The sequence below is a fragment of the Hemitrygon akajei genome, chromosome 5, assembly GCF_048418815.1.
Source record: "Hemitrygon akajei chromosome 5, sHemAka1.3, whole genome shotgun sequence".
Taxonomy (NCBI): Eukaryota; Metazoa; Chordata; class Chondrichthyes; order Myliobatiformes; family Dasyatidae; genus Hemitrygon; species Hemitrygon akajei.
Genome location: NC_133128.1, coordinates 131,121,930 through 131,410,287, shown reverse-complemented (window position 1 = coordinate 131,410,287; position 288,358 = coordinate 131,121,930). Strand labels below are relative to the sequence as shown.

The following is a 288,358-nucleotide window of genomic DNA, read 5'->3' as shown; positions in this document are numbered from 1 at the left end:
AATGCATCAAACAGGCAGCATCCATCATTAAGGACCCCCATCACCTCTTCTCTTTGCTACCCTCAAGGGGGAGGTCCAGGAGCCTGAACCACACAATCAGGAACAGCTCCTTCCCCTCCACCATTAGATTTCTGAATGGGCAGTGAAATAATAACTACCTTGGTGTTTCTCCCCCTTTTTGCAGTATTTATTTAATTTCATTTTCTTTTTTATATATACTTCTTATTGTAATTTACAGTTTTTATTATTATTTATTGCATTGTACTGCTGCCACAAAGCAACGTTTCACGACATATGCCAGATATATTAAAGCTGATTCTAATTCTGATATCTGCACAATAAACCCAGACGCCAATTATTTGGCAGAACTGTCGAGGAAATGTATGCAATCACTATCAGCAGTTTCTGAAAGTTATGAGTGAAGAAGGTCTGTCCACCCTCCCTTGAGTGATAGAGGAAGGGGTGGATCTTCTTCCTAGCTGGGGCATAAATGAGTTGGAGAATTACAGCACTGACAAGAGCTTCAGAAAATTCAGCACACTGCGCGAGCCGAAACCAAAACACCTCATCCAGAGATCAGAGCCGTGGGTGGGGGAGAGGGTGAGCAAATAAAGACTGTTGACAGACCCCATACATAGATGTCAATACAAATTCAGGAATTTGAAATTTAGTGGAGCAATTAATCGGAGCTCAATATACTCAGTCACGGTGGAGAAAGAGGAGTTCACTATAGCACAGGCTATAGATACAGCCAAAGCCTAGGAAACCACAAATAGGCAGATGAATTTGCTGACTGCTGCAACAGCCATCTTCCAGATGCTGGGAAACGGCTGAGAATAAGAGAAGAGGAGAATAAAAACCAGACTGGAAGAAAGCTACGTGGGGGTTATGGATGGCCATGTGAAATCATAAAAAGATGAAAGGACTTGCATAACGCTCAGCTGCTGAGAGCAGATATGAAGTCATTTGAAAGCAAATGGAGAAAATATCAAAACGGAATGGTCTTAAGGTAATAAAATCATAACAGTGAAGATGACGGAGATTTTGGGAAGATTGGAACTGAGTATCTGCTTTAGATTAATGAGAGAAGTGAATTCACCCTATCATCCACATTGATCAACCACAAGATCAAACTAATGTGCAAATTAACGTCACTTAGTTTGTAGATAAAATTGATAATTTGGTAAATTGGTTTACTACTGTCGCATATGCTGAGGTACAAAGAAAACTTTGCTTTGCATGCCTTCCATACAGACCATTTCAGCTACAGAGAACATGCAGTACAAATAGACGATATAGTTCAAAGCAATGACAAGGTAGATTAGAAGATCAAGAATCCATCTTATATACTTGGGGACCATTCAATAGAGATAAAAGTTGTCCTTGAGCCTGGAGATATGTGTTCTCAGAATTCTGTATCTTCTGCAAACTGGGAGAAGGGAGAAGGGAGAATATCTAGGGTGGGTGGGGTCTTTGATTACACTGGCTACTTTTCTGAGGAAGCAAGAAGTGTAGACAGAGTCCAGGGAGGGGGCCCTCATTGCTGGGAGGAAAGGTCTGTTCATTGCCGATTGGCACTTCCATTGTATCCTGGATAATGGACTAGCTGACTGAGAGAACACAGTTTGTGCAGTTTCAGAACTGTGTGTCAGACATGGCTGTAAGCAACACTGAACACTGTATTGGCTCCTTTCCTGTTTACCCTGTATACCTTGGAAGCACAAACCACTCTGTTTTATAAAGGACTGAGTGACCGGATACAGGATGCTTCTCTTTCACATGTTCTACCAGTCTGTTGTCGCCAGTACAATGGTGTGCTGGGGCAATGGCATCAACACGGGTGATGCCAACAGGCTCAATAAACTGACTAGAAAGGCTGACTCTGTTATAGGAGTCAAACTGGACACACCGAAGACTGTGGTTGAACAAAGGACCCTACGGAAAATCCTGACAATTCTGGGCAATGTTTCTCACTCTCTGTTTGTCACTTTGGCTGAACAAAGGTGCACTTTTAGTAATAGACTAAGACAACTACACTGCTCCAAAGAGCACTGTATGAGGTAATTCTTACCCTCAGCCAATAGGTTCTATAATGAGTCAACGTATAGCCAGGGAAGTGATGACCCCCTCCTGTTAGACTGTTTGAGGCAACTTATTTTTGATTCTTTCTTACTTCTCTTCTAATATTTGTGTATTTGTATATCTGTGCACTTGTAATGTTACTGTGACACTGTAATTTCCTTTGGGATCAATGAAGTATCTGTCTATCTATTGAATCTGGCTCAGAAGGGAAGGAGGGGAAGAGGACTGCTGTTGTGACAGAGGATTCCATAGTTAGAGGAGTAGATACAAGATTCTGTGGACATGATAGACACCTGTATAGTATTTCCCTTCCAGGTACCAGGGTCAGGGACATCATGGGTCTGTTCCACAGCATTCTAAAAGGAGCGGGTGAACAGCCAGTAGTCTTGGTACATATTGGCACCATGACAGAGGTAGGAAAAGTGAGGAGGTCCTGAAGAGAGAATTTAGAGTGCTCAGTAGAAAGCTGAAAATAGGATTGCCTGGGCAGTAACCTGTACCACACACCAGTGAGGGTCAGAATAGCATGATCTGGCAAAAGAAAGCGTGGCTGAGGAGCTGGTGAAGAGGAAGGGTTTCAGATTTCTGAATTATTGGGATTTCCTCAGGGAAAGGAATGACTTGTTCAAAAGGGATAGTTTACATTTGAACCCGAGGGGGACCAATAGGCAGGCAGGCTTGCTGGAGCTGTTGGGGAGGCTTAATCTAATTTGGCAGGGGTGGGGTGGGGGTAAGAACCAGTGATAAGGCTGAGGATGGGGCAGTTAGTTTACAATCAAAGGTAGTGTCGTTGTCGTTATCATGGCTACCCCTCAAGGTCGAGGATGATGGTCTTTGTTCCGTTGATCTATCACAGAGCGAAGACGCCTGTGCGTGTATTTGTTTAACATGTACTTGATGTTGCACCCCAAGAAGCACACGATACTTCACAAATCAACCAGCTGATTCCAGTGGCATGGAAACCACGATGATTGGAGCTGATGGATTTGTTGAAGCCTTCATCTGCCTTCACAGCCGTTGAGTTCGAAGTAACTTCATCTGCCTGTTCCACCGTTGAGGTCTTGGTTGGATTGTTCTTTGACAGGGACTTCACCCTCGACCTTACCGCCATGGGTGACCCTACCAGGAGCATAGCTCCAGACGGCATCGCTCTCCGGATCTCAGGATCACACAAACTTCTCCACCACGACAAGGTGACAATCCACAGAGAAGCAAAGGTAGACTGTAGTGAGACTGTCAGGAAAAAAACAGGCAGATGATAGAGGAAAATTACAGTCAATGGGACAAGTTGCAGTGTAAAAGGGGTACAAAATTGAAAAGGGCATTGGATACAGGTTTGAAGGTTTTACGTATATCATGCAGTGTACAGAATAAGGTAGATGATCTTGTAGTGCAGTTAGAGACTGACAGGTACGATGTTGCGAGCATCATTGAGTCGTGGCTGATGGAAGATTATAGTTGGGAGCCTCACATCCAAAGGTACACATTGTATCGAATAGACAGACAGGTAGGCAAAGGGGGTGGTGTGGCTCTGTTGGTAAAAAGTGAAATCACATCCTTTAAAAGAGGTGACATAGGATCGGAAGATGTAGAGTCCTTGTGGGTTGAGTTAAGAAACTGCAAGGGTAAAAAGACCCTGATGGGAGTTAGATATAGGCCTCCAAACAATAGTCAGGATGTGGACTACAAATTACAATGTGAGATAGAAAAGATATTGCTTGACAAAACAGCATGGGGATTTCAATATACAGGTATATTGAGAAAATCAGCTTGGTCTGGATCCCAAGGGAGAGAATGTGTGAATGCCTACAAGGTGGCTTTTTAGAGAAACTTGTGTTTGAGCCCATGAGGGGATCAACTATTCTGGATTGGGTGTTGTGAAATGAACCTGGTTTGATTAGGGAGCTTAAGGTAAAGGAACGCTTAGGAGGCAGTGATCATAATATTATAGAATTCAACCTGCAATTTGAGAAGGAGAAGCTGAAGTCAATGTATTAGTATTACAGTGGAATAAAGGGAATTACAGAGGCATGAGAGAGGAGCTGGCCAAAGTTGATTGGAAGGGGACACTAGCAGGGATGACAGCAGAGCAACAATGGCTAATGCTTCTGGGAGCAATTCAGAAGGCACAGGGAGGATGCATCCCAAAGAAGAAGCATTCTAAAGACAGGTTGTTAGAAGCATAGCTAACAAGAAAAGTCAAAGGCAATATAAAAGCAAAAGAGAGGATATATAATAGAGCAAATATTCATGGAAAGTTAGAAAATTGGGAAAATTATAAAAACTAACAGAGGGCAACTAAAAAGCCATAAAGGGGAAAAAGATGAAATATGAAGGTAAATTAGCCAAGAATATCAAAGAGGATGCCAATAGCTTTTTCAATATAAAAAGAGTAAAAGAGAGGTGAGAGTAAATATCAGACCACTGGAAAGTTATGGCGGAGAGGTAATAATGGGGGAACAAGAAAATGGCTGATGAACTGAATAAGTATTTTGCATTGGTCTTTTCTGTGGGAGACACTAGCAGCGTGCTGGAAGTTCAAGGGTATCAAAGAGGTGTTGCTATCACTAGGAAGAATATGCCGGGAAACTGAAAGGTCTGAATGAACTGCGCTCCAGTGTTTTGAAAGAGGTAATTGAGGAGATTGTGGAGCCATTAGTAAGGATCTTTCAAGAGTAAATAGGTTCAGGTATTATTCCAGAAGACTGGAAAATTACAAATGTCACTCTACTCTCCAAGATGGGAGAAAGGCAGAAAAAGGAAACTACAGGCCAATTAGCCTGAAATCAGTGGTAGGGAATATGTTGGCAATGATTGATCAGGGTAATTGGAGCCACGTGGTTAATTAGGCCAAAGTCAGCATGGTTTCCTTAAGAGAAATCTATTAGAACTTTTTGAGGAAATAACAAGCAGGGTAGACAAAGCAGAATCAGTGGATGTTGTGTACTTGGATTTTCAGAAGGCTTTTGACTGGGTGCCACACATGAGGCTGCTTAACATGGCGTTACAGGGAAGACACTAGAATGGATAGAGCATTGACTGATTGGAAGGAGGCAAAGTGTGAGAATAAGGGGAATCTTTTCTGATTGGCTGATGGTGACCAGTGGTGGAACCACTTATTTTTGCGTTGTACGTCAATGATTTAGATATCGGAATTGATGGCTTTGTGGCCAACTTAAAGGACAATTCGAAAATAGGTGGAAGCACAGGTCGTGTTGAGGAAACAGGGAGGCTGTGAAGGACTTAGACAGTTTGGGAGAATGTGCAAAAAGTGGCAGATGGAATAGACTGTCAGGAAGTGTATGGTCATGCACTTTGGTAGTGGAAGTAAAAGCACAGACTATTTTCTAAACGAGAAGAAAATTCGAAACTTCCAGGTGCAAAGAGACTTGGGACCTCTTCTGCAAGATTCCCTAAAGGTTAATGTACAGGTTGAACTGGTGTTGAGGAAGGCAAATACAACATTAGCATTCATTTTGAAGGAACTAGAATATAAAAGCAAGGATGTAATGCTGTGGCTTCAAAAGGCACTAGTGAGACCTCACATGGATTATAGTGAGCAGTTTTGGGCCTCTTATTTAAGAAAGGATGTGCTGATATTGGAGAGATTCCGGAGAATGATTTTCGGAATAAAAGGCTCAGCATATGAAGAGTGATTGATAGCTCTAGGCCTTTATTTGCTGAAATTTAACTGAATGAAGAGGATCTCATTGAAACCTATTGAATTATGAAATGTCTAGATAAAGTAGATGTGGAGAGGATGTTTCCTATTGAGGGAGAGTCTAGTACCAGAGTGTATAGCCTCAGAATAGAGGAATGTCATTTAGACCAGAGATAAGAAGGAATTTCTTTAGGCAGAGGGAAGTAAATCTGTGGAATTAATTGCCACAGTCTGCTGTGGAGGCCAGGTCATTAGGTGCATTTAATATGGAGGCTAATTGGTTCTTGATTAGTCAGGGCATGAAAGGTTATGGGGAGAAGGCAGAAGTATAGGGTTGACAGGAAAATGGATCAGCCATGATGAAATGGTGGAGCAGATTCGATGGCCAAATAGCCTAATTCTGCTCCTGTGCCTTATGGTCTTAAGGTCTAAAATCATTTCAACATAGAGTTTGTACTTAAGGGAACAATACTCTGTTCTTTCAAGATATTCCACATCCGGTGAAGTTTCCAGCTTGGTCTTCCCAGAGATGACCGATGTGTTTAGATTGGTGAGCCACTTTCCTCGACTAGCTTATTTCAGACTTTCCAAAACTCAGTTCACTGTGTGCCGTGCGTAGTTTGACAACAGTTGTGTCTGCTGCCCAGATGGTGCAGGGTAACTCCAGTGACTGTTTGTCTATTCACTCCACCCATTGCTGAGTGACTGTCCCAATGATAGGCTGTCCACGCCAAGAGGCTACTGACCAACCCAAGCCGAGAGAGCTTAGCGCTTGAACCTGGTGACCTTCTCTCCATGGTCACAGGTCTGTCTTTGAGAAGAGCATCAGCAGAAAACAATCAGGAGCCTACAGATCTCTGTGAAAACCGAGGTTAACTTATAGACCATTGTGGACCCTCTCTTACATCTCTGGCCTGGTGGTTGTCCGGAGGGAGTCTTGTCTGTGTTGCTTGGTCTCCTGTTTATGCTCAAATAAAGAGGGAACAAATACAGGCTGATGTCCATCTCCCACCCTCTGCAATCTACAGTGCAAGGCTCCAGCACCCTCATCCTAACATCCCTTTCCTGGGTGGTCTGGATGACAATAAATTTCAGTTTAGAGTTAAGACCATTTGTCGATGGTGAAGAGGGTAGGTTAGACTTCAGAATTATATGCAGGCAGGGCAATCGGAGATGGATTACTGTGAGGTGAAGAGTTTTGAGGTGTCTAATAAGGTCAGAACATATACCCTGAACGGTAGGTCTCGAAGGAGTATTGAGAGACAGCGGAGCTTCAGTGGACCAGTCCAAAGATCCATGAAGGTGGCGGTACGGGATGTGGAATTGAGTTTAAGAGCCGAGAGATAATGTTGCAGCTATATAGGGCCTTGGTCAGGCCCCACTTGGAGTGCTGTGCTCAATTCTGGTCGCCTCACTACAGGAAAGATGTGGAAACGATAGAAAGGGTGCAGAGGAGATTTACAAGAATGTTGCCTGGATTGGGGAGCATGCCTTATGAGAATAGGTTGAGTGAACCCGGCCTATTCTCCTTAGAGCGACGGAGGTTGAGATGTGACCTGATAGAGGTGTACAAGATGATGAAAGGAATTGAGCATGTGGATAGTCAGAGGCTTTTTCCCAAGGCTGAAATGGCTAGCATGAGAGGGCACAGGTTTAAGATGCTTGGAAGAAGATACAGAGGAGATGTCAGGAGTAAGTTTTTTACGCAGAGAGTGGTGAGTGCGTGGAATGGTCTGCCCGTGATGGTAGTGGAGGCAGATACAATTGAGTCAAAAGACTCTTAAAAGACTCCTGGAAAGGTACATGGAGCTCAGAAAAAAAGAGGACTATGGGTAACCCTAGGTAACTTCTCAGGTAAGGACATATTTGGCACAGCTTTGTGGGCCGAAGGGCCTGAATTGTGCTGTAGGTTTTCTATGTTTCTGTAATTTTGTAGGGGTGGTATGCGAGGTGCTTGCCTTCATTTGATGGGGTATAGAGTGTAAGAGCAGGGAGGTCTTGGGACAACTTTATAAAACCGTGGCTAGGCAACAGATGGATCACAGCTATGGTCACCATGTTAAGAAAGGAGGTGAATGCACTGGAGAGGATGCAGAGGAGATCCACCAGTATCTCACCTGTGAAGAAATGCTCAAGTTTATAGAACCATAGAATTGCACAGAGCAGAAAGGGGCCCTTACAGTCCACCTGGTCTATTTTGACCATGATGCTTACCTACACTAATCCCATTTTCCTGCATTAGGCTAATATTTCCCTCTTTTCCTTGCCCATCCAATGCCTTTAAAGCATTGTTATTATACCTGCCTCCACCACCTCCTCCAGCAGTTTATGTCACATAATCTTCATCCCCTGTATGTAAACAATACCCCTCCAGTATCCTTTGAACATCTCCCCTTTCACCTTCATCCTGTGTCCTCTACTTTTAGAGTCCCTTATCTATGCTAGTTGTGCCCCTCAAAATTTTGCAAAGCCCTCAAAGGTCACCCCTGAGCCTACTACATTTCAGTGAGAATAAACCCAGCTTATCCAATCTTATATCTATAGCCCTCCATTCCAGGCAACATCGTGGTGAACCTCTCTTTCTATTGTTTCCTTCCTGAAGGCGGGCTCTGTCGTGGGCAAAGTGCTGGAGAGTTTAACATCGGTAGCTGAGCGAAGGGCACTGAGTAGGCTACGGTCAATTATGGAAAACTCTGAACATCCTCTACATAGCACCATTCAGAGACAGAGAAGCAGTTTCAGCGACAGGTTACTATCGATGCAATGCTCCTCAGACAGGATGAAGAGGTCAATACTCCCCAATGCCATTAGGCTTTACAATTCAACCGCCAGGACTTAAGAACTTTTTAAAAGCTATTATTAATGCTTTTTGAGATAGTGATTTAGATGCATATCATATTTTTTACTGAGTTAAGTATTGTATGTAATTAGTTTTGCTACAACAAGTGTATGGGACATTGGAAAAAAAAAGTTGAATTTCCCCATGGGGATGAATAAAGTATCTATCTATCTAATAGAAGGTAGAGCATAGATCACAGAATATCATAGCACAACACAAGCAATGATGTCATGCCAACCTTTTAATCTACTCTAAAATCAATCTAACCCTTCCCTCCTACATAACCCTCCATTTTCCTATCATCCATGTGTTTATCTAAGAGTTTCGTAAACATCCCTAATGTATCTCCCTCAAACACCACTCCTGGCTCCATGCTCCCATCATTTTCTGTATACACTACTTACCCCTGATATCCTCCAATACTTTCCTCCAATCACCTTAAAATTATGCCCCTTTGTCTTAGCCATTTCCATTGCAGGAAACATTCTCTGGCCATTTACTTTATCTTCTTACAATGTAGTAACTAGTACAGTACCCAATACAAGTGAAACTAACGGAGGTTTCATACAACTGCAACATGACATTACTCCAGGCAACATCGTGGTGAACCTCTCTTTCTATTGCATCCTTCCTGTAATAGAAGGTAGAGCATAGATCACAGAATATCATAGTACAACGCAAGCAATGATGTCATGCCAACCTTTTAATCTACTATACTCTAAAATCAATCTAACCCTTCCCTCCTACATAACCCTCCATTCCCAGTCCATCCACATCTGCCATCCTCCACATCTCTGTCACACCATAAACCATCCAAGATCTCTGCCTTCTTAAATTCTCTGTCCCAAACTCTTGGTATTATTGGCATCACATCAGTAGCTGCCCAGATTTCGTGCCTGGTCAAACACTTTTCTATCTACACCTTCAAGACACTCACAGTGGTGTTAGTTACTACAGGCTCGGTGACCCACCAAAGGGAATATAGAAATTGTTGCTTAATTTAAGAAAAGCCTTTCTCAGTGAAGATTGTTATTTTGTTCTGGCATGTAAATATAAACCCTGTGGTCCCTGATTTACAAGGACACAGATGTTAAGAAAACAGAATGACAGAAAAAAATGTACCAGTCTATCACTGTCATGTCATTTAAAATAATATTTATTCATGTCGCACAGATAACGCCATTAGCAATTTTCCGTCAGTGGTAAGGAGTAAGAAGCATCTATAAATAAAGCAGTGATTCACTTGCAGTCTTGAGTGCTACACACAGCGCTCACATTGCAGTCAATGGAGAAACAGAACGCAGGTTGTGTGACCACCTGGCGGAACAAAGCTGCAGACATTGTGGAAGTTTATCAAATTTTCAGAGGCATAGTTGGGGTAGGCAACCCTTTCTCCTCAGGTAAAAATGTCAAGTATTGAAGGCATAGCTTCAAAGTGAGACAGGAGAAGTTTAAAAAGGATGCGCAGGGCAAGATTTTGCAGATGCAGTATGATAGGTGTTTGGAATTGGCTGGCAGGGCAATAGTTCCGCCAGATACAGAAGTAGTACTTAAGAAGCAGTTAGATAGGCTCACAAATATTCAGGGAATGGAGGAATATGGATCATGTGCAGGCAGGTAGGATTAGTTTAATCTAACTTCATGCTCAGAAGAGACATTGTGGGCCAAAAGGCCTGGTCCAGCACTACACTATTCTATATTCTATGTTCAGTCTGTAATGTATGGATCTACTTCTTTTAGAGCAATCACTCTCCATAGCACTATGTATGATCTGTTGTCTACACATGCATATTGGTCTCTCTCTCGCTACAATGTGACTACACCAGTTAATGCATGCTTTTATTTAATTGATATGTAGATGTGCACAGACACAACAAATTGGCGACGAATATGAACCTGAATGACAGAGAATATCACCAACAGTTGTGGGATGAAACAGCAAGAGGAAAGAGTTGAACAGCACGGAAGGTCATCAAGGTTGCTAACAAAGGGACATGTGAGCGCACTGCATAGTACACAGTGAAAGACGTAACTAGCAAAGTTAAAGTGGAAATGTGACGCTGGCTTCATTCGGGAAAGTTGATGAATTTGATAGTGTTCATGAAGGCTGGGAGTCGTATACAAGAGGGTGGAACTGTATTGTAATGCGAGCAATGTGGACGAACAAAAAAAAGCCCCATACGCTTCTTAGCTTAATGGGCCCAAGAACATCGAGTCTCTTACAAAATGTAGTGACCCCTGAAAAGCCAGCAAACATGACGTTCGTCAAAATTGTTACAATTTTACAAAATCACTTGAGCCCTAAATCTCTGATAATAGCTGAGAATTTAGATATTACACAAGGAACCAGTCAAAGTATGAAAGCATTTCTGAATACTTAGCAGAACTGTGCAAACTTTCCCAGTACTGTGACTCTAGAGTTGGACTTTCTGATGCATTAAGGATCAGGCTCGTATGTGGCATGCATAGTCAAAGCACTCAAACTAGGCTACTGTCCAAGGAGACCTAACCTTAGAATGGGCATTGACCATTGCAATATCATTAGAGACTGCAGCAAAGGATGCAGCAGAACTACAGAAAAAGAGGTTAGAATGTGAAATGCAAAAATGTCCCTGAATGGTACAAAAAACCAAAAATGTTATCGATGCGGCAAATTCTCCCATAACTCAAATGACTGTTGGTTCAAAGAAAAAGTTTGCAGAAAGTGTCATAGACAATGTCACATAGAGAGAATGTGCAAGTCAGCCAAAGAGAAAAACTACACTGAGTATAAATATTCACACACAAAACTAAGCAAATGGATAAAGTGACCAAATTTGAAACTGAATCAGACAACACAGAGTCTGACAAAGGTGAACTGTCACGCCTAAAACTGCATAGTATTACTGAAGCAGATCGCAATACAAACTGTAAATGGAGCTGGATACAGGGCCAACTTTGTCCATAATTCCAGAGGCTGACTACAACAGATTGTTTCAAAGATTCTATTAGAGAAGACTTCAGTGATGTTAAAGGCCTACACAGGCAAAAATGTGTCTCCCAAAGGCAAACTGAAAGTGAAGGTGACATATGGAGGCCAAACACAGCAGTTAGAGATTTATGTGTTGACAAGTTCTCAGCAGTTCTCAGACATGAATGGTTGAGAAAAATCCATCTGGACTGGCACTCAATCAAAGCTCTCAGAGTGACATCAACAGGCAACTGCAGCCCAAATGGTAGCACTAACCAAAGGCTCTCACAGCTGCTTAATGTTAATTAGAAGGTTTTTGAGAATGGAATAGATAAACAGATTGAAGACTTGGCCATAAGCTATTCAGGATGCCAAAAGGTTAAAAATGCACCCCCACAGGAACTGTTACACCGGTGGGAATGACCATCATCACCATGACAAAGAGTACATATTGACTTTGCTGGGCCATTCATGGACTCCATGTTTCTGATTGCTGTGGATGCTCATTTGAGCCAGAAGTAGCAATGAAATCAACCACTACAGCAAAGACTGTCTCCACTCTGAGGACTATCTTCACCAAAAACGGCTTACCAGAAAAAAATTGTGAATGACAACAGACCACAATACACATCAGAGGAATTCTGACTGATCGTGAAGAAAAATGGCATCAGACATTTCAAGTCGGCTCCTCACTGCCCAGCAACGAATGGGTTAGCTGAAGCTCTATCCAAACCTTCACAAAGTCCATTAAAGCAATGGGCAAGGAGGACGTTTCTCTACAGCACAAGGTGGACAGCTTCCTTTTTGTGTATCAGAACTCTGTTCATGCAACGACAAATCAAACACCTGCAATGCTATTCATGAATAGGAACCTGAGCTCTCACATAGACCTCATCAAACCAGACTCATGGAGGGAAGTGTAGAATAAACAGTTCAGTCAGTTGCCAAGTAAAGCAGCAAGGAGCTTCGAGATTGGACAGGAAGTCCTGGTGCATGATTACCAGGAAGACCAATTGACACCCGGTAGGATAGCTACTGGCACTGGGCCACTGATGTACACAGTGGATGTTGGAGATCAGACATGGAGACGTCATGTGGACCAGATACTGGATGCTCAACCAAAGAACACACCTGAGTCGACTGCATCCAACAAGATGGACACATTACAGTCACCGGACCTATCTCTCAATGATGATGTCACTGACAGCAATGTGATACTGGAAACTGAGAACATTATCGTTGACAAGACACCTACCAAACCTGATGCCACTCCACAGGTCCAGAGGTGCTATCCCGAAGGAAACAAAGCACCACCCAAAACACTGAACCTTTAGTATAGTGAAGTTAGGTACAGACCATTATTGTGAAAGCATGTTTATTTGGAATATGGGTTTCTGAAAAAGAAATTGAATGTTTTGTACATAAACAGTTTTATGTTGCATTAATCTAAAGGGGGAGGAAGTGTAATGTATGGATCCATTTCTTTTAAAGCAATGATCCCCCCCCCCAGCACTATGTATGATTTATTGTATGTGCATTGAATACACCAGCAAAGCCATCTCCCGCGAGCGTATTTATATTCCATTGATACGTAGTTGCAAAGGCACAACACAGTCCATTTCCTGTTACAGCCACTTTCATTCTCCCTCTCTGACCATTTGGTCTGTGGACCCTGCGCTGTTATACTGAAGAACAGTACAAGCTTGGAGAACAATGTCTTTTGTCGGGGTACCTTACAGCTTTCTGCTCTCAACATCAAATTCTCCAAGTCTGGGTAACTCACTTTCTCCACCTGCATCAGCGTGGCTGTTTTTGCTGATCATTAGTGTGCGATATGGAGTCACAATGCCTGGAGTTGTACAGCTTGGAAAAAGGCCCCTTGGCCCTTACTTGTCCAAGCTAATCCTATTTCCCAGTACTTGGCCCATATCCCTCTAAACTTCTGCTGTCCATATACCTGTCCAGGTATTTCTTCAATGTGTCTGATGTTCCTCTGGGAGCTAGTTCCATATATCTATCCCCCGCTGTGTAACATTTGCTCCTCAAGTTCTTAGTAACCTTAACTATAAAAATTATAAATTTTTATCCTGCATAAAAATGGCATTAGGGGATACGGTGAGCGAGCAGGTAAGTGGACATGAGGTTAGGTTTAGATCAGCCATGTGATCTCCTGGACCAGTTTTCGATAGCCTGGATGGGTCGGAGAGGAATTTTCCAGATTTTTTCTCCTCAATTGGCAAATCGTTTTTTTTTCCCCGGGTGATCACATGGGTTTGGGTGGGATGAATAATAAAATAAAATGGGCGGCATGGTGCCCTGTTGGTTGGCACTGTTGCCTTGTGGGATTCGGTGAAAACTAGAGTTAAGATTGGATCAGCCATGATCTTGTTGAATGGCGGAGCAGGCTTGAGGGGCCGATTGGCCTACTCCTGCTCCTATCTCTTATGTTCTTATGTCTTCTAACCTTCCAACCCTGGAAAACGAACTGCACCCTCTCTCAATGGCCCTCCTGATTTTATATTCCCACTCGTCAGACTCCTCCACTCCAAGAAGAGCTAGCAGAGGGGTGTATGATCCGCCATCTGTGACACACTGGAACTGCGTCTCTCAACAGCAACTGCTCTGGTCTATTAAACTGCCTCCCAGGGCTAAATAAAAGACAAACCTTTGCATACACAAAACATTCCAACACTTTGTGTAGGATTAATAAACCTACTAATTTAACCAGCAAAGGCCTCCAGGAAACAAACCTGTCATTATCACCTCCTTCATAAAACCTTCCTTGCAATGCCATTCTGGTTCTTGATGCAAACCAGATGTGCTACATACAAAAATACGTTTGAGAACTGAGAGAGGAGTGGAGAAGGGAAGAGAGCGAGAAAGGAGGTAAGGAGGACAGAGAAAGAGAGAGTGAGAGAGAGGGAGGAGGTAAAGAGGGGAGAAATTGGGAAGTAAAGAACAGGAGAGTGAGGTGAGAAAAAGAAAAGAGGGGAGGAGTAAGAGAGTTCAATTGAGGGAGAGAGCAGGATCGAGGAAAGAATAGAATATGGGACAGCAAGGAAAGTGAGTATGAAAGGAGAGAGAGAGGAGGAAGATAGAGAAGATGCAAGGAGAAAGAGGAACGAGAAGGAAGAAGAGAAAGTTAGGAAGAGAAAGGGACAAAGCTGAAAAAGAGGGACCAGGACAGGAAGAGAGGGTGAAGGAAGAAAGAAGAGTTAGAGTTAAGGAGTGGCGAAAGAGAGAGTCAGAGTTGGGGGGGAAGTGAGAGTGAGAGAGAAACAGAGAGAGAGAAAGAGAGAGAGAGAAGAGAGAGAGAGAAAGGGAGAGAGAGAGAGAAGGGGAAGAAAGAGAAGGGGAGAGACAGAGAGGGAGAAGGGGAGAGAGAGAAGGGAAGAGAGAGAGAGAAAGGGGAGAGAGAAAGGGGAGAGAGAGAGAGGGGGAGAGAGAGAGAGAGAGAGAGAGAGAGAGAGAGAGAGAGAGAGAGAGAGAGAGAGAGAGAGAGAGAGAGAGAGAGAGAGAGAGAGAGAGAGACTGAACATCTGGTGATCATTACTTTTTGCTCTGCCGTATTGTCCTGTATACATGCACCCTCAGGATGAGTGCTCAGTTTAGTACAGCTGGCTGCCTTTGTGGCATGAATTGCCTCAATGAACTTTATAGCTGATGGTGGCCTACAATGCAAGAACCATGTACAGTAAGATCCCACAAACCATTGATAAGATATTGTCCAGGCATTCTTGTTATTCTGTATTATTGGCCCAGAAACACAGAATGTATCTCCTGCTGCTCTTCCTGGATCAAGGGTAAACTTTTTCCATGATAGACATTTACATGTATTAGGAATTTGCTGTGGTGTGTTGCTCAGGGTGCAGTATGCAACAAAAAACAACAGCATTCGACAATTACACAGAATAAAGAATTATATAAAATGTAGAGTTAGAGGTTGATGATGTGGAATGAACATGGGATAAAATGTGCATAAATACCTGAAAACCAGCATGTATTTACAGTGTAAACAGCATTGTAAAAACTGGTTTAAACTGTTTACAGTGCAGTGCAGCAACAGGGGGTGGGGTTTGACTAGAATGGCTGATCAGATTAACTGTCTGGGGAAAGACACTTTTAAAATAGATGATTTTTGTATTTTAATAATGCTATGGGGCTTTCCAGAAGGAATCTTTTGGAAAAGTTAGCTTGCCAGCTGGGCAGCAAAATAACGTCACTGAATTTTTTATGTCTCTGAGATGGCAGAAGGTCCCTGGTTTAAAGCCTCATCCAACAGACGACATATCTGACAATGCAGCAGTTCCTCGGTGCCACAATAAAGTATCGGTGTATTAGGTCAGCCTTGGATATTCAGCCTTTAAAATTGAAAGCAGAGGATCGACTCAGTCAACTGTCGTCACCACCCGTGACAATGAATATCTACTGTCCTCCCATTCAGAAGGGCTAAGTTACCAAGTGTCCTTTCAACAGAACATTCCTGACAGCAACAGAGAAAATATCCTTCCCCCTGTGTGTGTGTGTGTGTGTGTGTGTGTGTGTGTGTGTGTGTGTGTGTGTGTGTGTGTGTGTGTGTGTGTGTGTGTGTGTGTGTGTGTGTGTGTGTGTGTGTGTTTGTATGTATGTGTGTATGTATCTGTCTGTCTGTGTTTGTGTATTTGCATATATCCACAGCTCTTTAATTATTCAAATTTAATCTCCCTCCCAAAGTGTGCCTCTTCATTCCATCTCTCCCTAACAATTGCACACCATCATACAACATTGTTTCATCTACAGTATGAAGATCTCTATCAGACTCCTTTATATTATACCATAAGCTAGAATTTTTGGCCCAAATTTGCACAGAACTTGTGGGGGTTGTAACCCTAGGCTGAGGTTGAACAATTGGCCTTAAGCTACAAGTGGCCATTTTATTAGATAGACCAGTACACCTGCTCATTAATGCAAATATCTGATCAGCCAATCATATGGCAGCAACTCAAGGTATAAAAGCATGCAGACGTGGTCAAGAGGTTCAGTTGATGTTCTCACCAACATCAGAATGGGGAAGAAATGTGACCAAAGAGACTGACCATGGAATGAAGGTTGGTGCCAGAAAGGGTGGTTTGAGTATCTCAGAAACTGCTGATCTCCTGGAATTTTCATAGGACCATAAGACATAGGAGCAGAATTAGGTCATTAAGCCCATTGAGTCTCTCCGACTTTCCAACATGGCTGATCCTAGATACCACTCAATCCCATATATCTGTCTTCTCGCCATGTCCTTTGATGTTTTGACCAACCAGGAAATTATCAACTTCCACCTTAAATACAGGAGATCCCCCCCTTTACAAAGGTAGAGGTTCCTATGAAACCTTTCTTAAGCCGAAATGGCGTAAAGCGAAGAACCATTAATTTACATGCGAAAAATTTTCGTAAAAGCGGAAATCCTCTTTGTAATGCAAAAACGGGTTACTAATGTAGGTCTTTTGTAAAAGCGAAGTGGCATAAAGTGAACATTTGTAAAGTGGGGGACACCTGTATACCCACAGACTTCACGTCCTCCACAGTCTGTGGCAGAACATTCCACAGATTCAACACTCTCTGCCTGAAAATATTTCTCCTTACCTCTATTTTAAAGTCACCCCTCAATTCTGAGGTTGTGCTCTTTAGTTCTGGATAGCCCCACCAAAGTAAACATCCTCTCCACATTCACCCTTTCTAGTCCCTTCAATGTTCGCTAGGTTTCAATGAGATCCTCCTGCATTCTTCTAAATTCTAGTGAGTACAGTCCCAAAGCTGCCAAATGCTGTTCATATGTTGACCCAGAATCTACTTGTGAACCTACTCTGAACTCTCTCCAATGACAACACATCCTTTCTGAGATATGGGGCCCAAAACTGTTGACAATACTCAAGTGTCTAGTGTCTTTTAAAGGCTCAGCATTATCTCTTTGGTTTTATATTCTATTCTCTTTGATTCACCACTGATGTCAGGCTCACCGGCCTGTAGTTTACTGACTTGCTCTTAGAGCACTTCTTAAACAGCAGAACATCAGCTATCCTCACCTCACCTAAGAACAATAGACAATAGACAATAGACAATAGGTGCAGAAGTAGACCATTCGGCCCTTTGAGCCTGCACTGCCATTTTGAGATCATGGCTGATCATCTACTATCAATACCCGGTTCCTGCCTTGTCCCCATATCCCTTGATTCCCCTATCCATAAGATACCTATCTAGCTCCTTTAAATATCTTTAAATATCTCTGCTAGGGCCCCTGCAGTTTCTGCACTTGCCTCGCATAGGGGCCAAGGGAGCACCTCTTCATGACCTGGGGTCTTGCCTGCCCTAATTTGCCTCAAGGCAGCAAACACCTCCTCCTCTGTAATAGGTACATGGTCCATTACCTCACTGCAGTTTTGCCTCACTTCTATAGACTCGGTGTCCGTCTTCCAAGTAAATACATGTGCAAAAAAATCCATTTATGATCTCCCCATCTCTTTCAGCTCTATGCATAGATGACCACTCTGATCTTCTAGAGGATCAATTTTGTCCTTTGCTATCCTTTTGCTCTTAATATAACTGCGGAAGCCCTTGGGATTCTCCTTTACATTGTAGGCTAGAGCAAACTCATGCCTTCTTTTAGCCCCCCGATTTCCTTAAGTGTTCCCTTGCATTTCTTATACTCCTCGTGTATTTCAGTTGTTCTTGCCTGTCTATACCTGCTATGTCCCTCCTTCTCATTCTTAATCAGGACCTCAGTATCTCTTGAAAACCAAGGCTCCCTAAACCTGTTATCTTAGCCTTTTATTCTGACAGGAACATGCAGACTCTGAACTCTCAAAATTAAATTTTTGAAGGCCTTCCACTTTCCAAACACAACTTTGCCCGCAAACAACCTGTCCCAATCCACACCTGCCAGATCCTTTCTGATACCATCAAAGCTGGCCTTTCTCAAAATTAGAATCCCAACCCAAGGACCAGACCTATCCTTCTCCATAATTGTATTGAAACTAATGGCATCATGATCACTAGATGCGAAGTGTTCCTCAACACAAACTTCTGTCACCTGCCCCGTATTAGTCACTAAATGGAGATCCAGTATTTCACTCACTCTAGTGGAGGGATGTGATACCACAGCTCCTTACCGGCTGCCCCCAGCACACCCTTAGACTGCATTGGTGGTTAATGTAAATTACACTTTATGTTTCAGGTACACGTGATAAATAAATGGATCTGAATAAATGAATGACAAGTTGGGTTGTCTGTCAGTTATCTACTGCGATTACTGGGAAAATAAGGAACAATAAAATTTGCAGACAGCTCCAACGAGATACAGGCTTCCCCCGCTATCTGAAAGTAGAGCGTTCCTATGAAACCTTTCGTAAGCGGAAATAGCGTAAAGCCAAGAAGCAATTTCCATTAAATTATATGGGAAAAATTTTTGAGTGTTCCCAGACCCAGAAAATAACCTACCAGATCATACCAAATAACACATAAAACCTAAAATAACACTAACATATAGTAAAAGCAGGAATGAAATGATAAATACACAGCCTAAATAAAGTAGAAATAATGTATGTACAGTGTAGTTTCATTTACCAGAATCGGAAAGATTTAGCCAAAACCGCTTTGTAGAAAAAAATCGGTACGTACACGCATGCGCACACACCTGCCCGCGCAAGGCTTCACGGTCATGGTAGTCTTTCTCGGGGTAAACGTAAGTTTAAAGCGGGCGCCTTTTTTTGTAAAAGTGAAAATCCTCTTTGGATTTCTTTCGGTTAGCGAAAACAGGTAGTAATGTAGGTCTTTTGTAAAAGCGAAGTGGAGTAAAGCGAACTTTCGCAAAGCAGGGGACACCTGTAATTTTCAAAGTGCATCACGGATGCAATGTAGGGTATACAGCACCTTTTTTATACACAGCAAGATCCAACAAGAGAGGAACACCCAGCGGCCAGGCAATCTGCTTTCAGTGATGTCACCTTGAGGATACCAATGTCAGTAAGACCAAAGAACAGATTGTGGACTTCAGGAAGGGTAAGATGAGGGAACACGAACCAATCCTCATAGAGGGATCAGAAGTGGAGAGAGTGAACAGCTTCAAGTTCTTGGGTGTCACGGGAGAATAGGGTAAGAGCAGACCTGTGTGAAATGGAAGAGGTGTGGTTGATGGTGGAGGAAGGGAAGACCCTTTCTTTGAAAAAGAAGAACATCTCCTTCATTCTAGAATGAAAAGCCTCATCCTGAGAGAAGATGTGGCAGAGATGGAGGAATTGAGAAAAGGGGATGGCGTTTTTACAAGTAGCAGGGTGGGACGAGATATAGTCCAGGTTGCTGTGATAGTCTGTTAGTTTATAATAGACATCAGTGCTTAAGTTGTCTCCAGAGATAGAGACAGTGAGATTGAGAAAGGGGAGAGAGGTGTTGGAAATGGACCAGGTGAATTTGAGGGTTGGGTGGAAGTTGGAGGCAAAATGGATGAAGTTGACGAGTTCAGCATGGGTGCAGGAAGCAGCACCAATGCAGTCATCGATGTAGCACAGGAAAAGTGTGGGACGGTCACCAGTGTAGGCTTGGAACATAGACTGTTCCACGTAGTTGACAAGCAGGCAGGCATAGCTGGGACCTATGCGAGTGCCCATGGCTACCCCTTTTATTTGAAGGAAGTGGGAGGAGCCAAAGGAGAAATTATTAAGAGTGAGGACAAGTTCCACTAGATGGAGGAGAGTAGGGTGGAGGGAATTGGTTGGGTCTGGTGTCCAGAAAGAAACAGAGAGCTTTAAGACCTTTCCAGAAAGAACCTCCAATTACCATACTTTCTGTAATTGATTTTTTTTCCTTTCTGTATTATCATGTATTGCATTGTACTGCTGCTGCTAAGTTAATAAATTTCATGGCACGTTCTGGTGATATAAAACCTGATTCTGATTCCAATTCCTTATTGGTTACATATTTAGATGTCACCCACGACCCAGTGATTTCGAGCATACGTTCCGCACTGTGTCTGTCTCCCCCTCTTTTCAGAAGCCCAAGGATAGAGACAGACACAGTCAGGAATGCATGCACCAACAAGGTTGGCTCAGTAAATTGATATATGGAAGCAAGACAGTTGTCTTGTTGCAACTTGTCAGATTCCATCCTGGCAGATTGGAACTTTGTGTTCAGGTTAAACAAGTAAAACAAAAATGGGCAAAGGTGACCATGAAGTCACTAGAGTATCATCTGGATTGTTGGAAACCCTTTGGAAGGAAGGAAGCTGCCCTCTTTACCAGATCTGGTCGATAGATGCACAAAATGTGATTGACTGTAAAATTCACCTGGACAGGCCTCATTCCTGTCATCAGCAGCTCATCAGGGAAACTGGGGAATGGACATGCAGTCCTCCCATGGCAGAGAAAAACAACAGGCATGCATCCTTAATGGAAGCAGATGGGACGAAAGGGGTTCCAGAAGAACAACTGAGGGAGAAAACCAAGAAATCAGACAAATTATTGCATTTGCTACACATTAACCAAGAGGGGCTGAAGGGCTGCACCTTTGACATTGATTACTTATCCCAAATTGCCAAGGATGCTGCTCAGCAATTTTCTTTTTCCCTTCTTCACTGAGGCACAGTAAACAGTGTCCTGCCCGGCCACCATCCCCTGTGCTGGAGCGTTACACAATTAAGTTGTCAGTAGCCCGAGTTCAAATCCCTCTGCTGCCTTGAAGGAGTTTGCATGTTCTCCCTGTGACTGCGTAGGTTTCCTCCCATGTTCCAAAGAGATACAGTTAGTAGGTTAATTGGTCACATGGACATAATTAGGGCTCATTGGACCAGAAGGGTCTGTTGTTGTGCAGTGTCTCCAAATAAAAAGAAGAAGAAGAAATGATAGCAGAATTGGAAAGTCAAATTATTAAAAAAAAACAAAGACTTGGCATCTGATGACAGCTTTGAGAATTGGGAAGACTGAGGAGTGAACTCATGCAAAGTTCTCGGTACAAAACATTGACAGTTCCTTTCCTCCAACTTGCCTGACATCCCTACAGAAGGTTGTTTCTTTGAGAGACCTCGTTTTTCTTTTCAAACACCAGAAAATCTGCAGATGCTGGAGAAACTGAGTAGGCCAGGCAGCATCTATGGAAAAGAATAAACAGTTGATGTTTTGGACCAAGATCCTTCTTTGGGACTGAAGGGTCTTGGCCAGAAATGTTGACTCATTTTTCTTCTTCTTTGCTGATTCCTCTTGATCATGAGTGACTTGTTTCTGTTCCATTTCTGAGGTGACCCATGAGGCCATTGTGGAAGCTCCAGCAATGGATGGGTAGTTCATGAGTCTTGAGCTCATTCTGCTCTTACCTCTGGCCTTCTGTGTGAAGTCAATGCATGGTCTTGAGATCCTCAATACTGCCCTGAATGCCTCTTCTTCACTTTGAGCAGCCTTGTCCCATGAGCTCTCAGGGATGTTTCACTTTACAAGGAAGTTTTGAGTGTATCCTTGAATCTTTTTCTCTATCTGCCCGTTAATCTCTTCCTGTGTTATTATCACATAATACAGGGCTTGGTAGGACAGGTGTAGGAAAGAGTTCAAGGTCAATAAATCCTGCATGCAGCTCAGGAGGAATCCTACAGCAAAAGTTCATCAGAAAGTATCATTCACAAAATGCCAGAGAATCTCAGTTGCCGGGAAGCATCTACAGAGAAAACAGACGAGAGGTCAGAGAAAGTGCTGCCCCACCTTCTTACTCTGACTTCGCATCTTTTGTTTCCAGTCCCAGTGAAGGGTCTCAGCCCAAAACATCGACTGTTTACTCTCTTCCATAGATGCTGCCTGGTCTGCTGAGTTCCGCCAGCAATTTGTGTGTATTGCTTGGGTTTCCAGCATCTGCAGATTTCCTCTTGTTTGAGAATGTATTACTCTAACATTTGTTAAAGTTTTACTTTAATAAGTGGATTATTCTACCGTCTGATAAAGTGAGCAGCACAGATCTACCTAAACACACACACACACACACACACACACACACACACACACACACACACACACACACACACACACACACACACACACACACACACACACACACACACACACACACACACACACACACACACACACACACACACCCCTCCCCCCAAAAAAAAACTCAAGCAGACACACACACTGACTCCACATGTCGAACAGTCAGACTCCCAGATGCAGGGAGCGAGATCTAGACCAGCTCTGCATGTGGACATCCAGTCACCACGCCAGACTCTCACAGTGTCACAACCACCTAGATCCTGGCTGGTTTGGGCAGAGATTACCCACAATGACCTCCAGTCATCCTCCACTGGCATGGCCCCCCCTTTGAAGGTCAGTAGTGGTTCCAGACACCACCTATCCCGACCAGGAGATTGACATGAGGGTTTCTGCTGCTGACCAGTTGGCCCATCACTGCGAGTGCACGTGGAGCTGGGCCAGGGCTTCTCTGCCGTGTGCCTGGCAGGCCGATTCCTCAAAAGTCTGGCTGGGGTCTAGAGATCTTTCTTTAATAGTTGCAAGCCGCAGGTTGGCCCCCACACTACGTGGCAGCATTCATAGTGGAGAAGGCTATAAGCAAGGTCGCATATAGATTACCCCTACCGTTATCAATGAAGGTTCATCCATGTTCCACATTTTCCCAACTCAAGATGGTGAATTCTCTCCCCTTAATGCAGTTCTCACCATCCCCACCCCCAACCTGGTGAATGTGTCCTTGACCTATTCTGTGCAGTGCCTCCCAGCATCTTGCCAGGTCCAGTGTCTCCTGGACTCGGAGAGCTCTGGACCTGTGGAAAGTTCTTGAAGAGATAGATAGATAGATAGATAGATAGATAGATAGATAGATAATTTATTCATCCCCATGGGGAAATTCAACATTTTTTCCAATGTCCCATACACTTGTAGCAAAACTAATTACATACAATACTTAACTCAGTAAAAATATGATATGCATCTAAATCACTCTCTCAAAAAGCATTAATAATAGCTTTTAAAAAGTTCTTAAGTAGTTTACTTAAATACATTAAATACAATCAACCCCGGCACTTTAACATATCTTACTCCTGGCGGTTGAATTGTAAAGCCTAATGGCATTGGGGAGTATTGACCTCTTCATCCTGTCTGAGGAGCATTGCATCGATAGCAACCTGTCGCTGAAACTGCTTCTCTGTCTCTGGATGGTGCTATGTAGAGGATGTTCAGGGTTTTCCATAATTGACCGTAGCCTACTCAGCGCCCTTCGCTCAGCTACCGATGTTATACTCTCCAGTACTTTGCCCATGACAGAGCCCGCCTTCCTTACCAGCTTATTAAGACGTGAGGCGTCCCTCTTCTTAATGCTGCCTCCCCAACACGCCACCACAAAGAAGAGGGCGCTCTCCACAACTGACCTATAGAACATCTTCAGCATCTCACTGCAGACATTGAATGACGCCAACCTTCTAAGGAAGTACAGTCGACTCTGTGCCTTCCTGCACAAGGCATCTGTGTTGGCAGTCCAGTCTAGCTTCTCGTCTAACTGTACTCCCAGATACTTGTAGGTCTTAACCTGCTCCACACATTCTCCATTAATGATCACTGGCTCCATATGAGGCCTAGATCTCCTAAAGTCCACCACCATCTCCTTGGTCTTGGTGATATTGAGACGCAGGGTCAGCAATCACTTACATGTGCTCGCACGTTCCAGTGGATGAGTGTTAAATTGTGGAGGTATTTAACTCCCTTCCTCTCATTTCAGTCTTGTCGAATCCTGACCAAAAGCACATCAGCACTCCCCACTTACCTTTGTCCTTGTTCCAGGAGAGAAGACTTCCGTTTAGACTAACGATGGAAATGAGCAGCATTTATTTAGTACTAAATTACTGCTTCCGAATCGTAGAATCAGTGTTAACTTTTGGCTTGAGGTTTCTAGTTAATGGCCCTGTTGGCCTAGTGTTTACTATTTTTCCTTTAATTCTGCACAGTTGTTATTAAAAGTCAGTGAACTGTGTTCATCTGTTTCAGTGTCTCCCCCTCTGCACTTGGGCCCCAACCATTCACGCTTATCTCATAAGAAACCAGCCATATACACACACAGGCTCCTGCACAAACTCCACACAGATACAGACTCCACAAAGGCCCAGACACCCATACACACAGAAATCAGCCTCCTCCTGCCCTTGTGTTGGGTGCACCAGATGAGGACTCTCATATGCCTCTGATGATGTGTGATCCGATTTTGAGAAGGCCAGTGATGACAGGCCTCTCATTGTAGAAAGTCTCAGCTGCTCAGTGCAAGGCAGGCAGCCGTCTGAAGCCAGTGGGTTGTCACCCAGCATCTAACCTTCGATGATGTCAGGCAAAATGGGCTCCCTAACTACAAAGAGGGGTCACGAGTTTCCTGGGTGTGACCAGGGGTAAATTGTACTCCTTGCCATTGATGCACCATCAATAACTCACTCTGAGACGTAAGAAGCGAGGTATCGGCTTTTATTGACTGGAAGAATGAGCAACACTACATCCTGGAGAATGAGGCCGGGCATCAGGCCTCAATCGCCTTTATACAGGGGTCTGTGGGAGGAGCCACAGGAGCAGTCCAGACAGGTATATGTAGTTCACCACAGCCATGTCACCTGCTGTCCCGAAGAGCTTTGGGTTGTGACAGGGAGCTCACTTTGCCGCATGGCTTCAGTACCCATCGCTGGCAGACCGGTTTCACAGAGTAATTTCTATGCACGTCTGCCTCGAGAATATACCTGCCTAGACCCATTAGAGAGAGTCAGCAAAATACCTTCATGGTAGTACCACACCTGTTCTGGTCGCTTCAACTGGATGTGTTTATCCAGTTGTTTGTCTGCACCTAAATGAAATCCAGCTTCCTTTTGGATGTGCCATTTCTAAAAAGTGAATCAGAGAATTAGGAGAATGCTTAGAGAGTTTGTTTGGAGTTGGTGTGTGTGAGTGATCACAGACACTTGGACATTGTTATAATTAAGCTACAGGCCTGCAGGGACCAGTGGAAAGCCTAATCCCAACAGAAACACTGCTCCTCACACTTGTTGTGACAGAGATGGGCGTAGGATTTGAGTGGTATGAAGTAATTGGCATCCATGTGTTCTGGTCATGGCCTCTGCATGTCAACCTAACAAAATATTTTCCACTGTAATAAAACATCGTCCCATTTGTACACGGCAAGATCCCACAGTGAGAAATGTGATCAGCATGATTTGTTTTTTCTGTTTTACGCACAAATGCTGAAGAAGGGTCTCAGCCCGAATCATCGACTCTTTACTCTTTCCTATAGGTGCCTGGCCTGCTGAGTCCCTTCAGCATTCTGTGTGCATTGCTTGGGACTTCCAGCATCTGCAGATTTTCTCTTGCAGCTGATTCCTTCTGTGATTCTGTTTGGAAAATAACACTAATATTAACCAAACCCCTGCCCGCTCCCTTGAGTTGGATGCAGCAAGCAAGGATTCCGATAGGCCTCTGGGGAGATATAACCTCATTTTGAGAAGGCCAGTGACAATGTGCCTCTCAGTGTAGAAAGGCTCAGCTGGTCGGTGAAAGGCGAGCAGTCGTATGAAGCCAGAGAAAGGGTTGCCCTCAGGATTCAACTCCTGGAGGTATCTGGCAAGGTGAACCCCCTAACGACAGAGGGATCACTTGAGCTTCCTGAGAAGCTGGACGTGCTGCCATGGGAAACTCCCACCCACAGTCGCCCACAGTCACCCACAGTAACCATCCATGGAATAAGCAGCCATGTGATCGTGAAGTGTATGCTCCAAGGCAAGAATACTTTTTTACCAAGCTCAGATTTCTACAGAGAAGTTGGCACTTCTAAGAGATCAAAGTGTTGTTTCTGAGTAACTTAAACTTCCAATTAATATTCTTTGTTTAGACTCTTGCCATAAATGTGAGCCAGGCTTTAGTTCAGTAAGTGACAAGTGGTAATAAGTCTGAAGTTAAACAGGGAGTTTTACAAACATAGAACACAGAATGTTGGCACACTGCATGGGTTTGGCTACTCGAGATGCAATGTAAGACAATGCAGTTATGTTAATGGACGTATTAAATGGGACAACACTGGCTGTTATTTAGTGTGTTTTTGTACTCAGAGGCCCACCTTCCACAACGTTAATGCTGGGTATCTGGTACCTCTGTCCCTGGAAGCTTTTAGACCACCTAAAAAAAAATCACATATATGTGAAATAATCCAAGTGACAAAAAAACTACGTAATAAATCAGTCAGGCTTTTTAAGAATGGTTAAGGAACAACAGAAAGAATGACAGAAAGCCAGAGCTAGAATCAATTTCTCTGCCTTCAATTTCTGAGACAGATGACGTGTTCGTCTACAACTCGGTATGTCTCCATAGTTTATAGGAATTGTACATGTCATTTGGAAATCCTTTGTATTTCAGAAATTATAATTTGTAAATCTTTTATAAGATAGAAATCCTCTGCGAGACTTAAGTATGTTTTAAGAATATTGCCTAAATTTAAATGCGTATCACTAAAAATAAATTAACTGTGTTTAAACTACTTTGTTAGCTGGAAGTATCTCCTCCTTGTTCGGGGGGGGGGGGGGGGTACCCACTACCAAGTAGTAGGTATTGGCAGCTAATGTCATCATTGAGGATAAACAGGCACATGAACTAATCTTTGAAGAGTAGGATGCTACAGTATAGCCTCCCTTTAGTGAGGGTAGTGTTAGCACATGGCCAAGTGGTTAAGGCGTTCGTCTAGTGATCTGAAGGTTGCTAGTTTGAGCTTTGGCTGAGGCTACACGTGTGTCCTTGAGCAAGGCACTTAACCACACATTGCTCTGCGACGACACCGGTGCCAAGCTGTATCGGTCCTAATGCCCTTCCCTTGGACAACATCGGTGGCGTGGAGAGGGGAGACTTACAGCTTGGGCAACTGCCTGTCTTCCATAAAAAAAACTTTGCCCAGGCTTGCACCCTGGAAACTTTCCAAGGTGCAAATCCATGGTCTATCAAGACTAACGGAGGCCTACTACTACTAATAGTGAGGGTATTCATACCTATCTATATTGGACAGTGTTATGGTCCGGTCCGGAGCCTGCATTCCGGGTCTTGATCCGGTCCGCGGACTCCGGACTCCTTTCACCCTTAAACCCAAATAGGATAATCTTGGTTTAAGGAGGCGCACCTGATACTTATCAGTTGGCAGGTGGATATAAGGGGCTCTGGGGGTGGGGGTGGGAGTGTGTGTGTGTGTGTGTGTGTGTGTGTGTGTGTGTGTGTGTGTGTGTGTGTGTGTGTGTGTGTGTGTGTGTGTGTGTGTGTGTGTGTGTGTGTGTGTGTGTGGCGTCGTCGCCGCGCAGCGCACACTCACACAAAATCTCCATCCTGTTTTGAGCTGTTTGCCTGGGTTTGTTCTGTTTGCCCTGGCTTGGAGTACCCACTGTTAATCATCTAGTTCTGTAAGTCTGTTCTTGTAGTCACCCTGGACTGAGCTCCCTTCTGATTCCTTGCCTCTGTTGGGTAAGCAGGCTGGACTGCTGTTGCCTGGTGGGGGACTCTGACCCTTTCCTACCCCTCTCTTCTGATGGGTTGTGCCCTGCATCCTGCCCAGGTGCCCTGTGACCTGCCCAGGCCCCTGGGAGGCTGGGCCCTGCACAGAAGTTATGTGGCCTGCCCAGGGGGCTATCCTTCCAGCATTCCTTGTCCCATAGACCCATCCTTTAGCCTAGCCAGGGTCCTACCTTGCCATGAACTCTCTCTGAACCCCAGGATCACCTTTGAAAGCCATGGTCTCCCCATCTTGTTCTATCCTTTAGCTGTTCCTGTCCTGCCCCTAGTACTTCAGTGCCTGTGTCCTGTATTTGTGTCCAGTCTCCATGTCCCCTTGTGACAGACAGAGCTTAAGATCTTCCCTTGAGTTTAGAACTTTATAGTCAGCAAACCCACCCAGTGTTCATCATATTTCAAACTTCGAAGTATGTGTGCCCTCTGTAGATACAGAGATCCCATGGAATGTTTTCCTGTATCGTCTGGCTGTGTAACTGTGGCCAGAAGTTGAATCCAGAGTCAGAAGTGTACAGAGAGTACTGATAGCAAACGGATGAGAAGGTTGTGTAGCAAGGTTACAGAGAATGAAGTATTCCACATTCTGTTTGCATGTATCAGCAGAAACTGATTTACATACAAGTCCCCAGTTTTATTTATTTAGAGATACAATACAGTAACAGGCCTTTTGTGCTCTACGAGCTCATGCTGCTAAGTTACACCCATGTGACCAATTAACCTGCTGACCTCTGTTTGGACTGTGGGAGGAAAGTGGAGCACCTAGAGGAAACCCACATGGTCAGGAGGCGAGAACACGAACTCCAGGAACAGCACAATGCTAACTGCTACACTACCACACCATGTCACCAAAGGATAATGAGCCATATCAGAGCTTTCTGTAACGTGAAGCTATATCATCTGTGCATGCATCAAGAAACACAAGTTAGGAAAAAAAAACTTTATTTATTTATTTACCTTATGTCACACAAACTGTGACAGATCAAACTTTTATTCCACGTCCAAGGTATTTTGAACCCAGGGCCCTGTGCATTTTATATTGTGGTCAGCGTGAGACAGGAACAAGGGTAGATTCATCGGTCACTCCGTTGCGAGCGGCTGTTCTGCAGTCTCTGCTCTCTTGTTTCTCAGCTTTCCCTGAGGCATGAACAGCAGAGATCCTGTGGCACTATACCAAAGAGTGATGGAGTTCCCCTTGGTATCCTGACCCATATTTATTTCTCAGTAACATTGTTAAAATGAATTGTTCGCTTGCTAGTGTCTTCCTGCTCCTGGAGTCCTGCTGTGTATCACGAGCCCTAGCGCAGCAATTTAGCAATTTAGGCTGTACCAGAGGGGGTAGTCAGAGTAGGTGTGTTCAGAGATGCTCGTCTGCACACCGCTGTTGTAACCTGTGGTAATTTGAGTTCCTGTCGCCTTCCTGCTAGCTTGATCCAATCTGGCCATTCTCCTTTGACCTCTCTCGTTTACAGGGAGTTTTCGCCCACAGAACTCCTACTCATTGGATTTGTTTTTGATAATGCACCATTCTCTGTAAGCTCTAGAGATCGTTGTGCGTGAAAGTCCCTGGAGATCAGCAGTTTCTGAGATATCAAAACCTCCCCATCTGGCAAAAACCATCGTTCCATGGTTAAGGTCACTTAACTCGTATTTCTTTCCCACTCTGTTGTTTGGTCTGAAGAATAACTAAACCTCTTGACCATGTCTGCATGCTTTTACTTAAAGACCCTGATGGGAATAATATCCAGACCCCTGAAGTAGTAAGAATGGTCTACAAGTTATAACGGAAAATAGAAAACGCATGCCAAATAGTCATGGGGGATTTCAATATACATATAGCTTGGGAAAATCAGGTTGGTGCAGGATTCAAAGAGGGGATTTTTTTGAACGCCTATGAAATTACTTTTGAGAGCAACTTGTGATTGAGCCCACTAGGGGATTAGTTATTCTGGATTGGGTGTTGTGCAGTTGATTAGGGGAGATGATCAAATTCACCCTGAAATTTGCGAAGGAGAAGCTAAAGTTAGATGTATCAGTATTACAGTGGAGTAAAAGAAATTACAGAGGCATGAGAGAGCTGTTGGCCAAATTGATTGGAAACAAACACTGGCAGGGATGAAGGAAGAGCAACAATGGCTGGAATTTCTGGAAGCAACTCAGAAGGCACAGGATGTATTCATACATCCCAAAGAGAAAAAGTATTCTAACAAGAGAAGTCAAAGCCAACATACAAGACAATGAGTGGGCATTTAACAGAGCAAAAATTAGTGGGAAGTTAAGGGATTGGGAAGTTTTTGAATACTAACTGAAGACAATGAGAAAAATCATTAACAAGATAAAGAGGGAATATGAAAGTAAGTGAGCCAATAAAATTAAAGATGCTACCAAAAGATTTTTCAGATACATTATGTGTAAAGGAGAGGCAAGAGTGGATATTGGACTGCTGGAAAACGATATTGGAGAGGTAGTAATGGAGGACAAGGAAATGGCTGAATAAGCATTGAATTAGCATTTTGTATCTGTCTTCATTGTGGAAAAGATTTGCAATATGGAGGAAGTTCCAGATGTCAGGGCTTGTGAAGTGTGTAAAGTTGCCATTGCTGGAGAGCAGGTTCCTGGGAAACTGTTAGGTCTGAAGGTAGATAAGTCACGTGGACCAGATGGTTTATACCCCAGGGTCCTGAAAGAAGAGGCTGTAGAGATTATGGGGACATTAGATTCTGGAATGGTTCTTGAAGACTGGAAAATTGTAAATATCACTCCACGCTTCAAGAAGGGAGAGAGGCAAAGGAAAAGAAACTAGGCCAGTAATTCTGACCTCAGTGGCTGGGAAGGAGTTGGAGTCGATTGTTAATGATGTGGTTTCAAGGTACTTGGAGGCACATGATAAAATAGGCCATAGTCAGAATGATTTCCTCAAGGAAAAATCTTGCCTGACAAATCTGTTGGAATTCTTTGAAGAAATAACAAGCAGGGTAGATGAAGGAGATTTGGTTGATGTTGTGTACTTGGATTTTCAGAAGACCTTTGACAAGGTGCCACACATGAGGCTGCTTAACAAGCTATGAGGCCATAGTATTACAGGAAAGATTCTAGCATGGATAAAGCAGTGGCTGATTGGCAGGAGGCAAAGAGTGGGAACAAAGGGAGCCTTTTCTGACTGGCTGCCTGTGACTAGTGGTGTTCCACAGGGGTCTGTAATGGGACTGATTCTTTTTAATTTATATGTCAAATGATTTGGATGATGAAATTGATGGCTTTGTTGCAAAGTTTGCAGACGATAAGAAGATAGGTATAGGGGTAGGTAGTTTTATGGAGGTAGAGAGGCTACAGAAGGACTTAAACTGATTAGGAAAACAAGCAAAGAACTGGCAGATAGAATATAGTGTCAGGAAGTGTATGGTCATGCACTTTGGTAGAAGAAATGAAAGGGTTGATTATTTTCTAAATGGAGAGAAAATACAAAATTCTGAGGTGCAAAGGAAGTTGGGAGTCCTTGCGAAGGATTCCCTGAAAGCTAGTTTGCAGGTTGAGTCAGTGATGAGGAAGGCAAATGCGATGTTAGCATTCATTTCAAGAGGACTAGAATATATCAGCAAGGATGTAGTTGAGACTTTGTAAAGCACTGGTGAGGCCTCATTTGGAGTATTGAGAGCAGTTTTATGTCCCTTATCTGAGAAAGGATGTGCTGAAACTGGAGATGGTTCAAAGGAGGTTCATGAAAATGATTCCAGGATTAAACAGTTTGTCATATGAAGAGTATTTGGTGGCTCTGGGCTTGTATTCATTAGAATTTAGAAGAATGAGGGGTGGCCTAATTGAAACCTATCGAATGGTGAAAATCTTTGATATAGTGGATGTGGAGAGGATGCTTCCTGTGGTGGGACAGTCTAAGACCAGAGGACACAGCTTCAAAATAGACGGGCGTCCTTTTATCATATAAGCGAGATTGAAGCTGTCCTTGAGCTTAGCGATACTGTTTCAAGTTTCTATGGCTTCGTCCATACTAGACCAGATGATTTTGAAAATGCCAGTTTCACGTAAAAACGATAGGCGTCCACACTAGGCGTTTTTAAAAATATCTCTGTCCTCATTAAAATGGATACTTCGGTGAATCTCCTCCTACTGTGCATGCACAGGACACATCTACTGAAAACATGCAACATGTTTGGTGTCGAATCTCGTCGTGAAAGACAATGCGCGTTTGTTCAGTTACAGACCAGAAAAACTTAAATGATGGACAGCTGTTGGCTCTCGCGCAGGAGGGCTTAAAAATAAAAAAAATACAAATACTGGAGTGTATGGAGGCAACTGACAGGGAGTTCACAGACAGTATGACCCAGTTGACAATGAACATTGAAAAACCAATGAACTCTGTTGCATTAATAAAGCCCCTTGTCAAGTGTATAAAACATGTCTGCATCAGTGTTATCTTGTATTTCCATACAATGTTACATTAGGCTGTTACACATCTATTGTCAGAGAAGTACTTACATAAATAGGTAAACCACCTTTATACGAGCAAGGACAGAAAACAGGGCAAAGTGAGTATACTTATTTATTCAGTAAGTTATGGGTCGAAGTATTTGGTGAGTCCATTTCTAACTCTTCTGGCTTCAGTCTCGTTGCCATCTGTTCTGAAATTGTTAGGTTAGGTTAGGAGTGTTTTTAGATTTCTCCGGTTACCCCATCCACACTGCTCTGGCCAATCCGGCGTTTTCAAAATTACACACTCTAGAGGGCGTTTTAGAAAAGCTCTGTTTTCAGGGGATGAAAACGCTGTTTTAGTGTGGACAGAGTGTAAAAACGAAGAGAAAAAGCTTTGGTTACGGATTTATCGGTGTAGTGTGTAGTTTGATAGTCTGCTTCTACCAAAAATGAATCTGGCAATCCTTCCTCTCTTTCAACAATCAAGGATGAGCAGTCAACTTTGATAGATGTGCTTTAAAAAGTATCTTTAACAGGTTGCATCTCGGCCTGGTGTAGGGATTCCTCTGTTCTAGACTGACAGAGGGTGCAGAGACTGGTAAACGCTTGCTTGCTTCTGTCCTATCCATCTTCACAATGTGTAGCCTCAGGGAGAGTCGTTGTGTTGTCAAGAAGCCTGCTGCCCTGTCATTCCCTGTTCTCTTTTCCAGCTTCAGTGAGGAGAAACAGGAGCCTGAAAGTCAGCATGACAGGGCTTGAGAACGACTCCTTTCCAACTGCTATCGGACTTCTGAACCACTCACCTCTGTCACAGCCCCTTCCCCCTGGAGCTGCCCTGTTCTCAGACCCTTGACTCATTCATCCTGTCACTCACTCCAGCATGTCTTTCTGCACCTTCAGTTGCCACTACAATACAAGTACTCCGTCCTGTTGCTTCACACTCATTGCAGTATTTATTGGACTTCATATTACTATGCAAACTGTGAGTCTCACGCAAGCAAGGAATTGCATTGCAGCCTGGTGTATAAGACAGCAAACTAATCTAAACTCATTTTTAAAAATCAGAATTGCCCAAGCAAAGGGTTGACCGTCACCCAAGCTAGACACCATGAATGATGGAGAAGCCCTCTGTTGGGGCCAGTGATCAGTTAGATATTACTGACGAGGATAAAATGGGGAAGGATTACAGCTCCTGACGTGCATACTGAGATCTTCTTTTCCCTTACTATCTCTCCATTTTTGACAACTATAGCAAATTCCAACCCAGTGTACAGTAGACCGTAACTATCAACAAGATCTTCCATAACAGCAGTCTCACTACTGCCAGTTCCCTTCCCACAGTGACACACCATATAAACATAAGCTGAAACCAGTCTGGTCCGCAGCCAACTGTAATCGCATGCCTCATGTACTTATTGACTCCCACTTCTGCGTGTCAGAAACCACAGCGATCATTCAACAGTTTTCTTTAATCCACACTCTGCTCGCAAAGAACTTCTGTTTCCATGTATCTGTACCTAGCTGGATAGATAAGCAGGTGGGCACCCAGGCGAGTCAATGCTCTGCCTACAACACTAAGGAATTAATGGCACACTTGGCACTGCACCAGTTGGCTGGTGCAATACTTTCCAACATCTAAGTGATTTTCCTTGGATGGTTTCCTACCATCCACAAGTGACTCAAACTAATTTCCCTTTGCTCTTACTTTTCCTTTAACGCCGTTAGCTCTGTGCAATGCCTTTCTTTGTATGATCCCTAAACGTCAAAGTGAGCTCCACCTGACACTTTTCTTCCATTCCAGGAAAGCGTCAGGAAAAAAAAACCTGCATATCCACTCTCACTTCTGGTTTTCCAATATCTCTCAGATCTTTCCAGGTTGCCTCAGAGCCTTGTTCTGTTTCACTGACGCACCCCCTCACAGAACACAGAAGTGGGAAAGGTTGCTGGTGGCTTGTTCAATGAGACAATGGCTGCTCTGACTTGTTCTTTCAAACTCAATGTAAAGTTATTATCAAAGTATGTATGTGTCACATTATACTACCTTGAGATTCATTTTCTTGCAGGCTTTTGCAGGAAAATAAAGAAATACAATAGAACATAAGAAAAACTGACAGATAAGACTTCTTTCTCGACTTCTCTGAACAAAATATTGATCTCAGTCCTGATTACCGAATGAATTATTTGTTGATGAAAGTTCTGAATTCCTACCACACTACCTGTAGAAGTTTTTTCTAGTTGCTGACATTTAGTTTGAATTCCTTCCCTCATTCCCAGGCTTAGGGAAATTATTGTTCTTTAAATCCATTTGAAACCTCAAAATGCAGCTCTTCTTAATCACACAACACAAGCCTAGTTTGGGTAATCTCTCAGCCAATGCTTGAGTCCAGGTTTCATTCCAATGATCCTGCAGTTGAACTCTATCTGAGGTCCGTCTATGCTTCCAAAAGCAAGGTATTCAGAGCTCACATCTCCCCCGTTTGCTAAGCAGATGTCAACTTCCTACCTCCACCTGCCATGGTTCCAAGGTAAACACAGACAGAGATCTCAGAGCATCTACAGGGAGGCCTAATTGTGTCTTAACTTATTCCTGCTTCTTCATCATATCAAAAGAGTCTTTGCTGTAAAATTCCTAACAGACTTACCCCATACCTTCCTACAACACATTATCTCCAACATACCCATAAACTTCTTACTGATTCTCCCACCAGCCACTTATATTAGGGATCCATTACCGAAACTGTCACGGTCCCAGCTGTTAATTCTCCATTTTCTCCTAATTTTCTTTGGTAGCAGCACACCTGGTTTTCATCAAGACCTGCAGCATAAGAACCCCAGTTTTGCACCCACTGGTTGCCAGATTATTGGTTTTGCCAGTGTGGTATTTAACGTTTCCCGGCCGCTTAGGATTGTGTGTTCTAAGTTCAGCTCCAGTTCCGAGGTTTACCTGTGCAACTCAGTCTCTCCGACTCAAGATAAGGATTCCAAGTTTACTCCAGTTCCGAGGTTTACCTGTGAAACTCCGTCCCTCCGAGTCAAGATAAGTTTTCTAAGTTCAACTCCAGTACCGAGGTTTACCTGTGTAACTCTGTCTCTCCGAGTCAAGATAAGGATTCCAAGTTTACTCCAGTTCCGAGGTTTACCTGTGAAACTCCGTCTCTCCGTGCTAAGAAAAGTTTTGTCTGCCGCTCTCCTTTCTACGCTCTGTGTCAAGATCAGTTCTGCCTGTGTCCTGCTTTCCTGCACTCTCTCCTGTTTGCTGTTCAACGCTCATGCCCGCGTCTGCATCCTAACTCAATTTCCGTGCCTGTGTCCTGCGTTTGGGTTCACCTCACTCGTTGCAACAGAATGATCTGGCCAACATGGACCCAGCGGACACGAATACTCTTCAACAAGCCCTCACCAGCCAGGGTTCCCTACTGGGTCTGCACGACCAACTCCTCCGGGACGTCACGGAGAACCTCCATCCCCTGTCTGCTCACGTCACGCAGATCGGTGACCAGGTGAACCATGTCTCCACTCATTTTACCCCATCCATTCCTGGAACCCTGTCTAACCAGCCCAGACAGCCTGTAGCGGCAACCCCCTACGTGTCAGCAACACCCCCGTCAAGAGAGCCTCACATCCCTGAACCGGAGCACTACGCTGGGGATTTGGGTGAATGCCGGACCTTCCTTCTTCAGTGCTCCCTGGTGTTCGAACAGCAGTCGTCCACGTACTCCATGGATCAGTCAAAGATTGCTTACATCATGGGGTTGTTGCGGGGAAGTGCCTTAGCGTGGGCTACAGCTGCCTGGGATAACCAACTGGATATCTGCTCTTCTTTCCCCACCTTTATCGCAGAGATGAGAAACATCTTTGACTACCCCGTCTGTGGTAAAGACGCCGCCAAGCATCTACTCACTCCATCAGGGCTCACACAGTGTTGCTGAATATTCACTGGAGTTCCCGATGTTAGCGGTCGACTCGGGATGGAACGATGAGGTACCCAAGGGGTATTTTGGAATGGTCTCATCGACATGGTGAAAGACGAGTTGGCGGCAAGAGACGACACCGACAACCTGGATTCCTTGATCTCCCTAGCCACCAGGTCGGACAATCGTCTCTGAGAAGGCCAAAGGGAGAGAATTGGTTGTTCACCACCTTTGGCCACTCCATGGCACTCATTATCGCCTCCCACCAGCACAAGCCTCTCTCTTCCTCCTGCTCCTAGAGTAGCTCCCAGCCCAGCCGCTTCCACCCCCCGCAGAGAGGAACCCATGCAGATGGGATGGAACCGCCTTTCCCCCACAGAATGACTCCAGAGATTGGGAGCGGGTGAGTGTCTATATTGCGGCCAGTCCAGCCACCGGCTACCTGTCCCCTTTGGCCAAAAGGGAAGGCTCACCAGTAGAAAGGGGGACCCTGATGAGCCAGACAACATTCCCTTCCGTCCCCTGAACCTGGATGCAGCTTCAAGCCACTTTGCATTGCAACCAACAGTCCCCGCCTCTGTTAGCACTGGTGGACTCCAGCTCTGAGGGAAACTTTTTGGATGAAAACCTAGCTTTCCAAGCCGGACTTCCTTGTGAGCCGTTGAGTACCCCCTGGGAAGCCCAGGCACTGGACGGTAGACTACTGGCCCTGTCACACTGCACAGAACCCCTGCCTCTCCTCTCTGGAAACCATCGGGAACAGGTACGATTCAATTTAATTTTCTCTCCTCAAGCTACTATAGTTCTTGGTTACCCCTGGTTAAGCCGTCATAGCCCCCACATTGACTGGTCTACCGGGAAGATAGTCAGCTGGAGTTCATTCTGTCACTCCACCTGTCTACAATCAGCCCTTTCCCCAGTGGAGGTCACCACGACCTCGTCTGCCTCTGAACCCCTTGACTTATCCAAGGTTCCAGTAGAGTATCACGATCTGGGAGAAGTGTTTAGCAAGCAACGGGCTCTTTCACTGCCTCCACATCACCCTTACGATTGCGCAATAGACCTTCTCCCCAGAGCCCCTCTACCCACCAGTCAGCTGTATAACCTGTCCCTGCCAGAAAGTGAAGCAATTCAGGCTTACCCAAATGACTCCCCTCCCGGCTTGCATTATCCAACCCTTATCTTCACCGTAGGCGCACTGGGGAAGAAAGACGGCTCACTGCGCCCCTGCATTGACTATTGAGGCCTGAACAGCATCACCATAAAGAATAAGTATCCCTGCTCCTTATCAACTTGGCTTTCGAGCCCCCTTCATAGAGCCACAATTTTCTCTAAGTTTGCCCTGTGGAATGCCTATCACCTGGTCAGGATAAGGGAGGGAGATGAATGGAAAAGAGCTTTTAACACCCTCCTCAGTCATTTCGAATATCATGCCATTTGGTAACCGTTTCATTTTTGTTAATTTGGACGACATCCTAATCTTCTCCTGCAGTCTTCAGGAGCACACCCACCATGTCCGTCAGGTTCTTCAGAGGCTTTTGGAGAACAAGCTATTTGTTAAGTCAGAGAAATGCGAGTTCCATGTCCGTCCTGTCAGTTTCCTGGGGTACCTCATCGACAGCGAGCAAGTGAGGGCGGATCCCAAAAAGATCCGGGCGGTGGTGGAATGGCCTTCACCCACGATGCTCAAACAACTCCAGCGACTTCTGGAGTTCGCGGACTTCTACTGTCGCTTCATCAGGGGCTACAGCTGGGTTGCAGTGCCTCTTACACACCTCACCTCTGCTGCGACCCACTTCAACTGGACCCCCCGAAGTGGACTCAGCCTTGTCGGAGCTGAAGAGGCGTTCCACCTCCGCTCCCATCCTGGTCCAACCTGACCCATCTCGCCAATTCATTGTAGAAGTCAACGCCGCCAACTCTGGGGTGGGAGCGGTCCTCTCCCAAAGCTCGGTCCCAGATCAAAAGCTCCATCCCTGCGCCTTCTTCTCTTGCCGTCTATTGCCCGCCGAACAGAACTACGACGTTGGATGGGAGTTGCTGGCTGTCAAACTCACTTTGGAGGAGCGGAGGCACTGGCCAGAGGGAGCTGGACATCCATTCATCGTCTGGACGGACCATAAGAACCTCGAATACATCCAAACTTCTAAAGGCCTTAATTCCCTCCAAGCCCATTGGGCATTATATTTTGGCCGTTTCAAATTCACCCTCACCTGTTGTCCCGGTTCCAAGAACAGGAAGCCCGATGCTCTCTCTCATCAATATGACTCTGAGAAGGGCCCTTCCAACCCTGATACCATCCTTCCACCATCTTGTGTTGTGGCTGCCCTCACCTGGGAGATTGAATCCACAGTCAGAGAGGTCCAACAGACTCAACCGGACCCAGGCAATGGACCCCCCAATCACCTCTTCGTGCCTGACTCGGTCCGCTCTCAGGTTCTCCAGTGGAGGCACACTTCTCGTTTGGCCTGCCACCCCGGAATCGATCGAACTCTGTCCCTTCTGAAGCGACATTTCTGGTGGCCCAGCATGGATGCTGACATTCGCTCCTTCGTCTCTTCCTGTTCTGTATGTGCCTGCGGAAAAGCCTCCCATCGACCACCTGCTGGGTTGCTTCGTCCCCTACCTGCTCCTAGCCACCCTTGGTCCACATTGCTCTGGATTTCGTTATTGGACTTCACATGGGAACACTGCTGAACTCACCGTGGTGGACCGTTTCTTCAAAGCGATGCACTTCATAGCCCTTCCCAAACTCTCTAAAGCCCATGAAACAGCAGACCTCATTCATCAAGCCTTCCGCCTTCATGGAATTCCCTCTGACATCGTTTCTGACCAGGATCCCCAATTCATCTCTCAAGTCTGGAGATCCTTCTGTCAAGACCTTGGAGCCCCAGTAAACCTGTCTTCCGGTTTCCATCCACAGACTAACGGTCAAACAGAATGAGCAAACCAGGATTTGGAAGGAGCACTGCGCTGCATATCCGCCAAAATCCTGTCATCCTGGAGCACCCATCTTGCTTGGGTAGAGTACACCCACAACTCCCTGGTCAGCACCCTTCAAATGCTCCCTCGGTTATCAATCCCCTCTGTTTCCTGCCCATGAAGCCGACATTGCTGTGCCTTCAGTTCAGGCCCATCTCCGCCGGTGCTGCAAAATCTGGAAGGAAGCACGCGCGGCCCTGCTCCGCTCAGCTGACCGCAACCGGAGTATCGCCGATCACCATCGATACTATTGGCCTGGTCAGAAGGCTTGGCGCTCTTCAAAAGACATCCCCCTCAAGAATGAACCCAAGAAACTCGCCCCTCGTTACCTCGGACCATTCGAGATTGAGAGCGTCATCAACCCCTTGGTGGTCAGACTCATACTGCCCAGGTCCATGTACATTCATCCCACGTTCCACGTCTCCCAACCGAAACCTGCATCTGTCAGCCCTTTGTGCCCTCCTGCTGAACCTCCTCCACCCGCCCGGGTCATCGATGACTACCCAGCTTACAGCTTCCGGTGAATACTGGATGTGTACCACCGAGGCAGGGGTCTCCAGTACCTGGTCAATTAGGAGGGATACGGTCTTGAGGAGCGCACCTGGATTCCCCGTTCCTTCATCCTGGACCCTTCTCTCATCAGAGAGTTCCATCGAGACAATCCGGACAAGCCTGGTGGTTCTGCTGGAGGCTCCCATTGAGGGAGGGTACTGTCACAGTCCCGACCATTAGTTCCCTATTTTCTTCTAATTCCCTTTGATTGTGCTATGGTTCTGACTGTTAATTCCCCAGTTTCTCCTATTTTCCTTTGATAGCGGCACACCTGGTTTTCATCAAGACCTGTGGTATAAGAACTCTGACTTTGCACCCACTAGTTGCCAGATCGTTGGTTTTGCCAGTGTGGTAATTAACATTTCCCGGCCACTTAGGATTGTGTGTTCTAAGTTTTGCTTCGGTACCGAGGTTTACCTGTGCAACTCAGTCTCTCCGAGTCAAGATAAGGATTCCAAGTTTACTCCAGTTCCGAGGTTTACCTGTGTAACTCTGTCTCTCCGTGCTAAGAAAAGTTTTGTCTGCCGCTCTCCTTTCTACGCTCTGTGTCAAGATCAGTTCTGCCTGCCTCCTGCTTTCCTGCACTCTCTCCTGTTTGCTGTTCAACACTCATGCCCGCGTCTGCATCCCAACTAAATCTCCGTGCCTGTGTCCTGCGTTTGGGTTTGCCTCATTTGTTGTAACAGAAGCTATTTATCCGATCAGTTACCCTACTTTAACCCCATTTTATTCTCTTCACGTTCCCATCAGCTTCTACCAGTCACCTAGGGCTGATTTACAGCAGCCAATTAACGCAGGGACACTCGCATGTCTTTTGGATTACAGGAGGAAACCGGAAAACCCGGAGAAAACAGGATGAGCATGCAACCTCCACAAACCGGCTGCACCCAAAATCAGGACTCAGTCCGGGCCATACTGTTCACCGTAAAGTTCTTCTTGCAGAGAGGCAAAGCTACCTCAGAGTAAGGAAAAGGAAAAAGCATGACCTGTAACTCTTTGTCACCTTTATGGCCTCAAGTGTGTTAAGGGAAGCCAGGTGCTTTTTATCTGTTAGCGTGGCAGTAGATAGGTGTAGAACAATGTTCCATAGTCAACATGTAATCTGTCTGAGGAGTGACCGTCGGCCGGAAGAGCAAGATATTCAGGGACTCAGCTGATGCAGAGTGAGAGTTTAACAGCCAAGATCACCCCTCTCCCCTTGTCCCGCACTGGTCTGCCCACCTAGACTTGGTGTTCAGCTCTTTGGGCCTCAAACTCTGATCACATTAACTCCCCTTCTTCATATCAGACACCAGGTTATTCAAACCATCATATGTTTAAAGACAGTCCTTCAGACAGAAGAGGAACTGCTTTTCCCAGACAGCAGTGAATCTGTGGAATTCTCTGCCCAGGGAAGCAGTAGATGTTACCTCATTAAGTATACTTAAGACACCATTAGATAGGTTTTTGCATAGCAGGGGGATTAAGATTTATGGAAAAAGGCATGTAGGTGGAGATGAGTCATGGCCAGATCAGCCATGATCTTATTGAATGACGGAGCAGTCTCGGTGGGCCAGATGGCCGACTCCTGCTCTTATTTCTTATGTCCTTATGCTCTTAAAAGCAGATAGGCTTCAGAATGAGTATTTATAAAGACTGATGATTCATGACTCTTTTACAAACATCAGATATAACATTCTCTAACTGAATCAGGCAGCATGTATGTGTACTGTGTACTAACAAAAACCATTTGCGACCCAGCTTTCAAATCAGAGTGAAACGCACAGCCTGACTGCCCAGCTCATGTTTCAAATCAAAATGGTAAATCCCCCTAGATTATGGGGGAGGTTTCAAAGTTGGCAATCTAGGCCCGTGACTTGGTTTGTTCTGAGCATAAAAATGCTCACTGCTTTAACCCCTTCTGACTCCAACTATTATTCCTGGAGCTGATATGATTGTACTGGAGTTACAATCTACCATCAATCTCTTTGATGTCCTTGGCACGGTGTTGGGATTGTTCTGTTACATTAACATTCGCCATGGAGGCTGAAAAATCTTCCTTCACTGTCTGGCCCGAATTTCAACCCAGGCCACGAAATTACTGGAGGGGCCGTCCCCAGCAGAGTACAACGCCCACTGTTTCTTAAGAAAGGGGAAGCCTTAATTCCCTCTGGAAGCACGGGTTTTCAGCCAAACACTTGAAAACACATACAGATTCCATCTATCAGCAGAGACAGCCCACTCGCATAGGATATAGGGGGAGCTGTGTACGTCGTGTGGGTACATCACCCAACAACAAAACCCCGTTAAAAAGCTTTGGTCTTTGGAAGAGGGACAGCCTGTTGACTCAGATCATCATGGGATCTTGTGGCAGAGAGCCATTGTGGCATCACTGGCTTGTTCATACGGCCATGCACGCAGTCTCAATGTCTCTCATAATCATAGAACACAGAACATAGAACATTTCAGCACTGTACAGGCCCTCCAGCAAGAGATGTTGTGCCAACCTTTTAATATCAATCCAACCCTTCACTGCTACATAACTCCATTTTTCTATCATCCATGTGCCTCTCTAAGAGTTTATAATATATCTGCCTCTACCACCACCCCAGGCCAGGGGATCCATGCATTCTTCACTCTCTGTGTAAAAAACCTGTCTCTGACATTCCCCTATACTTTCCTCCAATCGCCTTAAAACTATACCCCTTGCGTTAGCGTTATTCACCCTGGGAAGGTTTCTGGCTATCCACTCTATCAATGTCTATTATCATCTTGCACAAATCACCTCTCATCCTCCTCCTTCACTCTGAACTGAAAAGCCCTAGCTCGCTTAACCTGTGCTCATAAGACATGCTCCTAGTCCAGGTAGCACCTTGGTAAATCTCTGCATCCTCTCTAATCAATCCAGCACAGAAACTTCTACCCACTGAGTCCTCACCCATTTACACCAGCCCAACTCAAGTCCCATTTTTTAAAATTCTCCCCACATTCCAACAACTCACCCCAGATTCTACAATTTACAGGGGCAATTCACAGTGGCCCAATTAACCTACCAACCTGCACGTGTTTGGGACTTGGGAGGAAACTGGAGGACTGGGACGAAATCCATGTGAGTCGCCACAGGTAGGTCAAAGTCCCCTCAGACAGTGCCCCAGATCAGGATTGAACCTACGTCTCCAGCACTGCGAGGTAATGGCTCTATCAGCTGCACCACTGTGCCTCCGTTCTTGGCCATTCATCCAGTTCTGTATTGAATAATTCAGCTTTCACCACCTGTGTAAAACCATAACAGGTCATTGCATATGTGAGAATAGGTCTTTCTATCTCCTGTCTGGCTCTTTGTAATCTGCTTACCAACTTCCCTGCTCTGCTCCTGCTTTCTCCCCCATCACCTTTGTTAGCTCCTGATGCTTTTGTGAGCCAAATGTTCTTCAGAAGTCAAGGATGAGGCATAGAACTTTGTTGCTGTTTTATCAAGTGTTACAAGAACAACAAATGAGCTAAGAAACATCTGAGAGAACGAAGGAAAGAACAAAGAAAGCAGGTCCTGGTCAGACTGAAGAATAAACACAATTACAGAGATAACAATTAATCTGTCATTAATCTAACTATAAAATAGCCAGATTCATGTGGTGTGATGCCTGCTGCAGAAAAACTTAGAAGCTTCCAGAAAAAATGCAGAAGCAGCTGTACCATATTTGCTGGAAAATTCACTGAAAAAAATTAATAATAATAATGAGGAGAAGAAGAAGAAGAAGAAGAAGAAGTATTTTATTAATAGAAAATTCTTTTGTTACAGCAGCAACATTTAAAAACACACTTGGCAGTGTGCAGACTTAATAATAAAGTACAGAATAATAACTTACACAATAGTAATTTACAATAATTTGCAATACTGTGCAATAATAATACACAAAATAATAAAATGGAGACTACAATGATGGTGTTCTGCTGTCACACAGAGATGAACTGTTGTATGTGCTAATTGCATTTGGCAGGAAAGATTTTCTGTAGCGATCCTTGTGACAGCGGAGCTGAATGAGTCTGCATGTAGGTGACTATTTATAGGTATATAGGTAACTGTATAAAACTAGAAGCAAGCATAGGAATTTTAAACTACAAGGAAAATATACGCAAGCTAACAGTTCTACACTCTAATTCAATACCTTGATTAAATCTGCTTGAAGTTCTCTCCAGAGGCTATGTAGCTGTAATACTGCAAAGAAATTTCTCATTGCACCTGTGCATACAATAAACCTGTCTTTGACTTTGGCATTGGAGAGGAGCAGTCCCAGCTTCCCTTGTATTCCCATATAACAGAGGTTACATTATTGCTAAGACATAAAGCTATATCTCTTGGAAAGTAATTCAGAGAAAACTAGGATTACCTGCTCCCAAAGGTGAAAGATTAACTCAGTGTGCAGCTCTTTGCATTGGGTCTATATGTTTAGTGATGCTGGTTGTCTACAATAGTCATTTTAGCACATCTTTTTGTGTGCATAGCATGTTGCCAGTTATTTGCCCCCTTCTGGTGATGTACCCTTCTGTTGACTGAGAAGCTTACCTACCGGACTCAGCCTCTCAGTGTGTGGTAGCAGAAGGAGCCTAGACTCTGCTCCCTTCCCACCCCCCCACCCCGAGCCTTTGCATTGACTGCACTGAGCATCAGTGCATCCCTCAATATGCACTCTCTCAGCTTGAAATGTGCCCGTCGCCAGCATACCCCAATGGACATCTGGCTGTGCTGCAAGACCAACAGGTTTCAGCTAGATCCAAAGGCATTTTTCGCCAATCTTCCAGCAGCACTTGATCTCCCTGTGTGTTTTCTAAGAATGGCTCCTTTGATAATAAGTTTACTTTGAGCTTTAAACTTTGAACGCAGCTTTTCAGGATGAGCCATAACAAGGACCATTGAATCTTTCTTCAGATCCTCTTTAATTGATCTGGAGTCATCCAGAGGGCAGCATGGCTGGTGTGATATTCTGACTACACATTAAGGATTTGACCAGAAAGGGCCCTGTTGTCGCCAGCAGGGTGAGACCTTGGTGCTTGGTAGTGTGCTCTGGCAAGAGGCATCCTTCCCAATGAGGTGGAACAGTCTGCTCAGGGAACCAACCCGCAGTATCCCTTGAGCCATTTCCATGCTGGCCACCGCTTGATGCTGCTTTTTTGTGACAGTGTTCTTGGTAGATATGCTCAATAATGAAGAGGGTTTTCACCTGTGGTCTGTGTGGAAGAAGCTTTCTACAAAAGACATGTATTTCAGCGATGTCTAGCTGACCACAGGCTCAGACCCATCCTTCACAACACTGAGGGCAGGCAGAACCTCAGCATAAAGTGCCAGAGTACCTTGGTTCCAAGCACAACCTGGTGCAGCAGCACGCTGAGGACATCATCTGCATCTCGAAGGGTCTTGTCAGAGAACATGTGGGGAGGATGGTTCCTCCCATGGGAGAATCTAGAACCGGGGGTTGTTACTTTTACAAATAAGGGGGTTGCCCAATTAATTCAGAGATGAGTGATTTTTTTTCACAAAGGGTCATGAGTCTATGGGACACTCTTTGAAGGATGCTGGAATCACTGTCTTTGAATCAAGTTTAAGGCAGAGGTAGAAAGATTTTTGATAAGTAACACAGTGAAATAATACTAGATGTAGGAGGGAAGGTGGAGTTGAGATTAGTCGTGTCACTCATGGTCTCATTAAATTCTGGAACAGACTAGCCTCCTCCTTCTCTTAATTTGCACACTTGTATGTAGGAGCTTTCAGCCCTCATTGGTTGAATCTTGACTGAAGTATTGCCTGCCAATTTTGGAAGCCTTATGAAGGACAATGAAGTTGTAGCAGAAGCAGAAGGCCTCAGATGTGAATGACTGAATTTCCTCTTAGATTATAAGATTCAGTGATTCGACGTCCCAGCTGGAGTGGATGTAGGGGGATGCAGCCAGCAGGAGTAATAGGGTCATCTAGAGCCCCAATACTTCACAGTCTGGATCACCTGACTAGGCTGGGTGAACTTGACCAGCTCTCTATTGTCATGGTAACCTGGGATTTATCATCGATGCAGAACTGGTACAATGTTAAGAGCTACTGGACTACTACGAGAACCTTTTATGTTTCATGCAGTAGACTAAAGTATTTTAAAGATTACCTTTCTTTTTCACATGTACATCGAAACATACAGTGAATTGCATTGGTTTTGTCAAATCCAGTCAGCAAGGATTGTTCTGGGAGCAGCCCACACCATGCTTCCATAGCCTGTCGACAACTCACTAACCCTAACCCGTAGTCTTTGGAATGTGCGTGGAAATAGAGCATCCGGAGGAAACTGAAAGGCTCACAGGGAGAATGTACAAACTCCTTACAAGCCATATAGGAATCAAATCCGGGTCTTACAGCTGGCAGGCTATGAAGCATTGCGCTACCGTGCCTCCTGAAGATTCCCCACAGCTGGGGTTGCCTGTACTCCATTAATCGCCATGGTGGAAGCAGGTGTTGGAACAGTACCAGCAGGCAGGTGATTTTTTTTACAAAACTACAAAAGTTAATTCACTCATAAAACTGCATACAGGGGTTCACAAAACTGTTAATGATTAGATTAGAATATGTTCATTATTATCTACAAAATACCCCATTCCCTTGGGGAGGGCACCATTCTAAGAAACTCCCCAGTGTCCATAGAAACCGCGTGCTCCGTCTCCAAAGACACTCGAGCATGAACGTAACCCTGGGGTGGGGGGAGGGTTGCAGGCAGTCTGAACAGAACCCTCAACTGCCCTCGGCTAGGACCCATAAATGGATATCTTAGCCAGGCCCAGAAGCAAGGCTACAAGTAGATCCCCCCCAGTGACCCACCCTCCATTCTGAGTGACCGTATTCAGGAGCCTGAGGCAGAAGTGCAGACAGAAATTGATGGGTGGTCCCTTTAGATACTCAAACAGAGACTCCACTCCATATGTAGTTGATATCTCCTTGCATCCCCTCCCAGCCACAGGAAGGACAGGTGGATGGAGCGTCAGTGAAATTGCTTAAACATCTGTTGTCGCCAGTGTAGAGAGGAAGGACCCCTGCATGTAGAGACTTCCACCGGTGACCGTGCACTGGGCAAATCTCACCAGTTGTGCCATTGCACCAGTTCGAGAGCCATTGTAATTCATAACACCCTTCAAGAATGTGCATTTCTGGAAAGGAGCAGGGTTTGAGCTGAACTTGAAAAGAATGATATTTTCTATAGCACTTAATCACAAAATTGCCATGGCTTCTTGTGACCTCACAGAGATGCATCTCACATTTTTGCCTTATGGTATGGCAGATTCCCTTTCAAAAGACTCTCTTGTGTGTCCAGTGTTGGACAGAGGATTAATCCATTCTAGTGTAGATGCAAAGTGATCAAAGAACCCAGTTAGTTTATAAGCTTAGCACTAGGCCATTACAGGAGAGGACAGAGAGAGTCTAGCACTGTCAGAATACAAGGATGTCCTTTTAGAACAGAGATAGGGAGGAATTTCTTTAGCCAGAGTGTGGTGAATCTGTGGAAGTCAATGCCACAAATGGCTGTGGAGGCCAAGTCATTGGGTATATTTAAAGCAGAGGTTGATATGTTCTCCATGAGGAAGGGTGTCAAAAGGTTTCAAGGAGAAGGCAGGAGAGAGGGGTTTAGAGAGAAAATAAATCAGCCATGATGGAATGGCAGAACAAACTTGGTGGGCTGAATGGCCTAATTCTGCTCCTATGTGTTCGTATGGTCGAGGTCTGGCAACATTATAAATAGATTCCAGCTGGTAGAACTCAATAGGGACAGAATTTCTTCTCAGCTGATGCAGTGCATGTTGCTGCCTCCAGTATATGGAGAGCCACCCTTCCTAAGTTGTCGTGATGAGCAGTACACACTAATGAGACTCTGCATTTCATTTGCCCAACCCTCCACCTCCTCTCTAGTTTCAGAACACTTAATCCAGGGAGGATTTAGGAGGGAAAAAAAACAATTTTTGGCTTTCAGAACCAATATGTTATGTCATAGGTTTAGAAGAAAGCACGTAAAGAATGGTTCCTACAGCAAGCATCAGTTCTTTTCCCAAAACCTAAATCGTTTCTGGTTCTCAAGTTTACGTGCATATTTGAGAAAGATGCATCTCACCCATTGTGTTGGAAAAGTTTTGGTCTCCATCTGCTAGGGCAGTAAGAGAAAGAGAGAGAGAGTGTGTGTAAGAGAGAGAAAGAGAGATTTAGATTAGATAGATATTGTAGATAGAGAGATAAAGAGAGAGAGAGCAAGAGTTAGATTGATAGATAGAGAGATAGATGGAGAGATAGAGAATGAACCAAGCAGCAAATAAAGAGTGTTTCCACTTTTCAGCTTCTCAAAAGAACAGCTGTGAAGTCCTGATGAGGTAGATTCAGAACATTAGTTCAGTAAAGTCAAGAATACTGGGGTATGGGGGCATCTTATTTGCTTACATGAAATGGTCACAGGCTTCATTACTGACCCAAGTGAACTAGAATGGTAGTTCTGACATTGCAGCTCACTGTCGAATGTTAAAGAGTAAAAACATGCACAGATGTGGGTGGAGAGTAAGTTTGTGTGGGGCATAAGAGGGGTTCCACTAGTAGAGGGGTCTCACCTGCCTCAAGCAGGCTTCAATTGGAACTGTGTCCAAGAAGAGTGTGCTGACCTGCCTCTGTGACTATCGTCCAGTATCACTTGCATCCATCGTGATGAAGTGCTTTGAGAGGTTGGTGATGAAAGATATCAACTCCTGCCTGAGAGGCAATTTGGATCATACTCCATTTTGCCTGCCAGAGAACAGGTCCACAGCAGCTGCCTTCTTCACTCAATCCTGGACAACAAAGATGCATACATCACAATGTCCTTTATCGTTTACAGCTCAGCATTTAATACCATCATCCTCCTCAAAGCTAATCAATGAGTTCCGAGACCCTGACCTCAATACCTCCTGTGCAATTGGATCCTGGATTTCCTTGCTTGTATACTTTAGTCAGTTCGGATTGGCAACGACATCTGCTCCACAATCTCCATCAGCACAGGTGCACCACAGAGTCTTGTGCTTAGCTTGCGAGGAAAGCACAGCAGCGCCTCTACTTCCTTTGGAGTGGGCGAAGATTCAGCATGACAACTAAAGCGTAGATAAACTTCGATAGGTGTGTAGTGGAGAGTGTATTGACTGGCTGCATCGCAGGCTGGTATGGAAACACCAATGCCTTTGAACAGAAAATCCCACAAATGGTAGTGGATTCAGCCCAGTGCATCACGGGTAAACCCCTCCCAACCATTGAGCACATCTACATGAAACATTGTCGTAGGAAAGCGGCATCTATCTTTGGGGAACCTCACCACCCAGGTCATGCTCTCTTCTTGCTGTTGCCATCAAGTAGGTGACAAGAGCTTCAGGACTCGCACCACCAGGTTCAGGAACAGTTACTACCCCTCAAGTATCAGCCAAGCGGATAACTACGCTCACTTGCCCCATCTTTGAAATACTCCCACAACTAATTATCTCACCTTAAGGACTTTTTACTTCATTATCTCATGTTATTTATTGCTGTTTATTTATTTTTGCCTTTGCACAGTTTGCTGTTTTCTGCACGCCGGTCGATCTTTCATTGATCCTGTTATAGCTAATATTATTTAGAATTGCTGAGTATGCCCGCAGGTAAATGAACCTCAGGGTTGTATACAGTGACATAGAGGTACCTTGATAACAAAATACACTTTTGAACTTTGAACTTTGACTTTCCTGTTTCACGAGCACACAAGCAGATATAAGGAGTGCGAGCAATGTTTGTAGAGTTAATGCAAGACTCATGTTCTGAACTTCAGAATGTCTCCCTCACATAATCCTAATTCACATCAAGTGTCAATTTTCAAGTACAGTCGTACACTAAAGGAACTTTCTATCAAAAGTAATGTTTGGCAAGAGTTTCAGAGCCTTCCCCCCCACCCCCCCCCCCCGTTCTCCTCATTTAAATGCGTAAGGGAAGGCCTCATGAACCAGCTCTTAGCTAGAGACAGAAACAATTGGTAGTTACTCAGTGAATGAAATATTTCACCGCACCAGATGGTTTCTATTTATATTTATCATCTCCTGGTTGTAGATCAAGAACAGATGAAGTTTAACTTATTAATTTTAAACCGCTTTTTCCCAAGAAACGTGGTTCTTCAAAGGCAAATACAGGCAGGAGAAGAGCCTCATTCAGCACAGAGCATGTCGGTTTACTCCTTCCTTCTGCTACCATGGCTCCCTGGTCTGACAACCCCTCACCTTCCTTTGTCTTGCAAGCTCCCCCAATCTTATGGCCTACCAATGTTTCTGCTCTCCCACCCGCTGTGGCATCTTGGGCCACCACTCAATTCTATTCCAATCATTCATGGCCATGTCTTCAGAAGCCTGGCCTTAAGAATTCCATGCCCCTCTACTTGCCTTTCATCACTGGAAGATTAGCCAGGGCTCCAGAGCACTGGGTACAGAGCCCTGTTCTCCATGTTTGAGAGAGGATGTTAATGCATTGGAAGCCGGTCAGAGGAAATACAAACTTCAAAGTTCAAAGTAAATTTATTATCAATATGTCACCATATTACCCAGAGATTTATTTTCTTGTGGGCATTCACAGTAGAACAGAAAAATGCAATAGAATCGATGTAAAACTACTCACAAAGACAGACAACGAGTGTGAAAAAGGAGGCAAACTGAGCAAATAACAAAAAATGAACAGGTAAATAAATGATATTCAGAACATGAGCTGTAGAATCCTTGAAAGAGAGTCCCTCGGTTCAGCGCTGAGGTGAGTGAAGTTCTCCATGTGGTTTCAAGATAACTTCACTCACCTCAGCCTGATGGTTCACTTGACGGGAGCCTGGAGTGGCTGGTTTCCTTCCGAAGAAGGGTGGGTCAGACTGGCTCTATATTTGTAAGCGATTCCATGAATGAAAGGTGAAGTTGCCAAAATCATGAGGGGTGTTAACAGGACTGACGTGCAAAATTCAGAAGTGGGAACCGCTTTAGATGAAAGGGGCTGCCCACTTAAAGAGGAAGAAGAGGTGATTTTTTTTCTCTCTGTCGGAGAGCGAGGTCGCTGTGGAACTCCCTTCCTCAGGGTGCAATGGATGCAGTGTCACTGAGTATTTTGACGGGTGAGGTGGATCGGTTCTTGAGAAGCAAAGGTCAAAGGCCACTGGGTATATGGCAACGCAGAGTTGGGATTACAATCAGCTCGGTCAAAATCTGATGAAGTTGTAGATTCAGTGTGGAGGGGCCCAGCCCTGCTCACACTGTCTGTATATGTTTGTCCTGCACTCCTTCAGTCAGTTTGACCAAACCCTAACACTAGCAGTGTCAACCTTTGTTCGGGTCGATTCCTGACAAGCACCTACGGTGCGAGATCATTCCACATTATTGGCATTTACTTACCTCTAGACCTCTGTGTCCTGGCGACGTGTTGTCCATTATCAAAGGTGTTTTGAGATCGGCTTCATTTGTCGCATGCAGTGAGATGCCAGGCAAGTATGCTGGGACAGGCTGCAAGTGTCACTGCGCTAGCATGCCCACAACGTACGAACCCCAGCCCGCATGATTTTGGACTGTGGGAGGAAACCCACACGGTCACAGGGAATTGGTGGGAATTGAACCCCAGTCGCTTGTCACTAGCACTGTAATGTGTTGTGCTAATCGCTAGGCTACTGTACCAGGCTTAGTTGTGGGCCCAAACTCTGTCTCAAGTGGGATCATTTCCTGAGAGCTGGCAGTGTCCATCTTTCTACAAAACAATCCCACCCTCCACCCACCACCCCCCCCACCATTCCCCCAAAGGATGGTGCTACAGGTGGACTCAGCCAATTGTCCCGTGGTTCATATCAGAATCTGAGAGATTGTCTCATGGTGCATGGAGTCACCGCATGGACACAGGACCTTCAGCTTACCACCACCCACCCTAATCCTGCATTCATTCCCCCCACATCCCCATCAACTCCACCCCCCCCCCCAATCCTACCTCTCACGCTCGGGGGCCATTTATAGTGAGCAGTTAACCTACCTACCTGCAAGTCTTTGGAATGAGGGAGGAAATCAGAGAGAGGAAACCCATATGGGGTCACAGGGGAGAGCATGCAGACTCCGCACAGAGAGCAGGCGAGGTTGGGATCGATCATTGGAGGCTGTCGTGAATGACCCAACCTGACCTGCTCTCCACATGGTCTGCATGCTCTACCCAACGTGCCACAGGAGGGAGAGTGCTCTGGCTCTGTCAGAGATCGGCTCAGGACCCTCTTGAAAGTGCCTGCAGATAGCCTGTTATCCCAGACACTGTTACTCTTGCCCAAGTGTGTTACTAGCCCTTGGGAGACTTTCTACACCAGAGCTCGGGGCCAAGCCTCTCTCACTTCCCATCAGCTATCCTTTGGCCAGGTTTCCCTCTCCACAGAGCACCAATCAGCTGCAAGAAGGGTATACCATCCCTGTTGCCTCTTGCTGTGTTGTCTTTAAAGGAGAGATTAGCTGTATTTGTCACAGTCGGTGAAGCTGATCACTGACAGGTCCCTGTCGTTATCCTAGACGCTCTGATTTTCAAAAGGTTTGAAGGAATTTCCCAGGTGGGAAGATGGCGTACGTTGAGTGGGATCAGATTAAGCCCCCGTGGTGTTTATTTTGTTGCTAATGTGGTACGGGACTAACTTTCAGCAATGATATTTATTTTAAAACAGAGTGCTCTTTGGCAGCGTGCAGTCCGTGGGGACTGTGAAGACCCACTGCCTCCCACTAGTTCATATTTGTGGAGAACGTTCTGCGCAGCTCTTAAGGATTCATGTTTGAAAAATGTTCTGGCAGCACACTGTGAGTATTTGCTTGCACAATCGCTTTTAAAATTCAGTGAATTCACTGTGAGTTCCATTGGAAGCAATTAGCTTCAATAAAAACTCACTAATGGCCCACGTAACAGATGTGTGTGGGGAGGTGGAAGTGGGGGAGGAAAGCATGGAACTCACAGCCAGCCCGTAACACTTTGTGACCTCTACATCATTCATGGACTGACCAAGCTCACAAGCTCACAGATCCACAGACCTGGGTGCGACCCTGACCTCAGGTGCTGTCTGTGTGGAGTTTGCACTCTCTCCCTGCGACCACATGAGTTTCCAAAGATGTCCTGATTCCTAAATTAATCGCTCCCTGTAAATTACAGTAATATTGCTGCCCTATAAACCCTGGTTGGACCACACTTGAAGTATTGTGTTCAGTTCTGGTCACCTCATTATAGAGTTAGTGGTGAAGAGGAAGTCACTGAACAAAATGTTTTCCATTATGGACAATCTGGCACATCCTCTCGATGAACTACTGAATAAGTATTGGAGCCCCCTTTCGAACAGAATCATTCAGCTCCCCTGTTGCAAGGATTGTTACAGAAAATCTTTCCTACCAAATGCAATAAGCATGTGCACAGATCATCTCTGTGTGACAGAACAACACACATCATAGAATAATTGTCCTATTATTTCATGCAATATTATTGTACAGTCTTGCATGTTGGTAAATTATTATAGTGTATTACACTATTATTCCGTACTTTGTTATTAGTTAAATCTGCACACTGCTAAGTTTATGTTTTTAAATGTTGCTGCTGTAATGAAAGAATTTCCCACTTGGGATCAATAAAGTACTTATTATTATTATTATTATGTGGAAGCCTTAGAGAGGGTGCAGAGGAGATTTTCCAGGATGCTTCCTGGATTAAAGAGCATGGGTTACGAGGATTGGTTGAGTAGGCTGGGATCTTTCTCCTTGGGGCGAGGGAGGATGAGAGGTGACGATAGACGTCTTCAAGATGATGAGAGGCATAGATCAAGTGGACAGCCAGAAACACTTGCTCAGGGCAGAACCGGCTAATAGTCCAGGGCATGATTAATGGAATGTATGGAGGTACGTGTTTTACACAGAGACTGCTGGGTACACGACACACCCTGCCAGGGGTGGTGGTGGAGACAGATGCATTAGGGACATTTAAGAAACTCTTAGGTAGGCTCATGGGTGATAGGAAAAGGAAGAAGGAAGGATTAGATTGATCTTAGAAAAGGTTATAAAGTTGGCATCACCTCCTGGGATGAATAGTTTTAACTGTACTTTGGTGTTCTATGTTCTATATTTCTGAACCAAGCTGAAGTATGGAGGGGCACAGTCTCCATTGGCATATGCTTAAGGTCAGGGAGTGGGACTTTAGAGGGATCTGAGGAAGGATTATTTTTCACTCACACTGAAGCAAGAAAGCACTGAATTCAATCGGAGGGGCGGTTGGAATCTGGACCATGCTGTTGAGAGACAGGAGACAGAGACAGAGGCTGGAAAACATTTATGAAGTAGATTTGGGTTTAGATGTATTTATTTATCAAGTGTATCTCAAAACATACCGTTGAAAGGATTTATTAACCAGCACAATCTGGACATGTTCTGGGGCAGCCTGTAGGTGTGTCGCACATTTACACTAACATAGCATGGCCACAGTGTGCAGCAGAACACACAGGGAACGTACAACATGGAAAAACAACAAAATAAGCCCACACCCACAGTCACAGATGGGCCTCCCACCCCAGTACAGGCCACCTCCAGGTCTCCAGTCTCCAGCGTGTAGCCTCAGACTCACAGACCTTGGGCCTCTCACCCTTGGACCGCCCTCGACAAACTCTTAAATCACCGAGGTGTAGAAGGCTACGAACCATGCGCTGGAAAATAGAAATGGTACAGATGGGAGAACCACACACAAGATGCTTGACAAACTCAGCAGGTCAGGCAGCATCGATAGAGGGAAATGGACGGTCAATGTTTCAGGTCCAGAATCTGCATGTTCCTCTTTGGTGTGAGAACCTCCAGAAGTCCGTCTGAAAACGTGACGCCCCTGGCAGCAGGAGCTATCCTAATTCGTCCTCATCAGGACTTCCGTGAACCACGTTCTGACAAAGCAGCCACTAAACCGGGCCCCAGATCCCCAAATCCCCAGTCTCAAAGTTCTCCTCGACTCTCCATGACCAATTAACTTGGCCACGCAAACCTCCAGTGCCACTTAGGGTCCCAACCCAAAATGTCGACTCCATAGATCCCGCCTGACCCACTGAGTTCCTCCAGCATTATGAATGTCGTTGCAGAGTCCTGTTATCTGCACCCTCTTGTGTCTCTCTGGTATAGACGGGTACTCGATGGTCAGTGTGAGCCTGTGGGCTGAAGATCCTGTTGCTGTGCTGTATGGCTTGATTACCCCTACTTCTAAGATTTTATAATCCCACAAATAATCAGATTATTCCAGAAATGAACATTCATTCTGCGAAGAGTCTCATACTTTGGTTTTCTCTCCCCACAGACGCTGCCTGACCTCCTGAGTGTTTCTAGCAGTTTGTGTTTTTTTCAGATCTCTAGTTCCTGCAGATTTTTTTTTTGATTTTTGAAGGTAATTTCTGAAGTGTTGTCTCTGCCTTAATGTGAGACACAAGACAGTCACTTTAAGATCAGCAAGCTCGCGTGCAATGACAGTATGATCATGGCCAAAGTTTGAGTAATCTTGTTACCTTTAGTCAAAAAAGTTTGCCTTTCTCTGTCTGGAGATTGGTTTTACATACAGGCAAACAGAGATACAGCAAGGAACAGGCCCTTCTGCCCATCAAGCCTGTGCTGATCATCAGACTACAGAGATCAGTCCACCTCCCCACCCAAGATTCCATCATTCTTTGTTAAAGACCACAAATCTTTGTCATGTGGATGAAAACCAACTCAGAACATGTAAATTCATCCCAAATGAGCGCCCAGGCTCGGGATCGAACCCCGGTCTCTGGCACATTGAGGCAGTGACTCTACCTACTGCACTACTGCACTAACCATGAATTCAGTTGTTCAGAGCTAACATTAAGGCAAGCCCTGTAGTGATGGGGTAATGTAGGCATTTGTCTCTGCCAGCTATCTAGCCACCACTATCATCCTCAGCCCCATCCTGGAAAGCACCCAGTATGTGGTTGAAGGGTTGGGCGTTAAGGCTTGTAAAAGATGGCGATTGGAAGAGGAGGAGGTAAGACAATGTAAGATGAAAGGGATGAATGTGGAGGAGGCACTTCCCTGGTGGGGGTGCATCTAGAATCAGGGGCCTCAATTTAAAAGTAATGGACTATCTACTTCAGACTGAAATAGTTGGAAGTTTTTCTTCTGACTGTCTTTGAATCTGCCTTCCTCAAAGGGCAGTGCTTTGAATATTTTCCAAGACAGAGGTAAGTGACAGTGAGAATAAAGCCCTTTACTAGTTGGCTGCTGGTAACTAATGGTGTTCTGCAGGAGTTGGTGTTGGGACCGATTCTTTACGTGCTATGTGTCAAAGATCTGTAGATGATACCAAGAATGGTATAGGGTCAGGTGGTGTTGGAGAAGCAGGGAGTGTGCAGAGAGACTTCGACAGATCAGGAGAATGGGTAAAGAAGTGGCAGACGGAATATAGTGAAAGGAAGTGTATGGTCATGAAATTTGATAGATAAACATAGACTGTTTTCTAAACAGGGAGAAAACTTAAAAATCAGAGATGCAAAGGGGCTTGAAAGTCCTTATGCCAGACTCCCTCAAGGTTAACTTGCAGGTCGAGTCAGTGGTCAGGAAGGGAAATGTCATGTGAGCATTCACTTCAAGAGGACTAGAATATAAAAGCAAAGATGTGGCGCTGAGGCTTCATAAGGATTGGTCAGACCACACTTCGAGTACTGCGGGCAGCCTTATCTAGGAAGAGATGTGCTGGCATTGTAGAGTGTCAGGAGAAAGGTTCTGGGAATGAAAGGGTTAGCGTACAGGTTTGAGGAGTATTTGATGGCTCTGAACTTGGAGTTTAGAAAATAGAAGGGGGATCTCATTGAAACCTATTGAATATTAAAAGGCCTGAAAAGGCCCAGATAGTGGAGAGGATGTTTCCCAGAGTGCAGCCTCAGAACAGAGGGACATCCATTTAGAACAGAGAAGAGAAGAAATACCTTTAACCAGTGAGCAGTGAATCTGTGAAATTCATTGCAACAGATGGCTGTGGAGGCCATGTCATTGAGTATAATTTTTAGATTAGATTTTAGATAAGATTCAACTTTATTGTCATTGTGCCGAGTACAGATACAAAGCCAAATGAAATGCAGTTAGCATCTAACCAGAAATGCAAATAGTGTTATTTACAAAATAACTGAATAAAAAGTAAGTGCTACAGCACACAAATATAAAAGTTCTGAGACAGTACAATATGGGTGCAATACTGCTTAGTGCTGTGATGTGAGGTTCAGCAGGGTCACAGCCATGGGGAAGAAGCTCTTCCTGTGCCTGCTGGTGTGGGAGCGGAGGCTCCTGTAGCGCCTACCGGATGTGAGGATGTTGATAGGTTCTTGATTGGCCAGGGTGTCAAATGCCAAAGAATGGGGCTGAGAGGGAAAGTAAATCTGTCATGATGGAATGGTGGAGCAGAGCTGACGGGCCGAGGAGCTGAATTCAGCTCCTGTGTCCTTTGCTCTTATGATAGTGGTTGGATAACCAAAGTGAATACTCCGTGTGCCAGCTTTTCCACTTACGGTGTCCACTAATAACCAGTTTAGGAATAAGGGTGTCTCTGTAGTGCACTCTCACCACACTGTCCAATTAGCAAAGCTAAAACTTGTCATTCAGCAGCATCTTCTGTGACCTCAGCACCTCCAGGGAAGGGTGACTGAGACATGGTCACCATTTTGCTGCGGCGAGCACGGCGGCCAATCAGTACACAGGAAGCTCCCACAAGCAACAGCGATTGGCTGCTTCACCGACTGAAGGTTCTCAATTATGTCAGTCGATGGAATCCCTTGGATTGATGCAAGGGGCTAGGTTGGTCCCTGGTCCTGCGTATCTTCAGGGAGATGAGAACTTGGAGGAAGAAGGACTGTAGTCTATTGTGTTGAATGGCCACTCTGAGTCAAAGGCTTCCCAATAAGTCAATTCTAAGCCCAACAAGAGATTAGAGAATCCATTTGGTGAGTTGGACTGGACTCAGAGCCAGGCACAGATCCTGGGGAATCTAATGTAGCAGGCATTTCCTCAAGGAACCAATCTATCTCATTGTCTGGACGTGTAAAACCAACCTTAATCTACTGACAGAACTTCAAATCAACCTGACGTTCAGTTGACCAGTTCTTCCTTAATTTAGCCAGAAGGGCACGCTCTAAGTCTCAAGTTGGAATGGGCTAAATGAACGTAGTCAGTGCATGGTTGGAAAATGCAAATCTTCTTTTTTGTAAGTGTATGGGTAAAGATAACAAGAATAATGTGCGACGGGGGGTCTGAGGAGAACACTCGGAAATCGATCTGACAGTCGGCGCTTTCTGGAGAAACGGCGCCGCCTGACGGCTGCAGGCGGGAGTGCGGGTGCTGTTGGAACCCTGAGAAAGGGGGTTTGCGACTAGTGTGAGTAATGGTTCTTGGAAAGCACTTTGGGGAGGTTGAGTTCGTCTTTGTAAGGCATTAAGTCTGAGTATAATTTTTTGAGGTCCTCCCAGTTTAGAGACGCCCATCTCTCAGTTGGTTGCATTCCTCCTCGCTTGGAAAAAGAATCCCCCAAAACTTCACCTTCCCATTTTTGTTTCATTCGTTGTTGGGCCATGTAAAAACTAAATTTCAAGGATCAGCTTGCAAAGGAGGAATCGAATTTTGAAGGTTTCATCGTCTTTTGAGAGAAGGAACTGTATCGTTGGCAGGTAGTAAAACATCGTGTATGTGTGAGAAGTTCTGAAACTTCGCTGGAAACTTCTGAAACTTATTATTTTAAGAACAGCACTGCAGCTTCGAGACTATATTTTTGAAGAAATCAGTAGGTTGTATTTCTAAGTGACGGGTATGATTAACGATGGAAAATATGTGGGCAATTTTTTCTGTAGTTTAAACTCAGTCCTTATAAGTTAAAGCTAAATATTAAACGTTAGCATAACTGCTGTTCTGTAAACCATTTTTATTAGACTTTCATTGGGTTTCTGCTGTTAATCAATTCTCGGTCTGCCTATCCCATTAACCCTTTAAGGAGCTGCTGATCAATATCAGACGCACTTCACAACCTTTATGGTGCCGTAATTCCGTCCTGCTGATTGGCGCGGTTACGATTCATTACACAAAATGCTGCAATTATTTTGAATTGAATACAATACCATGTATTCTCCCATAAGTGATTCGCAAAATTTGGCTTATTATCTTCCTCAAAGGGTATTTCGTTTTTTTTCGTTAATTTCCTTTAAATCAGTTTTCTTACTTCTGCAGTAAATAATGAAACAATCGATCGCGATGTAGAGTTTGAACAATGTATGTAGGACACAGTAAGTGGCTTCGTTGCTGTCTGAAAATTCCTTATTACAAGATTTATTTCAAAGTACATCTCGAGTGGGTTTAGTTAACACCTTACCCAAAAGGGAATATTCGATTGATTTGATTCCGACAAGCCATGTATGTAGACCTGGTCCATTCTATTTTGTAACAGTTTAGTTTACTTTAAAAGTTTTACAATTATATTAAATTAATTACACGTCTCGGAACTGCGGCAGACTTTTTTCTTGGCATGCCTGCCCTCTAGTGTTGTTATTGTGCTCTGCAACTCCAAAGCATTCATAACTGTGAAATCCAAGTGTAAGAGCTGTTCATTTAATTTTATTTTTAATTATAGAAATATTTCTGTTGATCTATTAATTGATGTATTGATCCACATTGCCCTTTGGAGGAGCATTTTTTACAGCATAGCGCCATCTTGAGGGTCATTGGTGTGTTCTGACTGGAAGCTGCGGCCGCTTTCAAGTTAATATAAACTGAGGAACACTTCCCTGGCGATATCGGTTTCGGCCCTGATACTAGTTGTTAAGGCCCAGCTAATTCCCCTTCCCCTTCCACTTTCCTCTCACCCAAACTCCAGGGGAAACAGAACATAAGCGTGCAAGGTGCTCGCTGTCCTGCTGTCTGCCCACAAGCTCACCGGAGCAAGTTTCCAAACTGACTGCCGTGATCTCTCGTCCCACTGACAGGATAGTAGACCAAAGCAGCCTGTGTACCTTGTAGTTCTTCAAGAGTGAGCAGTAACAGGAGCTTGCAGCTAACGACAGCAACCTGCGTTTCTTGTCATAGACATAGCCATGGAGTTGGACGGCCATTTGACCCATCAGATCCATGCCGAGCTTTCTCGGCCTCTACTTTACCTGCTTAGCGACCACGTCCATTGTGGAATTGAATTTAGGAGCCGAGAGGTAATGTTGCAGGTATTTTGGGCCCTGGCCAGACCCCACTTGGGTACTGTGCTCAGTTCTGGTTACCTCACTACAGGAAGGATGTGGAAAAGGGTGCAGAGGAGATTTACAAGGATGTTGCCTGGAATGGGGAGCGTGCCTTACGAGAATAGGTTGAGTGAACGTGGCCTTTTCTCCTTGGAGTGACGGATGATGAGAAGTGACCTGATAGAGGTGTACAAGATGATGAGAGGCATTGATTGTGTGGATAGTCAGAAGCTTTTTCCCAGGGCTGAAATGGTTGCCACAAGAGGACACAGGTTTAAGGTGCTGCGGAGTAGGTACAGAGGAGATGTCGGGTAAGTTTTTTACTCAGAGAGTGGTGAGTGTGTGGAATGGGCTGCCGGCAACAGTGGTGGAGGCGGATACGATAGGGCCTTTTAAGAGACTTTTGGATAGGTACATGGAGCTTAGAAAAATAGAGGGCTGTGGGTAAGCCTAGTAATTTCTAAGGTAGGGACATGTTTGGCACAACTTTGTGGCCGAAGGGCCTGTATTGTGCTGTAGGTTTTCTATGTTTCTATGTATAAATGGCAGTCTAAATGTCTGTTAAACGTGGGCACGATATCTAATTTCACCAACTCCTCTGGCAGCACATTCCTGATACCAACACTCTCTCTATGGGAGAAAATAAACTTTCAACTCAAACCCCTTTGAAGCTCCTCCCTCTCACTTTAACCCTACACCCTCTTATTTTTATAACCCCACCCCCTCATCTCAGGGGGCAGAAAGGTTGTGGCAATGCCTTGATGGACTTCCCTCAGTTCAACTCTCAGCTTCCTTTAATCCAGGGAAAACAAGTCCAGCCCTCACAGTCTCTCCGGGACTGAGGTCCTCTGGTTCATGAAGCATCCTGGTGAATCTCCTCTGCGTTCTCTCCAGCCCAGTTACATTCTTCCTCAAAGTTTGGTGACCAAAAATGCACACAATGTGTGCTCTAACCAGTAATTTGTAGGGTTGCAATATAAACCTCCAGTTCTGCATCTCAACCTATGGAGACAAATGTATCATATATTTCCTTCACCATCCTATCCACCTGTGTTATGGCTTTAAAACAACATTGGACTTAAACCTCTGTTTATTAACAGTCCATACTGCCTAGCTATTTGCTGTCCTATTTAACTTCCCAAATTCCATTGCCTCACAGTTGGGATTAGCTTCTATCTGCCAACATTCCACCCAATTTTCCGACTGATCCATAATGCCACTGAAGGCATCGAAGCAGTCTGCCGCACGAGGTTTGCAACCCAACTTTATCGGAAGCACCGCAGTCTGCCTGAGGTCTGGGCTGAGACTCTAGGTTCGACCAAAACCTCCATTGCTACAGCAACTCCACAACCTTTAGGTGTCTGTAAGCTCTGCCCGGCCACTTCCAAAGTCGAACTATGTAAGCAACATGGTGGCCAATTTGTAGAGAGCGAGGTGTGACGGCAGTCGGGTCATCTGCTTGTGCGGCCGGTGGCCTGAGGCAGCTTAGATCTTTAAACTTGCACCGGAAGCTTTCACAACCAGTGGACAGGTTTAACAGTTCATCCAGAAGGGTGGCACTCCCTCCACCCTGCATTGGGAATACCCGAGGCTTTAAGTCCCTCTGAAGTTGAATTTGAACACCCACCCCCCTCCCGACCTTCTGCACGTTCACAGGCATCTGCTGGGGCATAAGCCGGCGACCCGTCTATTGGACTTTACTAAACAAAGCCCCTCATCATACCCTTCAGAATCAGGATCTAAAGGGGTTAGGCTTCAGTTGGACGGACGTAGAGACCAAGACGATGGAGATATTGGAAGTGGAGGTTGATGCGTTGTCGATCAGTAAGGGGGTCAACGTTATGGGGAGAAGGCAGGAGAATGAGGTTGAGAGTGATAATAAATCAGCCATGGTAGAATAGCAGAGCAGACTCAATGGGCTGAAAGGCCTAATTCTGCTCATATAGCTTATAGTCTGAAATGTTTCTGAGTGTCGGGAAGATGAGGAGCCTGTCTATTGGACTCTGTAGAAAGAGACCAAGAGAACATTCTGATTCTACATGGCTGTCCAATGAATGGCAGTTCTGACAATTAATAGCATCAGGAGTATTGTACTCTTTCCTGGCTGACTGCTCTGGGAAAGCTACTTCAGCCTCAGAGGGGCACTGGGTCCTGGAGGCAGGGGGAGACCCAGAGTGAAATATGAGGGGGGTTTACAAAATTGGCCAACAGAAAGTGTAGGTAGTGAAAATGTCCATTAGAAACTGGGGCAAGATTATGGAAGATGACATCAGGAAATACTTTCTCAGGAAAAGGGCTGTGTGGAAATCTGGAAGCCATTCTGAACCCCTCCCAAAAAATGTTTGTCAAGGCTGAGGATGGGGGGATCATACATAACAAAAACATTGGATTGTTAGGTTGTGTAACAGAGATGTTTGAAATGGGGGCAAAGCACAGATCAACCATGATCCAAGGCAGTGGCAGAGTGGACTCCAGTGACAGGGGGCTTCCTGTGTCTGTGGAGCCCAGTCAGCTTCTTTTAGGGGTGGTGTCAAGAGTTCTGCTTGCACTTGGGTTGGGCTCCATTAGACTGGAGTTTGGAGGCCAAATCATAGACACAAGAGATTCTACAGATGCTTGAAAACCCGAGCAACACACACTACATGCTGGAGGAACTCAGCAAGCCAGGCAGCATCTATGGAGGCGAATAAACAGTCGATGTTTCAGGCCAAGACCCTTCATCAGGGAGGGGAAGAAGCCAGAATGAGGTGGAGGGGGGGGGGGGAAGGTGTCATACCCTTGCTGGCAATGTTCTCGAGGCTGAGCAGTGATAATCGTGTCCAGTTCCATGGATTGGCATTGTTCCCTCAGCCAGCCCAACCAGAGCAGATAATCCACTCGCTACTGTGTCGCTGCTTGTGTGTGTGTGTGTGTGCGTGTGTGTGCGTGTGTGCGTGTGTGTGTGTGTGTATGTGTGTATGTGTGTGTGTGTGTGTGTGTGTGTGTGTGTGTGTGAAGGTGATGGTGAGTCTCTTCCTTGAACCAATGGAAGTTCACCAATGCCTCTCCTTCCTCAGAAGGCTAAGGAGGTTCACCATGTCTCTGTTGATCCTCGCCACTTTTTACAGATGCACCTTAGGAAGCCTCCTATCATTGATTGGTATGGCAATTGCCCGGCCTGAGACTCCAAGAAATTGGAGATAGTTGTGGACTCAGTCCAGTCCATCACACAACCCAGCCTCTCCTTCACTGACTCTGTTTGAACTTCCTGTTGCCTTAGGAAAACTGCCAATGCAATCAAGGACCCCTCCTACCCCCATCATTCTCTCTGCTCTCTGCTCCCATCTGGCAGAAGGTACAAAGCTTGGGAGTATAGTATCACAGGCTGAAGGACAGCTTCTATCCCACTCTTAATCAAATTTCTCACTTACAAGGGATAAACTCTTGATCTCCCAATCTAATTCATCAAGGCTCTTGCCTATCTGCATTGTACTTTCTCTGTGACGTTATCTCCTTATTCTTCAGGTTGTTTTCCATTTTACTGCCTTGATATATATTTGTGTGGAACGATTTGTCTGGGATGTCATGAAAACAAAGTCTTTTGGCTTATGTGACAATAATAAACCAATAACAATATCAAATTGGAGAAATGGGTTCGATTTAAGAGAACTGGGTAAGTACATGGATAGGAGGGCTATGGCGGCTCTAGTCTAGGCGTGGGTCATGGGGTTAGGCCCGCCAACAGCTAGGCATGGATTAGATGGGCCAAAAGGCCTGTTTCTGTGTGGTAGTTCTCAATGACTCAATGAAAGAGTGGCTTGCTTCACCATTGAAGATCTGGAAGACATGGAGCTCCAGTGGGTCAGTGACGATAAGCATGACCGATTTCCTCCCTTGAAGATCACTAATGAACCATGTGGAGCTTATAAAATTGCTGAAGGAACTCAACTGGTCAGGCAACATCTATCGTGAGAAATAAACAGTTGACATTTCAGTCTACACCCTTTATTTGGACTTGAACTGAAGTGTCTTGACCCAGAAAGGTAATCCGTGCATTTCCCTCCACCGAATCTGCCTGGCCTGCGGAGTTCTTCCAGTGTTTTGTCAGTTGCTTCAGCTTACAGCATCTGCAGCCTCTCACATCTCTGGAGTTTATAAGATGGTGGTCGTTATTTTTTATGGTGCATTTTATTAAATAGCAGATTATGTTTAATTAGCTTCCACGGCTACCCTACGGGATCCAAGCTTGTGTCTCAGGACCCGTAGTCTAGAGATGTAACCACTGTGTACCGTTGTCGATGCTGAGACTGTGGCCAGCTTTCCTGGTTCCACATTCATGACTCCCTTTGTGTCTGCTTCGCTGTCTATCACAGGTCCTGTGGATGAAGATGTTTCTGCCATTCCTGGCATTGCTGCTGACCAGCTGGGGCTTCATCGAGCCTGCGAGAGGACAAACTATACAGCCTGAATGCCCTGGTAGGACTCTCGGGAGGGGGCATCGTTTCCCTGATTGGGAGGCTGGACATGGACTGGCAGTTCGCACGGTGGGGAGGGGGACAACTACTTGGTAGATGCAGTACCTTCATGATACAGATGGTGAGACAGAAAGCCACACTTTACCACTGGGGGCGGACATACCTTTGACTTTGTAAGCAGCGTAACTATGAATTTTGTTGTTGGCGGGGCACCTTTGCCAAGCCAGCAGTGTTGCAGTCACCGTCAAATGCTGGGACGCTTTACAGCCGGCCTTTGATGGCGAGGGCCTTTCTGCCCATAAGGTTGCCTGCGCTGCCTGGTGGCCAGAAGTAGAAGTGCAATTCGATGCTCGGTTTTAATCTCCAGGAATTGCTACCGCCTCTGTCCTGTGACTGAGGTTCCCACCTTATGTATTATATAAACGGAGTGCGATTTCATACCACTGCACCCAGCTAGCAGCTGAGCCCCTTAGGATCACTGCGCTGTGATTTATATTTAAAGCCCACCTCATCTCTGCCAGTTGTACACAGCAAGGGTTATGTCTGTGGCTGTGTTTCTTAATACTTCAGGTTCTTTACCCGACTTTTTGCCATGTTTTGGTTGTGTTTCAGAAGAGCTGGAGTGCCCAATCGTTGTGTACTTTGTCCTCGACACCTCGGAGAGTGTGGCCCTGCAGGCCCGTATCCATGGCGACCTGGTCACCGCCACCAAGGACTTCACCAGGACATTAGTGGAGACGGCAAAAGATGGGGTCTACAGGGCCGGTGTGAAACTTAAATGGGATTTTGGAGGGTTGCACTTCTCTGACAAGGTGAAGCTATTCAGCTCCATAACTCAGGACAGGAGAGAATTCCTTTCACGTCTGAACGGTGTCACTTACATCGGCCTCGGCACTATCACGGACTGCGCCCTGAACAACATGACCAACATCATAACGCAGCATCACAAGAATGACCTCACAATCCGCTTTGGCATCGTCGTCACTGACGGTCATGTGACAGGAAGCCATTGTGCTGGCGTTCAGGCCGAGGCTGAGAAAGCCAGAGACAAGGGCATCAGGGTGTTTGCTGTCGCCACGGATGATGTCGAAGACGAGGTGGATCCTCGCTTTGAGCAAACCCTCAGGGTCATCGCCAACTTCCCGCACGAGCTGTACCGAAATAATTACACAGCTGCCTCTGCTATCGATGGAAACCGACCCATCAGGTCAATCAACCAAATTGTTAACACTATGGTAAGACGTTCCTTATAGAAAACATTGTGCTAGTTCTGCTTTTTGCAGACATTAAGCTGTGTGTCCAATAATCTGATAATGTACTAAGTAAAAGCTGTGTAGCCAGAACTAAAGGTTTCTCAAGATTGGAATCTTTGGGATGTAACTAAATCCAGAACTGATGGCTGTCATAGCCTCTGCCTACAACGCAGGGCATATGAGGCGTGACTGTAGTGTAGGGAGTCATGAACGTCAGCTCTTTTGGGTCGGGAGTATTTTTGATCGGTTACAACAGAGACCCATTCCTGTGAGCTGTTCATAACCTAGACAAGGAATGCGGTCGTAACCACATGCAATCCATCCCAGCATTCTTCTAAATAGTCACTCTTGACCTGTATATAAGTTAGGCATTTGCAAGCTGCGTTGGACCTGTACTGTCCTTAAGACAGCAGATGTGTAGTTATCAGTACAGTGCTGTTTAAGTTCAAGTTTTGCAAGTTTTGAGATTTTTGTCATGGGCATATATATATCCTGGGTATAAATGCCATGGAAATTAGCTTTTTACAGCAGCAGGGTACATGACAGACATTAGTTAACAGAAACTGAAATTAATATAAACTATACATAGCTTGCATGACAATATAAACATAACAACATAAGGACAAGTTGAGGAAGGAAGAAAATAAGTTGTCCCAGGTAGTGTTAATGTTTTTCATGTCAATTCAGGCTTTTGAAATGTTTTGTTAACTTAAGAGCATTATATTAACTTAATAAATTAAGATGAAAGAAAGAAACTGTGGAGGATGGAGAATCTGAAATGAAAACCGAAACTGCTGGCAACACTCAGCAGGTCAGGCAACGTCTGTGGGGTGTCAGGTTGAAGAGCCTTCATCAGAAATGGGAAGAGAGAAAATGATTCAGAATTAAATTGCAGAGAGGGTCAGGTGGGGGGAAGAGGGGAATTAGGATAAAAATGAGAGGAGCAACAGAGCACTGAGAGTGAATATGGGAAGAGAGAGACACAGAGAAGAACTCTAAGGTTGGCATTCCTTGAAGGGGAGCAAAATCAGAGTATGTACATGTTATCGTATACTATCCTGAGATTAATTTTCTTGCAGGGATTCACAGAAAAATAAAGAAATATGTTGAAATTTATGAAAATCTATACATAAACAGTGAGTGAAAATCCAAACCTCTGATTTTTTTTCAACGAAGTTCAGTCCTTCTCTTGTCAGAGTTCCCATCTTCACAAGGAGATAGTGAAGATTCATCATGAAGAAACAAAGGATTTGTACTTTAAAAGCTGTACATGAGGTTGTCAAAGGTGTCCGTGAGTCAGTATGAGGTAGACCAGTTGTAACAGGCTTAAGAATTGAAAATAGCATTACAGAGAGCAACCAATTTACAGTTTGACTGTGGAAACGCTGGAGAGTGTGCAGTGAGGTCATGGCTTGTGCTCTATAAGGTTCCTGGTCTCACCCCTTTGGAGTTTATAGCTCAGAGTTATCTAGCTTCGTGGATTGAGAGATATTTTGCACTTTAGTCACAGTGCATTGGCTACAGAGGGCTTTGGGGTATCCTGAGGTCATAAGAAGTCCAACAGAAATGCAAGCCCCCCCCCCCCCTCTTTATAGGTTGGAGACTGATTGTCAACCCCGAACCCCATGCAACTGACATTGCTAATGTGTGTCAACCAATGAGATACTTCAGAGGTGATGTTGGTGTAACAAGGAGATGTTAAAATCCTCTGCAATCAGTCAACCCTTTTGGATTGTTCATGAGTCACAGAAGAAACAAGAAAGTGGTAGTGAAAGTTGGCCGCTTCGCCCTGCCATTCCACATGATCGTGGTGATCTCCTCGTCTCTGCTGATTACCCACTGAGCCCAATAGCCTGATCTACCATGTTTGTGCTAACAGTCTGACCATGAATCAGTGCCCCCCCCCCAAGGGGTAACAGTGCTGCCCGGCTTTATCCAGTTAAGGGTTGGCGTTCGTGTCTGAGCTGGCAAGACGACAGAGTGAAGGGTTGTTAATCCATCTTCTCAGGCTCAGGTTGGAGGATGACTTCTTCTGCTTCAGCTCTGAGAGAACGTAGGGCAGGAGGAGCCTAATGGGGCCGTTGCTATGGACAATAGGCACACCTTCCTAGAATCAGAACCCGATTTATTGTCGCTAACTTATATGAAGCAAAACTTGTTGATCAGCAGCAGCGATACAGTGAAGACATAAAAACTACTACAAAATTACAAAAATTAATCAATAATACAAAAAAAAACAAGGAATACTAAAGTCACAGTCATGGACCATTCAGAAACCTGATGGTGGAGGAGAAGAAGATGCTTGTCAATTTTCGGGTGTGGGTATTCAACTCTTGTGCCTCCTCTATGATGGTGGCAACGAGAAGACATCTCCCGGATGGTGAGGGTAGTTAACGATGGACACCGCCATCTTGAGGCACCTCTTCTTAAAGACGTCCTCAATGATGGTGAGGGTTGTGCCCCTGATGGAAGTGGTTGTGTGTACAGTCCTCTGGAGCTTCCGTATCAGACAGTGATGCAACCAGTCAGAATGCTCTCTGGTGTACATCTATGGCTTACATTTGGCTTCTATCATATTAGAGTTAGGGTTCTCAGTGCCAACCCAAAAGCTGCACCTCCTCCATTTTGAGGAGCCATGGACCAGAGGTCAGTGAGGATGTAATGTGTTCTTTTTCAAGGGAAGTTTGAGAACAACCTTCCTCTGTCCTAGTAATCTTTTGCCTTGGCAAATCCCGGGGCATAGTGCCTAGCTCAGACCATGGGGCTGATCTGTCAGTGCTGGTAGAACGTGGCCACAGCCTCAGTGCTGGGGATGTTGGCTCGGGAGGGGAGACTGGCATTGGTTGACTTATTCTGCCACTGGAGTTGGAGGACTTTGTGGAGATACTATTAGATACTGTTGCCGGCATATACCAGCACATTGACAGCAAAGTCTTTAGTGTTCAAGTCTCTGGAGTGGGCTTTGACCCTCAAACCATGGCTAGTGGTTCAAGTATTTGTGGAGTTTTTTAGGTCCTGAGGGTTAAGGGTTGGTTACTCTCTGTGAAATGGCATCCATTGATCCCAGTTTGAAATCTGTGGTTATAAATGCCTACACATGGATGAATCTATAGTGGTCAACAGGTTAGGGATGAACATGGGGGTGAAAGGTCGGAAACATCAAAGGTACAATGATCAAGTATTATGGATTGACAGGTCTTCACTATTAAGAGTTGATAGAAAAGGGAAAAACATTTAACTCTCAAGTGTGTTTTTATTCATACCACCTCACAGTTTTCGGTCAGTGTAACACAAGTCTCTCTTTCATTCACTGCAACATTCAGTACTACGTATTAAACACAATGTTCAGTGCCATGTATCTCCGAGAATCACTGGGGTTGCAAGGATCAACGTTATTTGCCAGATACACTTACATGTATCAGGAGTTTGCTGTGGTGTGTTGGTGTGACATGCAACAAACAAATCAACATTCAACAATTATAAAGAATGACATAAAATAAAGTTAGGGATTAAAGTACAGATATGGAATAAAGTGTGCACAAACACAGAAATACCTGCATGTATTTACAATGTAAACAGCATTATAAAAACTGGTTTACAGTGCAGTGTCTGTACTGTACAGTGATAGAGGGGGGTAGGGAGAGCTACCTCACATGGTTGATCAGATTACCTGCCTGCGGAATTAAACTTCTAACATGCTATGAAGTTTTTGTTTTAATGCCCCTATAGTGTTTTCCAGAGGGAGCTTTTGGAAAAGACAGTCTGCAGGGTTGGTAGTGTCTGCAACACTTCTTTGTCCTGGATGCATAGAACTCATCTGGAGACGGTGGACCTTTTTTTGTTCACCTGACTGTTTGCTGTAGTTTTTGTAGATTGGGATTGATGCTACACATTAGGAGGCCATTCTGCCCATCTGGCCCGAGCCAGCTCTTTGAAACCACTATTTATATTGTTCCCCTACGCCACCATTTCCCATGGCCCTGCAAACATTTCCCCCTTCAGTTCTCATCTGGAGGAACTACTCATCCAGAATGATTTCAGGTGACACCTTCCAGAAAGAAAGGTGCCCTCTTGTGTTTCCTTTCACTGTTACCTTGGGTCTGAGTTACTTTATTACAGGTGTAGAAAATTATGCCCGATGATTATAAATGGGCTTCAATGATTTCATCAAGACCTTTATCACAGCTTCGCTGTTGCTACATTCTCCAGGACTTCAGGTCCCTCTGGGCTTCTTTGGGTAAATACTCACCTGCAGCTGTGAGATTGGAGTATTGATAAAGACATACAAAATGCTAGGGATGAAATGACGGTTCTAGCCTACAGCAGCCAGATAACTTCTGGCAATGCTGTGGTGCTTGGACACTTTAATGATTGTGCCAAGACTTCTCTAATGGTCCTGTTCTCATCTCGTCTCTGTAATTAAATATGTTTTTCTCTTTGTTTTTACAGAAAGTGGAAGCCTTCAATGAGGTGAGACTGTCTACATTTCTGATTAATATTGCTTCACTTCTTGCAGTCATTTTATTTTCATTTGGTGAACAGTGTCGCTCCTGAAGCAACATTTTTTTTGGGGGTGGGGGAAGAAACTTTCAATTTTGAAGTAACATGGTCCGTTTGCCTAGCTATTAAGACACTTTCTTCCTGTTCCCTGACCATTCCGCACCGCCAATTTCCCTTCCCTCTTCAGCAAGATCATCCTGGCTGTAGAAACTGAGAGAGGGAGATAGCTGTGTTGACCTTGTCTTGTGGAGTCCCTGAGGGTACTGGGACAATGGGAGGATAGAAAAGGTACGACTCTTGAGGCACATTATTGGACAATGTAGGTTCAAGGAAATCACTCTACCACCAACACCCAATTTATATTTTCACTCGGTGAATCAGTGACAGTTTACCGTGTTCATGCCCTTCCCATTTTCCCATTTTCCTTGGAGGGAAGTGCATGCCCACACCTGGAAAACTGGACCTCTGTCATCAGTCGGACTTCTGAAACATGCTTTGCTAAGAAGTAGCCGTTGGACTTGGATCAGTCTGTAGTGACTGGAGAAATATCAGTGAGAAATACAAAATGGGGTGGGGATGTAAAATTAGCACTGACAGCTCTGGGGTGGGGCCTACTCCAGAATGGGTACAGTGGTTTGAATGGTGTCCTGCGAAACCTAACTGTACTAAGGAACAGAATGTATGAGCGGTGTCAGCAAAACATGGGGGGGGAGGAAGCTAAGAGATGGTAAGATATAGGAGCAGAATTAGGCCATTCAGCCCATCAAGATTGCTCCATCATTCAACTGTGGCTGATTCTTTTTTTTCCCTGCCTTCTCCTTGTAACCCTTAATCCCCTTACCAATCAAAAACCTAACAATTTCTGCCTTAAATATGACCAGTGACTTTGCTTCCACAGCTACCTGTGGCAACAAATGCCACTGATTCACCGACTTCTGACTGAAGAAATTCCTGCTCATCTCAGTTTTGAAGGGGAAATCCCTGAGATCCTACACTCTCACCCTAATGCAAACTCCACTCTATGCAGGCCTTTCAGTATCCAATAGGTTTCAATGTGAATCCCTCATCCTTTTGAACTTCACTGATTCCAAGCCCAGAGATCGCAAATGCTCCTCATGTGTTAAGCCTTCTATTCCTGAAATCATTCTTGTGAAGCACCAGCAGACCCTCTCTAGTGTCAGCACAACCTTCCTTAGATACAGAGGCCAAAAGGGAGAGCACCCTTAGAACTTGGTCAGTTTTTAAAATCTCATTTGCCAGGATAGTATGGTTGCGCTGTTATTAAAGTTTATTCTTTGCACTTTCCTAACTTGAGGTCTGTGACACGAGTTCACAATCGTCAGTTTCACTTGCGAGTTTTGGCTTGAGTCCTCTGCCCATTGTTGGAATTTACTGAAACAATACTCGACACCCCCACCCTGCCTTAGCTGAGGAAAAGGGAAGGATGGGTGCTGTGCTGTATGGATGTCCTGAGGTCACCGGGACACCAATATCCAAGTGATTGTCGTTGTTTAAGTCAAGCTTAGGAAGGAAAACAAAGCCGGCGGGATGGGAGGTGTGATATTTCAACCTAAACAACCAATGGGAAAGATAGTAGTCTTGTGAAGAGTGAATCCCCTCAGCTCCCAATTCCTGATGAATCTCCTTGTTTATTGGTCCACAACATCAAACTACCCAAAGGAATGCAAGAAGATAAGAGCAGTAATAGATTTTTTGGCACCTTAAACCTTTCCATCATTCAAAATTACCATGGCTCATCTCCCTGGGCCTCCTCATTTCTTATACCCACAATCACCCAGTCTTCCTCAAATATCCCCAATGATCTAACCTTCCTTATCCTCCAGGGCAGAGCATTCTAGAGATTCATCCTGCTCTGCGAGAATCATTTGCTTTTTCTTAGACATCCATTATTTTTGAAGCTTGTTACGGAAAGCTTTCGAAGAAAATGAAAGAGCCATATGTTTAACACCATTGTGGTTGTTCCCCAGAAATAGAGTAGCCTCCAGCCCATTGATACTCAGACCCTCAAGTCTTTAATATTGCAAATGGGGAATGTGACCAACATCAAAGGTGTACAAGAGTGCAACGGCCTTACTATCCCTTTTAGAGATCCCTCTAAATCTTTGCCCCTACTGTGGGCCTCAGCCAAGCTCTGTCCCATCTCTTCCTACTGCTTCTCTCACTCGACATCACAAAGTGATGAAGATCTGGGTCTTTGTTAATGAGCTTTGCCTCTGGAGATTCAGTTGTGTTAATGATGCACCATCAGTAACTCTCGGAGACGTGAGGCGAGAGATAGGCTTTTATTAGCTGGAAGAGAGCACTATCAGCAGCAAGAGACCACCATACAACATCCTGGAGACTGAGGGAGGAGCAGTGCCTCCAATTGCCTTTATACAGGGGTCTGTGGGAGGAGCCACTGGAGCAGTCAGTGGGGGGGGGGGGGGGGGGGCGTGTCCAGACAGGTATATGTAGTTCACCACAGTTAAAGTGAGGCGATAGTGGATATCGGACTGCAGGAAACGATGCTGGAGAGGTGGTAATTGAGGTCAAGGAAATGGTGGACAAAGTGAATAAGTATTTTACATCAGTCTTCACTGTGGAATACACTGTATGGTGGAAAGTATGGGTGTCAGGAGGCATGAAGTGTGTGAAATAGTCATAACTAGATAGAAGGTTCTTGGGAAACTGGAAAGTCTGAAGATAGATAAGTCACCTGGGCAAGATGGTATACACCCCAGAGTTCAGAAAGAGTGGCTGAAGAGATTGTGGAGGCATTAGTAACAATGTTTCAGTAATCTAGTTCTGGAATGGTTCTGGAAGACTGGAAGGTTACAAATGTCACTCCACTCTTCAAGAAGGGAGAGAAGCAGAAGAAAGGAAACCATGGGTCGGTTAGTCTGACCTCAGTGGTTGAGAAGAGGTTGGAGCTGATTATTAAGGGTGAAGTCTCAGGGTACTTGGAAGCACATGATAAAATAGGCTGTAGTCAGCATGGTTTCCTTGAGGGAAAACATTGCCAGATAAATCTGTTTGAATTCTTTGAAGAAGTAACAAGCAGAATAGACAAGTTGATGTTGTGTACTTGGATTTTCAGAAGGCTTTGACCGGGTGCCACATGAGGCTGCTTAGCAGGAAAGATTCTAGCATAGATAAAGCAGTGGCTGATTGGCCAGAGGCAAAGAATGGGAATAAAGGGAGCCTTTTCTGCTGGCTGCCAGTGACTGGTGATTTTCCACAGGGGTCTAGGTTGGGACCAATTCTTTTTATGCTATATGTCAGTGATTTGGATGATGGAATTGATGGCTTTGTTGCAAAGTTTGCAGATGATAGGAAGATAGGTGGAGGGGCAGGTAGGTTTGAGGAAATAGAGAGGCTACAGAAGGACTTAGACAGATTAGGAGAATGGGCAAAGAGCTGGCAGGTAGAATACAGATAGTGTCAGGAAGTGTATGGTCATGCACTTTGGTAGAAGAAATATAAGGGATGACTATTTTCTAAATGGAGAGAAAATTTTAAAATCTAAGGTGCAAAGAGACTTGGGGTTTCTCTAAAGGTTAATTTGCAAGTTGAGTCTGTGGTGAGGAAAGCAAATGTCATGTTAGTATTCATTTTGAGAGGACTAGAATATAAAAGCAAGGATGTAATGTTGAAACTATATTAAGCACTGGTGAGGCCTCACTTGGAGAATTATGAGCAGTTTTGGACCCCTTAGAAAGGATGTGCCAAAACTGGAGAGGGTTCAAAGGAGGTTCACAAAAATGATTCCGGGATTAAACGGCTTGTCGTATGAAAAGCGTTTGATGGCTCTGGGCCTGTATTCGCTGGAATTCAGAAGAATAAGGGGTGAGATGTGAAGAGGATGTTTTGCTTGGTGGGAGAATCTAAGACCAGAGGGCACAACTCCAGAATAGAGGGGCACCCTTTTAGAACAGAGATGAGAAGGAATTTCTTTAGAGAGTGGTGAATCTGTGGAATTCTTTGCCACTGGTATCTGTGGTGGCTAAGTCTGTATGTATATTTAAGACAGAGGTTGATAGATTCTTCACTGGTCAGGGCATGAAGGGATATGAGGAGACTGGGGCTGAGAGGAAAATTGGATCAGCCATGATGAAATAGCAGAGCAGACTCGATGGACTGAATGGCCTAATGCTGCTCCTATATCTTATGATCTTGTGTGCTGCGTGCATGATTCCTTTTTCTCAGCAGCACCATACACTTGAAAATTATGCTGGCTCCATTTAAATTGAAAGGATTTTGAGATCCTTTTATTAGTGTATTCCCACGCTGGCTCTGATCTTTGCCATTTATGGTGTTGTGCTTTTCCATCATTAACCATGAACATTCTGTGACTTGCAGTGTTACAAGAGGAAGATGAGGTGTCTGCCGTTTAAAGGAGGTAGAGGTCCAAAGGGCTTCAAAGGACGGAAGGTGAGTAAATCAGGTCCCTCCGATGCCTTCTGCTCTGGTCTGAGCAACTTCAGCTTGTATTTTCACCCCTCTATAAGTCAATGGCTTTGGTCAGCAAGGATTATTGTTTCTGCTTTTAGCTTCTCAGCATTAAAAATATCTCCCTCTCTCTATTTTTCCAGAATTTTGAGTCATTCACTGGTACTGATCTCCCTCTTCCCCTATCCCCACCCTCAAGGCTGACATTCTGCTCTAAGTCAAGCGAGCCCAGTGAAATGCCTAGGTGTTAGGTCCAGGTTCTCTGGTGACATAATGGCTGGTTGTGCTGTGCTTTTCCATTCAAGTTAGCTTTTAGAAAGTGCGTTTGCAGGGTTAACTCAACCTGAGTGGGTGAGATACAGGAATGGAGCCCTGTTCTGAGACCTCGCCAAGGAGGAGTTTGCACTCCTGTGCCGTGGGGGGAGGGGGGGGGGTGTTGTTGATTGGCTCCCGCTGAGATGGGGTCAGCTCCCACTGAGACTTAAAATCCAAGATTGACTTGTCCTCTCCCAGTAAACAGGAACCTAGTTGTCCCCATCAGCAGTAATTTAGTTTTTACATTTATTCACTAAGCACCAACGTCCAGGAATTGCAGATTAACCACCCAAGCCTTCGTGGGATGCAAGACAGCGAGGAGACACAATGCGTCCCTCAATTGGCAGCAGTCGCTGTGCATGAAGCAGATGCTGACATATCAATACAAGAGCATCTTTTTTCAAAGGTGACGCGCGTGAACCAGTTATAATCTATAACGTATGATTTTCACAGGGAGAAAAAGGAGAAACTGGTCGCATCGGTGCTCTAGGTCCAAAGGGTCGTCAGGTGAGTGTTCATTTATTCATAATTTCCTGAAAACTTGAGCTGTCATTTGTGTTTCACATCTGAACTTAAAATTCCTTTTTTTTCCCTCTACACAGGGTGATCCCGGTATTGAAGGACCCATCGGCTTCCCCGGTCCAAAGGTAAGATGCACTTCAAACATAGGCTCTTTTGATGGCCTGGTGGTCATCCCAAGATTCAAGCCCATCCCAAAAGAATTCCCCGCAGGACTGGGCAGAGTCTAGTCGCTGCATCTGCCCAAGTGCCAGGTTTCTGTTCCTGACTGAGAAACAAGAAATGCCAGATGCTGAACATCTAATGTCCAGAGAACACAGCAAACAATCAGCAGGCCTGTCAGCGTCTGTGGTGGTGGGGGGTGGGGGTGGAAAGAATCAGAGTTAAAGTTTCAGGTCAATGCCACTTCATTGTATCGCAACAGGGAAGCTTGGAAAACAAGCAAATTTGAAATTAAAGTTGTAGAGGGGGAGTAGAGTGTACGTGAAAGAAAAGTGCACAGGCAATAGTAGATCTTGAGCTGTGAGTGGTGCTGGCGGCTGGGGTACTTATTGACAACATTATGAATAAGGTATATTGTCGGAAAATGAAATGATCACCACAATCCAACAATAATAAATGTCATTATGGGACTGAAGTCACAACTGTGTGCTGTCTCATGTACTTGATGGACGTTGCAAGCCCCAGTGTGCTGAATTCAGCCTCAAAACTGGCCGTACCAGAATGTATCTGCCGAAGAAAGAGAGATGAGTGCTTATTATTCATAGTAGATTTACTGGCCAATAACTTCCTTGGCTATAAATACTTGTTCCAGAATTCAAATCACTCCTGCCCTGGCCCCACCCTGTTCCCTGATTTAGTTTCAAATTTGTTGGGAGGTGGAGAATGCCAGGCAGGTTGGTCCCAGATACTCAGATGCTAAATATGCCAACGGGCCCTTCCCCCAGTACCAATGATGCCATCTAGGTATGGGTGAACCACTTAAGACCCTCATAATTGAAATGTGCCAGGAAGTTGTGGTAAAGCTAATACCATTTCTTTTTCTCTTTTCCAGGGTATTCTCGGATTGAAGGGAGAAAAGGTGAGGCATCTTGCACTGCTCCACTCTCTTTTGGATGGATGTTGACATGGTGATGACTGTGACTCCAGCAATTCTTAGGTGCCCCAAGGACTTGTTTAGGAGCTCAAGTTTACTTGGGCCTGAATGTATAGGCCCAGGCTTCAACTTGCTCGCTCCACCCTCCCACTGGTAGCTGGTCAAAGCCAGGAAAGGTATCAGAGTGCAGAGCCACCAGATCTGTTGTTGGTGTGTTTCAAAAGGAATCTGCTCCTAAGCTCTGGGCTCCTGGAAGCCCGGAATATGCATTGGATCAGTGGTACTCATCGGTGATGTGACCTGCAGCCAGTTGGCATCCCACCTTCCCTATGTTTTATTAGCCAACTGTGGAGGCCACCTGCCCATCCCCTTAGCAGCAGCACGGGCCCGGTGTGGCCATTAGTTGCCCAGCATTAGGACCTGAGATGGAGGAGGAAGTGGTAGAGAGAAAGTCAGATTTCTGCAATGGGTCAGTGACCCAAAAGAGTATCCCTGCTCCCCCTTGACTTCAGATTTTCAAAATGTCGCTCCCTATAGTTTGGACTGTGTGCTGCACCCCAGCTGAGTAAGCCAATCCAGAGTTGAGAGAAGCCTGATATTGGCTTCACTGAGCACAAAGTGGGAATTGTAGGGTAGGCAGGTACATGGGATCTTGAAATTACACTGGGAAGTTGCCACTTTGCCGTAAAACTGAAAGTAAACCCAACTTAAAGCTAAACATTGGCCAACAAGCCTTTTAATTCTGAAGCTTCAGAGCCTGAATAAGTCGTGGAATTGAATTCAGAGTGTGTCACTCTGTTTTACCAAACCCGTCACCGTTGTGATGAGCCTCAGTGAGCACAGAATGGACGCTTACAACTGGCAGCACGCCACTCCTAAACTTGTTGTCCACATTGTTCCTGTTGATGTTGACATGTCCTACGTTTCTTTTTCAGGGAGAAATGGGATCTTCCGGAAAGAAGGTAAGAAGCCATTTAATTTTGAAACACTTGGAGTTTATGTTCCTCTTTTTAGAGCCGTGGAAGTCCCTATCCGTTCCTAATGTGTCTGTCTTTTTCCTTGTGACTCCTCCAGGGTATAGCTGGATTGCCAGGCCGAGACGGGGTTGATGGACAGAAGGTAGGCTCGTTGTCCCTAGCTGGGGCAAAGCAAGTTGAAGGGTCATGGTTATTTATCACGTGTACATCAAAACATATAGTCAACTGCCTCATTAGTGTCAACAGGGATATGCTGGCCACAAGTGTCACCACACATTCCCGCGCCAATATAACGTGGCCAGTACGCTCATCTCAACAACACAAAGCAGAACACAACAAGATAGCATTAGTAAAGCAAGCCCCTCTCCTCCCTTCCACCGGCACACAAGGACAGTCCTCCAACTCCAGGATGTGCCCTGCTGTGGCCTGCCTGGGGTGGGACAGGTGTCCTGGCTCCAGGAGTTGGGTGCAAATACAACATGGACTTGTGAGAGAGTCTAGGGTAAGGCAGCCATGCCATTTAGGAGAACGGACAGGAGGTATGCAGTGTGTTGAAGGATTGTCGATCTTCTGCCCATGAAGAGACTAGCTCCATTAAAGGTTTAACTCCGAGCACTAGACTGACCATCCTGGGGAATAAAGAGAGTATGGACAGAACTAGTAAACTCTCTACCTACACTTGCTGAGCAGGATAAATTTTTCTGAGGGTTTGAATGGGATCCTTTTTCCTTTTCAGGCAGTGTCTGAGATGCAAAATGGGCCTTAAAGGATTCCATCCTGATCCAAAAGAATGTTTTTTAGCTTCCCCAGACTAATCGGGAGTCTGTGGGAAATTAGAGTCATTGAGTTCTAGACCATCGAAACAGGCCCTCTGCCAACCACGATGCTTACTGAAAATAATCCCACTTTCTGCATTAATCCCATATTCCCCTACGCACTGCTCATTCATGATACTTCTTAAATGTTATTGTTCCTGCCTCTACCACCTCAATCTAGATGCCAACTACTCTTTGTACTGGGTGGGGGGAGGTGGGATATAAATACCCCCAGACCCTCTCTTTGCTGAGGAGATGTTCTCCTTCTCTGTGCCCTCTTGTTTAAGATGCCTCTACCATGGGGAGCAAACTTTATTTATCCTGTCTCCGTCTCTCATCATTTTGTATATCTCTATCATCTCCTTCTTTTTAATATCAACGTGCTTCAGGATATCACTGCTCTCTTCCCTCGGTCCATTAGCTTCCATATCCTCCTCTATGATAAGTATAGACAAGAAGTATTAATTTAAAACTTTGCCTGTTCCATTCATAAATTATTCCACTGATCCTTAAAGATCCTTCCTCCCCAGTTGCCTTTTTGGTCAGTATCCTGATAGAATCAATTGGGGTTTTCCCTGATCTTGTCTGCCGGATATGGCTTATGCCCCCCTTTTATGCCCTCTTAATTCTCTTCTTAAGTGTACTCCTATCTTCTTTCTACTCTTTAAGGGATTCACTTGATCCTAGCTGCCTCTGCTTGACATATGCTGCATCTTTCTCCTTACCAGACCATTAATATTGCTCCTCAACCAAGATTCCCTAATCTTGCCTGCTCTGCCCTTCACTCTAACAGGAAAATTCTGGCCCTGAACCCTTCCTTACTCCATTCTGAAGCTTCCTACTGGTCAGAAGTTACTTCACATACTAACAGCCCCACCCGACCAGCTTTTGAGAACCCCTGTCTGGTAATATGAAGGTTAGCCATGTTCCAATCTAGCTCTTCAACTTGAGAACCTCTCTTATCTTTTTCCATAGCTGCCTTAAAGCTAATTGAATTACGGTCACTGGTCCCAAAGAATGCATATCAACCACGTGTGCAGCATCATCTCCAAGGAGCAGATTGAATGTAGCCTCTTCTCTAGTATTACCATTCACTTATCGCTCTAGAAAACATTGCACAACTTCTGTCCCATCTAATCCCTTGACACTAAAGAAGTCCCAGTCAACCTTAAGGAAGTTAAAATTGCCTACTATTACACCTCTGTGACTTCCAGATATATTTGCTCTTCTAATTCCTGTTGACTATTGGGGAACCTCTAGTATAATCCGATCCAAGTGATTATCCATTTCTTACTTCTATGTTCAACCTATAGACACTCTGTGGCCTTGCTGGGAATTCCCCAGGGCTGTCCTCCCTTAAGTGCTGACAAGATAGTCAATAGTGCCATTCTCCCTCCTCCCTTGCTCTCACCGCTGTCCACACAGAAAGCATTGATACCCCAAAATGTTAAACTGTTAATCTCTCACCAAGTTTCTGTATTGGCTCTAATATCACAGTCCCATGTTTCAGATTATTGTGTTAGAATGGGGTATCTTCGTAGTTTGTAAGGTTGAGAATGTTCCGTGCAGACCCAACTGATGCATAAGGGAGTGCTTGAAAAGGTGCCGAACATCCGACCTAATGCACTTCCCCTCTTCCGCCTCGTGGTGTTGGGAGGTCTGCATGAGAGAAAATCGTGTCTTGGCTGCAAATTATTCTGGGTGAAGCTTGAGACTAATGGGCTCAAACACACGTATGTAGGTAAAAACCACTGCATTCAACCTTTGGAACATCCTCCTTCTTCAACCAATCCCACTATTGTGTGGGAGAGAGCTGCACTGCAAATAGATTCACCATTTCTATGTGTCAGTACTTTTTTCATCGGCTAAGTGTAATCTTTGCTGTAGACCCTTGTGGTATAACACTATTCAGTTTGGAATTCAGAGTGTAAAATATACCCATATCATTACTTTGCTTGCTTTATATCTGACAGGGGATATAGTATACCCAGGCTGTTATAGCATTGCAGTTAGCAGCACAATTATTGATTGTATAACACATTTGGAAAGCACAGTACAAAGTGATGTTTAGTTAGTACATAGTGACTGGAATAACAGTTGTATTTTTCTGTTGATTTCAGGGCAAGCGGGGACGCATTGGAGCTCCAGGATGTAAAGGAGATCCCGGTGATATGGTAACTCGTTTCCCCCTTTAATATTCTTTGGATAATTGTGAAGCCACATTCATGTTGCCACTCTCTAATTTTAGATTGTTTTTGAGCTCTGGGAAATCCTACACAGCATGGAATTCCAATGAAAATTTGGATCCTAACACTGTCTACGTAATTGAGGGCGAACTCCCTCTTTGTCAACGCAAACATGAGGAAATCTGCAGATGCTGGAAATTCAAGCAACACACACAAAATGCTGGTGGAACGCAGCAGGCCGGGCAGCATCTGTAAGGAGAGTCCTGATGAAGGGTCTCGGCCCGAAACGTCAGCTATACTTCTTCCTATAGATGTTGCCTGGCCTGCTGTGTTCCACCAGCATTTTGTGTGTCCCTTTGTTAAGCCCTCTTCGGCCTTGCTCATTAATTATCCATCTCTGCCTTCTCACTGCTAATTCCACCTTTTGCTCTGACTGTAGCCCTTTAATGTCCGCTCCTCAGTGCTGGGACGTCCGCTCCTCAGTGCTGGGACGTCCGCTCCTCAGTGCTGTGATGTCCACTCCTCAGTGCTGTGACGTCCACTCCTCAGTGCTGGGACGTCCTCTCCTCAGTGCTGGGACGTCCACTCCTCAGTCCTATGATGTCCTCATTGCTGCTGTGCACAAACAATACCATCCCTCTGGTCCATCCTTTTCCAACGACTGTGTCTTGATCGTGCTCCCTCTTGCAAGAAGCTCATGGCCTTCCTGGACAGAGCGCCAGGTACCCCTGAGCGGAGTGCCTGCAGTCCGGTCTGTGACAGCCATCTCAAGCTATTGATTGCTTACCACCCCATTCCCACACTGATCTCTCTGTCTTAGAGGAATGGCACCTTTTTTCCAGTTGGATCACTAACAGCCAATGGTATGAACATTGAATCCTTACACTTTTCAGGTTTCCTACCCAGATGGAAAGATGTGTTCCATCTAGGTTTTCTCTCCCTTTGTTCATCCTCTCTAAACCGCTCATGTTACCTCCATGCGTTGCCATCCCTCACAGTTCCAATCCCATCACCCTACCTCTTTCCACATGGGTTTCTTCTCCCTTTTCCTCCCTTCCTAAGTCCACCCCCTCCTGGTTCCATGGGCATGTCATCCCTCCCTTCCACATCTTGCAGGCCCTGTCTCTACCTTCCCATTCCCTCCCCCTCCCTCACTGATTCCACCTATCACCTACCAGACCACGTTTCACTCCTACCATCTCCCGTCGGCATTCTCACAGTCCTGATGTAAGAGCTTCCACATCAGCACAGATGCTGCTCGACCTGCTGAGTTCTTTGCACAGTTTCCATCTACAGATATTCTGGGTTCTGAGGTATCCAGTGTGATCCTGAGTGCCTTCTAGAAGTTTCTTCCAAGAGCTTAAGTTCTGTTCTGTGCTGAATTTCTCTGGACAACCCTTAAGTCTCTCTGAAGTCCAACTCCGTCATAATTTACTGATACCTGGTAACCATCTTGCATACCAAGGTACAAAACAACAAAAAATTCTATTCCACTTCCCCTTCTCACAGTGAGAAGTCTGTCCATGGCCTTGTCTATTGCCACACTGAGGCCTGAGACAGGTTGGAGCAGCAGCCCCTTGTATTTCAGCTTGGTACCTCCAACCTGATGAACATTCTCTATCTTCTAGTAACCCCTCCCCTTTGGTTCCCAAATCCTCCCCACACCCAACGTTTTCCGTTTCCCTTTGCCCCTTCTTTCCATTGCCCCCCATGACCTGCTCATCATCTACACCTTCCTTCTTCCTCTGATTTCCTTCCTCCTTCCCTTTATTCCGTGATCTATGTCCTCTTCTATTAGATTTCTTCTTTGATCCTTTGCCCCTTCTGACATTATTCCCTTTCATGCCCCTCCCCCATGTTCCAACCTTCCTCCTCACCCCTGGATTCACCTATCACCTGCCAGCTTGTGCTCCTCCCTCTCCCCTTCCCCTTCCCACCAATCTTAATCTGGGTTCGGCCTTTCTTCCTTTCCAGCTCCTGATGAAGGGTCTCAGCCCAAAACTTCATCTATTTTTTTTCCCTTTGTAAGTGCCACCTAACCTGCTGACTTCCTCCAGCCATTTTTTTTTTGTTTGCTAAATCCTCTAGCTTTTGAACTGTCTCCACATTAAACTCTTCTCAGGCTTCTAGCTGGGTACAGGTATCAATTTTAACTGAAGTTTCGATGATAAACTCTGCCATGTTCAGCAGGGATGATACCTGGGCATGTCTAATCCAATGGTATTTATCCCTCCTGATTGGTTAGTCCTTATCCAATCAGGTTTCTGCTTTCCCTCCTTGTTTGCAATCAAATTCCAATCAGAAACCCACATCAAGGAGCACAGGAGGTATATTTGTTTGGGTTATCTGGAGAAATCGACGGTAAACAGAACGTTGCATTTGCCACAGCCATAGGATTGATTTTGACAGCACAAAACTACCTTGCCGCACCAATGGCTTTTAGGGAAACCTGGTGAAGGAAACCATTGAAATAAAACTAGAAGAAAAGAATTTTAAGAAAGATAAAGGTCTCACTCTAGGTAAGAACTGGAATTTAATTGGAAACAAGGTGGGACAGCAGAAACCTGATTGGTCAGTCCTGATCCAATCAGGAGGGATGGACGATGGGGGTATAAATACCACCGAATTAGACACGCCCAGGCATCATCTCCGATGAAGATGGCAGAGTTTGTCATCGAAGCATCAGTTAACATTGATATCTGTACCCATCTGGGAACTCGAGAAGCGTTTGTTTATTCACCATACAAGCCAGGAAAGCACTAAATCCTTCTTCCCATTCGTTAATTTCAATCAGTTCTTTTAGCAATACTACATTGATTAAAGCTATGTAAATTCAGTATTTGTGCCTCCAAACTAACAAATGAACCGTGCTGTACTGCATTCTACCTGTGCAAGAAATGTGACTTGAATCAAGTTATCACCTAGCTCTAGGCCACATCAATGGTTTGCTAAACAGGAGCTGGTTAGCCAAAGGTTCCAAGGTACAATTTAATGTCAGAGAAATGTATACAATATACATCCTGAGATGCTTTTTCTTCACAACCATCCACGAAAACAGAGGAGTGCCCCAAAGAATGAACAACAGTTAAATGTTAGAACTCCAAAGTGTTCCCCAGTTCCTCCCTCCTGCACGTAAGTGGCAGCGAACAACAATCCCCCCTCCCCTGGCAAAAAAAAAGCATTGGCACCAGAAACTGAGTATTCAAGTGTGGTCAAAGCAATACAAAGACACAGATTTGCAATTACCCCAAAGACTTCACGTTTCACCTCAGCATTCGACATACTGGAGGTTCTCTCTCTCCCTAATAAGGGAGAGGGAGAGTCCCCCATTTTCCTAGCAAGCGAGGAGACATAACAAACAACTCACTGGTTTACAATGTTAAAAGTCCGTTACATTGCTTTTTTTTTTATGAGCTCTGTGCCAGAAGATTGCAAAGATCTCGGGTCTCTGGGTACATAGCAGTTATCTGAACTCTCCCAATGACACACGGGTCTCCTGTCATGACACCAACCCTTGATCCACCGGTCTCCAAAGCCCGGAGATCCAAGGCTTCTGAATTCAAGCCAAACTCTTAGGCCGAGCCTTTGGCATGCCAAACAACAACAGCCAATCATGGAACCCCAAGAGCGGGTACCATTCCAACAAAGAACTGTAGTCAGTGTGTAACTCCAGGTCAGGGTCTTCAAAATAACCCTGAAAGGAATATTAAAAATGGAAATAGAGCTATTTCCAAAGATGCAGGCGAAGGAGTCACCATTAGGCACCATTAACCCTCCTAAGCTCTACCTTCTATTAGATTTACTACATCTTCTCCAATTATGTTCAACATTGTTGCTGCCCAGCCCCAATTACAACCAGAATAGCAGTTAGCGTGTGGCTATTACAGCTTCGTGTGTCAGAGTTCAGAGTTCATTCCTGGCATCCTCGGTAAGGAGCCTCTTTACGTCCACCCTGTGGAATTTGTGGGTTTCCTCCCATCATCCAAAGACATACATACCTGATAGTTTAACTGGTCACTGTAAATTGTTCCATAATTAGGTTAGCAATCAATTAAGGTTGTCAGGAGTTGCTGGCAGTGGGGTTCCAAGGGCTGGAAGGGTCTAGTCCACAAGGTATCTAAATTAATAAATAAAGTAGGTACTGGTAATAGGTCATGTTTTTAGAAGTCAGATGACAGAACGTCTTAGGCAGAACAGAGCAGGCATTTGAAGCAAAATTTCTGGTAGTAGTGGAGTTGATTCTGAGGACTAATGGGAAACTGTTCCAGCTGTGGTAACGACACTCCAGAAGCACTGACCATAAACGTTGATTATCAAGCCACAGTATACGGACATTGTTTGTATTAGCATGTGCACTAATACCAAGCTCTAAATATTGGTTGTCTATTTTTCTGAAATGAGAGGTGGCAGATCCATAAGACTGTCATATCTTCTGCTGCCTTGTTTAATTTACAGGCCCATATGAACAGCAATATCACCCCCCCCCCTTCCCCATTTAAACACAAAAACCTTTGTTCATCCCAGCCTCCGTCAGAAAGTCTATTCAATGACTCCCTGGGTTACAAGTAACCTGTCTTATTGAACTCCAACTCTGGGCCAATTCTTCCTAGTTTATAATAAAATGTTTTGCGATGTTCATTAATGACTGGCAATAGTATGAAACTCCTTTGTAGCGGGCGTCTCTAGAGATGTGGCTCGTTAACCCCTCCCTAACACCTACTGGGACTCAGCACTGAGAAGTCCTCCTTTCTCAAACGCTGCACGTCTGGGATCGGTACGGCTTTGGTCCCACCAAAACCAGGAGGTTGTCATGTCTCGACTACCCAAACCCCGAATTGTGCGGATACTGTGTAAATATTGCCCTCAAGCAATTAGCGGCAAGAAATGACAGATAGTGCACTGCATGCAATTATAAAGAAAATATATTTACAAATTTCAACTTTATTGAAGCTAAAAGAGAAGAGATAAAAATAAAAAGGGCCCATTACGGTTAACCCAGACCAAACGTGCACATAAGTTGGAGCTCATCTTGAAGTTGTCTTTAACTCCCGCACTGGACCCACGGTCTACATGAAAGCACACACCACCTACCGAATGTCACTCGAAATTCATCTGGAACAAACAGGCTCCTCCACAGGAGTATTGGTCCTTCCTCCTTGAAGCCATTCATCACACAAAGCACCTTGTGCAACAGAGATGGCATCCTCAGCCATCTTCTCCTGTCTTCTCCCAGCTCCTGCTAAAAAGACCTCGACCCACACCAGTGTCCGCCACAAAAACCCTCCACCCAGCATTCTCTAGAATCTTCTCCCAATTCCACCATCCTGATTGGCTGACACAACGTTCCTAAGTTGAACAACATAGCCCCTTTTCTTTAGCTCAAACCAAAACGTGCTCAAAGCAGGACAGACTACTCTTACTGAACTGCTAAAATGAAATACCTACAGCACAACAGTAAAAATCTTAACCAGGGCGTTACAAATTCGATTAGTTTATTATGGGTAGTGATGGGTTGATATTCAATTAAGTTAAGGAATTACAGCAAGTATATGTAGAGTGATGTGGATTTCTATAGAAACAGATGTTTTTAACTTTGGCAGAATTTGTCTTGTGGACAGCTCTCAGTAACTGGACCCTTGTGTAACTCCCAGCCAATTCACCTCCATCTAAGCAATTGAGGTGAATATTAAAAATCAGAGCTAAACCTTAACATCATGCCGGATCTTGGACTGGCAGCCTGTGTCTCTGTGGAGTTGCCCAGTTCTGCCTACTCCTAAAAACACTCACCTACGCTCCTGTTAGTTCCAGACCTTGCAGTTCCACTTTGCAGAGACGTGGTACCATCCCCGTCACATCTTCTGCCCCCTCCCCATCTCTCCCATAACTCCCAGGTCTTGTAAAGCCCCGCTTCCACCAGGCTTCTCCAGGCCTTGCCCTTTGCCCGTCTTGGCAGTGGCCCCTGCTCATGAGGCCCTGCCTTCACCGCATTACCATCCTCCACCAGCCACTGAGGGACAACATTGTAGGGCTTTGTTCTTTCCTGGGCCTAGCCCCTTCCTCTCCCAATCTGCCCCCCACCCTGTGAAGACCTTCCACTCAGTGCTGCAACCTGTGACCCTAGCACCCACTTGCAAACATCTGGAGATCCCTTTCTGTATTTGGCCTTAGCCTGAGTCATATTAAATATCCTCCTGGTTTAAGATGGAGCACAGCTCTCTAGGGTCAAAGTTCCCTCTAAGGTGTGCACGCGAACAGCTTTTGCTACTAGCACACAAAGGAATTTAAACTGTGCACAAAAGGTTGTCACCCTCTACATGTTAAGTATATTTCACAATTGTACAGAATCACATTTCCTTTTCTGGTTTCTGATGCGGACGGTGTTGACAACATGGAGTTTGCGATGATTTGTCTGCAGAGCTTAGAACTGGCTTATTTATCCTGGTTTTATTGAAGAAGTTATTCACTGTGCACATGTTGTTGTCACTGGACAGAAGACTGCACAGCACAAGATTATTCCGCACACTGGTCATTACAAGTTAGAGGGAACATTGTCTGGGGGCCAAGGCCCACCAGTTTGCAGAGTAAGAAGGAATCGAAAAAAATTTTTTGGTAACTTTTTTTTATTGAAGTTCATAATCAAACAAACATTTCCATAAGATGTATTTCAGACATTGTACATATATATCGTATAATCATATATATCACAAATCTCCACATAGTATTTATCTGAGGTATACACTTATAGAAAAGAGTGGAAAGATAAAACAAGCAAAAGGAAAGAACTATGTACAAGTAGGGAGTGATTTTTTTTTTACAACATATTCATTGATTTGTGAGAATAAAATCAGGCCTATGAGGCATTATGTAGTTAAACCATTTTTCCCAGTATGAATCAAATTGTTCCAGCTTATGATTAACAGATGCTGTTATCTTCTCCATTTTGTAAACGTCTATTGTTATGTCCATCCATGCATTTAAAGCTGGGCTCTCCTGTGATAACCATTTCCTAGTAAGAGTCTTTTTACCAGCCACCAACAGTATATTCATTAAATATTTATCTCTTTTCAACCATTCTTGAGGTATATATCCAAAATATATGGTCTTACTCTCTAAGGGTATTTCACATTTAAAGATGTCTTGTAGGGCATTGTGTATTCCCCTCCAATATTCTTTGATAACAGAGCAGTCCCAAAAAATATGATAATGATTTGCATTTTGATTTCTTAAGAAAGAATTAAATTAAATTCAATTTCTTAAGGAAGCGAAATCTTAACCCCCAAAGGGGTTGCTGCTGTTCCAAGTATATTTATCCATGCTCTTTGCACTAATAAAGTTGTGGTTTTATTGTTCACAGGGACCCCCTGGTTACCCAGGAACTGCTGGTGATAGAGGATTCCCTGGTGATCCAGGGTCGAAGGTTTGTATGTGTTCGTAGCAAGATTTTACGTTAGTTTAACTGTTTAGTTGTCCCAAGAAGTACCTCAGCAACTACAGAATGGATGATGTAATTCTGAAGGGAGGCAGACTCTCACCTACTCTGCCCTTCCCTCACCAGGGACTCAATATTGTTTATTTGACTCCTCAAATGTCCTGTTTTAAGGGTGGCCAGATATACCTGAAAATTGAATAGATGATTCTACATCAATCATTTTAAAGGAGTCCATATGGACCAGGGGTTCCAATGTTTAATAGCATTGGTTCATGGCATAAAAGAGACTGGGAACCCCTGATATAGACCAGAAGACCCAGCAGCAGAATTAGGCTATTGGGCCCATCAAGTCTTCTCTGCAAACACCAAGTCCTTGGGATGGGAGTCGTTAATCATGCAAATCGGGCCCAGTATTCACCTATCCTCTATCAGGGATGTTACTGCTTCATTTTGGTGTGTGCCAAGAAAAAGAGTGAGGGTGGAACTGAGCTTGCTGGTAATATCCTCAACCAGCCTCAACAGCACCTGGAGCTGCAGTTTGCCTGCTCTGTGTCCAGGTTGTTCAGTGACCCATGGTGGACCTGCAGACAGGAGCAGCGTGATGGTGCAGCAGTTAGCGCTATTGACCAGGTTGCAGTGGACCCAGACTCAGTCCCAGCCTGTGTCGAGTCTACATATTCTCCCTGTGGTCCCACAGTGCTCTAGTTTCCTCTCCCACATTCCAGGCTAGTTGGCCACTGTAAATTACCCCTTAAGGTGCAGTGTGTGAGGCTCTGAGAGAGGGGATGATACTGGAGGGTTGTTTCCCTGGGAGCTAGCATAGATTTAATGGGAATCTATGCACTGGGAGCCTCATTATCTGGGCTCAACAGACAATATATAATGTACCAGCTTCATGGGGGTGGTTATTTCATCCAGCCATTGGGTCATGGGTTAATGAATAAGACTGTGTTTCCTTCCTCCTTCAGGGAGATCCTGGACGTCCAGGAAGAAGTGGCCCACCTGGAACTAAAGGAGTGAAGGGTAACAAGGTAATGTTGAGGAAGTCAACTGGGCTGTTCTGAATGCTGAGGGTACAGACCATTTTACTGATAGCCCTCCACTGATTAATTGGCAAGCTGACCATCCCCTTCCCATACTTCCTGATGTTTCCCTGCATGCTTTGAACTGTGGGCCCAGGAATAATGCAGACTGATCTGTTACATTCCCATTCAGGGCTGCTAATTGGGACATTTGGAAGTTTCTGCTAGTCAGGTTACATCTGGCCATAACACTATTGCTCATTTCATTCTCATGGGAGCTTGTGGTTGGCTGGGTGTCAGCCAATCAGAAAGAACTAAGAGTGACCAAAGACAGGAGGTTTATTTTCCCCTTTCCCGCTGGTCGGTATTGTAAGGTTGAATCTATCTGTTGTACAACTTGACGGGGAAAAAATCCATAATCTCCTACATTTGTGCTGAACTTTGTTGGAACAAAGTAGGAGCACAGGTAAAGAAAGGAAGGTCAGAATGAAATGGAGAATTATAGTTAGAGGCGACTGAATCCCTTGTGGACTGAGTATTCATCTGGTCTGTGTTTGGTTTTCCCAGTAAGGAGGAGACCACATCGTGAGCCTTAGACACAGTATGTTCCTCAAGTTGTAGAAGGCTTTTGTTCCTGCAATGCATTCTGTTGAGCAAAAATTGGTTAGTTGCAGGGGCTGGCTAAGTAGCATATTAGGGCCTCTGGAGCAGTGTAATCCCACACAGAGAGTGGCATAAGGAGAATAATGGCTTTATAAGTAAAAGACTCTCACCCCAATCAGTATAATCACATAAACATTTGAAGGAATTCCTATACACCAAATTGGAAGAAGTTCAAGTGATTGTTAATTCACATGGACGGACTCAGTGGGTATTTTGGGGGTGTAAAGGATTTAAGATAAGAGAGCAAGAGTTGGGTGTCTTGGAAAGTGCTGTGGGAAGAATGATCAGTGTCAGCTGGGGATTCTCAAAGTGAGCAGTCCCTTTGGTATGCTGATGGAGAGAAGGAAGAAATGCTGGAATATCATCAAAAGTGACAGAGGTTCTGGAGAACTGTTCATTGCAGGCTGTTGTTGTGGATGGTGAGGACAAAGGGAATCCTATTCAGAGCCATGGTTGAGGATGCTGTCAACTGTGGCCATGGGGAAATGGCAATTCAGAAGAAAGAAATGGGTTGTGAAAGGTGGCATCATTACATGTGATGGAGACAGAGGGGATGGGCAGCAAGAAGTATTGTTGAGGTAGTTCCTGGAGTTTGTAGATCTGCACCAATTTATTGTTAAAGCAGAGATGAGGAAGTTGAAGATTTAAGTCAAGATGGCCAAGTGGACCAGGTGAAAGTCAAATCAGGAGAATTTGACAACAAAATGATACAATGCTCTAGTGTGTCAATGTTTGTCAGCCTGGACTGTCTGACCTCCCCCACAGGTGCAGCCCTCCGGATAGTCAGTGAAAATGAGCTCTGTCGGGCCTTAAAGTGCACCTGTAGAGTAAGGGAATCCCGTTGCTGTCCTGGAAGGTGTTCATCTCTCGACCAGCAATGCTGAAACAAAGTATTATCACCCCAAGCTCAGAAAAAACTGCAGATACAGGAAATCTGAGATAAGAAGTGGAACCTCTCAGATACTTGACAGATCAAATGGTAACTATGAAGAGAGAAACAGTTAATGGTTCCTGTTGAAGGCTTATCACCTGGATGTTTGATGAAAGGTTATCAACCTGAACCATTAACTCTGTTTCCCTCTCTGCCAGCACTGCTTGCCCTGAGAATCTGTAGCATTTCCCATTCGTATCATCTCGGTTTCAATGCAGTGCTCATGGCAGCCCCATTCCTGAACCCACCGCAGTGATCAGAGTTTAAGGATGATGGGTCCTTTGGAATGGCTCGCTGACTGAGAGTTATTACATAGGTGCGAGCCTTTCCACCCTCCTTTAATGGAACAGCTGGCCTGATTGACACACATCTGTCACATCCTGAAGCAAATGCTCCTTTCTGCACTTGGAGCAGCAGTGGGAGTGCAGCTTTAGAAAGAGGAATAGTGGTGTGCACAGTTGTGTACATTTCTGTTATGACGGTGCCCCTTCACCTTCCTTTTATTAAATGTGTTTATTTTCACTAGGGGCCACCTGGGCCTCCCGGGCGTCCTGGACTCATGGGCCAAAAAGGAACAAAGGTAATTATCAGCAGTCGAGACCGAAACTAGTCCACTGATTCCCGAGGGACGCACTGCCTTCCACCAAACAATGGTTGAACCTTAGTTTGTGGGTTCAGCTTGGACCAGATGGGTGGGAGGAGGCTGTTTCCTAATCACCATTTGAGATCTCCACTAACACTTGGGTAAAATGGTTGTGATCCCTTCCCGACTCTTCATTTACATCTCATGTCTCTTGTTTATTTTTATCTCAAACTAACGCTGGGTCTCTCTTGCTTTCCTGTTGGCGACTCTCCCATTGGAATGGCCAGCTTCTGTCTGTGCACGGGATTCTTCCAATATATTGTTTTTATTTACTTCCACTGTTTTTGCTGTTACCGTTATTGACCGTGCCTGTCTCAGTGAACTGCTTCTCAGTCTTTTTCATGATGACCACAATTTGTCATCTGCTGCACATTGGTTGCTCATCAGTCTTTGTTTCTGCAGTTTTTCATAAATTCTATAGAATTTCTTTATTTTCCTGTACATGCCTGCAAGAAAATGAATCTCAAGGTACTGTTGTATATGGTGACATATATTGTTAAGAACATTACTTTGGTGTTGACTCCTCTCTTATTCTTCTTCAAATGTTATCTGCTCTGTCCCTCACCATTGCTCACTTCAGGTTTAGATCTGCTTTTGTTCTCTTCCTCCCTCTCACCCAACCTCAGTTTCTTCTCTCTCCCTCTCCTACGTCTCAATGATTTCCCTCTCTTTCTCTGCTATATTCGATCTTGTTCTTCCTCCACTCTTTTACTCTCTGCCAAAAATCACTTACCTTCCCAATCAGGCTGCTTAATTCCCTTTTCCCCAGAATCTCTCTGCAGTGACTGGTTATCTTTAAATATTACTACGTTTAATTCCACAGTTCATTCATTGGAGCGAGGAAAAGCATCTGAATAAATTTGGCTTTACGTTTTCAATCTCTTGCTAGAGTACTGACATGTAATACTTGGGAATGAGAATGCTTAACATCAGTCTATTGTACTAGTCGTTGTCATTTACTTAGCTGAAGGAGGAATGACTGATTATGAAAGGTATTCTCCTGGGAGGAGGCTTGCTCTTCATCCATAAAACCTGCTATGTCTTGAAGTGCAGGATTTTTGACTACAATATTTGTGGTAGTGAGGGATTATGTGCTCCCACTTTAAGTAAGCAAAATTTAATTTTTACAGTATGTGAGATAACTTTTAACTTGGTGTGCTAGGCCTAAATTTACAACTCTGGGATTAGATATTCCAAACTAGACTCTCTTTCGATTAAACACACATGATCACTCTTCATGTATTGAACGTAATCTGAGAAACAGGTTTTACCACAGTGGGCCCCAGCATTTCCTGTGTGGGTCCAGAACAGATCTCCACACAATGCATTATTGGTAAGTCAAGGAGGAGCCCAGCCAATTCTTTTTTTATTTGTTAGACCTGCTCTTGTACCTCATTGTGCCCATGGGGTAGATCAGGGATTTCCTCAACTATTAAATATTTTCCAGGGCACTTCCATCAGCTATAAGCCAGTGGAATTCTGCACTGTTGTTTGATCATGGCTGGTTTATTTTCCCTCTGAATCCCATTCTCCTGCCTTTTCCCTGTAACCTTTGGCACCCTAACTAATCAAGAACCTATCAACCTCTGCTCTAACTATACCCAATGACTTGGTCTCCACATTCGTCTGTGGCAATGCATTCCACAGGTTCTCCACCCTCTGACTAAAGAAATTCTTCCTCATCTCAGAATCAGAAACAAAATCAGGTTTATTATCACCGGCTTGTGATGTGAAATTTGTTGACTTGGCAGCAGCAGTTCAATGCAATACATAATCTAGCAGAGAGAGAAAAAATAAAATAAAACATAATAATAAATAAGTAAATTAATTATGTATGTTGAATAGATGATTAAAAAATGTGCAAAAACAGAAATACTGATTACCAAAAAGGTGAGGTAGTGTCCAAAGCTTCAAAGTCCATTTAGGAATTGGATGGCAGAGGGGAAGAAGCTGTTCCTGAATCCCTGAGTGTGTGCCTTCAGGCTTCTGTATTGCCTACCTGATGGTAACAGTGAGAAAAGGGCATGCCCTGGGTCTGGAGGTCTTTAATAATGGACACTGCCTTTCTGAGACACCGCTCCCTAAAGTTGTCCTGGGTACTTTGTAGCTAGTGCCCAAGATGGAGCTGACTAAATTTACAACCTTCTGCAGCTTCTTTCGGTCCTGTGCAGTACCCCCCCCCCCCCCCATACCAAACAGTGACGCAGCCTTTCAGAATGCTCTCCATGGTACTACTATAGAAGTTTTTGAGTGTATTTGTTGACATGCATCTCTGTTCTAAAGGGATATCCTTGAATTCTGAGGCTGTGTCCTCTGGTTCTAGACTTTCCCATTCTTAGAAACATCCTCTCCAAATTCACTCTATCTATGCCAATATTAAATATGTTTAAATGGATCCCCCTAATTTTTCCAAACCCGAATGAATACAGGCCCTGAGCCATCAAACACTCCTCAATGTTAATGCTTTCATTGCTGGAATCATTCTTGTGAACTTCCTCTGTGCCCTCTCCAATGCTAGCACCTCCTTTCTTAGAGAAGCGGCACAAAACTGCATAAAATACCCCAAATGCAGTCTGACTGATGCCTTGTAAGGTCTCAGTATTACATCCTTAGTCAGATTCCATCCCAAAGAGGGTGTAGAATAGTGATGATTGGGTATGATATCTATGCTTCATAGTGTCTTATTATTTGACGCTGTTTTCCTTTATTTAATTCCACAGGGAACCAAAGGAAATCCAGGCCCTAAGGGAGATGTGGTAAGTTTTATGGACTTTATAAAACATGTTGCTTGCTTAAGTTCACAGACGTACTGTGGAAAGGCAGCCAAAAGCTGCAAAATATCACGTCTGCACTTCACTTGCACAGGAATGTGATACGTGCTGATCTGTGTGTATGAACATTGCAAGCAAATGCCATTAGTGTAGTTGGGCAAAAAGGTCTGGGTGGACAAGGGCAATGACTTAATGGATATGCAAGAGCACAAAGGCAGATGCAGACCTTCAGGAGATGCACAAGCAGGCAAGTGTGTATCAGCGAAAAGAACGCGTGAGCCTAAACTCACAACGGGGTCCAGCGTTATGACGTAGCACTGGCTGGTGTTTGGTTGGGCTGAGTGCAATGGTTTTTGATTCTTTGTCAATCTCAATGTCAGGGTCGCAGAGGAGACATTGGACCCAAAGGAGATGTTGGACCAAGAGGAAGGGCAGGGGAAAAGGTGAGGACATTACTTTTTCCACTCAAAGGCTTTCTTATCAATGGATCGTTGAAAAGCAAGGGGTGGGGTGACTGGTGGAAGCAGGCACTATCTTAACGGGTTACCTTAACCAGTTCGGAACCCTGTGGAAACTGTAGATACGGTGCTTTACTCAGTTTAAGTGCTTGATGATGTGGGACACCCCTTTTACGACAGCTGGGTTCTCATCCTTACAATCATAGAGCATGGGGCAGCACAGCATGGTGCAGGCTTTTTGGCTCGCAATACAATGCTGACACTTCAACCTTCTCTAAGGTCAATCTAACCCTTCCCTCCCACATAGCTCTCCATTTCTTTTCAGCCACGTGTCTCTTAAATGTCCCTAATATATCAGCCTCTGCAACCACCCCTGATGGCACATTCCATTGCCTGTGCAAAAAGAAACATCCCACCTCAGACCTATACACCTATAAGTTCCTCCAAGCACCTTAAAATTATGTCACCTTGTATTAGTTGTTTCCGCCCCAGGTAAAAGTCACTGGCTGTCCACTCTAATTATGCCTCTTATAATCTGGTACACCTCTATCAAGTCACATCCCATCCTCCTTCACTCCAAGTAGAAAAGCCCTGGCTCGCTCGACCTATCCTCATAAGACATGATCATGGGGAAGCCTCCACCTTGGAAGATCTGTGACTATCTGAGGTGGAACCATGTTGGTTTTCCTATGATGGGGGGTGTGGGGGGGGGGGTGATTGGCCAGAACAATAATGGACTGATGATGACTGACTAGATATGTCCTTGTGTCCTGGAAGGGTGATGTTGGGACTGAAGGTCCGCGAGGATTGCCAGGAGAAGCTGGTCTGAAAGGAGAAAAGGTAAGGAGCTGTCTACTAGTGCAATATCGTGCATAATTATAATTTGACAGCTAATTTAATAAACATATCTGCAGGCCAGAGGGGTGGAGGAGTCTAAGTAGAGAAGTTGCCAAAAAGCCATTGGAAGTACAAACTAAAATAGCATAAGTATCTACTTGAATATTTCTTTCTGCACTGGGATAAAGTGAGGTGTAAAAGTAAAGGGAGGAGAAAGATTTCTAAGCTTGCAGAGAAAGGGATGATTGGTGGAACTGGAGACTTGCTCCAGTAGAGAGCCAGCACAGATACAATGGGCCAGAGGGATGTCTTGTGACACAGTCCTTTAGTGATGTGCATGGAGCTCTAGTCCATCCAGCTATTAATTCCTTTTTGAGATCTCAGTGTCACTGGCAAGGCCAGTATACATTGCCCTGGAGAAGGTGATCGTGGGCTTCCTTCTGAACCACTGCAGTCCTTCCGGTGGTAACCCTCCTATGGGGCCACTGGAAAAGGTTCACGTGATTTACACTGAACCACCGGTGATACTTTCCCAAGTCAAGATGATGTCCAACTTGGGGGGGGAGGTGTTAAAGAAAATTGAACCAAGGAAATTAGATAAAATTAGAACATAGATAAGCTATGACCTAACTGAATGCTAGAAATAATGAGGAACAGTCTAGCATTCTCCAGTATTTCTGAATGAAAGCTCCTTGTCATATCACTGTAGAATGGAAGCCCCTCCTCATATAACTGTAGTATTGGGGGGGCAGTGGGGGTATTCTGGTTAGAGCAAGAAAGCTGATGTATTTGAATAGCCAGTCTAAGGAAGGAATAGTGGTACAAGGATAAGCTGAACACGAGTAGTCAGTGTCCTGATCTACTGCAGAAGGCACAAACTGAGCTATTACTCAAGTATTTGGCATTGTCAGTTCAAGGCGTTGAGGTCTTGAAGCAGGAGGTCACGGTTACCAGCTGACTCACTGAAACTTTCACTTTGTTCACAGGGAGATGTTGGCCTCCCAGGACCCAGAGGAACCCCTGGCCAACCTGGAGGACCAGGCGTGAACGTAAGTTGCATTTTCTGACCCAGCAAGCAACAAACCCGATTCCTGAAGTTTAATCCCATGCCTCTCCCCTCCCGCCATCACCACTGCCCCAATTGCTGCCTACCCATCATGGGATGACCCAGGCACAGGATATACATCAGTTGAGTGTTGTGCAGCTACACTGTGTTTATGAACTCAACAACCAGCTAAAAACCCCACCTTTTGCTTTTTTCAGGGATCACGTGGAGACCCAGGTGAGGTTGGACCAAGAGGTGAGCCTGGACCTCCAGGCCCCAAGGTATGCATTTGGCCATAAACATTGTTGATTCTTTGTTAAATGGTGTCAAGGCTAAATGTGAATAATAAGATAGACAGCAATAATCTTTGAATCTGGACAACTTTAGCAGTATTTTTCAAAATTAAAGAATGACACTGCAAATCCCAAATGAAAGCATGAGATAAGATTCTGCTGTCAGGCACCTTTACCTCCCCCTCCCTTTCAGCATTCCCTAGGACAATCAAGTGCCTCACATGACCTTCCTGTTCACTTGTCTGTCCCTGCTAACCGCTCTCCCTCCTTTGCACCTTCCAATGTAGTCACAGGAGAAGCAACACTTACACCTTTTCCCTGCCCACCATCTAGAGACCCAAACAGACTTTCCAGGATGAAGCAGTGATCCACTTGCACTTTTTTCAGTTTAGCAGACTCACGATGCGGTGTCATCTGTGTCGGAGAAACCATCACAGATTCTGTGACCCACTTAGCTTCCAATCAGTCCACAAAGGCAATCCCAGGCGCCTATTTGCCCGCCACTTGAATTTACAATCAAAATTCTAAATTATTTTGTTCCTTGTCCTTCTGTGTTAGTCAACACCCAAATAAGTTTGAAGGACAAAGTGTCATCTTCTAACTTGGCACATTACAGTACTCAACATTAAATTTCCCTGTCCATCATGCATTGTGTCATTTTACTTATCTTGCCACCAACCTATCACAGACCTTCCCTCCTGCCTTCCCCATATTCTCTGCAACTTGCAACATCTTTGAGTTGCTTATTTTTCTCCTCGGGTTCCGCAAGTCCATTGACCTTCCCCCTCTCCACAGACACTGGCCGGCCTGCTGAGATTTCCTAGAATTTGCCATCTTATTTCTTCTAATTACAGCTTTATAAAACTGTGAGTAGGTTGCGTCTTGGAGTACAGCATTCAATTCTAGTTGCCTCATTACAAGTAGATGGTGGAGACTTTGGAGAAGGTTCAGTCAAAAGTTGGGGGAACTCGAGGTGCTTTGGATGCAAGAGCTAGGTTAGGTACCAGTGGCTATCCCTGCACTGAAGGATGTGGGTAAGACCCTCCCAGTATTGAATCGTGGGACCTTCTTTCCCTCAGTCTGATGAGGTGCAACACTCCACTAGGTGTCTACAGATGAACCGTGAACCAGTATGATTTTCCTTCAAGCATTGAGTCTGGGATTGTACTCAGGGCAGGGAAGGTGTGATTGGGATGGGTGGGTGAGGTGAGGAAAGGGCAGAGGTTTGGTTTGGAATAGAAAAGTCACGTGGGTGAAGAGGCTGAGAAGGGGGAGTACTCCTGAACAGAATTGAAATGAAGTGGAAGCCATCGAGCGTGATGCTGAGAGAAGACATGATAGGGAGTGCGGGGGGAGTAGGGAGGCTGTTATTTCAGATCATGGGGAGATGGGTAAGGTCTTTGGGAGCTGGAAAGGATTGATTAGGGGTGAAATGAGGAGGCAGGACCATTTAGAATTTAGCATGGAATGTTCAGCACCGCATTGATTCTGGAAGGTTCTCTTCTCTCCCTGTCCTACCTCTGATATACACTTGCACAATGCTGGAGGAATTCAGCAGGTCAGGTAGCACCTCTGGAGAAGAATAAGCAGTCAACATTTTGAGCCAAGACCCTTCATCAGGACTCGAAAGGAAGGGAGAAGAAGCCAGAATAAAGAGGTGGAGATGGCAAATGAGTACAAGCTGGCTGGTGATGAGTGAGATGCGGTCGGGGGAAGGTCCGTGGGAGGGAGAGGGGGAATAAAGTAAGAAACTGGGAGCCGATCGTTGGAAAAGGTAAAGGGCTGAAGAAGAAGGAACCTGATAGGAGAGGAGAGTGGAAGGAGAACAGGCATTAGGGAAAGGTGATAGGCAGGTGAGAAGAAGGGAAGGGGAAAGAGGGCACTCAGAATAGGGAATGGAAAAAGAGATGAGGGAGAGGAAGCAGAATTATTGGAACTTAGAGAAATCGAAGTTCATGCCATCAGTTAGGGGGCTACCCAGGTGGAATATGAGGAGTTGCTTGTCCAACCTGAGGATGGCCTCATCGTGGCAGTAGAGAAGGTCATGTCCATGTCAGAATGGTAAGTAAAATCAAAATGGGTGACCACCAGCAAAACTCACCCTAATGAAGCAAAGGTGCTTGACAAAATGGTTATCTAATTTAAATCTGATAAGTTTTTTCTTTTCAAATACTTGTCTTTTTGTTGCCATACTTTCTTTAAAAATTTGCCTTATTTATGTTCTTCAGAAGTCATGGGACTTCAAAAGTTCATCTGTACCTAAGCATCTTCAAGATGCCATACAAATGCAAGTCTTGAGTTTATCAGGGGCTCACTCTGTCTTGCCCATGTAATTTATTTCTTCAACTTGTCTTTAGGGTGACAAAGGAAGGCAAGGATTCAGTTTCCCAGGACCCAGAGGAGACCAGGTAATGGCATGATAATTTCATTACTTTTAATGAACTCCTTCCCTACTTCAGCAGTTTTCTTCCACACATGTTTAATGGGTAGGATTTTCAGAATATTTGAAAGCTGCTTATGTAACCTGGAGGCGGAGCATTCTAATCCTTTACAGCAAAAATGCTCTCACACAGTGAAACCTGAACTAACGTCTACAAATTATATTATCTATTCAAACAAAATATAACCAGTTGCAGCTGATCTGGATTACAACACAGGTTTAGAGTTGTGAGCTGGTTTAGTTGGAATTTTTTTTATTTTTTTTATTTAATTTTAATCTATAATTTTTTATACATTCATAAGTACACATTGAGATAATATAAAAGTAATAAGGCACTGAAATAGATAATTATGTGCAGTTGTAGTTCCACCCTATTAGACTAAGCAATGACAATAATTGTTAAGAAAAATAGTAATAATAGTGGATTAATAATAATTCCATGTATCTCTTCTGAACCATTACTTCTGGTCCAAAATATTATATATAACCCTATGTAACTACCATTGTAGGATTTTATATCCTAACTCGTTCATGTTTGCTCCTATCCCCAAACATAATTAGCCAATCCCTATGTACTTATTTACTTAATTTTTCCATATTTTTCCCCTTTCCCAAATCTTTTCCTTTATTTGTGTTAATTCCCTATTTTCAAAAAAAAACAGTAAATAATTGAACCAAGGGTGCTTACATTAGCAATATTACTGTGTTGATGAAAAAAGAAGTATAAATCATTAGGAGAATCCTCCAAAGTCTGCTCGCTTTGGGGTTATAAATTGTTTAGTTGGAAATTCTGGTGTGTACTAATGAAGATTGGACATGTTATATTCATCCAATAAAAATATTAATCCTCATTGAAAATGGATAATGATGATGAAGGTGATAACAGCAAAGAACTACTTGCTTTCCCCTCTTGATCTATTCCTATTCTCTTCTCTCATCCTGTCTTCCCATCTCTTCTGACTACGTTCCCTTCCACCTTTTCCCCTTCTCTTCCCCTCTCAACCCCTCCCCTCATTCTCCTCTCCCCCATCCATCCCTTTCACCCCTTCACAAATCTGGTGATAGGTCAAAAAGTTAAAGGATTGAAGAAAGAGGGATCTGATAGGAGAGGAAGATGGACCATGGGAAAATGGGAAGGAGAAGTGACACCAGTGGGAGGTGATGGCTGCCACTAGATGGGAGTCAGAGTGGGCATTGGAAAGAAGAGGAGGGGGTAGAAATTACCGAAGTAAAAGTAATAGGTGTTCATTGGAGGTTACCCGAGGAGGTTTTGTTCCTTCAAAGTAAGAGTGGCTTCATTGTGGCAGCAGAGAATGCCATGGACAGATGTATGGGAGTGGGAAAAAGACCTCTCCAACAAATCTGCTTAACTCCATTTTCAGTTGTTAATTGTCGGAACATTGCCCTGATTCCTCGTGTGTTGCCCCTGACAGTGTATCGCTCTGTGGTAGGACAAGCCCAAACAGAAAGGTATCACTGTTTCTTTTCCTTTGCTCCTTAGGGTGACGAGGGAGAACGAGGACCTGATGGCTATATGGTGAGCGGATGTTTCCACTGGTTCAAAAGTCTGTGTGGGGACCTACAAAATGTTAATCTGATGTGCCAAGTGGTTGAATTTTAAGTCCCTGTCAGCTGATGGTAGATTGCACGTGAGTTGACTTTACAAAAGGAGGCTAGATGTTATTGTCCAGAGAGTGTTGATAATCTCGTTTATGAATACTGGAATCAGTAACAGGCCAGTCAAGGATTCAAGATCATGTCTAAAACTCTTACTGGAGCACAAAGACCGATGAGTAAGATCACCGCTTCAAACCTGCCCTGCTATTTGATGCGATCATAGCTAATCTGCCCCAGGCCTCGCTTTCTCTTTTGTGCCAGTGACCAACAGCCACAATTCTACAATTTTTCCAAAGTTTATCTACTTGCTCCTTAAATCCCCCAGTGATCTGGTGTCCACAATCCTCCAGAGCCTCACCACCCTCAGTGAGAAGTCCCTGCGGACCTTGGTTTTAAAATACCACTCCCAAATCTTGTTAACTATGTCCCTTCATTTGATCATCTACCACAGGGGAAAATATCTGGACAACTACCCTGCTGTGCCCCTAAATATCTTATTTGCTCCAGTATGATCTCCCTTCATTCCTCTAAACTCCAAAGAATTTCTTACACCACTCATGACAGGGTAACCCTCTCACCTCAGAAATTAGTCCTGCAATGCCAGTTTATTTCAACTGATGCATTTGTATGGAAAGCATAAGAATTTAACATCTCTCAGGATACAAGGAAAATGAGGTACTAAGGCTTCTGTGTGTTGGTCAACAGGCCGAGATAATTTCAGTCTGGCAGTGTGCTTTCTGCTACATTAGGTGAGGAGCATCTTTTACGAATACCAATTGAGATATAAGGCCGGCGTTGAGGCCTACTTTCTCCGGAGGCCAAAGTATCTTGAAAGAAGGCTGGTAACTGGTTCAGTAGGAAGTTAGCCCTGGCAGAGCAGATCACATCCACATTGAGGTGCAGCCACAACCCCAGTCATCTTAGATCCAGACCCAACCCCCGCCATCTTTGTTCAACCTCTCTCCCATATCAGGATCAAGGGTTAATTTTATTTACCATGTTCACATGTCAGGAATTTGCTGTGGTGTGTTGGGGCAACATGCAACAAGGAAGCAATATTCAATAATAATAATTATATAAAATAATGCTAGAAGGATGGATTAGGATAAAATGAGATAATCCCATCAGAAGAGTAGTAAAATTGATTCAACAGTGGCTGGATGGGAGATGCCAGAGAGTAGTGGGGCGTAACTGTTTGTCAGGTTGGAGGCCGGTGACTAGTAGTGTGCCTTAGGGATCTGTACTGGGTCCAATGTTGTTTGTCATATACATTAATGATCTGGATGATGGGGTGGTAAATTGGATTAGTAAGTATGCAGATGAGACTAAGGTAGGAGGCGTTGTAGATAATGAAGTAGGTTTTCAAAGCTTGCAGAGAGATTTAGGCCAGTTAGAAGAGTGGGCTGAAAGATGGCAGATGGAGTTTAATGCTGATAAGTGTGAGGTGCTACATTTTGGTAGGAATAATCAAAATAGGACATACAGGGTAAATGGTATGGCATTGAAGAATGCAGTAGAACAGAGTGATCTAGGAATAATGGTGCATAGCTACCTGAAGGTGAAATCTCATGTGGATAGGGTGGTGAAGAAAGCTTTTGGTATGCTGGCCTTTATAAATCAGAGCATTGAGTACAGGAGGGGGATGTAATGTTAAAATTGTACAATGCATTGGTAAAGCCAAATTTGGAGTATTGTGTACAGTTCTGGTCACCGAATTATGGGAAAGATGTCAACAAAATAGAGAGAGTGCAGAGGAGATTTGCTAGAATGTTACCTGGGTTTCAGCACCTAAGTTACAGAGAAAGGTTGAACAAGTTAGGTCTTTATTCTTTGAAGCGTAGAAGGTTGAGGGGGGACTTGATAGAGGTATTTAAAATTATGAGGGGGATAGATAGAGTTGACGTGGATAGGCTTTTTCCATTGAGAATAGTGGAGATTCAAACAAGAGGACATGAGTTGAGAGTTAGGGGGCAAAAGTTTAAGGGTAACACGAGGGGGAATTTCTTTACTCAGAGAGTGGTAGCTGTGTGGAATGAGCTTCCAGTACAAGTGGTAGAGGCAGGTTCGATATTGTAATTTAAAGTAAAATTGGATAGGTATATGGATAGGAAAGGAATAGAGGGTTATGGGCTGAGTGCGGGCCAGTGGGACTAGGTGAGAGTAAGCATTCGGCAAGGACTAGAAGAGCCGAGATGGCCTGTTTCCGTGCTGTAATTGTTATATGGTTATAAGATTAGAGCAAGGAAATTGCAGATGTTTTTACGTGCAATCTTCCAAATGGTGGAAGGGGTACATAAATGCAGCATGAATTCACACTCTAAAATGAATGATGTCCAGTTTCAGGACAAAGATCACTCTCCAGAAGATTAAAGTCAAATTGTCCAACATTAAGACTTCCTTTTTTCCTTCAGGGTACCAAAGGAGAAATGGGACACAAGGGACGGCAAGGAATTAAGGGGATTCCTGGTGAAGAGGTAAGCCTGATTTCCTAGGATCCTTTCAACATTACATCCAAAAACTTGGTTAGACGCAATAGATAGATAGATAGATAGATAGATACTTTATTCATCCCCATGGGGAAATTCAACTTTTTTTTTCCAATGTCCCATACACTTGTTGTAGCAAAACTAATTACATACAATACTTAACTCAGTAAAAAATATGATATGCATCTAAATCACTATCTCAAAAAGCATTAATAATAGCTTTTAAAAAGTTCTTAAGTCCTGGCGTTTGAATTGTAAAGCCTAATGGCATTGGGGAGTATAGACCTCTTCATCCTGTCTGAGGAACATTGCATCGATAGTAACCTGTCGCTGAAACTGCTTCTCTGTCTCTGGATGGTGCTATGTAGAGGATGTTCAGAGTTTTCCATAATTGACCATAGCCTACTCAGCGCCCTTCGCTCAGCTACCGATGTTAAACTCTCCAGTACTTTGCCCACAACAGAGCCCGCCTTCCTTACCAGCTTATTAAGACATGAGGCGTCCCTCTTCTTAATGCTTCCTCCCCAACACGCCACCACAAAGAAGAGGGCGCTCTCCACAACTGACCTATAGAACATCTTCAGCATCTCACTACAGACATTGAATGACGCCAACCTTCTAAGGAAGTACAGTCGACTCTGTGCCTTCCTGCACAAGGCATCTGTGTTGGCAGTCCAGTCTAGCTTCTCGTCTAACTGTACTCCCAGATACTTGTAGGTATTCAGAGCCTTTGCGGATAGCTGGTATCCGCTCAGTTGTCAACCAGATACCTGTCTTTCTGTAGTTCCACATGTCCAATTGGAGCAGTTATAATGTGTCTCTAACTGAACAAAAAAAAATCACAGCACAGCTTGCTTCCTTTTCATCTAGGGTGATCCTGGGCCAGTGGGGGAGCCAGGAGAGAGAGGGAAACCAGGAGAACCAGGACCAACGGTGAGTGTAACAGTGGGTTAAAAATTTACAGGAGTGCTATGTATTGTGTTAATGATCCTGTGAATAGGTTAAAATACAGGCATCCAGGACTGCCTTGTTGAAGTTCAACATTTACATCATGAATGGCATTGTGCTTTTCTCATATTACGCATTTCTTGCAACATTGGAGGTCATTCAGCCCATCGATTCTGTGCTGCCCTCGAAGCAATTCCATTTACCAACTTATTTTCCTTGTAATTTTCTTTCACTCACAGGCCCTTCGCCCTCAGTCTGAATCTCCCTCCACAAGGGGTAGTTTACAGCAGACAGTTGATCGACCCACATGCACATCTTTTGGACATGGGGGGTAATCAGGGCAAACCCACATGGACACAGGAAGAATGAACAGGCTTTACCTTGGCAGCACCTGAGACTAAATTGAGCCCAGGAAGGCAGCAGCACTACCTGCTGCGTCCTATAAGCCCAAAACTCATCTGCTTTTCTTCCCTATGGCAGGGTCAAGGTCTCTGCCGGCGGACGAGGCTGGAGTGTAGCTGTCGAGCTAGTTATTCTTCAGTTTCCAGGTTAGGTTATGAGGGTCCCATTTGTTTTCTCTCCCAGTGCAGGAGGAGCAAAGTACGGCTCAGAGGTGGGAGTATGGCTGAGTGTCTGCCCAGAGTGCACCTCTTTCTGGAGGTCAGATCAGCTTTTAAAAAGCACGGGATGAATCCTTAACATGGAAATACACACCGCATGGACAGACATGCAGTCAGTCCAGTCAGACGTAGCTAATTCTTATAGCAGAGTTCAAAAAGCAAAAGCGTCTGTAGTCAGGAGCCCAACCTACTGGTGATTTAACGGAAACAGAGGGGTGTGGTAGCAATCCAGTCAGAGGGCTCCTTTCACCCTGACACCATTACAGCAATCAGTTCACTCTGAGCCCCTTGGCTTCCTCTTCTCTCTCATCCCAAAGGCGTGCAGGCCGATGGGTTAACCAGCAACAGGAAACTGCTCTCAATCTCTCCAGGAATCAGAGGAGTTAATGGGATTGCAGTGAAGTAAGATGGAATCTGTGTAAATGGTTGACAGTCAGCACGGACACGGTGGGCCAAAGGGCCTGTCTCCCTTTGTCTCTATGATTCCAATGGGGAGAACATTAGAGCAACGCAGAGAAGCTGCAGGAACTCAGGTCAGGCAGCATCTTTGGAGGAATTGGACAGTTGACCTTTCGGGTCAAGACCCTTCAAAGTTCTAAGTAAAGTTTATTATCAGAGTATGTACATATCGCCACATACAACCCTGAGATTCTTTTTCTGCGGGAAATCCATACAACAGTAATGTAACTGTAAACATCAGGAACTCTAAACTGTAAACAAACTACAAATGCGGATATAAATAAATAGCAATAAATAACAAGGTAAAAGAGTCGTTAAATGAGTGTAGCTATCCCCTTTTGTTCAAGAGCCTGATGGTTGAGGGGTAGTAACTGTTCTTGAACCTGGTGGTGTGAGACCTGAGGCTCCTGAACCTGCTACCTGATGGCAGCAGCGAGAACAGAGCATGGGCGGGGTGGTGAGGATCTTTGATGATCTCTGCTGCTTTCCTACAGCAATGTTTCATGTAGATGTGCTCAATGGTTGCGAGGGTTTTGCCCACGATGTTCTGGGCCGAATCCTTTGTTTGAATCCAGGCAAAAGTTCTCAACCTGAAATGCAGGCTGTCCAATTTGCCCCATGGATGCATTCTGATCCACTGTGTCGCTCCATTTTTTTGTGTGTTGCTCCAGATTCCAGCATCTACAATCTCTTATGTCTCCAGAATACTTTAGGTTGTTGACTCATTGCCTCATTTCAAGCTAATGCTGTTTCTTGTTTATGATGCAGGGTAGCCCCGGGCCTCCAGGTGACCCAGCTCTAACAGTAAGTATTTCCTATTCAGCACACCCGGTGGGGGGGGGAGGTCAATGATCATTTTGCCCTACGCAATCCCCAGCTCTCTTTTGACATAGCCAAGATGATTCAGCACAAGACCTTGGAGATTCTGCTTTCCTCCACTGGCCATTGGCAGCCCACCTTTCCATTCAGACAGAACTCCGCAATCTGATTGGATGATTCCTGAATGTTGAGCAAGCAAACTTTTTACCTTCACCCACCTGCCAAGCCTTCTCCCTCATCTGGCTGCACCAACAATATTTTTACAGAGTAACTGGGGAGGGAAACACTGGACCAGAAACAGCCACTTTACTGCACCGGTGCATAAGTTGACTCTGTGCTGGAGGCCAACTCCCATTTTATGTTTGGCTTGAAACTGCACCATTGCCTGGGGTGCTGTGCCAGTCTTCCTGACTTACCCCCGCAAAGGGATAGCGTATGCTTGTGGAGGAAGTGCCTCAGGTACAAATCATGGCACAGGCTGTAATGGCATGATGCCCAAAGAAGGAGAGCTGGAGTTTCAACCATGGAATCAGAAGAGATCAGGACCTGGAAGACTGGGTCATCATGAGGGAAGGAAGGTCCGCTTGGTTGGCATCAAACAAGTGGCATAGGGAAGTTAACCTGATGACTCCAGTAACAGTCTGGTCCACCTACCGTTCATGACCAAAAGATTTTTACATGGGCGTTGGACAAGTTTGTGTTCAATAAGGTTTGCTGCCACTCAGTGACTGTCTGCTATAAGGTAAGCACGTTTGATGTTCCAAGTGCAGACGCAGTGCTGGGTGACGGAATACTACTTAATGCTCCTCCATTACTTTCTGCTACTGTACTTGGATGGGAGCACAAAAGCATCGTGGTTAATCCTTTAGACCGAATTCCTGGACTTAATCCAAAGGTGCAAGTTCAAATCCCACCAGGGCAACTCGAAAATTTTAATCCAAATAATTAAAAAAATGTGGACTTGAAAGCTGGTATCAATGATAACATCCTTAGGCAGCTGGATGAAAGTAAAATCGAGGGCTACGTGGGAGGGAAGAGTTAGGTTGATCTTGGAGTAGGTTAAAGGGGCAGCCCTTTGTGTGCTGAAGGGCCTGTACTAGTCTAGTTCTAAATTACCTCTTTATTGTAACAACCTCTCCGGATCACTAATGGTCCTTCAAAAGAAAATATTTCTGGTCTCGTCTATTTGTGACTCCAGGCCCAGTGAAGTGACTGCATCTTGTACTTCCTTGTTCCAGGGCAAATTGGGGGAATGAAGTGAGTGGCTGATTGCTGGTTCTCCCAGTTACGTCCACATGAAAAGAACAAATAAGTGAAACAACAAAAAGTCCCAGAGCAATCTGGACCCAACCTCGGGTCTGAGCAGTGAGATTTGAGGCATCTCCAATCTCGTAAGCAGCCCCGTATCCCTTAAACTGGTAAACTGCCAACAGCTGATGGAAACATATGTTGAAAGAAGCAGAGTTAGCATTTCTGAGTCAGGTATATCTCTCCAGAAAGATGTGAACACTGGATTTCTGATGGAAGGTCAGTGCTTTGAAGCGTTAATTCTGTTTCTCTGTGTTTCCAGCATTTCTGTTTTATTTCAGGTTTCTAGTATCTTTTGGTTTTGCTTTTAAGAAAACCAACGATTTGCAACAGAGGGGATTTGATCAGTTATTGAGTGTTTCCTATTCCACAGTTGGGAGCTGATAGGCAGTAGGCTAGGCAAGGTGATAGAACAGGGCTGAAGCTTTGCCTTTTCCAATTTAGATCCATTTGGTGAGCACTAGCTGGTCATCTCAAGTTCACTGACTCCATCACTGGACTGCTCTCCTTGGTTGGATTAAATGCTGTCTGCTCCATAGAACTCTGAAACTTCCTAGACATGGCGAAGAGAATAAATTAGTGTTCCTTTCAAATCCTTTGACTATTGTCATTAATTGGATGTTAAAATAATGGGGATGAGATTTCCCTGGCTGTGAACAATAATCCAACTGAGTCAGATTCTCTTTCCAAATGGACTCGAGAAGATGATATCCCTAGTGGACCCACGGAGGGTGGTAGTGGCCCAACTGGTTTGATGAATTTGTCAGCATCTATAGAGCTTGCAGAAAGTTCCTACCATTTCACCTGACACTTATAGCATTGTCCCTGGTCTTCTTTTCGTTGGGTTTCTGTGGAAGTTCTCTTCTGATTGCTCCTGTCGCTTTATTCCCTAGGAATGCGATGTGATGATGTACGTTCGGGAGACTTGTGGATGTTGCGGTGAGTCTGGCGGTTCATACACGGAAGAATTTAACATGCAGCCGCATTGTAGAGGCATTTTCCGAAGGGTCTTTCTACCAGTAGAGGGAAACTGGCAGAAGGGACCAAGTGTGCTGTACATGCAAGTCAACACATGGAGGTGCCAGCTTCTCACAGGATTTCCACTTGACTGATATGGACATGACATTGGGTCAAATCTTCCATAACTGGAGCATTGACTACTCCCCTGCTATTGCCTCTAGCAGAGTCTTGGGTGCAGTCATCCACTGGCTGGGCAACTCTCTGTTCAATTGCAGGGCTAATCACAATATAAGTGGGCCCACTCTCGTCATGAGATTGGGGTTAACCAAAATGGGTTATCTCACTAGTTGTTTAAGTTCTTTTGCAATAACAGCATAAGTGATGTGTCTTCTCAACACCAAGACAGTCTACAGGATTGGCTGTTTCTGTTGTCCTCCAGCAACCCTACGTTCTAGTGATTGCTTTTTGGATCTCTGAGTTCAGCAATCAGCAGTTTCACTGATTTTGGGTTAGACTGCTTACATTCACAAATCTGTCAAAATTCTTTCAGAAATGTTTACTTGGCATATTTAAACTTTATCACTTTCCCCCTTCTCCTCTCTCCAGACTGTGAGAAGCAGTGTGGACCACTGGATATCGTGTTCGTCATCGACAGCTCTGAGAGTATTGGACTGACCAACTTCACCTTGGAGAAGAATTTCGTCATCAACACTGTGAGCCGGTTGGGGTCAATGGCCAAGGATCCGAATTCTAAAACAGGTCAGCAGCTCAGAAAGGCATCCTTATGCAAATTAACCCCTAATTACATTAATGGGAAACTTTCTTCACATAATCTTATGTTTTAAATCCTCCCTATCTATAATTTAGGTCACTTGAACTGGTCTATTGCTTTATTTTTACATTTTACCTATCTCATTCATAGAATTGCATAGCAAGCATTGGCCAACAGTGTTGCCCACCTACAACAATCCCTTTTGTCTACATTAGGACTGTATCCTTCTATATTTTACTCTTTGTCTAAATGCCTCGAAAAGAATAGTAGTTATATCTGAGTCTACCATTTCCTCTGGTAGTGTGCTCCAGATACCAAACTTCATTTGCAAACTCTCGGCTTTCTGCATTTGCGAATGTCACCCTTGATCAGGACCTAGAATTAGAATGTAACAATCTTAATGTATTGTGCCCTGTACATTGCCTCTGTGCTCTGCAATCTATTTGGCTCCCAGTATTCTCTGGGGTTTCTTGCTCTCCTGTTTACTCTGCACTATACGTTAACCTTCTGGCGTTTGCTGAACCGCAGGAGCGCGCATTGGCGTTGTCCAGTACAGCCACAATGGAACATTTGAAGCCGTACAGTTGAATGACCCAAGAATCAACTCCCTCTCGGCATTCAAGGAGGCAGTCAAGAAGCTGCAGTGGATTGCAGGTGGGACGTGGACCCCGTCTGCCCTCAAGTTTGCCTACGACAAGCTGATCAAGGCCAACAAACGCGAGCACGCTAAGGTCTTCGCTGTGGTGATTACCGACGGGCGCCATGATCCGCGGGATGATGACACGCTGCTCACCTCCCTCTGCCAGGGTGATGTTATCGTCAACGCCATTGGCATCGGAGACATGTTCGATAGGGAGCAGGACGACGAGACACTGCGGTCCATCTCCTGCCAGCAGAATGGGCGCGTGCAGAAGATGAACCTCTTCGCTGACCTGGTGGCTGAGGAATTCATCGACAAGATGGAGACACTTCTCTGCCCTGGTAGGTCCAAATCATGGGAGGTAGCTCAAACATGTCTTCAGGAAGTTTGAACTACTCCACGGTATCAATCTCCCCACCCTTTGCTCAGTGGCTCATAGACTTCTGTTGTAGACCCTACTGTTAAATTTTTGACTAAATCATCCTAGGGAGATGTATGGAGTGGTTGAGCTCAACAGTATTGGTGGGGAGACTGATATACACACACAGAAGGGATTGATTGATGCGATTAAGAGCCAGAAAAGTGAAGGAATGCTCCTGTGAAGCTGGTTAACCGCGCCACACCCCCCCCCCCCCCACCCCCCCACCGGAATTGTTGTCTTGGTTGAAGAGAAAGCAGGTTTTAAATGAGGCACTCCTCACTTCTTTTCCATCCCTATCTTTCCTTAATAAAACAAGCTTTCAAATCGCTTTAAAGCAAACACAAGAGACTGCAGATGCTGGAATCCGGAGAAACCAATAATTCACTGGTCAAACAGCATTTGTAGGAGGAAAGAAATCGTTGATGATTCAGGCCAAAACCCTGCATCAGCACCTCCCACCCCATCTCCCTGACCTCCCCCCCCTCTTTGTTTCACTACCCTTCCAGATGGCTCTTGTTCCTTATGTGAAAATTGAAACCATTTGAAAGACAGCCTGGGTTCCTATGAGGGTTGTGGTGAAGGTGTTTAAGTCAGAGTTGGATGTATGGTTAGGGCTGGGGGGACATTTCTTTTAGATTGAGGTGGCTTTTCTCCTTTCTATCTATCTGACTCTACCACTAAAGATTCTTTGTAAAATGTTACACAAAGTTATATGGGATGGGTATACAAGATCAAACCCATCGGCTGGGGAACTGTAGAAAGACTGGAGCCTGGATTAGTACACATTACTTGATAGGCAGGGGATGAATGTGTTTAACTGAGGAGATTACTCTGTTAAATTTATTTCTGGGTCCTTGCCAAAGGTGTGAATGGTTTTTACATCCTGTTTCTCTTTCTTTCAGACCCTGAGCTGATCTGCCCTGATCTCCCATGTAAAACAGGTATGTTTCAAGTAACTCAGAGCCCACTGAGTAACCGCATCACTTTGAGACATTAGCTTATTCACAGAGAGTAGGAAGGCAGGACATTGACAGAATTCTACATTTAGGCTATATATGAACAGTTTAGGGAACTAAATAGATTGTTTTTTACTGAACTGGAACCTTGTCTATAGCACATGAAGTGTAGATACAGTATGTAGGCAACAGATAGTCTTCTCTTACCCACTGGGCTTTTCTTTGTTTTTAATCTTCAAAGAATTAATTGAGGCAACTTTAACAGAAAATAATAACATTGCCTAAGTCTTGAATTGGAAATTTAGGGCACTTTGCCCATGTGGATTGTAGAGACACTTACCAAATCGTATTTTTATATATATAATCCAGAGCCAAAGGTAAGAATGTTTTACTGCTTAATGAACAACTCATTGATGAAAGGGTGTATCAGTTGCTTTGAAATGCAGCCAATCACTTGAACATATCCATCTAGGTAACTAAAATTGGCAGCTAGGACTGGGTAAGAATATGGTGTGAGTGAAGTTCTATCCCTTTGTTTGGGCATCTAACCATGGAGACAGGTGGAAAACGGGCCCTGGTCTCTCTACCCTGCTGAAAGGAAGGTTCAAATGGCCTGTCGGGAAAAGCTGAAACTCCTTTCGGTTCTGCACTCAATCCTTGTGATAAATTGATCTGCTGGCCTGTGTTGTTCCAGTGGCCAGCTTGTGGTATATACAGGCCACTTGCCCGTGGCAACCCTTGTCCAAGCATGAAGCTAACTAGCTGCATGTGCTCGACTGACCTTTACAGCAAGCCCGAACATGGACTGCAAGAATGGCCAGGGCTGAGCTGACCATATAAATAAATGGATGGATTGAACCATGGAATGCAGGAAGTGGGTGGATGCTGAAGGGAGTACTTGGTGTGCATTGTAGGATCATTGTCTGCCAGTGTATGCTACAGAAGCACATGATCTGTAAATGAACCAGATTTCTTTATACAATGAGAAGATTTTGCTGACCTATCAACGACTGCAATAGCTTGAGAGTTTTGCGTGGCTTTCGAGGAGTCTTGTGCATGCATTATTGAAGCAAAGCTACCTGTAACCTTCCCCATTTTTGCTGCAAACCTAACCTCACTACAGACTCTCCTTGGTAACAATGGGACAGGAAAGATGCTTGTCTTTGAATGGGAGAACTTCGGTTGGTTGCTGTACTCACACCTCTCCTGTGTTACCAAATGTTGGGAGCTGAGCGAGCTCACGCATGCATATGACTTCAGTGCTCGTGATCAAAGACTAATTGAACTTGGAGGTAGAGTACTGGGTTAATTAGCAGTGTGGAGGAACAGAAAGTTCTTGGGGGTCCATGTCCACTGATCCATCAATGTTGATGCACAATTTGATAGGGTGCTTAAGAAGGCGGATGGTGTGTTGGCCTTCATTAGTTGGTTGATTTGAGTTCATGAGCTGCAAGGTAGTGTTGCAGCTCAATAAAACTCTGGTTCGATTACACTTTGAGTATTGTGTTCAGTTCTGTTTGCCTCATTGTAGGAAGGATGTGGAAGCTTTACAGGGGGTACCAGGATGCTGTCTGGATTAGAGACCATGTCTTATGAGGATAGGTTGAGTGAGCTGGGGCTTTTTCTCTTTGGAGGAGGATGAGAGGTGACTTGATGGAGGTGTCCAAGGTGATAAGAGGCAGAGGTAGAGTGGACAGCCGGAGACTGTTTTCCAGGATAGAAATGGTTAATGCAAGAGGGAATAATTTTAAGGGGATTGGAGGAAAGTCTGGGGAGGATGTCAGTGGTAGTTTTTTCACATAGAGAATGACAGGTAGTTGCAAAGTCTTGCCAGGGTTGGTGCTGGAGGGAAATATGATGGGCACGTTCATGACACTATTATATAGACATACGGAGGAAAGAAAAGTGGAGGGCTGCGTGGAAGGAAAGGGTTCAATTCATTTTTTAGTGCGTTATAAGTTCAGCACGTTATCATGAGCTAAAGGGCCAGTACTTTTCTGTACAGTTGTACGTATTCCCTGTGGTTATACATCCCAGATTTGGCAACCTCAGGAGACAGCTTTTCCTATATTTTAAAACAGCAATATTCTGTAGTTTTAGAAACTTAGACCATAAGACATCGGAACAGAATTAGGCCATTCTACCCATCCAGTCTGCCCCACCATTCCTTCATGGCTGATCCCGGATCCCACTCAATCCCATACACTTGCCTTCTTGCCATATTCTTTGATGCCCTGACCAATCAGAAAACTATCATCTTCCACCTTAAATATGTGCACGGTCTTGGCCTCCACTGCAGTCTGTGGCAGAGCATTCCACTGAATCACCACTCTCTGGTTAAAAAAATTCCTCCTTACCTCTGTTCTAAAAGGTCACACCTCAATTCTGAGGCTGTGCCCTCTCATTCTGGGTACCCCCACCATTGGAAACATCCTCTCCACATTTCACCTTACCTAGTCCTTTCAACATTCGGTTGGTCTCAATGAGATCCCCCTGCATTCTCCTAAATCCCAGTGAGTACAGGCCCGACACTGCCAAATGCTCCTCATATGTTAACCCTTTCATTCCCAGAGTTATCCTCATGAACCTCCTCTGGACGTTCTCCAATGACAACACATCCTTTCTGAGATATGGAGCCCAAAACTGTTGACAATACTCTAAGTGTGGCCTGACTAGTGTCTTATAAAGATCCAGCATTATCTCCTTTCTTTTATATTTTATTCCCCTTGAAATAAATGGCAACATTGCATTTGCTTGCTTTACCACAGATTCAACCTGTAAATTAACCTTCTGGGAGTCTTGCATAAGGACTCCCAAAGTCCCTCTGCACGTTTGATGTTTAAACCTTCTTCCTGTTTAGGTAACGGTCTGCATTATTGTTTCTTTTACCAAAATGCATTATCATACATTTCCCAACACTGTATTCCATCTGTCACTTTTGTTTCCCATTTTTCCAAATTTGTCTATGTCTGCTGCAATTGCATTGTTTCCTCAGCAGTACCTACCCCTCCACCCATCTTTGTATCATCCGTAAACTTTGCCACAAAGCCATCAATTCCATTATCTGAATCATTGACAATGTGAAAAGTAGTAGTCTCAATACTGACCTCTGATAAACACCACTAGTCATGGCAGCCAACCAAAAAAAGGCCCCCTTTATTCCCATTTGCTGCCTCCTGCCTGTCGGCCATCCCTCTATCCAGCCAGTATCTTTCCTGTAATGCCATAGGATTTTATCTTGTTAAGCAGCCTCATGTGTGGTACCTGATCAAATGCCTTCTGAAAATCCAAGTAAATGACATCCACTGCCTCTCCTTTGTCCACCCTGCTTGTTACTTCCTCGAAGAATTGTAACAAATTTGTCAGGCACGATTTCCCTTCATGGGAACTATGCTGACTTTGACTTATTTTATCATTAGTCTCCAAGTAACCCTGAAACCTCATCCTTAAATAATAGACTCCAACACTTTCCCAACCACTGAGGTTAGGCTGAATGGCCTGTAATTTCCTCTTTTGCCTTCATCCCTTCTTAAAGAGTGAAGTGATATTTGTAATTTTCCAGTCCTCCGGGACCATGCCAGAATCAAGTGATTCTTGAAAGATCGTGATTAATGCATCTGGTATTTTTTCAGCAACCTCTCTTAGGACTCTGGGATGTAGTTCATCTGGTCCAGCTGACATATCCTCTTAAGACCTTTGAGTTTGCCTAGTACTTTTTTCCTTTGTAATAGCAATGGCACTCACTCCTGCTCCCTCACGGACCTCTGGTATGTTGCTAGTGTCTTCCACAATGAAGATGCAAAGTACCCATTAATTTCATCTGCTATTTCTTTGTCCCCCATTACTACCTCACCAGCATAATTTTCTAGTGATTCAGTATCAACTCTCACCTCTCTCTTACTCTTTATATAGCTGAAAACAACTTTTAGTTTCTTGTTTGATATTATTGGCTAGTTTGCCCTCATATTGCCCTCATATAGCTTTTTAGTTGCCTTTTGTTGGATTTTAAAAGCTTCCCAATCATCCCCATTCACTTTTGCCACATTATATGCCCTTTCCTTGGCTTTTATGCAATCCTTAACTTCAATTAATTCTCCTCTTTATCATCCAAATACTGTGGGTTGTGGCTTAGCAAGAGTACTTTTGCTCCCAGGTTAGAAGTTTGTGGACCTGTCAGACCTCAAACTGAAGTCAAAGTCGCACCAGGATGTGGAAATTGAGTGGGGGGGGGGGGGGTGCACTGCATTATCAGGGATGGCCATAATACTATAAGACATTGGAGCAGAATGGGGCCATTCTGCCCATCGAGTCTGCTCCGCCAGTCCATCATGGCTGATTTATTATTCCTCTCAACCCCATTCTCATGCTTTCTTCCCATAACCATTGACAACCTTACTAACAAGAACCTATCAACCTCTGCTTTAAAAATGCCCAACGACTTGGCCTCCACAGCCATCTGTGCATTGAATTCCACAAGTTTACCACCTTCTGGCTAAAGAAGTTTCTCCTCCTGTGTTCTAAAGGGACATCCTTGTAATCTGAGGCTCTGTCCTCTGGTCCTCGAATCTCCTATGATAGGAAACATCCTCTCCACAGCTAGGTCTTTCAATGTGTTTCAATAAGATCCCCTCCCCATTCTTCTAAACTCCAACAAGTACAAGCCTAGAACTATCAAACGCTCCTCATACATTAACCCTTTAATTCCAGGAATCATTCTCACGAACCTCCTCTGGACCCTCTCCAATGCCAGCATCCTTTCTTAGATAGGTGTCCCAAAACTTCACAATACTCCAAGTGCAGTCTGACCAACAGCTTATAAAGCCTCAGCATCACATCCTTGTTTCTATGCTCAAGTCCTCTCGAAAAGAATGCTAAAAGAATGCTCCCTTTCGGCATCTTTGAATGATACGCCAAAACTCCACTGTCAACGTTTTCCAGAGAACCATTCTGAAGAAGCTTTTTGAACTCTCTGTAATCTGGCGAGCCACTGATTTATCTCATTGCTGTTTGTGGGACTCTTGAGAGAGTGAAAAGCATTAGAAATAATGTGCTTTATGTATTTTGTAAATATTGCACATTATGTTAATACTGTGCAAGTCCCTTTCTTCCTTTCTCCTCTTCACCCCAATTCTTCTTTTTAATCCGCTTCCTTTTTGCTCCTTGTTTTCTCTTGAGTTCCCCTCTCTTCCCTCCTTTTACAAACTTGTCCATTTCACAGTGGCTTCCACATTGGTAACTCATGCTCCCGTACAGGCCATGGTGCTTTTTCCCGGCATAAGGAGCGATTGTCCGTTCTGCTTGTCGACTGTGACCGGAAGGACTTGGAGAGGAGCTGTGCAGGTTTACTGGTAACTGAGTAAATGGTATCCTCTGATAGCCAATGCCAGCAAGCCTAAACTCTTCTTTTTAATCGTTTTCAGATGAATTTAACAGTAACGATGCATATTCAGGTAACCTGTTCTTCCCAGGGTTTGAGGGTTACCCTGAGAACTGGTTAACCACAAGCCAGGAATTAAGATCTCAGGACTACAGCAAACTGGTGGCAACCATGGCCTACACTGCAGGGATGGCCAAATTTGCCAGCGGAGAGGAACGCAAAAACTGGACAAACTTATTCATAGATTCTTTTAAAAAGGTTTACAGAAACATAACAGGGAATACCGAAAAAGCACTCGAGCTGTGCTAGGGGAAGTGTGCAAATATTCCGTGGCTGAGACTGCTTTACGGCACACGCTGGTTCCCACTGTTGAAGGACAATGGAAAGCCAGCTTGCTTCCCATTCCGAGCCTTGCATGCTGTCCCTCTCTCCAAGTCTTTCGCGGCTGTTCTGCGGGGCCGGTCTGACCAGGAATAAAAGGCCCAGATTTTCCCAGCTGCTTTAATGGTTTGCCGCAGGTTTTTGATGGATCCCAGGACATTCACAGCCCATGAAGCCTTTGCAAGCTGTTGGGCCCACTGACTCCCTGATGGCTTCTGGACACTTGCATTCCTCAATCTGGCTTTCTAAATACCAACAGAATCTGCCGGGATGGCGGGGGCTGGGGTGGCGGCGAGCGGTTGTGGAAATTTAGCAGTGCAAAGACCACTGGGACTAAAGTGGATCTCCGGGAATTCAGACTGAATGCATCTGGAGTTCAGGGTGGGAGCGAGGTGACTTGAAATCTGTAGTTGGCTAGGGCTTATGAAGTAAACCTTGCTCCAATGTGAAATAAGAGTAGAAATTGTTGGAGATTACCTAAAGAATCTGCATGCAGACTCTACAATTGGACCTTGAAGCTCGCACCTCTGGTCTGATGTATCCCCAGAGCCTACATCATCTCTAGCACCTCCCCATCACCGGGCCGCCAGGCAGTTGGGTATCTTCCCAAGTTGATTGGAAAGGGATTGGCCTCCCTTTGTCCCAATAATTGAACCTCAGAGACAGATTGGTTTTTTTTTCTGCACACTTCATGTTTCATTCTGTGATTTTTGTTTTTATCTTTCTCCTGGCATGGCTGTGTCCTGAGAATTGACCTCCAGGACACATCCGAAACTTACCAGGCCTGACAAGCTGTGCTGAAGGTGGGTGGGGGCCTCTGGAATGTGAGCTCTTTGCTCCCCCCCCCACCCGTAACCCCACCCACCACCCGAACTCCTCAGATGCCAGCAGTCTGTGTAGTATTTCCAGCAGCATCTGGCCCCCACCACTCTGCCTGTCTCTGTGCACCCCCACACATATAAGGAGCCCGCCGGCAATGCTTGCTTCTGTCTGTTTGGATGCGGTTTTTTAATCGATGTATATGTATTATTCAATAAACGATTCATTTCATTCTCAGATGCTGGATGATGTCTTAATAGAAAAGAACAAACTTGCATTAGCTAGTGATGTCAACTGTGGTTGCTGTTCCTAATGCAGAGCGGCCGGCAGCCTGTTTCCACACAGTGAGATGCAACAGACAGCTTCATGACAGTAGCCAGACCACCATCTGCTTTCACCGAAGTTGGTTGAGGAATAGGTATCAGGCAGGGCACCGGGTAGGGGCAGGGTTCCTCCCCTGTTGTCGGCTGTGAGCATGTGAGGTGAGGACGTGTGAGCTCTGCTTTCGTGCTCTGGTTCTTCTGATTGAGAGTGAGACCACAGTGGACCAACTTGTGCCCTCGGGCCTTGCACCCTGTACTGACAGAGCGGAGGGGGACATCTCGCGGAGTACAAAGCAGTCTTTGTGCTTTGAGAGTGGAAGGGAGGTTAAACTCTGCCTCTGCTGAGGGTGTGTGTTTTGGGGAACGCCGGTCGGTGAACCTGCATTGGGAGACCCCCCGGCAGCTGGTTTCAGCAACTGTGGGAACTGTCTACACCGCCATTTTGGAAAGCCTGTGCTGGTGTTAATGCCCACCCCAAGGGCTGGCGCACTGTGATGGTGAATGTAAAATCCTTCCTGCTGCTCTGAGATGCTTCCCGTCCACCCTCGTGAGTTCTACTAAAATGCTCCTTTAAGCTGCCTGTAGCAAGAGTGCAAAGCAAAAACATTCTGAAAAGACAGAGTTGGTTTTTGTCATGGGGGATAAAGGGGATCACTTTTCGGTGCACCAATTTGGGGCAGATCGATCAGAATTGCTCCAGACTGGAAGGCAGGCCCACAGGGTCCAGGTGGCCATTTCCGTGGACCTTGTGGCTCCGTGGGGCACGTGGATAACACCAGCCATGTAATGCAGTGTTGCTTCAGTTGGGTCATTGGAAGGAGTGTAAGAGATAAAGCGGGCATCCTCTGCCATTTCCTCTCTGGTGGGTCTAAATGTCACGCACCCAATGAAAAGAAGGGAGGAAGAGTGGGTAGTAGGTAAAGGCCTCCATTTCTTCCCCACCAGCAAGATAATCAGATGTCCGACACCTTTCAGAGTTCAGCAGAACATAGTGGCAGAAAGTGACGTTGTGTGAAGAGGTCTCAGTCCTCTCCAGGACTGCTCCTGATCTCACTGCATTTATTGGTGAATGGGCTTTGTTCATTTTCACACCTTTGTGAGGACAAGTTTCCAATGGTAAGTAGGCTCCTATAAAGTCACAGGATTAACTGCAGAGAGCAGCATATCACACGTGGGATATGGAGGGAGGATGTTCCAGTCATCCTCACTGGACTGGTTACCCAGATCCCCCTCTCCTCCACTCCCTTGCATGGCCATTGTAAGAAACTTGCCCTCCCACTAGAAGAGGAACTTGCAATCTAATTCTCAAAGGGGCAACTCCATAAACCTTTGATGGTCTATCTAAAATCCACTAGACGTAGATCTATCATGTTAGCTGAAGTATGGGTGCCTAGAGAGGACATATGTGCCTTTGAAAAAAACACTGGAAACTCTCTAGCCATATGTTACCAGTTGCTAAGTGATGTTTTCTCCCCGGGGCTGCTGTTCAGTTGGTTTACACCCATGGTGCAGCTACTTGGCCCATGGTCATTGTGTGTATCCCATGGTTACAGAAGTGGGAATTCTGCAGGCTTTTCCTTTGCTGATCTTATGCAGGGCTTTATGGAAAATTGGGGAGGGAACTGCAGATTCTTTAGTCATAATTCTGTGAAAGCCTGCTTGATCCAAGAACCATGCCTTTTGAAGTTGTGAGTGTAACTCCACGATTTGAGAGAGGCGGGGGTGGGGGCAGGTGTGGAAACAGGGCTGGATAGACTGTTATCAGCGGTGGGCAAAGCTAGAGCAGTTATAATTGATTGAAGAAAACTAATGTGTATTTGGAAAGTGTGAGTCTTGCCTAACAAACCTCAGTAAACTTAGAAAAGTGTTAAATGATTAGTTGGATTGATGTTTAAAATATATTAAAATTTACAATCTGACGTAATAAAGCTGGTGGAATGGAAAACAAGTTGTTGATTTAGACTAGGCATTCATTAGTCAATAGAAAATGGAACTGGAATAATTGGCTGTGGTATAACTTGAGGCTCTGTGCTGGATCCTCACCAATCACTGATGATTTATATGGCATGATAAAAAATATCTAAACTTGCTACTCAAATTGATAACCTTTAGAGTGTACAGTTTGTGTACAATTAGCAACTCAGTCTGAAGCATAAACTAATTGTACTGACGTGTTAACTTCCAGTTAATGAGCTAGATAATAGAGAGAGGGTGAAGCATTGCTTAGACTATCTGGAGTCTTGTGTGCAGTCCAGGCACTGCACCCTCAGAAGGGATATGTTGCTCTTGGGAGCAGAGTGTCAATTCAAGAGGAAGCTGCCAGGGCTCCTCAGAGTTGGATTATGTGGAAAGGTTGCATTCCTTCTCGAGACTTAATTGGAAGCTGCTCAAAACATTGACAGGATAAACAGAAGGAAGCTATTTTCACTAGTGTCTGCCTCCTGAATAGAGAGGCTTGATGGCATTTGGGCCTGGGAGCATTTCCTCGCAAAATAGGAGGGAATCTGAGAGCCCTCTGGTAATAACCTGGAGATCAAATGGTTATTTTGGAAATTTTTGAGATGGTTGGAATTTTGACAGCTAGAGAAGATGAAGTCTTTCTACAGAAAACCGATGGAAGCAACAGGATTCTACTTGGCCTGCGTACTAAACTTTCAGCGTAGATATGGAGAAACTATTTTCTCTTTAATGGAGGGAAAGACGAGGGAACGTAACACCAAGAGTTTAGCCTCTGAAACAGATGACCTGGCTGTTATCCCACTACAGCTTGCATGGTCCTGCTGTGCAGCGATTCCAACTGTAGGTGAAACTCCAAGAAAGTCCATCGCGCAAGTAATCACTTCTAAGGTCAAAGAACAGAGTTAATAGAAAAGAGCAAGGTTTATTCTCTGCCTTGGGTGGTTACTTTCTTACTTACAATCTGTGCTGGGGTTTCCTGATGGTGCCTGTGATCAGAATTAGAGTCAGGTTTGTTTTCACTGACACATGTTGTGAAATGTCTTGTTTTGCCACAGCATTACAGTAAGAAATGTCTAAAAATATATTAAATACGTCGTGCTAAATGAGAGCAAAGATAGTGAGGAAGTGTTCACACGCTCGCAGTCGGTTCAGAAATCTGTGCATGGTGGGGAAGAAGCTGTTGCTGAAACATTGAGTGTGTGTCTTTGGGTTCCTGTATCTCCCCCCTGATGGTGGTAATGAGAAGAGGGAATTTCCTGGCTGATGGAGATCCTTAATGATGAATGCAGCCCTTTTTTGAGGGTCGCCATTTGAGGATGTGCTCGATGGTGGGGAGGCCGGAATGGAGCTGGCCAAGCTTACAACCCTTCCGGAACTTTTTCCAATCCTGTGCAGTGGCCCCTCCGTACCAAATTCCGATGCAGCCAGTTAGGATGCTGTCCACTGTACATGGGTAGAATTTTGCTGGAGTTTTGGGTGACATGTCACATCTCCTCAAGCTCCAATGAAATACAGCCAGAGCCAGTCCTTCTGTAATTATTTCAATATGTTTGGCCTAAGATAGATCTTCAGAGATGTTGACACCCAGGAACTTGAAACTGCTCACCCTTTCCACTGCTGATCCCTCAATGAGGACTGGTGTGTGTTCCCTCGACTTCCCCTTCCTGATGTCCACAATCAATTCCTTGCTCTTACTGACGATGAGTACTGGGTTTTTGCAACACAGTACATAGACACAGTGTCTATGATTTTCACTATAACCATGCATACATGGCTTAAGCATAGGACAATAAACCCAACTTTGAGTGATTTGGGATGGGTGGGTGAGGGAGAGAGGGGGTAGTACCTTGTTGGACCTAATGTGCCCCTCTTGTTTGACCCAGAGCTGGCCGTCGCACCGTGCACACAACGTCCGGTGGAGCTGGTCTTCATGATCGATGGCTCCGAGAGGATGGGCGCCACCAACTTCCGTCTGGTGCGCGAGTTCGTGCAGAAGGTGGCATCCGAGTTGCCCCTGGCCAGCAGCAACAACGATGACATGAGAGCCCGCCTCGCTGTCCTGCAGTACGGGGGTGAGACGGAGCAGCAGGTGGTCTTCGGTCTGAGCTACAACCAGACGGAGATCATGAGCTCCCTGGCTGAGATGAAGTATCTGGACTCAGCCTCCAACGTGGGCTCTGCCATCATCTACGCCATCCGCAACCTGTTCCAGAGATCCACCAGGCTGGGCTCGGAAATCTCCTTTGTCTTCATAACGGACGGCACCAGTGGCAACAGGAGCCTGGCCGAGGCAGTGGACACCATGCGTAAACACAATGTTGTGCCCACGGTGATCGCGGTGGGTCAGGACGTGGACATGGATGTCCTGTTGCAGATAGGGTTAAGGGAGAGGGCCGCTATCTTCCAGGCCAATGACTACTCCCAAATCCTGCAGCAAGCCTTCTTCGACAGACTCTTCAGGTGGATCTGTTAAGGACTTCAAATCTGAAGCCCTACGCTCCCTGGAAGGTTGGCCCCAAGTACCTTCATTTTATATTAGTTTTATGTTATTCAGGAAAAGATAAAACAAGGTGCTTTGTACTCATGTAATTATTTTTTGGTCCTTATTTTCCTCCTGTCACTTTGTACATTTCTTGCTCACCAAGTCTTGAGAATCGCTAGGAGTTGCCCATTCCAATTGAACGTTTCCTTGGGGTGACTCTGCCTCTGAGCTCCTGTCAGTCACTTAGGAAGCTCATGCCTGTGGCAACTCCGTCACACCTACTGGAAAAGCAAGCCAGCTTCTACCCTACTGGCACTGTGCCTCATCTGACTTTTTTTTCTACCAAATAATAATAGAAATTGTATAGAGCCGTTCTTATCTTTAAAACAAAGACACTAACTTTTTTTTAATGCCACTATAAATCTTCTCTTTTGTCCAAAGAGGTCACCTGTGCAGGTATCCTACAACACCAGGTCAGTCTTGAAAGTAAATAGGAAATTCCTGGAGCTGCCAAGACAGTCCTAGAGATAAGGAAATTCTTGGAAATCCAAGGACAGTCCTGGAGATTCCTTATGATGCAAGGACAGTCCTGGGTGTTAAATAGGAAATTCCTGGATGTCCCAGGAGAGTCCTGGAAATTAAATAGGAAATTCCATACAGTGCCAAGACAGCCCTGGATATGAAATAGGAAATTCCTGGAGATGTCGTGGCAGTCCTGGACTGGAGTTCTCTCCCCTTGTGCCTCTACCCGCCATCGAAAGCAGCACATTGTTTTACTGTTTAGTAACTCCTTCATTGAAGTGTGCACTGTTAACTTGAATTTCTCTGAGCAAACTAGGGAGTATCAATTGATGCCAAAGTTTGAGATGGAGGCCAGCCACTTGAATTGAAGCTTCCTTTTCCTCCCACGGCCTTCCGTCTCCCTCCATCCCGTCACCTCCAATCTCAGTGTCCTTTCCTGGCAGTGACATTCCATCAAACTGCCTACTCTTAACATACTGTAGGGTAGCCAGAGGGAAGTACAGGCCATTGGATAGGAGGGTGAAGAGTATACTGGCCACCCTAACACGTTACCTAGACTCTGTTCCCAAATACTGCTACGCTCGGCCTGTTAGCAGCATGCAGTCCGTGATCTGTCCAAGTCAGTTTAGTCCTCGCCACTGAAAGTGCCACTGTTTAAACTTGCAGTGTCCTATAACTGACCAATAGCCACAGCACACCATGTCATTTTCAGAGTTTACTGACCTTGGGAGAAACATTTGTGCAATTAGATCAGATCACATCTCAAAATAAGACGATAGGGGCGAACAAAAAGGGAATAGCATGTCCTTAAGGGCTGTTATGTTTTGTGTGGATAAACCCTCTTAACCTCCTCACCGTCTTTGCTTAGCATGGGACAGAACATGGGCAAAGTCAGTTGCAGGGCATCAGTTCCTGGGAGCTGCAGAAACTCCATTATGTGGTTAGGCCATGGTTTCTGCCATCCAATCCAGGTGCCAAAACACACTTGTGCAAACACTTGTAAAAGTAGTGGGAAGATTTTGGATAAAATGAATGGAATGGAATGGGCCATTAAACTCTGCAAGTCACTTGATGTCATTGTATAGATTTAAGCTTGATAAAGGTGCTATTTTTATTCTGATGGTAACAATGTATGTGTTGTGTTGTGTTGTGTGACTTGGGAGGCTGCTTTCCCCCTCACCAGCAGGTGGCGGTATTGTGCAATGAGTGTCCTTTCCCACTCAGTGAACTTTCAGATCAAGTTCAAAATTCAAAGTAAATTTATTACTAAAAATAATAATAACACATGAATAAGAAATAAATATCAAGCACATGAGATGAAGAGTCTTGGAAAGTGAGTTCATAGTTTTGTGGGAACAGTTCAGTGATGGGGTGAGTGAAGTTATCCCCTATGGTTCAAAAGCCTAATGGTTGAGAAGTAATAACTCTTCCTGAACCTGGTGGTGTCGTTCCTGAGGCTCCTGTACCTCCTTCCTGATAGTTGACGAGTAATAACTGTCCCTGAACCTGGGTGGTGAGGGTTCTGAGGCTCCTGAACCTCCTTCCTGATGGTTGAGGAGTGATAACCCTGAACCTGGTGGTGTGGTTCCTGAGGCTCCTGTACCTCCTTCCTGATAGTTGACGAGTAATAACTGTCCATGAACCTGGGTGGTGAGGGTTCTGAGGCTCCTGAACCTCCTTCCTGATGGTTGAGGAGTGATAACCCTGAACCTGGTGGTGTGGTTCCTGAGGCTCCTGTACCTCCTTCCTGATAGTTGACGAGTAATAACTGTCCCTGAACCTGGGTGGTGAGGGTTCTGAGGCTCCTGAACCTCCTTCCTGATGGTTGAGGAGTGATAACCCTGAACCTGGTGGTGAGGGTCCTGAGGCTCCTGAACCTCCTTCCTGATGGCAATAGGAAGAAGAGAGCATGGCCTGGATGGTGGAGGTCCTTGAGGTGAAGGCAGTCAAACAGATAATGGGCAATTGCATTGAATGAAATGTACCCAAGTCATTGGCTCTCCCAGATGCTGGCAAGATCTTCCAGGGCCTTAAGTATTTGTGGTTGGTCTTGCATACAGAAGTTTAGACATGGTGTAAGGTGACTTGCCCTTGCTCAGTGTACAATCTGAGGTGTATTCGAAATAAAAATCTGCTGAGCCTCCCTGACCAAACAACGTCCTTGTGTGTCCTGTCTATTGCTGGCTCCACACACAGGGTGGCAAAGAGTCACCCTTCAGTGTCAAATGTCCAGCAGATCAGTCCTCTTCCCTAGTATCTGGCTCATAGAGGTTCCGTCAGCACAGTGAGGCTCATCAGACTTGTTGGGTGAGACAGCCGCCCTTTGACACAGAGTCCTGGTGGGCTTAGCCTGTTTACTATTGGAGAGCCACAAAGCTTTGTAATATATATTTCTAGAGAAACAAACAAAAAATTTGGAGTTACTCAACAGGTCAGGCAGCATCTTTGGAGAGGAATAAGCAGTCAACATTTTGGGTAGAGGCCCTTTGTCAGGATTGGTGAAGGGTTCGGGCCCAAAACGTCGACAAGTCCTGATGAAGGGTTTTGACCTGAAATGTTGACTGTTTATTCCTCTTCGTAGATGCTGCCTGACCTGCTGAGTTCCTCCAGCATTTTGTGTTGGTTGTTCTGGATTCCCAGCATCTGCAGAATCTCCTGTGTTTATCATTTCTAGAGAATGTTATTTTTTGCATTGAAATAGTCGTTATCAGTTGTTCCACAAATGTATTTTCATACAATCTGCTGCATCCAAATTTGAATAGTTCTGTATTGAATACCAAATAAATAAATGGATTTTACAAAATATCCCTTCCGATCTTTGGATAATTTGTGCAGGAGCCTCTTGAATGCTTACCGATAAGCCATTGTCAGTGTTTTAAGTAAGTTTGTTATAGGGTCTGTTACGAACCCCATAACTGGGTCACTTACCAGCAAAGATAGAGAGGTCCGTTGAAGTCTGATGATACTATTTTTAACAGTATTTATTCGTAAAAATACACAAAAATAATATCAATGCAAATATACAGATAATATACGTTGTCAATACTAAATCTAAAAGTGCGGGTATAATAATAATCAATAAGAAATAAGCTCTATCGTTGTCTAGGGGATAATGTATTGTCCGATGGAAATATAAAGTTCACTCAGTTCATGCAGGCTGCAGCCTTTGGGGGCTGCTGGGTTGCAATGGTTGGAGAGAGAGAGAGAGAGAGATTTTGGGAGGAAAAACTTGCTGATTTTCCTTTTATGATTTTGATCCTTTGGAGTCTCGTTGGTGTGGCCGTTCACTTGTGGCCTCTCCTTTAGCTAAGCCGTTCTTCCGTGGTGAGCCCGCCAACCCAGGCAAGGGAGGACGCACACGGGCCCCACCGGCTTTTGCTATAAAACGCTGTCACTGGATTTCTAGTGTTTCTCCTGGTTCGTCTGAAGGGGTTGTTCCCCAGACCCTCTTTTATCCTTAATCACAGGGTCTCAGATGTCAATCAGGTTGGGATGATGCAATCCCTCAACCAGCCCACTCTGGTCGTCCCCTGAGGGGCTTCAATGATTAGTACAGTACTCAATACACAATTCCGTCTCCAAGAGACAATAGCCGTAATCAATGGTTCCGTTTTTGCTGAGGCCAGGACACATTCCAAACCTTGTGGATTCTGCGTGTCTCTCTCTCACTTCCTGGGTCTCAGACCCGAATTAATAGCGATCTTGCAATTCTCAAAAAGGAGGGGGCGACTTTGTACCCTTCGGCCCCTCAGAGTTGCGGCACATTCGTAACAGGTCATAGAGATAGACTGAACTGAAGCAGGCCCTTCAGTGCTCCAAGCATCAGCCACCATTTTGCTTGTAACACCAGTCCTCTGCTAATCCACTTTATTCTCCCCACATTCTCGTCAGCTCCTTCTGCCATTCACTAGGGGCAATCCGTGGCAGACAACTAACTCATTGACCAGCTTGTGTTTGGGATGTGGGAACAAACCCACGCAGTCACAGGGGAAGCACAAAATCGACACAGGCAGCAGCTGAGGTCAGGTTTGAACCTGGGGCACTGGGACTGCCAGGCAGCAGCTCCGGTGACTGCTCTGCGCATTATTGCTAAGTAAGTGTGGCAGATTTCCAAAGCCACTGTTTTAAAAAGGACTGGCCTGAGCACACTTCTTCTTGAGCCCACCGCCCCTTCTGAGGCAAAGGCCACTTTGGCAGAGTCCTCTGTCCTGGGCCAGTCTTTCAAGTTGTGCCCAGGAGTAGACCATCTCCTTCCATTCCTCTGCTGGGGATGAGCTCTTCAGAGCTCCTGTTGGCATTTCTGTAGCTCTGGGTTTCTATGGGATGCAGGTTGCTAGCCCGATACCTAACCCTCTTCCTTTCACAGCCAGACTTGGGACTATCCATGGTGGAGCTAATCCCAGAACTGGCTTATATCAATATTCTGAACCTCTGCGGGCTTCCCCTTGTAATAAGCAAGTTCCAATTTTACAGATGTCCATGAACTGATTTTGTCCTTAAGTCAGAAAATACAGCAACATCACTCAACATTGTAACCAGACCTCCGATGTATTGCGATGAGAGATTTCAATAGCATACAAGGGTGATAAGAGAGAACAATTACTAACAGTGGTGAGAGAGAAGAAACTAGTCCTGCTGTTCATAAGATTTAATAATATGGGAACACATTTGGTATGTACAGCTGCCCACAAGTTGAACATCTGTAACTTGGGGATAGCTTATATCCAATATATCACAATGTAGTCAATGATTTACTATATTCTTTGGAGCGTAGAAGGTTGAGGGGGGACTTGATAGAGGTATTTAAAATTATGAGGGGAATAGATAGAGTTGACGTGGATAGGCTTTTTCCATTGAGAGTAGGGGAGATTCAAACAAGAGGACATGAGTTGAGAGTTAAGGGGCAAAAGTTTAGGGGTAACACGAAGGGGAACTTCTTTATTCAGAGAGTGGTAGCTGTGTGGAACGAGCTTCTAGTAGAAGTGGTAGAGGAAGGTTCGATTTTGTCATTTAAAAAAAATTGGATAGGTATATGGACAGGAGAGGAATGGAGGGTTATGGGCTGAGTGCAGGTCGGTGGGACTAGGTGAGAGTAAGCATTCGGCACGGACTAGAAGAGCCAAGATGGCCTGTTTCCGTGCTGTAATTGTTATATGGTTATGATTGGGCCTCCACAACTCCCCAAGGCAAAGAAATCCAAAGATTCATCACCCTCGAGGTGAATAAATTTTTCCTCACCTTATTTCCAAACAATTTGCCCTTTATTTCGATGTGCAACTCTTTGTTCTGGATTCCTCAGCCAGAAGAAAGATCCTCAATGCACCAAGCATGTCAAACCATTAAGAAATTTTGAAACCTTAATGAGATCTCTCATTCTTCTTAACTGAAAACAATCTGGGCCTAATCTATTCAGTTTATCTTCAGACAGCAAACTCACTAGGCCTGGAACCAGTCAAGGGAATCTTCCTGGATCTCCCTCTACAGCAAGTCCATCCTTTTTGAGGTTAGGAGATCTGAGCTACACAATACTCCCATCAGGGCCCAATTTGGATTTAGTAAAACATGTACTCAAATAGTTCTTTTCATTTACCCTCCAAACTGCTTGCTAGACCTGCACGCTGGTTTTAGCCATTTACTCTATGTACAGGCCCCATTACCTGGTATATCACCATTATAAAAAAATACTGTATTTTATACACCAACGTGGGTGACCTCACATTGTTCCACCTTGTATTTCACTCAAATTCTCTCCCATGCACTGCTTGTGTCTATCCCTTTGGAACTTCTAGGTCCTCTGCACTAGTCACAATGCCTCCCAGCATCTCCAATAGCACTGAGATGTGCAATGTCTTCCAGGATTGGAAACCCAATCACCCAAAATATTAATTATCAGATCAGAATCAGGTTTAATTTCATGAACTATGCAAGAAGTAGCTGCAGAATACGTAGTGCAAAAAGAGAGGGAAAGAAGTAGTGGGGGTGTATGTGTGGGTGTGGGTGTGTGGGTGTGGGTGTGTGTGGGTGTGTGGGTGTGTGGGTGTGTGGGTGGGTGTGGGTCAATCTGTGGTATACACTGCATCAACTCACCAAAACTCCCTTGGCAATATTTCCCAATCCACAAAACAGAATGCATGAGTACACCAGAAACAGAAACAGGAGTAGTCCTTAAAGGGCTTGAACCTGCTCTGCCAGGTCCAGTGTTGTTTCTTGTCCTGTCCCCTGCTTTACTACCGTGTTCCCTGCTTCTCCTGGTCTCCACAGTTCTATCACCCCGGAATACACTTTAACTCTCTAGGTAGAGAAATCTGATGATTTACAACACTCAGAATAAAGGAACATCTCTTCCTCTTGGAAGTCAGAGATCTAGAGGCTGAGACTGCGATCCTTGTCTCCCAATCCAGGAGGTACTCATCATCCACCCTGTCAATCTCTCCCAATAATTACATCATTACTGATTCTTCCAAACTCCAAGTAGACAGCCAGAGAATCTATCCCAGCTTGGAAATATGAAGTGCCATAATTTTAAGGTGATTGGAAGAAATGTCAGAGATAAGTTTTTTTTGCACCGAGAGTGGAATGCCCTACCAGGGGCAATTTGAGTGGCAGATACATTAGGAGTATTTAAGAGATAGGATGCAGATGATAGTAAATATGGATGGCCATGTATGAGAGAAGGGTTAGATTGATCTTAGAGTAGGCTAATTGCTGACAATAATGTCATGGGCCAAAAAGTCCATACTATGCTGTAAAGTTCCATGTGGGGAAATCTCATTCAAATTCATGTACCAGACTGATTGGAACTATTCCACCACTGCTTCCTCTTGTAATGGTGAATTAATTCAATCCTTTGACTAATAGCACAGGCCAGTGCAAAATCTGTCATCTTATAACATTAGGCTCCAAGAAATACAGTCGTCCAGGCCTCGCACAGAGTGAACCACTCTACCAGATAGAGATACTCTAAAATGAGCATCTGGGGCTTGGATTAGGCAAACTTTGCACCTATCTGATCCTCTATGCTCTAGCTAGAGCTCATCCTACAGCAAATTAGACCACAAGACCATAAGACAGGAGCAGAATTAGGCCATTTGCCCCATTGAGTCTGCTCTGCCATTTCATCATGGCTGATCCAATTTTTCTCTCAGCCCTAATTTTCTGCCTTCTCCCTGTATCCCTTCATGCCCTGATCAAACAAGAATCTATCAAAATCTGCCTTAAATATACATGAAGACTTGGCCTCCACAGCTGCCTGTGGCAAAGAATTCCACAGATTCACCACTCCCTGTCTAAAGAAATTTCTCCTCATCTCTATTCTAAAAGGACACCCTGTATTCTGAGTCTGTGTCCTCTGGTCTTAGACTCTCTCATCATAGGAAACATCCTCTTCACATCCATATCTACTCTAGCAAGGCCTTTCACCATTCAATAGGTTTCAGTGAAGTCACCCCTCATTCTTCTGAATTCTAGTGAATACAGGCCCAGAGCCGTCAAACACTCTTCATATGACAAGCCATTCAATTCTGGAATCATTTCCATGAACCTCCTTTGAATCTTTTTCACTTTCAGCACATCTTTTCTAATACAAGGGTCCCTAAACTGCTCACAATACTCCAAGTGAGACCTCACCAGTGCTTTATAAAGGCTCAACGTTGCATCCTTGCTTTTATATTCTAGTCCTCTTGGAATGAAAGTTAACATTACACTTACCTTCCTCACCAGACTCAACCTGAAAATTAACCTTTGGGGAATCCTGCACAAGGACTCCCAAGTCCCTTTGCATCTCAGTTTTTCTCCATTTAAAAATAGTCAGCCTTTCATTTCTTATACCAAAGTGCATGACCATACACTTTCCAACACTGTATTCCATCTGCCAGTTCTTTACACATTCTCCTAATCTGCTTGTCCTTCTGTAGCCTCTCTACTTCATCAAAACTAACTGCCCTTCCATCTATCTTCATATCATTTGCAAACTTTGCAATAAAGCCCTCAATTCCATCATCCAAATCATCGACATAACCTTCAAAGAAGTGGTTCCAACACAGACTCCTGTGGAACACTATGCATCATCAGCAGCCAAGAAGAAAAATCTCCACTTATTCCCACTCTTTGCCTCCTGCCAATCAGCCAATAATCTATCCATGCTAATATCTTTCATGTAATAGCATGAGCTCTTAACTTTTTAAGCAGCCTTGTGTCTGGCACCTTGTCAAAGGCCTTCTGAAAATCCAAATAAACAACATCCACTGATTCTCCTTTGTCTACCCTGTTTGTTATTTCTTCAAAGAATTCCACGTACTTCTCAGGCAAAATTTTCCCTTAAGGAAGCCATGCTGTCTTTGACCTTTTTATCATGTGGCTCCAAGTATCCTGAAACCATATTCTAAACAATTGATTCCAACATCTTTTCAACAACTGAAGTAAGGCTAACTAGCCTATAATTTCCTTTCTTCTGTCTCTCTCCCTTCTTGAAGAGCGGAGTGACATTTGCAATTTTCCATTCCTCCAGAACAAAGCCAGAACATATTGATTCTTAAAAGATCACTGCTAATGCCTCCACGATCTCTTCAGCCACCTCTTTCAGAACCATGGGGTATGGACCATCTGGTCCAGGTGACTTATCTGCCTTCAGACATTTGAGTTTCCCAAGCACTTTCTCCCTAGTAATAACTTCACACACTTCATGACCCCTGATACCTGGAGCACCCACCATACTGCTTGTGTCTTCCACAGTGATACAAAACATCTAATCAGTTTGTCTGTCAGTTCCTTGTCCTCCATTACTACCTCTCCAACATCATTTTCCAGTGGTCCAATACCCACTCTCACCTCCCTTTTATACATTATGTATCTGAAGAAACATTTAGTATCCTGACGGGTACAGGTATTGATTAGAACTGTTTCCATGACAAACTCTGTCATCTTCATCAGAGATCAGGTTTCCGCTCACCCACTTTCTTTACATTCAAATTCCAGTTCATGCTTAGAGAGAGGCCTTCGTTTTTGTTAAAATTCTTTTCCTCTATTTTTATTTCAATGGTTTCTTTTCCCAGGTGGTCCTAATAGCCACTGGCATGGGACAGTAGTTTTGTGCTGTCAAAGTCAATCCTTTGGCCATTGTGAATGCAATATTCTGCTACTGCTGATTTCTCCAGGTAACCCACACGGATACACCTCCTGTGCTCCTTGATGCAGGTTTCCACCGTGCGTCCCATCTGGCCGATACACGCTGCTCCACATTCACAGGGAATCCCAGGTTATCTTTGACCCTCATAAGCTGGGATTTGAGCTTCCTTACTGGTCTGTGGATGGCATTAATCCAGTATTTCTTCAGGATCCTGGTGATCCTTCAGAAACCATGGAAATACAGGGAAGATGGGTAGTAGTGACAGGTTTCTCCTCGTTGTTAGGTTTCCTGGTTTTTCTGTCGGTCCCTTTTTAAGGGACCAATTGATTTCCTTCACCTTGCAGCCATCCTGTAGGAACATTGTACATAATCATCTTGTTTACTCATGGAGACTCTCCAGCTTGAAAATAGTTTTTGCACGGTTCATCACAGTAGAAAGAACCACTCTACATTTGGAGGCATTCAAGTTTTGATAAATATACCATTGTTCTTTTTGAACATACACTTATGTCAACGTACTTCCTCTATAAGGGGAACTACTATGAACAAATGGACTATTTCAGACTCAGAGACATTGGGTTGCCTGGAGAAATTGGCAGTAGCAGAACATTGCATTCACAATGGCCTTAGCATTGACTTCGACGGCACAAAACTACTGTGCCACACTAGTGGCTTTTGGGACCACCTGGTGAAGGAAGCCATTAAAATAAAATTAGAGGAAAACAATGTTAAGACAAATGTCTTGCTCTACGTAAGAACTGGAATTCAATTGTAAACAAAGTGGGAGAGTGGAAGCCTGATTGGATGTGGACTAACCAATCAGAAGGGAGAGACTACAGGAATATAAATACCACCGGACTAGACATGTCCAGGCATCATCCCTGATGAAGATGGCAGAGTTTGTCATAATCGATATCTGTACCCAGCTGGAAGCCCAAGAAGAGTTTATTCGTCATAAACGCCGGGAAAGTACTAGATTCTCTTTTAATATTACTAGCTAGAATACTTTTGTGTTCCATCTTTACCTTCTTAATGACTTTCTTCAGTTGCCTTCTGTTGGTTTTAAAAAAAGTTTCCCAATCCTCTAACTTCCCACTAGTTTTTGCTTTATTATATGCCCTCTCTTTGGCTTTTATGTTGGGTTTGACTTGTCTTGTTAGCCATGGTTGTATCATTCTGCCTTTAGAACACTTCTTTCTCTTTTGGGTGTATATATCCAATGCCTTCCGAATTGCTTCCAGAAATTCCAGCCATTGCTGCTCTGCCAACATCCCTGCCAGTGTCCTTTTCCAATCAATTCTGGCCCACTCCTCTCTCATGCTTCTGTAATTCCCTTTACTCCACTGTAATGCTGATACATACAACTTTAGTTTCTGTTTCACAAATTTCAGGGTGAATTTGATCATATTATGATCACTTTTCCCCTAGAGGTTCTTTTACCTTAAGCTCTCTAATCAATTCTGGATCATTGCACAACATCCAATCCAGAATAGCTGATCCCCTAGTGGGCTCAACTGTGAGCTGCTCTAAAAAGCCAACTAATAGGCACTCTAGAAATTCCCTTTCCCAGACTCCAACCTGATTTTCCCATATCAAATCTGCATATTAAAATCCCCCATGACTGTTGTAACATTGCCCTTTTAGGATGCATTTTCCATCTCCCATTGAAATTTGTAGACCACATCCTTACTACTGTTTGGGGGTTCTGTATACAACTTACATCAGGGTCTCCTTACCCTTGCAGTTCCTTAGCTCTATCCACAATGATTCAACACCTTCCAATTCAAAATTCAAAATCAGTTAACATCCAACCTAGTTCTAAGGACAGTGAAAACCAGCAGCTACTTCAGGGAAGGTTGGTATTATTGGGAACCACCAACACAAGAGGTTCTGCAGATAATGGAACTACAGAACAACATGCACAAAATGCTGAAGGAACTCAGCAAGTCAGGCAGCATCTATGGAGGGGAATAAACAGTCGACATATCAGGCTGGGTTCCATCATCAGGACTGAAAAGGAAGGGGAAGAAGCCAGAATAAGGTGGTGGGGTAAGAAAAGGAGTACAAGCTGGCAGGGAATGGGTGAAGCCAGGTGAGGGTGAGGCAGGTGGGTGGGGGATGGGGGTGGAGTGAGAAACTGGGAGCTGATAGGTGGAAAAGGTAAAGGGATGAAGAAAAGGAATCTGATAGGGGAGGGGAGTGGATTGTGGGAGAATGGGAAGGACAAGGGTCACCAGAGGGAGGTGATGGGCAGATGAGGAGAAGAGAAGAAGTAAGAATGGAGTCAGGATTGGGAATAGTAAGAGAGAAGGGGGAGGAGTGGTAAGAGAGATTACCAGAAGTTAGAGAGATGAATGTTCATGAAGGCCTTGAGTGGCATTTATGATTTCAAGGTTGTTGGAAGACAGTCAAGGTGGAGTCGTGTCTTTTGAAACATTGGAGTCTGAAGAGAGATTTCAAGAAAGTCACAGGAGCTAAATATGGTGAATAAGAGGTGTTTAAGTTGCCTGGCAGAAGGGGCAATGACCACCCAGGATAGGTTTTAGGCGATTGCTGAGGATTTAGTTGTTTCTGCCAGAGGGCAAAGGGAGACTGAAACTCTGCCTGAGTGAGTGATAGGGAGAGAGAGAAGATCCTTTGTCACATTTATATGTTTTTGGATCGGACATGCACCTCCGTGGCTACAGATTCTAATTCATTTATCACATATACATTGAAACATTCAGTGAAATGCATTGTAGTGTTCTCGTGCAGGTGTACAAACTCTGAACTAAACACCAAGTTAAACCGTAGTCAATGAAGGTAAGGATCCCAGTAAGATTAACCGTTTACTGTTCACTCTTCCACATTAACGTATGGTGAAAACTGTTAATAAAACAATACAAAATATATACAGTATTTGTTTCCTTCTTGGCATCACATTTACATCATAAATACTTGTAAAAGTAAAACTACAACAAACTATATTACATTAAAGTCTCATTAAAGTACAAGTCAAAATCTATCTACGCCATCAACAGCGTTAAATACACTTCAACACAAACTATCCAGCAACACTTTCAATAGCACAAGAAAATAAACTTTATCAACCACCATTACTTTTAACAGAATCAGCGTTAACATTTTTACTTCAACATATTGATTGTCATATGAACTTACGGCATTGCTTCTATGATGTTTCTTAGTGCGTAGAATAAAAACTTTTCTCACACTGATCCTGCACACACAAGCTCCCTCCTTCCCGTTTCTCCAAACTGGTATTTACCCACAACACACGGCAAAACAGGGTGTGATGTCATCACATGCCGCGATACAAAACAGACAATGAATTTACTTTCAACAACCTTAACTTTAACTAGAAAATAATTACAAATGAATTACTAAAGCGAAAATGTAATAAAGCTAAACAAATGCCATAGAGGCAACACACTCCCCGCCTGACCTTTGTAAGGTCATTATGAATATAATACAAAACTTCAGTCTCTAAATCAGTCTTTAGGTAGAAGTAGAACGACTTCTGCAACTGGACTTTGGTAAGTTTTCACATCACCTTGGTCAGAAGTTTTCAACTCAACCTTCCTGACATGACCATCCCTACCAGAGAATGTGGCAATGATTCTGGTCATTGGCCAGCAGTTGCGAGTGATCTGTTTGTCCCTGAGCAGGACTAAATCTCCAACTTGAAGATTCCTGCGGCGTTCTGTCCACTTTTGTCTGTGATGCAACAAAGGTAGATATTTATGTCTCCAATGGGACCAGAACTGATTTGCGAGAGCATGAACCTGTCTCCATTGCTTTGTGTACAAATCCTTATCAGAGAAGTTCCCGGGTGGAGGGGGAACTCCTGCCTTCTGCGTAAGGAGCATTGATGGCGAGAGTATGAAGGGGTTTTCCGGGTCAGAAGACACAGGTAGAAGTGGCCGTACATTTATAATGGCTGTGACCTCTGGCATTAGTGTGCACAGTACTTCGTGGGTCAGTCAGGTGTGTTGCTGAAGAAACATTGAATCAAGCATTCTTCTGGCAATACCAATCATCCGCTCCCATGAGCCTCCCATGTGAGAGGCATGTGGTGTGTTGAACTCCCAGTTGCATCCCTGCTCACTGAGGTACCTTTGCACCGTTTTGTCCATCCCCAGCTCCTTGGACTCTCCAACAAAGTTCGTGCCACAATCAGACCTTAACTGTTTTGCAGGGCCTCTTAGCGCAAAGAAGCACCTGAGAACGTTAATGCTGCTGGATGTATCTAAAGAGTCAATTACCTCAACGTGCACCGCTCTTGAACTCATGCAGCTGAACATGATGGCCCACCGTTTGCTCTCTGCTTGTCCTCCTCTGGTGCGTCTAGTGGTGATAGTCCAGGGACCAAATACATCGAGCCCTACATATGTAAAAGGAGGGCAGGCATTGAGGTGTTCTGGTTGGAGGTCCACCATACGTTGAACTTCCAGCTTCCCTCGCAGTTTCCGGCAGGTTACACATCTGTGGAGTACTGAATTGATCAGTGTTTTGCCTCCCAAGATCCATAGTCCCGCTGCCTTGATTGCTCCCTCTGTCAGGTAATGGCCCTGATGCCTTACCTGTTCATGGTGATGGCGTGTGAGTAATAAGGACACATGGCTGTCTTTGGGCAGGATTACTGCAGCTGAAAAGTGAGAGTGTATTAACCAGCCTCCAATGCAAATGATATCGTTCTTCAGGATTGGGTTGAGTTTCCTCAAAGGGCTGTCCTTAGGTATTGGTTTATTAGCTTGGAGAGCCGAAAACTCCCTTGCAAAAGCTGCTCTTTGAGTTGCTTTAAGGATGACATCCTTTGCCTGGGCCAATTCATCCGCAATGCGAGGTAAGTCACATTTGTGCCATCCCTTGCATTTACTATTTCAGGATGAGTGTTTGTGGGATCTGGCCATGTGAATGAGGAACGCAAGTCCTCTCACTAAGGAATTCAAAGTGGAGAACCGCTGAAAGCGTTTGGTGATATGTATTGATTCTTCCAGGTAGGTGACTCCGGTTCATATTTGCAGCTGAATTTCCGAGTCTCTTTCGGGTTCGATCAGCTCAAATGTCTCACTCGTTTGAGTTTTTTTCGTTGGTGGCTGATACAGGAAAGGGTGGTCCGGTGAACCAGGATGTCTGAGCCAGGCGGGATGCAGGTAAGGATCTCGATACATGGTTTGCAGGGTTGTCCTCTGTACGTACATAATGCCATTGTTCAGGCTTTGATGACAGGCGGATACATTGAACTCTATTATGAACGTACATATAGAAACATCTTGATTCATTATAAATATAGCCAAGCACTACTTTGCTATCTGTGTAGAACTTGATATCATCCAGCTCTAGGTCTAGCTCGTCCTGGATAAGATCTGCCATTTCCACAGCCAGGACAGCTGTGCACAGTTCAAGCCTTGGAATTGCTGGCTCAGACTGAGGAGTGAGCTTCGCCTTACCAGTTACAAATCCTACTTCAACTTGACCATCCTTCCCGACTACTTTCAAGTAAGCCATAGCACCGATGGCCTTGGTAGACGCATCCGAAAAACACGCACAATTCTGTGTGCGCAGCCTCGGTGGGTGAGGTTGCAGTGTACCTACGTGGGATATGAAGCTGTTTTAGATCTTGAAGTGAATCTCTCCAAGCCTCCCATCTGCTTCGCTTGTCTTCTGGTAGAGGAGTATCCCAGTCAGAGAGCTCAGAGGTAAGTTCCCTGAGAAGGGCTCTTCCCTGGATCGTAACTGGCGCCAGTAGACCCAAGGGATCGAAAACACTGTTGACAGTGGAGAGAACTCCACGGCGGCTGAATGGCTTGATCACGGTCGGCACGGAGAACATGAATGTGTCAGTCGTAATCTCCCAAAGGAGGCCCAAACTCCTTTGTGTGGGTATGGTTTCTCCATCTAGATCTAGGTCCTTGATTGCCGGAGCACAGTCATCATGTGGGAAGGCCACCATGACTGCCTGACAGTTTGATGCGAACTTGTGCAAGTGGAGATTTGACTCAGCGAGTGAGGCTTGTGTACGTCGGAGCAGGTTGATTGCTTCGTCTCTGAAGACCTTGGTTTCCATTATTTTTAAGAAGATGGCGTCTTCTGCTGATGGAGCAAGTTTATTATCATGCTCGGTTTGAGCGAAGGCTGACTGTCCCAGTGTCTTCTTGGTTACTTTACTACACTTGTTAAAGCCTTGTCGTGCTTCCTTGATACACATAAAACTTGTGCAGGGTTGAAAAATTGAATGGCGGCCACTCTCTAGCACATTGGTCTTGAGCGTGTTAACTGTTGGTTTGTGTACGTTGCCAAGGCACACCTCTCCTATCACCACCCAGCCCAGATCCAGGCGTTGGGCAAAGGGGGCGTCGTGTGGTCCGTTGACCTGCTGCCTGATCTTGTGCACCTGGAGAATGTCTCTTCCTAGTAGCAGGAGTATTTCTGCTTTTGGGTCCAGTTCTGGGATGTGCTTGGCAATGTGGTGGAGACATGGCTGGTGTCGCACTGCGCTTGGCGTCAGAATCTCGGATCGGTTATTCAAGATCTCATTGCACTCTAAGAGCAGAGGGAGACAGATGACAACTTTACCATCCAGCGACTCGAGCTGGAAGCCTTCTGCCTTCCTGCCATATGTTTTTACGCTGCCTGAGCAAGTTCTAAGGTAGTATGGGAACTGAATACTCTCTATGTTGAACAAGTCGAAGAACTCTGGTCTGACTAGTGAACGATTGCTCTGATCATCCAGAATTACATAGGCTTTGATGGCTTTGTCTTTGGCTCCCTTAGGGTACACCTTAGTGAGACAGATCTTTGAACAAGAACGGCTTGACTGACCTTGACCACAAACTTCTGTGCAGCTCGAGCTGACAACAGTTGTCTTGGAGTGATCCTCTCCTTCCCCGCCGTCCTGTTGTGAGGGTGAAGGAGCTTTGTCGGTTCGCGGTAACGGGCCGGGGTGCATGGCCCCATCATGATTAGTGCTATTACATTCCGGGCACTTCACGGGGATCGTACACTCTCTAGCGAGGTGAGAGGTAGAGGAACAGCATTTAAAACATACTTTTTTCTCCTTGAGAAGGTCCATTCTCTCAAAGGGTTTTTTTCTAAATGTTCTGTATTTTTTGAAGGGTTGGGGTTTGTTGTGCAATGGACAATTCTTGCTAGGGTCATTGTCAGTTGTGGACACTTCAGTTTTACGCACCAAGACAGGTTTATTGATGTTAAAATTATTCGAAGTGGATTTGACCGGCTTGATGTGAATTGTACTGCTCCCTTGACTCATGAAGCTTGGGTCGTTTCGATTCTTCGCCTCCTTGCACACAAACCTAGTGAAATACTTAAAGGGAGGAAATCGACCACCATTCTCTTCCTTGTACTCTGAGCCAACAGACATGCACCTTTCCTGCAGCCCAAATGGAAGTTTATTCACGATTGGTGCAATTCCGTATGAAGTATCTAGATATGACAGACCAGTTAAATAGCTGTCTTCTTTAGCGCCTTCAATCTCCATGAGTAAATCTCTGAGTTCTCTTAATTTAGTGTGGTCCTTGGCTGACACCCTAGGAAAATTTTCCAGCCGTTGAAATAGTGCCGTTTCAATAATTTCAGGGGCCGCACAGCACTCCCGAAGTCTGCCACGCTTTGCGTAAGGCTAGCTTGGGGTTGTTGATGTACACTGAACGTATGCGTCTCACCTGTTCACATGATTCTTTTCCCAGCCATTTAGTCATAAGATCCAATTCTTGGATTGCTGTGAACTGGACTCCGCTGGTTGGATTGGCGAATGAGGAGTACCATGCACGGTAATTTTCAGTCTTATCGTCAAACTGGTATAGTCCTGAAGTGACAAGATCTCGTCGTGCTAAATACTGTGCCAAGGGTTCAACTGCCAGTGGCATGCTGGCTGGGGAATATGTTGGCGGGTATATGACTGAAAAGGAAACGTATGTTTGTTATGGGATTTGCTGTTCTGAATTCAGCCTTTGCCTCTTCTCTCGCCAAATCTGTTAAGTTTGGTGTCGAGAAGTATTTATCATCAGCCCTTTCATTCTTGAGTTCATCGCAAGGTTGCAAGCATAAATTGTCTTCCTCAGAATGATGCGATGCAATTGGGCTTCTCTTTGACTCCTCATGAAATGGGATGTTAGCAAATAAGTATGGAAAGGAAGAACAAATCTTCAGGTCCATTTGAGATCAGACGCATTCACTAGTGCGTTCCAATCTGGTCCTTTCTGAAGTAGATTTTACTTCATCTAGAATGTGCATTTCTTCAGCGCTTTCTAATATTTCTGCTTCCACTCTGGCAGCATCGGCTTCTCGGCGTAGCGCCAGCACTTCTAACTCTGCTTCTATCCTTACTTTTGCCAACTGGTTTTTGGCTTCTCTGGCAGCCTCTTCCCTTTGGTTTTTGGCTTCTCTGGCAGCCTCTTCCCTTTCTCTGGCAGCCTTTTCCATTTTCAGTTTTGCTTCCTGTTCAGCGTATGACACTTGCACCTTGGCGGTTTCTGCTTTAGCTCTTGCGTGGGCAGCCTTGTTTGCTGATGCCCTACTGCTCCTGGTGCTGGATGGCAACAACTTGATGCTTGATCATGTGGCCATCATACCATTTGTAGAAACACCTGGTAATGCTGCCTTTTCACTGTAGTGTTCTCATGCAGGTGTAGAAACTCTGAACTAAACACCGAGTTAAACCGTAGTCAGTGAAGGCAAAGATTGCAGTAAGATTAACCGTTTACTGTTCACTCTTCCACATTAACATATGGTGAAAACTGTTGATAAAACAATGCAAAATATCTTCAGTATTTGTTTCCTTCTTGACATCACATTTACATCATAAATACTTGTAAAAGTAAAACTACAACAAACTATATTACATTAAAGTCTCATTAAAGTACAACATACAGTCAAAATCTACCTATGCCATCAACAACTTTAAATACACTTCAACACAAACTATCCAGCAATGCTTTCAATAGCACAAGAAAATAAACTTTATCAATCGTCGTTACTTTTAACAGAATCAGCGTTAACATTTTTACTTCAACATATTGATTGTCATATGAACTTACGGTGTTGCTTCTATGATGTTTCTTAGTGCGTAGAATGAAACTTTTCCTCGCACTGATCTTGCACACACAAGCCCCCGCCTCCCATTTCTCCAAACCGGTATTTACCCACAACACGCGGCAAAACTGGGTGTGACGTCATCGCATGCCGCAATACAACACAGACAATGAATTTACTTTCAACAACCTTAACTTCAACTAGAAAATAATTACAAACGAATTACTGAAGCAAACATGTAATAAAGCTAAAGGGCAACACATGCATTGTTTATGTTAACAACCAACACCGCCTAGTGATGTGCTGAGGGCAGCGCGCACGTGTCACCACACATTCCAGTGCCAACAGAGCACACCCACCATGCTTGGCAGAACAAAGCAGAGCACAACAAGCCACAGGACAACAGCTGAACAACCCAATTCCTCCCTCCCAAAGCACACACACAGTCCCCCAACCCCAGGACAGTCTGTCTTCAGCCTCCAGCTGACTCGTGGATCCACAGATACTGGGCGCAGACCAGGACTCCGCCATTGGTCCTCAACTTCAGGACTTCTAATTGACCTTTGGACTTCAATCTTCTGTATCAGACTAACTGGAAATGTTCCGTTAGGCTGGGTTGCTTTTTGATCCATCTTGCCATGATAGGCCTCTGGCCTCCGCCTGTGCCACTGGTAATTAACTCAGCACTCTCACAAATCGGAGGATGGTGACTGATAAGGACATAGGTTTAAAGTCAGAGGGGAGAGACTGGTAATTTTTTCACCCAGAAAGTGGTCAGTATGTGGAATGTGCTGCCAGAGGAGGTGGCTGAGGCAGCTACAGTACATTAATGACTTTTAAAAGGTACCCTGTACTGGAACAGTTGCATTAATAGGAAAGGATCTGGGCCAAACATGGGCAAGTAGACTAGATTAGCTGGCACAGTTGGGCCAAATAGCCTGTTTTCCTGCTATATGCTTCTACAACTATAGGAGTTAGTAAACAAGCTATTTGGCAAGCTGCTTTGCTGAACAAATTAATCGCCCGATTTATCTACTTTGAGGGGCTCACTTTTATATTATCCCCAATTCTACATCATGCTCTGATTAGTGGAAATACGTTTTTGAAAATCTGGACTCCTTGTTGGCACCAACTGAAGGGTTCTGGCCCGAAATGTCGTCACTACCTCCTTCCATAGATGCTGTCTGGCCTGCTGAGTTCTGCCAGCATTTTGTGTTTTTAATTCAATTCTATCCCATTACATAATGGGAGGAAAGGTGTGGGCAATAGATGAGATGGGCTGGATTAATTGGGCAGGAATAAAGCAAATGGAATTTTATCCACAGAAATATTTGGTAATGTTTTGCAGAGAAGCTAATGAGCAAAACGTCTATGCAAAAAAGTAAAGGGAAACTGTGGATGATGTGGAGACAAAGATACCTTGAAGAGTAGGCTGATAAAGTGGTTGCAGAGGCAGAGGGAAATGCCTTCCTTTGTCAGCCAAAGTAGGGGCTACAAGGGTATAGAAGTCAGGCTGGGGCTGTTTTCCAATAGCACAGGGGACGTGGTGAGGACCGCATACCATCGCTAACTTCAAAGCCAAATGTAGCGGTGCAGACAACATCATGGCCTCTCTCCCAGATTACCTCAATCACTTTTACGCTCAGTTCGATGTCACTAACTCTGAGCTGAGGAAAGCCACTGCTAAAACCTGCAACCTGGTCATCCCTGAGGCTGAGGTACGCAGATATTTCCAACGAGTGGACAGTCGCAAGGCTGTGGGACCGGACAACATCCCAGGGCGAGTACTCAGGATGTGCACGGCACAACTGGCAGGTGTGTTTACAGACATTTTTAATCTCTCCCTCTCTCAGGGTAGAGTGCCCTCCTGCTTCAAATTATCCACCATCATCCCAGTACCAAAAAAGACCAAGGTAACATGCCTGGACAACTGGCCTTCTGTTGCACTCACCTCAATAATAAGCAAATGCTTTGAGAGGTTGTTCAAGGACAACACAAACTGAACCCCCTACAATTCACCTATCGACACAACCGATCGAGAGATGATGCAATAGCCACTGCTCTACATACTGTCCTTACACATCTGGAGAAGAAGGATGCTTATGTGAGAATGCTGTTCTTGGACTACAGTTCAGCATTCAACATCATAATTGCATCCAGAATTGACAAGAAGCTCAGAAACCTTGGCCTTGTGCAGCTGGATCCTGGACTTCCTGTCAGATCACCAGCAAGTTGTAAGAGTGGGCTTCCTCACCTCCAACCCTCAGACTCTCAATACAGGAGCCCTTCAGGGCTGCGTACTGAGTCCCCTCCTTTACCCCCTGTATCGCCACCCCCAGCTCCAATCTGCTAATTAAATTTGTCAACGACACTACATTGATTGGTCTAATCTCAAACAATAATGAGGCGGTCTACAGGGAAGAAATCATCTTTCTGACACAGTGGTGTCAAGATAACAACTTCTACCTCAATGTCGCAAAAACAAAGGAGCTGGTTGTGGATTACAGTAGGAATGGAGGTGGGCTAACCCCTATTGACATCAATGGATCTGAGATGAGAGGGTAAACAGCTTCAAGTTCCTCGCCATCCACATCACCAAGGATCTCACATGGTCTGTACACACCAGCTGTGTGGTGAAAAAGGCACCACAGCGCCTCTTTCACCTCAGACGTTTGAGTAAGTTTGGTATGGGCCTTCAAATCCTAAGAATATTCTACAAAGGCACAATTGAGAGCATCCTGACTGGCTACATCACTGCCTGGTATTGGAATACTACTTCCCTCAATCACAGGACTCTGCAGAGAGTGGTGTGGACATCCCAGCGCATCTGTAGTTGTGAAATTCCCATGATTCAGGATATTTACAAGAACAGGTGTGGTAAAAAGGGTACGTAGGATCATTGGGGTCCCAAGCCATCCCAACCACAATCTATTCCAACCGCTACCATCTGGGAAACAGTACCACAGCATAAAAGCCAGGACCAAAAAGCTCCAGAACAGCTTCTTCCACCAGGCCATCAGACTGATTAACTCACACTGATTTGAGTGTACTCTATATTACATTGACTGTTCTATTTATTATAAATCATAAATTACTATCACTGCTCATGGCAAGATTTTTACTCCTCACGTATGCGAAGGATGTAGGGAATAAATTCGATTAAATTCAATTTACAGCACCGGTAGGGCAACAGCTGGAGCAATATGTACTGTGATAGCCTAAGCACCCCAGGAAATATGTGATTGTACTGGAGACAGTGCAGGAATGATCCACAGAGAGGATTAAACTTGGATCTACGAGGAAACCTTGGAGAACCTAGGATTCTTTGGAAACGAGGTGTCTGGAGAGACAATTGCTGTGTAGGAAATTATAAGGGCCAAATTGAGGAAATATGCAGAACAGATTTCATTTAGCAAGAAGTCAAAATCAACAATTTTCCAATAAAACCAACAATTTGCAATAAAATGCAAATGCCAGTTTTCTGATGGACTATATTCCACCAATGAACAGAAAGGTTCTTAAGAATATTTGGCATAAATTAAGCCAAGTTATGTAGCAGAGGTTGTGAAGTCTGAGGAGTGGAATAAACATTGGCTCAGTTCATTTTGATCAGAAAACCCCATTGACCGATTGGTTTCCCTGGAAATCCATCACAGCTGGGACTAGCAGAGGAGATGCAAGCTAATACAAGCCAAAATGTAGATCTGCCTGAGTCCAGAGTGCTGCTTGATCCTTATTCAATCAGAAATAGTTAGTGAGTGTAGTTAATGCAGCCCTGACCACGCAGTATCTGAATGGGATTGTACTGGGTTGCCCCTGAAGAACACCAGGGGAAATTATTTGTTAGGTCAAGGTGCAAGGTTCATTTAATGCTCAAAGGATGCATGTACAATCCAACTCTGATATTTGACTTTTCCAGATAGCCATGAAATATACTTGAAAAAGTAAAATATAACTTGCAGACCCCAGAATCTTCCACCCCCTCCCCACAGATAAAATAGCAACAATAACAATCCCCCGACCCCCTCATTCAGAAAAAACTACAACAATAACAATCCCTGACCCCCACCCACAGAAAAAACCACGACATTAACAAACCCCAACACCTCCCCACAGAAAAAAGACGGCAACAATAACAATCTCCTACCCCCTCCCCACAGAAAAAAACACAATCCCCAATCCCCTCCCCTTCAGAAAAAAACAGCAGCAATAACAATCCCCCAACCCCCTCACTCAGAATAAATAGCAACAACAACAATGACAATCCTCAACCCTCCCCCCCCCCCACATAAAAAAATCAGTAACAATAACATGATTAATTGGGTTACCATAGCCTTCCTGCTAACTTGGAACAGTTTGACCATTTACCTTTCACCTCACTAATTAACAAGGTCTTTTCACTCACAGAACCATTGCTCGTAAGATGTTTTTATGTTTTTTGCACCATTCTCTGTAAACTGTCGTGACTGTTGTGTGTGAAAATTGCTGGAGATCTGCAGTTTCTGAGATACTCGAACCATCCCATCTGGCACCAACAATCAAAGTCATTTAGATCACATTTCTTCCCCATTCTGATGTTTGGTCTGAACAACAGCTGAACCTCTTGACCATGTCTGCATGCTCTTATGCCGTGAGTTGCTGCCACATGATTGGCTGATTAGATACTAGCATTAACAGCCAGATGAACAGGCATACCTTATATAGTGGCCAACAAGTGTACGCCTGGGTGAGTGACAGACGTCTATCACAGTCAGACTGCCTCCTTATACTGTTCCATGGATTGCTCGATGAACTACAGCCAAATCTGGTTAATGCATTGCCCCAGCATGTAGCAAAGAGCACACCAAGAAAACAATAAATATAGATGATATCTAACAGTTGCCGTTTAGCTCCCTGTCACTTGGTAAAGGGGTACAAGATGATAAAAGCCATAAATGAAGACATTTTTATACAGGGCAGAAGTTACTAATACTAGAGCGCATCATTTTAAAATGATTGGAGGAAAGTATCGGGACGTAACAAAGGTAATTTTTTTGCAGAGTTCTGGTTGCTTGCAGTAGTGTTGGTAGAGGCAAGTACAGTAGGGACATAAGAAACTCTTAGGTAGGCACCTGGATAGCGAAAAGGAGGTCTGTGTCAGAGGGAAAGGTTAGATTGATGTTGAGTAGGTTAGAGGTCAGGGCAACATGGTGGGCTGAAGGTCCTGCAGTGTACTTTGTGCCATGTTCTATGAAAGGACATACGGAAGAGTGAAGAGCTCACAAGAAACCTGTAAATCACTATCAGACCTTCGAAGAAGCATAGCCTAGAAAATCAGAATATGTATCACAAACACCACCCCTTCTTTCCACTGCAATGTCATAGTCTGATAAAAGCATAGATGCAGGCCCTGGGGCGCACCAAGACTGCACCAACCACCAAAACGCCAATCCAAAATTAATCCTATTCTCTACTTTCTCCACTTTCTCCTAAACTCACTCGTCCCACAAAATTCTACCATTCAGCTCCACACCAAAGAGCTATTTGCCCATGGCTAATTCAAAGATTCAAGATTTAAAGTATATTTATTATTAAAATATGTATGAATTATGCAACCTTGAGATCTGTCTTCCTACAGGCAGCCTCAAAGAAACCTGAAAGAACCCAATTTTTTAAAAAAAGCAAGACCAACACCCAGTGCGCAGCGAAAGAGAAAAAAAACACAAATCATGCAAACAATAGAAGCCAGCACAGCATTACGAACCAAACTGAGTCCTTAGACCTGAATCCCTGGAGCATCCTGTGTAGGCCCAAAGCCTTGGTCTCAAGTTCATCGTGTGACGGGGCAAGCTGCCACAAAGTTTGCTGATACTAAGCATAAAGCTGCAAGAGCAGACTCAGTGCCACAGAGAGAGGAGTGAAATTGATCAACCAATCCTTAAGTCTGATATCAGAAAAGTACATGCCACCAGGTAGAAGATACAAAAGCCTGAAAGCATGTACCACCATTCTCACAGATAATTTCAATGCCTCAGTAAGGCCATAATAAGGTTAATACAAGGGGCACCTTTCTCTGGAGCTGTGATACTTCATTCTGTGTTCTGTTTTACTCTGAAATACCTCGATGCACTGTTGTAGAAACATAAAAAATAGGTGAAGGAGTAGGCCATTCAGCCCTTCATGCCTGCACCACTATTCGGTATGATCATGGCTGATCATCCAACTCAGAACCCTGTACCTGCTTTCTCTCCATACCCCCTGATCCCTTTAGCCACAAGGGCCATATCTAACTCCCTCTTAAGTATAGCCAATGAACTGGCCTCAACTGTTTCCTGTGGCAGAAAATTCCACAGATTCACCACTCACTGTGTGAAGAAGTTTCTCCTCATCTCGGTCCTAAAATGCTTCCCATTTATCCTTTAACTGTGACCCCTCGTTCTGGACTTCGCCAACATCAGGAACAATCTTCCTGCATCTAGCCTGTCCAATCCCTTTAGAATTTTATATGTTTCAATAAGATCCCCCCTCAATCTTCTAAATTCCAGCGAGTATAAGCCCAGTCAATCCAATCTTTCTTCATATGAAAGTCCTGCCATCCCAGGAATCAATCTGGTAAACCTTCTTTGTACTCCCTCTATGGCAAGAATGTCTTTCCTCAGAGTAGGGGACCAAAACTGCACACAATACTCCAGGTGTGGTCTCACCAAGGCCTTGTACAACTGAAGTAGAACCTCCCTGCTCCTGTACTCGAATCCTCTTGCTATGAATGCCAACATACCAATTGCCTTTTTCACCGCCTGTTGTACCTGCATGCCCACTTTCAATGACTGGTGTACAATGACACCCAGGTCTCGTTGCACCTCCCCTTTTCCTAATCGGCCACCATTCAGATAATAATCTGTTTTCCTATTCTTGCCACCAAAGTGGATAACCTCACATTTATCCACATTAAATTGCATCTGCCATGAATTTGCCCACTCACCTAACTTATCCAAGTCACCCTGCATCCTCTTAACATCCTCCTCACAGCTAACACCGCCGCCCAGCTTCCTGTCATCCGCAAACTTGGAGATGCTGCATTTAATTCCCTTGTCTAAATCATTAATATATATTGTAAACAACTAGTGTCCCAACACTGAGCCTTGCGGTACCCCACTAGTCACTGCCTGCCATTCTAAAAAGGTCCTGTTTATTCCCACTCTTTGCTTCCTGTCTGCCAACCAACTCTCTATCCACATCAATACCATAACCCCAATACCATGTGCTTTAAGTTTGCACACTAATCTCCTGTGTGAGACCTTGTCAAAAGCCTTTTGAAAATCCAAATATACCACATCCACTGATTCTCCCCTATCCTCTCTATTAGTTACATCCTCAAAAAATTCTATAAGATTCATCAGACATGATTTTCCTTTCACAAATCCATGCTGACTTTGTCCGATGATTTCACTGCTTTCCAAATGTGCTGTTATCACATCTTTGATAACCGACTCTAGCATTTTCCCCACCACCGATGTCAAACTAACCGGTCTATAATTCCCTGGTTTCTCTCTCCCTCCTTTTTTAAAAAGTGGGGTTACATTAGCCACCCTCCAATCCTCAGGAACTAATCCAGAATCTAAGGAGTTTTGAAAAATTATCACTAATGCATCCACTATTTCTTGGGCTACTTCCTTAAGCATTCTGGGATGCAGACCATCTGGCCCTGGGGATTTATCTGCCTTTAATCCAATTTAGCTAACACCACTTCCCTACTAACATGTATTTCCCTCAGTTCCTCCATCTCACTAGACCTTTGGTCCCCTACTATTTCTGGTAGATTATTTATGGCCTCCTTAGTGAAGACAGAACCAAAGTAGTTATTCAATTGGTCTGCCATGTCCTTGTTCCCCATGATCAATTCACCTGTTTCTGACTGCAAGGGACCTACATTTGTCTTACCCAACTTTTTCTTTTCACATATCTATAAAAGCTTTTACAGTCAGTTTTTATGTTCCCTGCCAGCTTTCTCTCATAATCTTTTTTCCCTTTCCTAATTAAGCCCTTTTCCTCATCTGCTGGACCGTGAATTTCTCCCAGTCCTCAGGTGTGCTGCTTTTTCTGGCTAATTTGTATGTTTCTTCTTTGGACTTGATACTATCCCTAATTTCCCTTGTCAGCCACGGGTGCACTACCTTCCCTGGTTTATTCTTTTGCAAACTGGGATGAACAATTGTTGTAATTCATCCATGCGATCTTTAAATGCTTGGTATTGCATATCCACCGTCAACCCTTTAAGTATCATTTGCCAGTCTATCTTAGCTAATTCATGTCTCATACCTTCAAAGTTACCCTTCTTTAAGTTCAGAACCTTTGTTTCTGAATTAACTATGTCACTCTCCATCTTAATGAAGGGAGGCAACACACTATTCAGGTATCCTTGTCCAGCTCGCAGAATCTCTTGTCTGTTCCCCTCACGATGGAATCCCCTATAACGATGGCATTTCTCCTTGCTCTCTTGATCACGGCACTGGGCAGAGTGCCAGCGTCCCGTTCGTTGTGGTCTTCCTCTGTCTGGTCAACTTCTCCAACAGTATCTAAAACTATATATCGATTCCTGAGGGGGACTGTCACGGAGGTGCTGTCAACTATTTCTCTATAGTTACTATCCATCACCTCCTCACTTTCTCAAATAAGCCGAAGGTCATCAAGTTGTTGCTCCAGATCCCTCACACGATCCCTAAGGAGCTTCATCTCATTGCATCTGGAGCAGATGTATTCCTGGGGGAGGCTGGGATTCCCCCAAGGTCCCCACATCTGGCACTCTAGGCACAACACTAATCCAAAATGCATACCTCTAATGCTACTGTCAGCACTAAATAAATAAACCTGTAACCTACCACTTAACTGTAAGACTCAACCTTCGCAGGAAGCCTCTTCCCGTTTCCGCCTAAGCCCGTTGAGCCAAAGCCCTATCACTCTGCACCCGTTCACTCCGCTGCCCGCTGGATATGGCGGTGTTCTTTTTAAAACTTCCGCACTCTGAGGTCATGCGCCTGTGCAGTCATACCTCTTTTATCCCAAGTAGTTTGAAAAAAAATCTGAACTTTTTCCTGAAAAACTGGCGACTTCCTCCTCTGCCTGCTTGCTGTGATTCAGAAGAACCGTTGAAGCTTGTTTCCCTTTTTAAATCTTCTGCGCTCTGAGGTAATGAAGTGATCTGCAAGGGTGGCATTCAAAACAGTTTTTCATGAAGCTCAGTACATTTGACAAGAAGAAAACAATTTACGTATCACTTTGGAATCACTTCATCCCCATCTGGAGAGTATCTTCCATTCTTGATTTTTCCCTGCCCTCCCTGTGTGGCTGGGCAATGCATAGATTGAATACAACATACAAAAAATTCTAGAGGAACTCTGCAGGTCAAACATGGACCTCATATGTTGGCTGCACTCCCAAACTAAAATGTCAAAATTTGTCAAACTAAAATGGCTTCCACATTCCAAGTGAACCGGAACTTAGCAAACAGTCTACGTGATGAATGGCAAGGTGAATACAAGTGAAAATGGAATCTTACCTGGTCCACGCATCTTCAAGAGCAGCGGCCAGCTGAAATGGAGCAGAAATGGGGCGTCAACAGTACAGTCACATAAATCTCCATAGAAAGCAGGGGAGGGGTGAGGAAAGTGGGAGGGAGAAAGAGGAGGAAGGAAGGAAAGAGGAGAAGCAGGGGAAGGAGGAATGAGGTAGCAAGGAGGGAGTAGAGAGGGAGAGAATAGAGGTGCACTAGATGATGAGAGGCATAGATCAAGTGGGCAGCCAGAGACATTTTTCCCAGCAGACATAACCAATACGAGTAGGCATAATTTTAGGGTGATCGCAGGAAAGTGTGGAAGTTTGTCAAACATAAGTTCTTAACACAGAGAGTGGTGGGTGGGTGCATGGAGCACACTTCCAATGGTGGTGTAGAGGCAGATAGATTAGGGGCATTTAAGAAACACTAAATTGGCACATGGATGATAGAAAAAATGGATGGCTATGTAGAGGGAAAGGTTAAATTAATCTTAGAGTAGGTTAAAAGATTGAAACAACATTGTAGGACGAAGGGCCTTTACTGTTCTGTGTTCTATGAGGCAAGGGGGCAGAAGTGGGAGTGGGAGTGGCAATAAATGGAAGGGGATGAGCAGGATAAGGATGAAGGGATGGAGGAGAGAGAGAGGAAGGCAGGAGGATTGGGTGAGCGTAAGAGTTGAGAGAGGGAGCGAGCTGCAGAAGGATTGCCTGAACAACATCTGTAAAGGCATTCTCAGCCAGGGCTCTGGACTAGTCAATATCAACCCTCAAGCCTGGCCAGAGCTACTGGGCCACAGAATTCCAGCCCGATGGGCCACCTGATGTCAGCAGTCGTTGCTATTGGCAAGGCTGTACAAACTATGTCCACACCTGCCCCCTACACATGGACTAATGCAGCTGCCAACAGTGCTCTAATGTATAAAGGATTGGAAGATGGTACATGAAATGTGAAAGATAAATAAATCAATAATTAGTGCAGATGATGAAGAGTTAACCAGAGTGGTGGGGAAACAATAGTTAATTGTTTATCATACTCAGAGTTAGTGAGCACTACATCATAGAAACAGCCCATGCCTAATCCCATCAGTTGTCCATACCCCTTTCATCCATGTACTTATCCAAATTACTCTTAAATGTTGGACTCAAACCTGCATCAATCACTTCTGCCTGTAACTCGTTCCATTCCCGAGTGAAAAAGCTCCCCCTCAGGTTTCCCTTAAATATTTCATCTTTCACCCTTAACCCATGACTTCTAAGTGATCGGGGATTTTATTTTTAAACCACATCATTAATTACGTGTTCACTACCTGTCCCGCGCTATCCAGGATTGAATCCTTAACGTTAGCACAATGCTTATGCTGAAGCCAGCTGGAAATCCAAGGGAGAATCTTACAGCATCAGGAAAGCTTTCAGCTTGTGTGTTGGTGGCTCAGAAGATTCCAGTTTAGTCTCACAATTCACACAGCAGAAATGTAAAATAAAATGCTGGAGATTCACAACAGGCATCATTAGTTGAGAGGAAGAAGAGGAATTTGCAGCAGGCCATCACCAACACCTGCTTTCCTTTCATCAAGTTATCATACACACCACAGCTGAGATCTGCACTGGAGCCTCTGACATCCAGACCTAATTCCTTTCCCACATATTTGGCAGAGCACTTACATATTTTCAGTTGTTTATCTTTGGATGTCTGTTCACCTGATTTAAACTCTGCAACTCCCTCTCCTACAGCACTCTGATGGACAATCACAAATCCACTGCCTCAATTCAAGGCAAAAGCTGGAAACCACCTTCTTAAAGGCAATAAGCATTGGCAATAAATGCTGGCTGTGTCCACAGCACGCATTCAGCAAAATGGAACAGCCCAGAGGAAGGAGAAATTCAAATTGGATTCCAGTTTTCCTAGAAATAGCTGTTAGCCACAGTGGGCAGTCAAGCACAACTCCATCAGTAGGAACTGCACCATTACTTCAGCACAGAGTTCTGTGGACAAGGCAGTGACATATTCACAGAACAGATCCCCCGATCATCAATCCCAGGATCAAATGTACACACTGGCGACAGGCGTTCTCGGATGGAAAGTGAATTATCTTTTTAAAAATCGAAGAGTTTGTACATAGAAAAAACATGCATAGAACTGGCCAAGTCTCAAAGGTTCACACTTACTATTGGTCTTCAAGAGAAATTGTGTACCCTTGTTAGCTTCAGCCTCTGAACGTGATAAAAACACACGACAATCCATTTTATGTTGGGTAAAACACTCCCAGCCTGAGTTGGCCAGTCAGCATTCCCAGTCCTCAATCTGTCCCACACCCACACCCTCCAGTCATCTACAACTCCCTCCCATCCCATTCATTTATTTTCTCCCCCTATCCCTCCCTCAGAGATTGTGCTGGGGGCAGCCTGCAAATGCCAACATAGCATGCCCAAGCCTCACTAACTCTAACTCATTCACTTTAAGAACTCCTTACAGACAGCGCTGGGGGTTGTATGGTGATAATACAGCTGGCACTCTAAAGCCTTACACTAACCTCTAGGCTATTGCACTGCCCGACATACTGTCTTTTATTTGACGATACTCTTTGTACTGTGTTCGATCCCTGCAAAGTTCTGAACGCAAACAAAGATGTTAAGCCCTCTTTGATATGGATAGCTATGGGTACTCTCACTAAAAGGAGGTTATATAGCAGCTACTTACTCCTCAAAAGCTACAGTGCCGATAAAAAGTATTCATCCCCCTTGGAAGTTTTCATGTTTTATTGTTTTACAACAGTGAATCGCAGTGGATTTAATTTGGCTTTTTTGACACTGATCAACTGAAAAAGACTCCTTCATGTCAAAATGAAAACAAATCTCCATAAAGTGAACTAAATTAATTACAAATGTAAAACACAAAATAATTGATTGCATAAGTATTCACCCCCTTCAATTCAGTATTTAGTAGATGCACCTGTGGCAGCAATTACAGCCTTGCATCTGTCTGGATAGATCTCGATGAGCTTTGTACATCTGGACATTGCAATTGTTCCCCATTCTCCTTTACAAAACTGCTCAGGCTCTGTCAGACTGCATGGGGATCATGAGTGAACAGCCTTTTCAAGTTCAGCCACAAATTCTCAGTTGGATTGAGGTCTGGACTCTGACTTGGCCACTCCAGGACACTAACTTTGTTATTTTTAAGCCATTCCTGTGTAGCTTTGGCTTTATGCTTGGGGTTATTGTCTTGCTGGAAAACAAATCTTCTCCCAAGTCACAGTTCTCTTGCAGACTGCATCAGGTTTTCCTCTAGGATTTCCCTGTATTTTGCTGCATTCATTTTACCCTCTACCTTCACAAACCTTCCAGGGCCTGCAGTAGTGAAGCATCCTCACAGCATGATGCAGCCACCACCATGCTTCACAGTAGGGATGGTGTGTTTTTGATGATGTGTGATGCTTGGCTTATGCCAAACATAATGTTTAGTCTGATGGCCAAAAAGCTCAATTTTAGTTTCATCAGTCCATAGAACACAAGAACATAAGAAATAGGAGCAGGAATTGGCCATCCACCCCATCGAGCCTGCACCACCATTCAATAAGATCATGGCTGATCTGACCATGGACTCATCTCCACCTACCTGCCTTCTCCCCATAACCCTTAATTCCCCTACAGTGCAAAAATCTATCCAACCTTGTCTTAAATATATTTACTGAGGTAGCCGCCCCTGCTTCATTGGGCAGAGAATTCCACAGATTCTCTGGGAAAAGCAGTTCCTCCTCATCTCCATCCTAAATCTACTCCCCTGAATCATGAGGCTATGTCCCCTAGTTCTAGTCTCACCTCCCAGTGGAAACAACATTCCTGCCTCTATCTTATCTATCCCTTTCATAATTTTATATGTTTATGTAAGATCTCCTCTCATTCTTCTGAATTCCACAGAGTACAGTCCCAGGCGAATCAACCTCTCCTCATAATCCAACCTCCTCATCTCTGGAATCAGTCTGCTGAACCTTCTCTGCACTACCTCCAAAGCCAGTATATCCTTCCTCAAGTAAGGAGACCAGAACTGCATGCAGTACTCCAGGTGCAGCCTCACCAGTACCCTGTACAGTTGCAGTATAACCTTCCTGCTCTTAAATTCAATCCCCCTAGCAATGAAGGCCAACATTCTATTTGCCTTCTTAATAACCTGTTGCACCTGCAAGCCAACTTCTTGTGATTCGTGAACAAGCACTCCCAAGTCCCTCTGCACAACAGCATGCTGCAATCTTTCACCATTTAAATAATAATCTGCTCTTCTTTTATTCCTTCCAAAGTGGATGATCTCGCATTTACCAACATTGTACTCCATCTGCCAGACCCTTGCCCACTCACTTTACCTATCTATATCTCTCTGCAGACTCTCTGTATCCCCTACACAATTTGCTTTTCCACTCAATTTATCATCAGCAAACTTAGATACACTATACTTAGTCCCCTCTTCCAGATTGTGAATGTATATCATGAACAGTTGTGGGCCTAGCTCCAACCTCTGCGGCACACCGGTCCCCACTGATTGCCAACCAGAGTAGATAGATAGATAGATAGATACTTTATTCATCCCCATGGGGAAATTCAACATTTTTTCCAATGTCCCATACACTTGTTGTAGCAAAACTAATTACATACAATACTTAACTCAGTAAAAATATGATATGCATCTAAATCACTCTCTCAAAAAGCATTAATAATAGCTTTTAAAAAGTTCTTAAGTAGTTTACTTAAATACATTAAATACAATCAACCCCAGCACTTTAACATATCTTACTCCTGGCGGTTGAATTGTAAAGCCTAATGGCATTGGGGAGTATTGACCTCTTCATCCTGTCTGAGGAGCATTGCATCGATAGCAACCTGTCGCTGAAACTGCTTCTCTGTCTCTGGATGGTGCTATGTAGAGGATGTTCAGGGTTTTCCATAATTGACCGTAGCCTACTCAGCACCCTTCGCTCAGCTACCGATGTTATACTCTCCAGTACTTTGCCCACGACAGAGCCCGCCTTCCTTACCAGCTTATTAAGACTTGAGGCGTCCCTCTTCTTAATGCTGCCTCCCCAACACGCCACCACAAAGAAGAGGGCGCTCTCCACAACTGACCTATAGAACATCTTCAGCATCTCACTACAGACATTGAATGACGCCAACCTTCTAAGGAAGTACAGTCGACTCTGTGCCTTCCTGCACAAGGCATCTGTGTTGGCAGTCCAGTCTAGCTTCTCATCTAACTGTACTCCCAGATACTTGTAGGTCTTAACCTGCTCCACACATTCTCCATTAATGATCACTAGCTCCATATGAGGCCTAGGTCTCCTAAAGTCCACCACCATCTCCTTGGTCTTGGTGATATTGAGACGCAGGTAGTTTGAGTTGCACCATATCACAGAGTCCTGTATCAGTTTCCTATACTCTTCCTCCTGTCAATTCCTGACACACCCCACTATGTATCACCCATGTATCCCAATTCTCTGCTTTCTATTAGTTAACCAATCCTCTAACCGTGCTAATACATCACCCCCAATTCTATGCATCCTTATGTCTTTTATGTGGCACCTTATCAAATGCCCTCTGGAAATCCAAGTAAATAACACCCATTTGTTCCCTTCTATCCACTGTGTTTGTCATATCCTCAAAGAACAAACTTACTGAAGTTTGTCAAACAGGACCTGCCTTTGCTGAATCCATGCTGTGTCTGCCTGATGGATCCATTCCTTTCTACATGCCTTGCTATATCTTCTTCAATGATAGCTTTAAGCATTTTCCCAACTACAGATGTTAAACTAACTGGCTTATATTTACCTGTCATTTGCATACTTCCTTTTCTGAACAGTGGCATGACATTCACCATCTTCCAATCCACCAGGACCTTCCCAGAGCCCAGAGAATTTTGGTAAATTATCACCAAAGCCTCGACTATAACCTCTGCCATTTCTTACATCTTGTCCTCCAAGAGACCTACATTCACTTTAGCCATGCTTTTCCCCTTTATATAATTATAAAAGCTTTTGCTATCTGCTTTTATATTTTGTGGTTATTTTCATGATCTACCTTCCCTTTCATTATTTCTCACTTAAAGGTTCTTTGTTGCTGTTTAAGTTTTCCCAATCTTCCATTATCCTACTATTCTTGGTGACTTTGAACACACAAGCTTTTAGTTTAAAGCATTCCTTTATTTCCTGAGTTATCCATGGCTGGCTCTCCCCACACTTACCGTCCTTGCTTTTAATTGGAATTTGCTTTTGTTGAGCACCATGAAAAATCTCTTTGAAAATCTTCCACTGGTCTTCTACTGTCCCACCATATAGCCCGTGTTCCCAGTCTACCCTATCCAACTTCTCCCTCATCCCCTTATAGTCTCCCTTGATTAGGTATAATACACTAGTTTTAGATCGAACTATCGCTCCCTCCATTTGTATGAGAAACTCAATCACACTGTGATCACTCTTTCCAAGAGGATCCTAACTACAAGATCACTAATTTTACCTGTCTCATTGCACAGGACCAGATCCAAGATAACATGTTCCCTTGTAGATTCAGTAACATGTTTTCAAGAAAGCCATCATGGATGCATTCTATGAAGTCACCCTCAAGACTGCCTCGACCAACTTGATTCACCCAATCTATGTGCAAGTTAAAGTCTCCCACGATAACTGCTGTTCCATTCTGACATGCCTCAGATATTTCTCCGTTTATTGCCTGTACCACTGTAATGTTATTATTCGGTGGCTGATAGACAACTCCCACCAGTGATTTTTTCCCTTTACAATTCCTAATCTATCCAGATGTTCAACATTCTGCTCCTTAGATCTTGTATCGTCTCTCACTATCACTGTGATCTCATCTTTAATGAAGAGCACTATCACACCTCCCTTACCTTCCTGCCTATCCTTCTGTATTACCTGATATATTTGGATATTTAATTCCCAGTCCTCCACCCTGCAACCATGTCTCTGTAATGGCCACAAAATCATACCTCTTTGTACTGATTTGAGCCACAAGTTCATTGACCTTGTTTCGAGCACTATAGTCATTCAGATTACGTGACCTTACACTCATTGTGCTTTTAAAATCTATTCATCTTTGTCTCATATGCACTTGACTTTTCTGCATTCCACCCTTTTCTCTTTGTTATCTTTTACTTTTAACTTCATCCACACTTTTCTCTTTTTCTTTATCCATACTTCTCCAATCTGTTGAGCCCAAACCCCCACCCCAACAATTCAGTTTAAAGCCCTATCCACAACCACTGCTGTGTGATTTGCTAGGATCCAGGTCCCATCATGGTTCAGGTGGAGCCTGTCTCATTGGTACAGCTCCCTCCTTCCCCAATACTGGTGCCAAATTCCCATGACTTCAAACCCACTTCTCCCACACCAATCCTTGAGCCACGCACTTAACTCTCTAATCTTCTTGCCTGTATGTCAATTTGCGTGTGGCTCAGGTAGTAATCAAGAGATTACCACCTTTTTGGTTCTGTTTTTTAATTGAATCCCTTGCTGCTCAAGTTCCCTCAGCAGAACCTCTTTCCTCATTCTATCTATGTCATTGGCCACGACAACTGAAACTTTCCCCTCCCACTGCAAATTCCTCTGCAGGTCAGAGAAGATGTCCCGAACCCGGGCACCAGGGAGGCAACAGAGCCTTCAGGACGCTCTATCCTCACGACAGAGAACTCTGTCTATTCCCCTGACCATACTATCCCCAATTACCACGATATCTCTCTTCTTTCCCCCCTCTTGAATGGCTCCCTGAACTACGATGCCACAGTTAGGTTGCTCATCCTTCCTTCAGCCCTCACTCTCATCCACACAGGGAGCAGGAATCTCAGGCCTGTTGGACAAGCTCAAGGGCTGAGGCTCCTCCAGCACTGTCTCTTGGATCCCACTCCCCGCCTCACTCACAGTCACACCCTCTTGTCCCTGACCACAGACCAAATTTGAGGCAGCTAATCTAATGCGTGTGACTACCTCCTGAAACAGAGAATCCAGGTGACTCTCCCCCTCCCAGATGTGCAGCAGTGTTTGTAGCTCAGATTTCAGATCATCAACTTTGAGCCTGAGTTCCTCAAACAGTCAACAGTTGCTGCAGATGTGGTCACCAGGAACCATGACGGGGTCCACTAGCTCCCACATCATGCAGCTACTGTTTTTATTTAGTGACTTTTTAATTAAACCACTACAAAAGCTTTACCTGCTACTGAACTAGCCTCCTCACCGAAGCCTCTTGAGCCAAAGTTGGTAAACTCTGCTCTCATGCTGGTAAACCATACCGTGAAGCAACTTTTAGTCCCACCTTGTTAGGCCTACAACAACTTTGTCACTATTCTTCTTCCAGCTGACTTCAGAATTCAGCCTTCTGGCAAACTCTAGCCGAGATTTCATGTGAGTTTTTTTTTCCAACAGTGGCTTTCTCTTTGCCACTCTCCCATAAAGCTGTGACTGGTGAAGCACCTGGGCAACAGTTGTATGTGCAGTCTCTCCCATCTGAGCCACTGAAGCTTGTAACTCCTCCAGAGTTGTCATAGGTCTCTTGGTGGCCTCCCTCACTAATCTCCTTCTTACACGGTCACTCAGTTTTTGAGGATGGCCTGCTCGAGGTAGATTTACAGTTATGCCACATTCTTTCCATTTCTTAATGTTTGACTTAACTGTACTCCAAGGGATATTCCGTGACTTGGAAATTTTATTGTATCCATCTCCTGACTTGTGCTTTTCAGTAACCTTTTCGTTGAGTTGCTTGGAGTGTTCTTTTGTCTTCATGGTGTAGTTTTTGCCAGGATACTGACTCACCAGCAGTTGGACCTTCCAGATACAGGTGTTCTTTTAATACAATCAATTGAAACACCTTGACAGCACACAGAAGATCTCCATTTAACTAATTATGTGACTTCTAAAACCAATTGGCTGCAGAGTGGTGATTTGGTGTGTCATATCCACACAGACTCAAGGCTGTAATTGTATTCAAAAGTGCATCTGCTAAATACTGACTTGAAGGGGGTGAATACTTATGCAATCAATTATTTTATGTTTTATATTTGTAATTAATTTAGATCACTTTGTAGAGATCTGTTTTCACATTGACACTAAAGAGTCTTTTTCTGTTGATCAGTATCAAAAAAGCCAAATTAAATTCACTGTGATTCAATGTTGTAAAACAATAAAACATGAAAACTTCCAAGGGGGGTGAATACTTTTTATAGGCACTGTAGATCACACCTCTGTTTATCCTCCATGGTGAGATTAGCTGCCAATACCCACCAATTAAGTGGTGAGTCCCTCTCCCTACCAAGGAGGAGATACTTACAGCTAACAAGGTAGCTTAAATACTGTTCATTTAGTTTTAGTGATAAACATTTACATTTAGATAACATTCTTAATATACATTTAAAACTGACAGAGGTTTTCTATCTTATCAAAGGGTTCCAAATTACAATTGATTTCTGAACCACAAAAGAATTCCAAAACAAAGGTACAATTCCAATAATCTAAAAAGACATACCAACCAATTGCAGACAAACCAGTCATCTGTTGCAGAAATTAAAAGCAGATGAATGGATTCTCGTCCACCCTGTTTTTCTGTCATTCCTTGACAATTAAAAAGCCTGATTGTCTCTTACATTCATAGGTTTTTGCTACTTGTTGACTTAACAAACATGATATTTTTGCACACAAATGGTTTTAAAGCTCCCAGTCATCCAAAATTAATACTGTGAAGTCTGACTCTCTGAATACACAAACCTCCCAACTATGGATCAATCAGCTATTTGATGTGCCAAGTGATAGTATCAGTCTGGTCTGCAAGTTCCCTTGAACCAAATAACTTAGCCATTGTTGTCTGATTTGTTATAGGCTGATTGAGGTGTTATGATTCTTGATAAGCATTGCAGTGGGTGGGGGGGAAGGTTACTGTGTGTAGGAAGGACATCAAGCCAAGCTCAGCTTTCTAACACAGGAATCAAGTGTTGTTTTTCAGTCATTTAAACTTCCATCCAATATTCCTTGCTCAGTTTCCTGTCACAAGCAAGAAGCAGTCTTTAGTTATTAACGTAAATTTCAACAGTAATTAGTCTAAAGTTAAAAGGACAGCTTTGCAAACAAACAGTACTGCCTATAGAGCTCAGGATGCTGGCCCACGGCAGTAACTCACTTGTGCATTGCAAGCTCCCAACAACATATTGCATGGAGACCTGATCTGGTGCCTGGAAAGTTGGGGGCAACACTCTGAATTCATCTTCCAAACAGAATACCTATTTTCCCTGACAGCCCAAATATGCACTCACTTCTGCTCCCGCTACTCTCTAACTTCTAGCATATTGTTTTATCTTCTACAGTGTGAAGACTGATGCAAAATACGTATTCAGTCTGTTCACCTTTTCTTTGTGCCCCATTACTACTCCTCAGCTTCATTCTCCAGCAGTCACTTCTCTTTTATTCTTTATGTCTCTGAGAAAACTTTTGGTATCTCCTTGAATATTATTGGCTAGCTTACTTTCATATTTCAGCTTACAGCTTTTTTAGTTGCCTTCTGTTGGTTTTTAAAATATTCCCAATCCTCCAACTTCCCACTAATTTTTGCTCTATTTTACGACCTCTCTTATGCTTTATGTTGGCTTTGGCTTCCCTTGCCAGCCACAATTGTGTTGTCCTGCCTTTAGTATATTCTTCTCCTCCTTTGGAATATATCTATCTTGCACCTTCTGAATTACTCCCAGAAATTCCAGCCAATTCTGCTCTGCCATCATCCCTGCTGGTGTCCCCTTCCAATCAACTTTGGCCAACTCCTCTCTTGTACCTGTGTAATTCCCTTTACTGTATTCTTATCAGAAGAGAACTACACTTCTAACTTTACTGATACATCTAACTTTAGCTTCTCCCGCTCAAACTGCAGGGTGAAGAAATTCCTAATCACGTCAGTTTCAAATAATTGCACACCACTCCCTATCATCTTGTTACTATGTCCCCTCATTTAAGATTCTCCCACTAGATGAAGCACACTCAATGAATGGAAACTTTGAAATAGGTAGTTGGAAAACATCCTCTTAAGTTCACACCTCTCAGAATTTAATGTTTCAGTGTGTTTTGATTCTACTTAATCTAAACGCCAGAGAACATAGACCCAGCTTGCTCAGCTGTTCCTCAATATCAACTCCTTCAGCCTAGATGATCCTCTCTATACTGTGACCACTGCACGTATACCGCACCTTTGAACAAGATACCAAATCTGCCTACATTACTCCAGGCATAGTTTCACGAGCATGTTTCAACCTTTGCAGTCAATGACATCATTGGTTTTGGAATGAAGAATGAAGAAAACCCTCTGCCTTTGGGTATTGCCACATTCTGCAAAGACAACATAATCATGGCGATGTCTTCTACTTTTAACAATGTTGCTTGAGGATTAGGTGTTGGGCGAGGCACTCAAAGATGTATTTTATTCTTCTTTGACTCAGAGGAAGGACCTTTATGTGCATCTCAGTGGTTAGGTGGTTTAATACCTCAGTTGTCAGTGGACCAATTCCTCAGCACAAAGCTGGATTTATACCATGCAGTAACTTTATCGTAACAGAGATTTTGAAAGCATCGCTTTGTCTTAAAAATGTTTTAGGGTTTTCTGGAAGAGATATAAAGTTATTATAACCAGACAGCTTATGAATAGCTAAACACAAAAAAGTACACATCTTATCTTTCATCTTGCTATTTTACTGACGGATGGCCAAAAGGTTGAAGTTCATTTGCATACTCTAATCTAGGATTAAGATCACACATGATAATATCTGTTTTTTGTGACCAATTAGGTAATGAAATTAGTCACAGCTAGATTCTAAAAGGTAGCATGCAGCTTGTGCTTAGCATACTGGATTGCAATGGTCTAGAAATTATATAACAAACAGCATAGATTAAAGATGAAAATCAAAAAAAATCTGCAGATGCTGGAAATTGGAATCAAAATCAGAAAATGATGGAGAAACACAGCAAGTTAGGCAGCATCTGCAGAAAGAGAAACATTTAATTGTTTGTCAGAATGAAGGTTTTGATGTTGCTGAGCTTGGCAATTAGCTTGCAGACGTTTCATCACCAGTGAAGATGACATCCTCATTTTGCAGTTGTTGGTGTTTCTCTCTGGGGATGCTCACGTTGATATAGGCCCCCTTTCGCTTGCCTCAGTCCTGATTGGCTACTCTTTCAGTTCACTTTTGAATTCTATTGGTTTGTGTTTCTTTGGCTCTCATGGGCTTGTGAATGGTGTCTATTTTGATAAGTTTGTTTATGGAATTATCAGAAGAGAACCACACTTCTAAACATTCTCATGCCTGCTTCATGTTTGTCAGCACCATAATCTACACAGTGTCCTGGTTAAAGTGGTGTTCTTCTCAGTCTCTGTGTACCGAGTTTAGCAACAGTGGATCTTGTCTTCATACCACCATTTTGTGTTCCTGTAAACAGGTTGAGAGTCTGGATAAAGTAGTTCTTGTTTCACTCTCCACAGGTGATCCTGTTCACCACATTGCTTTGTCAGTCGTCTTTATTGGTTCTTGAGACTTCCTCGGATTCTCTTCTGACCCCTCTGATTCTCTCTTCTCCTTGGTGTCTCTGTTGCTATTTGGGGATGTAGGAGTCTATAGAATACATCCAATAGATAGATTGCTCCCTCCCTGTATCTGACTTCCACTGACACTGGGTTTGAGGAGATCTCAGTGTGTATGCAGGGGACGACTTAGGAACAGCATGGCTGGTGAGTTGTTGCATTGTGATATGCAAGGAGGAAATGGATGAGGTTCTGATTCAGCAATAGTGTAGTGTGTTCTGCTGACATTACAGTGCTCACAGTGCTTTCTATAGACCCTGGACAAACCAGTCCACCAACCCATTTGTAGCTGGGTAGTATGATGCAGATTTTTAAATGTCTTATTCCATAAATTTTCGGGAATGATTGAAACTGTTCCACCACAAACTGTGGTTCATTGTCACTGACTAAGTGTTCTGGAACACCAGTCCTTGAGAAGAGGCTTCTCAATACATCAGTGTGTGAGGCTATTTCAAACTCTAATATCTCACTGCATCTTTTTTTTAACTCAGACATCACACTATGCTTCAACAGGTAGGTAATCATCTCGGATTCATTTAAAATCTTACTTATTGCCACTGTTCTGTTTGGTAAATCCAAAACATAAACTAATCGAGAGAAAAGCAAGGATCCTGGAATAATGTGTCTACTCATAGTTTCATTTTTACGTTTGTAGGTGTGTACTTATGATGTGGAGATGTAATAACGTATGCCATTTACATACTTCTGTAATGAACTATGTAAACAACAAAGGATGCTTAATCAAATATATTTAACATATCACTCAAATATTACTGAAATATTAAATATACAACACTACCAGCCGAGTTTAAGTGCTCCCCAACAGCTCCAGCAAGCCTGCTCACAAGGTCACTGGTCCCTCTTAAGTTCAGGTGTATTTTGTCATACATTCCCCAGAAGAGGTGCCAGTGATCAACAAAGCCTGCCCCCTTCCCCAGGTCCTCAGCCACACTATTTTTACCCTCATTGTTGCATAGCACAGCAGGCAGCTCAGAGATTACTACCCTTGATGTCCTACTTTTCAGCTTCCCACTTCACTCACTATATTCACTCTTCTTGGCCTCATCCCTTTCCTACCTATGTCACTGGTACTAATGCATGCCAAGACTTCTGGCTGCTCATCTGCCTCCTTAAGAATTTATTTCTCTAAGATATCCCAATTGAACCCAAAGTAGATATGACACAATAACCTTGCACCCAGGGATTTAGCATAGATTATTATGTCTTGCTTCTTCACTGACCTAGACATCCAGCTTGGATTAAAACTATTCCAAAGATAAATTTGACCCTGCATTATTTGGAATATTTGGCATAATTGATAAATACATCTCTCTGGCCTACAATAATTACATGTATAATAACAATTCTGACATTACATAACCGTTTTGTAACCTGTTTTCACGTATGCTAATTGTAGAATCATTGAGTCCCAACAGCACACATAAAGAGCATTTGGGCCATCTTTTCTCTGCTAGCTACCTGTAGACCAGTTTAGTTAACCTCACTTTCCAGACCCTCCAACCCCAGCTCTTACATCACAGTTCTCCAATTTCCTATCCTTCAAAAATTTTCTCAATTTTCCTTTGAAAAGTCAATCCTCGTGTGTTCCATTTCTTTCATCACAAATGGCAGATACGTCATCATCCTTTTTTTTGTCATAAAGTCCTTCATACCTTTACCCTTGCTCACATTTTGCTCTTCCCTTTGTATATTTAAACTAGTTTTGTTCTCATTCCAGGTTTTTATGTTTTTTTATTGTTGATTTTCAGTTTCTGTGCTGACTCACTGTTACACTCCATTATCCTTTTGCAAAATGGCCAGACAAGTTCTGACGACAATCATCTGAACAGAAAAGCTCATCTTAATTATCAGTTCAGTCTCTCTATCCACAGGTACAGTGTTGCCTGGTTGGGTGCTGGACAATTCTTGTCAGAACCAGCATGAACTAAACGTGATAACTGAAAAATTCCAGCTCATCACAGCTGTAATGTGCCAAGTGGCAACGTGTTTTTCTGCTTATGTTGTACCTCATTTTATTTTGTTCTTCTCTTTAATATCCCATTCTTCATCAAGCACAAAAGAAAATTATGAACAGAATAAAGCCTCTTATCCTTTTCCTCTTAACTCTGCATCCCTGCTCAATCTCCCATAACCCTTCACATCTTGCTTATCAAGAATCTATCCAGCTCTATCTTAGAAATATCCAACGGCTCTTTTCCACCACGCTTTGAAGAAAAGAATTCTAAGGGAAAAGTTCACTACATCTGTTTCTCAAACAAATGAACACAACAAAACTCATCAGATGCTGGAAATTCAGAGCAACACACACACACACACACACACACACACAGTGCTGGAGGAGGCATCTATGATGAGCCAATATTCTGGGCTGAGACTTCTCATCAAGACTAATTGTGAATGTGTCTTTGCCCAAAACTTCGACTGTTTATTCCTCTCCGTAGATGTTGCCTTACCTGCTGAGATCCTCCCACTTTTATGTGTGTTACCCAAACATGTGAAGCCTTTTTTTAAAAAAAAACATTCTCCTAATTGTTGATTCTCCCACAAGAGGAAATATCTTCTTCGCATCCATCCTAGCAAGTTTTGTCAGAGTCTGGTGTGATTCAGGTTACCTCATAATCTACTAAATTCCAGTGTATGTAAGCTTAGCCTATCTAAGCTCTCATAAAGCAACTGATTTATTCCACGTGGAAGCAGAGTAAAGCTTCCAATGCATTCACATCCTTTAAACAGACACAAACGGTGTATATACAAGTGGCTGCACAAATGGCCTATAATCAGAATCAGGTTTATTATCACTGGCATGTGTCGTGAAATACGTTAACTTAGCAGCAGCAATTCAATGCAATGCATGATATAGAAGACAAAAAGCCCATATACAGTAACTGAAGCATAATTTCCTGCCTCCTGTACTGAACTCCCCTCATATTGAACAATAACACCCTGTCCGCTTTCCTAAACACTCACTGTACCCACACAGTAGCCATTTGAGAATCAGATCTCTTTGCAGCTCAGGCCTCTGCATTCTCATCATTCAGGCCATCTACCTTTTGGTTCCCCAGCCAAAATGGACCATTTCACAATTTCCTCTATTACTCTTCACTTGCCAGATCTTCACCCACTCTCTTATCTTACCCCTTTGTAGCCTTCTTATACCTTTTCCATAATTTACTCTCCTGCCTATCTCTCTCTATTATCAGTTTCCACTCTAGTTATGGATGGAGCTTAGCTTGAACATGTCATTGCAGCTTAAGATGAAGTTTTGATCTCACAGTTTAACTCACTGCGGTGCTTGCATCTTATTTGTCAGCCTGTACTCTACTTTGTCTGTATCTGCAACACTCTGTTCTGCATTCTTACTACCTCGATTTACTTATGCTTGGGAATGATCTGTCTGGGTGACATGCAAACACAAGATTTTCACTATATCTCGGTAAATGTGACTGTAATCCCCTGGTTAAGATTTCTACCACAGTGCTGTCAGGTGTTTCATTTTTGTAGTTTTCTGTAAAACCTGTGTGTCCTGCTGGTAGAACGTTTTGGTTTCAGCGAAAGATGAAGGGCCATCTTGCTCAACTTAGGAATGTCATGTCAGCCGATCGGGATGATGGGATCGGGAGGAGGTTCTAGAGAGAGCTGGGCAGAGAGAGATTTGCATGTACAGTGGTGGGGTTCTTGGTCTTTTGTCAGGAGATGCGGTAAAGAGAAGATTGGGAGAGATGCCAGTAGGATTCAATCTGACGGGAAGATGTGATGGCAAAGAGTGCTTTGCAGGATGAAGGAGTCCAAGATGGGAAGCTGTACCGGTGATTGGTGATGAGAATTCAGCACCGTGAGTAACAGTCATACCCAGCTGTTGGAAGAGATGAGCTCCAATGGTCATGTGCACGTTTAGACTGGTCTAACTGTAATAGGCCCTTTTATTTATTTTCTTTCCCTTCTTTCTCTTAATAACTATTTGATAAAGCTGAAATTGGTAAACATACTTTATAATTTTCTGCTGGTGTATGACTTGTCATTTCTTGGCGACAGGTAATCTATATGGGAATACTTACATAGCTTTCACTCAAGTTGAGGTTCTATTAATCAGAACATCCCACATTCCTGTTTGGCTGAGCCCAGATCATTCCGACCCTAGATGTGTATTGTTTATGAAAGGTGGCCCTCTTACTGCTGAGTCATGTGGCTGTTAACAGAGTTAGCATTCGAGCCCAGTGACAACAATAAACCAATTCCAATTCAAGTTTTAGATCTAAGTGGAATTAGCTAGCAAGTCTAATTTCACTGGCATTAGCTTACACACTATCAATCAGCCTGTGCTCACATCCACTGAATGAATATATAAATATATATTTTTAAATCACTGATGTTTCGTTAAGCTGCTAAGCTCTTTGGTTATTGAACGCTCCTGGGCAGAGGTCTATCAGGTACAATGTAATGTGTATGTGTGTGAAGAAGGTCATCGAATTCACACTTCTGCCAACTTTCTGCTAAGTGTGGTGACTGTCAGAAAATATAACCCTGTGTGCAACCAACATGATGGATATCAATTCAGGAATATCAGCATCTGTACCTCCTGCGTTGAGCAGTGGCTGGTTTGTTCACTTACAGGGTTTTATGCCTCAGAATCCAGGCAAAAGACTGTTGGGAACTGTCTTTTGGATATATATTAAGCAAGATCCCAGAGTGAGGTGAAAGTTAGAAAACTGTAAAAGCTGAAGGGCTGCAGTGGCACTGAAATACTGCAAAGAGGTGAGAGGACACAGAAGGATTTGAAAACAAACATTATAAATTTAGAAGCAACTAACTGCAGAAAACGGAAATCTGGAATAAAAAATATCAATCACAGGAAACACTTGGCAGATCATCTCTGGTAAGGGAAACAGAGTTATTATCTCAGTGAGAAGACCATTTATCAGAACCATTGCAAGAAATTTAGTACAGGTGTTATCGGAGCAGCGGCGAACAAGCGATGATGGATGAACAGCACTGGGTATGAGTTAGGAAAAGAGCAGAAGAGTTTTCTGATCTTTGTTCTCCTCCTGCTTGTTTGGCTTCTTGTGCACTCTCCACTTCTATCACTTCTTCATCAGTATCTTCAGCTGCCTCGTCCCAATCTCTAGAGTTCCCTCCTTAAACTTTCCTCTTCTTTTGAATTCTGAAAACCTGCCACGTTAGTGTAGCTTTTTGTCACAGCTTTATCCATTATGTGGTCCTATTATATGTTGTTTGATTGTGCTGCTGTGGGATATTTTAGTCAGTAGATTATAAATGTATAATCTGCTGTATAAATTCAAGTGGATTTTCTTCTTTTATTTAAAAGTATATTTATTCTTCATCCCTTTCTCCTTCCCTTCATCCGAATAAAATTGAATCTACAATCCAGTTAGCGAGTTACCCTTTGATTTTTGATAACCTTGTTACTTTAGAGAACCAGTCTCTAATTAACAAAATGGTCATTTCCTTGACTACTTTTAATTATATTGCTTTGACAAAGCTTTTTAAAAAGAACATGTTGTTCCACCATGTGACATGTAGCAGGTTTTGTTCTTTTTAAAACAGTCTCAGTACATGGTTTGTAACAACGTGCGTAGGTGGAGCTCATGTCCTGGGCACGCTATCATTCTAGAGGCTTGTTCTACAGGCTAATCGTCGACCCCAGTCACCCAACCTGCATCCTAGTGTACTCTCAGTGGTAAACTGATAAATTGGTTTATTATTGTCACACGTTCCAAGATACAGTGAAAAACTTTCCTTCTGTACCATTGTTATGGATCAATTCATTGCAACGGTGCATTGAGGCAGTGGAAGGTAAAACAATAACAGGATACAGATAAAGTGGTGCAGTTACAGAGGTAGTACAGTAGACAGTAAACAGTAAGGTGCAAGGTCACAATCAGGTCGATAATGTGATCAAGAGTCCATCTTATCAGTAGCTAGAGAACCACTCAGTAGTTAACAGTGGGGTAGAAGCTGCCTTGATCCTGGTGACACGATTTTAGGCTTTTGAATCTTCTGCCCGATGGCAGAGGGTGGTGGGATCTTTGATTATGCTGGCTGCTTTACTGGGGTAGTGAGAAGTCCAGGCAGAAGGCATAGTGGGGAGGCTGGTGTCTGTGGAGCACTCAGCTGTGCCCACAACTCCTGCGGTTTCTTGTAGGTTTGGGAAAAGCAAATGCAGCCGGTGTGGATTGGGTACGATGCTCTGCTGAAGAACATTCAGCTTGATGCTCTAACCAGCATTTTATACCTCAGCCAACGTTGCTAGAAGTTGATTATAAGATCACTATCTTAGAGCAGTTTGTGGAACTTGCTGTGTCCAAACTGGCTGTGCCATTTCCAACCTTACAACTGCAAGAACTGCTTTATGGATATCTCCAGATTATGAAAATCACTGGGTTAATGCTTTCTATCCCTTATTTCTGACCCTGAGGTGGCCAAAGGGAATGTCTTAAGCATTTTCTCCTCAATGTATGTAACCAAAATAATACAGGAGACCATTCAGCCCATTGAGGTTCATGCTGTCTCTCAGGAGAGTAAACCCATTGGTCTAATTGGCCCTTGGGTATCTTTATGTACTCTTACATTTTATTCCCCCAGACTCCCATTTTGTTCGTTCTTCTCATTAATCCTTGTGACGAGCTCATCTTCAGTCACCACCACCCTTCCAGGATGTTTTTGATATTTGAGGTGAACTTAGAGGAGTCAGGAAGACTATCAAAGGTACAGAAGGTGACAACATATTTGTTTAAACGTTTCAAAGGTCAGTGAGGCTTTCAGGCTGCAACAGCATTGGGACTTTGTGTTACATAAAGTAATTCTGTGTTGTAATTAATTGTGCCTATTTCCATTTGACTAATACTGGCAAAAAGTTCTGAGCAGATGGGCTAGTAAGTAATACCACTTGAGCAGAAGTACATGGAGTATGGTGGAGAATCACATGACCATTGTGCCCAAGGTATCATTTGTGAACTTACTCTTTTTTTTAAAAGTCAGAGGGAGCAGCACTATAAAAAAGGTCCTTCATCCATCAAGTCCCCAGTAACCAACAATCCTGCAGTAACCCACTTACACCAGTCCCACAGTAATTCCAGCTTTTGTTATTTTACTCACATGAACTCTACCTCAGTATTTTCCCATTTGGTTTTTGCACAACTTACTTCATTAAATGTTCATTTTATGTATATTTCTTATTGTAATTTATATAGTTTTTATTATTATGTATTACAATGTACAGCTACCACAAAACAAGAACTTCATGATATAAATCAGTGATATTAAACCCAATTCTGATTCCCTTTTTTATTTGGTGTCATGGGATCGTAGGTCAGCGCGTCACAGACATATAGGATCGTACGTCAGTGTGGCACAGACACATGGATCGCAGGTCAGTACAGCACAGACACATGGGATCGTAGGTCAGTACGGCACAGACACATGGGATCGTACGTCAGTACGGCACGGACACATGGGATCGTAGGTCAGCGCGTCACAGACATATAGGATCGTAGATCTGCACGGCACAGACACATGGGATCGTACGTCAGTACGGCACGGACACATGGGATCGTAGGTAAGTACGACACAGACACATGGGATCGTAGGTCAGTACGGCACAGACACATGGGATCGTAGGTCAGTACGGCACAGACACATGGGATCGTAGGTCAGTGCGGCACAGACACATGGGATCGTAGGTCAGTACGACACAGACACATGGGATCGTAGGTCAGTACGACACAGACACATGGGATCGTAGGTCAGTACGACACAGACACATGGGATCGTAGGTCAGTACGACACGGACACATGGGATCGTAGGTCAGTACGACACGGACACATGGGATCGTAGGTCAGTACGGCACGGACACATGGGATCGTAGGTCAGTACGACACGGACACATGGGATCGTAGGTCAGTACGGCACGGACACATGGGATCGTAGGTCAGTACGACACGGACACATGGGATCGTAGGTCAGTACGACACAGACACATGGGATCGTAGGTCAGCGCGTCACAGACATATAGGATCGTAGGTCAGTACGACACAGACACATGGGATCGTAGATCTGCACGGCACGGACACATGGGATCGTAGGTCAGTACAGCAGACACATGGGATCGTAGGTCAGTACGGCACAGACACATGGGATCGTAGGTCAGTACGGCACAGACACATGGGATCGTAGGTCAGTACGGCACGGACACATGGGATCGTAGGTCAGTACGGCACAGACACATGGGATCGTAGGTCAGTACGACACAGACACATGGGATCGTAGGTCAGTACGGCACAGACACATGGGATCGTAGGTCAGTACAGCAGACACATGGGATCGTAGGTCAGTACGACACAGACACATGGGATCGTAGGTCAGTACGGCACAGACACATGGGATCGTAGGTCAGTACAGCAGACACATGGGATCGTAGGTCAGTACGACACAGACACATGGGATCGTAGGTCAGTACGGCACAGACACATGGGATCGTAGGTCAGTGCGGCACAGACACATGGGATCGTAGGTCAGTGCGGCACAGACACATGGGATCGTAGGTCAGTACGACACAGACACATGGGATCGTAGGTCAGTGCGGCACAGACACATGGGATCGTACGTCAGTGCGGCACAGACACATGGGATCGTAGGTCAGTGCGGCACAGACACATGGATCGCAGGTCAGTGAGGCACAGACACATGGGATCGTAGGTCAGTGCGGCACAGACACATGGGATCGTAGGTCAGTGCGGCACAGACACATGGATCGCAGGTCAGTGAGGCACAGACACATGGGATCGTAGGTCAGTACGGCACAGACACATGGGATCGTAGGTCAGTACGGCACAGACACATGGGATCGTAGGTCAGTACGGCACAGACACATGGGATCGTAGGTCAGTACGGCACAGACACATGGGATCGTAGGTCAGTACGGCACAGACACATGGGATCGTAGGTCAGTACGGCACAGACACATGGGATCGTAGGTCAGTACGGCACAGACACATGGGATCGTAGGTCAGTGCGGCACAGACACATGGGATCGTAGGTCAGTGCGGCACAGACACATGGGATCGTAGGTCAGTACAGCAGACACATGGGATCGTAGGTCAGTACGGCACAGACACATGGGATCGTAGGTCAGTACGGCACAGACACATGGGATCGTAGGTCAGTACAGCACAGACACATGGATCGTAGGTCAGTGCGGCACAGACACATGGGATCGTAGGTCAGTACAGCAGACACATGGGATCGTAGGTCAGTACGGCACAGACACATGGGATCGTAGGTCAGTACAGCAGACACATGGGATCGTAGGTCAGTGCGGCACAGACACATGGGATCGTAGGTCAGTACGGCACAGACACATGGGATCGTAGGTCAGTACAGCACAGACACATGGATCGCAGGTCAGTACGGCACAGACACATGGGATCGTAGGTCAGTACAGCACAGACACATGGATCGTAGGTCAGTGCGGCACAGACACATGGATCGTAGGTCAGTGCGGCACAGACACATGGGATCGTAGGTCAGTACGGCACAGACACATGGGATCGTAGGTCAGTGCGGCACAGACACATGGGATCGTAGGTCAGTACGGCACAGACACATGGGATCGTAGGTCAGTGCGGCACAGACACATGGGATCGTAGGTCAGTACGGCACAGACACATGGGATCGTAGGTCAGTACAGCACAGACACATGGGATCGCAGGTCAGTGCGGCACAGACACATGGATCGCAGGTCAGTGTGGCACAGACACATGGAACGCAGGTCAGTGCGGCACAGACACATGGGATCGTAGGTCAGTACGGCACAGACACATGGATCGTAGGTCAGTACGACACAGACACATGGGATCGTAGGTCAGTGCGGCACAGACACATGGGATCGTAGGTCAGTGCGGCACAGACACATGGGATCGTAGGTCAGTACGGCACAGACACATGGGATCGCAGGTCAGTGTGGCACAGACACATGGATCGCAGGTCAGTGCGGCACAGACACATGGGATCGTAGGTCAGTACGACACAGACACATGGGATCGTAGGTCAGTACGACACAGACACATGGGATCGTAGGTCAGTACGACACAGACACATGGGATCGTAGGTCAGTACGACACAGACACATGGGATCGCAGGTCAGTGCGGCACAGACACATGGATCGCAGGTCAGTGCGGCACAGACACATGGATCGCAGGTCAGTGTGGCACAGACACACGGATCAAAGGTCAGTGTGGCACAGACACATGGATCAAAGGTCAGTACAGCACAGACATGTGCCCTTTGGTCCTTTCAGTCCATGCAGTTATTCTGCCTTGTCTCATCAACCTGCACCCAGAACACATCCTCTAAACCTCTCTCATCCACGAAGTTATCCAAACAACTTTCTTCCTCTGAGATACATCTTCAATTCTTTCTAAAACCTTCTGCATTCATAATTGATTCTGGATTAAAGTTCTATTTTCATACACCCAAGACAGAGAAGCAATCCACAGTATTAAAGTGTGTTTAGACCATAAGACCTTAAGACACAGGAGAAAAATTCAGCCATTTAGCTCATCGAGCCTACTGCATCATTCATTCAGGGCTGATTTATTATCCCTCTCGAAACCATTCTTCTACTTCCTCCTTATAACCGTTGATACCATTATGAATCAAGAACCCATCAAAATGCACCAACCTCCACTTTAGATATATCCAATGAATTGGCCTACATAGCTGTCTATGGCAATGCATTCCAGAGATTTCTCTCTATCTCTGTTCTAAAGGAGCACCTTTCTATTCTGAGGCTGTGCTCTGGTCCGAGACTCCCACACTATAGGAAACGTCCTCTCCAAGTCCACTCTGTCGAGCCTTTCAATATTCAATGGGTTTGAATGAGATCCCCCTCATTCTTTAAAACGCCAGTGAGTACTGGCACAGAGGCATCAAGTGCTCCTCATATGTTAACCATTTTCCTCCCAGAATCATTCTCATAAACCTTGCCTGGACCCCCTCCAATGCCTGCACATCCTTTGTCAGATAAGGAACCCAAAATTGCTCACAATACTCTGTGCAGTCTGACCAATGCTTTATAAAGCTTCAGCGTGACATTTTTGCTTTTCAGTGCCTATAAAGTGTATTCAACCCCCCTTGGAAGTTTTCATGTTTTATTGTTTTACAACATTGGATTTAATTGGGCTTTTTTGACACTGATCAACAGAAAACTTCTCGTTTCAAAGTGAAAACAGATCTTTACAAAGTGCTCTAAATTAATTACAAATATAAAAGACAACATAATTGATTGCGTAAGTATTCACCCCCTTTTAATATGACACACCAAATCATCACTGGTGCAGACAAGTAGTTTTAGAAGTCACATAGTTAGTTAAATGGAGATCTGTTTTTGGAGACCTGGGTGTGCAGTCACGATGTTTCAATTGATTGTAGTAAAAATACACCTGTATCTGGAAGGTCCGACTGCAGGTGAGTCAGTACCCTGGCAAAAACTACAACATGAAGACAAAAAGAAAAACACTCCAAATAACTCTGCAAAAAGGTTACTGAAAAGCACGAGTCAGGAGATTGATACAAGAAATATTCCAAGTCACTGAATATCCCTTGGAGTACAGTTAAGTCAATCAGCAAGAAATGGAAAGAATATGGCACAGCTGTAAATCTGCCTAGAGCAGGCCATTCTCAAAAACTGAGTGACTGTGCAAGAAGGGGCCTAGTGAGGGAGGCCACCAAGAGACCTATGACAACTCTGGAAGATCACAAGCTTCAGTGGCTGAGATGGGAGAGGCTGCGCATACAACTGTTGATCAGGTGCTTCACCAGTCACAGCTTTATGGGAGAGTGGCAAAGAGAAAGCCACTGTTGGAAAAACTCACATAAAAATTCAGCTAGAGTTTTCCAGAAGGCACGTGGGAAACTCTGGAGTCAGCTGGAAAAAGGTTCTGTGGTCTGATGAAACCAAAATTGAGCTTTTTGGTCATTGGACTAAATGCTATGTTCGTCATAAGCCAAACACCGCATATCATCAAAACACACCATTCCTACAGCGAAGCATGGTGGTGGCTGCATCATGCTGTGCGATGCTTCACTGCTGCAGCCCTGGAAGGCTTGTGAAGGAAAAGGGTAAAATGAATGCAGCAAAACGCAGGGAAATCCTCGAGGAAAACCTGATGCCGTCTGCAAGAGAAATGAGATTTGGGAGAAGATTTGTTTTCCAGCAAGACAATGACCCCAAGCATAAAGTCAAAGCTACACAAGAATGGCTTAAAAACAACAAAGTTAATGTCCTTGAATTGCCAAGTCAGAGTCAGTCTTCAATCTAATTGAGAATTTGTGGCTGGACTTGAAAAGGGCCGTTCACTCACAATCCCTGTGCAATCTGACAGAGCTTGAGCTGCTTTGTAATGAAGAATGGGGAAAATTTGCAGTGTCCAGATGTGCAAAGCTGATAGAGACCTATCCACACAGACTCAAGGCTGTGACTGCTGCCAAAGATGCATCTACTAAATACTGACTTGAATGGGGTGAATACTTATGCAATCAATTATTTAGTATTTTATATTTGTAATTAAGTGAGATCACTTTCTAGAGCTGTTTTTCAATTTGACACAAAACAGTGTTAAAACAAAAGCCGAATTAAATCCACTGTGCTTCAATGTTGCAAAACAATAAAACATGAAAACTCCTAAGGGGGTTTGCATTTGCCTTCCTTACCACAGACTCAACCTGCAAATTAGCATTTAAGGAATCCTGCATGAGGACTACCAAGTACCTTTGCACCCCTGATTTCCTCCCTGTTTAGTAAATAATCTATGTCTTTATTCCTTCCGCCAAAGTGCATGACCATACTCTTCTCTGCAATGATCTTCGCTCATTCTCCTGATCTGTACGTCCTTCTTCAGATTTCCTGCTTCCTAAACAGTACCTGCCTCTCCCCTATCTTTGTATCATCCTATCAGTACCTCCAGTTGAACACCACTAGTCACCAGCAACCAACCCAAAAAGACCACTCTTTGCCTCCTGCCAGTCAGCCAATCTTCTATCCATGCTGACATCTTTCCTTTAATACAATATGCTCTTACCTTGTTAAGCAGCCTTATGTGTGGCACCTTGTCAAATGCTCAGGTGTTTTGCCATCACTGATAACTGAACACTGAAAACTCACACTTGTTCCTTTATCACACTTTATTTACCTGTTGTCAGTACCTCCAGTTGAACTCTGTCTTTTTTGTGTGTTTCCCCCTCACTGTCAGTCTGTGGTTTTGTATTGCCATGTGCTCCTGCTCTACTCTGGCCCCTGTATTACTGAGTACTCTGTCTCTCATCTGCTTCTCATTATTACCTGTATTGCTGACACCTGTGTTTCATTGTGCTCCACCTATCATCTGCCTCCCTGTTTATTGCTCAGTGTATTTCAGTCCTGTGCTTTCACCTGCTTGTTGCTAGATTGTGCCAGTGAATTTTCCTGAGACTTTCCAGCATCTGTACTCTGTCTGTCTGAATATTGACTCTGCCTGTTTCCCGATTCTGGTTTTTGGATTTCTCTGGATGTTTTGATCTCTGCCTGAACTTTGACACCAACTTTGTTTGCACCTTGGGATTTGTTACTCAATTAATATCACTGTGTGCACAGTACTGGGTCTGGATTGGATCCCTGCTCCAGTGCTCTGACACAAGGAGAACAGTATGGTTACTATCACCACACTGTTCTGAAGCCTGAACAGAGAAATGCCAATTTTATGCAGAATTAACTAGCAGTTCAGGTGAAATGTGAATGTTCAAATTCCTTGTGTGCAGGTTTGATTGCCATTAACAATACAGGGTGTTTTAAAAAAAAAAAAAAATCAATAGAAACTACAAGCTGACAAACAATGATGGTTTGAAGTTGGTAAAGTAATTGTGTGGCCTACATCTTTTGATTACTGTATCATGTCTCTAAGCTAAAATGGCCCTGGCTTCCTGTTGTGCAAAGGGAAGCTGTGATCTTCACAGACATTTCTTGCTGGGGCTATCTGCTCTCTATCTGCAATCCACCCTTGCCTGGACATTATGTTAACTCTTGCCCTGCCACAACTTCTGCAGTACAGGGGTACACATGGGTCTGCCACTGCAGGAGAGACCTTGTCCCATACTGGATCTCTCTGTTTATACAGGGAAGCAATCTGTTCATGTGTAACACTTCCTTAACACTGTCAGTGGTAATAAACCCAGTTCTGATTCAGACCTGCAGAGTAGAGATCATGGGCCAGGGGAGGTCTCCACTGTGCTCCCTGAAATCTGCATTTGGCAGAAACTTGCATTAGCCTTGCCACAAAAGTGTCTGAGCTGTGCTCTGTAACTGATTGCACGATCCAGGGCATAAACCCTCCTGGTCTTGAGCTCTTGCCCCAAAGCCTCCATTACTCTTGCTGTCGTGCAGCCCTGAACATCTTCCCAGATCTTGCTGCCAGTATTATTCATCCCTGACGGTGCCTGGCTCTGAGGTGGTGCTCTCAGCACAATTATCAATGTTCAAAGTATATTTATTGTTAAAGTACATACGTGTTGCCATCTACAACCCTGAGATTCATTTTCTTGCAGGCATACTCAATAAATCTAATAACCATTGGTGAAGATTTGGGGTCAGAGAGATGGAAATATGAATGCTCTCTGTGTGACAGAATTGAAAGGCCAGTGGTTCATAATGGCTTGAGCTCATCTTCAAAACCTTGTAAAATCTAGAAATTTATTTTGGATAAAAACACAAAATGCTGGCAGAACTCAGCAAGCCAGACAGCATCTATGGGAGGAGGTAGTGACGACGTTTCAGGCTGAAACCCTTCATCAGGGCATCTACAGATTCACTCGTGTTGCCTTTAAATTTATTTTGGTATTGCTTTGGTTTGGATAATTCCTTCAGTAACTCTTTCCATCTTCATTGCTGGTGGGTGTCCTAGTCATTCGGACTGTTGCCCATGGGAATTCAAAAGTCCTCAGAGTGAAAAGTGAAGTCTGTCTTGCCCTCTTCAGCAGGACCTCTTCCTTCATGGCCTGTCCTGCTTCGGTGGTCTCCCTTGACTAATTACTAGGGTTCTCCGTTGCCAGGAACTGATGAGGTCCCAGCTGGAGATAGCATGTCAACACTTTTGTATAAGGCCCAAGTGCAGAGAGAGAGAGACTGAAGCAGGTCAACAGTTCACTGACTTTAATGGGACTGTTAGGAAATTTAAAGGAAAAAATACAATTAACACTAGGCTAACAAGGTTGTTAACCAAAACTCTCAAACTAACAGTGAAGTATTAATACCATGGCTGGAAGTAATTCTGAAATACTAAATGAACACTGCTCCTTTACAGTACCTGTTGAAAGAGTAGACCTCTTTCCTGGACAACAATGAGGGTAAGCAGGGAGCGTAAATGTTGCTGTGCGTTCCATGTTTCAGGAACAGCTTCTTCCCTCTGCAATTAGACTTCTGTTTGGTCCATGAACCCCTAAACGCCACCTCCTCATTTGCACCGTCTGCCCGCCTATTTATCTTTCTGTTTAATTGTCTATATGTTTGTTTGTCTATTGTTTATTCATCATTGGGACTTATGGTAATTTTTTATGTCTTGCATTGTACTAATGCCATCAAACAAACTTCAAGACATCCTAAGGCAACACGAGTGAATCTGCAGATGCTGGAAATAAATAAAAACACAAAATGCTGGCAGAACTCAGCAGGCCAGACAGCATCAATGGGAGGTGGTAGTGACGACGTTTCCGGCCGAAACCCTTCATCAGGGTTTCATCACCCTCCTGATGAAGGGTTTCGGCCTGAAACGTCGCCACTACCTCCTCCCATAGATGCTGCCTGTCCTGCTGAGTTCTGCCAGCATTTTGTGTTTTTATTCAAGACACCCTGTATGTCAGTGATGGTAAACCTGGTCTGAATGTGAGGAAAATGAAAAAAGAATTGAGATGAATATGGGATGAGTTGCTGTTCTCTTTGTTCCATTCAGTCTGATTCCCCAGGGCCGGACCTCCACCTCTTTACAATCCCCCTCCCGAGTCCAAGAGCCCGAGCTGGCAAGTTGCCGAGCTGTCGCCCTTCCTCCACTCCTCATTAATCAGTGAAGAGCGATAAGCGAGACATCTTAGTTCCGAGCGAGTCGCGATCGATGAGACCTAAGGAGTTCTTGTGGTCGATCTGTTGTTGTAGGTGCCCAGGTTTGGTGAGAACCGCGAGGAAGCACCGACTGTCCAGGTACAGTAAAACTCAGTTCGAGTTGTACGGGTTCGGGGAAGTGAGCGCTCGGTGCCGGAGCATCTCCCCTGCGGTGGCAAACTCTGGCTCCAGCCCCCCTGGGCCGTCAGTCTAACTTTCAGTTACTTGTTCAGTTGCGTTCCATTATGAGTTCCTCGGAATGAAAAGCTGATTCTCAAATCGTCCGCGTGTTTGTCAGAGTTGCTTATTTATTTCTGAGTGAATATTCTGCTTCTTCTATGATGACAAAAGGAATTTAACCGGTGTGCTTTGGCCCAACCCCCAATTTTCTCCAACGCTAATCCCAACAAGTGTTCTCTCTTGTCCACGAAGCCGCTCTCTGCTCCCTCCTGTGATCTATCAACCACTCAGCCTGCTCCCCAATTCTTGCCCGTGGTCCTCTCTTCCTCTGCAAACCACAGACTTTGACCTGTATCCAGTACAAGCTGTCCCCGGGCTGAGACAAGGCTCCACTTCAGGAGACCGTTTGCAACCTAACCTGTCCATAACTCTGGAATGATCAACAGTGTGTGATGTTATTGATTGTAAATATGACTCCATTACCATTTCTGACCATGCACCTTTGAAGCTATCTATTCAGACAATGGACTCATCTACTAATGCTAAATCTTGGAGGTTCAACTCTATTTTATTGCAGGACTTAGACTTTCTTAATTTTAATAAACAACAAATTGATTTGTTTTTCTCAACAAATTCTACAGCAGAGATCTCTAGTGGAATTTTATGGGACACTTTTAAAGCATTTATTTGTGGACAGATTATTTCATACTCTGCTGGAGTTAGGAAATGAACTAATTCTAAAATATTAACATTGGTTGATAAAATCAAAGCAATTGATAAGATTTATTCAGTGACCCCCAGCAAATAATTTTGTAAAGAAAGAGTTGAACTTCAAATGGAGCATAGTTTGTTAATATCCTCTTCGATTGAAAATCAGTTAATTAAATCTAGAACCCAGTTTTATGTACATGGAGGTAAGTCTGGCAAATTATTGGCTAATCAATTGAAAACTGCTTCGGTTAAACAACAAATTACTAGGATTCGTAAACGAGATGGCATTCTGAGTATGGTGGGTGGGGAGCAATGACACGTGGAAATGCCCCCTCTCCCAGCCGGCAGAACCCCTTAGAATCCCCACAGCTGCCTGTAAATCCATCCCCATCCACCCGACCGGCCTCCCGAACACTCCTTTGAAATCAGGCGCCCGTAACCTTGGAAGTCCTGTAATCCCTCGTATACACCTACTTTGATAATAAATTTCACTTTGATTCTGACTCTAACTTTGAACTCAGTTCAGATGCTGCATGAATGAAAGTCATTGTGGTATCCTTTGTGATTCCCGCAAAGGTGCCCTCTTCCCCTTTGCTCTTCCTGACGTCTGACAAACATCTGGTGGCCGGCCTCTCCTCCCCACTCCAGTTGTGTTTGGCCAGGCTCCTACATTTACATATCCAAAACATTCCCTTGCGAAGACGTCCCTCCTCATAAACACACTCTTGTGTCTGCTGTCATTGTGTGACACCCTCCTTTTCCTCATCTACACTCTTCCCCTTTCAAACTGCATCTGGAAACATAGCATTAGTAGTGCCCATATGGATGACTGACGGCACTCTGACTCAGCACCACCCCAGCCCCGGAGGGACATAAGTTGGAAGAAAGTGCTGCAATTTGATGAGGCTGGGTAAGAAATGAATGTGACCAGAATGCAGAAACAACTGCTAGAAATTCACACAATAGCTCCAGGAAACAATGTACAAGGGGAGCTGCTAACTGATTTCAATTCTCAAGTAAGAAATTTAAATTACTTGGACTCACTTTCAAAGACTCAACAATTCGTGTTCTCAGTATTATGTACTTATTATTATCATTATTTGTTTTTTTTGTAATTTCCCAATTTGTCTTCCTTTGCATGTTAGTCGGTCCTTGCATGTAGTTTTTTCATTGATTCTACTGTGAATGCCTGCAAGAAAATGAATCTCAAGGTAGTATATGGTGACATATGCATCCAAATTTGTTGGACGATGAACCCAGCTCTTGATATGTACTGCTGTGTGAACTATCTGACTGTCCAGCTGGAGCAGCAGAGGCTGCAGTGGCAGATGGAGTTCAACCCAGATAAGTGTGAGGTGGTTCATTTTGATAGGCCAAATATGAAGGCAGAATATGGTATTAATGTTAATTCTCTTGGCAGTGTGGAGGATCAGAGGGATCTTGGGGTCCGAGTCCATAGGACACTCAAAGATGCTATGCAGGTTGACTCTATGGTTAAGAAGGCAGATGGTGTATTGGCCTTCATCAATCATGGGATTGAGTTTAAGAGCCGAGAGGTAATGTTGAAGCTTTAGAGGACTGTGGTCAGATCCCACTTGGAGTACTGCACTCAATTCTGGTCACCTCACTACAGGAAGGATGTGGAAACCATAGAAAGTGTGCAGAGGAGATTTACAAGGACGCTGCCTGGATTGGGGAGCATGCCTTATGAGAATAGGTTGAGTGAACTCAGCCTTGTCTCCTTGGAGCGACAGAGGATGAGAGGTGACCTGACAGAGGTGTACAAGATAATGAGAGGCATTGTTCATGTGGATAGTCAGAGGCTTTTTCCCAGGGCTGAAATGACTAGCATGAGAGGGCACAGGTTTAAGGTGCTTGGAAGTAGGTACAGAGGAGATGTCAGGGGTAAGTTTTTTATGCAGAGAGTGGTGAGAGCATGGAATGGGCTGCCGGCGGCGGTGGAGGCGGAAACGATAGGGTTTTTTAAAAGACTCCTGGATGGCTACATGGAGCTTAGAAAAATAGAGGGCTATGGGTAAGCCTCTTATGGGTAAGGCTATGGGTAGTTCTAAGGTAAGGACATGTTTGTCACAGCTTTGTGGGCCGAAGGGCCTGTATTGTGCTGTAGGTTTTCTATGTTTCTATGTTTCTCTAAGGTGGAGTGCTGCAGGATAGAGGGTCTGAGGAGTGCAACTACACAGTCCACTGAAAGTGGCACCACAGGTAGACAGGATGAGGAATGAGGCTTACGGCATCCTGCCCTTCATCAGTCAGGGTACTGAGTATCTCAGTTAGGATTGTGTTCAGCTTCAGTCACCCGTTGTAGGAAACTTGCTGTCAAGCTGGAAAGAGTACAGAGGAGATTAATGAGTATGTTGCTGGGACTCAGGGGACTGAATTATAAAATTTGGGACACTTTCATTAGATCATAGAAGAATAAGGGGTGACCCTCTCGAGGTGTATAAAATCATAAAGAGCATAGTTAGGTTCTTAGTCAGGGTAGAGGGCATAGATTTACAGTGAGTGGAGAGAGATTTAATAGGAATCTGTGAACCAAATTTTTGATCCAAAGTCTGAACAGCACTTGGAATGACTTGCCAGAGGAAGTGGTTGAGGCAGATATGATAACAACATTTAAAAGGTGCTTGGACAGGTTGATGGATTGAAATGGTTTCGAGGGATATGGGTCAGGTGCAGGCAAATGGGACTAACAATGATGGAGCTTTGGTCAGGATGGAGCAGCGTGGCCAGAGGGCCCATACCCAAGCTATATGACCTTAGGACTCAAAAGCCATGCTTGTTAGTATCCATCACAAACACTGCTCCCTCGAGACAGTATGATTGCACCTGGCAACTGTGTTGAACTAAACCAAGCTGGTTGCAGTCTCAGGGTCAGAGAGTGCTAGAGCACTTCTGCACACTTGCAAGAGCCATTCAGCCCATCTGCTCTGTGCTGAACTGTTATTTAGCCTAGTCCCATCGACCCAAGTCTGGGCCATAGACCCTCATACCGCTTCCACTCATGTACCTATCCAAACTTCTCTTAAATGCTGAAATCTAACCGGCATCCTCCACTTCCTCTGGAAGCTTATTCCACACTCTCATCATCCTCTGAGTGAAGAAGTTCCCTCTCAGGTTCCCTTTAAGTATTTCACCTTTCACCTTTCACATTTATCTCAATACCTTTAGTTCCAGTCTCAATCAACCTCAGTGGAAAAAGCTGATTTGCATTCCATGTGTTTATATCCGTCCTAATTTTGTATACCTCTATCAAATCTCCCCTCATTCTCCTACACTCCAAGGAATAAAGTCATAACTTATTCAATCTTTCCCTATAACTCCAGTCCTCAAGTCCTGGCAACATTTGAGCTAGAAATGAGTTGAGATTTCAGACCAAGGTCTCCTGTTTCTACCTTTCCATGCTCTAATCATCTATCACTCTCCCTGGCCCTGTGCTGTCATGCTCAGTCACTCTCTATGGCCCTGTGCTGTCGTGCTCAGTCACTCTCTATGGCCCTGTGCTGTCGTGCTCAGTCACTCTCTATGGCCCTGTGCTGTCGTGCTCAGTCACTCTCTATGGCCCTGTGCTGTCGTGCTCAGTCACTCTCTATGGCCCTGTGCTGTCATGCTCAGTCACTCTCTATGGCCCTGTGCTGTCGTGCTCAGTCACTCTCTATGGCCCTGTGCTGTCATGCTCAGTCACTCTATGGCCCTGTGCTGTCGTGCTCAGTCACTCTCTATGGCCCTGTGCTGTCATGCTCAGTCACTCTCTATGGCCCTGTGCTGTCGTGCTCAGTCACTCTCTATGGCCCTGTGCTGTCGTGCTCAGTCACTCTCTATGGCCCTGTGCTGTCGTGCTCTGTCACTCTATGGCCCTGTGCTGTCGTGCTCAGTCACTCTATGGCCCTGTGCTGTCGTGCTCAGTCACTCTCTATGGCCCTGTGCTGTCGTGCTCAGTCACTCTCTATGGCCCTGTGCTGTCGTGATCTGTCACTCTCTATGGCCCTGTGCTGTCGTGCTCTGTCACTCTATGGCCCTGTGCTGTCGTGCTCAGTCACTCTCTATGGCCCTGTGCTGTCGTGCTCTGTCACTCTATGGCCCTGTGCTGTCGTGCTCAGTCACTCTCTATGGCCCTGTGCTGTCGTGCTCAGTCACTCTCTATGGCCCTGTGCTGTCGTGCTCAGTCACTCTCTATGGCCCTGTGCTGTCGTGATCTGTCACTCTCTATGGCCCTGTGCTGTCGTGCTCTGTCACTCTATGGCCCTGTGCTGTCGTGCTCAGTCACTCTCTATGGCCCTGTGCTGTCGTGCTCTGTCACTCTATGGCCCTGTGCTGTCGTGCTCAGTCACTCTCTATGGCCCTGTGCTGTCGTGCTCAGTCACTCTCTATGGCCCTGTGCTGTCGTGCTCTCTCACTCTATGGCCCTGTGCTGTCGTGCTCTCTCACTCTATGGCCCTGTGCTGTCGTGCTCAGTCACTCTCTGGCTCTGTGCTGTCGTGCTCTCTCACTCTCTCTGGCCCTGTGCTGTCATGCTCAGTCACTCTATGGCCCTGTGCTGTCGTGCTCTGTCACTCTCTATGGCCCTGTGCTGTCATGCTCTCTCACTCTCTGGCCCTGTGCTGTCGTGCTCAGTCACTCTATGGCGCTGTGCTGTTGTGCTCAGTCACTCTATGGCCCTGTGCTGTCGTGCTCTGTCACTCTCTGGCTCTGTGCTGTCGTGCTCTCTCACTCTCTCTGGCCCTGTGCTGTCATGCTCAGTCACTCTATGGCCCTGTGCTGTCGTGCTCTGTCACTCTCTATGGCCCTGTGCTGTCATGCTCTCTCACTCTCTGGCCCTGTGCTGTCGTGCTCAGTCATTCTCTATGGCCCTGTGCTGTCGTGCTCTGTCACTCTCTATGGCCCTGTGCTGTCATGCTCTGTTACTCTCTGGCTCTGTGCTGTCGTGCTCTGTCACTCTCTGGCTCTGTGCTGTCGTGCTCTGTCACTCTCTGGCCCTGTGCTGTCGTGCTCTGTCACTCTATGGCCCTGTGCTGTCGTGCTCTGTCACTCTCTGGCTCTGTGCTGTCGTGCTCTCTCACTCTCTCTGGCCCTGTGCTGTCATGCTCAGTCACTCTATGGCCCTGTGCTGTCGTGCTCTGTCACTCTCTATGGCCCTGTGCTGTCGTGCTCAGTCATTCTCTATGGCCCTGTGCTGTCGTGCTCTGTCACTCTCTATGGCCCTGTGCTGTCATGCTCTGTTACTCTCTGGCTCTGTGCTGTCGTGCTCTGTCACTCTCTGGCTCTGTGCTGTCGTGCTCTGTCACTCTCTGGCCCTGTGCTGTCGTGCTCAGTCACTCTCTGGCTCTGTGCTGTCGTACTCTCTCACTCTCTCTGGCCCTGTGCTGTCATGCCCAGTCACTCTATGGCCCTGTGCTGTCGTGCTCTCTCACTCTCTCTGGCCCTGTGCTGTCGTGCTCAGTCACTCTATGGCCCTGTGCTGTCGTGCTCTGTCACTCTATGGCCCTGTGCTGTCGTGCTCTGTCACTCTCTATGGCCCTGTGCTGTCATGCTCAGTCACTCTCTATGGCCCTGTGCTGTCGTGCCCAGTCACTCTATGGCCCTGTGCTGTCATGCCCAGTCACTCTATGGCCCTGTGCTGTCGTGCTCTGTCACTCTCTCTGGCCCTGTGCTGTCGTGCTCAGTCACTCTCTGGCCCTGTGCTGTCATGCCCAGTCACTCTATGGCCCTGTGCTGTCGTGCTCAGTCACTCTCTATGGCCCTGTGCTGTCGTGCTCTGTCACTCTCTGGCCCTGTGCTGTCGTGCTCTGTCACTCTCTGGCCCTGTGCTGTCGTGCTCAGTCACTCTCTGGCTCTGTGCTGTCGTGCTCTCTCACTCTCTCTGGCCCTGTGCTGTCATGCCCAGTCACTCTATGGCCCTGTGCTGTCATGCTCTGTCACTCTATGGCCCTGTGCTGTCGTGCTCTCTCACTCTATGGCGCTGTGCTGTCGTGCTCAGTCACTCTCTGGCTCTGTGCTGTCGTGCTCTCTCACTCTCTCTGGCCCTGTGCTGTCGTGCTCAGTCACTCTCTGGCTCTGTGCTGTCGTGCTCTCTCACTCTCTCTGGCCCTGTGCTGTCGTGCTCAGTCACTCTCTGGCTCTGTGCTGTCGTGCTCTCTCACTCTCTCTGGCCCTGTGCTGTCGTGCTCTGTCACTCTCTGGCGCTGTGCTGTCGTGCTCAGTCACTCTCTGGCCCTGTGCTGTCGTGCTCTGTCACTCTATGGCCCTGTGCTGTCGTGCTCTGTCACTCTCTGGCTCTGTGCTGTCGTGCTCTCTCACTCTCTCTGGCTCTGTGCTGTCGTGCTCAGTCACTCTATGGCCCTGTGCTGTCGTGCTCTGTCACTCTCTATGGCCCTGTGCTGTCGTGCTCTCTCACTCTCTGGCCCTGTGCTGTCGTGCTCAGTCACTCTCTATGGCCCTGTGCTGTCGTGCTCTGTCACTCTCTATGGCCCTGTGCTGTCATGCTCTGTTACTCTCTGGCTCTGTGCTGTCGTGCTCTGTCACTCTCTGGCTCTGTGCTGTCGTGCTCTGTCACTCTCTGGCCCTGTGCTGTCGTGCTCAGTCACTCTCTGGCTCTGTGCTGTCGTGCTCTGTCACTCTCTCTGGCCCTGTGCTGTCGTGCTCTGTCACTCTCTGGCTCTGTGCTGTCATGCTCTCTCACTCTCTCTGGCCCTGTGCTGTCATGCCCAGTCACTCTATGGCCCTGTGCTGTCGTGCTCTGTCACTCTCTATGGCCCTGTGCTGTCATGCTCTGTTACTCTCTGGCTCTGTGCTGTCGTGCTCTGTCACTCTCTGGCTCTGTGCTGTCGTGCTCTGTCACTCTCTGGCCCTGTGCTGTCGTGCTCAGTCACTCTCTGGCTCTGTGCTGTCGTGCTCTCTCACTCTCTCTGGCCCTGTGCTGTCATGCCCAGTCACTCTATGGCCCTGTGCTGCCGTGCTCTCTCACTCTATGGCCCTGTGCTGTCATGCTCAGTCACTCTATGGCCCTGCCTTAGATTACCTGGTGCTTACACCTCAAGGAAAGTGCTCTGTCACCTTGTTTATTTCAAGGTACTCTTATTTGCCTTCCGTCATCAACTTTTGCTTACTAGCAAGGCCCACTCAGATCCGATTGGCTCCCTGATTAAAAGTTCGCACTCTCAGTTTCAGATCCCTCGTTACTCACACCACTCCTATCCACATCTCACCGTAATCTCCTCCAAACCATTGCTTCCATGCTCCTCTGATTCTTCCTTTTGACCCTGGAAGTTAATCACCACAGACGTCTGTGAATTCAGCCGTCATACTGCTAAGCTCTGGAGTGGCCTCTGTAATCAATTCCCCCGTCTTCCTTGCCCTTTCCTCTGTTCGAAAGCTCCTTTGCACCAAGCAGAAACACCTGCTCATTCGGCTAGCGTTGCATTTTGTGGTACATTGCTCCCATGAAGAGACCCTGGTTGCAAAGAGACCTGTGTTTAAACATCTACAAAAATGGAAATTTTTGCATGGTTATTTAGCCCTAGATAGAGAACACTTGTCATAGATAAAACTGAATGGTTAGGTGTATTATGCTGGAACTTCTCCAATGTATTTGGCAAAATGCCACAATAAAAGAGATTGTGGAAAATAATAACATATGGCGTAGGAGTTAATATGTTGCTGTGCATGGAAAGCTGGCTTGCAAACAGGGAACAGAGAGTCTGCTGCTTCTGTTGGCAAGATGCTACGTGTATCCCAGGGATCCATAGACCTCAAAATTTTACGATTTATATAAATGACTTGGATGAAGATACCAAAGATATGCTTGTTAAATTTGCCGAAGGGCCAAATACAGGAAGCAAAATGAGCTGGGTAAAGGGCAATGGGTTTGGGTAGCTTAGGTGTGTAGGCCAAAGTCTGGCAAATGGGGGATTCATGTGGGGGAAATGTGAAACTGATCATTTCGGCAGGAAAATCGAGGAAGTGTATTATCTAAATTGTGAGAAATGGCAGATCTGGCTGTTGTGTGTGATTCACAAAAGGCTAATATGCTGGTATAGCAGGTAATTAGGAAAGCTATCAGAACTTTGTTATTGGTTGCCAGGGGAAGTGAATGCAACAGGAGGGTGGTTATGCTGTGATTCCTACACACCGTAGGTCACTGATGAGAAATGATGTGAACAACTAAGTTCAATGGTGCTCCTTATTTACAAAATATTGCTGGTAGATTGACCATGAAACCATAAGACATAGGAGCAGAATACAGCCATTTGACCCATCGGGTCTACTCTGCTGATTTGTTATCCCTCTCAAACCCATCCTCCTGCCTTCTTCTCGTAGCTTTTGACATTTAATGGTCAAAAATCAATCACCTTCCGTTTTAAGTATAACCAAAGACGGCCTCCACAGCCATTTGTAGCAATAAATTCCACAGATTCTCCACCCTCGGGCTAAAGAAATTCCTCCTTTTCCCTGCTCTAAAGGGCTGTCCTTGCATTCGGAGGCTGGACCCTTTGATTCGAGACTCTCCCACTATCGGCAGCATCTTCATCGTGTCGATTCTATCTCAGCTTTTCAATATGAGATCCTCCCCCACCCATTCTTCTAAACTCAATCAAGTACAGACCCAGAGCTATCAAATGCTCTTCATACATTAACCCTTTCATTCCTGGGATCATATGTGTGGACCTCCTCTGGACCAGTCCAGGGGATAGTCAGCAGTGTAGAGAAGATTTACCAGACTAAAGGACTAAACTCTGGAATTGTTTGGTTCTTTTATAAGGAGAGGATGGTGTTACGTACCCCATAACTGGGTGTCTTACCAGCAAAGATAGAAGTGTCCGTTGGAGTCTGGTGATACTATTTTCAACAATATTTATTAGCAAAAATATACAAAATAATATCAATGCGAATGTACAGAGAATATACGTTAGCAATACTAAACCTAAAAGTGCGGGTATAATAATAATCACTAATGAAACAAGCTCTATAGTTGTCTGGGGATAATGAATTGTCAGATGGAAATATAAAGTTCAGTTCAGTTCATGCAGGCTGCGGTAATTGTTTGTCGATGTGATGCAATTGTTGGAGAGAGAGAGAGAGAGAGAAAACGTGTGAACAGTAACAGCTATTATCTTGCCAACCTTCCTTTACGATTTTGATCCGTCGATGCGTTGTTGTTGTGGCCATTCGCGTATGACCCCTCCGTCCTTTAGCTAGACCATTCTTCCGTGGTGGACTCGTCACCCAGGCAAGGGTGGACACACACACAAACCCCCACCGGTCTCACTACAAAACACTGTGAGTTAAAATTTACCGACCCTTCGTTCCGTCTCCGATGTCCCACACTGTCTCGTGGGTTTCTGCTGCTCACTTGCGTTTCTCCTGGTGCATCTGAGGGGTGTTACCCCAGACCTCACTTTTATCTCCACTCACGGGGTCTCAGGTGTCAATCAGGTTGGGATGATGTAACCCATCAAACCAGCCCAGTCTGGTTGCCCCCTGAGGGGTTTCAATGAATAGAACAGTACCAAGTAAACAATCCTTCTCCAAAAGACAATAGCAGTAAATCAATGGTTTTTGTCAGTAGGAGACATTCCACCTTGTGTATCTCTGAGCTGTGTCTCTCTCTCATTAACTTTCACGAGCTGTTATCAATAACAACTGCCCTGGCAGATGTCCTTTGTCTCTCTTACTTCCTTGATAACAGCATCAAAATAGTAGCGATTTGCGATTCCCCAAAGGGGGGGGGGGGGCATTGGCGATTTTGTACCCTTCTGCCCATCAGTTGTTCATCCTTCGTAACACCCCCATCCTTCTAAGAATTTTCACCAAAGGGGAAAATTAACTAATACAGAGTCTTACAGAATTACAGAATCTAACACAATACAAAAGAGTTTTTTAACTACAGAGTAATACAGATACACATTCAACTTAGCATCTAAACAGTTAGCAATTACATTGTCACTTCCTTTAATATCTTACTATTTTGTACCTTAATAAATTGCTGTAGCATCAGACTCCAATTTAATAACCACCTATTTTTATTCCTTTTCTTCAGCAAAACAAAACTAAAGGGTTGTGATCTTAAGTATATATTACAAAATGTGAACCAATACATGTGTGATTATTCTGTAGTACATTACAAAAGTTTATGCAAATACTAATCTTTATTTTACTTTTAAACTCAACAGTCAATCTTCCATGGTGTTGTCTTTATTATTTACATGCTTTGTCGAAATCCCTCAAAACCAAATCCTGTTATTTAAAGCGGCATTTTGTCAACCTTTGCCTCTTTTCCATTTAACTCTCACGTGGTTAGCTTGCTCACCAGTGTGGAATAGGTTTTCACATACTCCTTTCATATGAGTTATTTTATCAACAATGTTTTCCAAACTTAGCCCATCTTCTGAACTTCCACACAATTCTTTATTTTTAAGCAAGTCATTAGTTTTATCTTCAGGACTCTTCATTCTATTAGTTTTCAGTTTAACATCTGCAAGTTGTTTACCTTTAAATTCCAAAACAAACTGTATTTGATTCACAGGCACCTTGTTAACAAGCCATTGTTCCTTCAGCCTGGTTACTGCTTCTGAAACCAACCTGGACTTTAAATTTTCTTTATTCAATTTAGGAACTACACTTTTCCCTTCTCCTTCAATAATAATATTCACATCACCAGCTCCCATCTCCTCACTAACTTTTAACACACCTTCTAACACAAACAACTGAGAATTCTCACTTTCCACTGGTACCAAGGTTAACCCTTTCTTCACTGAACCAAGGACTGCATTCCTTTTCAACTAAATCAGATACCTCAGACTTTTCCTGAGTTCCATTACTAGGTTCAGTACCACGTGCATCCACATCTTGAACACACTCCCACGGGACATCTGCCTCTTCCAGGCTTTCAATACCCGTCCCCTTTTCAAATTCTAAATTCCCCTGATCCTCCCAGTTACTCTCTGGGCAACTCCCATCCGGAGTAAACTCAACCCTGCGGGTTAAAACAATTTCATCTGCTAACCCAGCAGACTCCTTCAAGGTAATGGCATCCTTTTCATCTAGGACTGCCCTTATATCATTATAGGGAACACATTTCAATTTTTCAACTTCTTCAAACAGTTCTGTCAAGCCAGACAGATCATCCATGTCCAACCCTGGACCTTCTAACTGCCTTATCTGTTTCTCATCTTTACTCTGTGCCTCTATAAATTCCCTCTTGGCTAAGGGTAGGTCTACCTCCTCTCCTTTACTCTTTTTAACCTCCCTATTCTCAGTCTTACCATCCCCTAACCCCTCTTGGTACAGGGTCGGTAAAAACGTCTCAGCCAAATCAACACAGGACTCATTTAAACTGGTTTCTTTCTCAGCTGCCTTTCTCGACATGCTGCGAGTGATCGCGCATGCGGGATAGATCTTGGAACCTAGGGGCGGGTCCTCAACACTTACAGGCTTGCTCGTCAGCCTCACTGCTGACCACACCTCACGCCCGCTAGATCATTACCAAGAAGGACGTCCACGCCGTCTCTCGGTAATTCTGACCGTACCCCTATTTCAACTGGTCCGGATACCAGGTCACAATTTATAATAATCCCATGCAAAGGTACAGTTTCTGTCCCTTTTCCTATGCCTCTCAAAACTACCTCTCCAGCCTCAGGACCAAAATCTAGTACCTTACTGAGAATCAATGACTGCTCAGCTCCAGTATCTCTCCAGATCCTCACTGGAACTGGGGTTTCTCCCTCTTTCACAGACACAGTCCCTTCTGAAATAAATTTCTCACGCCCCTCTCGTATTTTATCTACCTGGGCCTTTCTTGTCGATTTGTTGATCGACACAATACACCCTGTAGGGACTGCTGCTTTCCCTTTTCCTGTCTCCTTCCTTGGAGCAAAGCACTTAGATGCAATATGACCAACCTTTCCACAATTAAAACAGGTCAAGCCAGGAACCCTCCTGCCAGCTTGCCTTTCTTCCTCCTTACTTTTACCACTAGCTCCTGGCTTATTTTCTACCTCAGCCGGCGGGCTTTCTCTACCGTTCCTATGGTCTTTCTGGTAACTCTTATTCGAGGAAAACTTTGTCTTGTGGGTTAGGGCATATTCATCTGCGAACCTGGCAAATTCTGATATAGACTTATTCGGCTTCTCATTCAAATACATCCGGATATCATCCAAAACACAACCTTTAAATTCCTCAATCAGAATTAACTCTCTGAAACGATGGAAATCCTCCTCCACCCTTTCTGCCGCACACCAGCGATCCAAGAGCACACCCTTCTCATAGGCAAACTCTGCATACGTCTGATTCCACACTTGCTTTAAATCTCTGAACTTTTGTCTATAGGCCTCAGGTATTAATTCATAGGTCCAGAGAATGGCCTCTTTTACTTCCTCATAATCCTCAGACTTCTCCACAGACAACGCCGCATATGCCTGTTGTGCTTTCCCTCTTAACACACTTTGTAACAACGCCACCCACTGATCTCTGGGCCACTTCTGACTCACTGCCACCTTTTCAAAATGCAAGAAATAACTATCAACATCTGTCTCCTCGAACGGCGGTACTAACCTAAACTCCCTACTAACATTAAACTTCTCCTCTCAGTCTGCCCCTTGGACCCTTCTCTCTTGCTTTAACTTCTCCATTTCCAGCTCATGCTGCCTCTGTTTCTCCTTCTCCTTTTCAGCTCTTTCCTTCTCCCTTTCCTCTGCTTCCAGCTGTTGTAACCTACGTCCATGCTCCCTCTCCTTTTCAGCTCTTTCCTTCTCCCTTTCCTCTGCTTCCAGCTGTTTTAACCTAAGTTCATGCTCCCTCTTCTTCTGTTCCATGTCCAGCCTAACTTTTAGAATTTTTCCAACTCTAACTGAACCGCCCCACTAGCTGGTACCTTTTCAGGGATATGTTCCAATACCTCAACCGAAAACACATCCTTCTCAATATAATACTGAGTTATGGCCCTCCGCATCTCCCACTTTTTCATTGATGACTTCACCTATGTGAGAGTTAATCCTTTCGCAATATTTACCAAGTCCGTCTTTGTGGCATCCTCTAGCGCCTTCAAAGTCGGGTTTTGTGTAAATTCATCTACGTCCATCTTTGCTGGTTTCCCGTCTGGTTACCCACGCAACCAGATCAAAGTCTGGACTTATAGCCCAATTCACTGGCCCTCCAATTTGGTATCAAATCTCAAGACGAGGCCCCAATTTGTTTCGTACCCCGTAACTGGGTATCTTACCAGCAAAGATAGAAGTGTCCATTGGAGTCTGGTGATACTATTTTCAACAATATTTATTAGCAAAAATATACAAAATAATATCAATGTAAATATACAGAGAATATACGTTAGCAATACTAAACCTAAAAGTGCGGGTATAATAATAATCACTAATGAAACAAGCTCTATCGTTGTCTAGGGGATAATGAATTGTCAGATGGAAATATAAAGTTCAACTCAGTTCATGCGGAAGTTGTTTGTCGATGTGTTGCAATTGTTGGAGAGAGAGAGAGAGAAAGAGAGAGAAAACGTGTGAACAGTAACAGCTATTATCTTGCCAACCTTCCTTTATGATTTTGATCCGTCGATGCGTTGATGTTGTGGCCATTCTCGTATGACCCCTCCGTCCTTTAGCTAGACCATTCTTCCGTGGTGGACTCGTCACCCAGGCAAGGGTGGACACACACACAAGCCCCCACCGGTCTCGCTACAAAACACTGTGAGTTAAAATTTACGGACCCTTCGTTCGGTCTCCGATGTCCCATACTGTCTCGTGGGTTTCTGCTGCTCACTTGCATTTCTCCTGGTGCGTCTGAGGGGTGTTACCCCAGATCTCACTTTTATCTCCACTCACGGGGTCTCAGGTGTCAATCAGGTTGGGATGATGTAACCCATCAAACCAGCCCAGTCTGGTTGCCCCCTGAGGGGTTTCAATGAATAGAACAGTACCAAGTAAACAATCCTTCTCCAAAAGACAATAGCAGTAAATCAATGGTTTTTGTCAATAGGAGACATTCCACCTTGTGTATCTCTGAGCTGTGTCTCTCTCTCATTAACTTTCATGAGCTGTTATCAATAACAACTGCCCTGGCAGATTTCCTTTGTCTCTCTTACTTCCTTGATAACAGCATTGAAATAGTAGCGATTTGCGATTCTCCAAAGGGGGGGGGCATGGGCGACTCTGCACCCTTCTGCCCATCAGAGTTGTTTATCCTTCGTAACAATGGATAGGCTAAGTTTACATTCATTGGTATTTAGAAGGTTGTGTGGTGACTTAGACTATAAGAAATAGGAGAAGAATGAGGCCATTTAGCCCATTGAGTTTGCTCCACCATTTCATCATGGTTGAACCAATTTCCTGTCTTCTCCCCATATCTCTTCATGCTCTGACCAATCAAAAATATATCAACCTCTGCCTTAAATGTACTTAAAGACTTAGCCTCCAGAGCTGCCTGTGGCAATGAATTTCAATGATTCTCCACTCTCTAATGAAATTCCTCTTTATCTCTGTTCTAAATGGACACCCCTCTATTCTGAGTCTGTGTCTTCTGGTCTTAGACTCTCCCACCATAGGAAACAACCTCTCCACATCCACTCCATCAAGGCATTTCACCATTCAATAGGTTTCAATGAGGGCACCCCATTCTTCTGAATTCCAGTGAATACGGGACCAGAGCCATCAAATGTACTTCATATGATGAGCCATTCAATTCTGGAAATTTTTCTTGAGCCTCCTTTAAACCCGCTCCAGTTTCAGCACATCCTTTCTAAGATAAGGGGCCCAAAACCTCTCACAATACTCCAAGTGAGGCCTCACTAGTGCTTTATAAAAACAATAGACAATAAACAGTAGGTGCAGGAGTAGACCATTCAGCCCTTCTAGCCAGCACTACCATTCACTGTGATCATGGCTGATCATACACAATCAGTACCACGTTCCTGCCCTCTCCCCATATCCCTTGACCCCACTATCTACAGAGCTCTATCTAACTCTCTCTTGACTGCATCCAGAGACTTGGCCTCCACTGCCTTCTGGGGCAGAGCATTCCACATATCCACCACTCTCTGGGTGAAAAAGTTTTTCCGCATCTCTGTTCTAAATGGCCTATCCCTTATTCTTGAACTGTGGCCTCTAGTTCTGGACTCACCCATCAGCGGGAACATGCTTCCTGCCTCCAGCGTGTCAAATCCCTTAATAATCTTATATGTTTCAATCAGATCCCCTCTCATCCTAAATTCCAGTGTATACAAGCCCAGTCGCTCCAATCTTTCAACATATGACAGTCCCGCCATTCTGGGAATTAACCTTGTGAACCTACACTGCACTCCCTCAATAGCAAGAATATCCTTCCTCAAATTTGGAGACCAAAACTGCACACAATACTCCAGGTGGGGTCTCACCAGGGCCCTGTACAGCTGCAGAAGGACCTCTTTACTCCTATACTCAATTCCTCTTGTTATAAAGGAGGGCATGCCATTAGCTTTCTTCTCTGCCTGCTGTACCTGCATGCTTGCTTTCATTGACTGATGTACAAGAACACCTAGATCTCGTTGTACTTCCCCTTTTCCTAACTTGACTCCATTTAGATAGTAATCTGCCTTCCTGTTCTTGTCACCAAAGTGGATAACCTCACATTTATCCACATTAAACTGCATCTGCCATACATTTGCCCACTCACCCAACTTGTCCAAGTCACCCTGCATTCTCATAACATCCTCCTGACATTTCACACTGCCACCCGGCTTTGTGTCATCAGCAAATTTGCTAATGTTACTTTTAATCCCTTCATTAGTCACAACATTATATCCTTGCTTTTATATACTAGTCCTCTTGAAATGAATGCTAACATTGCATTTGCCTTCCTCACCACAGACTCAACCTGAAAATTAACCTTTAGAGAATCCTGCACAAGAACTCCCAAGTGCCTTTGCACCTCAGCTTTTGTATTTTCTTTCCATTTAACAAAATAGTCAACCCTTACATTCCTTCTACCAAAGTACATGACCATATGCTTCCTGACACTGTATTCCATCTGCCGTTTCTTTGCCTGTTCTCCTAATGTCTACGGTAAGTCCTTCAGTAGTCTCTCTACTTCCTCAAAACTACTTGCCCCTCCACCTATCTTCATAGTGTCTGAAACCTTTGCAACAAAGCCATCAGCTCCATCATCTAAATCATTGATATATTAACATAAAAATTATCATTCCCAACACAGATCCTGTGGAACACCACTGGTCACTGGCAGCCAACCAGAAAGGGATCGCTTTATTCCCACTCTTTGTCTCCTGCTTTATCCATGCTAGAATCTTTCCTGTAATACCATGGGCTCATAGCTTGTTAAGCAGCCTCATGTGTGGCACCTTGTCAAAGGCCTTATGAAAATCCAAGTACACAACATCTACCGATTCTTCTTTATCTATCCTGCTCATTGTTTCTTCAAAGAATTCCAGTAGATTTGTCAGGCAGGATTTTCCCTTGAATAAACCATGCTGACTACGGCCTATTTTATCATGTGCCTCCAAGTACCCTGAGACCCCAAACTTAATAATCGACTCCAACATCTTCCCAATCACTGAGATCAGACTAACAGGCCTATAGCTTTTTTCCTTCTGCATCTCTCCCTTATTGAAGAGTGGGGTGACATTTGCAATTGTCCAGTCTTCCAAATTTCAAGAATCCTACTGATTCTTGAAAGATCATTACTAGTACCTCCACAATCTCTTCGGCCTCCTCTTTCAGAACCCTGGAGTGTACACCATCTGGTCCAGATGACATATCTACCTTCAGACCTTTCAGTTTCCTTAGAACCTTCTCTCTAGATATGGTAACTTCACACACTTCATGCCCCCTGACACCTGAAACTTACACCATACTGCTGGAGTCTTCCACAGTGAAGACTGATACTTTTTCAGTTCATCTGCCGTTTCCTTGTCCCCCAATACATCCTCTCCAGCATCATTTTCCAGTGGTCTGATATCCACTCTCACTTCTCTTTTACACTTTACGTATCTAAAGAAACTTTTGGTATCCTCTTTAATATTATTGGTTTGCCTACTTTCATATTCCATCTTTACCTTCTAAGTGACTTTTTAGTTGCCTTCTGTTGATAGTTAAAAGCTTCCAAATCCTCTAACTTCCCATTAATTTTTGCTTCATTATATGCCCTCTCTTTGGGTTTTATGTTAGCTTTGACTTCCCTTGTTAGCCATGATTGTGTCATCTTACCTATAGAATACTTCTTCCTGTTTGGGATGTATTTTTCCAATGCCTTCCAAATTGCTTCAGGAAATTCCAGTCTTTGCTGCTCTGCCAACATCCCTGCCAGTGTTCTTTTCCAATCAATTTTGGCCAGCTCCTCTCCCATGCCTCTGTAATTCCCTTTACTCCACTGTAATACTGATACATCTGACCTTAGCTTCTCCTCAAATTTCAGGGTGAATTCGATCATATTATGATCACTTTCCCCTAAGGGTTCATTTACCTTAAACTCTCTAATCCAGGGTTTCTCAACCGGGTTTCCATGAGAGATTGCTAGCAGCTGCGCGAGAGAATGTGATTAATTAAAAAAACATTGTTTTTTAAAAATTCACACAATGCGTGATGCTAGCCCTCGCAGTGGTGGGCAGTAACCAAGCAGCCCATTAGCAATCTGGTTAGTGGTCTCTCAGCCCAGTATGGCAGTGCGCAGGAGGATCGTCTTTATCTGCTTGAGTCCATTCTCTGTTTTTAACGTGAGATAGAAGCTGTTGATAATTGGTGACCACTGTATTGCACGGAGGGGAGGACAGTAGGCGGATGAGGAGAGTGAAGTGTGTTTTTCGAGCATTGAATGGACTTGCAGAACTTGGGCTGTGACGTCAGCCTCTCCATCCTGAATTACCTTCCCCAGCTTCCCCTTCCACACTGCTGACTGACTGATGGGAGTGAACAAACTCCTCCAGAGTAGTAGACAACTGGAGGAGAAATTTTCATTCTAAATACGTCTGGTGTGGCGATGTTTGAAGGGGAGGATTCTAGGCCCAGGCCTGTGGACAATTCTGATAAGGTTAATGATGAAGAATTACAATCTTCTGTGTCGCTTCATTGCACTAGTACAACAGACACAAAAATATCACTTTTTTTACAGAACTATAGAAGTTTATTTACACAACAAATACACAAAGTACAAACATTAAGTATTTACAAGACATCGAATAAATTCAAATTAAAATATGATTACTACTGTCTATAAAACAGTCAATTCCCGGGGGGGAGGGGGGGAGGATACCGCTCCCAGAAATCCCCCACTGTACCCATTGCGATGGCATGTTCCCTCTCCAAGGGCAGCGGGGTGCAAACGTATCCTCAGAAGAGGGGCAGGCAGTTGGCCTGGGCAGACCCCTTGACTTTCCGCTGCCCAGACCTGGCCAGGCCCAGGAGAAGCCCACCAAGAGATCATCCTCCCAATCTGCCCCCTTTCGTACCAGGTGCCCGTATATGAGAAGCGCGGGGCTGAAGTGCAACCAGAACCTGAGCAGCAGCCCCTGCAGATACTCAAACCTCTCACACTCCATATAAGTGTGGTGCACTGACTCCTCCCGGACACAGAATGGACAGGTGGTTGGAGTGTCAGAACCTGTTGGATGGTACTGCCCTATGCAACACCTTCCACCCCGGTCCCCAATGTAGAGGGGAAAGGACCCCTGCACAAAGAGATTTCCACTGGGCACCTCCTCCGCTGCCAGATGGTAACAGGGACTGCCAAGGTGAGGCTGGTGGGCAGACAAAGGCAAGGAAGTGAAAGGTGTGCAGAAGCAGCCTGTGCAAGAAATGCGTCAGAGCGTCACGGATGGGCACGGTGGGCATCCCACGAGATGGCTAACTTTGTGTAGGACCCTCTCCCATATAGTATCGCGGGGCCTGGGTCCAATGAACCCCTCCGGCCCATCAGGTGGTGGTGCAGCCAGAACCCCTCCTCCTCCCTGAGCCCCCTCGACCCACCGTGACAGGATGGGGACCAGTTTCTCCTGCAGCTGGAGCACCATCCCTCACTGCCACAGGAGCACCTTGTCTGGATGAGACTAGACGCCAGACCCTCAACAGTGCTCGGTAAAACTGAGGCCGTTGCCTCAAACGGGCACGGCTGATGCTGCCCGCCGGAAGCCCCATGCCCTCCTGCAGGCAGTGTCCGTGGCGGAAAAAGTGCGTCGCCAGCACGTACCGTCTCAGAGGGTGGTCACTGCACAGGTATCTCTGCAGGGTCCTGAGGCAGAGAGCGGCCAGCTGGGTGCACACACACACCAATGACTGACCGCTCTCCGTGACTGGAAGACTCAGAACTGTAACCGAGACCCAGCACCTCCTGTTGCCCCAGAAGGAGCCCACTAACCTCTTCTGGGTCCTGGAGACAAAATCTGTGGGTGGAACTGAAGTAATCAGCTGATAACGTTTCATTACAATGAACAACATTTATGGATTTTGCACGGACTGGTGATCCAGGTTGTTCTATTCCGTTGTGCCTAGTCGGTGGCAACCAGCTTACAAAGGCAGTACTGGTTCCAGCAAAATTGAAGAGACTTAACTACAAATCACAGCCCAATGACATGTGAAAGTGCTGATTACTACTGGAAACTCTAAACAAACAGATTACAACTTTCGAAAATAAAGTCACAGTCAGTAAAAGGGTTCGGGAAGCAAGTTATTTAGTAGCTTTAAGACCAGTTCACTCGAGAATGTTTTTAAAAACTGTGTGAAAACCTGGACAAAGAGAACACCAATCTCCTGCTGCATACAGAACTCCAGCGGCTTAGCGGAGGAAGAGTTCTCAAAGGGGGGTTTGAGCTGAAAGGTGAATTGCAGGAGTACTTTCAAGAAAATAGTCGGTCAGATTTTGCTGAGTGCTCTGAGATGAAAAATGGCTGCAGAAATTGGCCTAATAGCAAACATTTTTCATCATATGAACCAGTTGAACAAGTCTCTGCAAGGCCCTGGAGAAAATGTTTTGACTTCCAGTGACAAAATTCTTGGATTTAAAAGGAAACTGAGTCTTTGGAAAAATCATGTTGCAAAAGGAAATTTTGAAATGTTTCCACAGCTGCTTGGGCTTGAGAGTGAGGAAGGATATCAGAAAGTCACGAGTCTTATCGAAAAACACCTGGAAGAACTGCAGAACAAAATTGAATTGTATTTTCCTCCCTTTCAACACAAGAGTATGACTGGTGAGGGACCCTTTCTCTGAATCTTCTGCTCAGCCTGAGAACTTGACTTTGAGAGGAGAGGAATAACTTTGTGAGCTGCAGTCTGATCATTGACTCGAGATGAGATTTACTGACCTGGACTAGTTCTGGATTTCTGTGAAAGGAGAGCATCCTGTCATTCAGAGGAAAGCAATGAATGTTTTGCTGCAGTTTTCAACTTCTTACATGTGTGAGCAAGCTTTTTCTTGTTTAGCAAGCATCAAGAGCAAGGATAGAAATTGTCACATTTCAGTTGAAGGTGAAATTTGTGTGCACTTATCTCAAGTTCGACCCAGAATTGAGAAATTTCTGATGTTTGCCTGATGAAGTTTTAAAATTTATGGAAGAGAAAGAAAGAGTAATTTAAAGAAAGCTAAGCTAAGCTTAACTACTGTTTTTTTTCAAGGAAGGTTGGGTAAAAATCCATTCTCTACTCAAAAAGCACTGCAAGTTATTTTTGGATTATTATATCTACAACTTACTGATCACACTAACGTAGCATGAGCTCTAGATATAATATTCTTTATGCAGGGGTTCCCTGAGACCTGAAAATTACTTCAAGGGTTCCTCCAGGGCAAAAAGGTTGAGAAAGCTTGCTTCAATCAACTCTGGTTCATTGCACAACACACAATCCAGAAGAGCTGATCCCCTAGTGGGCTCAATAACAAGCTGCTCTAAAAAGCCATCTCGTAGGCATTATAGAAACTCTTGGAATCCCGCACCAACCTGATTTTCCCAATTTACCTGTGTATTGAAATCCTCCATGACTGTTATAACATCGCCCATTTGGCATGTATTTTCTATCTCCAATTGTAGTTTGTACACCGCATCCTTACTACTGTTTGGAGCGTGTGGGGGTCTGTATATAACTCCCATTAGGGTCCTTTTATCCTTGCAGTACCTTAGCTCTATCCACAATGATTCAATACCTTCCACCTCTTTCTAATGACTCTGCTACAAGGGAGCATTGGGAGCAAACCCAAGAGCAAGACACAGACACAAAGGTAGTATAAACAGAACAGTGTTTATTGATAGTTACTAGGAAGGCCAGGGAGTGAGGACAAAATGTCAACATGGACATAAACATTGGATAACAAACCAGTAAAACCTGGACTAGGACTTGGACTTGAACTTGCCTTGGACTCGGCTTGGACTAGGAACCTGGACTTGGACTTGACTTGGACTCAGACCCTGGACTCAAACTCGGAACTTGGACTCGGGACTTGGACCTCGGCTTGGAGCCTGGAACTGGAACTGGAACACAACTTGGAGCCTGGAAGTTGGACTAGGACTTGGGTAATGAGGACACAGAATACCCAACTCGGAGTAGAGGCAAACGGCAGTACCTACTCAGCTAGAAGGACTTGGACAATGAAGAGACAGAACCACACAATGACAGACCATTCGTTTCTAGGCTCATAGTGGCAGTAAAACGGCCTGCAACACTCAGCTGGATGGCAGGATCTCGACCCAACCCCAGGGACTCAACTCGGGATCAGAACTTGACTCAATCCCAGAAATAGACTCGACTCGGGCTCGGAACTCAACTTGACTCGTGCTTGGCACTAGACTTGACTTGACTCAGGCGCAGAACTTAACTTGACTTGACTTGACCCAGGAACAGCGGATGACAGGCGCTCGACTCGACCCAGGAACTGCAAGCGGCAGGCTCCCGACTTGACCAGTCTCAGCCAGCCACGAAAATGACAGAATTCGTACCTTACTCGGAGCAGCAGCAAAAAACGGCCGGCAACTCAGCTGGACACGAAAATGACTGAATTCGCTAAGCAGCCACAGGCACCGAAGCAACTAGAGTCCACGATTCACAGCGGTCCCCGAATGAGCATAGTCACAGTGACTACAGTGAGATGACTGGCTTCCAGTGACGAACTTCTGGCAATGATCCAGCACTGAATCACTGTCCCTGGATCCTTTTAAGCTGCCGGTTCAAAATGAGGATCAGGTTCCTTAATCAAGGTGCCCAATGGAACACGGGGAAAAAGAAATAACTGGAATGAAGAATCCACGGACTCGAAATATACAAGTTCTTGAAGAGCATTTCACAATTAGGAGAACCTAGACTTCGGAAAATATTTAAAAACAGGGGTTACATGTTTAGGACACAGATGAGGTGAAATTCATGCTCTCAGAGATTTTGCGTTTTTGGAACTCTTTTTTCAAGAGGGAAGTAGAAACAGGGTCTTTGAATATTTTTAAGACAGAGGCAAACAGGCTATTGATAAACAAGGAGGTGAAGTGTAACTAAGTCCTAGACTGGAATGTGGAGTTGAGGCTATAGACTGATACAGCCACAATGTTAAATGGTAGAATAGTTTTGAGGGTGTGAGTGGCCTTCTCCTAATCCCTGTGCTTATATTTTTCACATCTTGTCCTTGCCAGTTCTGTGAAACACCCATTAATTGTGCCTCTTTTGCCTTGTATCCGATTCCCATTACTGAACCTGGTTCCAATCCGGAACACAGCAGCTGCGATCCGGGTTCAGTCCTGAGCTCCAGTGGTCTCTGTGTAGAGCTTGTACGTCTTTCCTCTTACCACACGGGTTTCCCCGTAGGGTGCTGCAGATTCCTGTAACATCCCAAAGATACGTCAGTTTGTAGATGAACCAGCCCCAGTGTTGGTGGGTGGAAGGAGAATCAGGGTAGTGTCAATGGGCATATGAGGGAGAGAATATTAAAATCAGTGGGAAATAAGACTGACGAAATTACTCTGAGAGCCTCTTGGCTGAGTGTCATAAGAGAATATAAGATATGAATATGCTATTGAACACTAGGAATGAAATTCAAGATACTCACTATTATCAAGACCATATTAATACACTGCAGAAAGTGATTTTTAAGCCAAGTAAAATTGTATGTAATCTAACTTTGTTTTAATCCTGTTTGAATTGCAATGAAAGGGTCTGATCCCACAGATTTTAAATCATTCTAACTTGGTTGTTAAATGTCTCTGTCTCCACCACCTTCTCAGGCTCGTATCCAGAGTCCAATCTGGACAGAAAAAGATACTCCTTAAATCCCCTATAACTCTCTTATTCCTCACCTTAAACACATGCCTTCGAGCTTTAAATACTTGTGTCATGGGGAGACATTGCCTACTATTTACCTGTCTATGTAACTTTGTATCCATCCTCAAGTACCTGCTTAGTCTCCCTTGCTACAGTTCAACTTTCAGTCGAGAGATGAGCACCAACAGCTCACACAGACCGGTGTACAACTGGTCCTACTGGTTGTATTTTGGATGAGATATTAAAACAGGTCCCATCTATTCTCTCAGGCTGAACTGAATGATAGATGGATGATAAAAGGACCCAGGGGCGTCTCACAAAGATGAACAAGGAAATTATGCTTGATGTGCTGGTTAATATTTACTCCTCAACAAATTTCACCAATATAGATTATTTGACCATCAGGACATTGACTTATACAACACCTTGCTGTGCACTAACTAACTCCCATATTTCAACACTACAGGAAAAGTACTTTATTGGTTTTGACCACAAGGGATTCTGCAGATACTAGAAATCCAGAGCAACATAATCATTCAAATATAACAAAGAAACATAGAAAGACTAACTTCTGTAATTTCCCCAGAGCTTCAGGATATTCCAGCACAATTTAAAACCAGCATACACAAAATGCTGGAGAAACTCAGCGGGTCAGGCAGCGTCTATGGAGAGGAAAAATACAGGAACATTAGTTGAATGGTTTCAGCCCAAACCATCGACTGTTTATTCCTCTCTGCCTGATCTGCTATGCTCCAGTAACATTTTGTGTAGATTAGTTTTAAATTGTGTTGGGAAAATCATCTTTCTTTCTTTGTAATAATTGATTGATTATGAACATGAGGTTTCAGTTGCCTCAGGAGACAGATGTTTAGCAGCTTCAACCCTGGATCCTGGCTCCCTTAGAACATAGAGTGAATTTGTGGTACTGAAACAAAACGGGTGTACACACACACACACACACACACACACACACACACACACACACACACACACACACACACACACACACACACACACACACACACACACACACACACACACACACACACACTCCTGAGAGACTGACACCTGGAATACTCAGAAATACCAAAAGCCCACTCCAGCTCAGTGGACAGGGATCAACTATTTTGCTTTGGGGAGTTGGAACCTTATCCTGCCTCATATTGTACCTTCTCCATTCCTGACTTCTCTCAATTTGTTGGTCCATGTCCTAATCAACTGCAAACCTTATTTGATGCCACATTTCTTACTTTATTTATCCATAATTATAGCCATAATTTATCAAAGAATCATACATAGAACATAAACTGAACATTACAACACAATACAGACCCTTCAGCCCATGATGCTGTACCAACCCTTTAACCTACTCTAGATCAATTTAACCCTTCTCTCCCATGTAACTCTCTACTTTTCCATCATCCATGTGCCTGCCTAAGAGTTTCTTTAATGTTCCTAATGTATCTGCTGCTACCACCACCCCCGGCAGAATGTTCCATGCACCCTCCACTCTCTGTGTAAAAACTTACCTCTGACATCTCCCCTATACTTTCCTCCAATCACCTTAAAATTATGCCCCCTCGTATTAACCATTTCCGCCCTGGGAAAAGTCTCTCGTGACCGTCCACTGAATCTACGCCTCTTATCTGGTACACTTCTATCACGTCACCTTTCATCCTCCTTCCGTCCCAAGAGGAAAGCCCCAGCTCGCTCAGCCTATTCTCATACGACATGCTCCCTAATCCAGGCAGCATCCTGGTAAACCTCCTCCGCACCCTCTCTGAAGCTTCTACATCCTGACCGGAACTGAATCCATTCTACCTGTCATTACACAATTTATATCCCACTTCTTCTTTCACATTCTGCCATATCTGAAAAAATCATAATGTTCCCCCAATCTGATGGAGTCCACATTATGATTTTGGTCCAGTGAGAGCAGACCACACTTGCATGAAGGAGTTAGGACAGTTCTTACCTGAGCTGGGATTGTAGAAAGCAAATAATTTCAAAGTCAAAGACAAAGTAAATTTATGATCAAAGTATGCATTGCCACCATATACTCCCTTGAGATTCATCTTCTTGCAGGCGTTTAGGAAAGTAAAGAAATACAATAGAACTGATTAAACATAAACAAAGACTGACAATCAACCGATGCGCAAAAGAAGACATTGTGCAAATAAAATAATACCAAGAACATGAGTTGTAGAGCCTTGAAAGTGAGTCTATAGTTTGTGGAGTCATTTCAAAGTTGAGGTGAGTGAAGTTATCCCCACTGGTTCAGGACCCTGGTGGTTGTAAGATAAGAACAGTTCTTGAACTTGGTGGTGTGGAACCTAAGGCTCCTGCACCTCCTGCCCAATGCTAGCTTTGTTGAGCAGAAGCAGGAGTAGGCCTCTTAGCATCTCAGGCCTTCTCTACCATGTAACATGATCATGGGTAGTTTGGTTATAATCTCAGTTCTGCATTCCTGGCTGCCTATAACGTTGTACTCCATTGCTCATTGCAAGTTCACCTGCCTCTGCCTTAAAGACCTTGCTCCCAACGTCCTCTGAGGCAGAGTTCCACACTGAGTGCCCATGATTTCCCAGAATGCTTTCAGTTGCCCAAGAGTTAGGACATATTTCCTATTTTTTTCTTTTTTTATTGCGTAATGAAATTGGCCTATATGAAGAACATTCAGCTGGGTCCTTGTTCTTCTTTAGGATAAGTGAAATAGAGGCTTCATAGAAAGATTGAAGCAAGCTACCCAATTTGAAAGAATCCAAAAAGACTAAGTGTAACTGCGGTATAATTAATGAAGAAAAAGTCTTATAAAGTTCTCTAGAAAATCCATCTGGACCGGTATAGCCTTGGCAATTTCCTCATAAGAAATGGGTTGATCCATCTATTTACAATTATCTGCAGAAAGTGCAGGGATATTTAATTGATATAGAAAATTATTCATTACAGTATTTTCTTTAGGGGAATCAGAACTATGAAGTTTAGAATAGAATTCTCTAAAGGTATCATTTATTTCAGAGTGATCAGTTGTCCTATCACCAGTAGTTTTACAAATTTCTTTAATTTGTCATTTAACTGCAGATGTTTTTAATTGGTTAGCCAATACTTTTCCTGATTTATCTCCATGAATGTAAAATTGAGTTTTATCTTTAACAAGTTGAGTTTCAATTGGATATGTTAACAGAAGATCATATTTAGTTTTAACTTCAACATGTCTTTTATATAAAACAGGATCTGGAGCTATAGCATATTTTTTATCTAATTGTTTCAATTGATTGGCTAATTCAATTCTTTCTTTATTAGCTTTATTCTTAACACTCACACTATAAGAAATAATTTGTCCTCTAATATAGGCCTTGAAAGTATCCCATACAATAAGATTAGAAGTCTCTTCCTTTTTATTCTCTTCAAAACACAAAATAATATTCCTCTCTAGAAATTTAAAAAATTCCTTATCAGATAACAAAGTTGTATTAAAATGCCAAAATCTGTTTGTTTAAGGAAGACCAGGGAGATTTAAAGATAGAAATACAGGAGCATGATCTGAAACAGCAATCTCTTTGTATTCACAGGAATGAACTGATGAAATCATTTGACTATCAATAAAAAAAATCAATCCTGGAGTATGTATGATAAACATGGGGGAAAATGAGTACTCCCTATCTAAAGGATGTAAGAAACACCAAACATCAACAATACCACATTTCAATAAAAAAAGATTGAATAAACAAAGCTGATTTATTAAGAGATGCTGGTTTAGAAGATGATCGGTCTAAGACTGGGTCTAGCCAGCAGTTAAGATCTCCTCCCATCACCAAAGAATAAAGACTCCGATCTGGTAAAAACAAAAAAAATGCTCAAAGAATCCTGGATCATCTACATTTGGGGCATACACATTGGCAAATACTATTAATTTATTATCTAGTTTTCCTGAAACTATAACAAAATGTCCATTAATATCAGACACTACTTTATGTTGGACAAAGGAAAGTGTATTATCTATAAGAATTGAAACTCCTCTAGATTTGGCCTGAAAAGACAAAGGAAAACAAAATCTAAAAGAATGTAGATTATCACATTTGCGTATGTGAGTTTCTTGTAAAAAAGTAATAGGGACCTTACATTTCCTAATATAAGCAAAAATCTTATTACGTTTAACAAGGTGATTTAACCCTTTCATGTTAAAACTGAGTAAATTAATAGTTTGGTCCATTTTTAATATTATTTAAAGGAAGGGTTAAAATGTATGTTAAAACCAATCCATAAACCTTGAGAAATGGTAACCAAGCAACAAGCTGGCTAAAAAAAATTGAGAACAGCTTCTGAGAAAAAAAACCATACCCTCCACCCACCTCCCAAAGAAAGAAGGCCGACCAATAGAAAGCCAACATCTACAACTGCAGACAACCCCCCCAAAAAAAACCGGCGATCACTCCAATTAGTTTCAAGGTTATTTATATTCCAACCTAGACTAAGCAATATCCAAACAAGAAATTCAATTCTTGTATATCAAAAATACAGTATTAAAAATACAAAAGGAAATTAGTTACAAAGGTTTACCAAAAGTAAAAGATACAATTATTCATACAGAAAGACATTAAACATTTAATCTTATATCTTCATGATAAAACAAGCTAAGCAGTTAGCATTCAAATTTTAAAAATCTTTATGCTTCAGCATTCAAATGAAACCATTCGAAGGATCCATCTTTAATGAGATTCTCAGTCAAACTGGGTAGCCAAGGGATGGGTTAAAACCCTTGTTAAAAAAATTCCAACAAAGCTTGTTTAAACTTAGCACGTTCCTGTATAATCTTAAGCGAATAGTCTTGGAGAATCTTAATATTCCACCCTATAACGAATCATGCCCCTTCAATGGGATTTGCAAATCAAAAGTTTCTCTTTTAATCTTCTGTCTTCATGTAAGGACAAACTAAACAGCTAACCTTCAGATTTTAAAAAACTTTGTGCTTCAGCAGTTGAACAAAACCATTCGAAAGATCCATTTTTAAGTGTGATTCTGAGTCGAGCTGGGTAGCGAAGGGAAGGCTTGAAACCCTTGTTAAAAAACTCGGACATAACTTCTTTGAACTTAGCATGTTCATGCATAACCTCAGGCGAATAATCTTCAACAATTCTAATCTTGCAACCATGGTAGTCAATCATGCCTCTTCGATGAGATTAGCATATTAACAGTTCTTTTGTTTTAAATTCATGAAAACAAATTATTACTGATCTTGGTCTATCTCTGTTAGGAGGTCTAAACACAGGAGACCTGTGAACTCGATCAATCATAGGCAAAGACGCCAAAATTTCCAGAAATAATCCTTGCAGAAGGTTTGCAAAGAATTCCATAGGATGATTACCTTTGGTTAATTCTTTGAGACCCAGAACCCGTAGGTTGTTCCTTCTACTTCTATTTTCTATGTTGATAATCTTCTGTCTTAACTTTTCGTTGGACTTCGATTGCTTTTCACAAAGCTTTTGCAATTCATCCACTTCCGTTTCCAAAGACGGCAAAATTGCTTCATTATTTTTTATACGTGTATCAAGTTCATTAAGAATTTGTTGAATAGAATCCAGTTTGCCATATATTTGTTTAAATTCAGAGCTGAATTATCGAAACTTCTCAGAGACTTTTCAGCAAATCCATAATAGAATCCAAAGAAGCAGGGGGATCATCCTTTTTAGTACCTCTGCCACCCCTTGTAGCCATAATGAAAAAATATCACACTTAAAAAAGAAGTTTCAAGCCAGGTTGGAAATAGTAAGATAATTAGAATTGGAGCAACAGCAGATTGCTGCTACTCCATCAGCCACCACCAGGAAATCCTCCACATATTTCATAGGATATTGCTGTGAATGTGGGGGAAATGGATTTCAGAGAAGGATTAGAAATGGTTAGATGGGATGCTCCAGAAATTACATTGAGGGGCCAGCATGGTTTATTCCAACCTGTAGTTCATATATTCAGACAGAAAATATCCAGAAAAAAATAATCAGGCAGGCAGGAGAACTCAGCAGGGAAATTTGAGAAGGTGTAAAGCCAATTTAAAGGGATCTATACAAGTTCCACTGTCTTGAAATGGAGCTTGCAGTTTGTTGTCTTGCTTTACACACCATTTCTTGTTTTGCTAGTACACTCTCTTTGCTTCAACACACATCCTTCACATTCCCTGTAGGGTGCCGATAATTAGTCTGTGACTGCTATGGGAACTGGTAGTTTTCTATGGACAAGACTTTCATGTCGTTCAACTGTCATAGAGTCATAGAAAACCTTAGCACAGAAATACGCCCTTTGGCCCATCTAGTCCATGCCAGACCGGAACATTTAAACTGCCTTGTCCCACTGACCTGGACATGGAACATAGCCTTCCATACCCCTACCATCCATATACCTATCCAACTTCTCTTGAAATAAAATTCCCATGCACCACTTGTGCTGGCAGTGCATTCCACACTCTCACCAACTCTGAGTGAAGAAGTTTCCCCTCATGTCCTCCTTAAACATTTCACCTTTCACCCTTAACCTTAATCTAGATGTCTCGCCTAACCTCAGTGAGAAAAGCCTGCTTGCATTTACCCTTTCTGTGCCCTTCATAACTTTGTGTATCTCTGTCAATTCTTCTGTCAGACTTCTGTGTTTAAGGGAATGAAGTTCTAACCTATTCAATCTTTGCTGATAACTCAAGTCCTTCATTCCCGGCAACATCCATGTGAATTTTCTCTGTACTCTTTCAATCGTATTTACATCTTTCCTGTAGGTAGGTGCCCAAAACTGCACATAATACTGAAAATTAGGCCTCACCAATGTCTTACAACATCAATATAACATCCCAACTCCTGTACTCCATTCTTTGATCTATGAAGGCCAATGTGCCAAAAACTTTCTTTACGACCCTATCTACCTATACTACCACTTTCAATGAATTATGGACCTGTATTCCCAGAACTCTTTGTTCTACAGCACTCCTCATTGTCCTACTGCTCACTGTGTAAGTCCTTCCCTGGGTTGTCCTCACAAAAAGCAGCACCTCACTCTCGTCTGCGTTAAATTCCATCTGGCATCTTTCAGCCCACTTTTCCATTTTGCAAGCTTTGATAGTCTTTCTCACTGTCTACTACACCCCCAATCTTGGTGTCATTTGCAAATTTGCTGATCTAGTGATCCATATTATCATCCAGATCATTGATATATGTAACAAACCATTATAGACCCAGCACTGATCCCTGTGGCACTCCATTAGTTACAGGCCTCCAGTCAGAGAGGCAACCTTCTACTACCACTCTCTGGCTTCTCCCACAAAGTCTGTGTCTAATCTAGTTTATGACCTCAAATTGAATGTGAAGTGACTGAATTTTCTTGACCAACCTTCCATGCGGGACCTTGTCAAATGCCTTGCTAAAGTTCATGTAGAAAACGTCCTTGCCTTCGTCAACTTTCCTGGTAACTTCCTCAAAAAACTCTGTAAGATTAGTTAGACATGACCTATCACACTTAAAAGCCATGCTGACTACCCCTAATCAGTTCATGTCTATCCAAATACTCCAGTCCCTTGGAATACATTCCAGTAACTTTCCCAATATGGATGTTAGGATCACTGGCCTATAATTTTCTAGTTTATTTTTAGAGCCTTTCTTAAACAGTGGAACAACACTGTCTATTCTACAATCCTACACTACCTCACCTGTTGCTAAGGATGATCTAAATATCTTTGCTCGGGCCCTTGCTGTTTCTGCACTTGCCTCCCACAGGGTCTGAGGGAACACCTTGTCAGGCCCTGGGGATTTATTCACCCTAATTTACCTCAAGACAGCAAACGTCTCCTGCTCTGTGATCTGTATAGACTCCAAGAACTTGCTACTGTTTTGCCTCACTTCCACAGAGTCTGTGTCCATTTCCCAAGTAAGTACAGATGCAAAAATCCATCTCTTTTGGCTCCACACATTGATTACCACTCTGGTCTTCCAGAGGACCAATTTCATTCCTTGCAATCCTTTTGCTCTTAACATACCTGTAGAATCCCTTAGGATTCTCCTTCACCTTGTCTGCTAGGGCAACTTTCATTTTGAGATCCTGATTTCTTTCTCAAGTGTTCTCTTGCATTTTTTATACTCCTCAAGTGTCTCATTTGATTTGACCTGCCGTTTTCTGCAATGCACCTCCTTTTTTTAACCAAGGCCTCAATATCTCCTGAAAACCAAGGTTCCCTAAACCTGTTATCCTTGCCTGAGGGAGATTTTGAACAATTTCTATTCTTCGGTATTCACGAAGGAGAAGGATATTGAATTGTGTAAGGTAAGGGAAACAAGTAGGGTAGTTATGGAAACTATGATGATTAAAGAAGAGGAAGTACTGGCACTTTTAAAGAATATAAAAGTGGATAAGTTTCCAGGTCCTGACAGGATATTCTCTAGGACCTTGAGGGAAGTTAGTGTAGAAATAGCAGGGGCTCTGACAGAAATATTTTATATGTCATTAGAAACGGGAGGATTGGTGTATTGCTCATATGGTTCCATTGTTTAAAAAGGGTTCTAAGAGTAAACCTAGCAATTATCGGCCTGTAAGTTTGACGTCAGTAGTGGGTAAATTAATGGAAAGTATTCTTAGAGATGGTATATATATATTTATCTGGATAGACAGGATCTGATTAGGAACAGTCAACATGGATTTGTGCGTGGAAGGTCATGTTTGACAAATCTTATTGAATTTTTTGAAGAGGTTATGAGGAAAGTTGACGAGGGTAAAGCAGTGGATGTTGTCTATATGGACTTCAGTAAGGCCTTTGACAAGGTTCCACACGGAAGGTTAGTTAGAAAGGTTCAATCGTTAGGTATTAATATTGAAGTAGTAAAATGGATTCATCAGTGGCTGGATGGGAGATGCCAGAGAGCAGTGGTGAATAACTGTTCGTCAGGTTGGAGGCCAGTGACTAGTGGTGTGCCTCAGGGATCTGTACTGGGTCCAATGTTGTTTGTCATATACATTAATGATCTGGATGATGGGGTGGTAAATTGGATTAGTAAGTATGCAGATGATACTAAGGTAGGTGGCATTGTGGATAATGAAGTAGGTTTTTAAAGCTTGCGGAGAGATTTAGGCCACTAGAAGAGTGAGTTAAAAGATAGCAGATGGAGTTTAATACTGATAAGTGTGAGGTGCTACATTTTGGTGGGAACAATCAAAATTGGACATACATGGTAAATGGTAGGGCATTGAGGAATGCAATAGAACAGAGTGACCTAGGAATAATGGTGCATAGTCCCCTGAAGGTGGAATCTCATGTGGGTAGCATGGTGAAGAAAGCTTTTGGTATGCTGGCCTTTATAAATCAGAGCATTGAGTATAGAAGTTGGGATGTAATGTTAAAATTGTACAAGGCATTGGTGAGGCCAAATTTGGAGTATTGTATACAGTTCTGGTCATCAAATTATAGGAAAGATGTCAACAAAATAGAGAGAGTGCAGAGTAGATTTACTAGAATGTTACCTGGGTTTCAGCACCTAAGTTACAGAGAAAGGTTGAACAAGTTAGGTCTTTATTCTTTGGAACATAGAAGGTTGAAGGGGGACTTGATAGAGGTATTTAAAATTATGAGGGGGATAGATAGAGTTGACATGGATAGGCTTTTTCCATTGAGAGTAGGGGAGATTCAAACAAGAGGACATGAGTTGAGAGTTAGTGGGCAAAAGTTTAGGGGTAACACGAGGGGGAACTTGTTTACTCAGAGAGTGGTAGCTGTGTGGAACGAGCTTCCAATAGAAGTGGTAGAGGCAGGTTCGATATTGTCATTTAAAAAAAAATTGGATGGGTATATGGGCAGGAAAGGAATGGAGGGTTATGGGCTGAGTGCAGGTCGGTGGGACTAGGTGAGTGTAATCATTCGGCACAGACTAAAAGGGCCGAGATGGCCTGTTTCTGTGCTGTAATTGTTACATGGTTATATGGTTATTTATTCTGATAGGCACATATCTGTATGAGTTTTGTACTCTCAAATTTTTACTTTTGTAGGCCTCCACTTACCAAATACATCTTTTCCAGAAAACAGCCTGTCTCAATCTACACTTGCCAAATCTTTCTGATACCATCAAAATTTAGAATCTCAGCCCATGGACCAGACCTTTTTCCATAATTACCTTGAAACTAATGACATTATGATCACCAGGTGCAAAGTGTTCCCCTACACAAACTTTTGTCACCTGCCCAGTCTCATTCCCTATTAGGGAATCAAATATTGTACACTCTCTCATTGTGACTTTTACATACTGATTAAGGAGAGTTTCCTGAACACTGTTGACAAACTCGATCCCATCTGGTCCTCTTGCGGTATGGGAATCCCAGTCAATATGTGGAAAGTTAAAATCACCTGCTATAACAACCTCATATTTCTTGCAAAGGTCAAGGTAGCATTTGATCATGTCAAGTAGTGGCATCAAGGATCCCTGACTAAGGTGGAATCAATAGAAATCAGGGAAACCTCACCACTGTTGGGAATCACACCTGGCACAAAGATGGTTGTGGTGGTTGGAGGCCAGTAATCTCAGCCATGGGACATCTCTTCAGGAGTTCCTCAGGGGAGCGTCCCAGGCCCAACCAGCTTCAGCTGCTTCATCAATGTTAGGTGGAGCAATCTTTGTCGATGTCTGCCCAATGTTCAACACCATTGGTAACTACTCAGGTATGGAGTAGTCCACACCCAGATGGCAACAATATCCAGGCCTGGGCTGATAGATGAGAAGTAATAGTCGCGCAGCACGATTGCCAGGCAATAACAGCGTCCAGCATGAGAAAATCCGGCTATCACCTGAACATAACCAACAGCCTGTCCTGGTTCAACCAGGTAGAGGCCATGCCCAAGGAAGTTCACCAGCAACTCTACTTCCTCATGAGGCTAGAAGAATTTGGCAGTTTTCCATTGGCCCTCACCAATCTTTATTGATGAACCATAGAAAGCATCCTTTACCGCTGCACCAGAACTTAAGGAACTGCTCTGCCGGAGACTGCAAGAAGCTGCACGGGGTTGTGGACACAACTCGGCACATCATGGGAACCAGACTCCTCTCCGTGGGATCTCTCTACCCTTCTCACTGCCTTCCTAAAGCAGCTAGCGTAATCCAAGACTCCACCCACTCCAGAATCCTCCCCCACACCCAGCAGGCAAAGCATGTATCACTGGGCTCAAGGTCTGCTTCTGTCCTGCTGTTACAAGACTATTGAATGGACCCCTGATACAATGAGATGGACACACTACGACCTTGCACCTTATTGTGCCTTGGCCTTGCAGTTTTTCTCTGTACCACAACGCCTTATTCTGCATTTTGCCATCGTTTTCCCTTACACTGCCCCAGTTCACTGTCAGAATGAGATGGTCTGTATGGACAGCGTGGAAAACAAGATAGTGACTGTACAATGGTGCATGTGACAGTAATAAACCAATTTCAATTAATTTGCTTTTTGCTTTTGCATTTCTGCAGAATCAGATCTAATTTCATTGACATATGTTGTGAAATTTGTTGTTTTGCAGCAGCAGGACATTCCATTTGTGTCGAGGACAGCTCATCAGAACTGTCATTTATGTTGCAGGGAGGGTTAGGGTTGAAGGGAACAGAGGTTATGTCCATGACAGCATGTAGACCAAAGCTGTTGGGGTAAAATACCAACAATTAGAAGCAGAGGAGAATAAAAAGATGCAAACCAAATGAAAAATATGCTGGCAGATAATGGAGAGAATTCAACATCTGCAGATTTTTGCTCAAGAAACTGCACTCACGGGCCACTTCCTGAAGTACGGGAGTGGAAGCCGCTGTGGTCTTCTGCTGTAGCCTTTCCACTTCAAGGTTGGATGTGCTGTGCATTCAAAGATGCTCTTCTGCACACCACTGTTGTTTGAGTTAGTATCACCTTCCTGTCAGTTTGAACCACATCCTAATCTGCCTTCTCCTATGAACAAGGTGTATTCACCCACAGAACTGGCAGTCACTAGATGGTTTTTGGTTGTCGCGCCATTCTCTGTAAACTCTAGAGACTGCTGTGTGTGAAAATCCCAGGAGATCAGCAGTTTCTGAGATACTCGAACCACCCAGTTTGATACCGACCATCATTCCATGGCCAAAGTTATTCAGATTACGTTTCTTCCCCTATTCTGATATTTGGTCTGCTCGGTAACTGAACCTCTTGCTTTCATGCATTGAGTTGCTGCTACACGATTGGCTGCTCAGATACATGCGTTAACGAGCAGGTGTACCTAATAAAGTGGCCACTGAGTGTAGTTACAAAATTTGTCCTATTAATTGTACAAAGAAATTTTCCAACATAAAGTAGTCCAATCTAGATGAAGGATCTTGACCCAAAACATTTCCTTTCATGGAAACTGCCTGGCCTGTTGCGTCCTTGCAGCAGATTTTTCTCCCCCAGATTCCAGCATCAGTAATGTTGGAGGATAGAGTACAGTTTAAAGGGTTTGCCAAAGCAGTTAACCTTTCTGTTGGAAAAATCAAGGAGCCATGGATTATGGAAATATTAACGCGAAACAGAAATGCAGGAAGCACCCAGCAGCTGGGCAGCACCTACGGAGAGAGTGTGTTGACATGTTAGATTGAAGGCTCTTCCAGCAGTTTTGACCTTTAATGGGGCTCAGCAGAGAGTTTCACACCATTCATCAGTACAGCCAGATATTGCCAATAATGCTAGTAAACATGAGAATTCCCAGTTATTATGAATCTTGAAGAGGCTTGGAAGTTAACTATCGTGTTAGGACTGATAGGTTGGAGGACTGTGTTCAGTTCTCAAGAGTTTGGGAAGGGTGTAAAGATTTGGAGAGTGCAGGGGCAAAGATGCAGACAGGCTAATAAAACAGCATTATTCTTCGTGGAGCGGAGGAGGTTACAAGAAGGTGTGAGTGACATGTTCGTAGTTATAAGGAGCTTTAATAGAGTAAATGAGGAAAAAGTAGTTCCAGTGGCAGAAAGTAACCTCAAATTTACAATACGTAGTTGAAGAGCCATGGGTATACGTAAGGAGATGCTAGAAAAACTCAATAAGGCATATAGCAACCATAAAGTGAAAAACTGAGAAAACGTTTCCAGTCAGTAACCTTCCATTGGGTGTGGTGAAAACAGACTCAGACTTACCCAAAAGCAACCTGGCTACGTACGAAGAAGGTAGCAAAGGGAGAGGGCTAATTGCATAGAACTTTCAAAGAGCTAGCACAAGAACGATGGACTGAATGGATTTCTGTATTGTAAACTTATATAATTCTCCCCTGGGAAGGATTAATTTGATTGCAATAACCAACATGTTTCTGTAATGAGATATTAAAAGAATAATTGCATTTCCCACTGGAGCTAATTGGCTAGATCCATGTGCAATTCTGAATGAAAATGGGCTAATAAATTAGGGATTAGTATTTAAGCATCATGAGAAACTGAGCGAGGTGGAGTGCCAATGCAAAGACCTTTTCCTGGTATTTTATGAATAAGTGCTTCAGGTCATGTTCTTGTTTGTTTATTCATTCTGCGGATCTGGTTGTTGCTGGCAGTGTTAGCATTCACCGGCCAGGTATGGGCTGCTTCTGATCATTGACTACCTTCTGAACCACGGTGGTCTTACTGCCATTGAGCCATTTCCAGTGACCGTGAGGGAACAGTGACACGCTAGAAAGTCAGGCTGCTGTGTACCTTCGAGGGAAACGTGTTCCCCCTACAACTGTTGCCTTTGTCGCTAGAGGTAGGGATTGTCGGTTTAGTAGCCCGGGCGAATAACTGCAGTGTATTTGTAGTCTTGTAATACATTTACTTTTACTTTTATTATCCCAGGAAGCCATAAATTGTAACAAAATATTTTTTATTTTGCTTAAATTAAGCCGTTGAAGTCTGGTTGGCAGCTGACACGGATTACTAGTTCTCATGGCCTAATCTAATTTTAAATAACCAAGGAGAAACAGATTTGCTCTTGAAGGCCCTCTAAGAGGATTAAGATGGGGTGGGTAATGGAAAGAGACAAATATGATGATAATGGATTGTAACAAGCATGATCAAAGAAGGTTATGAGCAAATCTATTGAAATATAGATTGAATTAAAGCTATGTTCAATAAGACTATTCAAGCATGTCTAGATTCAAGTGAAATAACATCGTTCTGATATTTCCTTATGACACAGAAGGTGGCTATTTGGACTATGCCCAATTTCATTGTTCCATTTATTTCCCTGTAAATTATTCTTTCTTCCAGATTCTTTAACTCTACACTGATTCTCCTACCACTCACCTGTGCTCGGGGTAATCTATAGTGATTAGTTAACTCATCAATCTGTTGTAACTCAGCCTTTAAAAGCTATAAACATCATTTCCTTTCATCAGTTATTCTCCGATGAACTTAAATTTAACTTACAAAATTTAGACCATAAGATATAGGAGCAGAATTAGGCCATTTGGCCCATTGAGTCTGCTCCACTATTTGATCATGGCTGATCCATTTCCATCTCTGCCTCAATTTCCTGCCTTCTCCCCGTATCCCTTCATGCTCTGACTAAATAAGAATCTATCAATCTCTACCTTAAATATACATAAAGACTCAGCCCTCAGAGCTGCCTGTGGCAAAGAATTTCACAGATTCACCACTCTCTGGCTAAAGAAATTCCTCCTCATCTCCATTCTAAAAGAACATCCCTCTATTCTGAGGCTGTGTCCTCTGATCTTGGACTCCCCCACCATAGAAAACATCCTCTCCACATCCACCCTATCAAGGCCTTTCAACATTCGATAGGTTTCAATGAGGTCACCCATCACTCTTCTAAATCCTGGTGAATACCGGGCCAGAGCCATCAAATGCTATTCATATGACAAGCCGCTCAATCCTGGAATCATTTTCATAAACCCTCTCCAATGTCAGCACATCCTTTCTTAGATAAGGGGATCAAAACTGCTCACAGCACTCTGAGTGAGGCCTCACCAGTGATTTAAAAGCCTCAATCTACATCTAGAGAAAATCTGCAGATGCTGGAAATCTGACTAACACACACAAAATGCTGGAGGAACTCAACAGGCCAGACAGCATCTATGGAAAACAGTACAGTTGACATTTCGGACAGGGACCCTTCCAAAACATGGACTGAACTCTTTTCCATAGATGCTGTCTGGCCTGCTGAGTCTCCCCAGCATTTTGTGAGTGTTGCTCAACATTTCATCCTTGCTTTTATATTCTAGTCCTCTTGTAATGAAAGTTAACATTGCACTTACCTTCCTCACCACAGACTCAACCAGCAGATTAGCCTTTAGGGAATCCTGCACAAGAACTCCAAAGTCCCTTTGCATGTCAGAGATTTGAATTTTTTCTCCTTTTAGAAAATAGTCTACTCTTTTATAGCTTCTACCAAAGTGCATGACCATATATCTCCTGATACTGTATTCCATCTTCTGTTTCTTTGCCCATTCTCCTAATCACTCTGCATATTTCTGTAGCTACTTCCTCAGAACTACCTGCTTCTCCACCTACTTTTGTATAATCTGCAAACTTTGTCACAAAGCCATCAACTCCATCATCCAAGTCATTGACATATAATGTGAAAGGAAGCGGTTCAAACACAGACCCCTGTGGAACACCACTAGTCACCGACAGCCAACCAGAAAAGGCTTCCTTTATTCCCATTCTTTGCCTCCTGCCAATCAGCCGATGCTCTATTCATGCTAGTATCTTTCCTGTAATACTATGAGCTCTTTAACTTGTTAAGCAGCTTCATGTGTGGCACCTTGTCAAAGGCCTTCTGAAAATCCCAAGTACACAACATCCACTGATTCTCCTTTGTCTATCCTGCTTGTTGTTTCTTCAAAGAATTCCAACAGACTTGTCAGGCAAAATTTTCCCTTGAGGAAACCATGCTGACTACGGCCTATTTTACCATGTGCCTCCAGGTACCCCAAACCCATATCCTTAACAATCAACTCCAACAACTTCCCAACAACTGAAGTCAGACTAAATGGCCTATAATTTCCTTTCTTCTGTCTCTCTCCTTTCTTGAAGAGTGGAGTGACATTAGCAATTTTCCATTCCTTCATTTACTTGGAGTATTGTGTTCAGTTCTGATCTCCTGATTTTAGGAAGGATGCAGAAGTTTTACAAAAGGCACAAAATAGGTTTACTTGGATCCGCCTGGACTAGAGGGCCCGTCTTCTGAGGACAGACTGGGCGTTTCTCTTTGGGGTGAAAGAGGATGAGAGGTGACTTGTTACAGGTGACCAAGACAATAAGAGGCAGACATAGAGTGGGCAGCCAGAGACTTTTTCTCAAGGTGAAAATGGCTAATATGGTGGGGCATAAGCTTAAGGTGTTTGGAGAAAAGTATGGGGGGGGATGCCAGTGGTAGTTATTTTTATGCAGAGAGAGGTGGGTGCGTGGAATGCATTGCCAGTGTTGGTGGTAGAGGCAGATACATTAGGGACATTTAAGAATGTCTTAGATAGGCTCAAATGGAGGGTTAATGAGAAGGGAAAGCTTAGATTGATCTTAGAGTAGGCTAAAGGGTCAGCACAGCATCGTGGCTGAAGGGCCTGAACTGTGCTGTCATGTTGCATATTCCATATTCTACATAATATAATACATATTTATTCTATATTCTGCATAATGTAAAGGAATGCAATGTTCTCAAATGTGGAGTGACAACTACTCACTTCCAGTCCACCTCAGGACCATAAACTAGGAAGACAACATAATCAAATAACCCTGGGCTTCACTGGCTACCTGTAGCATTCTAAAATCTGAGCTTCACCTTATTATGAAGGTAGGGTCAAGGGACCTGCAATCTGTTCTCCAAAAGTTGGCTGCAATTGTAGAAAGAATGCCAAGGAGTGGCATTCAGTCTGTTGAGCACACATCAGTTATACTTCAAATGACAATTTTTGTGATTGTACAAATGATTTTCCACCCATGCCTCACTGTTGTCCATCAGCCACCTAGCCCTGTCTGTGAGTAGAGCTGGTTAAGGTAAAGCCAGACCTCCAAGGTTCCAATCCTTCATGTTATAATTAAGCAGCCTTCCACTAACCCTGCTTCAATAGTTGAACTGAGGCTCGATTGAATTATGCGGTGGGCCGAATCAGAAAGATCGGGTACAGGCTGAATCGAGGCGGTGGGGTCCAGGCCCTGGATAGTGTCGAAGCGACAGAACCCGATGTTTGGATGACAACTTAGATGCCGGGCCAGATTGAAAAGGTCAGTGTGTCTGGGCCCGAGGTGAGGGACAGGCCAGTTCAGTTTGCTGCTCGGTTCTGACTGAACTAAAGATCTGTGGACAGACCATCTTGTGGACTTCAGTTCAGAATGCTATTTGCTTGTGTTTGTTGTTTACGTGATTTGTTTTGTGATTGTGATTGTACAGATAATTTTCCTGAGCACATTGGGTGTTTGACAATCTTCTTTCTTTAATGGGTTCTTTAGGGTTTCTTTGTTTTACGGCTGCTTGTAAGAAAGGAATCTCAAGGTTGTATAATGGATACATACTTTGATAGTGAATGTTCTTTGAACTTTGAACCACTGCAGAGGTACAGTAGCTTGGGCAAAGTACATGGAAAACAGACACAAAGGGTATGTACAAGATGTATTAAATTGGGCATGTACAAGACGGGGCTGGCACAGCAGCGAAATGGCGAGTGCAACCTACAACACCATTGATCGTCATTGGGGTTCGATTCCCGCTGCTGTCTGTAAGGATTTGTACATTCTCCCTGTGACTGTGTGGGTTTCCTCAGGGTGCTCCAGTTTCCTCCTATATTCAAAAGATGCACGATTAGGATTAGGGTTGGTGAGTTGTGGGTATGCTGTATTGGCAATGGAAACGTGTCGACACTTGCAGGCAGCCCAGCTCAAAATTCACTGATTTAACTTGAGGCAAACAATGCATTTTATTGTATGTTTTGATGTCCATACCACACATAAAGCTAATCTTTAAGTATGTTAATGACTGCAGGCTGACTCTGTGATTGGATGTACAGATACAATTTGTAAGTTGCTCTGATTTTTCATATTCAAAATATGATCGGGGTAACAGTGGAATTTTAATGGAACCGTGGTGAACTGGGGTTACTTCTCTCTTTATTTTTAATTACTAGAGGGATGCATGTATTCTGGCAACAACAGAGCAAGAGAGGACATTTCCATGTTGCATAAGAGATGAAATTTCTGCTGCCGGTATTCCTGTACACTTCCTGGGCTTATCTATCTGGATGGACATAGCCAAAAGTACTTGGTAGATGCCAACAAAGAAGCCCAGGTGAATTGCCGCAGGTGGGGCACACTCCATGAACAACGTGCTGAAGGTGGGGGAAGCAAATTCCTAAGTTGTTGGATGGGTTGACAGTCAAAATGGGTTGCCGTGTCCTCAGCTGTATTTACCTAAAGGGAGTGGTGAAAATTCCATCACATTTCTTACTTGTGGCTTGGAGTTGTTGGAAAGTTTTTGGGGAAATCAAGAGTTCAGTTTCTCGATAGTATTCAATGGCGTTGGCAATTGCAGTCTTTATGTGTCCAGTCCAATTAACCTACCGGTAATTGTAGTCCCCCATACATTGATTGGGGAGCTCATTGATGGGAAGCTAGGATTGGAGGTTCAGCTTTGAGTGTGGTTACAGTCTGGCCCCTTGTATGCAGTGAATTTCACTTGCCAAAAGTGAATATTGTCCAAGTTCTGCTACATGCAGGTGCTCCTTTTTGATGCCACTCAAGCCCTTTGTTCCAACAGAAGACTAATTAATCAGGTTTGTACACCTCTGCCAAAAAGCTTGTTGTGATCAACCTGCCCAGCTGCTCCTCTGCCTGCTCCTTCTCTGCCAAATGTGGATTTCCTGATGTTGGAAGAGTCAAGCCTGCATTTCAGGATGTGCGGGACGCAGCAAACAATACTGATTTGCAATGCTCACCCATCTCTCCAGTTGCTGGAAGCATTGCAGGAGAGCCCACCTGCTCTGTCACATTGCCAGAAAACACTGCTGCGGAACCGGAATCAGAATGGCAAAGAATAGTTCAGCACGATGATAGAGTTTTCGCTGCTGCTCGCATAATAAGCATTGATTTCGGGAATTGTCTTAGACAAACCGGACACTGAAGGAAGCCCTCAATCCTCAGAAGGTCACTGACTGCCCTCTGCTTAGGGAGAAAATGAATTTGTCTCTATCACCTTCCTCACCCAAGGGGTGCTGCAAGTGGCCCTTTGTTGCTAACATCTTACAGACATCACCACAACATCCTATACAAAAGCCCTTATCAGTATAGCAGACAGGTTTACATCAACATATTGTAGAAAAGGTTACTATGTTTTATGAAAATTATTTGCTTTTTGAGTTGTACCATACATGTTAGAAAGTCCAAAGGAATGTATTCCATGATTAATTTATGCCAACCAGAAAGTCCAGGGGCCTTATCGGATATCCAACAAAGTAAAATGTTCTTCCTCGCACAAAAGTCAGAATGTTATAGAGTTTTTTCTGATGTGCATTAATAATACGACTGCTAAGTAAGCCTAAGACACTGGGTCCAGTTCAAGCTCCATCTTCAGAATCTTTTCCATTTCACCCAAAATATCACTCCAGTATGCCTGAAGTTTGGGACAAGTCCAAAAATAATGGGTGAGAGTCCCAGTATTTCCTTTACTTTTTCCTTCTTTATAATGTATTGTATTGAACTGCTGCTGCTAAGGTAACAGATCTCACAACACAAGCCAGTGATAATAAACCTGATTTTGATTCTGTTGTGCCATCAGTGAACTTAATGCTTTGGACTGCACTGCATCTACCAGTGCAGTCATGTGTGAACGGTGTGAAGAGCAGTGGGCTGAACCTGCAGCCCAGGGGAGCACCGGTGCTCAGTGTGATCGAGCTGGAGATGTTTCGCCCAACACAGACCGGCTGTGGCCTTTCTGCCAAGAAGTCCAGGATGCAGTTACAGAGAGAAGTTTTGAGACCTATTGAGGACAGTTTACCCAGCATCTTCTGCGGGGTGATCAAATCAGATGCCGAGCTGAAGTCAGTAAAAAGCATCCTGCCATATGAGGCACTATTTTCCAGGGGTGACAGGATGGAGTAGAATACGGAGGCTATGGCAAAATCAGTGGACCGATTTGAACAATAAGCAAATTGCAAAAGGTCCAATGTAGCAGGAAGATGTAATAATCTCTAAATGGTCTCCCATTTTGGCCCTTTAGCTCTCTTGGTCCATTGTAGGGCGACGTAATTGGGGAAAATGTGCATAATTCACAACCACTGACATTGACTTGGGTTTCACTTTAAGAGGCTGGTCTGACGTGATGACATTGTTACATGAAGATTTTAGCTCGCTTTGGTGTTTCAGGTTTTGGAGTTCAGTAAATTGTGTTGCCTAGTTTCACTCAGCATAAAACACCTCAGTTTGCTTAATTGCAAAATCCTAAATTAGTGACCCCAATGCTCTTGGACATTTCCAGAGTTATCGAACATGTCATGTCAGCCAACACAATCACTTTGAAACTGCTGGAGTTTTGGGAGCAGAATGCCATCGCTGAGGCCCAGTTCGATCTGTGAGATATCTCTGTGGGCGACACCAAATCCTACTACATGGTAGCATTGCTCAGCGATTCCACAGTAGTGAGGGTGGAGAGTCTGCTTGAAGCTCATGAACATGATAAATACCAATCGCTGAAAACTCACCTTCGTAGACTATCCATGTCTGAGCACATCAAACAGGTGTTGTCCTTGCCTGGTCTCAGCAATGCTCGGCCTTCAGAGTTAGTGGACCACATTCCGTCTCTCCTGGGAAATCACCATCCTTGTTTTATTTTTAAAGAACTCTTCATGCAGCAAATGCGATCAAGTTCACATAGCCCTCACTAATACACCCATGTTGGACTTTAGGGAGCTTGCTAAAATGGCTGATAGTCTGCTCTCAGCTAGGCAGTGATGCACCATTCCTCCTATCTCTACCTCAGTAAGCCTGGTCAGCAAAGGCTCCCAACACTAGGATGCCCGTGGCTGCGAAACAGACATCGCCAGGTCGGTGTGGTACAGACGCTAGGAAGCGCTGACCACCTTTGAGCTTTGACAGTGCCAGTGCATCGGGACATCAGAAGTCTGTGAACACCGTTCTTCATGGACACCATTTCAAGGCCACACTTCCTGTGTGACACGGGTGCTCATGTGGGTGTGCTGCCAGCATTGCCTATCGATGAGAAGGCATAGAGTGATGAAACCTCACTGGAAGCCAGCAACAACAGCAGGATCCAGACTTATGGGACATGGCAGGAGACACTGCTTCTGTGGGCAACATTACACATGGAACATCATCCTGGCTAAAGTGGCTAGACCTCTGCTTGGTGCAGATGTCCTGTGTGCCCAAGGACTATTAGTTGAAAAGAATTGCCGGCTTGTAGATTTCAAGGACTTTGTGTAGTTAACATGCTCTCCCAGTAAGTTCCCCATAACAACTCTAGAAGCGCAACCTCATGTGAGTTTACTCGACTGTGGGCGAATTCCCAATCCTCAGCAAGCCCACATTCTCCACTACAGTCACAAGACATGGGGTCGAGAACCACATTCCCACAACTGGCCCACCAGTCCATGCCTGAGCGGGTAGACTGGACCCTGAAAAGCTGGCAACTGCGAAGCTGAGTTTGCCAATGTGGAAAGACTTGGCATTGTGTGCTGGTCGAATGGACCCTGGTCTTCACCCCTCCAGATGGTCCCCAAGTCCGATGGTGGTTGCCACCCATGTGGACATTACTAACACCTTAGCGAGGTCAGCACCCCTGATTGTTACTCAGTCCCACACATTAAAGTCTTTTTGGCACATTTAGCCAGAAAGTTATTTTTTTCCAAAATTGATCTAGTTAGGGGCTACCAACTGGTGCCTGTGTGCTCAGATGACATTCCCAAAATAGCTGTGATGACTCCATTTGGCCTCTGAGTTGCTGCACATGCCGTTTGGTCTGAGCAATGCAGTACAGACTTTCCAACGGCTGACAGACTCTGTATTAAAAAACTTGGATTTCTTTTTGTTCACCTGGATGACATACTAGTCACCAGTGCATCCAAATCCAAACATGTATCCCATCTCCACACACTTTTTGATCCCTAAGCCAACACAGGTTGACTATTGACCCTGCTAAATGCCAGTTTGGGTTGACAACCATTGACTTTCTCAGCCATCGCATGTCTGCAGAAGGCGCAAAATCCCTCTCATCAAAAGTAGCCGCTATTATGGATTTTCCACCACCACACACTACTAAAAACCACAGGAATTTTTAGATATGGTGAATTTCTGTCACCATGAGCTGCTGAGCTTGTGCTCCCCCTGTACAACATACTTAAGCACAATAACCCAGTGAAGTGCTTGATGGTCAGCGGAGATGACCAGGGCAGTTAATTATACCAAGTGAGTTCTTTCCAACATGACCCTACTGGCACAGCCACTCCCCAGTGCACCCATAGCCATTGCAACTGACGCTTCAGACTGTGCTGTGGGTGCTGTTGGTTGGAGGCGTGTGGCAGCTGCTGGCCTTTTTCAGTCACAGCTCCATCCCCCCGAAAGGAAGCACAGAATGTTTGACAATGAGCTCCCCTGTCTCCATTTGGCTTTCCACCCTTTTTGTTTTCTTCTAGATGGTCGCCATTTTACAGGACTTGTTGGCCACAGATCCCTCATGCACCTGATGGCCAAAATTTCAGCCCTTTGGTCTGCAGGGCAGCAACACCCCCTGGCCTACAAATCCAAGTTTACTACTGATAGACAACACATCAAGGGAAAAAATAATGCCAATTGTCTCTCAGAGCCAGCCATTGAGGCCGTACGCCTAGGGGTTGATTATGCTGGCATGGCAACTGACCAGGTTACTGACCCCAAGGTCCAGGCTTACCGAACATCAGTCACGGGCCTGCAGTTGGCTGACATTAAGTTCGAGGAAGCTGGGTTTTCTCTGTGCAATGTCTCAACCGGTCTCCCTCGCCCCATCGTGCCCATCAGCTGGAGACGGACTGTTTTCAACCCTGTACATGGCCTCTCACATCCGGGCCAGAAGGCCTCACAGAAACTGTTTGTACTGAAGTTTCTGTGGCATGGCCTCAGAAAGGACGTGCCTGATTGGACTGCGAGTGAGTTGGTATACAGGCAGCCGTTACATGACTTCATTCCTGATGCCATGACCATCTGGTCAGCCTCTCAACAGCGTTCCAGCCTCCTCAGTAAATTCAATTCCTTTTCACCTTTTCCTACCTCCCCCCATGGTGTACAGCACTCTTGGGTTCCTGTTGACCTACGTTCCACCTCATTTGTTTTTGTCCGCCATGACACACATCAACGTCCCCTTAGTCATGGCCCGTTCGGTGTTTTGGAATGGGGGGAAAAGAATGAAGAGACTTTTATCATAGATAAGAGGAGTAAACCAGAACTTATTTTGGTTGATCGTTTTAAACCAGCCCACCAGGAATTGGAGTATTCTGCTACCATGCCCCTGACATCACAAAATGACCATGAGTGTGTCAACATATCTCTGGATGAGCCCGAGGCACCAGCGGTTCCTCCAGCCGTGGAACACAGCTCGTGAGCCAGGCAGCTCATCCAAGCTCCCAACAGGCTCATAATGCTGGCTTTGCTGAATTCTAGGGGGTGGTGGTGCCTGTGTAGGGTGACGTAATTGGGAGAAATAAACACAATTCACAACCACTGACCTTGAGTTGCGGTTTCGCTTTAAGAGTCTGGTCTGATAACGTTGTTATGTAGGGATTTTCAGCGCGCTTTTCTGTTTCAGGTTTTGGAGTTCACTAAAATGTGTTAGGGGTTCCAATAAGCATTAATCGCCTCACTTCGTTTTATTTGCAAAAACCTAAACAATCCTCTCTGTCTCATTTCATAATTCCAAACCTTCCCCTTGTTTGGACACACAGGAGATTGCATTCTTTGACCCAAAGCACTGACAGTGACTTACCCTCTCACACACGCTGCTCAGCTCAATGAGATCTTCGAGGATGCTGCTTGCTGGTCTCCTTAACCTGTGCTGGCTAACAATATAGTCCCATTTTCCCCTTGGTTCCTGATGCTCATGCCATCTCTGCAACTTAGAAACTTGACCCATTTATACTGACCTAAACAACTCTATCAGATATAATCTTCAATACTGGGAGTTATAAACTCTTAGGGGCTCCATTTATTTTCAGTAGAAACATCTGCATCACAGTCTTTTGATAATTTCATAAATTATCTCCATTATCAGAATGAGCATTGCAAAGTTTCATTCCAATTAAAATCAGATTGAATTAAGTCTGTGAATTACAGGATTAAAATTTAGCTTTGCTCAAAAGTACTTTGTTGATGAATTTCCATTTTCTCTTCCAGAGAACTCACCCTAGCATCTATATTCACACATGGTGCTAGTTACAGTGAGGGTATCCAGTGAATCTATGCTGCATTTCCTCAGAATCTATACATCTTTCCTCAAATGCTGTGCCCAGAATTGTCTCTCCAGATCTTCACAAGTTTGTAGCATAACTTTTAACCCAGTTCAGTCTTTTTAAAATAAGCCACAAACAGGAGAGAATCTGCAGATGCTGGAAATCCGAGCAACACACACAAAATGCTGGAGGAACTCAGCAGACCAGGCAGCATCTATGGAAAAGAGTACAGTCGAAGGGTCTCGGTCCGAAACATCGACTGTACTCTTTTCCATAATGCTAGCAAACATGCTGAGTTCCTCCAGCATTTTGTGTGTGTTTCTTAAAAGAAGTGACAGCATTCAATTAATTATTATGATTATTCACATTTCATAGACTGAAAATCAGGTACATTGCTTCCAAGCACTTGTGGTGCCATAATAGCTTAGCAGGTAGTGCAACATTATTACAGCTTGGTGTTCTGGAGTTTGGAGTTTGATTCCAGTGCTGTCTGCGAGGAGTTTGTACGTTCTCCCCATGAACCACGTGTTTCCTCCCACCGTCCAAAGACATACCAGTTAGCAGGTGAATTGGTCATTGTAAATTGTCCTGTGATTAGGCTGGGGTTCGCTAGGTGGCTTGTTGGGCTGGAAGGACCCGTTCCGCGCTGTAGCTCCAAATCAGTGTCTTTGGACCTCCATTGCTTCACATTTTGTACAATTTAGGAAGTCCTTTCTCCTGTCACTGCTTGATTCAAAGTGAATGACTTCCTATTTGGCTGAACTGAAATCAATTTCCCTCAGTCCTGCCCACTTGTTCGATGAATAACTGTGTAATTTAATGCTACCATCTACAGTGCCCAGAATCCATCCATCTTTGCCTCATTGGCAAACTCACATTTTGGCATTTTGGCACTTTTAAGTAAGTGCTCACTCTATCTTTTCTGTGTTTCCTGCTGTTCAGCCAAATTGCTAGCTAGGTCAAAAAACTATCATCGATCTCATGAGCTTCACTTTAATCTAAAATTCTCAGAATGACCTATTGAATGACTTCTGGAAGTCCACATAAAATCCAAAGATGTCCATTCTCCTGTCCATTAACTAAATTACCTTCTTAAAGGTTTCAATCAGGTTTTGTCAGCCCTGACGGTTTCAAGCTGACTTTCCTAACAAACTGACAAGTTTCAATGTGTTCAGTCACTCAGTCCTTAATTATAGACAGACATAAAAGCACAACAACAGATATCAGCCTAACTGTTTTATAATTCACTCATTCCTCCCTCCCACTTAAGAAGCAGAGTAATGTTCCAATCTAAGAAAATGGTTTCTGAAGCTAGGATTTTTGCAATACAATAGCAAGCAGATCCACAGTCTTCTGGGACAGAAAATGCAAGTCCCTGAGCTCTGTGTCTCTTTCATTCTGTTACTTTCTTCATCACTGTAATTTTACCTACTTGGAGTTTTGTTGTTCCCAATTCAAAATGATTTTTTTCGGGAGTTCTAACACTGTCCTTTTCCTCAACTGCAATTACTCAAAGTTCGAAGTACAAAAACTTCAAAGTAAAATTATGATCGAAGTACCTTGCGTCATCGCATACAAGCCTGAGATTCATTTCCTTGCGGGCATTCACAGTAAAGAAACACAATAGAATCAGTGAAAAACTATAGACAACAAAGACAAGCAACCAATATGCAAAAGACAACAAATTGTCCAAATACAAAAACAAACAAACAAATAAGTAAATAACTATTGAGAAAATGAGTTGTAGAAACCCAAAAGCGAGTCCATAGGTTGTGGAATCAGTTAGTGAAGTTATCCAGTCTGGTTTCAAGAGCCTAATATTGAAGGGTAATAGCTGTTCCTGAACCTGGTGGTGTAGGTCTTAAGGCTCCTGTACCTCCTTCCGGATGGCAGCAGCGAAACCAGAGCGGAGCCTGGGTGGTGGGGGTCCTTGATGATGGATGCTGCTTTCCTGCAACAAAGCTCCGTGTAGATGTGCTCAAAGCCAGGGAGGACTTTACCTTTGATGAACTCAGCTGTGTCACTATTTTCTGTAGGCTTTTTTTCTCGTTAACAATATAACTAATTCAACAATTACTTTTGTGTTTTTAATATTTCAGTAGTATTTGAGTAATATTGTAAATATATATTTTCAAAGGTATATTTAATGTCAGAGAAATGTATACAATATACATCCTGAAAGTCTTTTTCTTCGCAGACATCCACAAAAACAGAAAAGTGCCCCAAAGAATGAATGACCGTTAAATGCTAGAACCCCAAAGCTCCCCCTCCCATGCATAAGCAGCATCAAAGCAATGACCCCCCCCACCAGCAAAAAAGCATTGGCACCCTCCCCCAAGCACTCAAGCGTGCAGCAAAGCATCAATAAAGACACAGACTTGCAGTGCCCGAAAGACTACTCGTTCACCCGGTATTCAACATACCACAGGCTCTCTCTCTCTCCCTAATAAGAGAAAAAGAGGTGTCCCTATCTCACAGCGAGAGGGGAGACATAACAAACAACTCGCTGATTTACTATGTCAAAATCTATTGTGTTGCTTTTTCCGAGCTCTGTTTCCAAAGAACTCAGATCTCTGGACACACGGCCAGCAGCTAGCTTGCTGCTTTCAATCTTCCGTCTCCCATGACACACCAGACGGAGGCAGCACCCACCTCCAGAGCCACGAAATCCTGGAACCGTGAAGGGGGCTAATCTTCTAGGCCGCATCTTTGGCCTATGGAAAAGCGGCCAGTAGTGAGACCCCAAGAGCAGGTACCATTCCCGCAAAGAACTGAAGTCAGCGTGTAACTCCAGGTCAGGGTCTTCAAAAGAGCCCCGAAAGGGAAAAATACAGATATTTTGAGTAAGTGTTCTTGTTTCTTTAAATAATTCACTACGGGTCACATGTAAAGATGCGCGAATTGCAAATACCATGATACTACTATGTTAGAAGTGTGCGCCTTGCTTCAAATGAAGTTAGGCTCACATTCCTGGCTCTCTTGTTTTCTTTTCAATTAATTTCAATGTTTTGGAGTTACAAAACGTAACAGTGATGACGAAGAAGTTTTAAATGAACCAGAGACCGCCTGTTGAAGCACAGCGAGACATTCAAGTTTTTAAAAAGTGCATCAAGACATTCAAGTTTGAAACAAATAGCGCAGCACATATTTCTTCAGAAAAGGAAAGATGACTGAGTTTAAAGAAATGGCAGAAAATGGACAAATTTACAGGTTCAAAAGCAGTGAGTACTGGGTGATAATAATCCTGAATTTTAAAAAAATAGAGGTGGCTAGCTACATCAGAAAGATGGATATGTTCAATTTTACAAGAAGCGCCTAGATATTGTATACTGAGTGATTGAGCAGTATTTTAAAACAAATTAAATAGGCAATGAAAAGCCAGTGCCGATTTTGCTGAGTGCACTGGATTTAAAGGCATATAGATTGCTTAGAAGTTTGACTTTTCCAACCAAACTATTCAAAATGAGCTTTGTTAATCTCATGAAAGTAATGCAGGAACATTAAGAACTGAACCCATTACTGACCTCATAACACCTTAGGTTTCATAAATGGAAGGTGAGTCCACTTCAGCATGCACAGATGAATTGAAGAGATTGTCTGAACATTGTCAGTCGGTAATGGGCTTAATGATGAACTGAGAGGTCATTTAGTTTATGGAATCTTGCAATAAAGCATTCAAAAACAGCTCCTAACTGAAGCACAACTTAAATTTAAAAGAGCAGTTGAAATAGCTGTATCAATGGAAACAGCAGACAGAGATACAATTGATCTGCAGTCAGGAATGAAAGTGAGCGTGAACAAAATTGCAATGTCTGAACAGAAACCTGCCTGGCTGAACAAACCGTGTTATGGTTGTGGCTCACATACACCAGAATAATAGAGATTTAAATGCAGAACATGAAGAAAATACAACAAAATAGGACGCATACAAAGAGCACGTCGGCAGACAAAAATAAATGGACTGCACAGTGAAGAGATAAAGATGAGAAGTGAAGTTGCAGTTTCTAAAGAGCCTTAATCTGCATGTTGTTGATGAAAGTTTTGATCGTGATGAGAGTGGCACGAGACTGGGTAGCTTTCAGATTTGCAACGTGAAAACGAACAGGAGCCAAGCAATTTGGATTACACTATAAGTGATGGCAAATTAATCATTCCACAAAATGAGTTTGAACATTTCAAAGATGCTGAACAGAGGTCCACAGATATCCAATTATGAACTGATACTGGAGAAAATGATCACTCCTGTGGAAATGATATTCATAGCGGTGAAATACAACAACTGACAAGCCACATTGGGATTGTATGTGGTAAAAACAGGAGTGCCAGCATTGTGGGGCCGTGATTGGCTGAGACAACTACAACTTGATTGGAAATCCATCCACCATTTGCATGCCACATCCCCCTGCAATAGAGTCACCAAAAGCAAATTAAGAAAGGTACTGAATAGTACCACAGCAGTGCTCAAGGATGATATTGGAAAACTCAGACGTATCAAGGGTAAAATAGTGTTAAATGAAAATGCCACACCCAAGCTTTACCAAGCCCATCTGGTTCATTCCACCATCCGTAAAAAAGTAGCCAGTGAGCTGCATTTCCTGGAGGCTAAAGGAATACTTTCCCAAGTTTGAGTGGAACCCATGAGCAACACCAGTGGTCCCAGTGGCCAAGAATAATAGGTCTGTCAGGATTTGTGGTGAGGTTAAGGTCACCCACAAGTGAGTATTGAAAGTAGATCAATACCTTCTGGCCAGGATAGATGATATCTCTCCAAACCTTTCTGGACGGAAACACTTCAGCAAAGTGGATTTAGCTGAGACCCACCTACAGATGGAAGAAAAGTCCGAAGTTTTGTTCACAATAAATGCTCACAAAGGGCTTTATCACAATAATAGGCTTATGAGTGGCATCGTATCTGTGCTCTGGCAAAAAGCTATGGGCCAGGTGCTCCAAGACTGCCCAGGCACTCAGTGTTACCTGGATGACACCATTGTTACTGGTCAGGATGGTGAGAATCTCAAGCCAGTGTTAAAAAGATTAGAATATTACGGGCTCAGAGCACAACACAACATGTGTTAAACTGTTTAAACCAAGCATCACTTACTGTGGTCACACCATCAACACAGAAGAATTACACAAGAGTGCTGAGAAAAGTCAAGCAGTGGTGGATGCCCCACAGACAAAGGACGTGTCACAGTTGAGGTCCTTTTTAGGATTTGTCAATGACTATAACAGGTTCCTGTCAAACCTGGTGACTGTGCTCCACCCCTTAGAACCCGTTGCTACAGATTGGGAAGAAATGGCAATGGACAAAACAGTTTGAGGTGGATTTCCAAAAGGTAGAGGAAATGGTGAAGTCAGACACTGTATTCGCACATCATGATTCATTTTATCCAGTGAAGCTTTGCCACGCAGTGTTTGAGATGGTCGCACATTCATAAGAAAGGTGTTCAGCGCAGTCAGATCCACTTCCTGCGGTCCCAGAGTCAACTGCTACAACCACCGCACGAAAGGCCCTGGAGCCTGAGATTGTTTCACAGCCTCAACTATCACACAGAGTGATCCCCCTTGTCAGCAAAGACTTTATCCCTCAAGAGTAAGAAATCCTCCACAGAGATTAAATCTTCCGGTCTGAATGGGACAATTTAAAATTTACTATGCTGTGAATGTTTGTATATAGTAGTTTATGGCTAAGCAGGGAGGAGTGTTGCATATTTAGTAGTTCAGTAGCATTTGAGTAATATTGTAAGAATATTGTTTGATTAAGCATTATTGAAATAATCTGTTATGGGCTATATGTAAGAGTACGTAAGTTGCACACACCATGACACTACCGGGTGATAAATGCATGCCTCACCTCAAATAAAAACAGTTAGATCGGCATTCTCAGCTCTCGTGGTTTGCTTTCAATTAGTTTTTTATGATTTGGAGTTACAAACCATAACAGTTACACCACCTTATGACATCCTGTTACAAATGGCGTACAAAATTACGAAGGATGTAGTTCTGGTAAACGCGTACAGGCTTTTTCCACTGAGGTTGGGTGAGACTAGGACAAGAGGACATGGGTTAAGGGCAATTGGAAAAATATTTAAGGGGAACTTGAGGAGGAACTTCTTTACTCGGAGGATGAGGCGAGTGTGGACTGAGCTGCCAGCAGAGGTGTGGAGGCTGGTGTGACTGAAGAGAAGTTTGAATATGTATGTGAGTGGAGAAGGTATGGAGGGCTACAGTCCAGGAGCATGTTGATGGGAGGAGGCAGAATAATAGTTTAGCATTGACTAGATGGGCCGAAGGGCCAATGTCTGTGCTCTATGACTCCATTCTTAAGTGTCTTAATCAACTACCTTGTATATGACATAATTAATTCCATTTACAAATCAACAGCCTCTTTCAAAGTCCTTATCATTGTCCCTGTAGTTCTTCGATCTGCTGAAGTGTTTAATCTTTTGGGGGATTTTTATCTTGTTATTTATGCAGGTCGGACCCAGCCACTTCATATTTAACACCTCCAACGGCAAACTGCAATTTGGTACGAAAGGACAGAATAAAAGGCTCTCTACATATTTCTCTATACAGTATATTTTTTGGCCATGCTACAGCATTAGGCAACAATGCATTCAACAGGCGAACTGCATCTGTACTCGGGAGTAGCCCAGTGAATCAATGCTGCCTCTCTCCATAACATCGAAGTCCTGAGCCTTGCACTGCACAAAATACTCCAGCAGAGATCTCGCTGTAGCGTCCAATACACACTGCAACCAGGAGGATATTTTATTCTATATTTTCAGACCCAACACAGCAACAGACCCCTCTGGCCCAGTCCAAGCGCACTGCCCAATTTCACCCATGGGACCAATTAACTTACTAACCCGTACATCTTTGGAATGTGGGAGGAAACTAGGGCACCCAGCGGAAACCCAGACAGTTACGGGGAGAAAGTAGAGTAAAAACTCCTTACAGACAGAGGCAGGAGTTCAACACAGGTCAGGGGCACTGTATAGTATTGTGCTACCGGGTCACCCATTCACCACCAGTATTCATTGTTCCAGGTACCAGAAATACTGATGTCAACATTGGCCTTTGTCATTCATATACCATGTATGTTATTCTATGTACTGAAGTGGCCCTAGTATTGTTCTAAGATATAACCTCACCTCTAATTCTTCTACTGCTTTGCACAGCTTTCTCATGCAGAAGATCACCAATGCTCCAGCTGAGGCTCTGCACCAAAAGCAGACCTGACAGCACCAGATCCAACCTCACTGATCTCAGTCTGGCATATGAAGGGTTACAGTAACACAGTGCCACACTTCAAGCTCGACGAGTGGAAGCGATCCAAGTTTCCTTGTTCTGACCAATATCCAGCTGCCTCTACCTCTGCCAGCAATCCACACATAGAGAATTTGGATCAAATCCATCACAGACGCTGTAAAGGTCATTCGATAACAGTGGCAGTAAAGCACACAGAACTGAACAAGTGCCTTTGCAGCCAGTTTCAAACAAAGGTAACTGTTTCAAACCATTTCAATTCCCTTTCCCATTCCCACACCGACCTGTTCATCTTTGGCTTTCTCCATTGCCACGGTGAGGCCTGACACAAAATGGAGGGGCAACATCACATATTCTGCTGGGTATTCTACAACAGAATCATAGGAACGTTGTATTTTACAAACTTGGGTAACCTTCTGTGCCACCCTACCCTACTCCTTCCCATCCTCCCTCCACTTATTCAATATTTCAGTAATATTTGAATATATTGTAAATGTATTGTTTGATTAAGCATCCTCTGTTTACATAATTCAATATGGGTTCTATATAAGAGTACACAAATGGCACACGTCATTATGCCTCCACGTCATATGCGAGCGCCTCACTAAAAGAAGGAACCAAGAGCACGAGTGTCCCCAGACTCCTGTGTTTTCCTTTTGATTTGTCTCAGGAGCTACAAATCATAACACTCGCCTTTTTATCCCATGGCAGAAGATTCTCCAGATTAAACAAGAATCAAGCCTAAAGTTAAGTAAAGAATTAAAAGACAGATGAGAGATCAGCAGCCCAATGTTTGCCCGATTGGGGTTAGGATTTAGAATTCATTTATGTAACGTCAGTCAAAATCACACTGAAATCATCATGACAATGTGCTTTCTTTCTAAGTATCATTCTTATTGTCATCCTTCGATGCTCTTTGGTTTTACACGCAGTGGTCAACAGAGATCTTGTATTTCCATTAAAACTTTCCATTGATTTATTGGCTCCGTTGCCTTTGACAACCTTCCAGTCACAGTTCGAAAAGAACCAGTGCAGAGTGAGCAGAATTCCATCCCGCCAGCTCGAGGCAGCGAAGCTCGGTGAGGGAATGTAAAACCAATTGAGCCAGGAGGGATAGAGGTTTTGGGACAGTAAGAAAGAGCATATGCCAAATTTAGACAGCAATTGTGGTAATAAAAATTCCGAGCCGATTGGAGATGGGCCTTTGAGAGCAATGCAGGCAATATTCCAGGAAGAAGAATAAGCCAAAGGGAAGGAAGTACAGAGAGAAGCCAAAATGGGGGAGAATGTGGCAAAGCCACAGTGGGAGGCAGAAAATCTGAGGTGGGGGTGTGCTTGAAATAACAAAATTACAATGGGATGTAGAAGTTACAAGGTTTTCTCATGATTGTAATAGCTGTCATCGTGAGTAGAAAAGTTATTATGTCACAGCTAAGGCAAGAATTGAGATGCAGTATGTCCTCTGGGGACAAAATTGTCCTATTTGGAAAAGAAGTCCACAGTTCCCTTGGGGAGGTGTTAGGTTCTATTAATTGTATTATTTGAGTTCATACAGCGGGATGGCTTGGCAGCTAAAGTTCAACCAAGGAAGCTGATAAAAGATGACAAGGTCTCACTCCATGTCAGTGGAGTTTATATACATGGGGAGCTTGTTCATTTGATTGAATCACACATGTACAGTTACCTGAGTTTAGAAGACAGACAAAAATCTGTCATTCAGTCCAATTAGTGCATGGTCCTCTCTTTATCCAGCTAGATCAATCAAAATGTAAAATTTCAAGCTACCATTAAAATGTATTTGCTAATTGCACAAACTACTCTACATGTTTATCAACATCCCTGTGTGTTACATTAACACTAATGAGATAGCTGTAGAAATCGAACAGATTGTTAGTGGCCTGTTGTCAAATGCATTCAGAGTACCTTATATTCTCCTTACAACTGCAGCCGTTGTAAAGGGCACTTACCCTCCAGTGGCTGAATAGCAGATATAAAATGTTAGTCGAATCATTGCAATTTAATTTAATCTTGCCTTAATGAAGTGTGGTGAGCTGATTGGACAGCTACATGCTGAGCTAAAATTATCTAAATAATCAAAGCCTTTAGGTCAATATTTGCAGAAATTCCTTAACTGATGGCCGGAACAAAAGAGGGTTGATCCATGAAGAACAATGTCCTTTATCCCCACTAATATCAGTCCTGTGTTCTACTACATCAGAAATTCAAAAATAAATCACTGCTATTTTGTCACTAATTACCTACTGGGTTTTGAGATGTCAGAAAACAGCTTGTAGATCTGTGTAATTACTGTTGCGATTTGAGGAATTCAACAGGAATGCCAAAGAAAGAGTATCACCCAATAATCCAATTTTAACATTGGTGTATTCTCTCAGTGGCCACTTTAATTGTAAACCTGTGCACCTGCTCATCAATGCAAGTGTCTAATCAGCTAATCATGTGACAGCAACTCAATACATAACAGCGTGCAGACATGGTCAAGAGGTTCAGTTGTAGTTCAGACCAAACATCAGAATGGGGAAGAAATGTGATCTAAGTGATTTTGGCCATTGAATGATAGTTGGTACCAGATGGGGTGGTTTGAGTATCTCAGAAAATGCTGATCTTCTGGGATTTTCATGCACAACAGTCTCTAGAGTTTACAGAGAATGGAGCGAGAAACAAAAAACATCAAATGAGCAGCAGTTCTATGGGTGAAAGCCCCGTGTTGATGAGATTTCAAAGGAGAATGGGCAGACTGGCTCAAGATAACAGGCAGGTGAGAGTAACTCAAATATCCTGAGTTGCAAAAGAGCTTCTCTGAATGCACAACACATCGAACCTTGAAGTGGGTGGGCTTCAGCAGCAGAAAGCTACAAACCTACGCTCAGTAGTAGGGGTTCTTAATAAAGTAGCCACTAAGTCTATACTGGTTAGTGTCCTTGTGCTCTTCTTAAAATATCTCATGGGATTTTCTTTGCCCAAATGAGTTTTATTCATAAAAAGATATATATACTTGATATGCAACACAGTCAGTGCAAATCTGTCAAGATTCAAGGTAACTCATTACATGTAAATTGAAACATACAGCAAAGTGCATCTTTTGCAATAACAATCAAGGGAGCTGGGGGCAGGCTGCTAGTGTCACCATGTATTCCGGCAACTAAATAGTATTCCTGTCCTGCTTGGCAGAATTCCTTACATTGAATGTGCTTTCACATCAAAACACTTCACTTGCAATGCATCAACATCATGTTTCCTTTAAGCCAATACACAGTGGAGGGTTGGAGTGGCTGTTACCCAGTGTCCATTGGCGGCAGAATCCTATAGTGCCCTCCTTCCCCACAAAGCCTCGGCATTGACCGCACCAAATGTCTGCACATACACCAGCAGCATGGATCGTGTCATTCAGAAGCGTCCCCTTATCTCATTGTACCTGAAAGCCAACATTTTCGACAAACAAAATTCGTTTTTCACTGAGCTGATTGACCTACCAGCAGCAATTGATATCTGTCTCATTAGTGTCGTGGGAACAGCCCGTAGGTCAGAGTCATAAACACAGGACATTTTGCAGACGCTGGAAACTCAGAGCAACACACACACAATGCAGGAGGAGCTCAGCAGGTCAGGCAGTGTCTATGGAGATGAATAAATAGTCGACGATTTGGGCCAAGACCAAAACCTGATGAACGTTCTCACCCTGAAATGCCGACGGCTTATTCCTCCCCATAGAAGCTGCCTGACCTGCTGAGTTCCTCCAGCTGTCTGTGTGTGTTTTTGCGTAGCTCAGCGGCCACGACAAGGCCTTTTGCATCCTTGTTTTGGATCTTCTTTGCACATTCACAGTCTATAAAGAGGTGGCTGATGTCTCGTCCAAAGGCAGCGTGAGCTGAGGATGAGACTCCAACCGGGCAGGAAGGACGCATCATACTGCCAGCCAAGCAAGGTCTTGGTGTGTGGTGTGGAGTTCTGACTGAGGTATTCTGCCAAATTTATTTATCAGTCTGATTGGGAATCCATTCCAGGGGATCCATCATGTTTTCCTGCGAGACCTGTAGGATGTTCCATGACCACAGGCTAGAATAGAACTGTGATCAACGGCGTTTTCCTGGAAGGAATTTTCCATGAAAGACAGGTAGTGTGGCCAAGTCCAACTGAGTGAAACAGTGAGAAGACCAATCGGTTTCAGACAGGGAGGACCTGCAGCCTCAGTTTTAACACTTCCTTTAAAATACACCATGGGCAGGGCTCCCTTTTAATCACACTGCAGTGATGATATCAAACATAGAGCGAAGAACACAACAGCACAGTACAGGCCCTTCAGTCCACGATGTTGTGCTGGCCTTTTAACATACTCTGAGATCAATCTAACCCTTCCCCGCAACATAACCCTCCCTTTTTCCATCATCCATGTATCTATCTAATAGCTTCTCAAATGTCCCTAATGTAATCTCCCTCTCGCACCATCCCTGACAGCACGTTGCACGCACCCACCACTCTCTGTAAAGAACATTCCCCCGATAATTTCCTCCAATCACCTTAAGATGATGCTCCTGGGTTGTATAAAACAGAGGTTTTAAATCCCCTTGACCTCGTAACTGCATTGGAATTTAAAACATTGGCCTTCTACTTCACGAGTAAGAGCACAATGAACTAAGCCACGACTGGCATTAACTATATCACGTAAACCAGCAAAGGAGTGAAAAACTGAATACTTTTCAACTTGTTTGGTGGGAGCAGATATAAATTAATGTCTTCTGTCAACACATGCCCTCAATGTCGATAAAACAAAACAGATCGTGGATTACAGGAGGAACGGAGACAGGCTAACCCCTATCGACATCAATGGGACTGTAGTTGAGAGGGTGAGTAACTGCAAGTTCCTCGGCATTCACATCACTGAGGATCTCACCTGGTCTGTACATACCAGCTGTGTGGTGAAAAAAAGCACAACCGCTCCTCTTTCATCGCAGATGCCTGAAGAAGTTTGGTTTGGGCCCCCAAATCCTCAGGACTTTCTACAGAGACACTATCGAGAGTAGCCTGACTGGCTGTCTCATCATGTGGTACGGGAACTGTACTACCCTCAATCACAGGACACTGCAGTGAGTGGTGTTGACATCCCAGTAAATCTGTGGGTGTGAACTTTCCTCTATTCAGAACATTTACAGCAACAGGTGTGTAAAAAGGATCCAGGGGGTCATCAGGGACTTCAGCCACCCCAACCACAAACTTCCGTCTGGCAAGTGGTACCACAGCATTAAGGCCAGGACCAACAGGCTCCGTGATAGCTTCATTCACCAGGCCATAAGAATTATCAATACACATTGATCTGATGAAGGGTCTCAGCCCAAAACGTCGACAGCGCTTCTCCCTATAGATGCTGCCTGGCCTGCTGTGTTCCACCAGCATTTTGTGTGTGTTGCTTGAATTTCCAGCATCTGCAGATTTCCTCGTGTTTGCGTTTCAAACACATTGATCTGATTGTATCTGACTGTACATACATGTATAGAAAGCAATTATGTATACAATCTTAGTGTTTGGGCAATATCCTCCCACATTTCCCCTCTTTATTGCTTCTACATTGCGATAGAGATGCAACATAAAGATTTTTACTCACTGGGATGTAAGAAATAGAATTTTACTATTATTAATATCACAGAGAAGACAGAAATGAGGAGTGTTGCAGGGGTAAGTTTGTGATCCAGGGCTGCAGAAACAAAGAAATCCATTGACTGGTCTCACATCGTACTCATGTGCTATTTGTTCACTTCAGTTACAGCAGAAAAATCATGGTGTATAATGCATTGGAAAGTGCCAGAGACCTTAAACAGAACTTATGGAGTTCTCCGTGTGACTCATCTCACAGTCAGGCGGACGACGATAGGGAGCTGCTGGATCTGCTTTACAAAAGAGAGGAAGCAGATAAAGGATCAGAGGTATGTGAGGTTGCGCTGCCCGGCAGTGAAAAAAAAAATGAGATTAGCACCAAATAATCAAAAGTTATCCAGCACAGAAACGACTCTTCCACCAAGAGGTCCATCCACACCATGTCTACGTTTAGCCAATGGGCCGAATGGCCGAATTCTGTTCCGATGTCTTATGGTCTAAAACACACCAACCCCATGGCCCAAATGCTTTTCTTTAAAGGCTGTAAGAGCAGCTCCCTGTATCACTACCTCGCCAGATAGTCCAAGATACTCACCACAGTGAGTGGAAAAACCAGCTTCTCAGTTCTCCATACTCCACCCTCCACCCACCTCCACAACTGAAAGGAAATTCCCCCCTCCTGTCTGGATCTTATGCTAGCCATCTTAAAATCTATCTTATGTCCTGACCAAGAGTCTAGGCATAAAACATCAACTGTTTATTCCCTTCCATAGAAGAGACAGATGGAATAAGGTGTTGGAAAGTGTATGGTCGTGCACTTCAGTAGAAGGACTAAAGATGCAGACTATTTGTTTTTAAATAGTGAGAAAATTCAGAAGTCAGAGGTGCAAAGGTACTTGGAAGTCCATGTACAGGAGTTTTTAAAGATTAACGAAGTTTGAGTAGGTGTTAAGCGAGGTAAGTGGAATGTCAGCATTCATTTTGAGAGGACTAGGATATAAGAGCAAGGATGTCATGCTGAAGCTGAATAAGGCTTTGGTCAGTCTGCACTTGGAGCATTGTAAGCAGTTTTGGGCCCCTTATCAAAGAAAGGGTGTGTTAACATAGGAGACAGTCCTGAGGAGGTTGATGAGAATGATTCCAGGAATGAAAGGGTTAATGCATAGGGCGTGGTTAATGCTCTGGGCCTGTACTTGCTGGGGTTTAGGAGAATGGGGGTGGAGGGGGGAGCTGGTTCTCATTGAAGCTCATCAAATGTTGAAAGGCCTGGATAGAGTGAACACAGAGAGGATGTTTCCTATAGTGGCAGAGTCTGGGATCAGAGGGCACAGCCTCAGAATAGAAGGACATCCATTTAAAAAAATCGATAAGGAAGAATTTCTTTAGTCAGAAGGTGGAGAATCTGTGGAATTCATTGCCACAGATGACTGTGGAGGCCAAGTTATTGGGTATATTTAAGGCAGAGGTTGATAGGTTCTTGATTAATCAGGGTGTCAAAGGTTAGAGTGAGAAAGCAGGAGAAAGGGGTTGAGAGGAATAATAAGTCCACTACGAGAGAATGGCAGAGCAGAATCAATGGCCTGATTTTGCTCCCATGTCTTTGGTCTTTTTAGTGACTATTTTAGCCACTGGAATAGATTTATACCAACAAAACTCCTCACAATATTTATTTCTGTTGCCTCACATTCTGATATGCCAGTTTAGTTAGTTAAACCAATTATTATAATTGTAATAATAGTTAACTGTTATTGATATATTTAATGATGCAAGTGTGACAGGCACAAAGCCATTCAGAGTTCTTGAAACATCCTTTCAAACTTTATTCACTCTTGCAGTGTGAGAAACATTGTGGCTAACTTGCAGAGAGCAAGGATTCTCACTTGGCCATCAGACAAAAGAGCATAAAATAAAACCGGGAGGCACTCCGCAGGGTGGGCAGCATTCATCAGTGTTTTGGACTTTTTACCCAAACTGCAAAACAAATTAGATTCTTGTCCTGCTTTTGAGAAGTGTAAAGGCTGGAGAAGGACAAACAAGGGGGACAGGGTGCATAAAGCAGAGATGAAATGACTATAGAGATTTGGTGCAAGACTGAAAACAATGATCAGGTGACACAAATAGAAAAGCAGTCAAGGTGAGGAGTGTGGAAATGGCAGAATTCCTGCTGAAAACCTGATAGCCGTGATTTTGCTCTGTAATTGTGGCAAGTGTTGAAAGTGTGGAACTTCAGGTAAGGGGTAAAGGGGTCATAAAAGAGCAGATGGACCTATTGAGACTGAACTAGTCACTCCAGAGTGATCCCAAAGCATTGAAAAATACAGTGAAACGTGCCATTGGCATTAACAGCCAACGCAGTCCACTGATGTGCTGGGGGCAGCCCGCAAGTGAAGCACGCCATTGCTGCTCTGCTGACATCCCTGTCAGCAGCTCCTTCCAATTTACTTTGGCCAACTCCTCTCTCATACCACTGTGATTTCCCTAACTCCACTGAAACACTGCTGCATCAGACTTCACTTTCTCCCTATCAAATCTCAAGTTAAATTGTGATCACTGGCTCCTAAGGGCTCTTTTACCTTAAGCTCCCCAATCACCTCCGGTTCATTACATAACAGCCAATCCAGTATAGCTGATCCCCTAGTAGGCTCAATTACAAACTGCTCTAAAAAGCTGTCTTCTTAGGCATTCAACAAACTCATACTCCTGAGATCCATTACCAATCTGATTTTCCCAATCGACCTGCATGTTAAGATCTCCCATGACCTTCATAATATTGCCCTTTTGACTCGCCTTTTCTATTTCCTGCTGTAACCTGTGGTCCATCTCCCAGCCACTGTTGGGTGACCTGTATATAACTGCCATCAACGTCCTTTTAGCCTTGCAGTTTCTGAACTCAATCCACAAGGATTCAACATCTTCTGATCTTATATCACATCTTTCTCCTGATTTGATGCCATTCTTTACCAGTAGAGCCACACCATCCCCTTTGCCTACTGTCCTATCCCTCCAATACAATGTGTAACCTTGGACATTCAGTTCCCAACTACAACCATCCTTCAGCCACGATTCAGAGAGACCACAACATCATACCTGACAACCTGGAATATTACAACAAAATCATCCACCTTATTTCATTAAGTCCAAGCATTGAGAAATAACACTTTGAGTGCTGTATTTGCTACCCTTTTTGATTTTGCAACCCTAATGATTTGATACTCAGCCTGTTGGCTGCGACTATGTCCCATCACCTGCCTGCCCTTCCTGACAGTCTGACTGCATGCTTTCTTTTTTAATCTTTTTATTAGTTTTCAAACAAGCATAGGAAGAAAAACATCAAGTACAGAGAGTTTGAAAGTACATAATTAATAAGGCTAGGATACAAATACAAACCATTAATAACCCAAATATAATAACCTCCCAAACTCATAGTATGGTACAAAAAATGGAAAAATGAAAAAAAAAACAAAAAACAATAACAAAAAAAAACTAACCTAACCGACATGGGCTATTGTATCATATCAAATGTGCACAGTAGTGTCAATAACTCCACACCTCTATCCAAATAATTAAGGATGATAAGAAAAAGGTTCGGGAAAGGTCAGTTTAACTCATATGAAAATGTTGGATAAATGGTCTCCAGGTTTCTTCAAATTTGACCGAGGGGTCAAAAATGACACTTCTAATTTTTTCTAAACTCAAACAAGAAATAGTTTGGGAAAACGATTGAAATGTAGTTGGAGGATTAATTTCTTTCCAGTTCAATAGGATAGATCTTCCAGACATTAATGTGACAAATGCAATCATCTGCCGAGCTGAGGGGGATAAACGACTGTTATCCACCATTGGTAAGCTGAAGATTGCAAATAATAGGATGAGGTTGCAATTTAATATTCAAAATTGTTGAAGTAATGCCAAAAATATCTTTCTAGTAATTTTGCAAACAAGGGCAAGACCAAAACATGTGAGTCAATGAGGCAACTTCAGAGTGACATCTGTCACAGATTGGATTAACACGAAAATAAAATCGAGCAAGTTTGTACTCGGACATATGAGCCCTATGTACAACCTTGAATTGTATTAGGGCATGTTTGGCACAAATAGAAGAGGAGTTAACTAACTAAGATTTTCTTCCATTGCTCTGTAGGTAAAGGACAATGAAGTTCTTTTTCCCATTCCTTCTTAATTTTATCTGGTTCTATTTTCATGATCATATTATAAATGACGGCTACGAAACCCTTTTGATAGGGATTCAGAATTTTTTCTGTAGTATCAATTGGGCATAAATTCGGAAAGGACTGTAACATATTATTCAAAAATTTCTAATTTGTAAGTATCTAAAAAAATAGGTTCTAGACAAATTATATTTATTGGACAACTGTTCAAAGGACATAAAGCAATTATCTAGAAATATATCATGAAAACATGTTATACCTCTCATTTTCCATAGCACAAAGGCTTGGTCCATAAAAGAGGGCTGAAAAAGAAAATCAAATATAATAGGGCCTATTATTCAATAGACCCTATTGAATGTGCATCATATCGGCCCATATCTTTGCTGAATATGGATTCCAAGATTTTTACCAAAATTTTGGCCACTAGATTGGAAAATATATTACCTCAAATTATTTCTGAAGACCAAACCGGATTTATTAAAAATTATTATTCATCTTTTAACATTAGAAAATTAATTAATATAGCTTGCACTCCTTCATCTAGAATCCCAGAATGTGTCATTTCCTTAGACGCTGAAAAAAGCGTTTGACAGAGTTGAATGGCCATACTTATTTAACATGCTGCAGAATTTTAACTTCAGCCCGACATTTATATCATGGATTAAATTAGTACATTATAAGCCTTTGGCTTTGGTTCTTACCAATAATCAAAGATCTCCCTTTTTTCAGCTGTTTCATGGCACGAGGCAAGGCTGTCCTTTAAGTCCTCTACTATTTGACATCGCTTTGGAACCCTTAGCCATTGCTATTCGTGACTCACCTAACATTTTTGGTATTACCTGTGGGGAAGGGACATATAAGCTATCACTATATGTTGATGATTTGTTACTATACATCTCTGATCCTGAGAGATCTATTCCTGTTATTTTATCTTTGCTTGCTCAGTTTAGTAGCTTTTCTGGCTATAAACTGAATTTTAATAAGTGTGAATTATTCCCACTAAATATGCAAGTTCCAATCTATAAACATTTACCATTTAAAGTAGTTACAGATAACTTTACTTATTTGGATATTAAAATCACCAAGAAACATAAGGATTTATTTAAAGTTAACTTATTACCTTGAATTGACCAAATCAAACAACTTGTTACTAGATGGTCCCCATTGTCTTTGTCATTGGTTGGTCAAATCAAAGCTATTAAGATGATAGTTTTACCTAAACTTTTATATTTATTTCAAGCACTACCAATTTTTATTCCTAAATCTTTTTTGATATTATTGATTCCAAAATATCCTCATATGTGTGGCAGAATAAAAATCCTAGATTAAGTAAAAAATACTTACAGAAGCCCAAGGAGGAAGGTGGTCTGGCTTTGCCAAACCTAAGATTTTACTACTGGGCAGTTAACATTCAATATTTAATATTTTGGACACAAGAATCAGCGACATTACAAAGCCCACAATGGGTAAATTTGGAGTGTAAATCTGTACAAGGCTTTTCATTGTTCTCTATTTTAGGATCTCCACGTCCCTTTGTTTTATCTAAACTGAATAAACAAATAACTAACCCTATAGTTAACTATACATTACAAATATGGTTTCAATTTCATAAATTTTTTGGTTTGAATAAGTCTAACTGCATGCTACAGTTACTTTTTTTACCATTTGTCCTATCCCAAGTCCCTTCACTCCAGTTCCCACCCCCCTGTCAAATTAGTTTAAACCCTCCCTGACAGCCTGAACAAACCTGCCCACAAGAATCTCGGTCCCCTCTCAGGTTCAGGTGCAACCCATCACTTTTGAATAGGTCATACCTCCCCCAGAAGAGATCCCAATGATCCAAGAACCTGAAGCCCTGCCTGTTACACAAGCATGGCAGTGGACAAACCCAAGTGCAGCACACAGGCATGGAGACAGAGTCAGGAGGCGTTATTGATGTAGCAAGCATGGAATCAGTATCCAGGAGTGATGCTAGACCTAGAACTGGCAGTCCTAAGAACCATGAAACAAGGTTATTCACAGCAGAGTCAACCAACAAACTGGCAGCCCCTTGTTGTGATTACAGGGTTTTTATCCTGCATTTTCTGATGGAAAGCAGCTGTGTGTAGTTAGTGGAACCTGGGAATGATTGGAAACTAAACAAGGGGATTGAGGCCCAATTCCTGAGGTAAACAGCAAGGCGGGGGATTACCAGAATGGACAATGACCCTGCCCCCTGCACCAGCTTCTCAGCCATGCATTTATCTACCAAATCATCCTGTTTCTACCCTCACTGGTGCATGGCACAGGCAGCAATCCAGAAATTACTACCCTTGAGTTCCTGCTTCTCAGCTTTCTGCCTTGCTCTCTAAATTCTCTTTTCAGGACCTCTTTGCTTTTCTTTCCTATGTTACCGGTACCAATATGTACCGAGTCATCTGGCTGCTCTCCCTCCTTCTCCAAGATGATGTGGAAGCGATCTATGACATCCCTGACCCTGGCACCCGGGAGGCAGCATACCATCCGGGTGTCCCATTCACATCCACAGAATCTCCTGTCTGTTCCCCTCACTATCGATTCCCCTATCACTAACTCCCTTCTTCTCCCTCTGTCCCTTCTGCACCACGTACCCATGCTCGGTGCCTGTAACCCGGTCACCGTGACATTCTCCCGGGAGGTCACCCCTATAAAAGTATCCAAAGTGGTATACTGTACTTGCTTATGAGGGGAATGGCCACAGGGGTGCTCTGCCCTAACTGCCTATTTCCATTTCTCCTGACGGTCACCCAGCTACTCACCTCCTGCAACTTCGGGGTTTTCTTGCAGCTGTTTACTGGAGAATAAAGAAATACAACAGACTTATGAAAAACTACATAAATAAAGACTGACAAACAATGATTCATAAGAAGACAAAATGAGAAAATAAAAAATAAATGCTGCTGAGAACTTGAGTTGTAGATTCCTTGAAAGTGAGGCTGTAGGTTGTGGTATCAGTTTAGAACTGAGGTGAGTGAAGTTATCCACACTGGCTCAGGAGCCTGACGGTTGTAGGAAAATAACTATTTCTGAACCTGGTGGTTGTGCGACCTAAGGCTCCTGCACCTCCTGCCTGACGGCAGGCAGAAGAAAAGAGCACGGCCTGGATGGAGGGGGGTGTTTGATGTTGGATGCCACTTTCCTGTGGCAGTGCTCCTTGTAAATGTGCTCAATGGTGGGGAGGATTTTGCCTGAGATGGTCTGGGCTGTATCCCCCACTTTCTGTAGATATTTCCGTTCCAGGGCATTGGTGTTTCCATACCAGGTTGCAATGCAGCCAGTTAAGATGCTCCCACCAGTGCCCCTACAGAAGTTTGTCAAAGTTTTAGGTGACATGCCGAATCTATACAAACTTCTAAGGAATTAGATGTGCTGCTGCCTCTATATGATGCCGGTCCCAGGACTGACCGTCTGATATGTTGATGCCAAGGAATTTCAAGCTACCATGTCACTCCACCTCTGATTCCCTAATGAGGACCAGCTTCTGGCAGTCATTCTACGACTGAAGCTGATCAGGGAATACACACAAGATGCTGGAGGAACACGGCAATCAGGCTGCTTCTGTGGAGGAGAATATGCAGTCAATGTTGAAGGCCGAGAACCTTCCTCAGGACGGATGTGTTTTGCACACTTACACAGTTATTGAGTGCTGGCTGGCGGGGTGGGGGGGGGGGTGGTGATTCCATTTTGGTTGCTCTATTTCTCCGAGTTGAAATGGGACACCCATACTGTATGTCCTCCCTCACCATGGAGAAGGCATTAGTCCTCACAGAGCTACATTCTCACCTTGCCTAGCACAGAAAGATGAAATGTAATCACCTGCTTGATTTTCCTTCCAAAAATGGTGTCGGCTGCAAATATTTCCAACTTGTCACATGCAGTGCAGTCGTCTTTAAGCTCTGAAATTGAGGTAAAGGGCTGAAGAAGGAGGAATTCCCCCCACCTTCTCATTCTGGCTTCTGCCCCCTTCCTTTCCAGTCCTGATGAAGGGCCTCGGCCTGAAACATCAACTGTTTATTCCATTCTATAGATGCTGCTTGACTTGCTGAAGAACTCGTGTCTGGTGCTTAAGATTTCTGGCGTTTACAGGATTTCTTGTGTTAAAGAAATTGGCTTTCCCCCACTCTACACAGAAATTCTGAGCCAAAGAGTGTAGTTTCCACTATAACCGTTCACATGTACCTTCTCAAGAACTCAAAACCATCCATAATAAATCTGTGGCTTGCATTGTAAATCTGATGTGATATATATGGTCTTGCTATTTGCTGTGGATTTTCAGCAAATAAAAAGCAATAGAATTAGCATCTGTCACAAATCTCAGGAATGTTTACAACCGATTATAAATTACTTATTTAAATTAGAGGAAATGCATCTGCCGATTTAGTCACAGCAAGGCCCGTTTGGGCAGCAAGAGGCAAATAATCTCCTGAGTGATGCCAGCTGAGGAGTAAATTTTAGACCATAAGACACAGGAGCAAAATTAGGCCATTCTGCCCATCGAGTCTACTCTGCCAGTCCCTAGAGGCTGATTTATTTTCCTTCTCAACCCCATTCTCCTGCCTTCTCTTCAAAACCTTTGATGTCCTCAGTAACCAAGAACCTTTCAACCTTTGCTTTAAATACACCCAATGAACTCAGTTTTGTCTGGGACAAAAAGTGCTCCCCTACTGCCTAATAATGCCCACGTCAGATGTGCACAGGGCCTCGATTTAATGTCATGTCTGAAAAATGCTGTAATTTCATCTCTGACCAAAAACACTAAATAGCAGCAATGTGTCACAGAGTTATAGAGAGAGACACTATAAACACAGGCCCCTCAGCCCACTGGGATTGGTCTAACAGCAACCATATTTATAAAATCCTGCATTAGGGCTAAATTTCGTTATTCTCACTACATACTCATTAACCCTTCTTCTGCCATTCCTCCTTCCCCAATCTTCAGTGCCCAGCATCCCAACTTCAAAATCCAGCTCCAGAAGCGGTGGGAGTCAGATTTCAGATTCAGATTGAGGTTTATTCATCACATGGACTTCGAAACACACAGTGAAATGTGTCCCTTGTGTTAACAACCAGCACACCAAGGGACGTGTTGGCACAGGCCGCAAGCATCACCACACACTCCTGCGACAACATAGCAAGCCTACCATGTTCAACAGAACGACACGAGCAACAGCAAAACAAGCCCCTCCCCCACACACAGACAGGCCTCCGACCCCGATACAGTATTTAGAGATGTACGTAGAAGGATAACCCTTTCAACAACCAAGGCTTTACAGAGTCAAACGGCAGGGAGAAGGCCCTTCGGCCCACTAGTCCATGCTGACTGTGTTGCCCAGTGAGCAAGTCCCATCTGCCTACATTTGGCCCATAGGCCTATTCACCTCTCCTGTCCATGTACTTATCCAGACATGGACTCCAAGGTCTTTCTGTTCCTCCACACTGCCAACAATCCTGCCATTAATCCCAAATTCTGCCTCCAAATTTGTCCTTCCAAAGTGAATCACTTCACGGTTTTTCTGGGTTGAACTCCACCTGCCGCTTCTCTGCCCAGTTCGGCATCCTGGCAATGTCCCACTGCAGCCTACAACAGCCCTCCACACTAGACGTAACATAGAACATAGGGCAGTGCAGCACGTTGTGCCAAACCAGCTAAAGAGCAAATCCAAATCACTTAAACACTAATCCCTCCGAGCAACGCCATGGAAATAAATAACACAGGTAGAAGAATACAGCACAGGAACAGGCCATTCAGCCCACAATGTTGTGCTGACCCAGCTAAAAAATGAATTAAAAACACCCAAACACTAAACCCTCCGACCTACACCATGTCTGCATCCCTCCATCCTCCTCACATCCATGTGCCTATCCAAATATCTCTTAAATGCCTCTAACGAATTTGCCTCCACCTTCATACCAGGCAGAGCATTCTGGGATCCAGAACTCTCGGAGTAAAAAACCTAACCCTCCCACCCCCACTCGAACCTACCCCCTCTCACCTTCGTGTAATCTGCAAGTTTACCACCCCACCAATCCACTTCCTCATCCAAATCGTTTCTAAAAATACAAATATGAAGTCAGGGTTTCCACACTTCCCTCATGCCAGCAGCTTTAGACATTTCAGGCAACTGGGTTACATGGATTGGAAGGTTTCACAAGCTGTTCCAATTCACATGTGCTGCCGTCCCATCTTTGCCCATTAAATCCCCTTGGTGGAGCTCAGTTCGGAACAGGAGGCCCTCGTGCCTGGTGCTTGGATCAGGTTGTGGATGATCTGCAGTAAATGCTCACCTCGTCTCTCCAGCTTGAATCATGGCCACTAAATACTCCAAGTCTGCCTGTCTTTAAGTTTTCAGTTGTTGGAGTGTGGGAGGGAAGAACGCGGCAGTCTCCGCGAGCAAGTGCTTCCGGACCTCACCCTGATTAGCTCCCCCTCTGCGTTTCACCCCCAGATGGTGATCCAAATCAGCGATTTTATTGTGGAAAAGCAGCACTCACAAAGAGGGAATACATATGTCCTGCTTCCAATCAGGCAAACTGGTTCTGTACCAGTCGGCACTGGAATATTTGCATCAACAATGTAGTAAGCAACAAAAATAGAAAAAAAAATGCTGGAAATACTCAGCAAGTCTGGTGACAATTGTGTGGAGAGTAAGCAGTTATTAAATTCCCTCACCATGTCGAAGGGTGGGCCAAATTCTATTTTATGACTTCTGCCTGCAGCTCCAGTAGCCATTAAGTGAGCCTTCCAGACCAGAGATCCTCGGTTCAGTCATCAGCCTTGGAGGTGGGCAGGGTGTGGGGTGACTGATGTGCTCACTGGCACTCAACATCAGGCGTGGACATTAGTTACCTGCACATGGAGGCTTGGTGCTCAGTGGAATAATTCACAGAAGACATGAATATTAGCAGCAATTAGAGGGGACCAAGTTGCAGTCCAGGTTTGAAAGAATTGTTCCATTCTGATTTCCCCATGGAGATGGCCCTATCAGAGGGGGGGCAGCAATATTAAGACCACACAGCCATGGTCTATGTTGGCAACAACCAAGTCAGTGAGGCGGAGGGTGGCAGGTGTGTTCTCATAGGATGCCATCTCCTGCTATTGGAATATTCAATCACTATTGTCCAGACTCGTTGGTCAGTGGGCATGGTAGCGTAGCAGTCAGTGGTCAGTGTAACACTATTACAGCGCAGTGACCTGGGTTCAATTCCCACATCTGTCTGTAAGCAGTTTTTCACTTCTCCCAGTGACCACGTGGTTTTCGTCAGGTGCTCCAGTTTCCTCCCGCGTTCTAAAGATGAATGGTTTGTTAGGTTAATTGGTCATGTGGGTGACTCTCTGGGTGGGGAGGTTTGGTACGTTAATTGGTCATGTGGGTGACTCTCTGGGTGGGGAGGTTTGGTACGTTAATTGGTTATGTTGGTAACTCTCTGGGTGGGGAGGTTTGGTAGGTTAATTGGTCATGTGGGTGATGCTCTGGGTGGGGAGGTTTGGTACGATAATTGGTCATGTGGGTGACGCTCTGGGTGGGGAGGTTTGGTAGGTTAATTGGTCATGTGCGTGACTCTCTGGGTGGGGAGGTTTGGTACATTAATTGGTCATGTGGGTGACGCTCTGGGTGGGGAGGTTTGGTAGGTTAATTGGTCATGTGGGTGACTCTCTGGGTGGGGAGGTTTGGTACGTTAATTGGTCATGCGGGTGACTCTCTGGGTGGGGAGGTTTGGTACGTTAATTGGTCATGTGGGTGACTCTCTGGGTGGGGAGGTTTGGTACGTTAATTGGTCATGTGCGTGACTCTGGGTGGGGAGGTTTGGTACGTTAATTGGTCATGTGGGTGACTCTGGGTGGGGAGGTCTGGTACGTTAATTGGTCATGTTGATGACTCTCTTGGTGGGGGGTTTGGTACGTTTATTGGTCATGTGGGTGACTCTCTGGGTGGGGAGGTTTGGTAGGTTAATTGGTCATGTGGGTGACTCTCTGGGTGGGGAGGATTGGTACGTTAATTGGTTATGTGGGTGACTCTCTGGGTGGGGAGGTTTGGTAGGTTAATTGGTCATGTGGGTGATGCTCTGGGTGGGGAGGTTTGGTACGATAATTGGTCATGTGGGTGACGCTCTGGGTGGGGAGGTTTGGTAGGTTAATTGGTCATGTGCGTGACTCTCTGGGTGGGGAGGTTTGGTACATTAATTGGTCATGTGGGTGACGCTCTGGGTGGGGAGGTTTGGTAGGTTAATTGGTCATGTGCGTGACTCTCTGGGTGGGGAGGTTTGGTACGTTAATTGGTCATGTGGGTGACGCTCTGGGTGGGGAGGTTTGGTACGTTAATTGGTCATGTGGGTGACTCTGGGTGGGGAGGTTTGGTACGTTAATTGGTTATGTGGGTGACTCTCTGGGTGGGGAGGTTTGGTACGTTTATTGGTCATGCGGGTGACTCTCTGGGTGGGGAGGTTTGGTAGGTTAATTGGTCATGTGGGTGACTCTCTGGGTGGGGAGGTTTGGTAGGTTAATTGGTCATGTGGGTGACTCTCTGGGTGGGGAGGTTTGGTACGTTAATTGGTCATGCGGGTGACTCTCTGGGTGGGTAGGTTTGGTACGTTAATTGGTTATGTGGGTGACTCTCTGGGTGGGGAGGTTTGGTACGTTAATTGGTCATGTGGGTGACTCTCTGGGTGGGGAGGTTTGGTACGTTAATTGGTCATGTGGGTGACTCTCTGGGTGGAGAGGTTTGGTACGTTAATTGGTCATGTGGGTGACTCTCTGGGTGGGGAGGTTTGGTAGGTTAATTGGTCATGTGGGTGACTCTCTGGGTGGGGAGGTTTGGTACGTTAATTGGTCATGCGGGTGACTCTCTGAGTGGGGAGGTTTGGTACGTTAATTGGTCATGTGGGTGACTCTCTGGGTGGGGAGGTTTGGTACGTTAATTGGTCATGCGGGTGACTCTCTGGGTGGGGAGGTTTGGTAGGTTAATTGGTTATGTGGGTGACTCTCTGGGTGGGGAGGTTTGGTACGTTAATTGGTCATGCGGGTGACTCTCTGGGTGGGGAGGTTTGGTAGGTTAATTGGTCATGTGGGTGACTCTCTGGGTGGGGAGGTTTGGTAGGTTAATTGGTCATGTGGGTGACTCTCTGGGTGGGGAGGTTTGGTACGTTAATTGGTCATGCGGGTGACTCTCTGGGTGGGTGAGGTTTGGTAGGTTAATTGGTCATGTGGGTGATTCTCTGGGTGGGGAAGGACTGTTGCTATGCTTTATCTGAAGTAAGTAAGATAAACAGGTGGCTTCTTGGGTTGGGCACCGAGATCCGAAAAAGGGCCGGTGTTTGAAAAGGAAAGAAAAACAGGTCATTTTCCCTCTGTGGTGATCTGTCGATATACAGACTCCTCAGCAGTAAGGTCTAGGAGCTTGGGATTAAGGGCTGATACTCTCAGCAGAAGGTAGATCACTGTCTTAGACCATTTCCTTTGTCTCTTGCACAGTCGTGGCAGAAGCTAGACTCTGACATAGACACTCTGCGACAGAGTCAAAGACAGCAGGAAAACTGCTGGAAATGGATCTTAGAGGATTTAGGTACGGCACTTGCTGCTGAGTGGAGACTCCGGCTACTGGAGTTGGAGTCCCGTGGACCTCAACTGGTTAAGGCCCAGGAGCACCTGCACAGTCCGGTAGTGAGCAGAGTTGTGTCTCTGGCTCCAAGACTAATGAACGGGGTGACAGCAATACCTCAGCTTCCTTCCTTCGGCAGTCCGAAACAATCAGGTTTAATATCACTGACATATGTCATGAAGTTTGTTGTTTGGCAGCTGCAGAGGAGTGCAACACATAAAAATACTATAAATTACAGTGATATATTTTTTAAATTAATTAATTAAGTAGTGCAAGAAGATAGAAAAAGTGGAGAGATAATGTTCATTATCCACTTAGAAATCTGATGGCAGAAGGGAAGAAGCTATTCTTAAAACATTGAGCCTGTGTCTTTGAACTCCTATACCTTATCTCTGTATTACGAAGAGGGCATGTCCTGGGTGATAGATGCCACCTTTCTGAAGCATCGCTTTTGAAGATGTCCTTGGTGGTGGGGAGGCTAGTGCTCATGACAGAACTGGCTGAGTTTACAGCCCTGCAGCTGATCCTGTGCAATGGCCCCTTCTTACCAGATGGTAATGCAACTTGTTAGGGTGCTCTACACGGTACTTTCATAGAAATTTGTTAGAGTCTTTGGTGACATACCACATAGCCTCAAGCTCCTTCTGAAATGTAGCATGTCTTCTTCATAATTGCCTCAGTATGTTGGGCAGGTTTGATCTTCAGAGATGTTGACACTGGTGGTGTGGAAGTGAAGGAAACTGAAATCTGCAGTCATGTGAACAGTTCGCACCCTACAGCCTATTGCCAACAAAGACCATGGTTACATGGCGGTAATGTTGCCAGGCTAGTAAACCCAGAGACTTGGATTAACAGCCTGGCACCAAGAGTTTACAGTTCCTCTCTGGCAACCTGAAACACTTACTTACATTTTTAAATTAAGTCCATTAAAGCTAATGTGAACATCAAATAACATCACTGATTCGGGATATTTGGCCATTAACACGTGGTTGTTTTGCTGAACTTATGGGCAAGTTGTGTCTGGGGTGAGAAGGGTACGATTTAAAGGGGGCCTGCAAGACCAGTTTTTCCAAATGTGAAATGAGCTACCAGAGGAAATGATAGAGGATGGTACAATTATGACATTTAAAATAAAACAAATATTTGGACAGGTATATGAATAGGTTAATATTTAGAGGGAAATGTCCCAAATGGGACTAACGCAAGTAGGCAGGATTCTGTGTGGATAAACTGAAGCAAAGAGCCTGTTTCTGTGCTGTATAACTCTGACTTTAAAAAGCTTCGAATAAAAGGCCAGTATTAATAACTATGTTCGTGAATCTACTGGATTTCATTAAAACACCTTCTGTTTAGGCATGCTTGAGGTGAGAATCTTTTCATTTTGGCCTGTATGTGACCCTTCTCTGACCCCACTTCTAAATTGTCCTGTGAACAGATTGAACAAGACACTCAGTTGAACCAAATTGGTCAATGGCTTCATGAGGGGTTTGGAATAGTCATTAAATTCTGGGCCTAGGAGAACTGAGTGACTGACCCTTGACCTCACTTCCAATCACTCTGAGTGTAATCCCATTCCCTGACTTTTCCTCCATATCCTTGGATTTATTTTCAAAATATTCCTGCACATCTCTTTATTATCCAGTCTGCTTCACTGCTTGCAATGGGAATAAATAAATGGACAGCTCTTTCAGATTCAAGGGCAAGTCTTAACGACTGAATAGTCTCCTTTCATGGAAGCAAGCAGTCTGAGGTAATACAAATCCTTTGCTTCAGTGGAAATAGATCTTCTGCGTGTACATCATCAAGTTCCCTCACTATATTAACCTTTATAACATTTCCCCTGAACTTCCATTCTAGCTACAGGTTGCCATGACGATACCAAGTTCATTCTTCCTCTTTCCCTGCAGCAAGCTCAGATAGGGGTGCCAACTCAGGTAAGGAGATGAGCTCTATAGCGATTAGTGGTGTGACCAAAGTTCACCAACTGCAAAGGCAAGCCTGGTCTTGAGTTCACAACTATAATTACAAAATTGTGATAACTGCAGAGGTTCAAAGTGAGAAGGTTAAGTTATTACATAGGAAGATCACGTCAGAATATAAATAGACGTCAATTAACTTTCAGATGCATAACTAGGAAATGAATTTCAATTTAGATAACTGACAAGTGGTGCACTTTGGCAGGAAGACTGAAGAGGCTTTAAGCTCTTGTGGAAATGCCTGCATTATCACCAAATGTAATTGCAGTTTAATAGGTCATTCAAAAATGACGCAAGCACTGAGCTCATCTGGGGAAGAGATCAAACCTGAAGCAAGCAATATGAGAAAGGCAGAGAAAAGACAACTAACAACCTAGTGTAAGGAATTGGTGGCAAGGATGAACCATGCTCCCTGTGTAGCAATGCACACAATGTCCATAATACAACAGGGTACAGGAGGCAAGGAATAGGTCTGGTCTGGATTACCAAGCCATGACTACAGAGAGATCAGCACTAAACATTACAGGGGATAGTATATTCAGAAAAACAGAGTGAGGAGCAGGGATGAGGGAGGTCTGCGACACCCAAAGACCAAGACACCAGTGAGGGCTGAGAATGTGTCAACGTCCACCACCTCCAACCAGGGTAGGTCCCAGACTGCTGAATCCCTAAGTGCAGGCATGCCCAGAGCATCGACCCCCAGCCAATGCAAGTTGGCTAAAATCTGTCATGGTCCCCTTCATGGTTCAGCTCGCCCTTGTGTTTGGTTTCATCGATAGATTTTGAAATGGCACCCAATTCATTACTATATACCAAGGAAACAGCAGTCCGACGAGTGACCTTGAGGAGTCGACTGAAGCAGTTACAACACGCAATTACCTCATGAACCTAAGCCGCTCTTGCTGCCAGAACCTCTTATATTCCATGGGCACCGACTTGGCTGATATTTATTATCAGTGACCTTTCACACATCCATACCACATCGCTCTTGACAATTGCATTACCCTCATAAATCTTCTTTGTTATTCCTCTGTAATCACCAACAAGTTAATGAAGTATAATTGCCTATAACAAATCCAAGCATGTCATCTCTTACGAATTCATATGTATTCAAATTACAGCAAATTTTCTCTCCTATTATCAATTTTGGTAGATTGCCTGCCATCAAGATTAAGCAGTTGTAACTGAATTTATGTTTGTATCTTTTTGAAGAACAATGTAATATTTGGAGCCCTCCAGTGTTTAGGCATTGCCAGAGGAGGATTGGAATCCTATGCCCAATGTCACCACAATCTTCAAACTCACTTCCCTCAGTAACCTGATGCAAGCCATCCAAACCTGGTGATTTAGCCATCTTAAGTATTGCTGCCATTCTAAAACAGCAATTTAGCCACGTTTAGTCACCCCAGGTTTTCAAATGCCTCTTCTTTTCATTTTTGTTTTGGTAACAGACGCAAAGTATTAAGTGTTTATCAAATACCTCAGTCATACCTTTTCTTCTCTTGGTAATTTCTTAGCAGTGTGGAGGAACAGGGGGACCTTGGGGTCCACGTTCATAGATCCCTCAAAGTTGTCACAAGGGTCAATAGGGTGGCTAAGAAGGTCTATGATATGTTGACTTCCATTAGTCGAGGGGATTGAGATCAAGAGCTGCAAAGTAATATTACAGCTCTATAAAACCTATTAGAAGTATTGTGTTCAGTTCTGGTCACCTCATTATGGGAAGGATTTGGAAATTGTAGAGAGAATGAAGAGGAGATTGACAGGATGCTGCCTGGATTAGAGAGCATGTCTAATGAAGATAGATTGAGCAAGCTAGTGCATTTCTCTTTGAAGCAAATAAGGATGAGAGGTGACTTGTCAGAGGAATACAAGATGATAAAAGGCATAAATCAAGAGGACAGCCAGAGACTTGAGAGAGCATAATTTTAATATGGTTTAAGGGATGTATAGGGAGGATGTCAGAGGTATGTTTTTTACACAGACTGAGGTGAGTGTGTGGAACACATGCCAGGGGTGGTGGCAGTGGGAGATATCTTAAGAACATTAGAAAAAAACTCTAAACCGGCTCAAGGGTGATAGAAAATGGATGGATATGTAGCAGGGAAGGGTTGGATTGATCTTAGGGTGGGTTAAAGGGTCGGCACAACATTGTGGGCCAAAAGACCTGTACTGTGCTTTAATATTCTACGTTTTATGGACTGAATGTGTCATGTACCTTTCGCTGGGTAATTGGTATATTACCCTTTCGTTCCACAATGAACAATGATCAGGATATTACGTGCCTCCTGCCACATACACACTTAGTTTACAGCAAAGCACTCTGGGATTATGCAGGTTCCATTTTGTCATATTACAAGATTAAATGCATAAAAATCTCAAACTTTTGAAAACATTTCCACATATGCCGTTTGCTACTGAGCATAAATCTATGTCAGTATTGAACCTGTCCAACTATTCCTTACACATGAACACACACAGACACAAACTCCCTTGATATTGCCTACATCCTCTTTCTCAGCTCCCTCCTTCACTCTTTCAACACTATTTAAATTCAGAATCAGGTTTAATATCACTGACATATGTCATGAAATGTGTTGTTTTGTAGCAGCGGTACAGTGCAATGCATAAAAATGCTACAAAATGCAAAAATGAATTAAATATGTAAACAATGCAAAAAGAGTGAGGTAGTGTTCATGCAACACACACAAAATAGTGGAGGACCTCAGAATCAAAATCAGGTTTAATATCATCGGCATGTGATGTGAAATTTGTTAACATAGCAGCAGCAGTTCAATGCGATACATAATCTAGTAGAGAGAGAACAAAATAATAAATAAAATAAAACATAATAATAAATAAACAAGTAAATCAATTATGTATATTGAATAGATTTTTTTTAATGTGCAAAAACAGAAATACTGTATATTAAAAAAGTGAGATAGTGTCCAAAGCTTCAAAGTCCATTTAGGAATTGGATGGCAGAGGGGAAGAAGCTGTTCCTGAATCACTGAGTGTGTGCCTTCAGGCTTCTGTATCTCCTACCTGATGGTAACAGTGAGAAAAGGGCATGCCCTGGCTGCTGGAAGTCTTTAATAATGGACACTGCCTTTCTGAGACACCGCTCCCTGAAGATGTCCTGGGTACTTTGTAGGCTAGAGTCCAAGATGGAGCTGACTAGATTTACAACCTTCTGCAGCTTTTTTCAGTCACGTGCAGTAGCCCCTCCATACCAGACAGTGATGCAGCCTGTCAGAATGCTCTCCACGGTACAACTATAGAAGTTTTTGACTGTATTTCTTGACATGGCAAATCTCTTCAAACTCCTAATGAAGTATAGACGCTGTCATGCCTTCTTTATAACTACATCGATATGTTGGGACCAGGTTAGACCCTCAGAGATCTTGGCACCGAGGAACTTGAAGCTGCTCACTCTCTCTACTTCTGATCTCTCTATGAGGATTGGTATGTGTTCCTTTGTCTTACCCTTCCTGAAGTCCACTATTAGCTTTTCTGTCTTCTGACGTTGAGTGCCATGTTGTTGTTGTGGCACCATTCCAGTAGTCGGCATATCTCACTCCTGTATGCCCTCTCGTCACCACCTGAGATTCTACCAACAATGGTTGTATCGTCAGCAAATTTATAGATGGTATTTGAGCTATGCCTAGCCACACAGTCATGGATATACAGAGAGTAGAGCAGTGGGCTAAGCACACATCCCTGAGGTGCATCAGTGTTGATCACCAGACCGAAATGTTGACTGTACTCTTTTCCGTAGATGCTGCCTGGCCTGCTGAGTTCCTCCAGTGTTTTGTGCGTTTTGCTTGGGTTTTAGCGTCGGCAGATTTTTCTCCTGTTTGTGAGGTGGAGTTCACGGTTTGGTTCACTGTCCATTCAGACATCTGATGGCAGAGTGCGTTAAACGTTCCTAAAACTTTGAGTGTGTGTTTCAGGCTCCCATGCCTCCTGTCCCAGGGCAGTAACAAGACAAGAGCACGTCCTGGGTGTTGGGGGTCCTTAAGATGGATGGTATTTTTTTGGGGCATCACCTTTTGAAGATGATCTCGATGCTGGGGAGACTAGTCCCCATGGTGAGTTTGCAATTTTCTGCAGCTTTTCCAATGCTGTGCAGTAGCCCCCTCCACACCAGACGGTGATACAACCAGTTAGAATGCTCTCCACGGTACATCTGTAGAAACTTGTTAAACCTTTGGTGACACACCAAGCTCCTAATGAAATATAGCCACTGGGGTGCCCTCTTTGTAATTGCATCAACATGTACAGCCCAGGATAAATCAGAGATGTTGACACTCAGGAACTTGAATCTGCTCACCCTTTCCTTTGCTGATCCCTCGATGAGGACTGGTGTGTGTTCCTGACGTCCACAATCAATTCCTCGGTTTTACCGATATTCCGTACAAGGTTGTTCTTGCAACACCACTCAACTAGCTGATCTACCTCACTCCTGTATGTCTCCTCGTCCCCATCTGAGATCCTGCCAACAGCAGTTGTGTCATGGGAAAACCTATAGATGGTGTTTGAGCTGTGCCTGGCCACACAATCGTGAGCATAAAGAGAGTTTACAACGCATCCCTGAGGTGCGCCAATGTTGATTGTCAGAGAGGAGGAGATGTTATTTCCAATCTGTACTGTCTGTGTTTTCCCAATGCAGAAGTCAAGGATCGAGTTAAAGAGGAAGCTACAGAGGCCCAGGTTTTGAAGCTTGTTGACTAGTACTGAGGAGATGATGGTGTTGAATGTTAAACTGTGATCAAGAACTAGCAGCCCAATGTAGGTATTACTGTTATCCTGGTGATCCAAGAGAGCCAGGGAGATTGCATCTGCTGTAGACCTATTGTGGCAGCAGGCAAATGCAAATTGCAGTGGGTCCAGGTCCTTGCTCAGGCAGGAGCTGATTCTAGCCATGACCAACCTCTCAAAGCACTTCATCACAGTGCTGTAGATGTGAGTGCAAATGGGCAATAGTTGTTGAAGCAGTTCACCGTGCCCTTCCTGGGCACCGGTATAATTGTCACCGTTTTGAAGCAGGTGAGAACCTCTGCAGCAGTGAGAGATTGAAGATGTCCTTGATCGCTCCTGCCAGTTGGCTGGCACAGGTTTCCAGTGCTCTACCAGATACACCATCGAGGCCTTCTTGGTTTTGATCTCCTCCCTACTCTGTCCTCTCTCCTTCAATCTTCCTCCTCCCTACCACCAACTACAGACCATTCCTGGGTTAGGTACCACCAACTTATGGACACCCAAATGAACAAGTGAGCTCCCATAATGCTATTAAGTTCAAGGTCTGACATTCATAGGTACGTTTCTTGCTATGAATGACAGAACTAGTTTCCACCCTCTCTCCACTTCTAGTAATTGTTCTTTCTTATCAGTTGTGTGTGCCTTTCATTACAAAACTGTGGAGGTGTGGTTAAAATCATGGGGTCATACAGCTCATCGGCCGAAACGAACCACAATGACCAAGATTCCCAACTGAGGTTCAAAGGTCCAATTTAATGTCAGAGAAATGTATACAATATACATCCTAAAGTGCTTTTTCTTTGCAAACATCCACAAAAACAGAGAAGTGTCCCAAAGAATGAACGTCAGTTAAATGTGAGAACCCCAAAGATCCCCTCTCAGCTCCCCCCTCCTGCGCATAAGCGGCAGCGAGCAACAGTCCCCCTCCCCCACCAGCAAAAATAAAAGCGCATCGGTACAATCACCGAGCCCAAGCATATGCTAAGTAATAGCAAAGACACGGACCAAAGTTACCCCAAAAGCTTCACATTTCATCTGAAATTCGACAACCACAGGTTCTCTCTCTCTGTGGCAAGATAAGAGGGAGGTGTATCCCATTTTCACAGGGAGCGGGAGATATAACAACAACACGCTGGTTTACGATGTTAAAAGTCCATTTTGTCACTCTTATTGAGCTCTATGTCCAAAGATCGCAGAGACCTCGGGTCTTCGGGCCCAGAGCGAAAGATTTTCCGGCCTCCCCGACGACACACGAGTCTCCTGCCGTGACATCGACCCTCGATCCACCCATCACCAGAGCCCCGAGATCTTAGGCTTCCAAACACGAGCGAGACTCTCAGGCCGAACCCTTGGCATGTCGAATAGCGGCCAGTCGTGGAACCCCGAGAACGGGTCCCATTCCCACAGAGAACTGAAGCCCACGAGTAACTCCAGGTCAGGGTCTTCCAAAGAACGCTGAAAGAGAAAAGTATTAACAGTGGAAAGAGAGGTGTTTCCAAAGATGCAAGCAAAAGAGTCGCCATTAAACTAGTCCCATTTGCCCGTGTTTGGCCCTAAACCACGAAATCTTTCCAATCCGTGCACCTCCCTGTGGTAAACTATGACACAGCCGGTAAGCCAGAAGGTCACCATGGCTTATGGATCGCATTCCACAGACATCTGGGGGGGTGGTGCAGGGCACAGAATATCGGGATTTTGCGTTACTGGTCATGCCTCAACTGTGTGACCCTGTGCTATTGGGGCTGGACTTCCAGAGCCATCTCGAAAGTGTGACAATGGAGTATGACGGGCCCCTCCCACCACTCACTGTCAGAAATCCTCAGTTTTGTGGGACCACGCCATATACCCCACTACTGACCACACACACACACCGACCCGCACATCCCACCCAGCACCATGCCAACAGCTGCGCTACTGACACCACTTGCAGCCTCTCCACCCTCAAGATCCCTCCCCCACCACTGTTCGCCAACCTGACCCCCGATTGTAAACCTGTGGCAACTAAAAGCAGGAGGTACAGCGCGGGGGACAGGGCCTTCATTCAGTCGGAGGTGCAGCGGCTGCTCAGGGAGGGGATCATTGAGACAAGCACAAGTCCTTGGAGAGCCCAGGTGGTTGTTGTTTGGACCGGGCAGAAAAATAGGATGGTCGTGGACTATAGCCAGACCATCAATAGGTTCACGCAGCTTGACGCGTACCCTCTACCCCGCATCGCGGATATGGTCAACCAGATAGCTCAGTACAAGGTGTACTCGACCATAGACCTGAAATCCGCTTATCACCAGCTCCCCATCCACCCAGAGGACCGCCCCTACACCACCTTCGAGGCGGGAGGCAGGCTCTATCACTTCCTGCGCGTCCCCTTCGGTGTCACAATTGGTGTCTCTGTCTTCCAGAGGGAAATGGACCGGATGGTGGACCAGTGCCAACTGAAGGCCACATTCCATATCTGGATAACATCACCACCTGCGGTCACGACTGGCAGGATCATGACACCAACCTCCAACGATTTTTCCAAGTGGCCAAAGCTCTTAACCTCACGACTAACAGGGACAAGTGTGTGTTCGGAACCACCCGACTCGCTATCCTTGGGTATGTCGTGGAGAACGGGGTCATTGGCCCTGACCCCGACCGTATGCACCCCCTGTTAGAACTCCCTCTTCCCAACACCCTCAGAGCCCTCAAACGGTGCCTGGGCTTCTTTTCATATTACGCCCAATGGGTCCCTCACTACGCAGACAAGGCCCGCCCCCGGTCAAGTCCACCACATTTCCCGTCTCAGCCAAGGCCTGTGCGGCCTTCAGCCGCATTAAAGGGGACATTGTCAAAGCAACGATGCATGCGGTGGACGAGACCATTCCCTTCCAAGTAGAGAGTGATGCCTCCAACTTTGCGCTGGCTGCTACCCTCAATCGGGCAGGCAGGCCAGTAGCATTCTTCTCTCGTACCCTTCAAGGCCCCGAAACTCAGCACTCCATGGTGGAGAAAGAAGCCCAGGCTTTAGTGGAAGCTATTAGGCACTGGAGGCACTACCTCGCCGGCAAAAGGTTCACTTTGCTGACCGACCAGCGCTCCGTTGCGTTCATGTTCAGCAACCAACAGCGGGGCAAAATCAAAAATGATAAAATTTTGAGGTGGAGAATCAAACTCTCCACCTACAACTATGACTTCATGTACAGGCCCGGAAAGCTCAATGAACCCTCCAATGCCCTATCACGGGGAGAGTGTGCCAGCACGCAGCTCGACCAGCTATACGCCCTCCATGCAGATCTTTGCCACCCGAGGGTCACCCAACTTTACCATTTTGTGAAAGCCCGGAACCTGCCGTACTCCCTTGAGGAAATCAGGACGATGACCAGGGACTGCCAAGTCTGCGCTGAGTGCAAACCGCACTTCTACCGTCCAGCAAAGGCACAACTTATCAAGGCCACCCGTCCCTTTGAGCGACTGAGTGTCGACTTTAAGGGCTCCCTTCCCTCCACCGACCGCAATGTCTACTTCCTCAACATAATCAACGAGTACTCGCGGTTCCCCTTTGCCATGCCCTGCCCCGATACCACTGCCACGTCCATCATAAAAGCCCTGCACCAGCTCTTCACTCTGTTCGGATATCCCTGCTATATCCACAGTGATAGAGGGTCCTCCTTTATGAGTGATGAGCTGCGCCAGTACCTGCTGGATAGGGGTATTGCTACTAGTAGGACCACGAGCTATAATCCCCGGGGAAATGGACAGGTGGAGAGGGAGAATGCCACTGTGTGGAAAGCCACACTCTTAGCCCTTAAGTCAAAGGGATTGCCAGTCTCTCTCTGGCAGGAGGTCCTCCCTGAGGCACTCCACTCCATCCGCTCCCTGTTATGCACGTCCACCAATGCCACCCCTCATGAGCGACTCTTTTCTTTTCCCAGGAAGTCTGCCACTGGGACCACCCTACCGGCTTGGCTGACGTCCCCAGGGCCAGTGCTGCTTCGTAAACATGCGAGGAGTAATAAATACTCCCCGCTGGTCGAGAGGGTTCACCTACTACATGTGAACCCCCAGTATGCCTACGTGGTCTTACCTGATGGGCGGGAGGACACGGTCTCCATCCGCGACTTGGCGCCCGCAGGAGCAGCAGACCCCTACCCCGAACACTCCACGGTGACTATGAACCCCGTACCCACTGATGTATATACCCACGAGACACCGCGCACACCAAGCCCTACACAGACTCCTCACGACACTCCCATACGGGCGCCACGCACACGCATGAGGGATTACTGATGCCTAATGGGCTGACACCTCAAGTCAGGCCGGAGCCAGCACAACCACCGTCTCCGGTGCTACGTAGATCGCAGCGACAGACTCGACCGCCTGATAGACTTAACCTGTAAATATACTTGTAAGAAACTTCACCCCGTGGGGACTCTCTTTTAAAACAAAGGGGAGGTGAATGTGGTAAACTATGTATACCTTTCTGGACACACCCCTCTGCTGACTGCTCCTGTGGCTCCTCCCACAGGCCCCTGTATAAAGGCGATTGGAGGCATTGCTCCCCCCCTCAGTCTCCAAGATGCTGTGCTCCGTTTTGCTGCTAATAAAAGCCTATCGTTCACCTCCCGTCTCCGAGAGTTATTGATGGTGCATCACTCCCCAAGTGCCCTTTGAATCTTTTCTGTTATTTATTTGGAGATGGTAACAGGCCCTTCTGGATGAATGGGCCCTCGTCGCCCAAAGTAACCAGTGAACCAACTAACCTGACCCTGGGCGATGTGGGAGGAAACCAGTGCTCCTGGACAAAACCCTTGTGGTCACAGGAAGAACGTGGAAACTCCTTATAGAGAGCGCTGGGAATTGAACCTGGGTCGCTGGTGCTGTATTAGTATTACGCTACAGTACTGCCCCCCCCCCCATCTTGTTATTGTACCTGCCTCAACCAGCTCCTCCAGCAGTATGCTGACCACCCTCTGGGTGTAAAGGTTGCCCCCCGGGTTCCTACTTCACCTCTCCCCTGTCACCTTAAATTTATGCCCTCTAGGTCTTGATTCACCAATCCTGGGAAAGGACCATGTTGATCCCTCACATTATTTGATCCCCTCTATAAAATCACCCCTCACTCGCCAATGAAAACAGTCCCAACCTGGCCAAGCTCTCCATAACTCCATTCATTACTTCCCAGCAATACCTTCTACGTATCCTCTAACTCTTTTTAACTTAATGACATTTTTCCGGTAAGAGAGTGACCAAAACTGAACACAATATTCCAGGTGCAGCCCCATCAACATCTTGTACAACAGCAACATAATATCCCAACTTCTGTACTCGAGGCCAGCGTATCAAAAGCCTTCTTCTCCACCGTCTAAATGTCATGCCACTTTCCTTTTTTTGTAATTTATTTTTTTATTGAAGTTCATAATCAAACAAACATTTCCATAAGATGTATTTCAGACATTGTACATATATATCATATAATCATATATATCACAAATCTCCACAAAGTATTTATCTGAGGTACACACTTATAGAAAAGAGTGGAAAGATAAAACAAGAAAAAGGGAAGAACTATGTACAAATAGGGAGTGATCTTTTGTTTTTACAACAGATTCATTCATTTGTGAGAATAAAGTCAGGCCTATGAGGCATTATTTAGTTAAACCATTTTTCCCAGTGTGAATCAAATTGTTCCAAATTGGATAAAATTCTCTTATGTTTGATTGGATTTAATAGCCCATTGACATTAAAAGAAATTAATTTTACCTTGCCCTTAGCCATCTGTATTTATCTGTCAATGTACAATTGAAGTTAGAATAAAACTTAATCGATCTACTCCCTGAACAAATAAGAACCAAGAAACGCAGATAATAACAAAAATGGCAATGAACATGTGATTCCAAGACTGAGGTCACTAGTAGATGACCCTGCGTTGAGCTAGAGGAAATGTCTAGCTGTGGGGGATAGCCCCTCCTACTTGTGAGTTGAGGGCCCCCATTGCAGTATTCATAAAAGTCAGTGAACAAATCCATTACACAGAAAAGATTTCCCTGTGTACTCCTATATATATATATATATATATATATACACACACACATACATACATACATACACACACACACAAATATATATATATGCACACATACATACACACACACATTACATATGTATATATATATATATATATACATATGTATATATATATATTCTCATTTTGGTGGGGAAAAAGGAGTAAGTGAGCGAATAAAGAATAACAACTAAGTAATATAAAATCCACATTATAATAAGTATTTCTGGAGATAGGTATATCACAGCCTACTTTTGCTTTCATTTAGCTTCTCAACATTTTTAAAGTTAGCTAAACCTTATGGCTCTTCTGAAGGGGGTGAGGACTGTCTTTGGGAAACTCCCGGTCTCTTCCTGATATATTTCTCTCGGCCTCCTCCCGTCTCCTGCCTTCTCGATTCTCGTACTATTTCCCAAGCGGAGCGGGACAGTTCCTCAGTCAGACTTTCCCTCATTTTGGTGACACTGATGGTCAAACCTCTGGCCTTCATGTCTGCAGTCGCCTCTTCCACCGTCTGGTACAACCGCGTCCCATTGTCATAAAACACTTGAAGTTTAGCAGGGTACGGAGTTTGAAATCTAATCTTATTTTGCTTTAGTAATTGCTTTACTGCAGAGTATTCTTCGCGTTTCTGCAGGACCGCAGGGGGGTAATCTTGGTCGAAATATATTAATTTATCATCCAAAAACACTCTCTTTACCCCAGGCCCTTTGTAGAATCTGCGTCTTTGTGCTGTACCGAAGGAATTTAATTATTATTGAGTGTGGCTTTCTGTCCTGAGTAGGTTTCGGAACCAGCGCGTAGTGCGTTCTCTCAATTTCCAGTTTCATAACCGAGGGAATAACCAGCGCGTCCCACAGTAGCTTTTCGACAGACTCCATCATAGACGAGCCCTCCGCTCCTTCGGGAACGTTGTATATTCTGATATTTTTCCGCCGTGATCTTCCCTCCAGGTCAAACAGTTTACCTTCTTGGTGATGTAATACTTTTATTGTTTTACTCAGTATCCGTTCCACATTTTGAACGCGATCTTCCACCTTCTCGATTCGAGTCTCTGCCACCGCTATTTTTTGATTAACGCTGGCGAGCTCTGCCTTAATATCCCGGAGCTGCTGCTTTATTTCTTTCTGGACCTCCATTATTTCTTTCAGGATTTCGAACATATTCGCCGCTTCGTCTGAACGAGGCCCAGCGCCCGCCTCGCTCGCATGCGGTCGGGTCGGAGAGCCACTCGCTGCACTCCTCTCGGACGCAGGCTCCGCAGTGTCACTTTTATTATTTCCATTCTTTTTCCCCATTCTTGCCCCTCTTTTCAGTTCAAATATTTTTCAAAAAATATTATATTTGATGGAATAACGGGGCTTAATACGCATTTTTCCAGAGGAGCTAGTGACTTAATCTGCCATTCTCGACGATGATGTCACCGGAAACCATCATGCCACTTTCAAGAAAAGTGGGCCATGTTTCAAGATATGTCATTGGTGTTAGCTGAAGTGGGATTGGAAGAGGCTTGTGAGAATCATAAACAGCTGATTTGTGATGTGGCCTTACTCCAAATTGCAGATAACATATTGCTCTGTGTGACAAAGAGAAGTATTTCCTTCGGTGAAGGGCTCAAACCAGTAGACCAAAATCCTAGGATTCAAGTTAGCTGCCAGGATTAAAGAGAGGACACACTGTGACCCAGGAATCCTAATTGGATCTAGGGCTCTCTCAACTGAAATGCTCAAGGCTAGTAGGAGTGAATTGAATACATAAAGGCCAACACTGATGGATTTTTGTTGAGTGAAGGGTACAAAGGACATGGACTAAGGAGAATGTTTAAAGCAATATGGTAGAAGATAGCCAGATGTAACTGTGAAGCAGAGTGATATCCTCTTGGCCATTGTTTTAATTAACTACTTCTTAAGGTTTTCAGCATGAAGCTGACACCTTGCTGGTGGTGACGAAATCAAGTATAATCCACTCCCAGGACCTGTACCCAGCCCAAGAGATGATACGGCGGCTGAGCAAGGACTCGAGCATCTTCCTGAATGAGTGTCAGGTGCCAGAAAGATATCTCATTGGGATGGTAAGTGTTCTGCATTGCAATAACTTACATGGAAAAGGGAACTGAAGAGGTCATCAAAGCATCCACTGCATCGCCTTTATCTATCCTACTTTCAATCTCCTCAAAGAATTCCAACAGGTTTATCAGGAAGGATTTTCCCTGAAGGAAACCACGCTGATGTTGTACTATCTTGTCCTGTGTCACCAAGTACTCCATCACCTCATCCTTAACAATTGACTCCAACATCTTCCCAACCACTGAGGTCAGGCTAACTGGTCTATAATTTCTTTTCTGCTGCCTTCCTCCTTTCTTAAAGAGTGGAGTGACATTTGCAAATTTCCAGTCCTCTGGCACCATGCCAGAGTCCAATGATTTTTGAAAGATAATTTCTAACGCCACCACAATCTCTAACACTACCTCTTTCAGAATCCTAGGGTGCAGTTCATCTGGTCTGGGTGACTTATGTACTTTTAGGTCTTTCAGCTTTTTGAGCACCTTCCCTCTTGTAACAGTAACTGCATCCACTTCTCTTCCTTCACACACTACAACATCAGGCATACTGCTAGTGTCTTCCACAGTGAAGACTGATGCAAAATACTCATTTAGTTCATCAGCCATCTCCTTGTCCCAGTTATTATTTCTCCTGCCTCATTTTCTAGGTCCTATATCTACTCTCATTTCTCTTTTACTTTTAACATACTTGAATAAACTTTTACTACCCATTTTGATATTATTTGCTAGCTTGCTTTCATATTTTATCTTTTCCCTTCTAATGATTTTTCTAGTTGCTCTCTGTAGGTTTTTACAATCTTCTCAATCCTTTATCTTCCCACTAATTTTAGCTTTGTTGTATACCCTTTCTTTTTACAATGGCTTTGGCTTCCCTTGTCAGCTATGGTTGTACCATATTACTATTTGAGTAATTCTTCAATTTTGGAATACACGTGTCCCACACCTTCCTCATTTTTCCCAGAAACACACACCATTGCTGCTCTGCTGTCATCCCTGCTAGCAGCTCCTTCCAGTTTACTTCGGCCAACTCCTCTCTCACACCACTGTAATTTCCCTTACCCCACTGAAATACTGCTGCATCAGACTTTACTCTTTCCCTATCAAATTTCAAGTTGAACACAATCATATTGTGATCTCTGGTTCCTAAGGGTTCTTTCACCTTAAGTTCCCTAATCACGTCCGGTTCATTACATAACACCCAATCCATTATAACTGATCCCCGAGGAGGCTCAATGACAAACTGCTCTGTAAACCCATTTCATAGGCATTCAACAAACTCACTCTCCTGAGACCCATTACCAACCTGGTTTTCCCAATCAACCCGCATGTTAAAATCTCCTGACTACCATAACATTGCACTTTTGACTGGCCTTTTCTATTTGCTGTTGTAACCCACAGTCCACATCCCAGCCACTGTTGGGAGGCCTGTATATAACTGCTATCAAGGACATGTGAGTGATTGTACCGTCAATGCCAAGCTACCTTCAGAAGTGAGAGTCAGATTACATTTACTGTAGGTCACCATTTACCTCCTTGAGACTCACTTCCTTGCAGGCAATTACAGGAAAATAAGGACATACAATAGAGTTTATGACAAGCTTTGCATAAACAAAGACTGACCTGCATCCAGTGTGCAAAAGAAGACAAACAAAAAAGTGGTAACTAACACTGAGAACCTGAGTTGTCGAGTCCTCGGAACAGTCCGTGGGTTGTGGTGGCCGAGGCTTTGGAGAGGATGCAGGAGGGGTTCACCAGGATGCGGCCTGGTTCAGAGGGCGTGTGTTATCGTGAGAGGCTGGATAAACTTTGGTTGTTTCTTCTGGGGCTGATCGTAGTTTATAAGATTATGAGAGAGGTAGACAAAGTGGCCAGTGAGTGTCTGTTTGCCAGGGTTGAAATGTCTGATACCAGAGGGCATGCATTGAAGGTGAGGGGGGCAAGGGGGATGTGAGGGGTAAGTTTTTTACTCAGAGAGTTATGGATGCCTGGAATGCGTTGCCTGGCTTGGTGGGAGAGGCAAATACATTGGAGGCTTTTAAGAGGCATTTGGATAGGCACATGGATCTGAGGAAGAAGGAGGGATATGGACATGGAGTGGGCAAGAGGGATTAGTGTTTGCGTGTTTTTGATTGCTTCTTAACTGGTTCGGCACAACGCTGTGGGCTGAATGGCCTGTTCCTGTGCTGTATTCGTCAATCTGTTTATTTAGTATTTATTTGCACAGTTTGTCTTCTTTTGCATGTTGGTTGTTTGTCAGCCATTGTGCGCAGATTTTCACTGGTTCGATTCTATTTCTTTGTTTTACTGTGAGTGCCTGCAAGAAAATGAATCACAACCGGGCCAAAGTCTGAGCACCTTTGTTCAGATTCCATGTGTTCATAACCACACGATGAGACCGCGGCCGTTGCATCGACCCTGTAAAATACCCTGTGGAGCTACCTGAAAGACAGCAGAGAAACTGTGCGACTCCCTCTGATTCTGGTGCTATACATTCCATAATACCGATACGTTGCTACGTTTTCAGGAACTTTCTACAGTGGCTCCAGCATTGCAAAACCAAATACACCCCAACAGATTAAACATCACCGCAGAAGTTGAATATCACAATAAAAGTGGAAATCAATTCTGTAGTATTTGTATTAATGAATTGTAATATATTTGGTAACAGCTTTATTATACGGACATCTGTCACTGAATCACCTGTCCATGTATATCACTGACCTGTGAGTACGATGAATCACCTGTCTGGGAATCACCTGTCACTGAATCACCTGTCTGGGAATCACCTGTCACTGAATCACCTGTCTGGGAATCACCTGTCTGTGAATCACCCATCTGGGAATCACCTGTCACTGAAACACCTGTCCATGTATATCACTGACCTGTGAGTATGATGAATCACCTGTCTGGGAATCACCTGTCTGGGAATCACCTGTCACTGAATCACCTGTCTGTGAATCACCTGTCTGTAAATCACCTGTCTGTGAATCACCTGTCACTGAATCACCTGTCTGGGAATCACCTGTCTGGGAATCACCCGTCTGTGAATCACCTGGCTGTGAATCATCCATCTGTAAATCACCTGTCTGTGAATCACCTATCTGGGAATCACCCGTCTGTGAATCACCTGGCTGTGAATCACCTGTCTGTGAATCACCCATCTGTAAATTACCTGTCACTGAATTACCTGTCTGTGAATCACCTGTCTGTGAGTCGCCTGTCACTGAATCACCTGTCACTCAATCACCTGTCTGTGAGTCACCTGTCTGTGTATACCACTGACCTGTGAGTATAATGCATGCTAACTCTTTAAGAACTAGTGACAGCCTACATTTTAAAAAACTGATTTCCTATTCGCAGGACCGGCTGCTTGCACTTGATGCTGCCGAGAATTTCCTTTGGAAGGCAAGCCAGAGGTACCCCAGGGACGACGAACAGACTGCCAGACCTGAATTCTGAAGCCATCCCTCTTTTCAGAAGCATAGCTCTGTCCAACTATCACTGTCCATTGTACTGCCACTGACCTCCATCAGCCCAGCATCCTGAATAGACAAGTGCAAGAACTTCATAGAGCCTTCAGTCACCCAAAGGCTGGAATATGGGAACAATTCCCACATTACAATTACTGGTCACTAGTCAGCATAGGCTTTCCTTCAGTCTGTGAGTGTCTGTCTCTCCCTCAGTCTGTGAGTGTCTGTCCCTCCCTCGGTCTGTGAGTGTTGTCCCTCCCTCTGACTGTGAGTGTCTGTCTCTCCCTCAGTCTGTGAGTGTTGTCCCTCCCTCTGTCTGTGAGTGTCTGTCTCTCCCTCAGTCTGTGAGTGTCTGTCTCTCCCTCAGTCTGTGAATGTTGTCTCTCCCTCGGTCTGTGAGTGTCTGTCTCTCCCTCAGTCTGTGAGTGTCTGTCCCTCCCTCGGTCTGTGAGTGTTGTCCCTCCCTCGGTCTGTGAGTGTCTGTCTCTCCCTCGGTCTGTGAATGTTGTCCCTCCCTCTGTCTGTGAGTGTTGTCCCTCCCTCGGTCTGTGAGTGTTGTCCCTCCCTCTGTCTGTGAGTGTCTGTCTCTCCCTCAGTCTGTGAGTGTCTGTCTCTCCCTCTGTCTGTGAGTGTCTGTCCCTCCCTCGGTCTGTGAGTGTCTGTCTCTCCCTCAGTCTGTGAGTGTTGTCCCTCCCTCTGACTGTGAGTGTCTGTCTCTCCCTCAGTCTGTGAGTGTTGTCCCTCCCTCGGTCTGTGAGTGTCTGTCTCTCCCTCGGTCTGGGAGTTTTGGTTTCTCCCTCTGTCTGTGAGTGTCTGCCTCTCCCTCTGTCTGTGAGTGTCTGTCCCTCCCTCGGTCTGTGAGTGTCTGTCTCTCCCTCGGTCTGTGAATGTTGTCCCTCCCTCGGTCTGTGAGTGTCTGTCTCTCCCTCGGTCTGTGAATGTTGTCCCTCCCTCGGTCTGTGAGTGTCTGTCTCTCCCTCGGTCTGGGAGTTTTGGTTTCTCCCTCTGTCTGTGAGTGTCTGCCTCTCCCTCTGTCTGTGAGTGTCTGTCCCTCCCTCGGTCTGTGAGTGTCTGTCTCTCCCTCGGTCTGTGAATGTTGTCCCTCCCTCGGTCTGTGAGTTTTGGTTTCTCCCTCTGTCTGTGAGTGTCTGTCTCTCCCTCGGTCTGTGAGTGTTGTCCCTCCCTCGGTCTGTGAGTGTCTGTCCCTCCCTCAGTCTGTGAGTGTCTGTCTCTCCCTCTGTCTGTGAGTGTTGTCCCTCCCTCGGTCTGTGAATGTTGTCCCTCCCTCGGTCTGTGAGTTTTGGTTTCTTCCTCTGTCTGTGAGTTTTGGTTTCTTCCTCTGTCTGTGAGTGTCTGTCTCTCCCTCGGTCTGTGAGTGTCTGTCTCTCCCTCGAGATCACTGCCATCACCTCCTGTCCCCTCATGTAGTAGGTTTGAAAACTCAGAAGGGAAGCTGAGAGCTTGTCAGGCAAACTGTCGCTGGCAGTTTGGCCCAGTGTCACAAGTGCCCCAGCTTCAGAGGATGGGATAGAAACTACAGCCTGACCATCTCCCCCTTGCCTCGAGGCAGTGATTGTTATATTGGGAGGGGAAGTGTTGGGGTATCCAGGATGTCTTGAGATGTCATTTGGAGTAGTGGCGCTGTGCCAGCGGAGGACTAACGCCCTGTAACGACCGATGCCAGCGGAGGACTAACGCCCTGTAACGACCGGTGCCAGCGGAGGACTAACGCCCTGTAACGACCGATGCCAGCGGAGGACTAACGCCCTGTAACGACCGGTGCCAGCGGAGGACTAATGCCCTGTAACGACCGGTGCCAGCGGAGGACTAACGCCCTGTAACGACCGGTGCCAGCGGAGGACTAACGCCCTGTAACGACCGGTGCCAGCGGAGGACTAACACCCTGTAACAACTGGTGCCAGCGGAGGACTAACACCCTGTAACGATTGGTGCCAGCGAAGGACTAACACCCTGTAACAACTGGTGCCAGCGGAGGACTAACACCCTGTAACGACCGGTGCCAGCGGAGGACTAACGCCCTGTAACGACCGGTGCCAGCGGAGGACTAACACCCTGTAACGACCGATGCCAGCGGAGGACTAACACCCTGTAACGACCGATGCTAGTGGAGGACTAACGCCCTGTAACGACCGATGCTAGTGGAGGACTAACCTCTGAAGTTCAGTGGGTATCTCTCTCATTTCCGAATCAAACGGTGATGGGCTCGTGCTCTTCTCCCCACCCCTGAGTGCAGAATCCAGAAGCACTGTTAGTTTTCTCAGTTGACATGTCAAACTCAGACTTTGCCCATTGGACAGACATTAACCACTCCCTGGGTCTGTCTAAAAGAGCAGACAAATATTCCCCCTCCCTCACAGCATCTTAACCCAAACTAAAACACTCAAAACAGTGACAGACGGAAAGGTGGATTAAGATTCAACAGGCAAGGTTATTTACCACCTGCACATTGAAGCACAAAGTTAAAATACATAATTCACATTACCGATTAATAAACCCCAGCATGTGCTGGGGGCAGCCGGCAAGTGTTGCCACTCATTCCAGTGCCCGTATAGCATGCACGGAATGGTCGGCACAGCCACGCACAACACAACAAACAACAAAACAACAACAGCAGAACAAACCCCTTCCATCCCTCCCACACATACTCAAAGTCCTTTAGCCTCAGGATAGGCCTCGAGCCTCAGACTCAGGCCTGCAGACGTTGGGCTTCGATCTCTCCAGTAGACTCACAGAGAACTGCTGACTTGGCTTGGAAAGAAAGATTAGTTTAAGTTATCATGCATCCATCGAGACCTCAAAGAAGGCAGGAACTGTGCTGCTTACATCAATGACCAGTACTGTCCGAGGATTTGCCAGGGGTGGGGGCAGCCCACAAGAATCACTACACTGCTGGTGGCATTCTTGTGTGCTCACAACGCTACAATGTGGGAGAAAACCGGAGCACCCGGAGGAAACACACGCGGTCATGGTGAGAATGTACAAACTCCTTACAGACTGCAGCGGGCATTGAACCCCAGTTGGTTGGAGGGGTTTTAAAGCAATGGGTGACACACTTACGATTGAATGACTGTTTGTGGGGATTTTGCTTTGTACAACTTGTCAATCACTTTTCCTACAGTGCTTTGCCTCATCCTGTGCTTATCATACCCACAATGGAAATAAAAATCACATATTGACCAGAAGATGCAGCAGAGAACGTGGTCAGTAACAGAGTATAGCCACAAGGTGGCGACACATGACCATTCTACAAACTACCGGTGCCCTGGCAAACAGATTTAATTCCAAGTCAATACACACAAAGTGCTGGAGGAACTCAGCAGGTCAGGCAGCATCTATGGAGAGGAATAAACAGCTGGCACATCCAGCGGAGATCCTTCACCAGGAGTAGAAGGGGGCAGAAGCTAGAATAGGAAGGTGGCGTCTGCTGCCTGAACTACTGAGTTCCTCCAGCACTTTGTGTTTGCTGCTCTAGACCACCGGCGCCCGCAGAAACATTTGTGTTTATATCTTCCATTTCTGTCTAACGCCGCAGATCTTCGGTTTGACCTTTCCGACGAGCATGATACCGAGATGATTAAGGAGCAGAGGTTTGGCAGAGACAAGGAAGGAACTGCTCTGAGCTAGAATGTCAGAGCTTGAGTACGTGCTGTTGAAAACGTTCTCATCACGAAGGCACGGGTAAGTTCAGGGATGATCAAGACTGTAAAGAGAGGATCATGCAGTTCGCCGAGGATTGTAGGGTTGTGGTGGACTTTTGGTGGGGTGAGGTGAGAGTAACAGGGAGAGGAAGGGAAAGGGACAGCTTAGATCATAAAACACAGAAGTGGGCCATTCAGCCCATCGAGCCTGCTCAAGGCTGATTTGCTATCCCACTCAGCCTCATTCTCCGGCCTTCTTCCCGTAACCTTTGATGGCCTGACCAATCACGCACCCATCACGTCTGTTTTAAACATACCCAATGCCTTGGCCTCCACAGCCATCTGTGGCAATGCAATCCACAGATTAGAGTATGTTGCAGGACTGGGAATGACGGGGGCCATCGGATCACGCTGAGAGCTGACACTGAATCGATGGGATGAATGGCCTCCTTATACAGTATGGTGTAGGAATTGCTGCTGAAGGGCTGGACAGGAGCCTGTTGGCGGGAAACAGAGACAGCATCGTTGTTTGTGTTGCTCCGTCACACTTCAACACAGCAAGCAATGAGACGTCATCTCGCGAAGCGAAGACTTCCAATTTGTGCTCAGAAAGATCCCACAAACAAGAGGCCGCCAAGGACCGGACCACCTGTCTCAGGGATGAACAGTAGCCGGGGAAGAGTGCCGCTGCTCTTCAACCCAACTGTTGCCGTGGGATCTTTGGGAGTTCAGAGGGACCAATAGGACCTGATGACTCAGAGCCTGCTCCTGCGTGGGGGTGGGGGAGATGATCACTGTACAGGGTGAAGGAGGGGCGTCATTTTATGCTCATGGTCAGTGGAGGGGACGGGGGAAACAGAAGACCAGGCTGCGCACGGATAGGCAAATCTACTGATAACTGAGAGGTCCGGAAGAGTGAGAAACCTTACTGTTGCAGCAGAGGGGTGAAGAGTGGACTTTGTGGTGCGGGCCAGGAAAGCTGATGTTTAATGGGATGAAATCCGAGACGGAATGTTGGAAAGCTAGCCGAATAGCAGTGTCGAGGAAGGGTTGCGAAAAGCACTGGAGGGGGAGGTGACCTCCACATCTCAGGTGTGATGTTGACACTGCCATTTCAAGAAAGCACCTTAAAAGTTTGTGTAGATGCGGCATATTGTCTAAAACTTTAACAAACTTCTGTAGATGCACAGTGGAGAGTATCCTGACTGTTTACATCGTTACCTGGCATGGAAACACCAATGCCCTGGGACAGAAAAGGCCACGGAAAGTGGTGGATACGGCCCAGTCCATCACAGGCAAAGCCCTCCCCACCACTGGGCAATTTACAGACCCATCAGCAAGGAACCTCACCATCCAGGCTGTGTTCTGCTCTTGCTTGTACAGGGCAGAAGGTACAAAATCCTTACACCCCGCACCATCAGGTTCAGGAGCAGTAATTACCCTCCAACCTCCAGACTCCTGAATCGGCGTGGATAACTTCAGTTACATCAACTCCGAACCGATTCCGCAAACTGCAGACTCACTTTCAACGACTCTAGTCTCAGTGTCATTTAGAGTTTATTCACACAATTTGTTTTATTTTGCATATCGATCTTTGTGTATGTATAATTTTCATAAATTGTGTAGTATTTCTTAACTTCATGCAAATGTGCACAAGAAAATGTATCTCAAGTCATATAGTGACATATATGTACTTTGACAATAAATTTAATTTGACTTTGACTTTGGCTTTGACCACATGATTGTAAATAATCTCCCCAAAGCTTAAAGGTGGAGGGGGTAGAAACCTGGCCCAAACACGGACCTGCAGAGCAGATGGACAAGGTATTTGTGAGTGTTCGCGTACAAGGGGCAGAGCGCAGAAGATGAAACATCAAACAATCATAATTAACATCTGACCTTAAGAAGATGATGCACAGGCAGAAGGCAGAAAGAGAATTCTAAACAAACTTCCATTTGTGTCAAGGACATCCTCATTCCATGTTGAAAGGAACGTTTGTAACCTCTGGCTGTGCTTTACAGTTCTATGGATTAAAAACATATGAACCCAGTGTCAATGTTTCAAGACAAAATTATGCACAGACACAAAATCCCTCATCCTTAATCTTGCTTCTTAAATGCAAACGATTTGCCTCAGGTATTCCCTGTGGTAGTGAGTTCCACATTCTTGTTATTCTCTGGCTTCTCCTAAACTTTCTCTTGAATTTAACTGAGATTGTCTTACTCATGACCTCCACTTCTGGACAGGCCAGAGACAGAAACATTATTTGATATTTAGCATGTCAAACGCCTAATTTATTTTAAAATTCTCTGTCAGTTTCACTTTGAGGGAAGTGAGCCCCTTACCATTCAGACCTTACCTCAGAAAATCTTCCTGTTTCCTTCATAAGATGTAGGAGCAGAATTAGGCCATTTGGCCCATCGGGTCCTGCTCGCTTCATGGGGTAACTCACCCTGTGTTTAACGTTCTAATCTTCCAACAACCATCCAGCTGCTGCCATTCTCCTGCTCTGGAAACGGACTCCAGTGATGCTACCTTGCATTGTGTATTGCTTTCCATAATTATTTTGTGTCAGTCCTCGATCCCAACTCGGCCCCGTATGAGAATGGAACGGTGTGGCATTTAGCGTAACTCTACAACAGCGCAAGCTGTAAGGTCAAAGGCAGCCTCCAACCTGATGGCGTGAATGTCGGTTTCGTTCCCCATCCCCTTTGCCCCTCTCTCACCTTATCTCCCTCCCCGCCCATCCCCTCCCTCTGGTGCTCCTCACTCTCTTTCTTCCAGGGCCTTCTGTCTCTTCCACTGACCAGCTTCCCAGCTCTTTACTTCATCCCTCCCCTCCCAGTATCACCCTGTGTTTCTCCCTCCCCTCCCCCCACCTTTTAAATCCACCCCTCAGCTTTTTTTCTCCAGTCCTGCCAAAGGGTTTCAACCCAAAACATCGTCTGTAATCTTTTCCATAGATGCTGCCTCCAGCATTCTGTGAGTGTGGGTCGAAGTTCATTCCCCCCGCTCTCCGTCAGGAGTTTGTACGTTCTCCCTGTGACCAAGTGGGTTTGCTCCTCCCACAGTCCAAAGGCGTCCAGTTAGGGTCGGTGAGTTGTGGGCTTGTGGTGTTGGCATCAGACGAGCAGTGACGCTTCTTCAGCACAGCTCTCGCTGATTTGATTTGACGTGATTGGCGCAGTTCACCCTATGTATCGGTGTACACGTATCGAGTAAAGCTCATCTTCAAAAAAAGATCATCTACCTTTTAGTTTTACCCTCCACAACCGTTGGTTGCTAGCCAGCCAAGTTCCTTTAGATAATTTGCATTCTGTGGTGTGTCTGGCCGCTCCTGGCATTGACTCTCCTGGACTTCGCCCAGCTTCCTGTGCGAAAGGGGCTGTAAAATGTATTCTGGCCAGCTCCCCTCGCGACCACTACAGCCACCTAGCCTGGCTAAGCACTAGCACGCTCCAACGTGTGGAGGCTTGCCCGGGATAAGGATGTGAGGGTCAGGTTTTACTGAAAGCACAGAGAGCGGTAGGTTCCTGGAATGCACTACCGGGAATCGCAGTGAAAGCAGATGTGGAAGTGGCAGTCAAGAAGGATTTAGACAGGCCCATGAATACACAGGAAATGGCTATGGATCAGCAGGAAGGGAGCTTAACACAAACACAAGAGATTTTGCGGATGCGGGGAATCCAGAGGAACACGCGCAAAATGCCAGAGCAAGTCACTTGGCCGGGCGGCATCTAGAGAGAGGAATAAAGAGTCAATGATTCGGGTCGAGACTCTTCACTGGGATTGGAAAGGAGGTGGGGGGGGCGGGGGAGGAAAGGAGTACAAGATCGAAGGTGATAGGTGAGACCAGATGAGGATCAAAGGTGGAAGGAGGGTGGGTGGGGAAGGGCGATGAACTGAGAAGGTGGGGGGGATACGTTGAAAAGGTAAAAGGGGGAAGCAGAAGGAGTGGAGAGTGGATCGTGGGAGAACGGGAAGGCAGAGAGATACCAGAAGGGTATGACAGGCAGGGCATCAGGTTAATTCGGCGTTTTGCTTGGCTCAGGTGTTGTCTGCTGAAGGGGCTTCCTGTGTCATATTCTCCGGCGTTTATGCTTGAAGAAAAGGATACCATGTTCAGGCGAAAGAGAACAGTCTCAGAGGTAGACCACACACCTGTCACCTAGGAAACAGGAACCAGGGTGACTCACACACACCTACACCAGTTCAGGAAGATCCCAGCTGCTCCTACAAACTCACTCCTCTGCTAAAGATAAAGCAACCAGACATCATAAGGAAACCATATCTGGCAACAGGTCGACCTCGGGAAGTCACCCTGGTAAAAGGTTGATGCAGTTAGCCAGGCCTGGTGAAAGATTAACTCAGGAAGCCAGGCCTGGTAAAAGGCAGAATCAGTAAGTGAGGCCTTGTAACAGGCTATCAGTGTATGCCAGGCCTGGTAACCGTTTGACTCATTAATCCAGGTCTTGTAACAGGCTGAATCCTCAATCCAGGGAAAGTAACAGGCTGACTCAGGGACAGGCCTGGTAACAGGCTGAATCAGGGACAGGCCTGGTAACAGGCTGAATCAGCAAACCAGGACACTCTCTCTCTCTCTCTCACAGTTTCCCCTACCGAGAGTGGGTAATTGGGCCTAGACTAGGACCACAGCACTCTGGTGACCTGCCAGCCTGTTCAGTGCCTTTCCTCATTTGGCTGCACGCAATGCGATCACCTTCCCTTTGAGTGTCTGATAATCAGCAGACGGGAGGCCTTGGTTCCTGACTGGGTCAGGCTAAACGTTATTTGCGGCAGAGGGCGTGTGGCAGTGCCAGGACGGGAGTACATAGCATGTGGCAGGCCGCCACATCACAGATGTCTGGTGGTCGTCATGGAAAGGAGTGATTGCTGATGGAATGGACCCTGATCGATAGTAGGCAAAGACTGCCAGAGGTCAGCCACAGTCTCCTCTGTAAGTCAAATATCTCACCAGCATTTGAAAACTATGATGATATGAGAAGAGTAGGTCGAGAACATTAGGGCAATTGGCAAAGGAAGCCAGGGTGGGAGGGTAAGGCCAGCTTCGTTTTGCCAAACAATTCTGGGCTCTAATTTGTGACCTAAAAGGGAGATAGAGACAGATTCACAAATTATGTTTATACAAAGACTTGATAAGCACTTAATTACAAATACACATGGGGGGATAAAGGAGGGGAGAGGGCCTAATTAGCCAGCTCTCTTAAACAGCCGGCACAGACATGAGAACACAAGAGACTGCAGACGCCAGAATCTGCAGCAACAAGCAATCTGCTGGAGGATCACAGCATCTGTGGAGGGAGAGGAACTGTTGCCGTTTCAGTTTGAAACCCTGTGACAGGACTCTGGGCTGATGGTGAGGCAAAGCAGGGCAATAAGCAAAGTGCCACTTTACCATGAGGAATGAGTGGATTGATACCGAAGGGGCCACACCTCACTGGGGTATGAAGAGAGGAGGGTGGACATATTAAAGTCTAGAGCTGTATTTTCCCTCTCAGTAAAACCATAACTTGGCTAAAAAAAACTAGTCTGCACCCTTAGCAAACTGAAAGACAGAAAGCATCTGTTTTAATTTTGGAAAAGAGCTCCAAGCTACTGCAACTCTAATACGGTACAAGGCTCTTAGCGCTGATGGGAAGAAAGGAATTCGTGAGCGGTTAAGCAAGTCCTTCGGCACAGATTCATCTCCAGAGAGATGACCCTCAACACCCTCTGTCCAAACATGGCCGTGCAGCGAAAGTCATGTAAAAGGAAACTTTCTTGAGGTTTGCTTTGGTTGGCATCGTTCCATCTGGGCAAAGAAAAATTATATTTTTGTGCCAGACATGTATAGACTGGATGCCAATGGCTATGTTATAGATACAAGCAAGACTCCTATAGATGTACAGGCTGTGGATGCAGGGCTACAGAAAGACCTGGCATAAAACTGCTTATAAACTACCTACACTGCATGAAGAAAGGCTAAATACTGAGAGGCTACTCCACAATCTCCTCTAAAGACAAGGCTTCGTCCCTCTCTGACTTGTGGTTAGGTGGTGGCAGCTAATATCAGTGCTTCTCACAAGGTCCTGGCGATTGTAGGGCTGAAAGTACTTTAAAGTAAAGACACCACAGATGGAACAGTGCCAACCAAATCAAACTGTGGGAAGATTCTCTTCATTCCATTCTCCATGGTAGGGTCTTCCCAGTTTCACCATCATACTTGGACAAAAGGGTTGAGGCTCATCACGAAGGCGAAGAGTATTTGGACTGGAGGAGAGTGGAGGCAGGGGGCAAGGTTGTAAAGAAATTTATACACAAGTATGAAATGTCCACACTCGATCTCTTAGGGACTGAGAAGGTCAGCAATGGCAAAAGACGAAGGGCCAACAAAAGGGAGGCAACTTTACCAGCCACATAAAGCAGTCAGAAGTATGATGTAACCAAACACCTCACGAGTCTGTCACACACAGGGACTTGCCAGTAGAGGCAGTAACGTTCTAAAGGTGCCGTCCAGTGATTCCGATCTCACTGTCGCCGGTCCCTGGCCTCCCTCAGACATGCGACAGATAATCAGCACAGGGCTCTTCCACTTTTGGGAAACGGGCACAGTGAGAGGGAGGGTAACCCTCATTATTGACCACATTGGAGGCAAGCAATGGAAGTGAAAACCAAACTTTTGGAATACAAAACCAGGCTGGCAAAGGGGACCATTAAATAATGTTGAGTTTATTTGGGGAGAGGTTGAGAGGAAGCAAGGGAAATTTAAAGAAAACACAGATAGACTGATGACCAAGAGAGCAATTTTAGTCAGATCACAAACAAGAGAATATCTGCTGGTGCTAGGAATCCAAGCAACACACACAAAATGCTGGAGGACCTCAGCAGGCCAGGCAGCATCTATGGAAAAGAGCGCAGTCAACATTTTGGGTATCCTGCCAAACGGTTACAGCCGAAGTCGTCGACTTTACTCTTTTCCACAGATGCTGCCTGGCCTGTCGAGGTGAGAAGTGAGAAGAGGTGAGGGGGGGAGGTGGGTGAGTGGGGTGGTGGGGGAGGAGCTGGCTGACGATAGTTGTAAGGGCTGAAGAAGAAGGAATATAATAGGAATCAGTGGGTCATGGAAGAAAGGGAAGGGGGAGGCACCAGAGGGAGGCGATGGGCAGGTGTGGAGAAGAAAAGGGTTAAGAGAAGAACCAGAATGGGGAATGGAAAAAGGGAGGAGGAGGGGGGGGGAGAAATTACCAGAAGTGAGAGAAATCGATGTCCATGCCATTAGGCTGGAGGCTACCCAGATGGAATTCAAGGCGTTGCTCCTCCAGCCTGAGTTTGGTCTCATCATGGTGGTAGAGAGGCCAATGGGTGGACACGACAGGAGGGAACTGGGAAGTTGAATTGAAATGGGTAGCCACAGGAAGATCTGGACAGAGTAAAGGTGTCACAGCTTCATCTCACCTGGAAGGATTGTTTGGAGCCCTGAATGGTGATGAGGGAGGTGTAGGAGAAGTGAAGGATCGGGCAAAGCACTACCTTTCAATTCTGACCGTGGTTCCTTGGGGATAAATTCACCCAGTGAGTCCCAGTTAGGCTTGATTACAGCATTTTCCATAGTCAACTCACTTGCTGGTGTTCCGAATGAATTGCTTCAGGGCAGCCAGAGGTTAATAGCAGAGAAGCCTTGTGGGTGAAGAGGAGAATAAAGAAACAAGTACAACTGTTTACACATCTATAGAGAGTTCTTTGCAAAGGAAACAGGCAACGGTAAACAATGAGTTTGTTTCATAATCGGCATGAGAATATTGAGGCTATCTGATGGAGAGCACATGGTCAAAGAATGCAGATATCAGTAGACAGAACCGCATACAGTTAAGATGTGATGCAGAGAGAGCCAGCCCAGCTCGGCTGCTGATAAAGCAGGAATGTGCTGAGATTGGGAAACCCTCAGCCCACAAAAAGCGATCTGTATTTCAAGGAGAGACAAACAAGCCACAAGAAAACGGGGCAGAGAAAGCTCGAACTTGCAAACAGGGGGAGCTTCCCAAAGCCTCCAGGGCAGTCTGAAGCCCTTTGAAAATATTTTTTTTCCGCCTTGAAAGCAGTCAGTGTTGAAAGGGCTGAAAAAGTGACAGGCATCTTGAGTACAGTGAGCCCCCACATAGAGCAAAGTGATAATCCGTGGATAGTCAGTTGCCTGGGGAATGATGTTAGTCCGAAAACAAGCCAGGCTTCCTCTACTTGAAACTGAATGTCATTTTCGGAGCTGTTACATTCACCTGAATGAGCAGACGGGATCATTGGTTACCAACTGAGTTATGACTCAGCTCATACCTGCAAACGTAGAGATTAAAAAGGCAGGGGACATGCCTTGAAATATATTTTGAGAGGCAGGTACCGAGTTTACCGTTTACTAAACTGCAGATGATGGGCTCAATCCTAACAAAGCAGCATTGTTGTAGAATGCATTAGGATGCAAGTACCTAATCTCGCACAGATAGCTAGGAGACCTACCGTAATTCTGAAAGGAATTAGTTATTCATGAATATGTCCACTTGGACTACTCTGTTAAACCTGCAGCCAATTTTACAGCAAAGATATAGAGAAGTCAAAGTGACATGTAAACATTCAAAGCCCAGCAGTAATAATGATAATATTAATAATGTGCCTTAATATTGTATCTTTAAGAAGAGATATTAAACCATACTGGCACAAACAAGGGAACATTTTCAGATGCTGGAAATCTGAGCAACACACACAAAATGCTGAAAGGTTTTGGCCTGAAATATCGACGGTTTACTCTTTTCCATAGATGCTGCCTGGCCTGCTGAGCTCCTCCAGCATTCTGTGTGTGTTGCTTAAACCATACTGTGGCCAGCAGAGTGATTCAGTTTGCAGGGCTGCTGCCCCAGTGTCTGTGATATGGGTTCAATTCTGACCACTACGCGTGACCTGCATGTTCTCCCCCACAACTGTGTGAGTTTCCTCTGAATGAATCATTTTCCTCCCACATCCCAAAGACTCGCAGGTCGGTGTGCTACACCGCCACTGTAAATTGCTCCCACAATATCAATGAGTGTTAGAATCTTGGTGTAGCCTAGTGAGAGAATTAATTGGGATTATTCTCAAAGCGGTAGATTTAAGATTCAAGATTAAAGATTAGCTTTTTTGTCACACATACATAGAAACACATCATTTGTGTCAAATCGAATCAGTGAGGATTATGCTGGAGGCAGCCCACAAGTGTCAGTATGGTTCCCATGCCTCACAACTCACAACATCTTAGCGCATGTCATAGGGAGATGGTCAGTCCAGACCCAGTAGACCCAAAGGGCCTGTTTCTATGCTGTCCCCCATGTCCCAAACCCAGGAAGTCCTCTTGTGTGGGTGGAGGTTGCCCCAGCTACCATTCTGAAGAAGAGCAAGTGAATGGGGACTTGTTTCCAAAGTCCTGCCAATTAGCCTTCAACCAAGAACGACCTCAACCTTATTATTGTTGATTGCATCTTACTGACAAGTTGACGACAAATCCTCTGCATTGTGTCCCCACGAATTGTTCACGGCTTTCCCCAGTGAGAAGCCCGGGATGAACAATGAAATCTGGAGCCTGCTGAGAGCCAGATCAGAGGCATTCAAGCCTGGAGATTAAGAATGCTACAAGAGTGCGGGTATGATCTCCGGAAAGCCAAATCTCAGGCGGTGGAGATTCCGGACTAGACTGGAATCAACGAGGGATGCTCGACAACTGTGGCAGAGTTTGAATGCTATAATCTCCTACAAAGTTAAGTCTTGTGACATAGGGGTTAGCAGAGCTTCACTTCCAGATGAGCTCAATGCCTTCTATGCTCGCTTTGATTACCAGAACAGGGAGGAACCACCACACACTCCCAGGTTTCCCAATGACGCTTTGGTCTCAGTATCTGAAGATGACTTGTGGGCTGCCTTCAGGAGAGTGCTTCCAAGGAAAGCATCCAGTCCAGATGGAGTACCTGGCTGAGAACTGAAGACCTGTGCTGACTAAATGGCTTGGTGTGTTCACAGATATCTTCAACCTTTCTCTCAGGCAGTGTGTGGTACCCATTGGCTTCAAGCAGGCTTCAATCCCAAGAACAGCATGGTAACCTGTCTAAATGACTATATCCACAGTGATGAAGAGTTTTGAGATGCTGGTGTTGAAGCGTATCAGCTCCTGTCTGAATGGAAAGCTAGATTCGCTCCTAGTCGCCTACCGAAGCAACAGGTCTACAGCAGATGCCATCTCGCTGGCTCTCCACACAACCCTGGAACATCTGGACTGCAAAGATGCATATGCCAGGATGCTCTTTGGTGATAACAGCTCAGCATTCAACACCACAATTCCCCCTAAACTAAGACCTGGACCTCAAAGCCCCCTTGTGGAATTGGATCCTGGATTTCCTCACTTCTAGACCCCAGTCAGTTTGGATTGGCAAAAAATACCTCCTCCACAATCTCCATCAGCACAAGAGCACCACAGGGATGTGTGCTTAGCCCCCTGCTCTACTCGCTTCACACCTATGACTGTGCGGCTAAGTCCAGCTCCAACACCATATACAAGTTTGCTGATGTCACCACTGTTGTGGGCTGTATCAAAGGTGGTGATGAATCAACATACAGGAGGGAGGTTGGAAACTTGGCCGAGTGGTGTAATGACAACAACCTCTCAGTCAATGTCAATATGAGCAAGGAACTGATAGTAGACTTCAGGAAAGGGAAACCAGAGGTCCATGAGCCAGTAATCATTGGAGGGTCAGAGGTGGAGAGGGTCAGTACCTTTAAATTCCTGGGTGTCACCATCTCAGAGGACCTGTCCTGGACCCAACACATAAATATTATTGCAAGGAAAGCACGGCAGCGTCTCTAGTTCCACAGTAGTCAATCGAGATTCGGCATGTCATCAAAAACGTTGGCAAACTTCTATAGATGTGTGGTGGAAAATGTGCTGAGTGGTGACATTATGGCCTGGTATGGGAACACCAATACCTTTGAGTGGAAAATCCAACAAAAGGTGGAGAATTCAGCACAGTACAGCACAGATAGAACCCTCCCAAGCATTGAGAACACCTATATGAAACATTGCCGTAGAAAAGCAGCAACCATCAGGGACCCTCAACACCCTGGCCGTGCTCTTTTCTCACTGCTGCCATCAAGTAGAAGGTACAGGAACCTCAGCACTCGCACCACCAGGTTCAAGAACAGTTACTACCCCTCAACCATCAGGCTCTCGAACAAAAGCTACACCCAATTAAGGGTTCATTAAAGGAATCTTATCTTATTATTTCATGCTCATTATTTATTGCCATTTATTTATATTTGCATTTGCAGTTTGTTTACAGTTTACAGATTCTGTTTACAGTTTCTGTTCTAAAGTGTGCCCTGCAGAAATGGAATCTCAGGGTTGTGTGTGGTGACATGTATGTACTCTGATAATAAATTTCACTTTGAGCTTTGAACTTCAAACATTGCAAAAACAAAATAACTGCAGAAGTTCAGGATATTGTGCAAAATCACAAAGTTGTGCAAAGTGCCCTACCAAATAAAAGTTTTTCATTTTTATTTAACCCTTACATACTGTTCGGGTCAAATTTGACCTGTT

General features: G+C 44.5%; 2 protein-coding genes across 12 annotated transcripts; both read left to right on the top strand.

The window, feature by feature from the left end:
• Positions 1-58,406: 58,406 nt before the first annotated feature.
• col6a2 (collagen, type VI, alpha 2) lies at positions 58,407-125,938 on the top strand. 11 transcript variants are annotated; one of them, XM_073046480.1, is made up of 30 exons: positions 58,408-58,617; positions 59,171-59,226; positions 64,521-64,625; positions 65,225-65,857; positions 70,325-70,345; positions 74,735-74,806; positions 75,593-75,646; positions 75,742-75,786; positions 76,713-76,739; positions 77,690-77,716; positions 77,829-77,873; positions 80,667-80,720; positions 88,087-88,149; positions 89,130-89,192; positions 91,304-91,357; positions 94,141-94,176; positions 94,572-94,634; positions 95,427-95,489; positions 96,473-96,535; positions 96,750-96,812; positions 99,182-99,232; positions 100,766-100,801; positions 103,293-103,355; positions 104,238-104,300; positions 106,163-106,198; positions 108,415-108,460; positions 109,088-109,240; positions 109,782-110,234; positions 111,217-111,255; positions 122,013-125,938. In XM_073046480.1, exons 3-30 carry the CDS (start codon positions 64,530-64,532, stop codon positions 122,600-122,602), a joined length of 3,072 nt encoding a protein of 1,023 aa, XP_072902581.1. In that variant the 5' UTR covers positions 58,408-58,617; positions 59,171-59,226; positions 64,521-64,529; the 3' UTR covers positions 122,603-125,938. The 11 variants fall into 11 exon arrangements, with proteins under 11 accessions (XP_072902590.1, XP_072902581.1, XP_072902580.1 ...); XM_073046484.1 differs by having other exon boundaries at positions 58,409-58,617; positions 64,521-64,623; positions 65,235-65,857; XM_073046489.1 differs by lacking the exons at positions 59,171-59,226; positions 122,013-125,938 and adding an exon at positions 116,691-118,084 and having other exon boundaries at positions 58,407-58,617.
• Positions 125,939-137,093: 11,155 nt separating this feature from the next.
• mreg (melanoregulin) lies at positions 137,094-273,079 on the top strand. Its single transcript, XM_073044506.1, has 7 exons — positions 137,094-137,100; positions 140,690-140,866; positions 179,567-179,693; positions 241,168-241,330; positions 254,658-254,748; positions 269,469-269,629; positions 272,981-273,079. Exons 1-7 carry the CDS (start codon positions 137,094-137,096, stop codon positions 273,077-273,079), a joined length of 825 nt encoding a protein of 274 aa, XP_072900607.1.
• Positions 273,080-288,358: the final 15,279 nt, after the last annotated feature.

Bases quoted from the DNA above. Each gene is read 5' to 3' on its own strand.
- col6a2 (XM_073046480.1), top strand. From the start codon at position 64,530: ATGAAGATGTTTCTGCCATTCCTGGCATTGCTGCTGACCAGCTGGGGC. The intron at 99,233-100,765 runs GTAATGGCATGA...TTTGCTCCTTAG, and splicing joins CAGGACCCAGAGGAGACCAG to GGTGACGAGGGAGAACGAGG. The intron at 109,241-109,781 runs GTCAGCAGCTCA...GCTGAACCGCAG, and splicing joins GGATCCGAATTCTAAAACAG to GAGCGCGCATTGGCGTTGTC.
- mreg (XM_073044506.1), top strand. The intron at 140,867-179,566 runs GTAATGCTGCCT...CTCATTAATCAG, and splicing joins ACCATTTGTAGAAACACCTG to TGAAGAGCGATAAGCGAGAC. The intron at 269,630-272,980 runs GTAAGTGTTCTG...TCCTATTCGCAG, and splicing joins AAAGATATCTCATTGGGATG to GACCGGCTGCTTGCACTTGA.